We start from the raw sequence: 211,453 nt of genomic DNA on the forward strand, positions 1-211,453 counted from the left end.
GAAACCTTCTTGTCCTGGGCTCTTCTTTGTAGAAAGTTTTTGATTATTAACTCAATCTCGTTACATAGGTCTATTCAGAATTTTAAATTTCTTTTTTATAGTCAGTTCGGTCATTTGTGCAACCCTTTTCATTTTGTTATGGATCTTTAAGCTTTTTATTCTAGACTGTGTTCCCGTCTTTTTTCCCCATGACCTTGGTTAGACACCAAGTTTGTTGTCTTGTCTCTATATTCTGTATGTGTGTGATTGTTTTTATCATGGTGTCACTTTAACATGTTCTTCTTTCCCTTGTATTTCCCCTCACCTGGAAGTTAAATCTGATGGTCTGGTGTAGAATTTTCCTTGCCAACATTCAATGTTTTAAAAAAAAATTTATTTTGGTGGTCTGATGGATGAACATGGGATCTCATTAATTACTAGAAAGATTGGATATACTTTCAGGTGCATTGACCACTTTGGTTACTATTCTGTAGTGTTGTTTTTTATTCTTTCTCCATTTTGCTATTGTGTTGATTACCTTTGTCTTATTGATTTGTAGGTGTTTATTATATATTCTAGATGATTATATGTGTATTTTTTATTTAGGTCTTTAGTTCACCAGAAATTTATTTTTTTGCAAATGATATATTTTAGTTAAGTATGCTATTTATTTAAATTGATAACCAATTGTCCAGATGCAGTTTCGAACAGTCAGGCTTTTCATTGATTTGAGATGCCACTTGTATCATAGGCTAAATTCCCATCTATACATGACTCAGTTTATTGATTTTTCATTATACTGATTTATTTTTATCCAGTGCTATGGAAATACATTTTTAATTACTCAGATGTATCATATGCTTTGATATCTATTAGGGCAAGTATCTTGTCTATATCTTTTAAAAATTATCTTGCCAGGGGTGCCTGGCTAGCTCAGTCAGTGGCACGTGTGACCCTTGATTTCGGGGTTGTGAGTTTGAGCCCCATCTTGGGTATAGTGATTACTTAGAAATAAAATCTTGAAAAAGAAAAAATAAAAATTATCTTGGCTATTCTTACATATTCACTTTATTTTTAAATTGTAGACTCAGCTTGTCAAATCTTATGAAATATCTTTTAGGATTTAAATTGTCATTGTGTTGCTTTTACGAGATTACTTTTGTGAGAATTTGTATCCTCAGCATCACGTCTTGCATCTATAAGCAGGTCCTTTTTTAGGATGTTCAGTAAAGTTTCATAGTTTTCTCCATTAAAATTTTGATCATTTTGGGGTCAGATTTACTCTATTTATATCAGTCTTTTTTTTTTCTATTACAAATGTGATTTTTTTCTATTACATTTTCTAATTTATTATTGCTGATATACAGAAAACTATTGATTTTGGCCTGGGAACCATAAACCCCATCAATTTAAAAAGTGCTATGAGCTCTGAATAGTTCACTTTTCACTTTGTTTTAAGCCTATTTTCTCTTTATGTCTCACTGTTTTGACAGTAGGATATCTAGTACCATATGGAATAGTGGTCGTTAGTGATCATCCTTTTCTTCTTTTTCATTTTAATGAAAATGCTTCTCAGTTTTCACCAGTAAAGCATGCTCGCTGTAGGTTCTTAGTAGATAAGGTTTGCCAAGGTAAGAAGTTACTAATGTACTAAAAGATTTGTTAAATCACAGACGTATGGTATACTGAACGGAGCTCCAAGCTTGAGACCAAATCCCATCTTCATTAGAAAAGAATTGCGTAGGCAGCGAGGACTTCTCTGGACTGTATTGGCTTGAGTTGAATTGAACTCTGGGCAGATGGACCCGGCACATTGAAACTGGCCATCTGTGGAATCTCCTAGAAATGAAAAAATTCCCAGAGGGAAGGCTGTGTACATACCACGCAACCTCAGCCTCACTAGGAAACACGAACTTGCCTGGGACATGAGAGGCAAAAGAGGCCAGCCTGGAGGGCTTCAGGCCTAGCAGATCAGAGTTCCTTCCTGCAGGCGCTGTTGCCTGCCTGCCGTAGTTACCAAGCCAATTGGGAACAGAAGACAATGGAGAACTGTGATTTGTTACACCATCAAAGTGTAGAGCCCTTGGGTCTGGGAATTTTCTTGGCTTTGGTTTCGGTTTTTGGTTTTGTTTGTTTGTTACTGCCTCGGGAGAGAAAGGCTACTACCTTGAAGACTGTCATTGCGTTATTGCGGCAGCCATCGCTTTGGGCTTACTGACTTCGCTCTTGCTGTGCCATGTTATTTGCAGTGCCATGTGACAGCTTCGGCTCCTGCTACCTGGAAAAAAAAAAAAACCAAAACAAAACCAAAAAAACTCATGCTTCTTACCCTAGCTTAGAAGAACTGGTGGCTTAAGCCAAATGCCTAACAGGTGCTTTCCTCAAAAGAACCTCTCTCTCTCTCACACTTTTGGGAAATACCTGAAAAGCACAATGGAACGAAGTGTTCTTCAGTCAGATCATGGGCAAGGGGAAGGAGCTAGGTGTCTACAGACCTGGATTCTAATGTTAACCCCCTTACTCATTTGCTGTATGAGTTGGCACAAATCATTTAATTTCTCTGTGCCTCAGTTTCCTGTCTGCCAAAGGAGGATAAAAGCAGTATTTATATCAAAAGGCATTGTGATGATTAGAGGAGTTAGGTATAAGATGCTTAGCGAAGAATCTAGCAATATTCAGCATTCTGAATGCTATTAAGAATGAAGTACTGAATGGAATCGTGAGAAGCCTCACCTCATGAAAGGGGAGACACTATCTTATTGTATACCCATCTCTCTCCAGTGACTTGCAAGCAGTCACTCACTAAATTATTTGAACCTAATTAAAGAGAACCAAGATTCTCCCAAAGAGGCTTTCAGGAGCCCCCTGCTTGTAGACTAGCCATTTCTTTGTGGGAAGGGTGAGTACATGAAACTGGGCATTCATTGTAAAAGCAGTGACTCCTCGGATGTGCAAAGAAGCTCTAAACCCCTCAACACTGCTCAAGATGAGCTTGGGACCGACTGGATTTCATCCCTGAATAACACGATTTGCCCTTGTCTCCCAGGGGTTTTGTTAGCAAGGTGAAGAGCACAATTCCAGGACTGCTTGAGGCTCTGGACCCCTCCCACACACTCTGAACCATGCTCGTCTGTTTACTGCTCTGAACATCAGAGTGCCTTGGTTGTTTAAAGGGGAAACCAGATGGTGTATCTAATTTGGGCTCTGACACGCTCCTGCTTTGGCTAAGCCGTTCCCCTACCCTGTATGAACAATTTCGTACTTGTAGAAAGAGGATGACACTGTGAGTCAGACCTCTTCCACCAGGACTTGTGAGGAAGAGAATTAGACAAGTTTGAAACAACAACAGCAGTAACAATAGTAGTAATAATGCTACCATTTACTGAGTACATAGTCTGTCAGGGAGAACACTGCTGAGTACTCCGCATGGTTTGGCTCATTCAGTCCTTACAAGGACCCTATGAAGCAGGTACTATTGTTTACTTAAGTGACGTAAGAAAATGGAGGTGGGGTGCCTGGGTGGCTCAGTCGGTTAAGCGGTTAAGCGTCTGTCTTGGGCTCAGGTCACGATCCTCAGCAGGGAGCCTGTTCCCCCTCTGCCCTTGCTTGCGCGCGAGCTCTCTGACGAATAAAATCTTTAAAAAAAAGAAAAAGAAAAAATAACTTGCTCAGGTTCTCCTAACTAGTATTTTATAGTTTCTGTTGCTATTGCTATTGTCTAAGCGAGGTATTTTTCTCTCAGATAGCCTAATAAGTTATCGCTAATGTATAGGAAAGCTACTGATTTTAATAAGCTGATATTTTATCTAACCACCCTGCTAGACTTTCGTATTGGTTCTGATACTTTATCAGTTAACTATCTCAGATTTCTATATAGCTGTATTGTTTGCAAATAACAGCAATTTTGTCTTTTGCTTTCTAATACTTATTCTCCTATTTATTTTTCTTACTTTATTGTATAGGTTAGGACATCAGAGTGTTGAGTAGGAAGTGGGCATAGTGACCATCCTTGTCTTATTTCTCATCTTAATGTGTTCTCAGTAAGTGCTACCAATAACAACTAAGGTTTATTGAGTACTTAATATTGCCTGACACACTGGTAAGTGCCTTTATATATTTTATGTCGTTTAATCCTCATACCAACACTGTGAGGAAGGTGCTATTATTTCCTTCATTTTTGTGGATGATTGGACAGTGAAACTCAGAGAGGTTAAAATTTGTCCAAGAACATACATGTTATATATGATGGAACCAAGATCCAAACCTGAGCGGTCTGACTCCAAAGTTTCCTGTGCTCATAGCCAAAATTACCCCCAGTAGTTTTTTAAAGGTTTGTTGAGGAAGTTCTATTCCTTGTGTGCTATGGGTTTTTATCAAGAGTGGGTATTATAAACTTTGTCAGATTTTTTTTTCTGCATCTCTTGAGATCATTGTATAGTCTCTTTTAATCTATCTTTGTAGTGAATTATGTTAATAGTTTGCTAATGTTGACCTATCCTTACATTCCTGGCATAACCCCTACTTGGGCAGAATGTGTCGTTTTAATAAGTTGCTAAATTCCATTTGCCTTAGGATTTTTGTATTTATATCCACAAGTGATATTAGTCAATAATTTTTTTTCCTTTCTTGTCCTGCCTGTCTGATTTGTGGGAGCAGCTCATCTTTTTCTATACTGTGGAGCCATTTCTATAAAATGGGAGTTGCCAGTGATTAAAGGCTTGGAAGGGCTGGGGCGCCTGTGTGGCTCAGTCAGTTATGCATCTGCCTTTGGCTCAGGTCATGATCTCGGGGCCCTGGGATGGAGCCCTGGGTTCAGGCTCCCTGCTCAGTGGAGTCTGCTTCTCCCTATGCCCCTCCCCCCACTTGTGTGCGTTTTCTCTCTCTCAAATAAATAAATAAAATCTTAAAAAGGCTTGGAAGGATAAAACTGCTTATCATTTCAATCCATTCTATGTTCTTTGTCTATGATTTTCTACTTCTTGTTGGGTAAATTTTAGTAATTTGTCTTTTCCTAGAAATTTTCCCATTGAAACATATTGTCTTAATTTTACTATTGCCTTGGTACCTGTATTCATGCTCCTATTTGGCTTCCTGGTGGTATTTATTTGTGCCCTCTGACTTTTTTCTTATTAGTACTTATGAATGAAGGTTTGACTTTTAAAAAGCTTCTGTTTCACAAATTTGTTTTCTATTTTACAATTTTCTGATTTTATCTTCCACTTCTTCTGAAGTTGATAGCTTAATTTATTTATTTTTCATTTGGTATTATTTCCTAATATGTGAATTTAAGGCCATATGTTTTTCTCTGAACATTACCTTGACTGCATCTGACAGACTTTGATTGCTCTCATCATCATTCAGTCCTAAAGTATTTATAATATCAATTTAAATTCTTCTTTTATTCAAGGGTTATTTAGAAGTGTGTTTGTTTTTAATTTATAGGTGTGCATTGTATTGGGTCTGTGTGATGGGAGTGGGCCGGTTGGTTATTTTTTTATTGCAGATTTTTAATTGCTTTTGAGTCCCGCATGGCTGGATTTCGAGTCTGTATTCTCAATCAATACAAACAGTAATTGTCTGTCCCAGTGTGTATCTCTGCCTGTTTCCCAATCTGGAGGCAGTGTGATATTGGCTTTTTTATATTCAGCACCACCTAAGAGTGAGCACTTGGGGATGTGAGAAATGAGACTGAATGTCAGCTCCAAAAAATCGGTGGATCCGCTGAGAGAGGGGCAGGAAAGCTAAAGCTTTCTCTTCAGGGTTGGAGAGCAGGGATTTGCCTTATGAGCCCACTGCGCCAGGCAGAACACACCTGGCCACATTAACTCAACTCATTCTGCTGGTTTGTAGCTACGCTGAAAAAAATCCTGGCTTGTTGGTTTGGGGCACATCCCATAGGTCATGTGGGATTGAGGACGTAGAATCTTCAAAGCCCTATCCTAAGAAATAATACATCTGCCCATGCTAGGCTAGGACTCCTCATTAATTTTTATTCTACTCAACATCACTGCCTTCTTGCTCTTCAAACCCATGGCGTCCACAGCAAAGGAGATAATTTGTATCTTCCTCATAACCTATGGTATTTCTTTGCTTGTATTTATAACACTTGTGCGGTTGTCTTGTCCCCCCACTTACCTTCTAAGCGTCTTGAGGGCAAGGACCACAACTTACCTGTCTCCACAGTAGTCCTCAAGTCCTTTTACAGAGCTCAGCAAAACACACGTGTCAGTAAATGGGTGTTGGAAGATAAATGGGATGGATGGATACAGAGCAGATATTCTTAGCAAAATCGAAGAAACCCCAAACACTATACATCTTTCCCCTGCTTAACAGTCTGGATGGGTGTTTCATCTCTTTCTGTACCTTATCTACAGGAACACAGTCTCATTGCCTTGCGACACAGGTCTGTATATCATCTCTCGGGACAGGAGCCTCCTTCAGACAATGTGCTGTTCTTTCCCTCCTCCCACAGCTGCTACCCATCCCCCACTGTCGCCTGATCCATACATCCTACGAATGGTGGCTTTTAATCTGTTTTCCAGATGAATAGGGCCGATTTTTCCCCACCAGACCCCAGCACAGTGTTTTGTCTTCGTTCCCACATCCATTGTTTTCCATGTGCGTGCTTCCTGGATGACCCTTAATTGGGCTCTTCTGCAGACCCAATGCGACTGCCTCTTTGTTCCCCCCTCTTTTCTGTATCAAGAAAAAATGGTGCAAGATAAAATGGGACCTGACAGAGCATTCCGCTTACCTCTCTGCCGGGTACCCCTACGCAGTGCACTAGATTATCTATTAGCTCTTTCTCTTTTTTTCTAATCAATTTTCTACTCATGCAAGCCATTACAAAATGATTTGGCATTCCATGAGCTCCAGGTAACCCTGAAACAAAGGACAAAATTGGCTGAGATGCCAGGGGAGTTGCACCCACTCGGAGCTTTCAGAGCTGTTGTGATTGTGAAGCTCCTATTTTTTCGTTGTTGAATTTCATCACCTACGTGGACAAAGTTAGGCTTGAACCAGGTGTGCTTCCGAGTGAGGTGACCAGTACTCTGTGACTTCAAAATGGCTGCAGGTCAACACGTCTAGGTTAGGGCGTACTTCCAATGATGACATCTTGCCTTTCTGAGGTGAGCTATGTTCGTTCTCTGCAGAAAAATCTTCCCAATTCCGTCACGGCAGAGAAATCTTTGTGATGCAGGTTAAACTGGGGGGCAGGACAAGAATGTTCTAATCAAATGTTCGGGCTTTTGTGTACTCGTAGTCATCACTGTGCCTCACAAATGGCTCTTTCGCATGAATCACAGAGCTCAGAGCTGGAACGGCCCCCGCGGCTATCTAATGGAGGGGATATGTGGAGCTTCCTAAAGCTTGGATGCTAGTATGATGCCCATTTTATAGGTGAGGGAATGAGGCCCATAGAAAATACCAGTCTGTAATCCCAGAAGCATCTGAAGACATTAGACATAGCCCTGCCACAGTCTGCACTTTGCCGACTTTGTGATCTTCTGTCTTGGTCACTGCTTTGATCTGACGATACTCTCCAAAGAGTCTGACCATGTTGTTACATGCTGGGCACCTAGTGGGGAAAATTCTCACTCCCAACTCACGTAATTGCAGGGTGATCTGACTCACTCTTGTTTGCCTGTAGAGAATTGGTGTATCATCCTTTAATACAGTGACACTCTCCCTCAGCCTCCTGAGACGCATGTGCAGCTTGCCATTTGCCCAAGCTTTTGATGTCTGTACTAGAATATTCTTTCCAGTGATACTTCCTAGGGTGCATGTGGTTATCAGGTGGCTCTCATAGTTAATGAGTGATTGCATATCAGACTCCAGAATCCACGTAAGTGGCCCAACCTAATGGGACAGCCCGTTGCATGTTATACCATTTAGTTGCATGTTAAAAGTGTTTTAGGGAATTCTCATACACCCCATCGAGAAAACTAGTTCGCTGAGGTCATGTTGGTTTTTGGAGATCGATAGAACTGGATTTTAAGCCTGGTGACTACCTAACTAGCTTCTAGTAATGCGTTACTATAAGCTCTCTGTGCCTTAATTTCTTTATCCTTAATGGGATAATAATGGATAATGATAGTACCTGTCTCACAGGTTTGCTGTGAGGATTGAGATCATCTACATCAAGAATTTCGCCCACACAAGGCCTGCCATGTGGTGAAGACTTAATACAGTGTTATTATTGTCACTATAATCGCCATCATCATCATCACCATCTCTAACTATACTTGAGGTGTGTCATAAGATTTTTCAATAAAATGATACAAATTATGCCGCAGAATTTCTCATTCCTCAAAGAGTCTCAAAAAGAACAACTCTGACTACTGTTATTAAGTTGCTGGGAGCATACCATGAAGCTGTCACATGGCTGGAGTTGGCTTATTCAGTCATACAGGTAGTTTACCTTGAGCAAATAACACCATTCAATTTTTTTTAAATGCAGATTCATATGTCCCTGCCAGAGAGCAGAGTGGTTAAGGCCAGGGAATCATTTAGAAATGGATCTTGTTTCTGAGCTTTCCCCTTAACCCTCTCTAAAAACGGTACCAAAACATACTCTCAGAAAATAATTTCTTTTACGAGTGGAATCGTGACAAATGATATGACGAAAGTGACTAACAGATACACAAATTTTGCAAGGCAGAATTTTGACATGTGTTCTGATTACTCGTTCTCAACCTTTCTTTGATTTCAGCATCCACCCACATACCCTACCTCCTACATAAACACCCAGCCAGACTTGTGTACTAGAAATCGCAAGGGGGTAAGAGTCAGAAGGACCTTGATTCTACTCCAGGCTTCACTACTTGCCAGTTCTGTGACCTTGGCCAGGTCTTTCAATGTCAGTTTCCTGATCTATAAACTGGTATAGAAATAGTTTCCCGACTTCTTATCCAAAAGCTTTGGGGCCAGATAAGGTTCATAATAAAGTATTTTTTTCATTTAAAAAAATACTACATGGTGCATAATGATACCTTCAGTGGAACTTGAAACAGAACCCATTAATCAATCACATCAATATTTCCGCTGGGAGACATATGGATATTTACATTGATAGATCCCACAGGTTTTGTCACTGTGTTAAGTTTCAGTAGACGGGGTGCCTGGGTGGCTCAGTCGGTTGAGCATCCAGCTCTTGATCTCAGCTCAGGTCCTGATCTCAGGGTCCTGGGATTGAGCCCCATGTGGGGCTCCCCACTCAGTGGGGAGTCTCCTTGTCTCTCTCTTCCTCTGCCCCTCCCCCTGCTCACATTCTCTCTCTCTCTCTCTGTCTCTCTTGAATAAATAAATAAATCTTTAAAAAAATAAGTTTTGGTAGACAACTTACAGAAACACTGGTTTTCAGAGCTTTCTGGAATCTGCAATTCATTGATAATGAACTGAAGAGTTGTACCTGACCCCATGGGATTACTGTAAGTGTTATGTGACATACAGTCTGTGTAGCCACGGTTCCGTGGACCCTAAATTGAGAGTCAGGCATATCTGGGTGTTTGAAGATCCCTAGATGTCTGTTTACTGGAGATGATCCATGGAAAGGAAAAGTTCTATGAGGAGGGCTGCGTCAGAAACCCAGGGCTGTGGGGGTGGGGGAACAATCTGGTAGGACATGATGGTGTTTGTTCTTCAGGCACAGGAACCGAGTTGGGAAGTCTGAGCCAGCGTGGTGGGGGCTCTAGGTAGGGGGGAGTGTTGCTGCAGGAAGAAGCTGAAGCTACTCTTATTCCACGGGGTCTGCCTGAGCCACAGGGTAGAAGCAATGTTGCTTCAGTGCACAAGGTGACAAGGTGTGGCAGAGAACAGAAAGGGGGCGTTTCCACCCTCGGGGTAGACCCATGGATGGCTTCAGCCAAAGCTTCCTGGCAGGGAGGGCAGCACCATTCAGGCCTTTTGGGGATTCGCAGAGGGGCCACCATGGATGGTCTTTCATCGGAAATAGAAGCTCCCCCAGAAAAGGGACTCTTGTCTGTCATGGTCCCCACTGGATCTCCAGCAATTGGGCAAGTGTCTGGCACATAGTCTATGCCTAAGAAACATTTGTTCAACTGTGTTGGCAGTCGACATGCATAAGGAGAGAGGGAGTAGAGGAACAACATGAAAGGACTGTTCTTGAGGATTCTCAAAAATAATGGAGGAGACATGAGGGGGGACTGAGGCCCTCTGTTGAGCAGGTAGGGACACAAGTCAGTGACATGTGAGTTTGGAAACTGCATGTGATTTCACCTGTAGTCAAGGTCAGGTATGGCCTCGAGAAGACTTGAGACCTAACATTTTACAAAGGTTCAAAGTGTTTTCTGAAGCGTTCTGGGTATTAGATAGCTAGACACCAAATGGCTATCGGAAAGTTTCTAATTATAAAGAAGACCTTCGAGGTAGGATGAGGGGTGGAGGAGTAGGGCTGTTTCTGGCAGGTTCTTTTTGGGATTTAGCTACTCCGTTGGCCCTTGTGCTATTAGTTTGGAGGAAGGGAGAGGCAATAATAATTGGTTGGGGGGAAAAGGAAAAGAGAAAAGATTTTTTTGTTGTTCTCCATTGCCCCGAGAGGAAACCAGTTTTACTTGAGTTATTATACTTAAGGTGAATTCATTTGCTCCCATGTGCTAGCTAAATGTAGGGAAATGGAAGTTACATGTATCTCGAATATACAGCATTTCTTGTGACCTATGGTAGATTTAGTAGTGATTTTTAAATGGATGATAATTCCTTCTACTCCCTCTCTGTCTCTCATCCCTGACTCTGAGCCTCTTGAGGGCAGAGAATACAGATACAGTTCTCTCTGTGTTTCTTTGATGCCTAACGTACTTCCTGGCACATAATAGGTGTTAATTAAAAAAAGAAGAAGGTTGTCCACTGAATGAATGAGACACATTGATAATTAGGACACAGATACACAAATCAATGCCACAGAAATAATTAAAAGACATTATGTTTTCTGGGGCACCTGGGTGGCTCAGTTGGTTAAGTGTCTGACTCTTGATCTCAGCTCAGGTCTTGATCTCAGGGTTGTGAGTTCAATCCCCATGTTGGGCTCCATGCTGGGCATGGAGTCTACTTAGAAAAAAAAAAAGAAATTATCTTCTCCCAAACTGGTTAAATCTGACATCAACACTCATAATTTGCTTAACAAACAGTTCTTTGGTAAGAAATGCAAGGGATAATTTTATTCTACCCTAGGGCTGGAGTATCATGAAACTGAATTGGCTGGAAGCAAATGAATGGGGTTGTCCCGTTTTTCTTGTCGTGCCTTTTGACATTGCATTCCCATACATCAGAATACAGCACCAAGAGGAAAAACCAGGTTTTTCCTTCATACAATTTGGTATATCATGGCTGCTGGCTTTAGTGGGCTTACATTTCCTAAGTAGTCCCCCACCTCATCCTGGTTGATGGCTCTTTTTATGCGGCCTTCGTGATTTGCTACTGGCCTAAACTAGTTTACATATTTGTCTGCAAGTGGACTTTTAAAAGGTCTCCACTCTTGTAGGCTTGAATCATTACTCGCTCCATATCCTCTCTCACTTGTTACAAGGCTCGTTTTTGGTGTCTTTCTCTTTTCCCTGACTTATTCACATGAACCCTTTCTGTTCTCTCTGACCTCTTAAGTGGTGCCTTTCCTTCTTCCTTTGCCACACTTGGCACAGTCGAAACATTGGAACCGATGAATTATATTCCTGTTTGTGTTCTTCCTCCTTTTATTTTCATCACAGTCAACTCTTGACCTCTTTGATCAGAGGCTGCACAAAAGACTTCATCTCTGAATTTTTCATTCTGGAAGGTGCAACACTATGCTCTTGACAATGAGCGAGGGAGGGATTCCCCATCGAGGCAGTATCCACTCTAACCCTGTGCTTTTCCCATTATATGCACCAAGTCTTTTTTTTTTAACTTTTATTTTTTTTAATTTTTGTTTTTTCAATTGAAGAATAATAAACATACAATATTGTATCTGTTTCAGGTATAGGACATAGTGATTCAGTATTATATCCATTATGAAATGGTTGCTACAGTAAGTCTAGTTATCACCTGTCACCTACAAAACTGTTACAATATGATTGACTGTATTCTGCATGCTGCACATTACATCTCTGTGTTTTATTTACTTTACAAGTAGAAGATTGCTCCTCTTAATCCCCTTCACCTATTTCGTCTATCCTTCCACCCCCCACCCCCGGCAACCATCAGTTTGTTCTCTGGATCGGAGTCCTTTTCTGTTTTGTATTGTTTGTTTCCTTGTTTTGTTTTTTAGATTCCACATATAAGTGAAATCACACGGTGTTTGTCTTTCCCTGTCTGACTTATTTCACTTGGCATGATACCCTTGAGGTCCATCCATGTTTCACAAAGGGCAAGATCTCATTCTTTTTTAATGGCTGAGTAATATTCCCGTGTGTGTGTGTGTGTGTGTGTGTGTGTGTGTATCATATCTTCCTCATCCATTCATCTATCTATGGACATTTAAGTTGCTTCCATATCTTGACTGTTGTAAATAATGCTGCAATGAACATAGGCGCACATATGTCTTTTTGAATTGGTGTTTTCATTTTTTTTGGATAAATACCTAGAAGTGGAATTGCTGGATCATATGGTAGTTCTATTTTTAATTTTTTTGAGGAACTTCCATACTGTTTTCCATAGAGGCTGCATCAATTTACATTCCCGCCAACAGTGTACCAGCGCTTTGCCAATACTTGTTATTTCTTGTCTTTTTGTTACTAGCCATTCTGACAGGTGTGAGGTGATATCTCATTTGTGGTTTTGATTTGCATTTCCCTGATGGTTAGTGATGTTGAGCAGCTTTTCATGTGCCTGATGGCCATCTGGATGTCTTCTTTGGAAAGATGTCTATTTAGGTCCTCTGCCCATTTTTTTAATTGGATTGTTTGGTGTTTTCGATATTGAGTTGTGTAAATTCTTTATTTTTGATGTTAACCCCTTATCAGATGTAAGATTTGCAAACATCTCCCATTCAGTAGGTTGCCTTTTTGTTTTATTAATGGTTTCCCTCACTCTGCAAAAGCTTTTTAGTTTGATGTAATCTCATTTGTTTATTTTTGCTTGTGTTCTCCTTGCCTGGAGGAGACTGATATAAAAAAATACTGCTAATACCTATATTAAAGAGCTTACTGCCTACATTTTCTTTTAGGACTTTTATAGTTTCGGGTCTTACCACTCTTTTCTGTATACAGTATGTCTTTCACTTGGTTCATAAATACTGCACACCTCCTGATGCCTTGCAGAGTGCTAGGCACTGGAGACATAGAAGTGAACATGACCTTACCACCTAGCACTGAGTTTATTTCATTGATGGACATTCAACTTTTTTACCCATTGCATGGATAAAGGCAACTTCAAAGTCATGTTTTATCTTTTTGGTTGCGACGTACTGAGCCTGATTAATCCCATGCTAAAAATCAATTTGCATTTTTCGAGATCGAGCATTCAACAGCCCTCCGGTGTGCTGGAGAACTGACTGGCTGGACCCTTCAGGTTGTCCATGAAATGTTCATAAGGGGCCATGGGATACCGCCTAATGTTTGTCCAGTATTTCTTGCGCATGCATTTCTATTGCTTCTTGGGTTACCCATCTTTGTGAGCATCCAGAGGGCACGAACTAGACCTGTCTGACTCGATGTTAGGAAAACTAGCTCAGAGCCATGCCACTCCATCGCATGTAAAATACTGCATGCAAGAGGTTACCGATTTACCAGATTTAATTCATTTTCTTTTTCTGAAAGTACTTTCTTTTTTTCTAATTTTTTATTTAAATTCAATTTAGCCAACATACAGTACATCATTCATTTCAGATGTTTTTCTGTACTTTCTAAGAGAAGTAGTGACTGTTAAATGAAATGAAATGAAATGAAATGAAATGAAAACTAATCACAGGCTGTAAGTATTTAGCCCCAGTTGTGAGGCGGCTTCTAAACATGGCTGCTTCCCTTCTGCGTCTTCTGTCCTTCTGGATTTAAATATTCTCCCCTCAGCTCAAGCTATGGGTCAGATGTCATTTTCTCCTCTAGGCTGCTTCCTTGGGGCCTGCCTCCCATGCCATGATGTGGATGGATGGCACCCATGTTTTCTAGTTGAGCAGAAGAAATGGTAAGTCCTGGTGTCAAGCTTGAGGATGGTTCACGTCCAGGGTAGTTTCAAACTACGTTGTCCAGCAGCTTTTTTATTTTTTTTTTAAGATTTATTTATTTATTTGAGAGGGTGAGGGGCAGACGGAGAGAGAAAGAGAAAATCCCAAACAAACTCCCCACTGAGCGCAAAGCCTGACTCAGGGCTCGATCCCAGGATCCTGAGATCAGGACCTGAGCCAAAATCAAGAGTTGGCCGCTTAACTGACTGAGCCACACAGGCGCCCCCGGCAGCTGCGTTATTGAGCTTCTAAGTCTTTCTAAAATGTATTTGTCTTTCTGATTCAGAAACGTTGAAACAATCTCTTTGGTAACTCAGGGGCATGTGGGAGGTTTTATTTTGGCTTTTGAGCCTTTCTTTTTTGTGTGTTTTGGCATAGTAAATTATTTGAAAAACTACTACTCCTTTTTCTAGGGGCTTTGCATATGACCCATTGGGTAAATTGCCTGGTCCGTTTCTTCAGGCCAGTGTAGAAATAGCTTTGGGCTCACAGTTCGTCCAGAAGGGGCCAGAGAGAATCTTTCTAGAGGAAAACATATTTGATTATTAATAGTAGTAGTACTAGTGGTGGTAGTAGAAGCAGGTTTTCCAAAAGTTGCAAAAAGCATCCAACCTATCTTCAAGTGCTGAATTATTTTTAAGCGTCATTTTTAAAACAAGAGAGTATGATTGTTTAAAAATGAAAAACAAAGCAGTGCATCGTAGCCAAACAAAATCCCCAGTCCAGAAAACGGTTTTTCAATTTAGCCAGTCTGTTTTAATCCAGGCTCTCTCTGAACTAGCTTAAAGTAGCCATGACATTGCTCCCCAACTCCCTGTCACCCCCAGCCTTCTAAATCAACATGCATAAAATGCACAGCAGCCAAGAAAGATGCTCTGAGGCAGGGACTGATCTTGACTCCTTAACGTGGTCCGATTGTGGTTAACCAGAGTTGAGCGTCAACAGTACTACAAGGCGTTTTCTACCACTGTTTAAAAAAAAAAGCCCTGTTTTTTTGTCTTAAGCTTCTTGGAGTTCATGAAAAGCCTTGCTTAAATATATATGAATGTATAATTGTGTCATGGATCATCAGCTTAAACTGTAGAGAGAAGACTCAGATGTCAGCGTGTGTGCACACGTGTGTATGGGGGTGCTTAAAAGTGGAATATGATAAAAAAATGTATTACTTGAGGCTACTGTTTTTGAGATTCTAGATCATTTAGATCTTAATAAAAATCTAAGGAATTTGAAGGCTGTGGGGTATAACCAGAACAGGAGACTTTCACCACCGACTCCCTCCACCAGGGAAATCCAAATACATCCCGGGGAGGGAAGAGCAATCAATCCTCAGCTCCTCGCACCCCCAATAGTTAGCTTTGATAAATGTCTGAAAATTTCAACTGGAGTGTAGAAAGAATGATGCTCTTTCTACCTTTCTCTGGTAAGAACAGAATTAGGGGGGCATTTGCTTTAAAATTACAGAAAAGCCAGGATGAGCGTTCTTTCTGGCCTGACGTGGGTGGAGAAAATTAAAAAGGGTCAATGACGATCCCAAGATTAGTAGGAATGTACACCTTCCTCCCATTTACAGAGATGACCCACGTCTTTCAAGAGAGAGCCAGCAAATTACCATGGAAATCTGCCCCCCAACAGGCAGTGCTCAAGTAGGAGTCGGAGACTTCGTGAGCAGGGGTTTGTGGGGGCCGGCACCATAGTGAACACAGTTAAGCCTCGCTAATTCCCTGAATGGGGGAAAGGCCAATCTTGATTTGTAAGAAGCTTGAATTTAAAAATATGTTTAAAGAAATGCTATGTTATTATTTCCAAAAACCTGCAGTCAAACTGCTGGCTGGGGTCTGTGCTCTGAGCCGCTGAGACTCTAAAGGCCTTGGACAAACAGATAAGGACTGTAATTAGCATACTGGTCATTTGAATGCAAAGAGCAGTTAGAGTGGCGCTTAAAATTGCGTGTTAGCACACTCCCCTAGCAGGCTGTCACTTTCATATGTTTATAGTATTAATTTGCCTAGCAACCTGCCCCCTTTCCTTTTTGGCAGTAAATTTTACCCTAGCATGTCAAAATCTGTTCAGTTTTCCATATTAGCAGCTGGAAGAATAAGGAGGGGGGTGAAGGGGGAGGCGAGCTCCTTGTAAAACTCAACATGACCGTATTTTAAAACTTCTACTTAACTAGAAGTTAACTTTAAAACTCGCCAGTGAATTCATTTTTATTATTTACTAAGGAGGGGATGTATTCGCTAGGACGATTCAAAAGAGGAAGATGGGTAGGGGTGGCTGGGCGGCTCAGTTGGTTGGCGGTCAGCTCTTGGTTTTGGCTCCGGTATGATCTCAGGGTCCCTGGGATCGAGCCCCGCAGCAGGCTCTGTACTCCTCGAGGAGCCTGCTTGAGGATTCTCTCTCTCTCTCCCTCTCCCTCTATCCCTCTGCCCTGCACTCTCTCTCTCTCAAGTAAATAAATAAAATCTTTAAAAAGGGGAAGACGGGCAAGCTGTTTTGAATGTTCCACCCCCATAAGTGACCTGATCAAGTGAACACCAGAGAACATTGAATGTAACAAGTTCCTAGATCATAGCGAAATAAGGATTGATTATGAGGCTCAACAGGTGCTTAATTATATGGAACAAAAGCACATTGAGATCCGCATCTATTAAACACGTCTGTGATGGTCAGCTAATCCCGCATGCACATATTAATTGTTCTCAAAATCACACTTGAGACCACTTAATCTGAAGTGTGACTGAGTTATGTTTGAAAAGCGGAAAAAAGGAGAAAGATGAATACAGCTGCCGTTTTACGCAAATACCCAACGTCTTCATCATTTTGCTACACACGTGGAAGAAAAAGGCTATGTTCTTGTACAAGTTGAACCAACCATATGGCCCATGGGGTGGGGATTGCAGGAAAAAGCCAGGCGAAGCCTCAGTTTCCCGATTCTACTTCACACAAACCTGACGAGGAAAAGATAATCTTTAAGTAATGAAATTCATAATCTGGTGGTTCCCAAATTTTGCTGTGCATGACGATCTTGAGGAAATTAGAACCTGAGGAGATTTATTTATTTATTTATTTATTTATTTATTTATTTTAGAAGGGGGCGGTGTGGGGAGAGGGAGGGAGAATCTCCAGCAGATTCCCCACTGAGTGTGGAGTCCAATGTGGGACTTGCTCTCACAACCCTGAGATCATGACCTAAGCTAAAATCATGAGTCGGACACTTAACCGACTGAGCCACTAAGGCACTCCAACCCAAGGAGATTTTTTTTTTTAAAGATTTTATTTATTTTTTTGACACAGAGAGAGGGCACAGGCACGGAGAGTGGCAGGCAGAGGGAGAGGGAGAAGCAGGCTTAGGAAGCCCGATGCAGGGCTGGATCCCAGGACCCCGGGATCATGACCTGAGCTGAAGACAGACCATCTGCTTAACCGACTGAGCCACCCAGGTGCCCCCCAAGGAGATTTTTTTAACTCTGATGCCAAGATTCATGCCATACAATGAAATCAGGATGTCTGAGGGCGGGGGCAAGTCACCTGCATTTTATAAAGATCACAAGGTGATTTGCAAGTGTCGCAAATTGGGAACAACACTGCCTTAAGGCTTTCCTGCTTCACATGCATTTAACTTAATTTTCCCAATTACCCTAAGGTGCTATTAGATCCCCATTTCACAGATGAGAAAACTGAGGTTCAGAGAGGTTAAATAAGTTACCCATGTTCCCAAAGCTGTTTAAATAGCGACTCTGGGATTTGAATACTGGCAGTTTAATTTCAAAGTGTGCATGTTGAACTTCCACCAGTACTGTCTCTCGGGGTTTTGTCCCCGTGTCTGACACCATTCCAACAAACCCGATATATTAATCCTGCATCAATTCAGTGAGAATTTATTCAGCACCTACTATGTAAATCACAGTTGTAGACACAGTGTGTGATTCTCCGTAGGTTCAAGGAAACGTGGCTAACCCTGGGTAATTCAAGGGGTCTTCCAGATGTCTATAGGTTGGTTGTCAATTATGTCAAAGCTTAACCAACCAAAGATAACCAGGGACAAAACTATAGTTGGACAGAATCAAATTTATTGACCTGATGCATCGAGGGAGTGCATTCCAAAAGAACCATAGGATGCAGCTCTTGAGAAAGAGGGAGGAGGGAACATCTTTTGTAACATTTGAGTTCCCACTGAAGGATTCTGAGGAGTGTCTAAAGAAGCAGGTGTAAGTTCTGGATTGATGGCAGTTCTTGAGCTGGGATTGGGAAAGGGGGCTATTGACTAGGAATCGGGGACTATCATGAGGCAGGGGTGGCTGACAATCGGGTATCCCCAGGGATACATGAAAAAGCAAAGCAGGTCTAAGGCATCCCTGGAAAGAGAGCAGTCGGCACTCAAAGGAGGTGGGGGTCGTCCTGGCATTTTGCAACTGCTTTGTGACCTTGGGAGAAACAGTGTTTTCTGCTCACTTTGCAGCTGGCTGTGTCAGGCTGCTCTCTCAGTCTGATTAATTGCAGGGCTGCTGATTCTCAGTCCAAGCTGATTTTCTCTCATTCAGTCCTGGGCCAGTTTTGACTCTTTAAGGTTTTGGCCTTTTTCAGCAAGGATGGGCAAGAGAAAAAAAAAGTTGGTGCTCAGATCAACTATTAATAGTATTGCTCCTTTTCAGCTGTGTTAGTAAATTCTTTAATGGAAGAATGTACGTAAAACTGCTGGATTCTGAATGAAGCCTGTAGTTAGGTTAGTATCTTACAATAATGTCAATTTCCAGGGTTTTGACAATGTACTGTGGCTGTGTAAAATAAGTAATACAGTATATCAAAATATTGAGGCAACCTGGAGGAAGAAACCTAGGGCTCCTCTGTACTATTTCTGCAGCTTCTTGTGAGCCTGGAACTATTTTTGAAGAAAAAATACAGAAGATGTTCGGCGGGAGAACATGTTTGTATTGATGATCTAAATAAGGCTTTTGAAAAGCAGTCTGACTTTTTACCTGTGCTCTTCCCCGAATAATCCAAAATTGGTTGTAGCAATGTTCTATTACATATCGCTGCATTTAAATCCACTGGATTTGATTACAGCAGCCAGTGGGGATATTTGTCAATACCCATGTCTACCAGGTACAAATCCCTGAGGGGTTATTGATTTGGGACCAGATTGTGCATACACAAGATGCCCTTTGAGTAGAGTCTGGAAAATATGCGTTAATATCACCACATAGTTCCACATGTGAGTGGATCATATGGTATTTGTCTCTCTCTGGTTGACTTATTTCACTTAGCATTATACCCTCTAGGTCCATCCATGTTGCGAATGGCAAGATTTCTTTCTTTTCTGTGGCTAAGTAATATTATATATATATAAAATACACACACATACACACGCACCCCATATCTTCTTTATCCATTCTTCTATGGATGGACCCTTGGGCTGCTTCCCTATCTTGGCTATTGTAAATAATGCTGCAATAAACATATAGACGCGTTGAATCATTACATTGTATGCGGGAAAATCATGTAACAGTGTATGTTAATTATACTCGAATTAAAAAAATTCACCAGGTAGGGAAAGGAGGGAGAAAGCTGTGCTAGGCAAAGCAAAGGGCAAGAAGAAAGAGAGATACAAAAGTCAAGGGTGTTTCAGGGAAACAGTAGTTTGGCGGGGCTAATGGTTGGGGTATATGGGAGGCCTGGTAGAAGAACAACCTGGAAAGATGGGAGGGAGCTGGAATGTGACAGTCTGGGTGTGATTTTCCTCTCTGTGAAACTAAGGACTTTGGGCTTCTCTTGTAGTACTTACTATACCTGCCTTGTGTCCCAGTCACTTGGGTATGTATCTTTTCTCCCCAACTAGATTCCAAGTTCCTTAAGGAGGTGGTCCAATTGTGGTTCATCTGTATAGCATCTGTAGTCATCCAGCTGTGTGTTTTGCACTTAGTAGGTGCTCATAAAATTGTCCTAAGAAGGAATAACATATCACAAAGCTATAATTGATAGTCCCTCTCAATGACACCTAGAGCCCTGACAGAACGTTGGGTGAGGTGTCTACCTGCGGGCCAGTGAATGTAGCGCACAGAAAAGCACACAACCCACTCCCCTCAGGCTCTCTCTGTGTCTGGTTTTGATGACCGGGTATGGCGATGCCCTGTCATCTTTGACACAAGCTCCCTCATTGCTCCTGGACCATGCCATGATGGCATCCTTTGAAAAGAGGTTGTGTGCTTTGCCCTAATCGATTTAGCATTCCACTCACACTTTCCTCTGTTTAGCTTTGCTGGGGGGCTGCAGAGATGCCTTACCTCTCCACCACCTGTTCTTCAGTTTGCTGAAATATAGCGAATACAGTGGCTCTGACAGGACCTGGAGATGGTAGGTAAGGAACTCTTCAAGAAGGAGTTTTTTCTCCAGGATTTGGCCGACACACGTTATCAAAGGGGATCTCCACCGTGCCCGTTGGTGATTTTTTTCCCCGCTTTCACCTCCTGAAAGAAACGTTGCATTGCTTACCCCCTCAGATGGCTGGGTGTGGAGAGGGGGGCACTTCTGTTCCTGACAACCTCATTATGTGGTTATCAGGAACAGACACTGCCCAGGTTGTCACGACAACCAGCAGTGATTCAAAGCTTCTGTGAAAGGTCTGTATCTCTGGCAAATAATCAGCCTTTAGCACTCAGCAGATGCTGAACTGAGAAGCCAATCACAGGTGAGCTGGGAAAGCATGACGTCATAGTCCAGCCGGTCCAAAAAATTAAGATTTGGTTTTCTATTTCTCCCCTTGGTTCTTCGTCCCCTAGATTTTGTCCTCCACTTTCTCCTTCTCTCTCTCTCTCTCTCTCTCTTTTTTTTCCTAGTGAAACGGGGAGAGCAAGGAAACCAACTTTCCAAATTCACTTTACTCTGCAGTTTGACTTAGGTGCAGGCAGTGCCGCGATCAGAGCATGTAGGGAAGGAATGTATAATGTGATCCACTTGGGGGCAAAATCAAACAGAGCATCAGCTCAATTAAATAATGTGGTTTGTTATGTAGGACCATGGTGGAAGTGGGGCTAATTAAAACCAAGTCAGAGGAGAGGACCTTCCTAATTCTCATATTAATTCATCCAGAGCCACCTGCATTTAATTGTCTTCTGCTTTTCCTTTGCTAGTTCCCTGGTGGAATGGAGGAGCGCAGAGGCTGTGAGCTCCTGAAAGTTGTAGGTTCTACAGGGCAGGTCCCTAACGGGTGCTAATTATAGTGAAGGAAGGTGAGGAGAGATGCGCCCCCCCCCCGCCATTCCCAAGGTCCCGCAATACAGGGAGCATTTGTAAATGGGGACTCCTCAAGTCTATTAAGGAGGTGTGTGGCTCTGAAATCTGTTAAATCCACCGTTGTTCCGTTAGTCGTTTGCATCCGTACAAGAGTCAAGGGAGAACGCAGGTCAGGTTTCACAGAGAAAACTAAAGCCCAGGGAAATTTGAGTCTTGCTCAGGGTTTCCTGACCAGGATCTGGGGGGTCGTCATTCCCTGGCCACAACTCTGAAGCCCGGAGAGGACGGTGACTTCCTAGCCATGGGCTTCCCTCCTCCCTCAGCTTCTGGTTTTTAAAGAGAACTAGGATGAGCCTTTGGCATTTCTGAGGCTCCTTGCTTTTTGCCTAGCAGGCTTCTCACCACGTTGCCTCCTACAGGAAAGCTGGAGCCCCTGATGAGTGGGAGTTGGCGGGCAGGAAGGAAGGGGCACAGTCGGATCTGATTGTGGAGATGGCCACAAGGTGCAGTGAGCAGACCCCCCATGAAGGAGGAGTGGGCACAGTGTTCTCAGCTAACAAACAGCCTTTTGCACTAGCTGCCCAGCTGGGTTCTTTTGTATTCAGAGCAGGAGGGGGAGTTTTTTGTTTTTGTTTTTGTTTTATTTTAAGTGCAGCTGCTTTAGCAGAAGCTGTGAAGACTGAGAGCTGCAAAGATGCAGAGTCCACCACGGGGAATGATTTCTGGCTGTAGGACTTGAGGTGGGGGTGGGAAGGGAGCCCCGATATCCAGGTGGCTTTCGCCCAGTGGGGTGTATGTGGCCACCTTCCTTGCCTGCCCAGGCATGGCTTGGCTCAGCCTGGCCTCGCATTCAGACTCTTTTCGGGAGAGCAGTTTGTTCGTTCTGTTTGTTTGCTTTGTTTTGTTTCTGTCTCCATCCAAAGAAAGCTATGTTTTCACTTTGTAAGGGTTCTTACATGTTCGGTATGTTTATTACAAAAACATGTACAGACAATGCGGAAGTATATAAAGAAAACAGTTAATGACCTCCACCATACACACATACCCACATGTCTTCCTTCCCACGTTTTTAATTCCCAGAGTTACCCTGTTAGCAGTTTGGTGTGTATGATTCCAGCTGAAAGAAACACACAAACATAAACACACACGCGTGCATGTGCACATGTTTTAACAAGAATAAAATAATAGTACACGTGCTGTTCTGCAACTTTTTTCACTCAAGAAGGTGTCAAGACGTGTTTCTATTTCAATACATAAGAATCCACTTGATTCTTTTTAGCTGGTATCTAATATTCTTTTTAAAAAGATTTTATTTATTTATTTGAAAGAGCAAGAGAGGGAGAAAGCAGAGAGGGAGAGAGAGAAACAGACTCCGTGCTGAGCAGGGAGCCTGATGCATGGCTTGATCCCAGGACCCCAAGATCATGACCTGAGCCAAAGGCAGACGCTTAACCTACTGAGCCACCCAGGCACCCCTGGTGTCTAATATTCTAAAATAAGCATATATCATATCTTATTTACCAGTTCCCTTATCAAGGGACATTTAGGTTGGCCTTTGTATGATGAGTGTTTCTTTCTCATATAAGATTCAACAACAGACACACTTGAACATATGTCTGTGTTTTTATGAGTGTATCCATAATCAAATTCCTTGAGTTGAAATTGCTTGGTCAAGTGGCACATGCACTTAAGATTTCCTAGGTGTTTCCAGCTTGCCCTCCAAAAAGGCTCTGCCATCTTATGCTCCCATCTGTCGTACACGAGAGTGAGCCATGCTCCTTTTCTCTGGGATTTGATTGGAAAGCTTTGAAGATGGTTCTAGTTTACTTCTGTTGCTCTAAGCCCCATCCCAGAATCTGTCGCTTCTCATGTGACTCTAGGGGCTGGTAGGGTTGGTGAGAGCCGGAGGAGCAATACAACAAACACAAAACGAGAACAACACAACTGAGGGTAGGAGTCTTGGTTTCTAGGACCATCTCTGTAAGGTATTGGACAGGTGGCTTTAAACCCCTGGGTGTCCTTTTGTTCATCTATGAAATGCAGTTCATAATTGCCACAGTACACTGTTGTGGTTGTTGTGAGGATCAAACGGGGAGGTATGAAAGTGGCTTGTAACCTGAGAAGCAAGATACACATGCCAAGTGGTTATTCCAGTAGTGTGGTTATTATATCCTTAAATCAATGAGCTTGGAGAAGGAAACGGGAAAGTGGGAGTTGAGTGGGAAAAATTACACAGATGAAATCATTAAGACATTCTCAGCTTCCCTGGAAGTTCCCATGTAGCCGTCCTATATTCTTGGAGAACAAACCACGTTGGTAGTAAAGACTGCTTTATGGTATCAAGAAGAATTGAGGCACCTGGGGGGCTCAGTTGGTTAAGCGTCTGACTCTGGGTTTCGGCTTAGGTCGTGATCTCATGGGTCCTGAGATCGAGCCTCCCAGTCCAGTTCTGTCCACTTGAAGATTCTCTCCCTCTGCCTCCCCCCCCACCACCGCTTGCGTGGGTATGCACATCCCCCCTTATAATAAATAAATAAATCTTAAAAGGAATATAGATTATTGCCCTTTCATGGGAACACTGAAGTCTTCTGTGCTGGGCCTGGCTCCTAAGCCCAGTCCTCTTTCTATGACAACCCTATGCTTTAATTTGTCAGGAACGTAATAGGATTTTGGCCCCGTGCTACTTTCTATAATCACCAGTGAGAGAAGAAATACACACATGAAATGCTTAAATAACCATGTGCGGTGACTGCATAAATAGCTCTGAGTTATAGCTGAGGTATATGGGAAGATTAGAGTGAAATCAAATACCTTTTAATTACAATTTAAATCAATAGCCCAGAAGAACAAGTTAAATCATTAGCCAGAAAAAAATCTGGTTTTATCTATTTCTTAAAAAATAAGAACGTTCTTATTCTTTAAAATAACCCAAATAAGTGCATTTTACAAATCAGAGATGTAACATAAAGTAAATGTTCATTCATTTAGATCAGTGATTTTTAGATTACTTTTACCATGACGTAAAAACAAAAAATCAATGTAATGGGCTACTTTCTTTAACCCCAAAGTTAATTAAAAAGATATCTGTAAAATCATTGAAAGCAGAGCCCTCGTGATTTCAACCTATTAATCAGGGATTTGAGGAGGAAGGTGAGGAGTGTTTTTGCATTAGGAAGACAACCACCAAGCACACACACAAAAAGCTATTTAAAAATGCTTGAGTTTTTAAAAAACACCAATCTAGTATACTCTTTTTTTTCCCAAGCAAAAATGTATTTTAACAAAACCAATAATACCATGTATCATATTAGAAAAAGCATTGGCCTTGGACTCAGATCTAGATACAAATTCCAGCTTTGCGACTTCCTACAGTGTTCATGTAATAGTCATGTATGCATAAATATATTTTTTAATTAAGGAAAATAAAAAGTAAAGTGCAAAGTGATCCTTTAAAACCTCTGGAGTATGTAGTTTACTTTGTCTTTGCCTCCCTCTTTCCTGCCTTGTCCTAGATTAGAAGGATCTTTGTTGTTCTTTTTTCAACTTCCAGCATGATCATAATTTTAAATGAATTAATCCAAAGAGGTATCCCATTCTCTCAACTTCCCCAGATATTGTCTCTGTGAATCTAGGGGGCTGTTGTGTGACTTTTCCTAAGAGGAACTTGGCAAATATGTATTAATTCACTCTCTGTTTTGAAATTTGTTTTGCTAGCATTATGGAGAAATGATGGCTAGGTGTTATGGGGTGTTGAGAAAATTGGAAGAAAAGTGTATTGTGGAGAGTCATAGCCCATTTTGACCACTTAAGTACGCCAGGATATATTTGTCTTCATAAAAATAAGCTTGAAAGTGGAGAGGGAAAATCACCCATAAAATTTACCTGACTGTGATAATTTTATGTTCTCTTCTGATCATTTCTGTGGGTGTATTTTACATCACTGTAATTTGAAGGTACTTAGTATTTTGCATTCTTTGTCATTTTTGGTGAGAGCTTACTGTCTCCTTGCTGGGATTTACCATAATTTATATAATCTAGCTAAATCCTGGGGGGGGGAGGGGTATGGATTTTGGAGTAGCAAGAGATGATTTTTTGGAGTTACATTTTAAGCTTTGCAAGCGGGCAAAAATTTGAACTTTTTCTTAAAGACGAGAGACCACAGAGGTTTTAGGGAGAGCCACATTTTAATGAAATTAAATATATCTATATATCTAAACTACTTGAAATAGTTTGTGTGTTTGTATAACGCTCCGTGTTTTGAAATGTGTGTTTCATGGGCAGAAAGATAGTTTCCCTATCTCGATTGTCAACTCTGAATGCCGCTGTATCTGCCAGAGTCTACTGTGTAGTCCAAAGACTCCCTAAACGTAACCTGTTGGCCTGACAGGTGGTGTCCCAAATCCAAACCATTTTCCCCAGTAAAGAGTGCCCGTGTAGCTGGATGGATTGCCTCCCCTGAAAATTTATCTGAAATTCCAGTCTTCCCGAGGGGCCGGTTAAGGAAGATCCGTGAAATGCCCCCGCCCGTCCCTACTGTCAGGTGCGCCTCTCTCTTGATGGCCCCACCTCTGTCTAGACAACGCTGACAGTGTAGAAGTTTCCATCTCCTTTTCCTTTCCCTCTTTCTGTTCCCTCCCCGTCAGTTTTTTTTTTCCCCTCCCAGGCGCTTCCTGCCTGGAAACAAAAGATTGGTCCCCAGCAGCCCACTCAGGGCGATTTTAGTTTTCTGCTCATCCTCTGATTGGTCCGCATGCGGTGCAGAGCCCGGGTGACGTCATAGCAGACAGGAGCAAGGGAGCGGTTGCCGAGCGGGGCTCTGCCGCGGGCGGGCAGCTGTCGGCAGCGCACCGTCTGGGGGCTCGCGCGGGGGTCTGCAGCTTTTCCCGGCCCGGAGCAGGAGTGCGGGGCCGGGAGGAAAGCCGGGGGGAGCGGGCCGGGCCCGGGGCTGCGGCTGCGGCTGCGGCTCCCCCAGCCTCGCCAGCCCGAGCGCTCGGAGGTAGAGAGGAAAGGTCTGGACAGGGTGGCTGGACCAGTGGCAGGTAAATCCCGCGACTGACGGCGCCCGGCTCGCTCGGGGGAGGGTGTGGCGCTGCTGGGAAGATTTTCTGCCTTCCCGGGGGACCACCTTCTGATGTCGCGGCGCCCCAGCCTCGGGTCCCCTCCGTGGCGCCCCCGGAGCCCCGAGCCCTGGCGCGCAGTTCGCCCGATCGCGCTGGGCGGACGCGGACGAGTGGGTGTGTCAGGGCCACTTTCAGAGGGCCTGGACCCCGGCGCCCGGGCAAGCCCTAGACTCCCCGACTCGGGCCTGGGCCGCTGGAGGCCAAAGCCGCCCTCAAAGCAACGTCAGCCAGTTAGTCTTATACCATCTTCTCGCCCCCTCCCCCAGCTACAGAAGCGAGGGCAAGCCACCCCCCCCCCCCCAGAAAAAAAAAAAAAAAAGAAAAACCACCGAGGGGAGGAGGTGTGGCCACGGCCCGGACAAGTCCAGGGGAGGGGGAAGAGCCCAACCTGAGCAAACAGAAAAAGTGACGATTTTCTTCTATGGGGCGCCCTTTCTTTTATTTTCCTTTACCCTCCTCCCCTTTTTTAGGTCGGGGGAGGGTAATGACAGGACGACTCATTTCTTGTCATGTGGAGATTGGAATGATGCAGTACTATCCCTAAAAAGCCTGGCGTCCCTCAGTAGGCCTTTGTCTTTGTCTGGGGGGGGCAGGGGTCATTAGGGGTCATTAGGTCCACGGCCCCCCTACCCTGTCCTCAGCGCGGCGCAGGGGGCCTTGACCTCAGTTTGTGAACTGGCTCTGGCTAGATGACTAGCCACACTTTGGGGCGGATTGAACATTTTAGATTCTTGCTCTCACAGGCTTTCCTTCCCTAGGTGGTGGTTGAGGGACAGGGTGGGAGGGCGGTGCCCACAGGGAGGGAGCCAGAGGCCCCACTTGATTTTTTGGTCCCACCTTCCAGAATCCAGTGGCAGACTCTGGACTTGAGGGTTCTAGGCTGTGGTCTGTAGAAGCAAAGCAGAGAAGGGTGAGTGGCTTGGCTTTGGGAAGCATGAAGGGGGCAGTTGCAGTGTTATTCTTTTTTTCAATGGCTTTCAGCAGGGAAGCCTTTAGCCATGTTAGTCTTGCTCCCCCCATGGTTTTGCAGACTCAAATCCAGGCCAACTGCATGGCTGTCTGAGGTGTTGGAACAGAAGGAGGTCCATTCCTGTTGGTGACAACACTGTGGCCCTGTTCTGGAATGACCGAGGTATAAAGGTCAGTGCGGTTTTCACTGGGCCATTTGCAAAATTATGATTGGGCAGGTCTGTGATTTGGTACTTGAGGCCCCTAATCAGGGGCACCTTTGGGTAAAGGGGCTTAATCCGGTAATGGACAACTAAGAGGCCAGGGCTTGGAGGGAGAGCCATGTCAGCCTTCGTTTCTGGATACAAATGTCATACCTCCCTCCTCCATGAAAGAGGCAAAGTGAGAAGAGACTGGCATGAATGCTGGGTAAAAGCCAACAGCTGAGAATCTTGAGGCCAGAGGGACTTTTAGATGTCAAGGAGTGGACCCTCCAGGCCTCCAGGTAGGCAAGTGGGCTTTGTGGGAGAGACTAAACAGAAAACAGGAGGTTCATTTGTAATACGGATGCAGGCAAAGGGCCACAACACCCCAAAGGCGTTCCGACTAGCAGACCATTACCACAGGTTGCAGATTGTCTGGCTGGAGGCAGAATTGGCATATGAAGCAAACAAGCGTGCTGAGGTCTCTGGGGAGAGGTCAGTAGACGTGACAAGTGAGAAAAATGTGGAATACCTGGGGTGGGGGGATGGAGAGGTGCTGCCCCCATCAGACACTCTGCTATTGTGAGGTCAGACACAAAGCTCCTGTGAGGTCAAACGGGGTGGCCAAGGCAAAAAGCAATCAGGGCTAGAAATCTAGATGCAGGTAAGCTCAGAGCAGGTAGGAACAAAGCCATAGAGAGATAGAACAAGAAGAAAGCTCTGGTCTTAACCAGGAGCCCGAAGGTCCCGATTTTCCTGGTGAGATGGGGAAATGTTGGTGATCGAGGCACATGTGGCTCAGCCCAGACTTAGGGGGACGATTTCTTGATGTTTAGGGACTCGATAGCATTTCCATCCATATAACCCACCTTCAGGAGCTAGTAGCTTTGATCATAGGAAAGAGAAGAAACTGTGAACAGCGGACTCCACAATGGCTCTTTCAGGCTCCCTTTAAGGAATAGGGAGGCAGGGTCCCAAAGGGGATTGGGGGAGCTTTGAATCCGCCCAAGACAGGTAGGTTGACTATTTTCACACGGGGAGGGCCAGGGCCAGGTCTGGGGTCCCTGCTGCAGGCATGGGGTATCTGCCTGTGTTCCAAAAATGCCCTCCTTCCCAGGGGCCTGTGGGACCCTGTGAGGTGAGGGATGGTGAAAATCCCTGCGCTAGAAGGTAAGTGTGGCTGTTGAGGCTTCTGGGGTGCCCTGTTGTCCCCCAAGCTCTCCACCTGCCAGAGGCTAGGCGGTTCCCTCTGCAGGGCCTGGGGTGGACTCCCCTGCCAACTCGGCACTCTGCGGCTTCTCCAGGAGGGGGCAGGAAAGGGCACGTAGCAGCTGGCAGGGCCCAAGTCCTCCATTTCCGGTGTGAAGCTGGAGCCTTCTGATCAAGTAACAGCCATAAGTTTAAAATCTGATTTAGGGGTACCAGAGAGCCAGAGGAACCCCCGGGGCCTGGCAGTCTGTTTCCATTCCCTCCCGAAATGTGTCGCTTCCTCCTGCGCCCGGGGACTTTGGAAGGCATTTGCATTTACATTCAGCGCAGTGAGCAGTGATTACTCCAGTCACTAATACACGCAGCCTAACCCAGAGTTTAATTGGAAATGTTAATCAGTACAATGGATCCATGTCTGATTTGCACATTTGGTCAATTATCTGCAGGTTGGGGCAATCTTTGCTGCCCCCAGGGGACATGATGAGGGGCAAAATGGCATAGCTATCCGGCTGGGTCTGTGGGTGGGAAGCAAAAGGGGGGAGGTGGACTTTGAAGACTGGAAAGAGAGGAACGATTGACTGGTGGGGAATGGAGATATTCCCAAGGTGTGGTCACAGCAAAGCCTGGGTGGCTGATCATTGAGACAGAACAGGACCGTCTTGGAGCCCACGCAGTAGAGAGAGAGGATAGGGTTTTGCCCTGAGTTGGGAAGGTGCTGGATTTGGAGAAGGAAGGTTTTTAGAGACTAGAGGACACGGAGTTGGGGTGGAATAAACCTTGGGAGTCAGGAGTTAGGTGTGTCTGTTTCTGCCCCTCTCAGAGCCTTAGTTTCCTTGTCTTTTGAATGATGGGGTTGGACGAGGTGGTTTCTGAGATGGTCATGACATTTTAGGAAGTGGGTTCATTTGTTCTTGGTCACTAAGGCAGATCCACCATAGGACAACATCCCCCCCCCAAATAACCATTTACCCTTCTAAATCACACTTTTTGGTATGCCCTCCGATTTGGGGGAAAACAGTACAAAACAAACCCCCAAACACCACACACATTTCATCTCTTTGAGCAGCATGGTTTTATTTTTATTTCATGTGAATGGGAAACCGGAGGGAGAAAGGAAGCCCAAGTGGAGAATCTGCTAGGGACCCTAAAACCAAGCCCCTGAGAAGCTCTGTGGGGATTTTATACAGATCTTATACAGTGGGTGGGGGGAGGGGCAGATAGGCACTTGTGTCACCAACTCCCTAATCAGCCTCAAAACCGAAGGGCCTGGGATGAGGGTGGAGGAAGGCCTGCTTAGGGTGTGTATCCTTCTTTCTCCTTCATCCCTCTCTGAGCCAGGTGGACTTTTTGGAATTCCGCACCCTGAAGAGACACTACCCCGAACTGCCAGCACAATTGCGCCCTCTAGTGACCTCAGCGGGCACACCTTTGGCAGAGCTCCTCCTGCGTCCCATGGCCCAGCTCCCTTTGCCAGTGCTAATCCCTTGTGCAGCTGTTAACTCCCTGCGGAGAAGGGCTCCAGTCCTTCCAGATGGCCTGAAGGAGAAACTGAGGCACCTGAAGCTCCCAGCAGGCCCTTCTCCTATATGGACGGGACTGGGGGTTGAGCAAGGGCGCCATCTCCCTAGCGCTTCGCTTCCTCCTTTGGGCCTGAGAAAGGTTCCGGAACTCCTTTCCTTGCCTTCTTTAGTGCTGGGCCAGGCACCTGCCATGGGAGGGCCCTGTGGTAGAGAGAGTGGTTGGCCACAGCTTCCCCGGTCCACACACACACACACCATCAACAAAGTGGCCGCCCTGGTCCCCAGACAGAGATGCTGGCAGGAAGCTGAAGTGCAGCAAAGCTGGGGTGCTGGTAGGCAGAAAATGGGTGCACTGATCCCTACCCCCAGCCTCCAGGAGGGGGCTAAGCCCCAGGTGCAGACACAGGGCGGTACAGACACACAGCAGGATATAGACACATAATATGGCAGAGCCACGTGATACAGAACGGGGATTAGATACATGCCAGGTGCATACAAGGCACAGAGCACATGGTGAGAGGCACAGCACATACACAATACAGTGCAGACACTGTGTCCATACGCCTGCTAGACACATGACTGCACACCCCCCCAACGTGATACAGATGTGACACCCACAAAACAGTATGCATAAGACATGGCATGCACGTGATCGCGTATAGGCACCCTGATACCGTGGGGGTACAGGAAGCAGTTCAGACACACTCCCCCCATGCGTACTCACACACAGGATGCATCTCCGCACACTCAACAAAACACCGCCCCCCCCAAGACAGGCGAGAGGAGTGTGGCCACCAGGTGGAGTGCTGTGTCCTGCTAGGCTCAGCCCTGCAACTGGTGTATTTGAAGCAGGCTGCCCTGCGGTTCATGGGAGGCTGAGGCAAGGTGAAGGCAGGCCTATGGAAAGCTCTCGATCTTACACAGGAACCTGGAGGTGCTTGGTTGGTCCATGCTGGTGCCTCCACTGCCCCCCCCACCTGGCCCTCCAGCACTGTTCCCCACCCCCATGGGTGCTTGCTGCCATCCCTCCAGGCTCAGGGGACTTTTCGTGGCCGTCCTTCTTGAGCCCCCTTCCAGTCCTGCCCCTCTCTGGAGCTTTGGCAGCTGTTACTCACCTACCCCCACCCTGCCCCCTTGCAGGATGAGCTCATGCAGCCAGGCAGGGGATGGGCGAACCACTTAGTGGCCCAGTGGGTGGGATCTGGAAAGGCTGCTGGGAGTATGTGAGTGGGAAGCACTCAGGGAATGCCAGGGCCCCTGGGGGACACACGGGCGGCCGGGCTCTGGAGTCTCGCCAGGAGCAAGTGGCAGACCTGGGGTATGGCTTGGTCTTCTCGTTCACCAAGGGGAAATTGGGAATCCTGGGGCTTTCCGTGGCTCCCCGAGTCTTCAGTTTTACTATCTCTGCCTTTAGCTACCCCTCCACCTGTGTCTTTGGATTAGGACCTGGGGCATTCCAGTATCCACTGATAGAAAGTTTGCTAGCCTGGGTCCGGCTTTCCTAGGATTTCACATATAGGTGCTGCTTTTCTTGGAGGACAGACACATGGAGGGAAGGCGGGCGCAGGGTAGGAAGGATTGCAGAGGGAAGATCCGTCTCGTCCTTGAGAGGCTCAAGCGATTGTGGGGGAAGGCAGAAAAAAGAGGGGTTAAAGACCTTGCCTCCACGGTTGGACATGGAAACATCTGTGGGGAAGATGGGATAAACTGTCACCCCCAAAAAACCCAGGATATATTCACCCTAAGAAATCTGAGAAAGACTGTGGAAGACCTTCCTATAGTAGAGATTGGGTCAGGGTGGGGGGCAGAAGGAGGTTCCAGTTAGGATCAGGGGCTGAGGCCCTCAGCGGCAGTGAGGTGATAACAAGTTAGGGACCCTCTGAGTGCTTCCCACCGCCACCCAGTGAAGGAGGTTGCTGAGAAGGGAAGGAGGTGGAGGTGGGCACCTGGAAGTGAAACAGCATTGCTAGATCTTCAGGACGCTCAGGTGTCCCCAGAGCCAACGTGCATTTGCCGTGATCTCTCGGTTTTCTGTCGCATGCTAGACTGGACCACCTCCTGCAAATATGTGGCTATTTCCCATCTGTCCTGTTTGATCTAGTCCTCCTGACACCTGTCCAGGGAAGCTAGGGCAGGTTTTCTCCACGAGCTAGCAGGCAGAGCCAGAGTGGTGAGGTGACAGCAGTTCTCAACCTGAAACTCCTGGTTCAGTGCCCTTTCTGGACTCTGACCTCGCAAAGTCCTTTTTATGCTTCTCCCCTCTCTGATTCGCTGCCTTCTCAAGGGGTTTTCTGAAATGCACTATAGCGTGTGTGTGAGGTTTGAGGGGATTGGCTGAGGGAGTAGTAGCAGGTGGGGCAAGAGATTCCTGCACCCCCATGATGCTTCTCTTGGCAGGTTGCCCCCAAGAAAGAGCAGCTGAGTCCTTGCGTCTTGTGGCACCTAGCGTGCCCAGCACTGAGTCCGTGGGAGCTGAAGGCAGCCCGGCCCCTTCTCATGGGCAGTGCCCACCTGTGCTGAGGTCCTGTAGCCGTGGCAATAAGAGGTGAGTAACGGATTCCAGGGTAGGCAGTCAGGGATCTCCAAATCCAGGTGAAGGCCACCCTTCCACCAGAGTTCCCAATATTAAAGACGCTGCCTGGGCCTCACAAGCCAGGCTTTGGGGCACAGCCCCTCCTTTCTGGGGGACTGTGGCCCATGTAGCTACACTTGGTCTCTCGGTTCCCTCCATCTCTAATATGGGAATGATAGCTGTGACCTACATTGTGGGGTGAGTAGGAGAAACAACCGAACGGTCATGGCCAAGTCCTTTGCAATTGTCAGGCTCTGTCTAAGAGCTTCCGTGTAACCACCGACATGCTTCCCCTCAAGCTGGCATTTCCTTTCCTCCTGCTTTCCGGATGTCAAAGTGGCATTTCAGCCACGTACCACTGACTGACCAGTTAGTTCCCAAAATTTCTCCTGCTCTACAACTTTCATTTGACCTTCCTATTCAAGGCATACCCCCACCCCATCTATCCCAGCTTCCAAGCCTGGTGGGCTGAAACCTTCTAGAACCTTCTCTCTGCCTTCCCAACCAAGCAGGGAGCACTTCTCCCTCAGATCTCCAACAACAGTTGAGCCCGTAGTAGATCGTGTAGCCCTTGCTTCTCTATCACCTTTGATCTTTCTTGCACAGTTTCTGGAGTATTCATCTTGGCAGGTAAACTAGACCATAAACTAGAGGTAGGGACTCGATTTCACAGGTCTCTAGTCTCTCTCCCAAGTGCCCGACAGTTCCCCGGCAGCGTTTCAGTTTGGGTCTCTCTCTTCCTCTCCATTCCTTTTGGGTTCCATGGCCTGCCTCTGATCATCTACTCTTCCCCCTGTCGGGCAGCCGATTAGGGCTTCTGCTGTCAGCTGCCCCCTCTGGCCTTCTGTTGCCATACGCCGCCATCCAGCTACCTGTTTGTATCTTACCTGCCTCCTTCTCTTTGCACTTCTGTCTGTCTATTTGTCAGTTACCCAGGCATCTCATAACGCCCAAGTCAAAAGCAAGTGACCAACCAAACTTAAAAAAAAAAAAAAAGCAAAAACACCCCAACAAGAAAAAGAGAAAGCAAACAAGGAATACGCAGTGCAGTTCCCTTTCACACGGAGCCCACCCCGGGCCCAATGGGACAAAGGAAAAGTGCAGCTCAGCGGCAGGTGTTCTAGGGTGCCTCCTTGTGAAGGGGAAGCTCCAGGGTTTCGGCCGGGATAGTGAGGGTATGAAATTACAGCCCTGCCGATACTGGTGTATTCAGCTTCCTAGAGATGCTATGGTAGGGGATCCGCTATAGACCTTGAGCGACAGAAGGTAACTAGAACTCGCTCAAGTCAGAAGCGAGCCCTGGGGTCTCTCCCGGGTGTTCTGTGACAGCTCCAGTAATAATGTGTATTTATTGTCTGCTGTTGCCAGCGCTGGGCGGGGCATTTTACTTGCAGGAGACCCTTTGATCCGACAGTAACTCTGCAAGGTAGGTGGTTTGTTTTTTTTTCCTAATAGTTACTGTTTTTGTTTCTGATTATAAAAGTGACACTAGCTTCAAGGTAGGTACTAGAATCATGGTTTTGCCCACGAGGTGACCAAGGTTGAGAGGGGCTAAGTAACGTGCTGTAACTGGACACGTACGTGCTATGGCTTTGGGAGGAGAGACTCTTCCTCGAGAGTTTCTCAGCATCCCAAATGCTTCAGCACTCACACACACATACACACACTTTCACGAGCACACTCATGTATTCTTGGACCTTCACATACTCCTTGTGCCTCCTTGGCTCACGCTTTTCCTACCGGACACATTTGTGGTAAACACAGTCTCACCTGTTTCTGCTGCTATATCATCTTATAGTCTTGCCCTTAGTATTATGTGCTCTGGGACTCCTACTTGGCACGGACGCAACCTCTCCACATCTGTCACATTCACCCCAAATCACGCTTACACATGGAAACACGCTCATCGTGACACCCATTTACGCTCATTCACTCATCTTCACTCTGAGGCCTGATCGCACTCTTCACCCAACTCACAGGCATGGGTCCTCAGATACAGTCCTTTTCGTAAACTCAGCCACTTTCACTGACACACATCGTCCGAACCTCACACTCAGACAGTCCTTTTCGTAAACTCAGCCACTTTCACTGACACACATCGCCCGACCCTCACACTCAGAGTCCCACAGATGCAGTCGTGCTGACACACTCCGACACATCCATCTGCTCACTCACATTCAGTACTCACGCTAATTCACATCAACATACAGTCACATTTACGGCACACCCATGCCTAGATACTGATGTTTGCACATTTTCACGGTTTTCCATACGCTCACGTTCACAGCCACACACTCCAAATCATACACTCCCACACATCCCCAGGGGCACACAGTCACTCTGTCTCACACTCATGTACATTCACATGTACACCCTCTCCCTCTCCCACTGCCATCTCTGCGTCCCATGTGTTCAAACTGGCACACCCCCCCACACACTCACGTGCTTGCTCATTCTCACTCTTGTACTCTCATATTGACATAACTTCACGTTGCGACACACATTCACACCAGTACACACGTGGTGACCTGCACTGTCCCCGACCTGCATTTATGCTGCCACACACCACACCAGCCCACACAATCCACACTGTCACCCCCGATTCCCATAACTGCATTCGTGCACTCCCACACGGGCCACTGCTGACGCCACAGACGGCCACATAGACTCACTCAGACTGTCATTCCCCTTGAAACATCCCCCCTGAGGTGGATACACTTGCTCACGGTGGCCCACGTGCCCACACAGTCACTAAAGCATAAATACATTGCCCCTAGCTCGACATACTCGCCCGAGCGGCCGGGACTCTTCTTTGGACTCACACAGACGCATTGATGCTGACACATACTCACATGGACATGGACCAGCACTCCTTCAGAGATGATCCCACTCACCCACGTCCATGACTCACACATGGTTATAGTGACTGCACACTCAGGCACACACTTTTACGCATGGCCCCACACTGATACTGCCACATTCACACCCTAACACACACACCATCACACACCCCACTGCGGGGAGTTCACAATCACAGTTGTCACCTTTTTTCCCCTACTTGCCGCCAGTGCTCTCCTCACCCCTGCTGGAAGGTTTTTCAGCAACCTGTGTCGAAAGGAAGAGTGTTGGTCTCAGCCAGGGCACCCGTGGGACTAGATCTTTCCAGAGAAGAAAGGAGTGAAATTTATGTCTGGGTTTAAAAAAAAAAAAAAAGCTCAAACCCACAGATCAAATCTTATGTCCTTTTGCCATAATTTTTTTTTTTACAGAAGTCATGTCTAATAGAATCTTAGCCGGGCTATCCAAAAGGGGCTGGGGTTTAGATGGTTTATTTTCTGGAAGTTTATGGCTTAACTTGCTACCTCCTTTCTCTCCCAAGGGGAGGGCAGAGTAAAGCATGTGTTTCTTTACGCACTCGCTGTGGTTCCCTAGGCAAAAGTATGGGTCTCTGATTTTAGGTTTCTGATCTGGAATTCCCTGCTGTTCCCAGTAGGCACCTCTAGTCTAGCCAGACCTACTTTTACCCTGTTAGCCCTGGAACGTGGTATTCAAATTTCTGTTGGGAGTGTGCATGTGCATACATAGACCCCACTGGAATTTCAACAGCTGCTACTGACACGTTAACAGAGGAAATTTCTCAGTAGGCGTGGATAAAGGCAAGCTGAAGAAACTTCCTTGCGCTCCAGACAGACTGTAGATTTCCCTGCAAGAGGGTAAAAAGAAGCGCAAATCCCAGGAGTGAACCAACTAGCGGAGCAGGAGCCTGGTGCCAGAATCCCGTGCTACCCCAATTCCCGACGAGAGATTTAGAAACACAAGAGCACCTTGTAGGAGCCTCCTTAACCCATGGCTTCCCTTGCTGGAGTCTCCTCTGGAGGAAAGATGAGTGCAAAATAGGTCCAAGCTGCCATTTGATAATGGAGTCTGGCACCATGGGGAAAAGCCTGTACTCTGAAATACCACACACTGCCCTCTACACCTGCGATCAGATTGAGACCTTCTTGGAAAGCAGAGACCACATCGTCTAACTTATTTTGGATTCCCAGGGTCTAGTGTGATGCCAGGCCTGGAACAGCTACTTGTGAAACTCCAGTAAGAAACTGAAAAGAGGTGGGTGGACAGCAATGTGTCAGGACAGATCCAGTGCCTGTCTTCCTCAATCCCAGAATTCCAATGGCATTACCAGCGTGGGTTGAGGAGCTTCTATGGGCCCTAGCTAGTGCTAGACCCAGAAGGAGATTCAGATGGAGGAAAGCAACATACCCTGTCCTCGAGGTACTTTCATTCGAGGGGGAAAAATGATGTCACCATGCAACAGCAGCCCAAGGCAGCAGTCTTGAAGCTTGGGAATGGGGGACTCTTTATCATCCAGTGGTCTTCAGGCTCCCAAGGCCTTGAGGGCCCATGGATGGTTGGGAACAGCAGCCAGGCTGTGGGGCAGTCATTTCCCAAAGCACACCTCCTCGTAGACCTCTTGCCCAGCCCAGAGATGTGCCATCTTTCCAGAAGATGGTGTGATAAGCCCTTTGTCAACTGTGCCTAAGGTAGAGGAAGGAAAGTGAGCTGTAGACCTTTATGGAAATTTTGTACTGAGTTAAAATTTAGCCACCACCTCCTCCAAGAGATGGCTTTAGAGAAATAGACTGGCAAACTTACATTTGATCATTTCTGTGGATATGCTGAGAGTCACCAAAAGCAATTTATATAATTTTCCAGGACTGGGTGAATTTTCAGAAGGAAAAGAAAATGCACCTGCCTCAATTCACTTGAATGCCTTGTGAAGTGCTAAGTGAATCAACCCACCCCCGTGCATGGATATGATGTTTTGTACTTTTCAAAACAGTTAATAACCCATTCATCCATTATGATAAAGGAATTAGGAGCTCTGGAGTCCAAAGACGAGCATTTGAGTCCCGGTTTGGCCGCTTCCTAGCTGCGGAACCTTGTTTGAGTCAATTACTCATCCCTCTTAAGGCTCAGTTTCCTCATCTGTAAAATGGGAGTGACATTAATAACTTCTGCCTCACTGGGTTGTTACAAGGACGGAATGAGCTAAAGTATGTAAGCATGTAGCACACTATCCGGCCCACAGTAAGTGCTCAACAAATAATAGATATTCTTACCCTTACCACAGCCCTCCGAGGTAGGCGCCTTCAAAGGAACAGAACCCTGAGACAGCAGAGAAAGAAGATGGTTCTCTGCAGCCAAGGAGCCAATTGTCACAGGACTGGCTGTCTGCTTTCCTTACATTCCTGCTTAAGCATAAGCTAGGAGGCAGTGCTCATCCCCGCTTAAGAAGGTGAGGGAAAAACAGAATTAACCTATGGAGCGTTGCCTCCATTCCTGGGTCCTTCTGGGACACGCTTATCTGGCCATTAATGTTTCTGATTCATGTCCATGTTCCCTCTAGTCCTACAACTTTTCCCTTGAAATCAGGAAGTCCTCAGCAATGTCTCCTGCGTTTGCTGGTGTAGAACCTTCGAGGAGGGGAATAGGAGAGACTCCCGATCCTGGTGCAGCCAGAAGTCTGGCGTCTAACTACAGACATCCCTCTGCCCTTGATTCTAATGTTGAAATGTCTGCTTTGTGGGTAGAGGATCTGCCCATTTCCAGGCTTTGGTCCTAAGCGCCGCAGTGGAGACACAGTTCACTGTGACACTTTGCATGTGTCCAACCCCAGATGTGGGGTCGTGGTCTTATTCTTCCACTCTGTGCCCTTAGCAGATGACCTGATGTCTCTGGGGGTCCATTTCGTCTGTAAAATGGAAATAGTAATACCTAATGTGGTTACGCAAGTGGCATGAACTTGGGCAGGAGTAACTTTCAGCAGAGTGCCCGGGACGTGAGGTCTCAATGATGCTGGTGATTTTGTTTATGGCTTGTGAAATCTAGGGTCGTAATCATAAGCATCTTCTCTGGGTAGAATATCTTGAATTGCTTCCACATATTTCCCACATGTGGATTCTTTGATTCTCACAGCCTCTTGGCGAGGTCGTCCCCTTTCGTACATGAGGAAACAGGTTCAGAGGGGCCAGGGGACGTATGCAAGGTCGTGAAGCTCATTAGCGGCAGTACTAGGTTGAGGTGGGACCCGGCCATACTGAGCATTTGCATCTTGGCTTGGCAAAGCCTTTGGGGGCTACATTGAGCAAATAAGAGCTGATCAAACTGAGCATGATCCTTCTTGTGGAAAAAGAAAATCGAACGCTAGCTATGGTTTATCTGCTAGCCCCACCATATTGTATTTTTCTTTGTATCCTGTGTGATGTCTGACACACTGCAGGAGTGCAACAAATGTGACCTCCTAAGAGTACGCTTTGCAACAGGGCTGAGTGATATATGGCCGCCATTGTACTCATCACTACCAAAAGGAAAATCTTTCTCCAGGCATGCTGTGTGGTTTTTGTTCACACTGCTCAAGTAACACCAGATGTCCAGAGTGGGAGATTCCTTAAAGCATTCTGAAACATGTCAACAGACCTTTGGTGCCACTTGGCCATTTCTCTTGACATGAAAGTGACATGACATCAACTTTAGTAAACTCTAGGGAAAGGATGGGAGGACGCGAAGTGGAGCGTTTTTGACTTCTGAGTAGCTCTTTTCTTTTCTTTTCTTTTCTTTTCTTTTCTTTTCTTTCTTTTTTTGTGCCTCATAGCCATACTCAAAGCAAAGTACCCTTCTCTTGGTTTCCATGACATCTTCTAGCAAGTTCCTCCACTTCTTTAACTATATTCCTCAGGGGTCTCAGGTTCCTTTTCCTCTTCTAGCCCCTAAATGTTGGTGTTCCCCAGTGGTCTTTTCTTCTCTCTTACTCTGTACTCTTCCCAGGTGGTTGTGTACCTCCTTCAGTGCCGATGGTCTTCTGATTCATATCTACAGCACATGTGTCCAGCTCTCTCGAACCATTTCATGATGCCAAATCACCATGTTAGCACAGGTGCTACGTTTGTATTTACTGTCTCTAATCTTGGTGTCTCTATTGAGAAGGCTAGTTAGCTGGAGAGAGATTTTTTTCCACCACCTGTGAATTGATGTTTCCTCCTGCTTTTTATGACTTGCTATGTGGTTTCTGCCTCTCAAAGTCAAGATGCTTAGATATTTGTTGTGCTTCCCACCAGATAGTCCTAGTCTAATTTTTGCCGAGATAGACGTGTCCCTATGTGAGTTCTCTTTTCTTTGTATACTGAATTTTACAAAAGTTGCCCATTCGAGGTCCAATTGCAGATACTTATTAGTGGTTGTAGAATTTTTACGTTTGTTAGTAGAGTCTATATAAAAGTCAAAAGGCATTTTTTCTAAAAGTCATAAATGCTGTCATATTGGCCAAAATCATTAGAACAATGTGTCCTTATTATTCTTATGGGAAAATCATTATTACTGGTGCTTTAATGGCTGCTAACACAAAGGGCTTCCACCATAATCAAGTTTGTTATCCGCATACCAGCTTCATTAGTTTTTCCTCCCACCATTCTATGCTAGCATTTACTCTGATTTGTAAAAACCCCCAAAAGCAAACAGATAAAACCCAAATAAAACAGAAGCTAAAACAGTTCTATTTGGAATCCCCAAAAGAAACTAAAGGTTAAACCAGGGACCTAATACATAGCACGGTCACTATAGTTAATCAGACTGTATTGTGTACTTGAAATTTGCTGAGAGCGTAGATCTTGCGTGTTCTCACCACACCAGAAAAAAAAGATAGGTATGTAAGGTGATGGCTGTATCGATTAACTTGAATTGTGGTAACCGCTTCACACCATACACATATATCAGACCATCACACTGTATACCTTAAACGTATACAATTTTTATTTGTTAATTATACCTCAGTAAAGCTGGAAGAACCCCAAAGACTGAAAAAAATAAGAATTCGGTCTCTCACATTCTTCTGGGCCTCTTGGGGTAGAACCGTATTTCCATTCACAATCCTGAGACCAGTTAATCCCACCAGGCCTAACAGCCCTGCTATCTTCGGCCAATGTCCAAAACAGAGACCCCTCTTGAAACGTCCCTCCTCCTGCCTTTCTAGTCTCTTGGTTCCTGCGCTTGCTTTCTCCCCTGGCTCACCTGATCGCTATTGTCTCTTCTAAATTGTTGCCACTTTGCTACCTGGAACATTCCACCCTTTGGCGGAAAAATTCCCTGAGTCTTCAGCCTTGGACATTTGTCACCTTGTCACCCAAGTAAAAATTCGGAAGGTCACAGCTAGTCATGCCATCTCACTGCTTGAAGCCTTTTCATCTAGACAGAAAGAGTCCAAACACCAGAAAAAGGGCATACAAGACCCTTCTTCATTTGGTCTCTGTGGAAGTTATTTTTTCCATCCCTCTTCTTTACTGTGGTCTGGCCAAGTTACCTGTAGCTCGTCTAATCAGTACCTTATTTCTAATCTTCTCTGGGCCCTAACACATAATGTTCCTTGTGCCTGAGACACGTCCTTGCCATGGTGTGGTTACTCGTTCTGCCGAATTCAGCTCTAGTGTACTTCCTTTGCGAAGCCGCCTTCATGCTTTGGAGAGGCCCTTACTCTAGCCTCAGTAGCAGCCTGTCGCCCTCCTTGTACTGAGCTGTCATGGCCAACACGCATTACACTTTTAGTTTGTTCAAGGGCAGGCTGTACCTTGTTCATGGCTTGCCCTAGAACCTAGTGAACTCCTACTCATCCTTCAATACCCTCCTCGAGTGCCGTATCCTCCAGCTTCTCGGGACAGTATTAGTTACCCTTCCTGCACTGTACTTGCAAAGCATCCTCTGCCTACTTGGGCACATTCTAGATAGATGCTTTGTCAATGGTGAATGAATGAATTTATTTCTGAAGATTCAGTGATTTCCTCAAGATCACAGAATGAACCAGAAGTAGAACTGGGATGAGCTGTTCTTCTTTTGTTGGAGAGAATTCTTTTGGGTATATAAAAGAGCTAGCTAAAAATCAACCCCTGAAATTAAAACTCCACAAAAGAGCGCAACTTTGTTCTGAAATGAACTATGAAAGGAAGGATTTTCTTTCTCCAAGGATTATCTTCCTAATGCATACCCCAAAAGAGGTCTGTTCTGCTCATATATGGTTACAGTTCTAGAAGATGCTTTGTATCAGACCATACCTACCTCTTCTTCTATAGTTCATTAGGAGCCAGTGACTTGGCTTTTTTAAAGTCTCATACAGGTTCCTTTTTCCAGAGGTTTGAGATCTGTTCTCTTTCTGACAGACTCATTTAGTTCAGCAGAAACAGGGGCCTAAAGCTAAGAAGGCTACCCTAGCATGCTTGGAGTATTTATTGCTTGGAATATACTATCGAATAATGGCCCACACCAACCTCATGCTTTTCACTTTTCACATCCTGGTGAACTCCTACTCATCCTTCAATACCCTGCTCAGGTGCAGTATCCTCTGACCCCTCTGGGGACATAGTATGCTCCCTGCTGCGTCCCTCCAAAGCTTCCTATGCCGAGGGTCTCATTGCATTGTATTTCTTACTGTGTATGTCTGTCGTTCTCACTAGACTGTGAGCTCTTTGAAGACAGGGACTGCTCTTTATCTCTCTCTGTATGCCCTCTGTACCTGACCCAACACCTGCGGCCTATGGGTGTTGGTGGCATGGGGATGAAAGGCAAGGCAATGATGCCTTGGAACAATATCCAATACTTCCCTTATGTACAGACATATGATTATTGGCCCTGATTCCTCATCTAGTAAGATAGCAGTCAGAGAGTCTTGCCCTCTTGTAAACTGTTGCAGTCCCTCTTTTTTTTTTAGCACCTTTCATTTTGCAATATACACGCCCTGACTTGTTTTGTAGTTGTATTTTTATCTGCATATTTAATAAACATTTTATACATATAATGTGCAGCCAGAGATGAAACCCATTGCTCAAGCCTATAATCTCACTTCCAGTGCCTAGCATGGCACCTGGCACATAAGCTTAAAGTCAGTATTTGTTGTTTGAGTGTGTGGATGCAGGCACCGATGGGTTACTTAAGAGGCATATTCTTAGAGTTACTGTCGGACCCCTCGGAGGGTAGTAGGTTTCTGTTTCAGTCTCAGGATTCTTTGAAGCAAGAGTCAACCAGAAATCAACAAGAAGAACCATGCAGTTGGTTTCTTTTTCTAGAAAAAGCAATGTTAGGCTGGTGGAAGAGCTTTTTTTGTCCTCTCTTTATACAGCCGTATAACTTGTAGCCCCTCATTCTTAAGCAGGGCAGAAGAATATAGGGCATGCTGAGGCAACCCTCGAAAGGCCAAAAGCAGCGGGTGGTTGGCTCACGTGACCGTGGGTGCAGGCAGCGTGTTAGGCTCAGTCGTAAGGCAGAAAGAGCACTCTGAGTCGGGCCTTGCCTGATGCAGAGTTATAATACAGAGTTATATAATTTATTATGAACACCGGCTTTCCTCTCCTTGTTTCTTCCCAAGTTTTTGTCCGGGGCCACAGTTTAGGCTCCACAGGAGAAATTTAGAACCTACCGACAGATCCCCCTCAGGCCTGCTGACTCCACCTCCTGGCACCAAGCCCTGCTTCTGATTTATCTGCAGTTCTCCTTCCGGGATACCGTATCTTCCCTTGAGGTGAGGGCCAGGCCCCATGATCTCAATCCCGAGGCTTCCCAGGGCCACAGAAAGTCTTACACACGGGGCAGTCTTCCTGTCCTGTGTGTGTGAGCGTTGGGGAAGCAAAGCCGACCTTGTGCTGGAGGGCGGATGCGCTCTCGCATGAACCACTGGTGAGCCACGTCTTCTGTAAGTGGGCAGTGGAGTAATGCCTAGCCTGGGGAACAGACTGCTTGATAGATCCAACAACTTGCAAATGAAGGACTTGTGTAAGCTGGGAAAACTAGCATGCTCCGTTGTGAGGTCATCCTTCAGATCAGGCTTTTGGATTCTCAAGGGATTTCTCTGAGTGGGGTATGATCTTTTCATAGACCCTCAGCCACTTTGGTGAAGACCAAAACGTTGCCTTTGGTCAGGGGAGGAGACGGGGGATTCCAACCACCAAGGCTCTGGCCAACTGAATCTTAATCTCCTATCATCTGTGAAGTGGAATAGATGGAAAGTAGGTCTTGTCACATCCAATTCTTCCTTTAGTATTGGAGGGAAACCTTTTTATTTTTTAAATAGATCGTATTTCCTCTCTCTTTTTTTTTTAAGATTTTATTTATTTGACAGAGAGAGAGCCAGCCAGTGAGAGAGGGAACACAAGCAGGGGGAGTGGGAGAGGAAGAAGCAGGCTCCCAGTGGAGCAGGGAGCCCAATGCAGGGCTCGATCCCAGGACCCTGGGATCACGCCCTGAGCCGAAGGCAGACGCTTAACGACTGAGCCACCCAGGCGCCCCATCCTCTTCTTTAACCGTAACCCCCAGATAAGATGCTGAGATACACGTGCAGCTCTCTTCAAATATGGACACAGAAACTTAGGTCAAGGGCAGAAGCTGGAAAAAGAGTGGCTGCATTTTATGCCGGCTCATCTTCTTTGACCTCCAGATCTGACAAGATGCCATTCATTCGTTCGTTCATTCGAGTGAAATACGAGCTTAGCAAATCGATCTGAATTCCTACTTTAGAAATGATACGAAGGTCTCAGTTGACCCCATGTATCTCCCCTCTTCCAACCTGCAGCGGCCACCTTCTTGCAGGAAACCGATTTGAGGACAGAGTAACTGAGAACAGAGCAAGGACCTAGGACGATGAGCCATGGCACACGGGTTGGAAAACAACATCCAGGCGTCTGTTTGGTGTACAGAAAGCCTTAGCAAATTCAGGAATTGAATCTTTAGGCCTGAATTTGAGGAAATTTGTGGCTTTTTCACTGGAGTGGATCAGGGAAGGGTGTAATTGTCACCCATGCATAGTAACAGAGAGCAGCTAAAACCCCAGAGACCCAAGACGTTGGCTTACCATATCCTGCTCACTGGGGCTGTCTGTCTGCATCTAATTTTTCCTATCTGAATGCCTCCAAGGATACTACGTTCTGTTTTGAGAATTAGGAAATGTTTTATTGCTAGGCTTTGCCTTCCTTCTCCTTTTCCCACACGTTTCTTTGAGGCATCTTTGAAGGTACTCTGCTTGGGTTGTTTTTTTTTTTTATGCTAAAGAAATCATCTTCCTCTGTTCTTTACGCATCTTATTTTCTCTTCTCAGAAGCATCAGTGTTGGAAATGTAAAAGCTGAAACCTGTAGTAATGCATCAGTTTGCAAATATAAATACACATCACATGATCATTAGCATTTTCTTGGCATCAGCTCATGGCAGCATACACAATGAATATTAAAGTGTGGCGCTGCATACGTTTCAAAGCTTAAGAAGTTATTCGAATAAGGACTATTGGTTCCACATATTATATGCAGTATGTGAGGTCTGGATGCTGGGGTCTACCTATTGATCTTCTTATTTGCAGCCTGTCTCTGAAATTTGCCACTATAATAGGCCACCTTATTGGATTTAATTAATGTCAAGTTCCTGCCACCAACAATGGAAGTCACTCATTACAGACGTTAGCAGAGAACAGGACTACAGCAGAACTGACCTCATTTGCTGTGTGTATGAGAGCAAACACGAATGTCCTCTGTGTGACCGTGCCTGTATGTATGTCAGTGGCGAGCTATCTTGTGCAGGATCTGAGGTTGAAACCAGGCGGCTGTAAAAAGAGCTAGTGCCTGCCTTGCTTGTCCGGCCGCTTCTGCAAGTCCGCCTAACAGGTAGCTCAGCTCCTCCTGATCGAATGATCTTAGAAATGGCTTCCCTCCATTACATGCTGTAATGGTATCTCCCAGGCGAGGCTCTCTGAAACAGCACACCCCTGTCTCTGATAGCAGAGTTCCCTTGGTGAGCGCCCCAGAACAGACAAGCTCCGAAACAAGGCCCGTCTAAGAATTGGTTCGACTGGCCGACGCAACCTGTTGGAGTTCTGTCAGTTAATCCCCTAGCCTTGGGTCTTTGGATGAGAACAGCAGGTGAAATCAGTAAGTACTGGCCCCCAGTGGGTTAAATTGAGAAAGCTAGAGCTGTCGTATGACTATGTGGGGAGGATAGAAGTACATGCGTGGGGGGCTGGTTTACTTGGGTGCACACTGCATGGCTCTCCTGGAAGGGAAACTGAGGAGCATTAGAGATTCTCTTCTCCCCTCTTGCACTTTGTGACCTTGAGTAAGTCAAGGTCAGTGCTCTGTAAATTCCTTGTGGTGAGGATGGGGCTGGTACTCCCTTCTTCGCACGGTGGCATTCAGCTCAAATGAGGGTGGAAGCTCTTGGGACATTACAGATTTACAGAGTGAAAAATAAAAAATGAGGTGTTGATCACCAACTGGTAGCTGACTTCCACGCCATGCCCAGTGGCTTGGCAGTTAGACAACTGCCGGTTTTTCCAAACATGGCTTCTTGGCTCAGACCTGCTTTGAGTAGGCATACAGGCTTTTGCAACCTGATGAAAAACATATTCAGTGCTGCGATAAATGCATAGAATGTATGGAGTTCTGTTTACTACTTCCCATGTGTATTTCCTGCCGGCTGGGAACAAGGCATCGTCCGAGGCAGTGTGAAAGCATACAGTTAGGACTGGGGGGTCCTTACCCTCCAGGAGCTTATGCTCTACTGGGGGAAATGGCATGTATAAGCACTATGTGCAGTTTGAGATGAAGTGATGGATATACCAAGTTGGGCCCATCTGGCTGCCTGTAGTTAGTGGTTGGGCTGTCCCTCGTCCACCTAGCTTGGGAATGCAAGGAGTGTGGGTTTGGAGCCGCTAGGAGACTCAGACCTGGCTCATTCTCCCTGTCAAACGAGGTGAATGTTCTTTCCCTCCTCTTTGGCATCTTAGCATACTATGGGAATTAATCTCTGAAAAGCCGCTAGAAATCTTCAGAACGCAGGTTGCTGTCGAAACGCAGAGCAATGTCTTCCAAATTATAATACGCTGTCCCCTTTGTGAAAGACTTGGTGATTGATCTTGGGTTTGTTTTGGCAATTAAAGACAGTCCCCTACATCATCTTGCATTGTCAGTCGTAAGCTGGTTGGTTCAGTTGCCAATAATGTGTACAGGATGAGTGGGTTTCGTATCAGTGTAGGCTAGTCAGCAAAGCATACCTGGGAGGTCAGCGACCCGTCTTGAAAATGGATGCTTTCGCTTACAAGGAAGCCAAGGAAGGAGCCAGCAGGTAGCTCTTGGATGCTTTTTCCCCACCACCAAAGTATAGTTCAGTGTCCATCGTTCTCCTGGTAGGTGAAAGCAGCAACCTCATCCTCAAATACAAGGAACAGCCCAGCAGTGATACCATTGTCTCAGGAGACACTTTGGCTGACTTTACATCTATACATAATATCTCCAAGTCTGGAGGCTGTTGTTAAAAGCTCAATTAGGTCTTGATCTGCAGAGCTAGTTCTTGTTAATCAGGTTTCCCACATTCTAGAAACTTGAAATACTCTCCTATGTTGTTACATGTTTTTAACATAGAGTTCTGTGACTTGTTTACTCTATTTTTGAGATCCTAAAATCCACCTCCTTTCATAGTGCTCTCGTCAGTTTGGCTGTCATCTGATCAGCTCGAGGTATCTTGCAACCCTATTCTTCATGTAGTATGTCAGAAACATTAGGAAGTACCCCCTGGAAGTTTCCCCTAGGCTACATCTCATTTCTATGTTAGATCCTCTAGTTCGATAGGAAGAGGGTGTTTAGCAGTATTGGTGAGCTCACCGATCTGTAGTATTAGCCTCGTGTGGCTGGTGGTTTGGGGGCTCTGCCTCTGGCTTTTTTAGATTATGGCTGTGCATCTGCTGGCCTGGGCTTTTGTTTTTGATAGGAAGCCAGTATTAGTTTGTTTCTCATTGGGGAAATATGCAAATAAACAGTTACTTCGATTCTGAAAGCAGACAGAATGATACAGACATGTGGGTTGTCTCTGATGGCGCCAGATCTGATGAAAGCATTTCTTTCAGTTGCTTGTGACTTAATAGGAGGCGTTGAAAATCATAGGGTCAGTGTTTCTGGATTTCCACCCTTCATACACCTGGCTGGAGCACCTGTGGCAAATGCGCATGATGGGCATTTTTGATTGTATCCAATTCAACCCTGATGCTGTAGTATGAATTTTGGCCACACTAGCTCTAGTACAATTGATCATCTGTCTTTCCTCTTGACTCCTGCAACATGCGAGTTGGTGGCTTTCTCTTTTAATCTCCTGAGCATTCACTGAGTGTCTGGTGTGACACTGTGTTGATTAAAAGAATGCATTTTTGAGGAATGAGAGATTAATGACGGTTGTTTGTAATGCCTAATTATTTCATCTAAAGTTGCCATAGAGCTTGATTAAAGTTTTCCTGTAAAGCGCTTTGCACCAAATCTTTGTGTTAAAACATAAGTCGGGGCGCCTGGGTTGCTTAGTCGGTTAAGTGTCTGCCTTCGGCTCTGGTTATGACCCCGGGGTCCTGGGATCAAGCCCCACATCAGGCTCCCTGCTCAGTGGGGAGTCTGCTGCTCCCTCACCCTCTGACCTTCCCCATGCTCCTGCTTGCTCTCTCTCTCTCCACGTCTCTCTCTCAAATAAATAAAATCTTAAAAAAAAAAAATAGAACGCAAGTCAGTGAAAGGCTATATGGTGTGTGTGTGTGTGTGTGTGTGTGTGTGTGCGCGCGCGTGCGCACGCATGCCTGTGTGCACATGCCTGCCCTCACACTTGGGGGTGGGGTAGGAGTGGACTGTGGAGTAGAGAGAGAAAAAAAGCTAAGGAGGAAGGGGAAGAGAAAGTAATCATTCCTAGTACTCTGAAAAAGGGGTGTCCAGGCTCCTTGGCTATCCTGAAACAAGAGGCTCATTTCTTATTGCCAATGACTTTCAATTATAATTACAGAGCATCGGTAAGCCACATTAAGTCCCAAGGGCTGGATCAAAAATATATACCATCTACAGGAGCCACTTGAATTCTCTCTGAAAAACCTAATAGCCAAGTAGTAAATCAAATTGTGAGCAGATATAAACTGTTGCTGGTTGTCCATTAAAGTTAGCTATTTCTCCACGATGCTAAGGGCCAAGTTCTAAAAGTGAAATGAATGGGCTGGGGCTAGATCCAGTGTGCCACTCACTCGCCAGTTTCTGTTCTGTTGCAGAAGTGAACCACAACAGTTAAACTTTAAAGATAAACAGTTTTTTGATTGGGTTCCTAGAGAATAATGGCGCTTTTGTACAATTCTTGAAATAGAGCCTACAGCCGCCCCAAACAAAATAGTCTCTTTCAAGATCTTGGAAATAATGACATCATAGGCAGATTGAACCAGCAATCCATTAATAGGATCCTTTGTAGAAAGCTATCTCAGGGGAGGGACCTGGTTTAGTAAATTGGCATTGTTTACAAACATAACATAATAGAATCCCCCGTTCTACGTTTCTGGAATAATCGGAGACACTTCCCACTTGAGAAACAAACATATTAAGAGCCGAGCTTCCTTACCAGCCCATACCCTTTTTCCATCGGTCTTCTGAAAGCATGCTTTGAAGCACTTGCTTTGAAGGTGAGTTAAAGATAACAAGAGCCTCCTGCACTATTCTTTTGTCACCAAATCAGAATTCTCTGGAATAATTAGGAGATGAAGATTGGTTGTGCCTGATAAAGGATAATAAAGAACTGGAGTAATATCAGGACAACTCAAGCAAAATCAAATCTGAAATGTCTAGGTAAAACCGAATGATGATTTGCTTCATGCTTCACACTTTTAGTGTGGAACTAGACGAGGATTCCTCGGTTTCTTTTCCATCTCTGTGAAAGGTGTATTCCAGTTCCTCTTACAGTCCCCGGATGAGTTGAATAGAGCTAAAACAATTCCAGTTTGCTGGGCAGTAGAAAGGTGTGCCGTATAAGCTGGGTCCTTCACAAATGCCTGTGTTATGGATCACGGCAAGCATGTGGTGCTGAAATTTTGGTCAGGGATTCTGAGTGCAACATAGGTGAATATAGTTGGGGTTTTCTGTCCCAAGTACCCCTTTTTTTCCCAGCCAAAACATACCTGGTCAAATAAGGTCAGAATAATCAGGCAGCTGGAAAAGAAGCAAGACATCTACCTGTTGTGTCTCTAGCCAGAGAGGGAGTAATTAGGAACAAAAAAACACCACTCCATTAGCCACACCTAATTATCAAGAACAAAGGAGCCTAGTATTTTGAATTACGTAGGTGTACTAGAACCCTGACTGGCCCAGACTCTTGCTTGCCTTATTACGTAAGGTCAGCTTCGTATATCATATTAAAGAGGCCATGCCTGTTTCTTTGACTTTCGTCATCTTAAGTTATGTAATATGTCATCAGAAAATATGTTTCATCCAGCTCTCTCTGTGAGATATATTTTTCAGAAACCTGTCTTCTAGGTGTTTCTATTTAAATCCTCAAGTGTTTGTTTGTTTGTTTGTTTTTGCAATGGCTTTCAAATTTCATTATTTTTACCAAGCTATGTTTTGTGTATCTGAGCTTTATGTAATAATCACCCCATAGTCAGGCATTATTTTTAAACCACCCAAAGTAAAACAAATGAAAAAACACACACAAAAAAAGCAGTGCTTTCTCCTGGTGGCAAATTCTTCTCAGTGACTAAATGAAAACCATGAACTATTTCACTACAGAATAATGCTGCTGGTGAAGTCAGTGTTAAACTCACTTTTCTTTTGGAGAAGCAGTGAATTTAGAAGGACCAAATTTAAAATGTAAAACAGAGGGGCGCCTGGGTGGCTCAGTCGTTAAGCGTCTGCCTTCAGCTCAGGTCATGATCCCAGGGTGCCGGGATCAAGCCCAGCATCGGGCTCCCAGCTCAGCGGGAAGCCTGCTTCTCCCTTTCCCACTCCCCCTGCTGGTGTTCCCTCTCTCGCTGTGTCTTTCTCTGTCCAATAAATAAATAAAATCTTTAAAAAATAAACAAATAAAAATAAAAAAATAAAATGTAAAAGGGAATGCAGACCCATTAGCAGTAGTTTCATATATTAGTCAAAATATTTACTAGTACCAGTGGTATCTGTGAGTATAACTCTATCGTTTTTTCACTTTATCTGGTGCTATGGTTTCACCTATATACGAAAATGTAAGGTTAATCAAGTTGTCGTTGGTAACCAAACTTTTATTACTGAGTGTTTCCCCTAGCATGATTACTGAAAAAAAACTACCGAATGGGTCTTCAATTCGTTAAGATAATGCAAGACGTGACAGACACTTCGGCAAAGGAAAGGAAAAGAGATCTCTTGCCCAGATTAAGATCAAGCCGGTCATCGTTAGTTGGCGGTCATCTGTGCAGATGGAGAAACTATTAATTGGTACTCTTGAATACTTAAATTGGAGAAAATTTAGGACATAGTAAAATTTTAAAAATCTTCCGCATCCCATGACTTAAGAGTTCATTACTGTGAATAAAAAATACATTGTAACCCCTAAAGGGATAAAAATCATTATGACAGATTATTTCCCATTACGGCAGGTAATGAGGAGACCCTGGTTGTTGCTGTACTTAAGTCTGTTTATAGTAAATGTTGTTGGAATAAAGTGATCTGCTAAGTTGTTTTTGGAGAGCTCTTATGCTCCTAAATCAGCGCCAGTTAATACTTGATGAATTTACAGAGATTCTGTTGCACTGGGATTTGATTTGCCTTGTGTCAAACTGGAGATTCACTTGGAAGATACTCTTAAGACGTGACTTGAGATGGCAAGACTCCATTGGGGTCCTAGCGGAGGGACTTGAATTAGAATAGGAAAACAGTTGAAAGCAGGAACATTTCCTTGGGGAGTCCATGCTTTTCCAGGTCACTTTACCTTCCAGTGGGATGAAACCTGAACGTATTCAGCCCTAAGCACAAGATATTAACGAGTAATGAAATTAAGAGCAGGTAAGTCGCTAAAACCCTGACTGGTTCTTTCAACCCTGTTACCCAGGCCAACTCCCTTGCTCCCCGTTTCAGGACATAAAACATGACAAGGAGGTAGGTTATGATGTCTCCTCAGGAACTGGTCCTCTCCTTGAAGCTAGCTCCTCTTTGTTCATGGTGACATCTGGCTCGGCTTTCACTTTTACCCGCTACCTGAAGATGGGGCCTTGTTTCCCTGTCACTACACCCGAAGTCTGCTGACACTGTCAGGCTTACTAGATTGTGCCCCAGTTCTTTCTCATAAAACCGTAGAGTATGTTTTTTACATCAGGTACACACAGGTAAGAATCCAATGCCAGCGGCATCCCAGTGTCGAAGCAGCTAACAAATCCTTGTTTGGCGCCATTAAAAATCAACAGCCAAACCTGTGTCAACCCCAGACTTTGAGGAGGTTGTGCTTCCCAAACATCGCCAAAATCAGGGTAGAGTTTTTAAAGAAGGTTGTAAATTGTTCATTAGAAGACTGTGAGCAGACAGAAGAAAATAGAAGGGACTTTATGTGTTTGTGTCTACACATTAAAAAGCCATTAATTATTGCCTTCATTTTCCTCTTTGGGAAATGGCGTTGCTGGTGTTTAGGGAGGCAGCTCCCTCCCCTCTAGAAAAGAAACCTCCCCAAACGGTCATCACAAAACCTGAGACACTGAGACACGTGAGACCAACGCTTTTGTGTCTAAGACGGCAGAATCCCCATTTTACCAGATTGGTTTTTTTTTAAGGCTGCTTCTTTCTCAATTCCTGTTTTCTCCTCCTGTTCTGTAGGAGCTGTGCAATCAGTTGTCACTGAAAATGTCTGACAGTCTGGATAACGAAGAGAAACCCCCGGCTCCCCCGCTGAGAATGAACAGTAACAACCGAGATTCTTCGGCACTCAACCACAGCTCCAAACCACTTCCCATGGCCCCTGAAGAGAAGAATAAGAAAGCCAGGCTTCGCTCTATCTTCCCAGGAGGAGGGGATAAAAGTAAAGTATCAGTGGCCGGGCATTGAAAAGGGGCTAGTTTTTTTTCTTTCATTGTCACTTTCTTTCTTGGGTAGTCGTTTCTGCAGCACTGGCTGTGTGGGGCCTGCCTGACCTTTCCGTCTACACCTTCAGAGGTTGCGTTTTGTCAGAGGATAATGTGCGATTGACTTTAACTGCGGGTTTACAGAAAATACACTTAAGCCGTGTTTGCCTTTCACATAAAATTGAATTCATGGTGTTCAACCAAGGGAAGTCATAGCAACGGCACTCTCTTGAATATATGAATAGTGACTTTCTTTCTGATAGCGTAGAGGGGAATTTACAGTAATCCCTTTCTAACTGTAAGTTGTCCTTACTGGAAATTGGAGTATAGGTGGATTTGCTTCTGTGTACCTTTCTGACAACAGTGAAAATACTGAATTGCGTATATGGGAGTCGGTCCGAGTGGTCACGTGATTGTCTCTCTGGCTTTATCACGAGGTGGGAAGACCCTTCTGAGTCCTTTGTTCCCTCTCTCATTTCCCCACCATCAGCCCCATTTGCACTGAGCATCACAACAATATATTAACATGTATCCATGTGTTGTTCATAAAACCATTTGTGATACTGAGGGGCTAGGGAATCTCTGGTAAATAGGGGGCAGGTTGCATTAATTAGCGTGAACTTAAACATGGCTTCTATAAATGTGACTATTGAGGCGGAAGAGAGTGAAACAAGGACCACAGCAAGCTGCCAAAAAGGCAATGAAGGGGAGTGTCTTTAGAAAAGGGACATTCGCCATCCGCTCCTTCAAGGTACAACAGATAACTTTGCAGGTCGCTTACGTGTGTGAATGAGTCCCATGATTTGTACTGTAAGGAAAGACAAAACTCTTATTAGGACCAGGATTGCCTCTTGGTACGTCTCTGTCACCTAAGAGGCGCTTTATCCCCAGTGACCCAGATGGAAAAGATGGAAGTGTTAAACCCCTACATGTGAAGACAAGCAAAAGAACAGCGAAGCGCTTGCGTGGATGGCTAAAAAATGTGTTTTCAGACACCGAAGTGGGTCCCAGATAAAAAACCCTGCCTGCCGGGAGCAGAGGATAGTTTGAGAAATTTCTGGTGTGCCACGCCCGGGAGACCAAGTCTTTGGTGAGCGTGGTGCGGAAGAAAGAACCACGAGACCCTGGAGCTCCTTTGTTGTGTCTGCCACTAGTGTAGGAAGTGATTGAAGCAGGGGATTATGTGCCCGCCGGAATCTTCGCTGCTGTTCAGACTGCCATGCGTTGGAAGCCTTTGAATAATCCCTCTTGCCCTGAAGGGCAAGAGCCAACCGATGCCAACACAAGGTCAGCAAAAACAAAGAGGCCGGCGTTTCTGTTTTGTGTCAATACCTGGGGTGACCTCATGGCGAAACCATTACTGCTTGATGCAAAACTATGCCCACATCTTTCCAGGGGGGAAAAAAGCCAAGCCAAGTTTCTGGTGTATTGGCACACAAACAGAAAAGCCTGGATAACTCCTCTCCTTAAGGAATGGCCTAACCAGTGCTTTCACGTGGAAGTTCAGGACTAAAAAAAAGATCTTGAATTCAAAGTCCTGCCGATGTCTTCTGGGGCCTTCTGGAGCCTCAGCTGCAATTGCTGGCACGCCTCCTTAATGTTAAGGTTGTCTTTATAACGAGTTGCATGTTTCAGATCCTTGAGCCCTTAGATCAGTGTGTGATCCAGCCATTCAAGAAGACTTAGGCCAAACTAACGCATAACTTTGTTGTCAGAATCTCACAAATCCTCCTCTGTCTGCAGATCCTAATGCATGCGGTTCTGACACTATCACTAATGTTGTCTTCTTAATAAAAGAAGCATTAGATAGTTTCACAGAACCTGTCAGGAATGCAAGCTGACAAAAAGTCTGGCTAGCAATGGTGACATACCTTTCCGTGATCTGTTCCGAAGACCGAGAATCTTTGGATCAGGAAGAACCTATAGATGAGGAGGAACATTTGGTACAAGAGCACTCATTGGCTGAAGTTCGACCTGAAGCTGTTGATGCTGCTAGAGGATGACGGTCAGGAAGCTTCCAGTACCCCAGGGGTGATTATCATAAGTGATGACGAAGGTAATTAGGAAGCTATGGGACTGGAGACAAAGATAGTTAGAAGCAACAGGTGCAGAGTCTTTAGAACACGATTAAAACTTCCCCCAAGAAAGTAATGCAAATTGATACATTTACACATCAAATGTTAACCTGTTCAAAGCTTGCGTGGTTTAGAAGAACTCTATAAAGAGGTGCCGTGACGCCTTCAAAATATCACATTGGAGAGAAAGTGTCTTCCGCAGAACTTGAGTTGTCAAGGAGGACTGTTTAATATCATTGCTGGACAGCTGATAAGCTGCCTTCAGACCAAGTGTGAATGATTTCATTGAACTCTCTATAAAGAGGTGCTCAGAGTCTTTTTACATTGCCACATTGGGAAGAAAGCAGCCTCAGAAGAGCTTAAATCAAGTACTGCCATTTAAGTCCTCGCGGTAGACACTTGGTGTGCCACTTTCAAACAACGCTTGAACGGTTCAAGGTGAACTCTGTACAGAAGTGCTAAAGTATCTTCAGGAAAGACTTGAGGAGAACAGCATCTTCAGAAGAGCCAGTCATGAAGTTTTACCACTTAAAACCACTTGCTTTGATAGGGCGAAAAGCATAAGCAAGTTGTTCCGATTTCAGGATTGGATTCCGATAACTTGGGAGAATATGAAGATCCGTGATTTGAGCTAATAGTTCACCCCTGTTCATCACTTCATTGTCACCCCCATTGTCCCACTGCCATAAAGAGCGCGACATCCTCATCACCTCTGGAAATCATCTTAGGATCTACATGGAAACGCTGTAGAACCTATCATTTGTGCAAATTTAAGCCTTGTAAACTCTCATTATTCTCTTTATGTAATGTGCTGCTGTTGTTTTGTTTCACTGTGCAAAAAATTATCCATGAGGGCTTTCAAAAGTTTGCATGTGACCTCACTTCCCTGCCCCCCCCCTTATTTTGGAAACCTCCTAAAATCATATTTTCTTCAGCTGAACTCTTCTACCTTAGGGGTTGCTTGGAAACTTGACCCTCATAGGTAAGGAGGGGTCGCTGTTTCCGTGTTTCTGCCTTTTGGTGACTATAGCACGATCAGTCTTGAATGGGAAGAGCACTGGATTTGGGCTCTGAAGAACCTGGGTTGGAGTTCAGCTCTGCCACTGATTATTATGCCTTTGGGCCGGTCACCGAGTTTCAGCACCTGTTAAATGCAGGGAGTGATACCCAGGCTACCTCACAAGATATCTTCTGGTAACCAAATGCAGTTCTAAGGATTAGCTGTTAAAATTAAAAAGTGCTACATAATGGTCAGGTGGTATTACGTTTGTATCATTCTGGACCTTACAAACAAAACAACCAAACAATCAGATTTTTAGAACTCTTGTTTCTTTCTTTCTTTCTTTCTTTTTTTGAAGTACCTTTGTCTCTAACCAGAACTTATACCTTGATTATAGAAAACTATAAAGAAAATGAAAATTGCCCATAATTTTACTAGCTAAAAATAACCGGCTGGGTTGGTAGTTTTGCTCCTAATCCTCCTCCTTCATTTCATGTAGAACTTGTTTATCAGTATATAAAAAAATGGAAACTAAAGACAAACAGAAAAGATAAAAGTTGTCCACATTCACAAGTGTCAGAAACAATATTAACATTCTAGTGGATTTCTTTCCAGACTTTTTTGCGGTGTTATTATATATGGAGATATATATATTATCCTTATACACGGTTTTTTACATAGTTAAAATCCTAATAATGCAGTTTTATATCTTCATTTTTTACCTAACATATACTTAAAAGTTTTATCATGAATATTTTCCTATATTTTTAACAAGTTTTCATAAATACCATTTTTGGTGTTGTGTACTATTTCACCATATAGTGGCATCATGGTTTATTTGACCAATTATTTTGTTGGATATTTGAGGTCATTTCCAAACTTTTGTTATAAATAACGTCACATTGTCTATCTCTCGAGTTAAATGAAAGCAAAGGGGTTTGCTCGTTTAAGAAGTCTCTTTAATCACTGCATTTCATTGACCAAATGGAGCTTCAAGAGACAAGGTAGAAATAAAATAAGAAAGCAGTGGATGTAATTTCCAGACTGAGGATCTGTCTTTGTTGAAGAATGTTCCAGGAGCTGAATCTTGGCGTTAGAGTGAATTAGGAGAGACCTTTTGCCGTCATTTGATGATCCTTTACTATAGAAAAGTTTTCAGAATGTAGAGCAGGAAAAGGACATCCTGAACAAGTGATTTGATTTGATTTGATGGTCCCCAAGAAGGGTGAGACCGATCAGGTTTCTCGGCTGCTAGAGAGCTCGGAGCCCAGTGTGTGGCCCATGCAGAGCGCTCGTAATGGGACCCTACGGTATGTATGCACTTTGTGTTGGCTTTCTTCCAAGCGCCATTTTATGTTTCTGTCTTTGTTACTGTTTTTTTTTTTTATCGTTTACTTTTCTTACCTACTTTGAATTTATGCCGTCATGCTGTATTTTGTGTATTCTTGTAAGGCGCCTTATATCCATTTGGTAACAAGGAGGGGACTAAATACATGGGTGAATAATATACATATTGATATATATATATATTGATCTCCCAGAGAGATTTGGGAGCTAGTGAGCCAGGGGACGAAGTGAAGTCCCCTCTCCCTGGAGGAGTATGAGGGGATAGGTGGATAGAAATCAACTCAAGATGAACAAGAGGTCATCTGCCATTTACTGACTAGTTCCCAGGTGCCGAACTGTGCCAGGCACTTTACATGTATTGAGTCTTTTAATCCTCACAACTACTCTCTGTTATCCCCTTTTTGCACATGAGGTCATTTAAGTTCAAAGCATTTAAGTAGACAGCCTAGAATCACATAGCAGCCGATGGAAGCCAGGAGTCTCCCTGGTCTCTCTGACTCCCAGGCCCATGCGTATTCTGCTTCATCACACTGCCTTGCAACGGGCCACAGGGAATGCTGGTAAACTGGAGTTTGCTCCTAGCCTCCAGAAGCCAGCGGTGGCTCCCTCTTTACCTTAAGATGGTGGTACGCTTTGAAGCGTATCTGAATTTCAGAAAGGGGGACATTTTTTTTTCATCACTGCTCAGAGGGAAAGAAAACTTTTTCACGTTGGGTTTTTTTTTTTTTTTTAAAGAAATGATGGTGAGAAAATATTCTTGACAATAGAGACGTGCTAACATTTGATTTGGGTGTTCTGTGGGCTCAATTCTCGTTTGGTGTGTGTACTTGACAGGCTTAAAGTCAAGGCTCTGCATGAGGGTGTTCATATATGTGAAAAAGTTCTCCAAGTGCCATATAATTTGTTCTTGTATCATATGATACAACTATATATATATATATATAGTTGTTTTGATTCCCAGAGTCTGCTCTCTTCTCTACACACTACACAGGAAAGCTTTGCTGTGCAACGATTATATAATATATATGGTCGTGTTACTCAACTGTCCTGGTCAATGCACGTTACTAACTTTCATCTAATTAATGCACAATAAAAAATACTTAGTGTGATAACTAGACTGAACAGTATGCAGTCTTTCTTCGGTGATGCTGAAGACCCTTTGAGATCTTGCAGTAGCCCAAGGTTGTTATCATTGCACCAGCAATGATTGGGAGTCAGAATTAATTGAGGGTTCCGTTATCAGACAGCCAGATGTCAGAGACTGCTACATCCTGAATGCTTTTCACATTCTTCTTGGTTCTCCAAATGTAAACCATACAGCTCAGCGGAGTGCTCTTTGGATATCACTGCCCTGCCCTTTGGGAAGCCTCAAGGACGTGGCATCTTGCTTGTCCTCCAAGGTCAGTGCCGTGCCCCAGGGGAAGAGCCTCCTTTACTCCTAAAAGTGCCCTGTGGTTGAAATGGGAAGAAGGTGGGATAGGCATGCCGTCTGTCTGCTAGGGCCTGTGTTTCTACGTTAAAGCCAATAAAGAGGGAAATTGGGCACCAATATGGTGGCCCGCTAAAACGAGCAGACAGTCAAATTCAATACAAGTATGGAATTCCAAATTGGGAGATGTATACATGAAAGGAAAGAAGCAACAGGGAGATGTAAATTGAGAGAGGAAGCAGTGTATGGGGGGGAGGTTAAGGGGTAGCAAGCATACTGGGGATGGATGAGAAGAGGGGAAAGCAGAAGAGAGTTGTTTCAAACATGAAAGCAAAGTGTTGCAAGCAGAAGAAAATGGACACGAGCTAAGGGATATGCAGTTGCTTTCCTCCTTAAAGCAAATGAGGACTTTTTTTTCCCCTCTCTCAAAGTTGTGCCCTATATAATTATCCACGTGATCAGGAGCATCTAGTTTAGGACATTGCCTCATACTCATCTTTTTTTGTTTTCAAACATTTTCCATTGAAATTGTTGCATGTGTGAACCAGGTATAAACGAGAGTGGAACCAGTGTGTGTTGCCTGGCAAGGGATGGGTAAGAGTCCTAATGATTTGCCAGAATGAGCACTGTTGTTGGATGTTTTTGAAGATGATACCCCTGAAGGTGAAGGCTGTGTGTGAGTGGCGGTCACTAGAAGGACTCACATGGGACCATCATTTCCTTTCCCCCATCATCCTCATGGAACACCCAACATACGCATTGGGCTTGGAGCTGCTCTTGCAGAATCAAGTGCCACTTTTGAGTTTTTATCTGCACATTAAAGGCTGCTAATTTATGGAGAGTATATATTGTTTTCCATAGTGCCCCTAAGACCAGGCAGGAGGAAACAGGCTTACTATTTCACCGGAGGGAATGAACTAGGCATAAAGAAATTCCAGATATGCTGATTAAATACTATGAATTACCAAGGGTGAAATTTTCTAGGTTCTTCTTTGGGGGAGGGGGTCTCATGGCTTTAGCAGGTTCTGCCTGAAGCGGGACAATGAACCCTCCACCCTGGGCCTTCCCAACTATATACTTAGGGATTTGCTAACATAATAAAAGATTATAAGAGCAGTGAGTGTGTAAAACAGCCCAGTCTAATCCTCTTTCTCAGTAGTTATATTTTCAAAGACATCATTCATAGGATGGGAAGTGCTGGGTAAAAAAGTGGCAGATTAGTTCTCCAGCAAACAGAGTCACCCCGTTGCTGAGTATATTGCTAATGAGATGTATTTGGGATGGCTGCTGGAGGGATATTACGGTGTTCAAAGTGGCTTCATACCAGTTACCTCCTTCAAATCTCTTACAGCAGAAGCAAGGATTAGCCCCCATTTTATAGAGGAAGGCAAAAGGGTAGGGACTCAGAAGTTAATGACTTCCACAAAGTTGCCCCACTCCGGGTTACAAAGTAAGGCAGACCTGGACTTTGGATCTTCCCCAACTTCTAGGCCAGCGAAGGTTGCACATCCCACTGCTTGTCATAAAATGGGAGGCACCTAACTTGTTTTGAAAATAGGGTTTTAGCCCGCGGCATATGCAAAAATGGTATTTTTATAGAAGCAAGCGACACCCAGGTGAATCTAACCCCCTTTCTCAATGTGCAATGACAACAGTGGCCTTACCTTTGTCTTTACAAGTGACTCCTGAGGGTCTGACTGGCTAGCAAAAAGCAGCAGCCACTGTGTGGGGAAGAAAAAAAAAAAGGAAATTGTTAATTACTTCTCCCTGATTCCAATGTGACTCTGGGGGCTTTTAAATCTTTTTTTTTCTATTACAAAAATAATAACTCATGCTTTTACCGTTAAACTATGAAAGAACCATAGGAAAATAGAACACGACAGTCACCTTTCATACCTTCTCTCAGATTCATTTATAATCCAGTATTTAAAGATTTGGGTGTTTTTCCTCATTTAATAAACACCGATTTCCTTTTCTGCTCGGAATCAGTATATATTTTGCCCAAGATGCTAGGTTAAAGCCAAAAATACATCTGTGACGTAGAACCTCTTTTTAAATCTTTTACCCACCTTGCACTGTCAATTTCTTTAAATACTTAGTGCCAAGAATAAAATCTATTTTTGTGCCTAACTTTCCAGTGTAGTCACCACATCGTACTTTCAAGTATTTCCAATGGGAAAAATAAATTTGAAGACCCCCAAGTGATAGTCTTTCTACACCCTACCCCCCAAATAGAAGAAAACTAGAGAATTATTTTCCCCCCTGTGTAAGGGAAAATGCACATTTCATGAAATGAATAAGAAATTCTCACGGATCCCCTCTCATCTTATGCCCCCAAACAATATCTGTTTACAGAGCAGAAGTGTCAGAGATGAGAACCGTCTTTGCAGAAATCAGTCTTCTTACCCAAGTATTAAGGCTTCAGAAAGTTTCCCTCGGGGGATTACGGCACAGCGGGCTCTCTGACCCAGGCATCAGAGGATGGAGCAGAATGGCATTTGGGTGGGGGGAGAGGAATTTAAAAAGCAACAGCTCCACTACCTAATTTACTTTCCTGGTAGTTAAGTAGGCACTAAGGCATTTTAATTCTTAGAGGCCACAAAGGCAACATTCTGTAAATGATCGTTGTGAGGCATTGACTCGCAGCCTCTTCATGAATGAGAGAAATTAATGAACCACAGGAAACACCTATCACCAAGCTAAAGAGCGACTGAGTCACTAAAGATTATCTATTAGGAAAAATAAAAGTTGTGGCTTGTAGGAGGTGGATAGCCCTTTAAAAACACTGCCTTATCTTCCTAACCTGGCTTTCTCAGCGCAAAGCCGGGAATATTGAGATGAGAAATAGCATTCTGGTATGAGATCTCTAACTTAGCGGTCCCCCTCTGCCCGTCAGAAATGATTTTTACGTCTGCACAAACTGTGTGGCTTCATGAACATGAAACATTTGAATACAGATGACACCTGAGAAGGGAGAAGGGAGGAGGGTTTCTGGTGTCAAGTTGAGGGTTGTGGGGTGAGGGTCCCTCCCGTTAGAGCTCCAACGCCAGTAACTTCAGTACAAGCCTCCTCGGAAAATATTTTATTAGGCCTCTTTTATCTCAAAGGATTTCATGGAATGTTGCAGGACAGAGACACACAAGCAGCCACTGCATAAAGCTAGGCTGGGTGCTGCCTTGAAGCCCAGATTGAGTTTACTAGCTATCTCAGTATAAAAATGAGACAGACCAGAATTGGCTGTGAATAGAGGCCGCCTTCCCTGGAGCACTGTTTATAGTTCACTAGTAGACTTCACTCAGAAAAGATTTGCGTCTGCTTTTTATGTGCCTAGCTCTGTGCTGAGTGTTGTGGGGCACAGTACACAGAAGACAAGGTTCCCTGTCCTCTCCCCTAGATTGTAACTTGCAATCTAGTTGCAGAGATCACACACACACAGTTTATAGGAAATGCCTAGTAGGTGATCTTAGAGGCAACAGATGCAGTAACACATAACACAGAGGTTCTCCCCATTCCGTCCCTGCTGTATATTTTTCTTCTCAGCCTGTGTGAAGTAAGCTACCATCTTGAAGTCCGCCCCCACCGTGCCTTGTGTACCTAGCTAGCAGCACATAGCTCCCTGGCTTGTCTTCCAGAACGTACCTTCTCTATTGTATCATCCACCTGCTCAGAAACCTTTTCTAGCACATTCTTTATTACTGTCTCCAATTTTATCTTCCTTCCTGCTTTCCAAGGCTCTACCCTATCTATTTACCTGTGTGTCTTCCCACTTCCTCATCAATATGCTATATACATTCCTACTTGCAAGCTTTGCTTTTCCTGTTTTTTTTCTACTTAAGGTGCCTTACCCTGCCCTGCCTGCCGATTTTTTAAAAGATTTTATTTATTAATTTGAGAGAGAGAGATATAGTGAGAGAAAGCATGAACAGGGGCGGAGGAGAGGGAGAAGCAGGCTCCCTGCTGAGCAGGGATCCCGATGTGACGCAGGGCTCCATCCCAGGACCCTGAGGTGATGACTCTTGCCTAGCCATTTGAAGACCATCTTGCAAGTCTTACCTCCTCCAGTGAGCCCTCACTGTCCACCGCAGCTTTCTGTCCCCTTTTCATATGTTACATCATTTATACTCTGTTCTTTCAACCTAACACCTAATTGTCTTTGGTCTGGTAGTATCGATCACTGTTTCTGATTAGCTAAGTGTGTTTACCCAGTCAGACTGCAAGTCTTGAATACTACTTCAGTTCCTAGTGAGCCACCTGGCACAGTCTGTCACTACACTGATCCACAAGGCTGTGTACACTTTCAAAGGAGAGGAAAGTGGGAAGGGAGCAAGACAGAATTGTTCCTTTTAGAGCCACGGTTGTGAAATGCTTGCTGCTTTGAACTAGCCAGCCTGTGTGTGTGTGTTTTCCTTTGGAAAAATTATTTCTGCTTTTTACATCATATTTTGCTTTTAGCTTTCTGTATTAATGTGGCTTTAAATGTCACTTTTTTTTCCTATGCCCCATGCCATAATCTTGCATGCTTTCCGTTGCTTTTTTTAAAAAAATGATTATTATTTTGTGCCTTTAGGCTCCTTGTATGTAGGAAAGCATTTTCCTATGTCTGTTCTCTGCCATTCCCTTTCTTCTCCTGCATGCTCTATTCTCAAGGAGCTAGAAAGTGCTCTACGGCGTAATTCTGGATGTGACCATATGACATCATCCAATGAGAAGGCCCAACAAAACTTCCAGGAATTTTAGAGGAAGGTGACAAGTGGAATTCCTACAACAGGGAAGATTCAGGTGACCGTTTTCTAAAACCCTTTCAGAAGGCAAGCATAGCATCATCTAGGGATTCCATGTGGGGGAGAATTGGTTGCTTTGCTCTACCTCGAACCCTGCCCAACTGTGTTGCCAATATATGCTTTTGTCCGCAGAGTGGCACCTGGCAAGAGGTATGCCTGAACGAGTACAGAGTCATCCATGCTGTTGAGGAAAAAGCCCCAGTGCTGCCACCAACATCTTCAACTGTAACAAGTACTTTAAAACATACCCTCCCAATGCACAGCCTTTTTAGGGAACCTGAATCCTAGTTTCCTCACCCATGGACACATAAAGGCACATAGGCATGACCTGTCTCCATATTATTGGGTCTCATTTCACATGATGAAGGTCATTCATCCATTCATTCATTTGTTTGTGTGCTTATTCATCAAATATTTATTGAATCGGGTAATGTGTTAGACAGATGTTGGGATACAGAGGTGGCTAAATCCCAGTTCCTGCCTTTAAGGAATTGATGGCAGCTATTCAAGACTGAGGGGAAGTTAGGGAAACCTTCCTGGAGGAAGTGACCACTGAACTGAGGTGAGTCTTAAAGAAGGAAGAGAGCTAGCCATGTCAGGGATGGGTGGCATTCCAGATAGAAGGAGCAGCATTATGAAGGCAAGTAGGCATGACACATTATTAGTTGGGGTTCTATGAATACAACTACAAGTAGTTCCAAATAGCTAATGCATAGAGTGAGAGTGGGCGAGGGGTGGGAGGAGGAGCTGTGGAAGTAATTGAGGACAGGATCCTGAAGGGCTTATATATGCCATGCTAAGGGCTTTGAATTTGATTTTGAAGGCATTGGGGAAGCACTGACGGAGAGGAGCGCTATCAGATTTGTGTTTCAAAATATCACTCCAGCCATAGAAGAAGAGTGGATCGTGTGTGTGGAGGGGTGGGGGAATGGAAAGAGATCAAGCTGTTGGAGTTATGCAGGTGAGAAATGACAGTGGCCTGGCCTAAGGGCCAGTATCAGGAAGAACAGAAGAGGACAATGCAGAGGGAATATTTATGAGGAAGCATCAACAGAGCTAGGCAACTAAGAGGATGATGAAAAGAGAAGGGTGAGGTAGGGGACACAGGAGGAGTTGTCATTACTCGTTTTACATGGGAGAAGGCAGTAGAAAATTCGTTTACTTTTCAAAATATTGAAATGGAGGTGTTCAGAATGCAACTCCACGGGGTCAGGGAAGAACAGAGAGGTCAGGGCTGGACATCCATACAGGGAACCAGCTACACTATGTAGCTGGGAAGTGAAACCATCCAAGTAGGTGAGGTGGCTGAAGGGAAAGGCGTGTTGGTAAGGAGAGATGAGGACCTAGGACAACTCCTGGGAAGTACTGTTCAGAGAGTCAAGAGAAGACCCAGAAATTCAGGAACAAGATCTCGAAAAGGACTGTGTGAAAGAAGGTGGGAAGGATTTCATTTCGTGAAGTTCAGTGTCAGCAATGTCAGTTTTGACTGAAAGGTCAACAGTTGTAAGGACTGAAAAGTGGGCATTTTCAAGTAGGAGATTCATTCGAGACCTCAGGGACTCGTTGCACTGGTTTGAGGAGTGAGGGTTGAGGAAGTCTGGGTTGCCTTTTCAAGAAGTTTAAGCTCCAGAAGGAAAGGCGGAGCTATAGCAGCAAGAGAAAGCTATGAGGTGGCAGAGGGTTTTCATTTTTAAGGATGGAAGAGATCTCAGCAGGTCTCGAAAGCCAGAGAGGAAGTATCAGTAGGGAGGGAGAGATTGAAACTACATGAAGAAATAGGCAGTAATTGGTGGTGTGAGAGCCCTGGAGAAGTGAGAGGGACTGGTATGTAGAGCACCAGTAGAGAGAGAAACCTCAGGCAGAGGGGGGACACTGTTTCCGGTGAGACATGAGATGTTACTGATGGAGAAAAATGCAATCGGAGTGGGACAGGAAGCCAAGTCAAAGGAGTTCCAAACTGATGGCCTCTATTTTTCTCAGTGAAGAGAAGGAGTTTCATATGCAGAAAGTCAAGGAAGAGAGGGTGAAGCAGAAGTTTGAGGAAAGTGGGGAAAATTCCGGAATATTCAGTAAGAGAAGTGGGAAAGGAAGTTGGCAATGGTCAAGAAGAATATTGTCAAACACCACTGATCACCCAACTAGGGTCTCTGACTTCTATAGTATGAACCAATCTGCATAGCTATGTGATTTTTCTCCCCCTCCAATAGCTCGTCAAACTCAGTCTTGAAGTGGAAGTTTCGTGGTTGGATTCTCTCAGAGTAGATTTTTGTAGGAGAATTGTAAGAGTAGGTCAGAAAGTGACATTGCTTCCAGAGCAATGGCTTAAGAGCAATTTAAATGATGGAACAAAGAATCTAGGCCAGGAGGAAGCTGGGAACTTAGCTAAGAATGGTGGGATCCAGGGACTAGAGGTTTTTTTGAAATCAAAGAACAAGTAAAATAGGATTAAGGGCTGGAGAAAGAGCCAGCAAGATGGGAGGCTGGGATAATGGGATTTAATATTTCAATGAAAGGGTCATTCTAGATAATGAAAAGATCTGGGGTACCTGTGGTCCTCCACTCTGCGCGTCATCTGTGGAGCTTAGAAAATCATTTGTCCAGGTCTCCCCCCACCCCAGAAATCCTGCTGTAGTAGGTTCTGGGTGGACCCTAGACATGGGTCTTTTATAGAACTCTACAGATTATTCTGATAAGCCACCCTGGTTGACAACCACTGAGTTAGTGGTGGCCATGGGAGCAGATTGAACTAGAAGGGAACTGAAATTCATTAGCATTGAGGGAGGTCAAGGAGTTAAAAGGAAAGAGTGTGAAAGAGATGTCCCTTTATATGTTACCTCTCACAGAGTGATGGCAGCATTGAGGGTAGGAAGGAAGACTGGGAGCCCGAGTTGTCAGTGGATAAGGGGACTCGGCCAAGATCATTGAATGGCAGGAACCTCAAAGGAGGGGCTTTTGGAGGCAAGTGCAGAAGTACTGATCCAGATCAACAGCTTGGCGTTCAAAGGGGGAAACCCCGCCCTCCCCCATTCCTCCATGCCTAGGAACTTGGGATGGGGAAGAATGAGCAGCGCCCATCAGGATTGTCTGAGGGAGTGGTACTCTCATTGGAGAGTAGAATTGAAAGTTGTTTTTCTCCACCCCAGTTGCTTCGTGGAAATACCTGAAGAGCTTTCCAAATTAAAGGTGCTGGGGTCTGCCCCAAACTAACTGAATCTGAATGTCTGGACTGAGGTTCGGACACCTCTGTCTTTCTCTCTCTCAGTTTTCCAGATGAGAGTGGTGCCCAGTGAAGTTTGAAACCTGAGTCAAGAAGTGAAGAGAGCATTTAATGAAGAGGTTGACGATGACAGGGTATTGGTAATGGAGTAAACTGTAGGCACTGGGTAAAGCGCAGGACATCGATCAGGATAGAGTGTAGAGGAGGTGACAGATGACTACGGGGGCTTTTCTTTCTTTAACGCGTAGTGGGATGGAGGGAGATGTCGGAATGAGAGACTCTGGGGTGGGTCGCTGGCCCCTGGAGTTGTAACCAGAACTCATGCACACCCAGAGGGTCCCAAGGCCAAACACTTTGCAGTCTGTGGTCTAGTTGGCAACCTGTGGCCTTCGTTCTGTGTTCCAGTAGGGTATGGCTGATACACTCAGAAAGTGGTGCTTATTTGAGCTTCTGCTCTCTGCAAACATCAACCCAGAGCTGGTCAGGCTGAGTCTTAGCAGGCCAAGATTTAGGTTAGACTGAATCTTAATATAAACAACCAATACACAACAAAATTTTCTGGGGGGAGATACAGATATTTCGGTGTTCCAGAAAAGAAAAAAAAAGAAAAGAGAAAAGAAAAGAAAAGGGACAAAAAATTCTCATCTAAGCTCCATTCAATCACTAAACATTTACTAAAGACTAGGGCTCAAAGATGTTGGTTTTTGTGGTGCTACTGAATAATAAATGGTGTAGCTGTTAAGAACTTGGGCTCTGTAGACACAGTTGGGACCTAGGTTCAAATTCTGCCTCTGTCACCTGCTAGCTGTATAACCCTGGCTATGTGGTTGAACCTCACTCTCACTTTCCTTATCTATAGAACCATAATACAATACTAACAAGGTCTACCTGATGAGATTGTGATGGAGATTAAATGAGATGACCCTAGAAGCACTTTTTGCACATGGCGAATGTTCTGTAAATGCTAATCATTAAGTGTGCGGACTAAGCCAGGTGCTAAGGCATGTGAGAATGAATCAGATGCAGTCTCTGCTGTCAAGTACCTCCAATTTCAGCTAGAGAGTCAGGTATGTAAAGAAGAAATAACAATCCAGTGTTGATGTGTGCCGAGTTCTGAGTATGCACTGGACAGTTCTATGGAAGCATGAAGAGAAGGGCGTTTAATTTTGTCTGCAGAGGGAAGACAGGACAAGACTTGCCAAAGAAGAGGAAGCCCAAGAGTGAGTCTTCAAGAATAAGGACTAATGGGAGTTACCCACCCAAAGGGTGGGGTGAGGGATCTTGGTAAGAGAGAAGACTTGCCAGGCCTTGGCCTAGCATGAAAGGCTTGGCAGTAAGAGAAAATCCAGCAGTTTAGGGAGCATGATGTAGATATGGGACAGAGGGGGCTATGGCAAGAATAGACCATGGAGAGGTAAGCTGGGGGCAGATCATGCAGGCCCCTGGGTAGCATGCTAATGAGCATAAACTTCTACCATATGGGGAGTGGGGGGCCATTTAAGGATCTTATTAATGGCAGGAATGTGGTCAGATTTGTGTATTTCCAAGATTACTCTGGCCACAAAGTAATGAAGAGCAGGAAGCAAGATTGGAGGCAATAAGACCAGGTGAGCAATAGTGGTACCTTAGATTAAGGTAATGGTTTGTGGGGATGAAAGAAGAAGGTAGATTCAAGATGAGTTTGGGAGATAGAATAGAACTTGGTGACCAATTAAGGTAGAAATACAGTGGGAGTCAAAGAAGCTCCCAAATTTCTGGCTTGGGCAGTTGGGCCCGTGCTGAATTACCCAAGAACGAGAGTAAGCGTGCGCTGCAGGCCCTGCAAATCAGGGGCCCCCCGAAACCTGGCCACATTTTTAGTTTGTATATGTAGTTTTCAGAAAGACTTCATCACCATAGGAATAGCAGAACTTTTTGGCCTTTCTTACCCTTTTATGCTTTAGTATTGTTTTTATTTGAATTACATATTGGTGGGGGAGGGGTCATAATCTTTTCATTGCTCAGGGCCTTCCAAAGAAAGAGGTGTCTAAAGCCGAAATCCTTCTCTGATCTGGGTGGTTAGTGGTATCATTTCACTGAGAGAACATGGACTTGAAGGAAGAGCAAGTTTGGGCTTCCTGCCTTTGTTACGCTCAGCCCTGAGTGAAGGGAAGTGCGTGATCAGGCTGGTAAGGCACTGGCAATCACGTAGCCTTCTAGAGAGGCTCCATGAAGCCAATTCATACAGCTCAGCCCAAGTGGAGTGGTCATGGCTAAGTCCATATGCTTCAAACATTCAGCCATTACTAATGGAAAGTAAGGAGAGACTGCTGGCAAGAGAGGGCATGAATGCAAGTTGATACAGTCACTGGAGACATAGATTGAGCTTCAAGTTCTCAACCTGGAGTCCAGGGGAGTTTTGAACCTCTGAAATTGTACGCAGAAGTGTGTAGATGTGCACAGTGCAATTTATGGGCAGAAGTTCCGCAGCCGCCTTCAGATTTTCAGAATAGTCTTTGACCCCAAGAGTCACCTAGCACTAGGAGTAGATTAACTATGAAGCGAGTAACACTTCTCTAGTGTTCCTCACTGGCCTGGGGCTCTTCCAAGGCTCTAGGAGGGGCCCTGGCAGTCTTGTAGTGTTTTTCCTTAAAGGGAGCATTCCTCTCAAATTGCAGAAAACGTTTGGTTGCACAATACCCGAATCTGCCCCTGCCAACCGCAGATCAGGGAATTACCCAGCATGGGTTAGTATCGGAGTGGATCCCATCCAAGAGGAACGAGTGTGGAGAAAGGATTGTTAAAGGCCAAGGACTGCATTAGAAAAGGCAGAAGGAGAAGCAATGCCAACCAAATAAAGAATCAGACTACACTGTGAAAGAAGTAAAAAGAGAGGGAGTCAGCTACGTCCAACATGGATGGGAGAACAGGGAAGAGTAAAAACAAGGATACGATTACAGGAGCGGCTAGGATACGTGCCTGGCGGCTCAAGCAAGTGTGAGTGGTACCTATGGGAACACAACACACAGCGGAAGTAGGTACCCACAAAAAAACTCTATACTTCATTGTTCAGTTAGGATAATATTCAGTAAATTAGGCTTGCTGTAAACATGGCATCTATGCTGAAGTCAAGTTGGATGGCACATATGTACTTTTCAAAATGAGTCCTAATGTGTTCCGTGGCCAGGCAGAGGCTTTGAGTGACCCTTGTCCCCCCAGCCCTCCACCCCCGCCTCCAATCTTTCTTTCCTAATCCTGTATCCTAATCTCCTTACTCCTCGAATGTCCATATTTCTGCCCCATCTCTCTGTCTTCTGGCTGGAGATAGGGAGCTGTGAGAGAGAGTAGAAAGAGAAAAGAAGCCATGAGAATGACATTTGAAGGTGAAAGGTTTTGAACTGAAAATTTATCCTGGGTAACCCACAAAACCAGTAATCCATATATGGTTAATTGAATGTCATCTGAAATTCAGGCCAAGGAAACATCTGTTTGAACAAGAATGTTCTAAATTGGCCAACCTGGCAATTCTGAGATTGACTGGTTTCAGTTGGGCAAACCATGCTGACTTTCCCATTATTAGGAGGGCGAGTATTATTATTATTGTCTTTTGAGTGTGAAATGCATCCCGGTCAGAGGTACGTGCCCTGACCCCCTTATGTGTCTATTAGGGAACCTACTCGATGCCATTTTACATTTCCACGGTAACTTCCTTCTGGAATCTATTCCAAGATAGACTGATTTCATTTCAGTCCCCAATTTAATTTCTCCAATGATAATATCTTTAAAGGTTTTTGACATACTAACTGTGGACGTATTTATTCATATTTGTGTCACTGTGAAAAATCTGCTACATTAAGGACAATGATTTTGGAAAGCTAATATGACAAAAAATATATTAGGGACAAGGAAAAATAGCTACAAACTGGAATGACTAAGCCAAGGCATTCATTTGAGGTTACTAAGAACTAAATAAAATTAATTCAGTAAAAAGCAGCCATTTGAATTTTTTTACTAGCCAAGTGCTGGGTAGGAAATGATTAAAAACATTTTTAATGATAAAGAAAGATGTGTGTAACATTAATGGTTTGCAGTAGTATTCTCACTGAAAGGCCAAGAGTCTATTAAGATATGCTTCATAATGTAAACATGTAAATTAAACAAGTTCTGCTTCATATTTCGCTATGGTTAACATGGAAACAATTCACTCACGCTTTTATAGATAACTTCAGCACTTTTCTGTTTTCTTTCTAATAGTAAGCCTTAGCTTGACTTGTTCATAATGAATTGCTTCTTTAGTAAGTCCTATTCGACAGTCAACAAAGCCAGTTAAACACAATACACCTATATCTCTGTTGGTTACATTATTAGACTGGTAAGGGACATAAATCAGTGTGACCGCAAGTTTTGTTTGAACTGTATTTGGGAAATTTGTAAATTATTTGGATGTAACATTTTTTGTCAAACTCTCAGCTACTTCTGCAGATGACTTTATAACTTCTGGAGCTAAATCCTGTTAAGCTTGTGTTGGAATCAGTTGTCTTTCTACTTTGTAATTGTTTTTGATGAACCTAATTGTACAACTTAGGAATGACAAAACTATATTCCCAATAAATACATGTTAACATTTTGCCTTTAGCCAATAAGAAGAAGGAGAAAGAACGCCCAGAGATCTCTCTTCCTTCAGACTTTGAACATACGATTCATGTGGGGTTTGACGCAGTCACCGGGGAGTTCACTGTAAGTAAGCTCCTTACTGTGTTTTGCAAGCCATGAAAAAATTCCTTTGTGAAAATAGGTTTCAAGAAAGCATGCCCATGTCCCAGAATGTCAGGCTTGATGATCTGGATGATTTCAAGGAAGATGGACTATGCCAAGTCAATCCCAGTTGGAACTAGAGAGTGGCGAGAGTATTGGCAAAATTATTTTGTCCGTTGTAAAAATGTCTGATTGCAGTTGGTCTTCAATGTGATTGAAAATGCAAATTTTCCATGGCACAGGAGAGGCAGTCCTGGTAGAGAGACTCTGTTGAGCCTGTTCTTTATTGTTTGAAGTGAATCAGAATCAATTGACTCACCTTGGCCAGTGAAGACAGTCCATCTGGATAATTCAGGCTTTACATTGGAACCTGGATTACCCAGATCAGCTAACCACACAAACCAAAAATCTCTGTACAATTGACCCGGTCTTCGCTATGATTTCAAGACCATGGATTATTTTTAGGCCTATTAACAGGTGTATTTCATAGGCCTTCAAGACAACAAACCCTGTGTTTCAGGAAGAATATTCATGACTCTATCGTGTGTGCTTTAGTGGTTATGTGCTTTGCACATGCAATCCACAATAAATACCAATATGAATTCTCCAGAAAGACCATAGCTATAGAGTCAGCCTTTCTTTGGAAATTTGTAGTGCTCAAATAGCACAAGATCTCAGTCATTTTGTACTTTTTTTTTTTTAAAGATCTGGCATCTTTGTTTTTAGATGGATGAAGGAAAAGATATGGCTAGAAAAATGTCCCCAGGAGGATCAACTACTTTTTTCCGTACTAGTAAGGATCTCAATAAAAATGTACATTCTGAGATGAGTAATTTTGAACACATTCAGAAGAAAAATCTTTTATAATATCATCACCACTGATTCTTGGGTTCTAAAACCAAAGATAATTTTAGATGTTAAATAATTAAATTTTCTGTTGCGTAACTTGACAGTTAGTAAGTAAACTCATATGACTAAGTGAACCAAAAAGGGGTGGGAGACAAATTAACTGGATTTGGAGAAGCAAATCATGTCGCTGAATTGACAGCCAAATTGCCTTTTTTCCCCCCAATTCCAAAAGTACACAATATGAGAATAAAATGAAAATGGAGTAAACATCTTGGCCTTGTAAAGTGACGTGAGCTGGTAATTTCTATGCTCTCAGTAGCAAATGGAAAGGAACATAAAGAAATACATTGATAAAGTTGAGACACTGGTAGGATTTAACCAATATCATCCCTGGAGTCAGAGACATTATTCAAATGGCCTTGACTCCTGGCACCATTACCATTACCGCTGTCACCACCAAAAAAATAATAATAATAAATAAAAAATAATAATGATTTTTGTAATCTGAACAAAGATATTATGACTTTTTGACATTTGAAAGTGTCAAAGCACTTCAACTTTATAAATGTGGTCTAATAACTCTTCCCTGTTTTTATTTTAAGAACGTTATGCTCCCAGTTTTGACCTTTTTTGTTTTCTATGTGCTTTTCTTCTGCTTTAATTTCTCTTGTTTTATTGCTGTCATGCCACGTTTTCTTTTCCTTCCTTTTTGTGCTCTGATGTGAAAGCTCTCTCGTCTGCTATTCTCATGTGACATTCTGGTTCCTTCCCAATTTTTTTAAAAAATTTTTTCGGCTCTTTCCAACTTGCTTGACATCTTATGATACAATCTTTCTTGAGCTCTTCCTTTGTTCTATTGGGGTTCTGAATGGAAATGAAAAAAAGTGAAGCACCGTCATCTTGCTGACTGCATTTTCACTTTGCGGTTGGTTAAAACCCAAAAAACCCACCAGCAAGGGCTGGGAGTGGGCACCCTTCCCAATTGTGAACAACAGTTTGATGCATCTGAATGCAACCAAACCAAAACCTGCCCCCCCCACCTCCCTCATGCCCAATTTAAAATAAAGCAGCTGTTTGGATGCAGGTGGATGCAGGCAGTTGTTAGAAATCCTTTGAATATACAGACAGACACAGGCTAAATTTGGAAATCTAATGCATTTATTGTCCTCTTGGTGGTCTTTTGAAACTATTCGTCCACACATTATATTTAAAGATGCCGAAGTCTGCCCTTTTTAACTCTTTTCACCTATGGTTTACATTTACTAACTTTAAAAACTGCCAAATGATAAGCTTTTAAAATCATTTTGTTGGTAGCATTTAAAATTGGGTCCTATTTGCCGCGGTACCACTAACATACCGTGCACAGAGGGGGAGGGACATATTAACCAAATTTGATTATTGCTGTTGCTTACGTTGAATTTTGAGCAATTTGTTGAACTGTCTTGTTCGGTTGTCTTCCAAGGGCCTGTCGTTGTGAATATTTGGACGCCGATTTGGCGTGCCCCTTGGTGATTGTCCTATGGCTAGTTGGCCCATATAACCTTGTACGCCTGGTTATACGCTCAGACCTTGAGATTCAAATCAGGTTGGGAGGTGAGATTTGGGGTGCTAAGCTATGAAAAGTCCTTACCCTTTATATTGCCATTTTTGTCCCAAATACTTCAGAACTCCCCCTTCCAGACCTCTAGACCTGTGACGGTCGCTTCAAGTCAATCAGAGGGAAAAATGGTATGAGTGATATACATGATCATTTCTTATGATAAGATAAATGCTTGGCCTGTTGTATCATGCTGCCATTCTCCTGGGCTACTCCAGACAATCCCCAGCTTGTTGTACATCTGGTCGTTCTCGTATACGTGGTCAGGCATTGATATGTGCTCCTGCTTCTGATGCTCATACCTCTAGGTCTCCATTAGCTGTCTTAACTTTTCGGATTTGTACCTCAATCTGGAGTAATGAGATGGCTTTCTGATGACGTGCCTTTGTGGCATACGTTCAAATTTAAGTGTCAGGTCTTACTGATCGACTAGTTTATCTCGACTTCTCAAAGAAACAAGAAATTATGTCAGCAGGGTAGTCATGTGGTAAGTATAGTTGTCTGAAGGCTCTTCTGCAACTGGCAGCACGTTTTCCTGCTGTCTAGTGATCACGAGGCATTTATTTATCACAAAAGTTTAGAAGTGCCATCAGAATGTATAATAACTGCAAATATTCTAATAATTACGGTAACAATCATGCCAGTGATGTCTGCTCTAGTGGTTATGTGCAATGCATACCTGGTTTTGTAACACTTAACTCCTTTGGCCATTACAGTATTAACCAAATGCTATTAATTGCACTTAGAATCAGAACTGGGATCATGCATGGGCTCCTGAGTTCAAATATGTGGCTTAAGGCTTTAGCATCAAATTGCGCGATTAATGCATGTCAAAGTGTCGTTTCACTGTGCTTGGAGTAACCCCAAATGCCAGGAATCAAAGACCTGTATCCCAAATCAAACCAGTTGGGTCGAAGCATGTTTCTGTAGCTTTGGAGACAATCTCTTTATTTAGACCAAGCCGTTCCCTGTTATCCGATCTTACTGTGTGAGAAGCCGGGACGTCAGAACTGCAGCATTAAAATGGAAATTTTTCATATATGCTTTGAAATGAAACGGTTTCCCTTGCGCTGGTCTAAAGAAACTCTCAAAGGTGGAGTCTGGCTGTGTGGGAAATCCTTAATCTAGTTTTCCCTAAACCAGTCACGACTTTCTCGCTGCAGCGTGCAGAAGAGTCGCATCAATGAGAATGCAGTTACATTTAGCGTCCCCATGTCGCCATCCTGTCCATTTGAGCCACACAGACACTTCCACTGTGAAACTGGAAATGGTTAACCAGAAGTGGGAACTGAAATTTGTAAGTTCATCACATGGCCATCGGCTACCTGGGATCACCCGGTTGTAAATACAGACTTACAAATTATCGTCAAAGCTTTTCACGATGCCATCCTTCTTCCCTCCAAAGTCATGTTTCTGCCTTCTGGTAATTTCTCCGGTCCTTTCACGGTAATTCTTACTATTGTGTATTTATGGAGGAAACATCTGGCCCCAAGTGGAATTACATGTCCAAACTTGAGAACGTTGTCTTTTTTCCTCTGTTTTCTGAAGTCTGTTGTCCTGTAGCCTGTCCTGCCCCTGATGGAGTTAAGACCTCTCGATTTTCATAACCGCCCCACTTGAAAAGGGATGACCCCCCCTCCCCATTCAGACCCATTGGTTTCATCTCCTCCCACCTTCTAAGTTGTCCCACATTCTGTTTTAACTTTCTTTTCTTTCTTTATTTACGTCCATTACAGCCAGATCTCTATGGCTCACAGATGTGCCCAGGGAAGCTCCCAGAGGTGCGTCACAGGCCCAAAAGAAGCTTGCATCAAAGTGCTTCTTTGAGATGTCCTAGCACTGCCGCGGCAGGTTCATGTGTGTGCAGTAGAGTTGTTGCTTGGCTTATCTCACTTTTTTGTTGTCATTCCCAAACTCTGGAGGCCCACGTCACACATTGTTTTGCCGAGACTTCGGAGGGCAAGGCCACATAAATTGTGTCTAGATGCACTTCAGGAAAGGTGTGTCTGTCTCTCACTCCAAGTTGCTCTTGGAGGCTGGACAATTACGAAATGGGGACATCCGTAGGCTGAACGTGTAGGAAAGAACGCTCCACGCTCAAGGCGAAGCTAACCTTTCAGCGTAATTGGTGCAATTGTCCTGGGTTCGATTTCCAAAAGCTCCCTCCTCTCTGCTCTAAACACTTTTAGAGTATTGCCAATTCTCCTGACGCTTTGGCACGGGCGTCACAGTCCCCAGGTTCCATGTGGCCAACGAACAAAGTGGGGAGGAGGGGATGGAGGGAGGAGAGGAGAAACTATTTAGCACCCCCGTGGCTGTTGCTCCTGCACTAGTCTATTTTTGCCTCCTCTCAATCCCCCGCTGTATTAAAGCCCTAGACCACCCCCTCCCCCCAAAAATTGCATTTTCTAATCACAAAGTGTCAACTGCCCAAGGGTGAGGCTTTTCTTCTATTCCGAAAGATCTTCCGATTACGACATGCCCAGAAACAGCTTATGTGATTCCAGTCATATAAAACCCATTGATCTGCACTATGCTATACTGTGCACAAATTTAGAGAAGTCTTGCTATGTCTGCCCTGAGTCGCCAGAAAAAATAAGCTAAGCCGTAAACATCATTTCATGGATGAGCAGAATTAATATGGAGGTGATTTTCATGCGCTTTTTTTTTTTCTATCACAGTCATACTCCCACCCACCCTTTTTAAGTTGGATCCTAGTTTTTACCTATGTGTTTTAATTAGAGAAGAGAATGATTGCATTATTAAGTTTACTAACTTTAAATCTAGAGTGTCACTTCAGTTTCCCAAGTGTAATCCTACAGGTAGCATGGGCTTCTTGGTGAAGAACTTTACTGCAACATCAAAATGCAGCTGCTGAATGTTCTGAGCCGCCATTCTCTCCCTCTGGTTGTCCACAGGGAATCCCTGAGCAGTGGGCACGGTTACTCCAAACCTCCAACATAACAAAACTGGAACAGAAGAAGAACCCACAAGCCGTCCTGGATGTTCTCAAATTCTACGATTCCAAAGAAACGGTCAACAACCAGAAATACATGAGCTTTACGTCGGGAGGTAAGAGGAAATCCAAGATACCAGAGAAGAAGGAATTCCCATCCCAGAGCCTCAGGATTAGAGCAGAACGCCTGTAGGGCATCTGAAGCCAGTTCTAGTGCCTTCACCAAATGACTTCGACGGCAGTAAATCGAAAGATGGGTTGGAAGGTGAAGTTGACGTGAGGAGGTTTACCGCTTGGGTGTTTCTAGAACTCAGGTAGGGGAACTGCTCAGTGAAGCAGCGGTTGTTAGTTTGAATCGGCAAACACAGGTGTTTGGTCTCTGCACTGGCATGAAGAAGACACGTAGTCACGTATGATCAGGCCTTGTGATGTGTCCATGAGATAAGAGGTGTATGGATCAAACCACGGTCTCCTGAAGTTTATTTTATCCCTCCGATTCATTGAATTAGACCCTGATGATGCAGCATGCATTTTGTAGTTGCCAGGTTATTTTGATCCAACCTCAAAATCAGGCTTAAAAAAAGAAATCATGTCTGGCTATTTATAAGAAATCGAAATGGCCGTGTTCCTGCCAAATCTTGACTCCGTTTGCTAGCACATAGACCCAGCCTTTGTTTGAAGCTTTGAGGTTCACGTTTGCACTATAAGCAACTGAAAAATATGTGCCAAACAATATTTTTGCATTTTTAGAAAGATGACCCAGGGTACCTCTCTAGAACAACTTATTATTTAACATCTAAAAAAAGAAGAGAATCCTATCATTAGTGGCCCAGCTGTAAAGAGCCCCTACCTCTCAGCATTGGTTTCAACATAAAGCAGGCTTGAAATATCTTCAAGGATGGTGCAAGGGGACCCTTGGAAGGAGAGGAGTGTCTCATTTGGTCATAACACATGTCAAAGCCTAAACTTAAGGCGTATAGTAAATCACGGGCCCCACGGGGTGTTTTTAACTGAGAAGATAGCTTAACTGCTATTCTCCAGGGCAGAAAACCGAAACGAAAAAGGCCAGCAAGGAGAGCTTTTTATGATATTTTGTCTTCCATGTAGAATGAAATGTCTCAGAGATCCTAATGACACATCAAACAGTGCTTAATTAATGTGAGGGAGTCTAGAAATGTCCTCCGGGGTCACTGGAGAAACACAGGCGATCAGCACCAAAAATGCTTCTTTCCAGTATTTGTTTGAGCTGAGTGAAACTCCCCAGACAGTCTGTGGGTGCTCTAGTGTTGAGACCGAGGAATGGGGGGGAGGAGGTGGGGAGGAGGAGAAAGAGAAAGGAAGGAAGGCAGGGTGGAAGAGGAGAGAGGGAGGGAGGGAGGGAGGAGGTGAGGGAAGGAGGAAGTAGGGGAGAAATTCTGGATATAGGTATATAGACTCATACCAATCAGGAGTGGGCAATCTCGGGGCACCTGGGTGGCTCAGTCAGTTAAGCATCTGACTCTTGCTTTCACCTCAGGTCACCGTCTCAGGGTCCTGGGATCGAGCCCTGCATTGGGCTCTGTGCTCAGTGGGGAGTCTCCTTAAGGGTTCTCTCTCCCTCTCCCTCTGCCCTTCCCCCTGCTTGCACGCATGTTCGCACTTACTCTCTCTCTCTCAAATAAATAAAATCTTTCAAACAAAGGAGTAAGTAATCTTGATATTCCTCCACGTAGATGAGATTCGCTGGAGGCCTCCATTAAGGTCTATAAAATGACACTTGAGGGGGCAAGGTTGTGAGCTGTTTTCAGAACAACGATGTCATTTGTTACAGGATCTGTTCAATACCGAATTGGAGAATTTCCTTCTGGTCAAAGGCATGCAGGTTAATTTTTTTATTAACTCTGGTCTCTAAGTGAGGCAGGCTTCATGAAATAAAGGTGACATCTTTATCTACTTTTCAGATAAAAGCGCACACGGATACATAGCAGCCCATCCCTCGGTAAGTGAAAAATTGAAAATGGTGTGGAGTGATTAGTGTTTCTGGCAGGCCAACAGAATGCCATCACACAGATTCGGTTTAGATAGAGAATCTTTTTTTAAAAAACAGTCTTTTAGGGGCGCCTGGGTGGCACAGCGGTTAAGCGTCTGCCTTCGGCTCAGGGCGTGATCCCGGCAATCTGGGTTCAAGCCCCACATCAGGCTCTTCCGCTATGAGCCTGCTTCTTCCTCTCCCACTCCCTCTGCTTGTGTTCCCTCTCTCGCTGGCTGTCTCTATCTCTGTCAAATAAATAAAATCTTTTAAAAAAATAAATAAATAAAAATAAAAAAAAATAAAATAAAAAACAGTCTTTTAAAGGTATAATTTAGATCCATAAAATTCACCCATTTTAAGTGTACAGTTTGATGAGTTTAGGTAAATGTGTACACCAGCCCTACCATCGTCGCAAGCCAGTTTTAGAATACTTTCATCACCTCCTGAGATCCCTTATGCTTGTTTACAGTTATTCCCCTTCCCACCCCTACCCTAGCCCCAGGCAGTCACTGATCTGGTACTATGGATTTATCTTTCTGGACATTTCATGTACACAAAACAGAGTATATGACCTTTGGGATTGGCTTTTTTTCACTCAGCATAATGCTCTTAGAGTTCATCTGAGTTGTGTGTTATCAGTAGTTTGTTCCTTTTTATTGCAAGTAGTAGCCCATGGTATGGACGTACCACTGTTCGTTTAACAACTTACCCATTGAAGGATCTCCCGACTGTTGACAGCTTTTGGCTATTATAGATAAAGCTACTATGAACATGCATATATGAATCTTCATGTAGAGAAGTGCTCCTATTTCTCTTACACAAAGAATCTTGAAAATAATCATCATCATGATAGTGACTTCTCTTGACTCAACGCTTACAATGTGCCAGGCCCTGGGATGATAACATTTTGCATTCACTTAACCTTGCTTGCTACCGGGTTAGGGAAGCCTTACCATTGTCTCCATTTTACAGATGAGATTCAGAGAGGTGAAATAACTCGAGTGAGGTCATACCACTACACCTCTGAGCGTCACCTGTTCCAAAAAACTGAGATGCCGTGGGGTGTGACTTTGCCCAAGCTCACATAGTCTTATCAGGGAAGAAACTAGAAAATAAGTAACCTAGTTCAAAGTTCTTCGAAGTGACGGCATATCTGCAAGAATACCCATAGACATTAGACAGAAAATTATCTTAGACAAGGCTTACCTTTGTGTGGTTTTATTTTGAAATAATCAGCATTAGTGAGGTTTCTTAACTGTTGATTCGAAGAATCCTGGATAATCAACCTTTTATAGAGGACACATGCTGGCCCATTTGATGTCACCCTGGGCGACAAGTGTGAAAGTAGTAGATCCTTAGTGGTAACAAGTAAAGGCTATGGAATAGTGTGGCAGTTCCTCAAAATTTAAAAATAGAATTACCATGTGATCCAGCAAACCTACTTCTGCATTGATACTCAAAAGAATTGACAACAGATTTTCAAACAGATTTTTATACACCCATGTTCATAGCAGCATTATTCACAATATACAAAAGGTGGGAGCAACCCATGTGCCCATCAACAGACAAATGGATAAATAAATGTGATATATACATGCCTTGGAATATTATTCAGCCTTAAAGAGGAAGGAAACTCTGGGGCTCCTGGGCAGCTCAGTCGGTTGGGCATCTGACTCTTGATATTGGCTCAGGTCTTGATTGCAGCTCAGGTCTTGATCTCAGGGTTGTGAGTTCAAGCCCCGTGTTGGGCTCCATGATGAGCATGGAGCCTACTTTTTTTTTTTTTCATTGCCTGATTCTTTTTATTTTATTTTATTTTATTATTTTTCTAATGATTTTTTATTATGTTAGTCACCATACAGTACATCCCTGGTTTCCGATGTAAAGTTTGATGATTCATTAGTTGCGTATAACACCCAGTGCACCATGCAATACGTGCCCTCCTTACTACCCATCACCGGTCTATCCCATTCCCCAACCCCCCCTCCCCTCTGAGGCCCTCAGTTTGTTTCTCATAGTCCATAGTCTCTCATGCTTCATTCCCCCTTCTGATTACCCCCCCTTTCTTTATCCCTTTCTTCCCCTACCGATCTTCCTAGTTCTTATGTTCCATAGATGAGAGAAATCATATGATAATTGTCTTTCTCTGCTTGACTTATTTCACTTAGCATTAGCTCCTCCAGTGCCGTCCATGTTGCAGCAAATGTTGAGAATTCGTTCTTTCTGACAGCTGAGTAAAAAAAAAAAAAAAAAAAGGAAGGAAGGACATTCTGACATGTTGACACATGCTACCACATGGATTAACCTTGAGGCCATTATGCCAAGTGAAATAATCCAGTCATGAAAAGACAAATGCTGTGTGATTCTACTCATAGGAGATGCAGAGTACTCTGTATACTGAGTTTGATTTTTGCAAGATGGAAAGGGTTCTAGAGCTTGCTTGCACAACAGTGTGAATATACTTAGCACTACTGAACTGTACATTTAAAAATGGCTAAGATGGTGAATTTTACATCATGTATATTTTACCACAATTAAACGTAAAAATAAACAAAGAGTGAAGGCTCTGGACATAGGTGTTTCATCTTATTGTATGAATATTGAATGTGATAATGCATATAATATACTTAGTATACTACCTAGCACATAGTATATGTTTATTGAATGTAAGCTAAAGCAAAAATGCCAGCGTTCCGTGATCAACACTTACATTTCCTCCCTTGGTTTACTTAATATCATTATTGTCTAATAAATATGAGCTGGGTATTCTGGCAAAGAAATAGTTGGTATTTTTTTAAGGTAGGTAGGTCAGTTATTTTAAACGCTAGCCTGTTAGGATGGTCGGTAGTTTGGTTTTTATTTTTGTCAATAGTGTGTATCTCCTGAAATACTGTCCCTTTCTTTTGGGCTTGCTTCTACTGGTTTTGCTTGTGGAATTCAAACTAAATCTACATAATGATCAAAATATTCCACCAAAAAAGAAAAAAATGATATTCTAACTGTTTGGAGATAAAACAACTGGATATTTACTTTTCTCACATATATTTATCAAGTGCGCCCTTACAAGCAGTACAAAATCTGGAGCTCATTCTGGTAAGGGAAGAGAAGTATGCACATCAAGAAACACAATACAATATGGACCATATTACATACCATACAACATGTCCATTTGCTATGAGAACTCAGAGAAAAGAGATTACTTTCAGCTGGGTAGGAAAAGGAAGAAGGCCCTTGTCTCGAAGGGCTTAAACCTCAGTGTCTGGTACAAAGTAGGTACTTGGTACATATTTGTTGAATGTTGAGTTGGAAAACGCTTCACGTAAAAGGGGGCATTTGAGCTAGATCATGAAGGTCCGATGGGATTTGTATCTGTGAGGATGGGGAAGGGCATTCTAAGCAAAAGGAAAAACATAAGGAAGGGCACAGTAGTGAGGAGAGCACGGGGACAAAATTGTGTGGTTTTGAATGAAGACAGATGCAAAAGGAATCATAGGAATTAAGCCTTGAACATTAAGTTGGAGCCAAATCATAACGACCCTTAAATAGCATTCCAAGAAATCTGGCCTATTTGCAGCAATGTGGATGGAACTAGAGTGTGTGATGCTAAGTGAAATAAGTCAGTCAGAGAAAGACAATTATATGATCTCACTCATATGTGGAATTTAAGAAACAAAACAGATGAACATATGGAAATGGGGCAGGGAAAGGAAGAGAGGGAAAGAGACTCAACAGTAGAAAACAAACTGAGGGTTGATGGAGGGAGGAGGGTGGGGGATGGGCTAGAGGGGTGAAGGGTATTAAGGAGGGCGCTTGTTGTGATGAGCACTGAGTGTTGTGTGTAAGTGATGAATCACTAAATTCTACTCCGGAAACCAATATTGCACTGTATGTTCACTATGTAAACTTTAAATTAAAAAGAAAAGAAAGAAATCTGGCCTTTTCCAGTATACATTGGGAAGCCCTTGGAGTTTTTTGGAACAGGAGAATTAGGCAATGAAAGCGTATGCTTTGGGAACAGTTACCTGACAGCTGATGTCCAAAGTGAGTTAAGGGCGGAAGGTGAGGCTGGATGAAGGGGAGACCAGTTTGAGGAGTCGCCGTAGGTAACAAGGGCCTAATGGAGATGGTGGCAGTAGGAATGCAGATGAGGTTCAAATGTTTAGGTTATTGATTGGATGTTGGAGGAAAGGTCAAGGTCAAAGGTGATTGCAGGCTTCCAATGATACAAGGGTGGCCAAAAGGGTGAGGATGCCATCCTTCGGGAATTACAAATTTCCGTGAGCAGATGCTGAGTTTCCTATTGGACAGGTTGGAGTTTGAAGGGCTGGCAGGACTCCCAGGTGGAGATACTAATTAAACCACTTAACCGAGGCTGGGTTTCTATTGATTGAATGGACTGGATTAGACCCTTAAGTTTAGATTGGTTCCCTTCAGTGGGACTCAGCTACTTAGGAATGGGGAATTGAGAGCACCCTCGCTTTCCTTATGGTTCCAGGGGAAGATTGCCTTGACGCTGCTTATGCTTTCTTGCATTAGAAACACTCCCAAGTAGACCTAGCTCTCCTATAAGATCTGATTTAATGGGATTGGACGATCCCTTATAGACAGAGCCTAAACTGAACACCAGTTTTGGCAACCTCTAGTAGCCTGGGTGGGAATTACCATAGAAGCAGTGTTGTATTCACTAAATATTTTAAACTAGGACTACATCGTTAATATTGAATTCAGTAATACCTCCCGTAGTCCTATGACATCTGCTTTACTGCTCACTCATGGTAGCTTCTTTGATATGAGTGTATTAAATGCTAAATACTGTTCAGGGACCTACTCTTCAATTTGAGGCTACTTTAAAATTTTATATTTGTAGTGGACTGTTGAGAGTAAAGTAATGCATTTAGAATCCTGGACTAGTATTTTGAGTGGAGGGTGGCGACAATGCTATGAAGACGTCATGATTTGTACAGTTGACACAGATTGAGTTTTCGATCCGGAGTACTGGTTTATTTTGTTCATCTAGATTAGTGGTCCTTTTACTTCAGTGTGGATCAGAACTGCCTGGAGAAGGTGCAAGTGAAAATGGAATAGAACCCTGAGATCTGCATCCTAAACAAGCACCGAAAGTGGCCCTCAGACCACACTTGGCACGATCTGGAGCCTCCAAGGTCCTTACTTCTAATTCCTTTGAACTTTAACAAGGAAGTTCAAAGAAAGAAGAGTTTCCTAAGGCAGTTTCTCTAGCTAGTGTATTGTCTAGAGCAAGGTTTATAACTTATAGACCATACGGATGGGCTTCGTAAGATCTCTGAACCCTTGAAATTATATGGAGAAGCACATACTTACCTGTATTCTTCTGGAGAGATCGGCCAAACACTTCAGAGTTCTAAAAGACTCCAGGACCCTGCTCAAGTAAAGAATGACCTCCCTTGCCCCGCTGTGTGGCACAAAGAGAGTATCACAAATTTTCAGTAAGACAAAAATGTTCCTTACTTGCTGGTTTAAATCCAGTTAGTTAACATGCAGTGTAATTAATATGAGTGTCAGGTGTACAATGTAGTGATTCAACACTTCCATACAGCACCCGGCGCTCATCATGGCAAGTGCCCTCCTGAATCCCCATCCCCTATTTCACCCAACCCCCCACATACCTCCCCTCCGGTTATCATCTGAAAAGAAACCAGAGTATCTGTCTATATTTTTTTCAAGTTTAGACAGACATAGTCATTCTCAGCCTAGAAGGAAGAGCGTAGCGACATTATACCTGTGACTCCCAAAAGGACCACCAGAAAAACCTGTTAATAAACAAAGCTGTTTATTAAACTCTAGCAGCAAGAAAGAGCCCTCCCTTTATAGAGTTTCAGCAGTATCTTAGGTAGGGGATGTCAGGGGAGAACGTTTATAGGGCTTTAGAACATAGCTATGTGATTTGATTTTATTTTTAAAGATTTCATTTATTTGAGAGAGAGAGAGCAGGGGGAAGGGCAGAGGGAGAGGGAGAGAGAGAGAGAAGCAGACGTCCCCCTGAGCACAGAACCCCACACGGGGCTTGATCTCACGACCCTGAGATCATGACCTGAGCGGAAATCCGGAGTCCGACGCTTAACTGGACTGAGCCACCCAGGCGCCCCATGGCTATGTGATTTTAAAGCTGGTCTTACAAGGCAAGGAACAGGTTAGGATTGTGCAGTGTGTGATGAAATAGCTTTAGGTTGGTGAAGTGAGAGTCTTCTATTGGTGGGCCAGCTGCTATTCTTACTAAGTAAAATACTTCAGTTGGTTCAGCCTTATCTTTCTTCTTATTTCTTGAAGTAAGAAGCTGCTAGTTTTGCTTGTTCTCAGTATTGTTTAACATAAGAACAGGAAAATATGCTCTCACTCGATGCTGCTTAACACAGGATATAGAAAGTATGCCTAGCCCCAGTATTATTTACACAGCGATGGGAAAGTATGCCTGGTCCTGGCCTTACTTAACATGGGGCCAAGAAATTATGTCGATTTCAGTTCTCAGTACCAACACCTGATGTTCTAGCTGTGTTCTGGGTCAGCTAATGTTCCCTGGCCCAACCATCATGCAAAACATAATGCCCGCTAAGGCCACACATTCTTTCCAGCCAACCAGCCTACATGACAGTATAGTGTCTGGTCTCAGATATACAGAAACATTGGTCTTCATCCTCCCGCACAAACCTTCAGAAGATGAAAGACGTTAGGTTTTCTAACAGTCCTTTAGTCCCTACTCGGAGATGGGGAGGGTCCCCCATAGAAAACAGGAACCGTGAGGATAGTAATGAATGTCAAGAAACAGTGTGATTTTGCAGGTGAATCTTCTTTGGCGAAACAGCCACCATTGAGCTGTGCAAGGTTACCTCTTGGTCGGTAGTACTGATTGTCTTTGTACCAGTTAGAGAAGCCTAGACCTAGGTCCATTTTATTCTCCACAAGGACCATGTTAAATCCTCATAGGCTGTATATACACTCTCGTTTATGGAGGCCGCATGATGCATTATATCAAATATATTAAAGGGCTCCTCTGTCCCACTTAATTTTTTTGCTGTAAACTTTTTAAAGTGATTTTTTAATATCGATTTTGAAATTATTTGATTACAAGTAACACTGAATTTTTGGTTATTTGATTACAAGTAACCCTAAATTTTTGGTTAGGTATCATTTATTGGAAGTCATTATGATGGCTCAAGAGCTGTTGCTAAAGAAAACAATCTAATCTACAATTTGGTTTTTAATGTAATAAAATTTCTATAACTACTAAATGTAAGTCACTAATTGAAGTTGACATATAGTTATACTTCACAGACACGTAATTAGACATCACTTACTCTAGATTTTATAGTTTATTGTCGCATTTTGGAGGCGATGACTTATTTCTGACTTCAGATATTTTCATAGGCCCATGTAAAACTTACTCTTCCTAAGCATGGTTCATATTGCCTAATAGATAAGATAACTTTGTTTGCCATATAAAAAGTAGTCAGTTTATATGCAGGTTTTGCCCTTCTACCAATGAACAATGATTAGGTGCATTCTTGATCTCAGTTGCCATAAAATAGAGCAGAACTTTCTGAAACAAAATAATCTCAAAGCAAACACCAATAAACTAAAGGCAGTTTCTAAGTTTGCCCACTGAAGTGCCCTGAAGAGTTAGTCTTCCACAAGAAGAAACTGATTTTTTTCCCCTGAAAACTTCATGTCATTAACACATGTCGTTTTCCTTTTTTTCGTAATAATATTTTTATTATATTATGTTAGTCACCATACAGTACATCCCTGGTTTCTGATGTAAAGTTCCATGATCCATTAGTTGCATATAACACCCAGTGCACCATGCAATACGTGCCGTTTTCTACATAGCCACAGTATAATATAATTGCTTAGCTATTTTGGCCAAATTAAGAATAAATATAGGTGTATAAATAAGAAAACCAGTACCAACTAAGCAATATAAATTTCGGTCTGTAAACCACTCAGGGCAAGCAAATATTCTTTCAAATATTCTTTTATAAATTCTAAGTTGTCTTCCTTTGCACAGTAGATCAATCTTGCTGTCTCTGATCAGATATATGATTGCACCTTCTAGCTCTACCATCAGTTTATACACGATGGTAGAAGATCCGAGTTAAATTTCAATCATGGGCCGAGGTCCTTTGATGTAATAGTCTATTAGCAGGGCTCCCTGTATCTACCTCAGGAGCTTTGTCCTCGAGAAATGAAAATTCTATTTAGGATTAGCTTGAGCCAGTATACCCAAAGGCATCAACAAAAAACCAATACACACACACACACACACACACACACACAAAAGAGAAAAAAAAATCTATAATTGTGCTTTCCAGCAGAAATGAATGTCATAAAAGCCATATATGTAACTTTAAATTTTCTAGTAGCCCCATTGAAAAAAAGTAAAAAGAAATAGGTGAAATTAATTTTAATGATATTTTACTAAACCCAATATGTTCAAAATATTATCATTTCAAGATATATGCAACATAAAAGGAAATGTCTTTCACCAAGGAACTATTTTACAATTTTTTTCATGTTACGTATTCAACATGAGATATGTATTTTACACTTACAACCCACCTCAATTCAGACCAGCCACATTGTAACTGTTCATTAGCCATGGACAGCACAGACCTCTGTCATCATTCAGTAATGATGAGCCTGACCCAGAATCACCTGGAAGGCTTAACACACTATTAGGCCCCACTCCCAGAGTTATGATTCATTAGTGTGGATAAAGCCCAAGAATTTGCATTTCTAACAAGTTCCTAGTAATGATGCTGGTGCGGGGACCACACTTTGAGAATCATGGCCATAGTGCTTTCAAAACTCAGCTTTGGAACCATTTTACCCCTGCATTAATATGAATGATCGAGAACCGATCCTAGATATGACGATTGTTGTTATTTTTGGTGGTGGTGGTGTTATTGCAATTTTTAACATTGCAAATCACCATTTATACCTGTTGGTTAAGACTGAATAATTATTTATGTTGATGAATATTCCTTAGATCCTCATGTCTGTTACTTTCTGAGTGCTTCTTTCCAGGAGGCTGAACAGGGAAGCAACATTTATGGGCTTGCTTGTACTTAGTGAGTATTTGCAGAGCTGTATTAATACCATATCCATATGCATGCTCTGATCTTTAGGCACAAAATAGCCCTTTTCTGGTTGACAAACTATCAGTCAACGAATTGACAATCTGCCCAGTACAAATTGAAGGCTTTAACAGCATTTTAAAAATATATTATTCATTGATTTCAAAAACATTGAACTTTCAAATAGTAAATGAATAGCTCACTGTTTCTGAGCTCAGTGGAAAATAAAAAGATTTTTTAAAAATTTCATGATGTTTAAAACCATGACCTGAATTTACCTCTGAATGTGAGCAGTCCTGGTCACCAAATTGTACATGGTTCTGCTCATTTGTAAAAGGTGCAGATTTTTTTCATATCCCTACGTGATTAAATATTTCATTTCCCTTTTCTCATTTCTGAAGAAAAACAATGGGGAGCTAAATACCTGTTCTCTAAACTTTGTTTTTGTCGTAAGAGTACAAAAACAGCATCAGAGCCTCCTTTGGCCCCTCCTGTGTCTGAAGAAGAAGATGAAGAAGAGGAAGAAGAAGAAGACGACAATGAGCCCCCACCAGTTATCGCGCCAAGACCCGAGCATACGAAATCAGTAAGTCACGAATGACTATTTCTAAATGATTCAAAGGTTGTTCTCTGGAACAACTGTAGAGTCAGAATCTAGTTAATCATGCTCCTACCTATTGAGTATCTACTGTGTTCCCTGATCTAGAATATCAGGTACAACCACGGTTGAGGTTGCTCTTCAAGGATACAAGATAGTACATGACAATTAGAGAATGCCACCAAACAACATGCAAGTAAGTGCTAAGTTATACGATCACTGCAGAAGTTAAATTAGAGAAGGAAATCCATGTGAATCAAGTAGGAGGAATTGTCTAAGCAGAGGCACCAAAACCAGAATTAACACAGCATGTATGGGGACCTCAGAAGATGAAGTCCTGAGAGCTTTCAAGGACAGTATTTTTGAAGCAACTTAAAGTTCTTGTTTTTTTGTTTTGTTTTGTTTTGTTTTGTTTTGTTTTGATGTAAAGTTCCATGATTCATTAGTTGCGTATAACACCCAGTGCACCATGCAATATGTGCCCTCCTTACTACCCATCACCAGCCTATCCCAATCCCTCACCCCCCTCCCCTCTGAAGCCCTCAGTTTGTTTCCCAGAGTCCACAGTCTCTCATGGTTCATTCCTCTTCTAAAGTTCTTCTTTAATAATTAATTAATCACTTGGCTTTAAAAACTTATCAGGGGTAGGGGCTGGGGTGTGGAGGAGGGATGAATAGGCAGAGCACAGAGGATTTTTAGGGTAGTAACAAAATTCCATTGCCATCATGGCAGATACATATCATTATACATTTGTCCAAACCTATAGAATGTACGCCCTAAGAGAGAACTGTATGTAAACTATGGACTTTGGGTGATTATGACGCATCAATGTAGGTTCATCAATTGTAATGAATATCCCACTCTGGGAGGGGGTATTGACAACGGGGGAGGCTATGATGTGTGGGCACCAGGGGTAGATGAGAAATCTGTACCTGCCTCTCAACTTGACTGTGAACCAAAAGCTGCTTTAAAATTTTGTCTTAATGAAAAAATAAAAATAAAACCTCATTGACATGACAGCATCTTGACTTCATACCCTATCCTTGGCCTACTGTTTTCATCGTAGAACTTGTTTTTTTTATCTTTAAGATCTACACTCGTTCTGTGCTGGAATCCATTGCTTCACCGGCAGCACCAAATAAAGAGGTCACACCACCTTCTGCTGAGAACGCCAATTCCAGTACTTTGTATAGAAACACAGATCGGCAAAGGAAAAAATCCAAAATGACTGATGAGGAGATCCTAGAGAAGCTAAGTGAGTTTGGGGGAAGTTTTGTTTTGTTTTGTTTTGTTTTTAGCCACCATTACTTCATGAGATGGTCTCTCATAAAACATTTAAAATGGGAACCGATCCTTTCAAAATTTGGGCCTGCTTGCATAAACTCCAGGCTCCCTGAAGTCAAAAGATGTCAAGTTCGGAACTTGCTCTCTATTCCAGATCACTCCTTCCCCCACACTCCAACTTTGACAGAAACTAAATATTTTCACTTGACAAAATCAATTAAGGTGAAAACTTGACACAATGAATTAAACAGTGAGTTTTATTTTAAGATGACACTCCCGAAAGGAATAAAATAATCTGATGACATATCTTTTGATCATCCCCCAAGGTCTCCCAACTGATCAATCACGACAGATAAATCAACCTCAAAGCCGAATGCAGTCAATCAAACCCAGCAGCCACAGTAATATAGTCTTTTCCCCTAATTTAGGAGCATTTCTATCTGGAGAAGGGGAGCAGGGCCAGAAAATGCTAGCAAACTCCCCCCCCCACACAGTGTCGTTATTGTGTACACGCTTGTGCATACACACTCACTCCAGTTTCATGAAACAATCCTCTTTCAGTTAGCTTTTTTTTTTTAAGATTTTATTTATTTATTTGACAGAGAGAGAGAGACAGCCAGCGAGAGAGGGAACACAGGCAGGGGGAGTGGGAGAGGAAGAAGCAGGCTCCCAGCGGAGGAGCCTGACGTGGGGCTCGATCCCAGAACGCCGGGATCACGCCCTGAGCCGAAGGCAGACGCTTAACAACTGCGCCACCCAGGTGCCCCTCAGTTAGCTTTCTGGATCAAGGAGATTTAAGAAAAAGACATTGTCTGCTAAAAAGAGTCAAAGGTCTGTGAAGCGTAGTCATTAAACTCATACTACAGAAACATCTAACACATTTCTGGTTATCTTCGATCAGTGCCTCCAATCTCACTAACTCCTATTCATCCTTCAAAACCCAACTCAAAATTGCCTCCTCAGGACAGCCTTCTTTGCCTTTCCCAGTATGAGTTAAGGGCTCCTCTTCTTTACTGCCTTTGTGGCAGCAAATCCCACCATACTGGTCCTATCTCTTTAACATAGACTTGTGAGCTCCTCAAGGGAAGGGACTGTGTCTCCTTTTCTTATATGTCCAGCTCCTTAAAAAGTGCTTGGTACATAAAGGCACTTAACAGATGTTTTTTGAGTGAATGAATGAAAAAAACGAGCAAAAAAAAAAAAAGTGTACCTTGACGGAGTTCCTACTTGTCTGTTCTATGTAAGAATCTTTGGAGGAAACCATAGAAAAACAATTTCCTGCCATCAGGAAACTTACAATTTTATTTGGATGATAAGATTCAGTAATGTGATACAATTAGTTACTAGGTTATCTGGTTTCATGCAAATTTCCATCTCACCTCAGGAAAGGAAGAGAGCGGGTTCCAGCTAGAGGCCACAGGGAGGCTCTGCGTAGGTGGTTGTGGGGCCATCTTGCCCTCCAGGAACTACTTGGCAACATCCGGAGACATGTTTATAGTCGCAGCACAGGGAGCGCTACTGGCCTCTAGTGGATAGGGGTTAGGGATGTTTCTAAAATCTCTGCAGTGCTAAGGACACCCCCCCAACTTTCCCCTCTGTGACAAAGAATTGGTATTTGGAAAGGCAAATGTTGGCAGTGAGCGTTTGGAACTGGAATCATTGGGAGTTCAGCCAACTGACTTTACTATACGTGATTAAATGTGCCTCTGGTGCTAATACCTACTATTTGCTGTAGTAACAGTAGTAATAATTCTCATCTATTGAGCACTCTCTGTGCTGGCCACTTTACATACATCATAAGGTTTAATTTTCATAATAATACTTTGGGGTAGATTTCAATATCCTCATTTTACAGATTGCTGAAAGTAAGCCTCAAAAAGCTAAAGCAACCAGGTCACCCAACTAATGATCGGCAGAGCCCGACTTTGAACTCAACTCTGTTTGCCTTCAAAGGTGACACTATTTCTATTAACCCAATTTGCTTCTGCATATCCCAACTGTCTATATATGGAAAAGGGAAGGAAAAAGAAAGAAATGCCTGGATAATTCCAGTTCAATTATTCAGACAGCTACCTCAATTTTTTTCTTTATTTTATACATGTAGACATGACCTATGAGATTTTATTAGATTTTTTAAATCTGACAGCATCGCTTTCACCAAAAAAATGACTGTTATGGGTCTTTGTTTCAAATCTCAATCGATTTATTAGAATGCAAATGCATTTTTGGTTTTCTTATACTCCCCGACAGAGAGACAAGCATTCTTCTCTTGGGCCAAAATCTGGCTTTGCTTGCAGACTAATGGTGCGGGAGCTGTGGTTGCTCTCATTGCCTGTGTATTCCGCCCAGCCCCGAGCAACATGATGCAGAGGAGGAAACTGCCTTTGATTACATTTTTTAATGAAGAATTGGGTGTTTTCTTCTCTATTGGAGACTGCTTGGGCCTCAGGAGACTCATTTTTTCCTCTGGCCAGTGGGCCACCTATAACTGCCAGCCTGGCCTCAAGCTTCCAGATCTTGGCAGGGAGAACCTATAGAAAAATGGGGGAGTGCTTTTCATGAAGCGGGTCCAGGCTGAGCTATACTGCAGAGTCTGTAAAGTGGGTCTCTCCTGCTTCTGCTGCCCTTCTGGGCATGCACCCCCTGTGTGCCTCTCTCCCTGCCATGGCCTCGCTGTATAACTTCAGATGATTTATTTCACCCCTTTGAGCATCAGGGATAAGAATCATAACTGCATTTCAAGACTCTGTCTATAGGATGGATTTTACGTAGCTCAACCTATGACTAAGAGGACAAGTATTGGAGTCAGAAAGGCCCAGATTCAAATGACGAGCCCCTGCTTGTGTTACTTTGGGCCAGTGATTTAACTTTCCTTGACCTCTTTTTCCTCATCTAAAAAGAAAACTATGGAGATATTAATAGTTCCAACCTCAGAGCATAATAATAATTCAATGAGAATAGGGCATATAAGAACCTCAGACACAGTCCCTGGTACACAGTAGGTGCTCAATAAATGGTAATTACTGTTTTATTACATAAGTATAAAACCTTAGTAAGATCATACACCAGGCCAGGCTTTGGAATGAATCATAAGGGAGTCTGAGTCATAGGCCCAGACTAGCTGTGTGTCCTTAGGGCAGTCACCCACTTCCTCTGAATTTCAGTTTCTTCATTTGAAAAATGGAGGTAATAGTAGTACCGATGTGATAGGGATTTGGTGAGGACTAAACGAGGTAAAGTATGTAAGACACGTAGCACCATAAGTAGTAGTATAAAATTATCATGTTATTTTTGCCAAACGAGAGCCACCATATTTTGCAACATAAAAAAGTGGGGGTCTTCCAGTGGGACAGAATGTTTGAAACCAGAAATGAGCCAAGACATATGATCGTTATACAGAAGTCATTGGGAGAATCAAGGCCCCTGTTGGAGCTTAGGGAAGGAGTAAAGGAGCCTGTGCTGAGAGGCGAAGGAGAGGAGGCTGGGAGCCAGAGAGGTTGAGGAAGAGCCTACAGCCCATACCAGAGCAGATCCCACCATAAGCATGGTGGGGGGGAGGGCAGCCATCTTCAGACTCAGGGATCCAGTTACTGTGAGGTGGGCTGTCCAGACCACAGAGCCGCCAGGCTATTCCTCTCCCACCCAGATGCTGATTGTGGGGGCCAGACCATGGGATCATTAATAGCTGAAATAAACAGATCATCTTTCAGTTTTATACAGACAGATAGCCTTGGTCTGGCTTGTTCATTGTGGTCTGTCTGAATCTGTTGGAAAATAAAGAAACCCCTACATTTTAGAGAAAATTTCCAAAAGGCGCTGTCAGCAAAATGGTACAAGGCAGGAAATTTGTCTTGGGCCCTATGATCACCTCCTCTTCTTGTCCCTCCCCTTCTCCAGCGTTCCCCACTCAAAACTCTTCTAATTTCCCCCTCGGATAGGACTAATATTAATTTAGAGAGTTATTTTGCTTTTTTTCTCAAGAATCAAAACCTCAGTGTGCTAAAAGAAATAATCTTTTTAATGGTCAGAGTTCAACTTAGCTTAATATGTAGGAAAATATCCTGATAGGCTTTTCTGCCACTGAAACCACATCATGAACCCTATTTTCAAATACTACTATTTAGTCATTTCTTAAATCCTTATACTTTCAAGTGAGTAATAGGCTTCTTATTTAAGAAATTGCACCGGTAGGAAAATTGTTTTGGTGCTGTTATTTCTTTTTTTTTTTTTTGTCCTTTGATTTTGAGTTGCTGATTTTTGTCACTGTTTTCCCCTATTGTGTCACAGTGGGGTTTTTTTCCTTTCCGTAGTGTATTTTAGAAAAGCAGATTATAATGGCTCTGATGAAAGAGGTCACTTGAAAAGCTTGTTTTGTGATGGGGAATTGTAAACAAGACCTCCTGTGCACTTGCCTCACATCAGTAGATGGCAGCACACACTCTCCTGTGAAGGGTAGTGGGTGTGGAGACGCCATTTTATTTGAACAGCAGTTCAGTCCAGAGGCAGGGTCTCATCAAAATGGCTGTCTTTTGGTAATCCTCATGAAAGGATTTATTTCCAGGGTTTTTTTTAAACTCTGCATTCCAAGGAAATAAAGGTTGAGTAATTTACTACCATAAAACCTCATTAACTGAACCCTGCCAATTGAAATTGGTCATAATTCAGAAAGTGGCTTGGGCTGAAGCTTATTTGCTTTTGTTCAGTCTATGGAAAAGAGTTTGCTCAGCAACTTAATAGTATAACTTTCTTAGAAGACTATAAACTCCTTAATAAAACGATGGTTTCAAGTGACTTTAAAATTGTCATTTCGTTACCCAAAAAAGAAAGAAAGAAAGAAAAAAGTCCAGGCCCCTATCCATTAATAGCCGACTTGAATAAGGATAGTTCTCAGTGCTGTAGAAATCTGTAAGACAATTTGAAAGGTGAAGTGACAATTCAGAAATTGTCAAATTGGTGGCATTCCATAGATGTAACTCAAGTAAAATATGTTCTCCAACCCCTGTCTTAAAATATGGGGCATTTACAAGAGGAAATGCCTAATTTTATTTGAGTTCAATTCAACAGTCAGTTATTAACTAATGTATTTGTCACACAACATTGTTTGAGGAGGTGCTGAGGATACAGAAATGAATGAGAACTGAATCTTGTCCTTAAGTCATAGTTTATAAGGGGATATCAAATATATAGAGATGGATACATGGTATGTTAAGTATAGAGAAGCAGAGTAAGTGCAAAGGCAAGAGAGACAGAAAGAGAGAAGGTACAGTGGAATAGAGAAGGGGAATTATTAACTATTTGAAAAAATCAGGGAAGGCTTCCTAGAAGAGGCACCATTGAAGCAGAATTGAAGCATGAATAGGAACTTAAAAATTTAAGGACATTCCAGGCAAGAGAATAGCAGGTATAGAAGGTATGAAGGCATATGCCTGGGAATGCTAACTTATTCAATGTCACTTGAATATAAAATTGGTGGTAGGTAGAGGGATCGGAGTCTTAAGAGAGGAAGCTCAACCGTCAAGCAAGAGCTGATCATGAGCTGCAGTTTGTTATGGTCAAAGCAACGAGGGTCGAGTGGGGAAGTGGTGGAGAGATGGAGAATGAAGCAAGAGTCAGATATGAAGAGCCTTGCACTCCCTGCCAAGGAGTTTTGAGCTTGACCTTGTAGGCATTGGGGGAGCTCCGAGGACTCCTGAACCAGGGAATCACATGATCGGGTTCACACTTAGAGCATCCTGCCAGAGAGAGGTGTCGAGCCTGGACTGGAATGTGAAGAAGGTGGCAGTTGGGAGTGCAGTTAGGAGGCCGTTGGAATAGCCGAGACAAAAAAATGGGACAGATTGACAAAGTCTCCAGGAGGTAAACAGATACAGGCTCAGGACTTGGGGGACAGCTGCCTGGGGGTAGTGAAGGTGAGGGATGAGTCAGAGCTGACTCCCAGATTTTTGACTCGGGCTACTGAGTAGACAGACGGTAGTTCCATAGACTGAGATTGGAAATGCAAAAGAAAAAGAATGATAACAACTCACATATTGTATACGTCTTATTTAACTTCACTGAAACATGGACTTCTGTTATAAAAAACAAACCACCACCCCCAACAGCAACAACAAATCTAACAACTTGGTGAACGGTCCAGGACTGAAACATTTTTTTTCAAGGTATACCATCTATTGGTAGGTCTGAATTAACACCAAGTATTGTTTGCAGCACACAGTTTAGCACTCAAATACATACTTTCTTGTCCTCATTCATTTGGTCAACAGATATCTGTTCAGTGATGGACATTGTTCTAGGCACTGAAGTTACAGGGATGAAAAGACAAGGTTCCTGCTCTCAAGAAGAAACATGGGAATCTCATTAGAGGATCAGAGAAGAATTTGCAAAGTAGGATGACTTGAGATAATGTTTAAATAATAGGAATTCATGGGTTAGGTAGGAAAGGGAAAAGGGGAGCATCTGCAAAAACCTTGGATAATGATAGCATTACTAGGATTTAAAGTAGGAGGGATGGAGAGTAGAGGAATTATATGAGATTAGTCTAGTTAGGCAGGAGTTGGTTAGTACTAGATGGTAAAGAGCCCTCTATGCCAGACTAAGAGATTTGGGCTTGATTATGTAGCAAGGAGGAAATTTTGAGGAGTCATAAGGAAGAGTGAAATCATTCTGAAGAAAGACATCTGTACATGTCTGTACAGGACAGTCTTGGTTTGTGAATTATATAGTTGCCCTATTCCAGAAGCGTTAACGGAAGATAGAGAAGGTAGAGTGCCGAAGTAAGTGATGAATTTTTTGGACAGGAGATATTAAAGGCCTGAACAATGGCACTGGCCATGGGCATGAAGAGGAGGGAATGAATTAGATTGACCGTTAGGAGGTAGAATCTAGACCTTCTCTTGATTAGTTCATGCTATAAATCTTATCCTACTGACTCTACACTTCTTTGGAACAGGGGCCATGATAGGAAAATATAACTCAAAGATAATGATACTGATATGTTTGCTCAAAAAAAGGGGGGGGGAGAGCCAGAGGCATCCAAATAAATGATTCCCTTTGAGGTAGTCCACTTGAGAATCTAAACCTATATTCCCATGATGCTGCTATGGCCCAGAATTTTTCTCCACCTATTCGAGTGCTGCACTGAAGAGTCAATGGCACTTCTTTTAGATTTGTTCTGAGTGGTGTATTCATCCTCTGAAAACTGGATTTGATATTTTGAAATAACAAAACCAATATTTGTTTCCCAGAGCCAAAGAGGATAAATTAATGTTTTTCTTGCGTGGTTTATAAACTTACTCTACAATGTTTGGAACGGTCTATAGAAACACAGAGTAGATTTGTGGTTGCCTGGGGGTGGGTTGGGAAGCCAGGGGAGGGGGTGGATGAAGAGTGACTGAGAACAGGTACAAGGTTTCTTTCTGGGATGACCAAAACATCCTAAAATGAGATCATGGTGAAATTTAATAAATGTGCACACCTCAAAAAATTTACGAAAAACCTTTGAATTGCTCTTAATTTTTTTCCTTAAAAAGAAAAAATCCAGCACTGCTTTGCTGCATCCCATGTAATTTGATAGGTTGTGTTTAGTTTTCATTTAGTTCAAACTATTTTTAAATTTCTCTTGAGGTATCTTCTTTTGCACATGTCTTATTTAAATATCTTGGGATTCTCCAGTCATCTTTCTGTTATTGATTTTTAGTTTGTATCCATTATGATTAGAAAAGGCATTTTGTATGATTTCAATCTCGTAAAATTTGCGAAGGCTTGTTTTGCTACCTAACATGTGGTCTATCCTGGAGAATGTTCCGTGTGCACTTGAGAAAAATGTGTATTCTTCAGTTGTTGGGTGAAGAGTTCCGCAAATGTGTTAGCTCCAATGGATCCATAGTGTTGTTCACGTCCTCCGTTTCCTTGATGATCTTCTCCCTGGTTGTTCAACCCATTATTGAAAGCAAGTTATTAACTAAAGTCTCCGACCTTTACTGTGTTGCTGTCGATAGCTCCCTTCACTATTGTTAGTGTTTGCTTCCTATATTTGGGAGCACTGATGAACTGTACCCTTCAAATGAGTGAACTTTAGGTATGGAAATCATATTCCAATAAAGTTTTTACAAAATATGTGGTGTGCAGGTAGGGTCCTGGGTTTGGGGGATGAAGGTTTTCAGAAAGCATGAGTCTCATTGCTTTATGAGTCAACTTTGTTCTTTATTAGACCCCATCACCCTTAACACAGTACTGGGTACATAGTAATTGCTCAAGAGATGTTTGTCCCTCAGAGCTGTAGGTAGTGTAGCGCTCAATTTCTCTCCGATTCAGACAAGATAGTGATTTTATTAAATAGTTCATACAAGTTCTTAGATGTTTTTATCTCCTGATCTACAGTATCCTTTTATGGGAACTTTTTATAAATGTTGAGTTGTGTCCAGTCCTTTTGGTTTCCCAAACATCATCAATTTTGAATATAAAAGCAGCATGGGTTATTACTATGACTTTAATTAATATATTACTGTTTGTTACTTTAATAAAATGTATTATTAGCCATGTAAGAAATTTCATGGGAATATTGCTCGAATGTTTTATTTGTCATTGACTCTGGCATTGTAATTTTTAGTATTAAATACAGGGAAATCAACCAATTGATTTAAATCAATCTCTCTCTCTCTCTTTCTTCCTCTCCCCCCGCCCCCAAACTCAGGAAGCATTGTGAGTGTCGGTGACCCAAAGAAAAAATACACAAGATTTGAAAAAATAGGTCAAGGGTAAGTGTTATTATTTAAAATATCAAAAGATAAGCACCAGAGATATACATTCAGATTCAATAACATGTTCTGCATTCTCAATATTGGCCATTCTGGCTGACAGCCTGACTGTTAATTAATCTGGCAACACATCCTGCTGGAATCTGCACTAATTTCGGGCCGAGAGTGAATTGTTTCGGGACATTTGAACCCCATATAGTTAGAAGACTCAAACTGATTTCTCTGGAAAAGCAGTAGAGTTATAGAAACCTGACTTGTATGAAAACCCCTTTTACCCCTGTCCCGCCCACATCTGTATGGATGTTAGGCTTCAGATCCAGTTTCGTTGTCAAACTATAGTGACAAGAGTTGGGGCAGGGGAAGTCCTTACCTAATAGTCCAGAGGCAGGCGGAGTTGACTCTTCAAGTAAGGAGGAAACAGGTCAATAATCCCTAAAGGAGATGGAGTACATCATTTTCACTTAGCACGCTTGTTAAGAATAAAGATCCCCAGGCCCGGCTGCCAGAGATTTGATTCAGAAGTCTGGGGTGGGGCCCCGGAATCTGAACTTCGGGAAAGTTGCTCAGAAAATCCTGATCCTCGGCTAGACGAGGGAACCACAGGGCCGGATCATTCACGAGAGCTAAAGGTGGGACTCATCTGTTCTCTAAGTCAACTGTAAGTAGGCATGTTCTTCAGATCTCAGTGTGAAACTGAAAGTGGGCTACAGTGTTTGAAACAGGGAAAGCTTTTGTTTAAAATCAAATGAAGTGCTCTTAAGAGGCGTCCTTAAATGCGGAAGGAGACAAGATATTTAGATGTATCAACTACTATACACCGGGAACCAAGATGGTACCCCAGAGGTCTCCTGGCTGAGAAGGAAGGGATACGGCTAATGTGCCTATGGAATTAAGCTAGCGCTTCAGCCAGTGGAGTCTATTTTCAGATAAGGGAATGGACAATTTCTTCTTCGGGTACTTCACTGCTTTTCCTTGGATTCTTAGGTTCAGAAAATTGTATGTTCTACATAAGCTTGACAATTTTTCATGATTTTTATATTTTCTTTCTTTCTTCCCTCTAGCTTTTGTACTAAAGTTTCTTTTGAAATTGCTGACTTATCTCAGAAAATAAGGGAAAAGCATGCATTAGATATTTTGGCTAGGGGTTAAGAATCTTGGGGCACTTGTGGGGAATGTGCCTGGTTTCTTTCTTATGGTAAGAAAACCAGAAGAGGGAGGCAGAAACTCAGGGAGAAATAGATGGCCAAGTTTCTTCTTCCAGTGGAAACCATAATGCTGCTGCATTTGAACTTTCTAGGGGGTAAAATACACCTATTTCTGCTTTTGCTTCTTTCTTTGTCATTTGATATCACTGGTATTCTTACTTGCTCATGGACAAAAAAAAAAGAGTTTTATAGTCTCTAGGGACCCCTGTCACCTAACCAGTCAAATAGTATTTCTGCCGATTGCTCTAGACAGGTGCTATCTAAACAGAACTTTCTGTGATGATGGAGATGTTCTCTATTTGTGCTGTCCTATACAGTAGCCAGTAGCACGTGTGGCTATGGAGCCCTTGAACCGTGTCTAATGCAAATGAGAAGCTGTATGTATTTAAATCAATTTATTTGTTTATCACACATTTATTGAGAGCCAGCTGTGTGCCAGGTACTTTTCTAAGGGCTGGAGAAACAGAGATAGGTAATGATGTGGGCCCTCAAAGAACTTAGAGTCTATCGTGGTAAACGCTTGACAGAGGGATACATTAGGGTACAAGGAACACATTGAGACAAGTCTCCCACACCTGAGTGCAGGCCAGGGCTGGCTTCTATAGCCATTATTTTTTTTTAAAGATTTTATTTATTTATTTGACAGAGATAGAGACAGCCAGCGAGAGAGGGAACACAAGCAGGGGGAGTGGGAGAGGAAGAAGCAGGCTCATAGCGGAGGAGCCCGATGTGGGGCTTGATCCCAGAACGCCGGGATCACGCCCTGAGCCGAAGGCAGACGCTTAACTGCTGTGCCACCCAGTTGCCCCTCTATAGCCATTATTTTGCACCTGGAATTTCCTGTCTTAACTTCTGGTGGACCCGTTGTTTTGCTTAAGTAAGGAAACCATACCTTCTCCAGTCCATATACACATATACACCTCAACTCGCTTTCTTAATGCCTAAAAGGTAAACACCCCAAGACCAGTCAAAACAACACAGTATTCAGGGAGCTTAGAAAGCAAAAGTGGGGGGCGCCTGGGTGGCACAGCGGTTAAGCGTCTGCCTTCGGCTCAGGGCGTGATCCCGGCGTTGTGGGATCGAGCCCCACATCAGGCTCCTCTGCTAGGAGCCTGCTTCTTCCTCTCCCACTCCCCCTGCTTGTGTTCCCTCTCTCGCTGGCTGTCTCTATCTCTGTCGAATAAATAAAATCTTTAAAAAAAAAAAAAAAAAAAGAAAGCAAAAGTGGCCTTTTAGATTGTATTGTAATCTGGTTGGGTTTTTGGTGGAGCTGATAATAGGAATGGATACACAATCCAGAGAAGCTGCCTTTCACATCGTTGTTGTCCAATATGGTAACCGTGTGACCACTGAGCGCTTGAGGCGTGGCTAGTCCAAACAGAGATATGCTACAAGTATAAAATATGCACTGATTTCAAAAACTTAGGAGGAAAAAATGATGCAAAATATCTCATTAATAAATTATGTATTGGTTACATGTGGAAGTGGTATTTTATATGTATTGTGTTAAATACAATGTATTATTAAAATGAATTTTATCTTTTAGTCTTTTTAGAAAATAGCTAAATTAGTAGAAAACAGCCCTATTAAAATAGGGCTCACCTTGTATTTCTAATGGGCAGCACTGCCTAGTTGTAGGTCTAAATGGGAGCTACTTGTTTATTTTTTTCAAAAAAGTAGGTTTGTTTCAAGAGTTGTTTTTTGGGGACTGGGAAGTGGAAGATGTTATAATTTTGTTTTGATTGTTCTTTCCCACCAAGACCCAACTGAGCCAAAAATAGCATTAAATTTAAAAAAGAAAAAAGTAAGAGATGGTTTCAAATATCTCCCAGATACGAGGTAATGAAGCAAGACTGATTTCTCCAAGAACAAAGATTAGGCCGCCAAGCAACTTTGCATACCAGAGAGGTTTCCCCTCCTAGTTATTTATGCCTCTGACCTCTGAAGGTGCAAAAGGAAAGTTCTGTATTTCTGCACAACTCTAAAACCTTTATAATCTAAATTGAAAAGTCAAAGAAGAAATCCTGCCTGCCACTGCGGAAAGATCTGTTTTAAATTCCCAGCTAGTTCATCATTTTAAAGAATGTTGAAACCAGTAGGTAGTTCACTCATATGCCCAATTCAACTTTTAAATAAGTCCTTAAGAGGGCAGGGAGTCTTATTTTATTCCTCCCTTTGTCTCCTTTGGTATCTAGCACAGGGCTTTCATACTTAGTAGCCCCCTCTCCAAAAAACAAAGGAAACAATTTTGTACGATTTCGGTCAACAGCAAGCGTTTACTTGGCCAAGGTCAAAGGCTTACAGAGCTTCTCCTGTCTGCCTCTCCCATCTTTCTGGATCTGTTTCTGTCTCAGTAAATATTTGTGAAACAAACAAGAAAATGTCTTTCTAGCTCTCCTTTTCCTCTGTCCTGTCTTTTCATGTGCATATACCTGTCTATATTGCTCTTTCTGTCCTATTTCCCTATCTCCCTCTCTCTTTCTCTCTCTCTCTGTCTCAGTGTGTCTTCATCTCTTTGTTCTTGTAACTTGATCTGATTCCTTATCTTTTGGGTATTTGTGTGTGCTGCATGGCTGTCTTTTTCATTCGTGTTGACTTCACCTTTCACTGCCCATTTTCACACACACGTTCAACCCAAATGGTCATAATATAAAATCAAGATGCACTTCTAAAGAGCTTTTAAGATATAATCCAGTAACTGAAATCTACTTATTCACTGTGATTTTTGCTTGTATTTAATTTACTAATTTTGCTTTGGCGTTTTTAGTAGATTTTTGCTCTCTGTTCTTAAGTTCTAGAGTGAGCAAAATATTGATTTATTTCTCTCTAGACCAAAAAAACGAAAACCACTTAAATTAATTTTCCTTTTACTTAAATTGCTCTCAATGGATTTTTCCATGAATTACTGGCCTAAGTTAGACAAACTCGTCTCTGCTCTCAGTGTATAGAGTTTGTATTTTCTTTTCATTAAGTCTGGGTGTTTTTTATTGTTTTGCTTTACCTATTATGATGGTGAAATTCACACCCGTGTCTGTAATCATTTGGCGCTAGGAATAATCAGCCCCGTATTCCATTTTCAGCTTCAGGGAACACTGCAGCTTACTCTTGGGAGCCGGATTTGAGAAGAACCTCTCCATTAATCACACTCATCTACTTGGAAAACTAAATTTTTCCAGTATGGGTTTCTGCCATCCCAGCATTCAGGCCCAGGGCCAGAGAATTGGCCTCCATCTTCCATAAATCAAGTTCAGAATTGCATGTCTAATCATTTGAGGCCATAGCTGAGAGTCGAAGCCTAAAAATGACATTATTTCACCAGATTTCTGTGAAAAGGCTTCTATAATTGGCCACCAAATCTAGATATTTTGAGCAGATGTATGTAAAGTTTAAAAAAAGAAAAGGAAGAAAGAAAAAAGGCCTGGCATCTTCCAAATTATCATTAACAACATGAGTTTGTCAGAAATCTATCTGACAAAGGCTGTGTAATTCTCACAGAAGCAGTAGTCGTGTGATTGCAGAGGGCTGAGTTTACTAACGTCGGCAGCTGGCCTCACAGATTTCTCATTAATATATGTGAATTCATTTTTAAGGTCTTTTCTTACATGAGAATGCAGTGAAAAACAGACCCCTTTTCTCTTTCGCTTCCATGTTTGCTCTCTCTTCAACATTGTAATAGACAAATATTTTTGAGGATGCAACTCAAACCGGAGACGGTTTGGATCCAGTTGAATGAGTGACTTGTTTAATTCGAATGCACTTAACATAACATCGCAGTTAAGAACCAGGTTCGGAGAGTCACAGCGACCTCTAGGCTCACTGTCTTTCGGAACATCCAAAAGGGAGGGAAAGAAAGTTGTATCAAGAAATAAGCAGGGACCCCCCTCCCTCCCAAACACATGGACTTTAATTAATTTCTTAGAGTGTCCATTTTCTCGTCCATAGTAAGCAGAAGATACATACCTCATCAGGTTGGAGGAAGTGAAGGAAGAGGGGAAGCATTTCAAGTGCTTAGCACAACATGGCTAAGGGCTCAGTAAATGCTAGGTATCATTAGAGGTGAAAGACACCCACAGTTACTATTCTAGAGAGCAGAAGAGGGCAGGTACCATCACATAATTACAAAGAGCGTGGGGACGGAGAGGAGGGACAGATCATTCATAGCCAGGGAGAGGGTATGATGAAGAATCCTTAGGGAAGGGTGCATTTGAATCGTGACTTGAGAAAGTGTACGATATAACACGTGGTGATTATGGGCAGTTTCGCTGGAAAGAAACCAAAGGAACACTGGCTTCAGACTCTAGGTTGTATTCGCTTTGGTATCCCTAGGGCCCTCAACAGTGTCTGGCATAAAGGAAATCCTTAGCAACTATTTGATGAATGCGTATCAGAAAGACCAGAAGAGGGGCGCCTGGGTGGCACAGCGGTTAAGCGTCTGCCTTCGGCTCAGGGTGTGATCCCAGCGTTCTGGGTTCGAGCCCCACATCAGGCTCCTCTGCTATGAGCCTGCTTCTTCCTCTCCCACTCCCCCTGCTTGTGTTCCCTCTCTCGCTGGCTGTCTCTATCTCTGTTAAATAAATAAATAAAATCTTTAAAAAAAAAAAAAAAGAAAGACCAGAAGAGGGAAATCAGCCGTACCAGTCTCATGGACAGTCAAACCTCCAGTCTGGCAGGGGACTTAACAGGAAATAATGCTAAAAAAGACCTGTTGGGACTGTGTCATGAAACAGAGAGAGATACAAGCTGCACTGTAATTTTTATTTCTTTGATTTTTTTAAAGTAGTTAATACTTGGGCATGGTGTAGTGACACTCAGGCGGGTCACAGGATAGACAGTGAAAAGTAAATGTACCTCCAAGCCTTGTGCCTTAGCCTCCTTGTTATCTTGTACAAAGGAAAGCTCCAGAAAAGATTTGTTACTGGTTTCTTAGATTAAATTTTCACAGGTTCTCCGTGCACTCAGGCACACACGCACGCACCCACACGCACGCACGCACCCACACACGCCACGTATGCGCGAATGTAACGTCACACAATGACGTAATTTTTATAAAAAAGGTTTTTGACTTATCTGAAAATGTAAACTGTTAGATATACAAATGGTGAATGTCTATTTCTGATATTTATCTTGTTAATCACTCTCATTTACATATTTAAAACCACACATTATATAATGTGTGCATTGGGAGAGTTTTTCTACTCTTACGTTTCATGAGGAGTATAATTCAAAATCTTCCTATGCATCTTTAATATCATTGTTTTTGTAATCATTAGAGCCCCGTTTTGAATCACCCAGTAGTTATCCAAGTACATCATCTGAATTTCATCTAACATCTTTGGATATAATATTTTTGAATCCATATACTATTCTTTCCCTGGATATTTTATTTCTGGTTGCAGTTACCCATTCCTATAACATTAAGATGATTGCTTTTTGGATCTGTTTTGTAGGTGTATATTTATATCTTCACAACATAACTCTCTCCTCTACCACGTTTTACAATTTCTATTACAAATTTTCAAACATACACAAGAGTAGAGGGAATAATACAGAAATGTGCATATTCTCATTGCCCCGGTTCAACATTGATCAATATTTTAATATAATCACAATACCATAATAACACCTACAAAAATTCAACAATGGCTTGATATCATCTATTATCAGAGTTCCCCAGTTGTCTCAAAAATGCAGTTTTTATAGTTGATTCCTTCCAATCAGCATCCAAAGAAGATCCACATAGGACATTCGGTCGTGTCTCTTAAATCTCTGTACTCTAAAGCAGTCCCCCTTCTTTTTCCACTACCATTGACTTATTGAAGAAACTAGTCATTGTCTTGTAGAATGTACCACTTTCTGGATTTGTCTGTTAGTTTCATTTGATGTCATTTAAGTTGCTGCTCTATTCCCTGTATTTCCTATAAATGGAAGTTGGTTCTAAGAGCTTAATAGGATTCAGGTGCAAATTTTGGCACGATTTCTTCATATGTGTATTTCATATTACATCAGAAGGCACACAGTGTCTGATCATCCCTTTGTTTAGTGCTGAGTAGATTGATCAGAAGGTTCAGGGGAGACTCCCTGTCCCCTCCAATGCAAAGTTCTTCATCAGCCTTTCATCTAATGGTTTCATCTATTGATGACTGTATTGCCCAAATCAATTATTAAATTAGGGATTACAAAATAGTGATTTTCTAAAACTTACCTTTTTTAAAATTACCTTCTGCACTTTATTAACTACAATGCTTTTATTGAAAAGAACTTTACCTCTCATCAGCCGAGTGTCTTTGGTTACCCTGAAATATAGTTCATACAGTCAAATCAAGATAAATGCTTAAGCTTATAATTGACCTTTTCAGTGTAAGGACTTGAAGCCCAAGTTACTTCCAAAAGTGTTCAATGAGGGGTGTTTTGGTTTTAAGTGGTCGAAAGGAGGCATTCTCTTTTATTAAAAAACTTGTTATAAGTTCACGGGGCTTTACATTTTCAATATGTTTCAATCAGTTGTATTCACTGTTATATTTGATGGTCGCACTATAATATCTTGGGCTTACGGTGCCCTTTTCACTGCATTAATTTCAAAAGTGACCTTTAAAAAGCTCATTTATGACATCTAACACTTGCAGTTCTGAACATACCTTCAGAAATAAGTTATTTACATCCTTTCCAATTCTGACAGGTAGTTTCTATGAGCATCCGGAACTGGCATTGATTGAGAATACTTCAACCTGTCTTTCCAAAACAGTACTTTATGGATAAAAATAAATGAATATGGAGAATTACCATATCGCATGAGCGATTTTATAAGAATTTGAATATAAGGCAATTCCCCTTTGTCCTGAGGAAGAAATTGGCAGGGGTGGGGGGACCGGGAGGAAGAATAGCTTACCTTGTATTTGGGCACATATGGTACATTTCTGTGTATGTGTGTATTTGTGTGTGTGTGTGTGTGTGTGTGTGTGTGTGTGTATCTGTTCGTGGCTCTATTTTTAACAGGAGTGGTAATATACTATAAATCTCCTATTTTGTTATTTGCCTATCTTAGAGATGATTCCATATCAGTACTGCATTCTTTTTAACAGATGCAGTGTTTTTTGTTTGTTAGTTTGGACGGACCATGATATATTTAATCAGGCCCCCATTGATAGACATTTAGTTTTTTCCAATATTTTGCTTGTATAAACAAAGCTTTAGTGAAGATCTTTACAAACAAGCCACTTCATACATATGCAAATTGATCATTAGTTTAAACTGCCCAAAGTGGAATTGTTACATGAAAGGATCTGTGCATTTTTAATGTCCAAGTTGCCCTCCATAGAGGTCTTTCCACTTGACATTGCCCACGAACAACGTACGTCCGGGAGTGCCTGTTTGCCCACACCCTCACCGCCACAGCCGTCTTCATTTATTTGGGAATCTAGGAGTATATTAAAAACTCATCGCCACACGGAGTTTCAGAAGGGAAAATGTTTAGGAAAGGAACTTTCAACAAGATATTATATGGCAAACAAAAGGCTCTCCTGAAGGATCCGTTGGTCAACATAGTCCACGTCTGTATTATGCCCAAGTACCTTGGTTGTATGCAGCAGCTCTTCGTAGATTAGACCAACCGCACGGCTTAATTTGTCAGAAAGTGACAATGGGAGCATTTCTTGAAACCGTTTTCCTCCTGCGCTTAAGGATAACACGTTTGGCCAAAGGCATTTTGTCTACCATCTGGATCTTTGCCAATCATATAATTCTGTGGAATGATGATACAATCAATCCATTCGTATTTGCAGGCAAACCTTGGTTTTTTTTGTTTGTTTGTTTGGTTGGTTGATTGGTTTTTTGGGATTTTTTTTGTTTTGTTTTTTTGTAAGCCTTCAGTCCCTGACCTCTAAATGAGTTTTAGTTTTCAGGCTTGAGAAAGAAAATCTATCCTGTTAGGTATTTTTCAGACTTCTCTTGGCTACTCAGTGAGGAGCCCTCTTCTTCTTACGTTGACATGAAGTTCCCATATTGAAGATGAATAGTTTTGAAACTTGTTTCTTAAAGGTCTCGATGAATAACAGCTTGTTTAGAGAACCCGACAAAGCAGTGTACAGCATGGAACTCGGGGATAAGTGCTGAGAATAAAACCTCTGACTCATTTCTCTTTGTTCAAGAAACTGGGCAAGAGCAGAAGTGGTGTCTTGTGTGCTTACAGCGCTGATTCTTCGGGTGGGACCACCCACCCCAAAAGTATTTGCCTCCTCATCAGATCTATTTTGGGCCATACAAGGTAGAGCACTCCTACAAGGCACTAAATAGATGTTGTCTGAGCTTTGTAATGGGCTTTGTGATGAAGGAGATTGGAAATACATTAGCATTTGTGAAGAACAATGTTTATGGAGCCCTGGAAGACGCTCTTTGTTCTACTTAATGCTCTTAAAGGCACTGTGTTGTGTGCGTCCCTTGCAAAGAAAGATCATGCCACTCAATCAACCACCATTAGTGGAGTTTGCACTTTGTTTTTTCCAGGCCTCGTAATGAGCTTGTGTTAAGCCGCCTGCCCCCATTGCCGGTCTAGGCCCTCTTGAAACCAGTGGCACGCACTGTGAAACAGCTGCTTAGACTTCATGTTGGAGTGAGTCATTGAATTATCTGGCCTTTCCAGGGATTAAGGCCTGTAACTGTGGCCTCATTATCACTGGACTCTAACCCGCTGAGCTCCCTGGCCCCACACGCATAATGTGCTACAGCTCTCTTTAAAATTAGATGACCGAGGACGCTCTGGGGAAGGTCATGCCTTAGCTAAAGAAGAGAAAATTCCGTGTTCCGATTAATCATCCCAGTAATTAAAGACAGTACCACCTCCTGGTACTGCGAGAACATGATTTTTACATAATTTTATTTATTTATTAATTCAGTGATACATTTTTTTAAGAGGCAAATGACACGAAAGGAAACGCCGGGGCTCTCTCTGAAAGAGTTCCTGCGCGCAGCGGTGACACGGTTCGGCCCCATTCCCGAAGCCTGGAGCGCGTGCGCCTCCGCAAGACAGACGTGCAGGAGCACTGGAAGATCTTCACGTCAGGTGCATTCATACAGCCAGATAAGGGCCTGCAAAGTAGTAACCATGCCTTAAACACTAACAGTACGTAAAGTCCAGTCCTAAGAACTAGGCCGCTCTTGGCCACGTGAGCAATCTTAACCGAGTCAGAAAACGGAAGAACCGGCTCCTGTGGTTATGCCAAAGGGGTCAACCGGACCGTGTCCAGGGACAAAGTAAATGCCTTACCAGGGGCACGTGGACTGAGTTAAGCAGGAAATGAGTGGCAAGAGCAATATTTTAGGGAGGCACTTGAGAGCGCAGTAGAGACAAATGCGGGCGTTAGGAAGTGCCACGCTTGCACTTAGCATTGAGGTAGAAATGCTAAAGGTCTGTTAGGAGACGTGAAGCGGTGGTCAAGTGCATGGGCCGTGGAGTCAGACTCACGTGGTTTTGAATTCAGCTGCTGACAAACTGTGTAAACTCGGGCAGGCTACTTTCCCATCTCCCCCTTCCAGTGTCTTCATTTGCAAAATTGTATAGGGCGAGCGGTAAGTGAGCTCACCCATTTACAGAGAGCCGATGGAAAGAAAGGTATGTCTGTAAGTGAGACAGCCTTTTCTAGCAGCAGCAGCAGCAGCAGCAGCAGCAGCAGCAGCGGGACGAGCAGATCTAAAACACAGCCATCCTCAATGTGGGTTAAATCCCTGACTGTGACCTCATTAGCACTGGATTTATGCTTATAAAACCTTAAATGTGAATGTTGCCCTACCCTTCTGGCTTCCTCGCTCTTATTACCACGAGGCTGTCCTTTGGACTTCACCGAGCCCTCCGGTCCTCTCTCCCTCTTCCCTTTTCTCTCAGCCTGTGAGCTTCCTCCTCGCCTCACTTGCCTGCTTTTCTTTCCCTCCTATAATCCACTTCAATGCTGAAATCGGAGTGATTTATTGAAATTTTAAGTCTTCCCGCATTGCTGCCTTGGCAGCTACTCATCATCGTGGTTTGACATTGGCTCTTAGCAGCAAACATCAAAACCTGATGAAGATTGCTGATAATTAAACGGACTCGTCTTGGGAGGAGAAGGGAGAAGTAGTGAATTGTTTGTTTCTAGACCCTTTAGGCTAGATGCCAGTGTTTCCATTTGAGTATTAAGTGCTTGGCCTGGTCAAGAAGAAATTGTTGATAAAACATCTAATGTGATGCCAGGAACCCAGCAGTACTCATCATGCTGTAATTGATGATGAGGCCCAACGGTTGAGCAATCTGTTGGTTTAATATTCTTGAACCGTAGTGTAGGTTCACTGAAATAACTCTTGCTCAAAATTAGGAGGCTTTTGTTACTAACTGTGTCATCTTGGGGCACGTTCCCCCTCTCTCTTGACTTCAGACATCTCATCTGTAATGAGGTTAAACTGGATGATCTCTGTTTTCCCTGGAGTCCTGATAAGGCACGATTTCTTTATACCATCAGAGTGACTGAGGTCTGGAATAAACAAAGTCCCCATCATAAACAAGTGTTCTCCCCCACAGCAATCTGGCTTCAATATAACTGGAATGGAGAGATAATAGCGACCAATAGAATTAAATGGCATAAAAATCAAAGCAGCAACGTTGATCATTTTAGCACACCAGCGCAATCTACTGGAGGATTGGGAGTCTTAACTTTCCCATTTGTGAGTTTGATTCCTGCCATCCTTATGTCCTAAAGTGCTGCCTGATACTGACATTTTTTATTAAAGTGACTGATTGATTTTGTAAAGATAGCCGTTGAGATGCTGTTACAAGGCCCGGTTTTGGGGGATCAGTGTGACATGTTGTTGGCTCAAAGATCATTTCTTTAGGAGTAGACACTACTGTGCTTCACTTATTACAAGGAGGTTGTTTCCCAGCTTCACCACCAAGGATCCTTTCAATTACTTGTCTTTAGGAACTCTGGGTTATGAATAATTACAACTATTGAGCTATATTTATTAAATAATAGCTTATTTCTCAAACTCAGTTAAGCAAACACTGTTTAACCGCTGCTCAGAGCTTTTGATCAGTGAGCTATGCAATGTAATCAAAAGTTGGTATCATTCTGGCTGAAAAGAAATGTATGTGATATTTTCATTAGCTCCGCCTTAGGTAAATGTAAAATTTCTCTTAGGAAATTAGAAATCAAATATCTCAGAAACTCCCAGTTGCTTAAAAGAGATTCCTAGTGAGCCACAGGCTACAGTTTGGGAGCTTAATGCAATATATTAGGGAATAGTCAACCAATAATAACTTATATAGCCATTATTATTATTATTAGGTTATTAGGTTGACTGCTCCCTAATATATGCATTAAAGTCCCAAATTGTAGTCTGTGGATGATGATGACGATTGTTATTGCTAGTATGTATTGGCAATGTGTATACCAGAACTGGCTTTAATCACTGTATACGTTGGATCCTTTATTCCTGAGCTACAGAGAGGTTAAGATTACTTACCCAAGGTCACACAACTAGGAACTGGTGGGATCTGAACCCGGGAAGGTTTGAGGAGATGGGGGTGAGGACTACTGTTCATAACCTTGAGCGGGCAAAGGGAGCACTTTGGTAAATGAATAAGAGAAGGAGAGGCATTGACATTTATACCGGTTGAGTCTTAAATTAGAATATGGGAAGGCGTCAGAGCTGTGGTGCGGAGAAGCGTTTGAGGTGCAAAGATAGAGTTGGAGACAAGGCACTCTGCAGGTTAGTACCTGACTTTGTGTGTTTGAGGTGAGGATACTGTGATGGCTCGAAGTTGGACCAGCCAATAACTTGTTGGTCAGAATGGTGAATTCCAAGTGCTTAACCTGTTTGGTGGGGGTGGGAAGTAGGGGAGAGGACGATATTGCCATTTTAAGGCTGGGAACAAGAGTTGAAGAAGGGGGAAAATGGCTCTCACTAGACAGTTACATATGTGTGATAAGGTAGGAAAAGGGAGAGTGAGGAGAAAAACTAATTTTTGAGTTAATAACTGATGTTCTACTAGAGTTTCAGGGCTTTTAAACCTCTGTGGAGTAGGGATTTGTGGCAATTCTATACCACAGAAGGCCACAAAACCCAGGATATTGGGATTCCGGGGTTAGGACTCTAGCAATTTAAGACAATGAAATGCTGAGGGAGGTTGGGGGCCAAAAACCCAAGGATTTGAAAGGTAAATCTCTGGAGATGTTAAACACTAATCCCCTTTGCACTCCAAGTCAATCACAATTTTAGCTCCTGGGACAGTGGAAATGGGATTGGGGGTGGGGACAGGGTGGTGAATAAGGGGAGGCCGCTGGGGCAGGAATTTTGGGCCTCCCTTCCCTAGCTTTAACTGGAGCAGCTGCCAATTTATTTGGAGGCTTTTTACATATGGTCTCGTCTGATAAAGACATTCCAAACTGAAAGAAAAAGGCAAAACCACTAGGGGAAAAAAAGAATGTGGAACCTCTGAAAGGTGTTCTAGTAGGGTCCCCATTGGCTTTTGGCCTTTTTAGAAAAGAGGCACAGACACAAGCAAGGATGTTTTGACTGGGAGATTGGGAAGGGCCAAATAACACCAAGTAAATCAGGCATTCTCTACTGTGAAACCAGTAACAGCAACAGCAACAAATGATAGTAGCATTTCCCATGTCGGTTCTCAGCCCTGATCTGGGCCCAGGGGCTAAATGCCACATAGATTGTGCCATTGGATTCTCTGGGGTCCCATGAGGTCGATGCTATTATCTCATTTTGCAGATACTGTCACTTTTTTGGCACCTGAAGGAAATATGCGGGTGGCCTACATGTATGGGAATATACCAAGTTATTCTGCAAACAGACTTAGGGGGTTGCTCAGAGCTCCTGCAGCCGAAACACATGTGGGGTCCAGGTGATCTGTTCCTTTGAACCCAGGAGATCCTGAGTTCAGAAGAACCAATCACAGACCGGCCCATGAAATCAGGACTGTCTGAGAGCTTATTCCACGCGGGAAGTGTTTTATGTTGATTTAAGTAGAAGAAGACAGTTTTCCTTCACAGAAAGGAAAGGTTTTATTGCAATCGCATGTTTGCTTGAAAAGTCTTTTATTAATTTGTTCATTCAGCAAATGCTTAATGAGCACACACACACACAAAATACTTAGTGAGCACCAACTGCGTGCTCTGAACCCAGAATCTCAAAAGTACAAAATTGGGAGGCTGCTTTGTTTAACATGAGCTTCAACCCTGAGGAATTTCTGAAACTTGCAAGTCCTGCTTTAGGTGGTCCCTACGGAGTAAGGGTGATTTCTTTTTAGTCTACTTGCAACGGATATTTAAATACCTATGCAGAATGAAGAGAGCAGTAGAATTTGTGGATTGTACATCATGGAATTAAAGAACCTTAGAAATCAGGTTACGTGGCTGGCTCAGTCGGTGGAGCATGGGACTCCGGATCTCGGGGTTGGGAGTTCAAGCCCCATGTTGGGTGTGAAGCTTACTTAAGAAGAAATTTTTTAAAAAATAAAGAACCTTAGAAATAAAGTGGCCCATTTGCTGTATTTTACAGGTCAGAGAGTCAGACAGACTTGAATCGTAACTGTTTAACCTAGGGCAGGTCACTTAACCTCTCTGAGCCTCAGGTTCCTCGTAGGTAATGTGGGGGCAGTAGCACTTGCCTTATAGAAATATGGTAAGGATTACATAAGGTGATTCATATGAAGTTCTTAGTGCAGTGTCTAACATGCTCAATATATTTTTACTGTTATTGTCACTATTTTCCGAGTTGAGGAGACTGAAGCCCAGAGAGGGGAAGTGACTGGCCCAAGGTCACACAGCTTGTTGACATCGGAAATATTAGAACTCAGATCTCTTTTAGTAGTCAAATATTCCTCATACTACCCTACTCATTTTACTCCTTTGGAGCAGGTAATATAAACTTCCTAGGCTTGTGAGAAATATTCTGCTTCATCCAAGTAGAAGGAAGGAGACAAATGGCAAAGAAATGGCTGACAGAAAAGAATTCAAGGGGCGCCTGAGTGGCTCAGTCGGTTAAGCATCCAGCTCTTGGTTTCAGATCAGGTCATAATCCCAGGGTCATGGGATCGAGCCCCACATTGGGCTCTGTGTTCAGCAGGGAGTCTGCTTGAGGTTCTCTCTCTCTCTCCCTCTGCCTGCCCCCCCCAAAATAAATAAATAAATCTTTAAAAAAAAAAACAAAAAACAAAAAAGAAAGAAACGAATTCCTGGATCCAGAGAGCAAAGGAGAAATAATAGTTACTAGAAATTTTAAATAGCAGTATTGGAGCATTATAATATCTGGTGAATCACAAGGACAGATCTCCACTGTTATTCCTTTATTCATCAAACATTTCAACGAAACTGATGAGGCTTTTCCTTTTTCTTGGGGACAGAGGTGGGAAGGTAGTTCAGAATGCTTGTGTGTTTCAAAGAACCTTACTGTGAAGTCAGCCTCAACTAGACAATTGCTATTTGCAAAGCAAAGGACCCCTATAATGGAAGTTAGAATGGAAGTATGAGTGCTCCCAAGGCCTAAGGAGTGATAGATTTTTGTAGGATGGTGGGCTGGAAGGAAACCTCACAGTAGAAGCTGCTGAAAAATTTAGAAAAAGGAAAAAAAACCCACTAAAGCCATGATGTTCATTGCTTTGTGTAGCTACAGCAATAGGTAAGTACAGCACCAAGTGTGATTGATTTGTTAGGTGAAAATATCCTTTTTTTAAGATTATTTATTTATTTATTTGAGAGAGAGAGTGCACAGAGGGAGAGGGAGAAGCAGACTCCCCGCTGAGCAGTGAGCCCGACAGGGGCTCAATCCCAGGACTCCAGGATCATGACCTGAGCCGAAGGCAGACGCTTCACCGACTGAGCCACCCAGGTGCCCCTAGGTGGAAATATTCTTAATTACAAATCTATGGGGAAAAAAGCCACTCTGTCCATATGCTAAAAGAAAAGATTGACCTATACAGTTGCCTAAACAAGAGATGATACATTCTTTCCTAAACAGAACTTTGGTTTAATCAGAGGACTGCCCTGTTCCTTGTTGCAACACCCAGGGAGTGTTCACAATAGCCCAGGAGTTTCCTAAAAGGAGCAAGGCTATTTTGCTCAGTTCGTTACTGCAGAAAGTCTGACCGGAGTTCCTAGCCCACCAAAAGGGGGGCATTGAGACTGTCTCAGGTGTAATTTTCACACAAAATGGTTGTCCCTTTCTTATTTCATCCTTGAAATCTCAAGTTTGCCGATTTCCCTCTCCTAAAAATAATGACATCTTATTTCAAATCGAGTATACGGTAACACTCGGATTGCCTATTCATCTGAGAACTTTCACCTTCGCAGGGCATCAGGAACTGTTTACACAGCGCTAGACATTGCCACAGGACAAGAGGTGAGTGTTCCCATTCAATCTTGATTTTTACTGCCCTCTCTTTCATCTCCATCACATTTCTTCTCCTATGCCTGACAAAATGGGTGACACCTGGGTTGACATGGGAATCGATTTCACTGATGTCCAAAGTTTCTGAAGTGGGTGGTTTATTCCTGATTGACCAAAGAAAAGGGCATGAGTTTATGGCGCTGAGAAAGAGTCTAGTAAGATAAAGAATGTTTATGCCTTACTCTGTGTACCAAAAATAAAAATTAAAAAATTAAAAAACCCCACAAAACAAAATAAAACAAAACAAAAACAAAAAACCATGCATGTGTGTGTTTAATGACTGCAACTCATTCTTGCATTTTAATCATCCTTCAGGTGGCCATAAAGCAGATGAACCTTCAACAGCAGCCCAAAAAGGAATTAATTATTAATGAAATTCTGGTCATGAGGGAAAATAAGAACCCCAATATTGTTAATTATTTAGATAGGTAAGTGTTTTCTCTCATTACGTACTGGTTTTTTTGATGCGATGTCATGTGCTTGGCAGAGTATTTTATTTAGGATCTGGTCATGTAGCAACCATTCTACAAACACTTCTCAAATGCCACGGAATAGGAGAGTCTCACATCTATTGCTGAACTTTGCCCACCCATCAAACATTTGAAGACACATTTTATGGTCCTGCTTCTAAGCATGAGCAGTTTGTGTAATTTCCTTTGGAGGATCGTGACTCCGTGTTGGCAGGAAATAGACTGTTGCGTATAAGGGAGAGCCGCCGTGTTTTAAACATTTCACCGAGTATTTGGAGCCAGTGCAGTCTCTGGGTGTCTGAGTGAAGAAGGCTGGCTGCAACGGCCCCACTTTAATGGGCGCTTTGTGATTAACTGACAGTGAGGTCTAGGGAATTGAGACTTTAATCTCAAACCTTTTTCCTGGACCAGGTAATTAATGTCTCTTTCATCAGTGGTATTAGCAGTGGGTTATAAATAGGCATTTAAAGACAGCGCTAACTCCTCACTTGTGGTTAACATCTGTCTCATTCAATTTCAGTAAGTGTTTGTTTAGCACCGCTGTGCTGTGTACTCTGGGGGGATATAAAGGAAATAAGACGAGGTCTCCAACCTCAATGAGCTTAAAATCTTGCTCTCTGTGTTTTGTGCCAGGTGGACCAGAGAAAGAGGGGAAAGAGGGAGTAAAAAAAAAAGGAGTCAAATTTTACGGCCGAAACCCGATCTTCATAAAGTGCCACTTATGGGCTATCTGCAGTAAAGTGACTCCACTCTGCTTTTTTAATTTTGTAAAAATTGCCTTTGTAAAAAAAAATGTAGATTTCTCAGGTGCTTTCTTTACTAATGAGGTAGAGCCTGTGAGTGTTCATTTTTAATAGGCTTCCCAGGTGAATCTCACGGGCACTGCGGTTTGAGCGCCACTGGATAGAAAGTCTCGCTTCGTATTGATGTGGAACTTAGGGCGGGATGGAATCGTTGGGGTCATTCCGTTCACTGTAATCCCTCCCTTGCTGAGCAGAGGGAAAGAGAGACCTGATCATGCTGCTAATGTGCCTTCAGATGGTTCCAGATGTTTTGAATTTGCCCAGTTGTTGGGCTTTGGTGACCTTCCTCCCCATGTTTGATCACTTGGGGTGTGTTCCTCAGTAACCACGTAAAGAAAATGGGTGCGTTGCTACTGACTTCTATTAGCACCGAGACCCCAGCACAGTATATCCATTGCAAGCATGAGTCTCTTTGATTCCGAAACTGCTTGAAAACATTTCAGCAGTTAATTCGGTAGAATCAAAAATAATGCTGAGATCTGAATAAATATCTTATAAATCTGTATGCCATGGGCCAGTTCAGTCCAAGACGTCAACACGGTGGCTCGAGTTATCCAAAATGGCTAGTCACTGACCCTGTTCATTGAAAGTAGCTTTTCCGTTGGAATGACTGCCTGGAGTCAGCCACCAGAGACCTCCTTGTTCTTTTCCTTCCTCCATGGTGCACAGTTAGATCTGATGATCCTTTGATTTTCATGCGTATTCTCTTCTATTGCTAAAGAAGTTTCCTGTTATCACCGTCATTGATATTTTCCTCCTATTGTAGAATATGGCCGAATGCAGACACTAGCTGCAAACTACCTTCTTAATGGGAATATAGACGAGTCCCCACTTCCTTAGGCATTGAGTCAAAGTCTTTTTCTTCTCTTCTCATAGCTACTTAGTGGGTGACGAACTATGGGTAGTCATGGAATACTTGGCTGGTGGCTCTCTGACTGATGTGGTCACAGAAACCTGTATGGATGAAGGCCAGATAGCAGCCGTCTGCAGAGAGGTAAGAAAATAGAGCGTTTCTGGCAGATGAGAACACCAAAACTGGCAGTTCTTTATTTCCAATTATCCAGAATGTGTGTAACACCAAAGTAACGATAACACATCTCTTCTATGAAAAAAATAATCGGGGAGCCTAACTTCAATTCAAGCCCTTTCCTAATAGCACTTTCCTTCCCCTCCCTTCTCAGCCTGTTGTTTATTTTAGTTCCTTTGCTCTGGGTCTTTTGGGTTCTATTATGCCATTTACAAGGTGCTGCATCTAAGCCTGTGTGTTGTAGTCTCAGCAAACCTGGGAAACAGTGATGGGGGCATGGAAGTTCGTCCTGATTTGGGAGGATTTTTACATGATAATCATTCTGTCCTGCATGTGCAACAGAAGCCTTGTAAAATACAAACCATTATAATCCCAACATTTTCGAGAAGGCAATTTAAGCGAGCTCCTCCCTCGGCCCAGACAGTAGTTGCTTTCCCAATACAATCTGGACGTCCCCCAAAGCCTTCCAGTGGGTCTGAGTGTCTGCCTCTCATCCCATAACGGTGTCATATCCCTAGTTTCATGCAGAACTGAGGGCGTTTTATTATATTTTTCTCAGTACTTAAAAACACACTCCTCTTTGGAATCTCATCTTGGGCATGACCATCTACCCCATTCATTGTAGTGAGGTTGTCTGTAGACACAAGTAGGAACTCTGACCCACTGAAACTTGAAAACCAGTGACAGTAAGACACAACCAAAAAATTGCGGCTAGTCTTTGTTTTTTTATTTTAAATCGTTCCCTGAAATTTCCTCCTACCTTGCTCTCCTCTTGTCCCCATTTCCTCCTGCCCAAGCATGTAGACGTATCCACCAAACGTAGGTATTTTCTATTCATGCAATGAATCAAACTTCTAATATATAGGAGACCATTCCACCCTGAGCCTGTGGTTTCCATGTTGCACGATGCAAAGCCATTTCCCAACAAGTGACTATAGCTCCTTCATAGCCTAGAAGTGGTTCCCAACCATGGCTGTCCATCAGAGGTAGCTGGGGGGACTCGTTTTCAATGCAGATTCCTGGGTCCCCCTTCAGACCTCCCAAATCAAATACCCTGGAGGCAGAAACTTACTGTGCCTGTGTAGGACCAAGCCGAATGCACACCCTCCAGATGACCAAGTCAAAGTATGATTGCTAATTGGTTAGTCTGGTTGTCTTAAGGATTTAGCACCATTTATCACACCCCCACTCTTCATGTCCTACTCTGACTTGGGAGCTTCTGTAGTGAATAATGCTAAGCTATAGCATTGATGTAAATGGTAACGTCGTTTCAAAATGATAAGACAACAGTAATCTATTTCACTTGACAATATAAAATTATACCTTTGCCCCACATTTATCTAGAAACAAAACTTCCATGGTTTTAAATTCTTTGTGATATAATTGGAACTTGTTTTTCTGACTCAATAGTGCCTCCAAGCTCTGGATTTTTTGCACTCAAACCAAGTGATCCATAGAGACATAAAGAGTGACAATATTCTTCTTGGGATGGATGGCTCTGTTAAATTGAGTAGGTATTTTGGTTTAGATGGTGTTTGAAAGAGTATCGGGGGATTTCTGCTCGTTTCCTGTCTGTCTTGAGAAGAAAGTGGCTATTGAAAGTGATTGGTTTGAAAGCATTTAGAGCCCCGTTTGAAGTAAAGGATTTTTTTTCAAATGCTGTGTTCCTGTAGGTCACGGCCAGATTCTGGGGGTTTAACATTTCAGAATTCCTAGGGACTTCCACCTGCTGATGACAAATCCCTAACTAGAAAACTGAAAGATCCTGTAAGTTGGAGGGGACAGTACTGGGGAGGGAACCAGATTGAGGACTAGTAAAAATGACATCACATTAATCGGTTATCTCAGACCCTTTTAAAATCGGGGCCACCGGTCGGGTCAGGTAATAATGGATAGGAGCTGCAGAGCTGTGGAAGGTCCGTGTGGAACGGAGGAAGGGACGGCCATATGTGAAAGTGACTTATTGTGAAAAAAAATAAGAAGAAATCGAATTGATTGTAACTGACTTTTCTTCCCTGCAGCTGATTTTGGGTTCTGCGCCCAGATCACCCCCGAGCAAAGTAAACGAAGCACTATGGTGGGAACTCCCTACTGGATGGCGCCTGAGGTTGTAACTCGAAAAGCCTATGGTCCGAAAGTTGATATCTGGTCTCTGGGGATTATGGCGATCGAAATGGTGGAAGGTGAACCACCTTACCTTAATGAAAATCCACTCAGGGTAAGTCAGGAGTAGACTCAGGTACATCCTGCCTGGGAACGGGGCCAAGTGTCATTTCTCGTTTCTACCGAAAGGGGCCAGAACGGGTTCTTTCCTGGGACAGGTGACATAGAAGTCCAAGTTTTGATTCCCAAAATCACTACGAATTATTCTCAGTATCTTCTACAGTGTCCCAGCAGTTTTCCAAGTGCTTGGAGATCAGTATTTCTAATGGCAGGGGTCTTTAAAATTCTTTAGTACAGTTTTCTGCTGTTAAAAAAATAGCTTTTTTTTTTAAAGCCAGATGTGGGAAAAAAAGTATTTTTCTCGCATGCCACGGTTAAATGATCTATCTAGGAAACACTTGCTTTATAATTACTTTAACAAAGTGAATAAATGCATTTCCAGAACACCCATAATTTTTCAATTAAATTTTGTCTCATTGTCAGTAATGATTTATTGAGCAACAGCGGCTCAGTGGGCATTGAATGGAACACAAGATAGACAGAGAGCCAGCCTTGTGGAATCACAAACTTAATTAGACTGTCTAGTAGAAAATGAATGGAAATAGTTTGCGTTGGGTAACTCAGTTTGCTCCTGCAGAAACAGAGGTTTGATCTTTACGTGGTCTGGTGGCCTCTGCCAAGAGAGAAACTCCATTTCGGAGCCTAGCCCCACCATCTTTATTCAGAGATGAGCCACAGATCATGAGAATAAAAGGCAAAGGAGTATGGAAGAAATGCTCCTTCAGCACTGGAGGGAGCCGGTAGCTCTTTTGTTGTGCATCGCCTAAGGGCGAGCCAGAAGCTGTGTTGTATATTTAAAGGGCATCCCGCTTCCGAAAAAGGAAATATGCACAGATTCAAATTCTACTCTCAGAACACATGCAGCGTGCCAGTGCCGACGGCACCTCGCATGCTGTTTGCATCACTACAGTGAGTCTAAAATTGAATTTTACCTTTAGTATAAAAAGAATCGTCCTTGGTAAACGGTTAAGTCTTTACACGGTCAGCTCATAAAATCCATATTCACGCCAAATATATGTGGCTTTCTGTATATGTCAGGCAACCTACAAACTCCTTGTCTAGTTGTTTTCGCAGCTGAACATTTTGTAATTGGGAGCTGCAGCCACCGTGTATGGAGCAGGGGACAGTGTCCTCTTCGCCCCCGCCTAAGTCCTCTCTGGCACTGGCCTCTTGTCCTAGTCCCTGTGCTGATTAGGAAACAACAGATAGGAGCGAATGCCCTAATGAATGCTACGCGCTATTGCTCTGGTCTCATGAAACAATCTGGAAGTGAGATGTGCACATTGATTAGCTGCCTGCAGGGCTGAGTGGAAAAGAAGGGGCATTTTCCCACCGTTTGTGGGTCAGCCCTCCATGAATTTAATCAAGCCCACCCCTGACCTATGGACCAAGCGCATCAGGATAATTACTGGGGCTTATCCTTATTGTTTAACCACCTTTGCCCATTAAGAAATAGCAGTGAAAGAACACATCAGGCCTCTTGTTTCCATGGATTTCCTCCTCTAAGTCTTCAGAGTTTGGAGGCACTAAATGGATTACGGCTATTTTGCTTTCTGCCTTCTAATGAGTAATTTACAACCTGCAAAATTTAAGGATTAAATAAATGGCGCTGTAAAGCAACTAGTCTAAGTAATGCATTTATTACCTTCTTCAGTTCCCCAATTACAATTGATCGCTCTTCAGCTGGGTTGTTAATTGTTAGAAAAAAGGAAACAAGTTTTAATCTTTATAAGCATCTTCTAGCCTAGGATTAGAACTCATAATGAACAGCTTGTCTCTTAGAATCCACAGCCTTGTAGCTGAACAAGTACTTGCAGATTAACAAGCCACCAGGTTCAGGAAGCCCACATTAAGGCTGTAACAAAAAGACCTGCCAGAAAGACCACCCTGTTGAATTCCACTGATAAGGATTTAGTCTAACTTTGCTCATTACTCTCCATGTGTGATCAACCTCCAATGACTCAATCAATCAACAAGTCCCTATCGAGCCAGCCCTCTCCCTCTCTGCTAGGCACTTTCTCAGTTTTGATTTCAGATGTGTTGCCCTCGTGTTTGCTTAAAGAAAACACAGCATCTCGGGCCATAGGCCCTTATTTGGGGTTTGAACAATGCAATTCCCGAAACCATAGAGGGGTTGGAGAGAAAAAGATCTAACAGGAGCTTGTGAGGAGACTCTTTGCTTGGACCCTGGTGACCAGGCTACGCGTGGGGGATTGGAAAATTGCAGAGCTTCAGGAGAGGCATAAAAGAGAGGTAGGTTAGTCCTTCTTTCTTTGAATTCCTTCCAGTACTACCATCCACCCACCCCTTTGGCCTTCGAGGAGGAACGAAGGAATTAAGTGGAAGGAAGACAGCGTGGTGGAATAGAGGGTAGCACGTTGTTGTGAAAAAATTCGGTCCCTGTAGTCAGGCGGATCTGGGCGTGTCCCGGCTCCACAACCTACAAGCTCTGTAGTGACTTTCCGTGAGTCACTTAAAACCTTTATAAACCTGTTTCCTTTGTATAAAATGAGGATCCCTGTCTTGCAGAGTTAGTGTGAAAACGAAATAAAATAATGTATGTAAGTCACCTAGCACAGTGTCTAGCTCATTGTGGGAAATACGTATGTATGTATTATGTGTGTGTGTTTGTGTGTGTGTGTGTGTGTAGAGAGAGAGAGAGACATTACATGAATAGAAAGGTGAGAAAGGAAAAAGAAAGTATCCGTACAGTGCTTTTTACACATTCTTAAAGGGAGATTGGATTCCCCACTTCTGCAAAAACTTCCCCTTCCCACTGGCTGCACTCTGATCCCTGCAAAGAGTAGAGGGCCTCCCTTTCCACACACTGAAAGAGTCCAGTAAAATTACAGTGAGCAGATAACACTGAACAGGACAGGTTAAAGGGCTATACCTTTGAAGGCTGTTTGTATTTCATTGTGGTTTTTGCGTGTGTCTTTATTGTATCTTTTGCAACGGAGCAAGCCCTTTGTGAATGTTGCCAGTTAACATATCATCGATGCAAGGAATTAGCTACTTTCCCCCCTAGTTATAAAGTGGTTGGGATTTTTTTTAATGTAAATGGCTCTATGCTAATTGACCTAATTTGCTCATAAAATTGCCTTTTAAAGGTCATAGAGTTATTAACTGTACTGATGTTACGAGGTTGGTACCCTTCCAGAGACAGAGAGGAGACAAGCTTCTTACCGTCCCCCACTGCCTGAAGTCTTTGCACTCAACATAATTGGCCTTGAACATGTTGTTCTGTGACCCACGGACATTTTTAGTGCAGTCTCCAATAACGAAGTGCCTTTGTTCTTTCTGTTTGCCAAAGTGACTGGGGTTAAAATCGAATGTCCCCTGTGGATATGCAAATCAGTGTTAGCGTTCTGCTCATCTCCCCAACTTTTTTGCTACTTGGAGATATGTTCTCTAAAACCTGTGATTATAATGACCCGATTCTAAATAAAGAGGGACAGTCATTTCCATAAAGCAAATCTTTGGCTTGTTTTTCTCAGCACCAAAAAGTGCCTCTTTATGAACTTTGCCTTCACAGGTAGTTGGGCCGTTCTTGTCAATGGGTTTTGATGGAATGTGGCATTTGTGAAATGTCTCAGGGACATTCAGTTGAAGTCCCTACTGCACTGTGGGTGGATCCCTTTTTTGTGTGTGGACTTTTCCAAACCTTTATCCTACTTGAAATGAACTTTCAGTGTTGTCTCTTGGCCCTTGCTTTAAGCATCTATGGAACGGTAGCAAACGTTGGCTATTTGGAAGACAGTTCTTGGTATTAGTAAGAGACATCTGCATGCTCCAGACAGTAGTACAGTATGTGAGCCACTGCTCCTGTACCAGTGGATCTGCTCCTTGCTTGTGCGCTGGAGTCACCCATAGAAATTTAACAACCAACGGTGTCAGGTTCCCACACCAAGGACTAAACGAGAAACAAAGGTCTGTGGCAAGCCCGTTCTGGAACCCTGTCTAAACTGGAAAACAGTTCTTCATCAGCCCTCTTTGAGCATGGTTGTTTGACCAAAAAGAGCACACTCTTATTCTGTCCACATTTCTCCATTTCATCTAATATATATATATATATCACTCTGTCAAAGCCATGTTGAAATCCTGGTGCACTCTATGGCATTTTCTGGCTTACCAGTCCAGGAACACTATCAAAAAAGAAATGGCATTAGCTCAGCAGGTACATTCATGATAACGCCATTTCTTTTTCAGTTTTACTTCTCCTAAAGAATGGAGTTTATCGTGACAATGTGCTAGTGCTGTGTACACACAGCCCATATCAGTGGTAATAAAGCTGTCAGTCTGACTACTCGTGACTAGGAGTGCACCACCTGTACGGCCAGAGAGAAGGGAGGGCAGGAATCTAAAATCAGCCCTGTGGTCTACACTGCAAGGCTCCGTATTCTCCCTTTCCGCACACTGAAAGCACTACACAAGTGTTGGTTATTTTTTTGCCATAGAACTAAGGAGATTCTGGTTAGATGTCTAGAGAAGGGAGTTAAGCAGAAGGGAATCTCTGGCAACTAAAAAACAGCAACAAAGGGCCAAAGTGCTTCTAACTCCTCCAGCCACTGGAACCTGTGTTGTGGATTGGAATGTCTGGGTTTGATGGCGCGTGCTCATTTGGAATTAAAGTCAGACATAAACTTCCTGAGCGCCAGAGAAGCAAGCATACTTTGCTAGCACTCAGTCAATATTGTTTTGAATGTATTTCAGGAAGAGCTGGGAGCATTCCCTTCTTTTTCCGTAAACCACTATGGAACAGCAAGGTTTATTGATGGTTTGTTGACACTCCTCCTACTGCAACGAAAATAATTACAGAACAGTAACAGGGTTTCTTTTTAATCAGAAAAAAAATATTGCCTGTCAAAGGATAGACAGCTCTTAAGAATCATTGGTTGTCAGGAATTTAGCATAGGAAAATGGGACCTAGCCATAGGAAAGCTGCAAGTCTCATTTAGATTGTAATTCAGAAGCAGGCAGCTCAAACTGGTGAGTTACGACCCAGAAGACAGCCAAAGACGAAATTGATTCCACAGCAAGCAAAAACCTGAGACTCTGACCAGGCAAAGAGGAGGCAAAGAAAGATTAAAAGCGTGGTGACCAGGGCCCTACTGTTGGCCAAGACTGATACGCCTTGATCCTAATATCATCTTATCATTCCTCAGTATCCTTAAAGCATGGCTTGAGAATAAGCCAAGGATGCACATGCCTATTGCCCTAATAGGTACCAGACCTAGAACAAAGTAGTCAGGTCCCTCGAAATCAAAGTCCCTTCTAAATAGACAGATCGCGAAGTGTGACGATGAACGTCTGCCTAGTGAAACGCCCGCTGGCATGCTTGATCCTATGGCCTTTTAAGTCTGTGGTTTTGCCAAGCAAAACTGACTTCCCCAAGAAAATCCGGATTTTCTTCATAACTAAAGATCATTTCTGACTTTTGTCATCATTTGGAACTATACCTTTTCCAACCTGGTTGCAGCATCATTTTAGAAGACCCTTTGCATTCTGATGAAAGGATACTCTGAGGTGTCTTACCTGAGCCTCTCAGCAGAGAAGATTTAACTTGACAAAGCCAGTCTGACCTCTGTAGCTGGGAGAGGCAAAGTGCTAACGTCATCCCAAGAACCAGGCTGATCCTTTTGCTGCTGCTTGCTCTTCCTCCCTTCCCCCCTTCCTCCCACCCTTTTCTTCCAACTCCTCTTCTTCTTCTTGCTCCGCCTGCCCTTCTCCTTCTCCTTCCATGAAGAATTGCAAATTCATCATCGCTTTTCATCCCGGAGTGGCCAATAAATGTGAGGATGAGACAAAGAGCTTTCTGTTGTCTCTAGCAGCTGTACGCATTATGTGACTCGAAGAGCAAATCCTATTCCCAGGTCTGCCCGTCAGGAACTCCATGACCTTGCATAGGTTACTTCTTGTGGGGCCTCCATTTCCTCAGCCCTTCACACAAGTGGAAGTTGATGAGATTATTGGTCGCCAGTGGATTTCACAAGGCCCTAGAATTCTCTGGAGCTCCTTGGGCTTAAAGGGCCCAAGGGGGAGGTCACGTGGCTCTTGATTCCACCAGAACAAGTCTTGTTTAATTTGTTTTCTGTATTGGGCTTCCACGTGAGTGTTACTTAAATAAAAGGAGAAACTCATGGGTCTCTTGCTCCGTGTTCTTAGGCTGTAGATAGGCTCGAGCCTTCCTTGACTGCCAGAAGAGCCATGGTTTGAGTGGGTGTTCTCTTTAGGAGTGCTTTCAGGGAAGTGATCTCCAGGAAGCAGCTCAGAGATGTCTCTCTCATCACCTCCTGACTAAATCTATGTCCCATAAAGAAGGAAGAGCCACCTTTTCCTACCAAGCGAAGACACTTGATCACTATGGGAATGAAACCTGCTGCGGAGGGGACTGGGCTGCCCCACTCTGATGGGACTCTTGGGGAGAAACCTGGAAAAATCACCACGGTGATAGAAATGCCACTGGGATCCATGATCTACACCACACTCTGGGGTGTGAAGGGAAGAATCAATCCTGTGTTATCGGGTGCAGAGCTGTTCAGCTAACGAACTGCTTATAAAGCAGCAGTTGAAACCCGTTTACGTGAGCAATCTAATGCGTGGTTCACAAATCATGCCACAGTCGGGCCATTTTGGTCCTAGTCCGGTCATTTGGAAAAGCCCCAAAGAATCGGGGAGCTGGTCGCTACCTGCTCTCATATTCTGAAATGAGATATGAGCAAATGTGTAGCGTTCAGTGGTATCTTAGAACCAGAAATTCGATGTGGGTTGAAGAGAAAATGGGAGGTGAAGAAGTTGGTATATCAAAACCGTAAGCAATATTTTGAGAAAGTTTATGTGGAAAGACCAGAGAAATGGAGCAGTAGCATGGATCAGGTGCCCTTGGCCTCCCCGATTCTTTAGCCTTTGACTTCATTTCCCTGCCTCAGTGTCCCACCAGCCACCTTCTCTCGCCATTGTCGTTTGGCCCCTGTCCTTGCCCTGTGTTCATCTGCTCCTTCTGCTTCTAGCAGCTTTTCTCCTTCACCTCCAGCTCCATTTTGTTTCACTTCTTGTCTGTGTCTATGCCTCCCCCCAACCCCACTTCCAGATCCCCTGTGGTTTTTAACCTTGGGTTGCTGCTTGGGCTGCCCAGGGTTTTGTTCTGAGCACACATCGCCTGCTCCATGTTTCTTGACAAGCACTATTAATCCTGAGAGATTAGAATGAGCACACCCATTGTCAGAGTCATCTGGTCCTTATTTTCTGGCCATGGCCGGTCCTTGATGCTTGAAGGGAGGGCTCTAAAGCTAGGCCAACACCTAATCAGTCAGTGGTACCTAATTACTTTTTGCCATCAACCTGTAAGGGGATAGATCCATAATAGGTTCATTTTAAATGACTTTTTAAGGATTAAACAACAAGCACCCCCACCACCACCACTCTACCATGTTTTGGTGACAGATGAGAACTACTATGCAAGACAAGTAGGCAACAAAATTACGCCATGTTGCTTATTCAGTTATCACACTGGACTGTTGGGATAAATAAGTCAATGTATGGAAGAAAACATGAGTTATAATATAGTCACTTCTTTTTGCACATTTGGTCCCATTCACTTTCTTCTTAGAAAAGAAAAAGAAAGAAAGAAAGAAAAAGAAAGAAAGAAAGAAAGAAAGAAAGAGAAAGAAAGAAAGAAAGAGAGAAAGAAAGAGAGAAAGAAAGAAAAAAGAGAGAAAGAAAGAAAGAAAGGGAAGGGAAGGGAAGGAAAAGAAAAAAAGAAAAAGAAAGAAATGTCAGGGCCTTTCATGAAATCCATAAACACATCAGAGGCTGCAGTATGCTCTGGCCTTTGACCTCTGAAATCCCAGGTCATGAGTAAACTAAGCCATAAGGTGTCAAGTCACTCGTTGCCAAATCACTCTCGTAAAACACTCAAAGGTAGTTGGAAATTCTAAAGTGAGAAAGGAACCAGGACAACAGGAGATTACAGGCTCAACCAACCAGAATACCAGCTGCTTATAAACTCTCAACATAGATATAGACCCCGGGGAATATAGTGTGAAACCCTCTAACTGGGGACCTGCCCTTGTTCCCCATTTCCAAACAAGTGGGGAACGATTTACCTCAAGAGAATCCATTTCCTCTGTAGAGGTAGAGGCGAGTTGCTGATTGTGCCTCATTTTTTGAAGAGCCCTTGTCTGCCTCTGCTAGGATAATTCATTCCTCAGAGGCTGGGAACAGTGTGAGACGGCATTCGTAGCTGTCAAGAGCATAGACTCTGGACTCCCATTCCCTGGATTCAAATATTGACTCCCTCATTGCTAGTTGTGTGCTGCTGGACAAATTCTATTAATCCCACAGCCCTCAGTTCCTTCCTCTGTCCATTGGGGGGTCATAATCGAGTCTACCTCGGGGGGTTGTTGTGTGGATTAAGTCACCTGACAGGAATCACTGAATAAATGTTAGCTATTAATGCTTTCCATGGGCATGGTGTTTATAGAGATACAGAGACACAGATGAATAGCCCTCTTGGTCTTACAGTTCGGTTAGATTGTTTTGTTAAATTTTTGTTGGCTAGGTTGGGAGCCTGTTCACCATGTATAACATAATTTCCATGGGAAAATGTGTTTTGGGTCCCAAATAGTCAACTTAGAAAGAAATGTTTGCGCCACACCCTATCGTCTTTGTAAATTGAGTCTTTATATCGGTGCCGGAGCCTCTCATGGTTACTAACACATTGCCATATTAAGTCCTCTGGTTTGTTTTCTAGCATCTTAATCCAAACTTCATAAAGTGTTATAATGAACTTAGGTCACAAACTGAAGCTTTGTAATTAAATGGTTAGCCCTGTTGCAAAACTGCCTTAATGAAAATTTATTGGGCACATATGGATTGTTTGGGAGCCTCCTTGGAGAGATGTGGTAAGTTCTAAGATGACTGCATTAATCTTTTTTAACTGAGGAAATTCCCAATGAGGTCAATTGAATTATTCCTTCAACTGGGTAGAGTAGTTTTCTCTGAGGACTTGGTAAATTTTAGTTGCACGCCGGGGTCAGTGAAAACTGTGATGTTTGGGTGTGATTGCCAAGAGATTTAGAGTTATTATTAAGAATTCCAGAACATCAGGGATGCCTGGGTGGCTAAGTCGGTTGAGCGTCTGACTCTTGGTTTCAACTCAGGTCATGATCTCAGGGTTGTGAGTTCAAGCCCCACATTGGGCTCCACGCTCAGCGGAGAGTCTCCTGGAGATTCTCGTTCCCTCTGCCCCTCCTGCTCTTGTGTGCGCGCTCTCTCTCTCTCTCAAACAAATAAATAAAATCTAAAAAAAAAATAATTCAAGAACATCAGAAACTTAGAGGTAATGTGTATGTCACCATGAAGAAAGCCACCATTTTTGGCCCCAAGGTGGACTTTCTAACATTATAAACAAGGTCAGTAGGTCACAGGGCCTGCATTGCCTCACTGGGGGAATCAAACAGACATTGTTTAATGATGTAGCAAAAGATTAATCAAGAGCACCTTCTCTGTGCAAGATCGGTCAGAGGAGACTCCATTTCTGAACTAGGTTTCAAGTTCCAGAGACCATCATTCTCACCTCTTTCTCTCTGGGTTTGCCCCCCCAGCAGATTACCATGTTGTGGCCATCTTTTTCCGGTTTTCCCTCCCTTTGATGCCATCCCCTTCCATACTCTGCTCCTGGAGCTCTTTTCCTTCTGCCACACCGAGGGGCGGGTCGTCAGAAGTTACCACGTGCCAAGCCTGTGCCACTCAGAAAAGGTGCTTTGCTCATTCTCTGTGTTATCTTCTTTTTTTTCCCTGTGTATCTTATATATTTAATAGTTCCCTTTAGGTTCTGAGCTGTAATACTTTGTGTATCCAAGTCTGTGATATTCCCAGCTCAGTGAAATTGATTCAAACATTTTGGCTCTCATTTCATTCAGCAACAAAAACATTTACTGGGCACCCGTTTGGGGCCAGCGGCCATAAAATCCAGAGATGCCCATAACACGATTCCTACCTTCACGGTCCAGGAAGGCAGGCCTGGAAACACACAACAGGTGTTCACAGTACAATGTGAAAATGGATGTCTGAACAAACAGCTATGGCGACTCAAAGGAGGGAACGGCTAACTCGATCTGCAGGGTAACCCACTCTCCCGGTTTGCTTGGCTTCACTACTAAAGCCCGGAAGAGTCCCCGGAAAACCAAGGTGGTTGGTCACCCTCTGTGTCTGGGACAGATGGAGAAGCCTTTAGAGAGGAAATGCCATGTGAACTAGAGCTTAAGAGGCAAGCAGAAGTTCACCAGGCATTTCAGGGAATGGGGCCAGCATGGTAGGCAGATTTAATAGAGTGAAATTGGCTTGCGTGGTATGTGAGCTTGGGCCCATGTGTGTACCTAGGTGGGGGTGGGGAAGAAGGGCACACACTGAGGACGACAAAGGTGGCAAGGGGCCCAATCGTGGAGGACTGTGCATGCCACGCCCAGGGATCTTAACTGTGTCCTTTAGACCACTGGTTTTCAGACGACTGTAGCAAGCCCTCGGTTCAAATGAAACCTTACTTGGAAGTATAAAGAAATAGAGAAAAAAGAAAGATGTCTCTGATTGAAACAGATATGTGTGGGCTCAGGCTCCCAGAGTCTTTACAGTGTATCTCTCTGTCCCTCCTCTTCCTTCTCGGCTGCCCTCGAGGGGAATTTTGGGGGAGTCCAGTTGGAAAACCACATGCATGGATCGGGGGTGGGGGGAGCTAACAAAGAGCTCTTCTAACAGCCAGCTCATTTTCTTTGAGTTTTCCCTAACGGATAAAACCCAAATGTGATCCCTCATGCCTCGATCTCTTTTCCTCAATCTTTCCTCATGTACGACTTGACTTTGTTAGTAAAAGCCTTTTTGCCGTGACTGTTGTATTGGCTGCAACTGTATTTGTCTCCCATTAGCAGGGCAGCGGGTAGCAATTTTCTTTTTACAAAAATAGTACCCAGCTTACACACGGGACGGGTTCCAAAAGTTCATTTTTAAGTTAATCATTTGGAACTCAGAGTGCATTTTCCCATAGAAGCAGCATTATGCGTGATGAGTAAGTTCCCAGGCCATTCCACAAAGGCCAGTTTAGCCCCTAATATAACTGAAAGTGTGGATTTTTTTGCAATGGAAATTAGTTGGAAATAATACTGTTGCAATTAAAATGAAAACAATAGCTGGAAAAAAAATCGTCTGGGTTTTTGTTTCCCTCAAGGAGTAGTACTTGATGAAAAGCAGGTTTAATCCTCAGAAGACAAAGAGACATAGATGAGGAGTTCTGTGTAGGTTTGGCTGGCACAGTTTCTTACGTTTATTTTTCAAATAATGTTTTGGAGGGTTTTTTTTTTAAATAATAAAAGCTGTCGTGTCCGTTGTAGGAAACTTGGAAAATCGAAAAGTATGTTTGAAAACTGAAGCCGTAAGTGATCCTTCCACTCAGAGAGAACCACTGTGAGCATATCAGTGTGTTCTCCTTTCACCCTTTCCCTGAGTACTTGTATGTTTTACTCGAGCCGGCAGTATTAACAGAACTACTGTTAGATGTTTTACAGAGTTCTTAGGAATGATCTGGTGTTGAGTACAAGGCAGTCTTGCGTTTGACACCTAGATTGGGGGGGCGAGGGTGTGTAAGCAAATCGGCACCAATCGACCAGGAGGGGGTCCTCTTGTTAGGCTACCGACCGAGACCCCCCCCCCCCCAGCAAACACCAGAGTCATTTTTTTGGTAGAAATTCGGAAGAGGACATCCGTTCTCTGTGAAGTGCTGTAGAGGTTCACGGCACTGGCTCCTTAGGCTGATTCCCCTTCAGATTCCAGAGTTTTCTGCTCCCTTGCTCCCGTGTACACCAGCCCTCCTCGGTCTGCACAATTATGATGAAGGTCATTTGTACATTCCTAAATGGAATGGAAAGAGGGGCATGCGTTTCCTGAGGTAATGAGGCGTGAACTAAAGAGAGGTGAGGAGGATTATGCGTACTCAGGAGGAATGAGATTCCGTGGAGGAGAATGTATTGAGCCACGGTGGTGAAAGGAAGGTAGGGAAATGAAAGCACGTAAGCATGCAGGCAGACTCAGGGAGTGTGGAAAAGGAGAAAAGAGAGGGTGTGTGTGTGTGCATGTGCACGCACACGTGTGCTTAGGACCGGGTATGGCTACAGAGCAGAAAAAAAAAAAAGGCAAGCAAAGGACAGCGAGCGTGGCGGAATTGTAGCCGGCGGGACCATAAGACAGTTTTAGGAGGAGGCAGCAAATGTAATATGCGCGGTAAGCAGTTTTCTTTTAATAAGGGAACAGAGATGGTTTGTGAGGACAGGTGCTTCGAGCGCTAATCGTCCAAGAACGAAAACACCCTGTTAGAACTTAATGTAATATATCTGCTGTGATCGTGCACCATTTGACTTCAGCCTGACTGATGATTTCCTAAAAGCAGTTTATAAATGCATTCCTTTTTCATACTGGCTTTTTTTTTTTTTTTTTTTTTTTTTTTTTTTTTTTAGTCAGGGCTAGATGTGCAACTGACTTGTATTTTGGCATGGAAGTCCCAGTAGCTGCCCCATGCATTTGCTGTGCGTCAGCGAAGGAACTGAAAATCAGAAAGGAGTGAGGGGTAGGGGCAAAGAAGGTGTTGGTTTGGAGGGGGCTGTATTTACATGTGGGTTTTTTTTTTTTTTTTAATGTACTGGGGAAAAAAACCAGAAAGTTTCCTCATACTGTATAGAGACATATGACATTGGAATTCTCAGCCATCACCACATTAGAGAATCTCACTCTGTGGGATTCTGTGGCTCTCGTGCCTGGTGAGCTTACAATGCAGAGATTCTGGGTTAAGTGGGACCCAAGTCCTGGGCTAGTGGTTCTCAGTGTTGGCTGTACATTGGAATCTCCTGGAGAGCTTAAAAATCACCGACACTTGCCTTCCACCTCCAAAGATTTTCACTTCATTGGTTGTGGGTGGTGAGAACGGGGCACGTGGATCTTTTAAATCTCCCCAGGTGATTCCTATGTGCAAGCAAGTCTGAGAACCTCTAGTTTCGCCCATTGCTTTAATTACCCAGGGGGACTAAACTGGTTCTCAAAGTGTGGTCCTGGAACCAGCAGCTTCAGCATTAACAGGGAGCTTGTTTGAATGCAAATTCTTTGGGCCCCTCTTTGGATTCACTGACTCAGAAACTCTAGGGGTGACATAGGAATCTGTTTTAACAAGCCTTCTAGATGATTCTGATGCATGCTAGAGGTTGACAGCCACTGGCTGAAACAGCCCTTCCTAACCCTTCCTGAAGTACACCTGTGGAAGTTTCTAGGCAGGAGGAGAGATGATCCTACCAGCTGATGAAAACTGGTCCAGGAAAGAACTTTGATAGAAATACTTATAATAATAATAGTAGGAGCCATGGTGGGCAAAAGGGAAAGGGGTTGGCGTAGGGGGCATAATAATTGGCTACAAAGCCCAAGCAAGTTCAGGAGGGAGCATTGCTTCATAACAGTCAAGGCGTTGGTCACCGAGGCAGACATAACCGTGGTGGCAATATCTGTAGGGAAAACTCCTACTTATCCTTCAAAACCCTGTTCAGATGCCAACCTCCTCTATGAAGCGTCCTATGAGCTCTAGGGTAAATTGCTTCCTCCTTGTATTTACTTAAACGCGTGCTCGCTCTCTCTCCATTGGCTCTTGTCTCCCTGTACTGTAGCTACGTATGTCTCACTCCCTCACTCAGTTGTGTGATCTTCAGAAGCAGGGCATTCTCTTACTCATTTTTGGGTCTCCAGTGTCTAATGCAATACTTGATATGTAATGCCCTAGAATTGTTTGCTTAGAGGAGGCATGAGGAATGGCCACCTCTTTTTGGCTGTGATGAGCTTACGAAGGATGGGTTTACCTTTGTGAATTAACCAGGGACCTGGGTCCAGTTCTTGTCCTGGAGGCTAGGGCCCTTGATTCTGTCAGCATGCAATGAGTCTGTCCATGTCTCTCAGGGGTGGCCCTACAGAACAGAGATCTCAGGGATCTATGAGCAACTGTTTTTCCAGAAGGATACATAATCGTCAGGTTCCAAGACTCCTAATGTCAACTTGTCTCATATTTTCTCTTAGCAGGGGTAGACCTTCATGAGAAATCTACTTATAATCTATAGGGATACATCTGCCACAGGACGCGAGTACCTGATTCCTTGGGTCTCACAGGTTACTTTTCATCCAGGCCCTACCATCACCTGGTTCTTTGTGCTTCCCTAATTCTGTAATGTGCTCTTTTCATCCCTGGTCTGCTCACCGACATTCTTCAAACAAGATAAACACTTAGTAAATTACAATCACGTTTGTCACTGCACCTTCTGGAGGTTGTACTCAGGTCAACGTGACTGGGTGTACGCGTGTTCCCCAAGTTTTCAGAGTCACAGGTGCACAGGCAATTCCTAGGCTTAATTTCCTAGGTGGTTAATCACACGTTCATTATAAATGGATTTGTACCGCCTTAACTCTCAAAGGACAACCTTCTAACATTATTTCCAAGGTTTTCGGGGTGGGGTCCTTCAGTGTCACCTCAGTGGCTGCCAAGAGGAATGATTTTTAAACGTTATAGAAACTTTGAAATATATGTCAGCGTCGTTCTCTAAAATGGAATTTTTAAGACCCAGAGTACAAACTGGAGACACTGCGTTTATACCGTCTGTGCCAACTCAGGATCCTAATTTGTATGTGCTGAATGGATTTTTCTGTTTTTTTCTTTTTTTTTCCTGGTAGGCATTATATCTGATAGCCACTAATGGAACCCCAGAGCTCCAGAATCCTGAGAGACTGTCGGCCGTGTTCCGTGACTTTTTAAATCGCTGTCTTGAGATGGATGTGGACAGGCGAGGATCTGCCAAGGAGCTTTTGCAGGTGAAAATAAAATAGGACAATTACAAAGAGAGAGTGATTATATTGAGCTTTTCCATCTCAACGCGTGACAGTAAGACAGCTGTGTCAAGAGATGTCTAGTTTGAGTTGGGCTGCACCCGTTGGACTTTAGGCCACAGGCACATGAGTATGGGCATGCATCTAAGACGTGATTGATTGGCATGTCGCCCTTCTTCTGAGAAGTTGGCGATTTAATCTATAAATCCCTTTTGTTCTTCCTGGAGTCTTATTTTGCAACGAGAAAGAAAACTGTGAACCTCTGGTGTTGCTGTTTTGTTCTAAACTTTACTTGTGCCCCTGGATGTTGTATGCAGGTGCTCTTGGCCGGAGGTAATTCTCTACATAACTATGCAATTATTTCCATGGCATTTGCTACTCTAATGCTTTACTGGTCAAAGCCCCTTTGCTTGTGATGCCAAATGGCAGGCACCTGCTTGCCTGGGTGAGTACCATCCAGTGGTGAGTGCCTCTGTAACCATTTGTCCTTTTCATGGCTCTCAGGGATTCGTCTATCTGATGATCGTGAGTACCGACTGTGTGCCAAATTCTTTACACACATTATCTCATCTAAATCTGAAAGCAACTCTATAGGGTAGGTGGGATTATCCTGCGTTACACATGTAGAAATTGAGACTTACACAGCCATCGAGCGGCAGAACTGGGATTTGAGCCCTGGACTGTCTGACTCTCCCCCGCACAAACATGCAAACAGATTTAGAGAAAAAAATATATACTTATATTGATAAAGTAACACATAGCCCAGGATGACACACAACTCCAGTGCTGGGGACTGTTCCTCGGGGACATGTATCAAGCGCTGTAACATCTAAAAACAGCGATTGCATATTCTCTCTGTGACTTTGAACACTTAATCCAGTTAAACACAAGGTGCAACATTTGGTTATCTAGTGTGTTAACCCCAGACTCAGTCTGTTCCAGGCCAAAAAGAAAGAAAGAAAATCATTGCTGTTGCTCCTGAGCCCCCTCCAGAGACAGAGAGCCACACCCAGGTCAGAAATATCCCATCCCACCCCAAATCAGATCTGGGATATACTGATTTCCAGGAATCAACGAGGCTACAACTTCTTTCTTCTGCTGAGAGCGTTTTACAGGCTGTCCCAGGGGCTTGAATTTCGAACCTGCAATGGCCCTTCATTGATCCTCTCTTTAAGCTGGCTTCAAATCACAGACGAAAAGCCTGAACTTTGGAGTGCCTCGCTCCCACATCTCTTCACCCCTCCCACCACCCACAGACACATCCTGATACATGTTCCAAGGAGAAGTGATGAGATGGGTTCTCTTAATGTAGCTATACAGTTACTTAGATCATTGAGTCACTTACCTGGTCAGTTCCTTCCCCGACAATACTTTGATCTGAATCAGTCAGCTAAGTAATGCAAAACTATATTTTGAGTCTAAATTGAATAGTTTGTTGCCTCTTTTCATTTTACACGTTCGCAATAACCTGTGTATCACCCAAAGTCCACAGAACGCTATTCTCCAACTCTAGCCTATCACTGCCCATTTCAGGGGCTAGAAAACAGAGGGATGCATGACATTCACCCCCCTAGAAGGCTTGAGAAAAGACACAGGTCTTGGGTATTTGTGTGCCTTTCTGTATGGCCTAAGTCAAGTCCCTGTCCATCGACTGAGCCACTTCTATGTGCAAGGCTCCCTGCAGTGGGTGATACAGACCTTAGAGGCATGATTCCTACTCTCCAGAAGTTCACAATGTCCTTGGGTATATGAAAAAACCAACACAAGGCTTTTTAAAGACTCATTCAAACCCAGTGGCTATTCAAACAGTACACGCATGGTTGATTAGAGAAATACTTCTACAGGTGATAGTGATCAAAAAGTGTCTGAAAATGGGAAAGAGTTCTGCTGAGTCTTGAAAGAGCAGTTTTAACTGGTTGAGGTAAACAGGGGAAGGGATTTCAGATGGAAGGGTTATAGTGTGACCCAAGGCATGGAGGCAAGGTTGAAGGGAACAGAAAATAAAGCAGACAGCTGAAGTAAAGAGGTCCAGTCAGGAGGCTGTAAGAGATAGGGCCACAGAGGGCCTTGAACACCAGGCTATGGAACTGGGGGACTGTAGCCAGTGGGGAAACCCTGTACATGTCTGAGGGACACCTGGCAACAGCTTTGTTTAGGAAGGTGAATCTAGTGCAATACAATAAGAATTAGCAACAGAACAAAATGGCGGCAGGAAGATCAAGGAAGACTTATGGGTATAGTCGAGGGTTCAGTTGATTAGGCCTGACCTAGGGAAGGCAAGAGATAACGGTGGAAAGCATTGAGAAGAAAGGACTGGGTAGGTGATTACATGTAGAACGTAAGGGAGAAGAAGACAGAAGTGACGTCAGAATATCAAACCAATGGCAAAATGCTGTAAAAGCAGAAATGGTGGAGGATAATACCAGGCTAACATTTCTTGGCCGCTGTGTAGCTTACAAGGAACTGTCACTTACCTCATCTAACTATCGTATTGAGCAGAGGAGAGACTTGAACGTAGGGGCGCAGGTTCCAAAGCCTCTGTAGCTTACATCAGACAAGAGTACCCTGTTTGGGAGACTAACATACCTCTTTAAATGTTGAATTCAAGGGCACAAGAGAACACTTGGAAGGAAATACCCAGCAGGCAATTGGAGAAATAGGACCAGACTTCAGGAAAGGGATCCGGTCACACCATATTGATGCGGGAGTCATCCCCATAAAGCTGATGAGAGGTCAAACCATGAAAGAAAGTGAGCTCTCAGAGGAATTAAGTTAGAAAAAGAACAGGATGACTGAGTTCTGGGAGGTGGGAGGAGGAAGGGAAAGCAGGGAAGAAGATGGAAGGGCAGGAGTCCGTGAGCGCGCACAGGAAAGAGAACCAAGACTGTAGAATATCACAGGCCCACAATGAGGAAAACATTTCAAAAAAGGAAGGGATATTCATTTGTATTACATACTGCAGAGGGGCCAAAAGAGAAATCGTGGAGGCACAGCCCTGGCGTTTAGCCGTTGAGAAGCCATTGGCTTCAGAATCAAGGGCCGCCAAAGACACTTTTTTGAGCATGAGAGCTGCTGCAGCTAAATGTATCAGTTTGAGAAAATCAGCCAACGAGACTGTTGCAAACATAGTGAGGTTCGTACAAGATCCCTACTCCGACTTTCTGGCTCTGCCAGTCAGCTGCCAGAGGATTTCGTGACACTGAATGACACCTGAAGGCCAAAAGCTGGCACTATTTTTAATAAAATCATGTTTAATTGGATGCTCGAGGTACATTTATTTGAGTGAAAAAGGGGGCTGCTTGAGAATGTAAGGTAATATACTTGTTGGAGGAAAGGATTCCAGTAATTCCTCTTTTTTTTTCCTTTTCCTTTTGTAGCATCCATTTTTAAAATTAGCCAAGCCTCTCTCCAGCCTGACTCCTCTGATTATCGCTGCAAAAGAAGCAATTAAGAACAGCAGCCGCTAGGACTGCGAGCCTTACCCCACACCATCTCCCTCCTGAGTAAGACTGAACTGAAACTCTGCTGCAGGAAAAGATGGAAGAAAAGACAGTCAAATGGGGTGGGGGGGGGTCTTTAACTTTCGAATGAATAGAAACTTCTTATAAGCCTTTTTCCTACTCCCTCAGATTATGTAATTTATTTGTAAGCCTGATCGCAGCCCGACCAGGGCAGCAATGTCGAAGTGGCTATCAAGTGGTCACTTTTACCGTGAAGCGAAAGAGCCAGTAGTGAATCCCCTCATTTTGTGCATTCACTTTGAAGAAAAAAGGGTTTCTCAAAGATGCACACTCCCTCTTCATAGTGTCGTGTTCGTTTTTAAGTTAGAGAGTAGTCCCTCTTGCATTCGAACTTCCTTCAAAACTCCTTACCCAATGTGATGTTTTTCACTTGCATTGTCATTAGATGTCCAGAAAAAAAAAAAGATGTCAAAACTTTTTTTTTAAAAAAGAAAGCAAAAAACAAAAAGCAAAAACAAAAAAAAACCACAAAAAACAAAAACAAAACAAAACAAAAAAAATACCCCAGAGCAAGTACTGTGTGAACATGTGGAAGTCCATGCCCTAATAGAGTTGCAATTGTTTATTCTTCTATAGTGGTGGCTTGGTTTGTGTACCTGTTTTTCTGCATTTGTATTGGAAAAAGTTTCTTTTAAGGCATTTTTCCGAAAGCAGAGAGGAATATGTGTGTTCAGGGAGGGCTTTTAAAAACTGTCTAGCTAAATAAAGCTCAAATGGTGAGAACCTGTCACATTTGAGGACGATGCTTAAGAGGTAGTTGATGTATCATTTCTATAAACCAACTCGTTCATCTTCATGATGCCTGACGATGGACACACTGAAACTTGTGGCCCTCCTACTGGGGGAGTCCAGGTCCTCAACCTAGGAAACCCCCGATAGGAGAAACCATTCTTAAACAAAGACGGGACTTTTCTCTGAGAGCCGAAAGGAAAGCAAGAGGAGTGTGCAATACTGAGATCTTTGTTGGACAGAAGGAAACAAAAATCAAGAGACCAAATTTAATCGTCTCACATACTTGTGGAACACAGGCATCATCAAATAGGCACATTAGCAGGAGGCAGACCCATCAGCCAATATTTGCTTATGATCAGAATCATGTGACACATTATCACATTTTAAAAATGTCTCAAAAGCCCTGGAGAACAGAGCTAGTGTAAGTATTCGGCCCTGTCAGGAACGAGAGGTCCGTGAAAACTACATCCCCGTCAACATTTGACTCCAAGTACTTATTCCCATTTCCCCCATCTCACCAGTTCCTGTTTCAGGGTATACCATGATCAGATGTCGTCCTTTGAGCTTTCGAATTTCAAAAACATGTACAGACAGATCTGGAAATTATCCGGTAGAAAATAATTAGGGTTTGCAATCATACATCCCAAGAAGTAGCAGTCCAACCATGTATCTACTTATTAAAAATTCAACAGTTGGCACTTCCTGAATCTTCTGAGAGCAGAAAAATATCTGAAGGGTGGCTACATAGAAAAGGATATGTTTCTCTTTCAAATGTATTGTCAGTCTCAAAAATTCTGCAAAGTGGCTTCTCTAAGCCCTTGAGAAGCTAACAGTTTGTGCGATAGAAGGCTTTTTGGTTTGTAACTTACCGAGAAGCTGAATAAGAACCGATCTACATTCAGCAAGAGGGAGAAAGAGATTAATGGCCCGGGCCTCTCTTCTTCTCTGCTAAGGTCCATCTGTCCATCTCACCATCCATCCATTCCTCAAAATACAAGCACTTTCTTTAGAGAGTTTCTGCTCACCATATAGTGCACGTGTTTATGTTTAGGAAATGGCACCAATGGTGGATTTCCTATTTTCGTATTGTTTCCTTTGACTCTCAAAGTTGGGAGGGGCTTGGCCCCCCTAGAAAACATCCACAGTGAGAGAAAACAACAGATGCACAAAAGAAAATCGAATGGTTAATATTCATTTGAAGCATGTTGTGTTCCACTTTGCAAAACGTGGTTGGGCCTGAAATTTTTAAAGCCACACTGTTCTAATGAGAGCGAGAGAGAGAAAGAGAGAGAGAGAGCCCTTAATTTTTATTTCATTTAAAGTTAAATATTTTTTTAATGTTTCATTCATAGTACCAGGGAATTCGATGAAATAATACCTGGGGTGTGAATAGAATTTAGTACACTAACTCTGCCCTGCTGGTGGAGAGAACCACGAAGCTGGTGGGGAAGCCCTAGTTGCTGATCAGAGTCCCTTCTATGTCATAAAGGCCTTTTTGGCGGGGACAGACCTGGAATAGTGATCCAATCACTGTAGGCAGAGAAATGGTAGCTCTTTGATGCTTTCGGTTCTGCATATTAACAACGAGGAGCCGCATACTTCTTCACCACACCCCCATTGTACTAAGATTCTATGGTAATATAGTGCAGTAGGCTTTACTCTTACAAATTTATATCTATGTAAATTTTTAAACGAGAACAGCTTCTAAAGCCCCTCCCCCATGTTGGAGAGTTATGTATATTTCTAATAAGTATTAGCGAGAAGCTGTTTCTCCTGCCAAAATGATGCTGAAGGATTCACATTGGGTACACTTGAACAACTTGGACTCCAGGTGGTTAATCGTTTAGTCCGTTTCTCTGGATTTTTTTTTTTAAAGCTCATCTTGACACAGATGAGTTTATCCAGATCTTTAAAGTTGCTAGCGTGCCCGGAGATAACGAGGGCACTTTGTGGAATATTGATTCCAAAATGTCCTGAGATAGGGATAGGGCAGTGGGAAAGTCAGGGAAGGGTGAGAAGCACAGTAGAGATTATTTATTTAAGAAAGAAAAGAACATTAATGTTGTAGCAAGGATCCGGTGCGTTGTCATAATCCCATGAGGATTTTTTGGATGACACGATCCCCCCCAAATCAGTCACCATGTTGGGTAATGACTTCATTCTTGCTGATCTCGTCTATGTGTCATTGTAAATATTTGTGTGTCCATGTTCCGTTTTGGCTACTGGATGGCCAAGTCATGTAAGAAGATTTAACTCAAGTATTTATTCTTTAATTGTGTTACTCAGATTTCTTCAGGCTTGTGAATTGCACCCCCAATGTTGAGTTTAACCACCTGATCCCCCACATCTATCCCTCCCCTGTGAAGCACATTCCATTGCTAAAAGAAAAAGAAATATGAAATTGCTTCCTGTCGTCTGTATAACTGTTTTGATAGTTTGAGATGTTTGTCTATAAAGGATATTTCTCAGCTCAAAGATCGTGTAAATAACTATATTCATTTGCGCAGTGGGTTGTTTATTTCTAACGAGGCTGCCAGTTCTCAGAGAGAATCTATCAGATCACTTTTAAATAACATAAACAGGGATTACAACTTTGTAAAACTAAGTTTGCATAACGGACGAAGACTGGGAACACAGGTCATTGAAATCAGTTGTGTTAGGGTGGTGGGATTATGCAAAACAGTTTTTTTCCTTTTAAAATCTTCTTTGGTATTGTTATCATATTGCTTTATAATAAATAAACAGCAGAAAGGGGACTATAGAAACATACGGAAGATGCCAGAAGCAGATGTCTTCTGGCCAGAGCCCAGAGCATGCGGGGCCCAGATATTTGCTAGTTAGTTATTCCAGAGGCTTCATATTTGCCTGGGTGCCGAGGTTGGCACACGCTCGGGTACGGCACGTGTTTTCTTAGGGAACTCTTATCTCTAAGCGGAAGCGAGGGAGGTGTCGCTATTCGAACTCCAGACACATCCTTCTGCTTTCAAAGTGGCCGCCCTCCTCTTGGGCATGGCAGGGAGGTTTCTGTTTTGGTTACTGTAGACTTGCGGTGGGGGGGGGGTGACATTTGATTCGCCCCCTTGAAAACATCTGTCTCGGGTATCACCTTTCTAGCTCATGTTAGCAGATTTTCGGGTTGAATTTTGGAAGAATAGAAGGATGAATCAATCCCCCGGCTCTCACCGTGTCCTTGTCTGACCTGATGTTGTATCATTCAGGTAGGAGTCTCCTGTTAGTGACCAGTGGGCAAGTCCCTTTGATTTCAATAGAAGTTATGCCTCGCAATTAAAAGCTGACTGTGAAAACATGAAGACAAATATTTAGAGCTGCCTTTGCCTGTTGGTCTTCAGCTCCTGTTAGCTTTGGCTGGAGACGGCCCCCGCGTGCTTTCTGTACTGCCTGACTTCTAGGTCGTATGCAGCAACTGCTGTCATTTTTAAAGAGCAGAAGGGAGACCATCTACTGGAAAAGAGGAATTTTTCTCTAACTCACCGAAGAAATTGTAGGTGACAAGTTTTATAATGAGGTAGTGGTCTCAGATGTTAACTCAGGTTCCCCAAGAGCAGACCTTATACCTGGAGAGTCCACTTTTCATTGGCCGTCTTCAACATAAAAATACTTCCGGGACTTCTAATGCCCGCCATCCCCGGTCGAATCTCATGGTCCTTTTCTGAGCTACTTGCAGTAAATATTCAAACACAGGCATGGCCAGGGATGCAAGCTTCTCCCTGTCTCTGAGCAAGAGGACTGAAACTCAGCATTTGTAAATTGACGGTCTAATAGGCCTGGGATTTCGAGTAAACTTAACACACAATTCTGAACATATATTTGCATGTGGCTCGAGAAAATGGTACCTTGGAAGTAATGAAAATATTTTTCCTAAGAAAGAATTTTTCATAAGCGATTTGGTTCCTATACAGTCTTTTCTGTTGGTTAGCTATAATTGTTTCACTCCTTTCCCGATCCCACGCTCCTTTAGTGACCAAATGAGTATCACCCAACTCCTCATGCATTGGGAATGTCTGTTTGATATTAAACAATATCTCACCAAATCTGCAAATGCGGGAACGGAGCTAGGGCCTCCATGCGCACACTTCTGAGTGCGAATATACAACATTACAAGCAGCATTTCCTGCCACGAAATACAGTCAAGCTTGCAGGATAAACTGATAGCAGCTGGTCAGTGCCATCACAGTGTCCTCTGGAAGTTGCCATCAGGTGAATGCTACGAGCCGTGAGGGAGGTACCGTGTTCACGTGGCTTAGTACCTAAGAGGAAATCAACAGCAATTATGAAGAAGCAAGCATACGTAGTGGAGGGAGTACTAGCCTAGGAGTAAGGAACCTGGATTCTTAATAGAAGCTCTGTTGCTCACTTAGTGTGTGGCCTTGGGCAAGTCACTCAGCCTTTACATGGCTGTTCCTTCATCTGTAAAATAAGGGTATCGGACTAGATGACCTCCGAGGTCTTTCCAAAAGTTCTGTCATTCTGTGGTACCGTGGGTCGCCTTGCAGATCCAGCCTGCTACAGTGATGGATGGCAAATATCGCATGCTTAAGCCTGGGTTTCTTACATTGCCACTAAACAACAGAAATATGTAAGATGATGGGGGCAAAAAAAAACCTCAAGCAAATGAACATAACACTAGGGAATGTTGATAAAACTTGTGGCAGCCTTCCCAATCCTCACAGTTGTTTTGTTTTGTTGTTGTTTTAATGTCCTTTTTCTGTGGCGTGTTCCCAGTGTTTATTTTCCATATGCTCTGTATGTAAAGTCTGGTTTTCATTAAGCTGTGGCCAGTATTTGCTACTAGAACAGAAATACACTGCCACATTTGCTAGAACAGAAATACATTTGGGCCTCTCCTTTCCTAAGAAGCGATGCTGGGCTTTGTAGACTTTACTTTGTAAATGGTACAAGATGGCAGAACCCATGCATTTCAAGGGCTGGGACTATTAAGAGCTGACGTAAGCACTTGCAGGTTGCAGAGAAAGAAATGACAAAGTAAGTACATGCTATTAGCATTGAGGAGTGTTGACAAATGCACTTGTTTGGGAACCAAAGATAGCATTTCTGATGACAAGTTGTAGGAGTATACTGCTGGAAGAGAGGGTACACTGGAAGTCAATTAGTCCAAATGCCCTGCCTATTAGCAGAGTGCCAACCAGCCCTGAGTGCGAAATTCAAGTTCAGTGTGTGTGCTTGTGTGTGGTGTGCTTTACGGACCCGCATATACTATATTCATTAGTGATGATAAGACCTTTCACAGAATCCTATAACCATTAGTGGGTTGAGTTTTGAATCTCAGGACATCAGCCAGGAGGAGTCAGATCACAGGGGGCTGATGTCTACTGGGATTATACTCATGTTATCCAGACAAAACAAGTTGAGGAGGATCTATATTTTCATTTTTTATCAGAATTGTATCTCATTTGGTCGTGCATTACTTTTGTTCAAATGTGTTACCTGTAAACCCATGTGTAGTGAAATTCTTCTGTAACTTTGGATTAAAGGTATTTATGGTCTTTCTGTTTGTTTGACTTTTTTTCGGTAAGTTATTTCTTTCGTAGACCTGCTGATGGTGTGGTTCCATCCTTCTGACCTCAGCTTCTGATTTTTTTAAAGGATTTTGTTTCCAATATCGTTATTTTAAATTGTGGTTGAAGCAATAGAAAATTGAAATATGGATTGTGCATGACTGTGTCTTGAGTGTAAAAATATTGCAGTTTGAAACTTGGACCTAAAGTATTGCAAATAAAAATGACAAACATCAACGACCTGGTGCTTCTCTCTTCTGTCACCTTCCTGCCCACTCCCTTGGCATTGGCCGTTTTACCTAGCTCACAGGGAAATGCCCTGCCTTCGTGAGCCATGCAGGAAATGTCCTGCAGATTCTGCCACTAAGTAACTCGAACCCAGGGGCTCCATTGGGTGTTATAAGGAAGAGCTCAAGAGTCATGGTTTTTACATGAAATAGCACTAATAAGTTCTCCATGTTCTCCCAAGAGCAGCCTGCCTTGGAGTGAAAAGAAAATTGGCAGTTTGGCTCCATTATACATGCACTTTAATGTTTTAACTAGAGTACTCTGGTCCTTTTTCCAAAGGATATACATTCCCACAAAGTAAGAAACAACAGACTCTGTTACCATTGTGGGGGGGGGATGGGTAAAGGGTGCACAGGATCTCCCTATATTAGTTTCAATAAGAAAAGCAACGGACTACACGATACCTCCGTCATGGTGTTTCGGAGGTCATGGCAAGGAGATAAGATGCGGGCTGCATATCATACCCTAACCCACTTCCACCACCAACTACTAATCACCTTGGTATCAAGAAGTTCCTCCCTAATTTAATTTAATTCCACTTTGGGTAATGGGACTTCCCACTCTCTCTTCCAGGCACTTCTAGGCCTCACAGGGGAAACAGGGAACTTGACTGTCATTGCTTATGAGTTCTTCTCCATGGGCTTCGGTTGGCTCACCAACCTACGGTGTCGCATGAGAATAAAATTCTTTTTTTGAAAAATATTGTATTTATTTATTTGAGAGAGAAAGAAGACAGAGCACGAGATGGGGGAGGGTCAGAGGGACAAGCAGACTCCCCGCTGAGCAGGAAGCCCCATGCGGGGACTCAATCCTGGGACTCCAGGATAATGACCTGAGCGGAAGGGAGTCGCTTAACCGACTGAGCCACCCAGGCGCCCCGAGAATAAAATTCTTAACAAGAAACAACTTTTAATTTTACAGCAGGCAAAACTGAATTGCTGTGCTTTAACATACAGAAGGGGAATGCCATGTTCTTACCATGCTATACTGCAGAATGAGGCTCTTGACCATTGTGCCCTGAACCCCTGCAATAAGGCACAGATGATTAGCCCCACTGTGCTTTCCACCTTTTCTTTCTAAACTTTTGGTGCAGACATTAGCAAAAGGCAGTTAAAATCCTGTTCATATTTAAGTGGTTGTGTGACATAATTTAAAAAAACTTTTGAATCACTTAAAATGATACAGTTCCTCCGCTAGCATTCATGGAGAGAGCCGGGATTACCAAACTATTCCCCTTTAGGAAGATTTTGATCCCCAGTGTTACTGGTCCATTACTGCCTTCAGCAAAGATTCTTTTCTGATATTGGGTGTGTTGTGTTTGGTAAACGTTTTTTACCTGAAGCAGAAGTGCCTGTGTCATAATCTGCTTTCAAGATGTTTCTTTCATAGGACCTGACTGTGGAAAAGACAATCTTGTCCAATCTTGTTCATTTGTAATTTAGAGTCTTCTAACTCTTGGATAAATACTCTCTAGATCCCACATGTTATCATCCATCTTACCAACACCAACCCATCGAACATCAAAATGATATAAATACTGCATAGCGTGCAGGCCCATATTACCAAATCCTGAACAATAAAAGTTTGGTCCCCCACGTTGGAAGACAGCCTCAACAGGTTCATGCAAGAAGTTACATTCATGGATTTTTCAATTCCGTGGAAGATGCCTCTCCCGTGGCAGAATTACGTGGATTCCACTTAGACTGATGTGTTTACCAATGACACAGGCATGTGGATCAATATCAGAGTTAGCCTATGGTGCCAGGATAAATATCTGTAATCTAGAACATTCCCTCTTTTATTAGTGTTGGTAAGAGTAGCAAAGGCATCAAATCCAGGATCAATGAAACCCTTTTTATTCATTTAGCTCCATGGTACACTCCTGTGATCTTTCCTAACTCATTATCTGGATAAGTTTGAGGGCTATTAACACCTACCCTAGGCCCTCCGTCAAATGGTATTTCAGTGGTAGCACTTTATAGGTTATTAAAGGAGCCCCAAGCTTTGATGTCATCTGCACTAATATCTAGACTATGTGCGGCACAATGTCGGTTGTGCTGGGTCTCTGCACTCTCTATGACCTTCCAGGAGTCATCGTTCCTGTGATGGTAAAGGTGAGGCTCGGCACATGGTCACAGGCTTAATGATGCCATGGACCCATTTCAGATTTCCTCCCTTTCTCAGATCTTCAGGTTTACCACCAACGTTTTCTTCACCGTTTTGGCATCACAAATGAAAGCGCCTTCTGCCCCACCCCCGCCACCACCTTGTACTGAATAATTTCCAATCACGTTGTTCCTTGTCAACCATGGTACCTGGTTGGTACTTCATCAACCTCATGGTATTTGGTTACAGCTGGGGCAGCTGCAGGAGCCAGGCCAAGTACAAGTTCGGTTCTTCAGCCTCTAAGTGTCTAGGTAGTAAAAGGATGAGCCCCGCCCAGAAGTGTATTTACTTTGCCTGCCAACATATGGACACTGGTCCAGTGGCTTTCCCTTAATTACCTATTGGCTGGAGTATACACTGTGGCCCACTGTGGTAGGTTTACCCCATTTTTCTCCCTGTCCATAGACAGGGCAATCATTTTGGACTCACCAGTGCCGCCCCCACTCCTCAACATCGCTCAGCGCCCCTTCACGCAGCTCCTGCCATCACCCTCTAACATTGCGTTGGTGCTGGTTCCATTCAAGTTTGCTGCAAAATGACTTGGGGGGACCAAGCTGTGTGTTTCTAATAGTTTCCATTTAACCTAGCTACATATTATATCAGCTTCCTAAATCTTCAGACCTCCTACTTCCTCACCCCGTAGAAGAAGTCCCTGGGCAGTGGGTTTTCCCACCAAAAATAAAATGAGAGTAAAATCATCATTCCTAGTAGAACTGTAACCCTGTACCCAGAACGCTCTATCCTGGCTCCCACCACCTCTTTTGCTCTTGCCTCGCAAGACTCAATCATGTGCTGTCAATTCACTTGAATCCCTTACATGGCGGATCCCCCCTTAGGCTCATATGGGATTAAGAGTTTAGGTTTCAGAGCTAGAACTACATTTCACTTCTCTCTAAGCATTAATTTCAATTATAAAAAGAGGACAAAAATAAGGGAGCCTGGGTGGCTAAGTATGTTAAGCGTCTGACTCTTGATTTTGGCTTAGGTCATGATCTCAGGGTCATGGGATTGAGCCCCGCTTCAGCTCCACACTCAGTGGGGAGTCTGCTTGGGATTCTCTTGCCACCCCTCCCCTCCCCACTCTCTCTCTCTCAAATAAATAAATAAATAAATAAATAAATAAATAAATAAATAATAAATCTTTTTTAAAAAGAGAACAAAAAATACATCACAAAGTGGCGAAGAATAAAAAAGTTAAGTTATCAAAATGTCTATTTGGTCAGAGAGCAAGTACTCAATAAATGGTAGCTATTATTATTAGCCTTAAAAAAATTCTGGCCAACCAGAACTCCTTCAGTAATAACCACTACTCTGAGTTTTGGCTGGCAGTCCAAATGCAGAGAAATGTTCCTTCCATTACACCATAGCCATTTTTGGAGACTTTCTGGACCTGGGGAGGACAGGCTTGAGCGGGTTCTTGTTGGTGAAGTGTGCAGTGTGACGATACATTCCAATTTCTCTCCCATCTATATCAAAAAGCAAGAAATCTTTGCCCACTAACACCAGTGTTTTGCATCTGGGTATAGCAACCAGTTATGCTCCCTGTATTGCTAAAGTCTTGTGCTGTGCGAAGCAAGCCCATGCCTGACATTTGTATTCCAAGCTCTCATCCATCGTTGGCTGAAATAACCAGTTTTTTAAAAAAATTACCAAGTCCCTTCTTATATTGCCAAAGACTTTGAGTAATTCTCTTAAAACCTTAGGACGGTACTCTTGGGGAAAACCCAGCCATTTAAACTTATTTTAGGGGTGCCTGGGTGGCACAGCGGTTAAGTGTCTACCTTCGGCTCAGGGCGTGATCCCGGCGTTGTGGGATCGAGCCCCACATCAGGCTCCTCTGCTCTGAGCCTGCTTCTTCCTCTCCCACTCCCCCTGCTTGTGTTCCCTCTCTCGCTGGCTGTCTCTATCTCTGTCGAATAAATAAATTAAAAAATCTTTAAAAAAATAATAAAAAAACACTTATTTTAACAGGAGACATTATAGCATCCATCTAAGACAGGGGTGACCCATAATTGAATTGTGCAATTAAAACCAGGCAATTTTATTGCGTCTAAATTATACTTCAATGAAGCTGATTAAAACGAAATTACATGGGGGCGCCTTGGTGGCTCAGTCAGTTAAGCATCTATTGATTTTGGCTCAGGTCATGATCTCAGGGTCATGAGGTCATGAGGTTGAGTCCCAAGTCTGGCTCCACACTGGCATGGAGCCTTCTTAAGATTCTCTCTCTCTCTCTCAAAAAAAGAAACTACAGGATTGTGAGTGAGCATGTGTGTGTGTGTGTGTGTGAATGTGTGTATGTGTATATAATCTGGTCACTTCTCACTACCTTCATTGCTACCGATCGGATCCAAGTCATCTTAGTCTCTTGCTTGGATTGTAACCTCTTAACTGGTCTTCTTGTTTCTACCCTCTTGCATGCCTACCTATAGTCTCTACAAGACATTCAACACAAATCAACACTCTCTAATGGCTCCACATTCCTCTTAGAGACTAGACCCTTCTAACGACTTCCAGGGCCCTCCACTGTGTCGACCACCCCCTTACCTTCTTATCTTTTTTTTAAAAAAAGATTTTATTTATTTATTTGACAGAGAGAGAGGCAGCAAGAGAAGGAACACAAGCAGGGGGAGTGGGACAGGGAGAAGCAGGCTCCCCGCTGAGCAGGGAGCCCGATGCGGGGCTCAATCCCAAGACCCTGGGATCATGACCTGAGCCGAAGGCAGACGCTTAAAGACTGAGACACCCAGGCGCGCCCCCCTCACCTTCTTATCTTATCCCATTCTATTCTCTCCTTCACTCATTCAACTCCACACACAGTGGTTACTTACTACTCCACAAACGTTTCAAGCATGTGTTTGCCTCAGAGCCTCTGTGATGGCTGTTCTAACTGGAAAACTCTTCCTTCAGATATCCGCATGTCTCATGTCTCACTTCCTTCAAGTCTTTGCTCAAATATTTCTTCTTCAATGAGGTCTATCCCGATTACCCCATTTCAACTGCACTTCCCTGACCAGAACTCCTGATAAGCTTTCCTCTGGTCCTGTTCTCCATAATATCTATCAGCTTCTTTCACACTCTACCGTTTGTTTGTTTATTTTGTCCAGTGTCTAACTCCTCCAACTTGAATGTTGAACTCCACCAGGGCAAGTACCTTCTTTTTAAATCCTTGAGGCATCCCAGGGCCCATGGTAGGCACTCAATACACCTTAGTTGATTCAATGAATGTTGCCTGTTCTTTTCTTCTTTTTTTTAAAACAGATTTTATTTATTTGAGAGAGAGTACATGTGCGTGTGCGAGTGGGGGGTGGAGTTGAGGAGGAGGGAAAAGGACAAGCAGACTCTGGGCTGAGCACTGAGTTGAACACAGGACTTGATCCTGGGACCCTGAGATCATGACCTGAGCCAAAACCAAGAGTTGGAGGCTCAACTGACTGAGCCACCCAGGCGCCTGGCTGTTCCTTTCTTCTTGGAACCCTGTTTTCTCTTGGTTCTGTGACTGCTCTCTCCTTATCATTCTCTCACTTCTCTGTCACATCTCCAGTTCCCTTTCCAGAATCCTACTTCTAGCCATCCTTTACATGTAAGTGTCCCTCCAAGATTCTTTCATGGTCTTTTTTTTAATTCACATCTATGTCTCCAGCTCTCACCTATACTGTAACTCCCAAATGATGATCTCCAGTCCATATCTCTCCTCTAAGCTTCACACCCTAATAATAAATCCATCTACTTACTTGAAATCTCCACTAATGTGTCCCAAAAGCATGTGATACTCAAGTTGCCCCAAACTGAATGCATTATCTCCTATTCATCATATCAGATCGTCTCCTTATGTTCTCTTTCTCATCACCACCCACATCAGAAATCCAGGCATCATCCTTAAATTTCTCCTCATCTTATTTATCCCTACTATTTCCTAAGTTGCCAAGTTCCCTTGATTCCTTCTGTTAAGTATCTCTTAAACTATCCCTTACTTTTTACCATCACTACCTCATGACTGCTGGGCGGGGGATACCGCAGCACTCCAGGAAGATAAATAATGAAGGCCTTAGGGACCGTGAGTCAGCTGCCACTCTTGGCATTCTTCTGATTCACATTGTTGCTAGATGATTCTTTTCTAACGAGTAAATCTGCTTAGGTCATAACCCTTTTTAAATCCTTTCCATGCACTCTCCGGCACCATCAGGAAGGACCTCGTGCTCTTCAGGGTAACCCCAGTGGATCCTCACACAAGTTCAAGAGCTTGTCAGGGCACCGGGGTGGCTTACTGGTTAAGTCCTTTTTCGGCTCAGGTCATGATCCCAGGGTCCTGGGATGGAGGCCCGCATCAGGTTTCCTGCCCAGTGGGGAGTCGGCTTCTCCCTCTCCCTCTGTCCCTATCATCCACTTGTGCTCTCTCTCTCTCTCTCCCAAATATATAAATAAAATCTTTTTTTAAAAAAAATTCAAGAGCTTGTCTAATATTTCTTGAACAGAAACCATGATTCTGGATTGTAAATCCCTGGAGAGATATGGGAACCACATATGAAAGTCACATCAAGACATCAAAATTACTGATCCTCTAAGCCACTAGGAAGTAAAAAAAAAATGGTGAAGAACATTGTCTATAGTTTGTGACTGTAAATTCGTCCTGTATGATAATCCCATGGGAAACATATATAAGCCCAAGGATGTCATTAGTTCTGTGGCTGAGAACTCAGAAATTGATTAGGAAGAAGAGAAGACATTTTTGCACTGGGCATCATTCAGATAAATCATACAGTGTTCCCCATTCCACGGGTTTTGGATTTGTCCTTCCCGTTGCTGCAGGTTAGCCTCCCTCCTGAAAATAAGCTAACTCTGCTCTTATTTTGATGCTCTGAGAAGGCATGATCCTTGACCAATAACCTGGATGGGTTTGATATATTCAAAATTTTTGGCAATAGCCCTATAGTGGTCTAGAGCTATAAACACAGAAATCTTCCACTATGGAGTAAAATGTTTTTACACAATTTAAAATCTTCTTACACGATTATCACTGAGAGCTTCATCCTAAATGATTTACCAGGTGAGGATGTCTGTACTAAAATTCAAGAGGAGTGTTGTTGGTTGGGTTATAAGTTCAGCCCTGGGATAAAAGGTAGTGCCCTTCTCTGGGCAGAGCTCCTGCAGAGAGATGGATGGTGCCAGGGGCCAGGTCAACTTGGATAAGGACCCTGGCACAGACTATGAACTTTTCTTGTGACTCTCAACATCTCTAAAGAGCATCTGGCAACAACTCAACAGCTAAGAGTCCAGAGAAAGGAGAAGAGACCCTATGCCAGGTCTGGGCAGCAGGGTTAGGAAGGTATTTGGACAGATGCTTTCTTATGTCAGTGGTCTCGGGTCATGGGAGCAGTGGGCATATCAAAGGCTCCAGAGTTAGGACTTTGATTCCAATCCCACCTCTGCCACCTAACTGTCCTGTGAGTTTGATCCAATTCTGTGAACTCCCCAGGATTTCACTTCTTTATCTGTAAAACTGGAATGGTTATACCCATGTAAAATGTTGTCATGAAGATTGATTGAGACCATGTTGTGAAGAAATGCAAGATACAAGACTTGGCAAATAGAATCCTCTTGATCAATGATAGCTTTCCTCTACTCTTGTCCAGCTTGAGACTGCATGAAAAGTGAGTCTGCAAAACCAAGAATCCTCAGGATCAGAGCTACCCTTTTTTGATTTGGCTCAGTTCTAATAGCAAGGTCATTGTTTCTGTCTCTAAAGGACCAACTAGAAATAATACAATAGGAAGATATGGGGTGCTTGTTGAGAGAGGGGCCCTGCAAAGATGATAGTGTACCATTTTGTAAATAAATAATATTAGCTTTACTTTTATCTAAAAATTAATACATGTCCCATATTCATGCTGATAAATTAAATGTTATTTACTAATATCATGATGATATTCCCTAAATTGATGTACAAATTCAATGCGATCCTTATCAAAATCCCAGCAGGCTTCTTTGCAGAAATTACAAGGTTATCCTAAAATGTATGTGGAAGTGCAAGTGGCCCAGAATAGTCAAAACAATTTTGAAAGGCAAGAACAAAATTGGAAGTCTCACACTTCCTGGTTTCAAAACTCACTACAAAGCAACAGTAGTCCAGGTAGTGTGATACTGGCATAAGGATAGACTTAAAGATCAATGGGATAGAATTGAGATTAGAAATGAACCCATACATTTGTGGTCAGTTGGCTTTTAACGAGAGTGCCCAGACTATTCAATTGGAGGAAAGAATAGTCTTTTCTGCAATAGTAGCTAGGACAACCAGATATTCACATGCAAAAGGGTGAAGTTGGATCCTTGCCTTAAACCATATACAAAAATTAACTCAAACAGATCAAAGATCTACATATAAGAGCTAAAATTCAAAACTCGTAGAACATATAGACATAAATCTTGTGACCTTGGATTAGGCAATGGTTTCTTAGATATCACACCCAAATCATAAGCGACAAAAGAAAAGTAAATTGGACATCATCAAATTAAAAATTTTTGTGCTTCAAAGGATGCCATCAAGAAATAGAAAAGACAACCTGCAGAATGGGAGAGAAAACTTGCAAATCACTTATCTGTTAAATGACTTAGATCCAGAATATATAAAAAACATTTACAACTCATTAATAAAAGAACAAATAATCCAATTTAAAAATGGCCAAAGATCTGAATAGACATTTTTCCAGAAAAGATTTATGAAGTCCAGTAAGCACATAGAAAGATGTTCAGCATTATTATCCATCCAAGAAATGCAAATCAAAACTGCGATGAGACATCACTTCACACAGTAGGATGCAAATTACCAAGAAGACAAATCTCATAGAAAAAATAGATTAGGGGCGCCTGGGTAGCTCAGTCAGTTGGGCATCCAACTCTTGGTTGGTTTCGACTCAGGTCATGATCTCAGGGTCGTGAGATCAATCCCCCTGCACTCAGCATAGAGTTGGCTTGGGAATCTCTCTCCCTCTGCTCCTCCCCTCCACCCCATATCTCTCTCTCTCACTCTTTCTCTTTTTCTCCAATGAATAAATAAACAAAATCTTTAAAAAAAAAAAGAAAGAAAGAAAGAAAAATAGATCAGATTTGTGGTTACCAGAGGCAATGGGTGGGGGACGGGGAATCAGGTGAAGGTGGTCAAAAGGTACAGACTTTCAGTTTAAGATAAATAAGGGGTGGGATGTACAACCCAGTGACTATAGTTAACACTGCCGTATAATACATAGGAAAGTTTTTCAAAGAGTAGTTCCTAAGAGTTCTCGTCACAAGGAGACATGTTTTTTCTTTTCTTTTTACTGTACCTATTTGAGACTACAGATGCTAACCAGCTAAAGCTATTAATGCTAATCATTTCACAATATGTATAAATCAATCACACTGTATACCCTAAACATAGCAAATCAGCCTGCTGTATACCTTAAATATATACATGATGTATGTCAAGTATTTCTCGATAAAACTGGAAAGAAAGAAGACAGATAACAAGTATCGGCAAGGAAGTGGAGAAACTGGAACCCTTATATATTGCTGGCGTGAATTAAAAAAGGTGTAGCTGCTTTGGAAAATAATTATTCAGTTACTCGGTTAAGCATAGAGTTACCATGTGATCCAGCGCTTCCATCCCTAGTTACATATACCCAAGAAAATTAAAAACGTATGTCCACACAAAAACTTGTACATGAATGGTCACAGCATCATTATTCATAATAAGCAAAAAGTGGAAACGACTCAAGTTTCCGTCAACTGGTGAGTGAATAAATAACATGTGGCCTAGGCCTATACAATGGAATATTATCTGGCAATAAAAAGAAACGAAGTATCGATTCATGCTGCAATATGGATGAAACGTAAAAATACCGTGTTGAATGAAAGAAGCCAGACCGAAAAAGGCCACATGTTGCATGATCCCATTTATATGAAATGTCTAGAATAGACAAATCCATAGACAGAAAGTAGATTAGTGGTTTCCTAGGGTGGAAGGGAAGAGGGCCCGGAGGAAGTCAGAAGTGACTGCTAAAGGATACAGGGTTTCTTTTTGGAAGGGATAAACTTGTTCTAAAATTAATTGCAGTGATGGTTGCTCAACTCTGTAAGTACACTGGATTGCACACTTCAAATTGGTGACTTGTATGGTATGGGAATTATATTTCACTTAAAGCCCTTATAATATGAAAGTGATACATGCTCATTATAGAAACGGGAAAATCAGAAAAGTGAAAAGAAGAAAAAGAAACTTAATTCACATTTAAAAAAAAAAAAAAACTTTGTTTTCTAATTGCCCTCAGGACAATCCTGACTCCTCAGTTTCCTCAGGGTTGGTTGAGTTAAAGGTGCTTATCCCGAAATACAAGATCTTGTATGATTCATTCCATTTACTTCTCCAACACCATCTTTCATCATTCCCAAGTCGGCTCCATATGTTTCAACTGTAACAAACTGTTTTTCTCCAAACAGTCCATGCTCCCTTGCAAGTCACGTACACATATCATTCTCCTGCCTGTGATTGTTGGTCCCTCTTTTCTTCATTTGGTTAATTGTTTTCACCCATTAAGATTGGCTTAGATATCACTTCCACCATCTTTTCCTGACCCCGGGGGATTTGGTGTATCAAATCATTCACACAATGTACATTTCTAAGATGAAACATTTAAATTAAAAACATATATGTTAACTGAAAAATGAAAAAATATTAAAGAGACCGCCAAGATCTCTGGGACAATATCAGAAGGTCTAAAATTCATGTCATTAAAGGCACAGAGGGAGCAAAAAAAGAGATTGGTGCAGAAAGTAATTTTTGAACAAATAATTGCTTCAAATTTCCCAAAATTTAATCAAAGACATAAACTTACAGATTCAAGAACTCTGTGAACCCCAAACTGTATAAACTTAAAGAAAATCACATGGATGATAAAATTGCCCAGCACAAATAAAGAAAAATCTTGACAGCACCTAGAAAAAAATGACATAATACATATGGTAATAATAATTTCTCATCACAAACCATGGAGGACAGAAGACAAAGGAATATCTTTAAATTGCTGAGAGAGTGGGAGGCCTACCTGGCTCAGTCAGTAGAGCATGCGACTCTTGATCTTGGGGTCATGAGTTCAAGACCCCTTTGGGGGTAGAATTTACTTAAAAAAAATAGTAATTTGCTGAAAGAACTGCCAAACCACAGTTCTATATCCAGTGAAAGTACCCTTCAGGAACGAAGGCAAAATAAAGACATTCTCAGATGAAGGAAAAAAAAAGAATTTGCAAACAGCTCTTAAAGAAATACTAAAGGAAGTTCTTCAGGCTGAACATAAAATCATACCAGGGAGAATCCTGGAATGTCGGGAATAAAGAGACACAGAAATGGCAAATATAAAAGACTATTTTCCTCCTCTTAAGTTTTTTAAAGATACGTATGAACATTGAAAGCAAAAAAAATATATTAATAACATTGTCTGGAGGAGTTTCTAATGTATTTAGATATACCACCTACGAAACTTTAAAGGATCAGTCTTGGGGTGAAGTGGTTGTAAGATTTTACTTCTTAAAAATGTATTTACAGTGGGCACCTGGGAGGCTCAGTAGGTTAAGTGTCAAACTCTTGATTTGGGCTCGGGTCATGATCTCAGGCTCTTGGGATCAAGTCCTGCATGAGGCTTCACACTCAGCGGGGAGTCTACTTGACATTCTCTCTCCCTCTCCCTCTGCCCCTCCCCCTGCTCACGCTCTCTTTCTCCAATAAATCTTTTTAAAAATGTATTTACAGCAAAAGTCCATTGAGTTTTGAAAAATGCACACAGTCGTGGAACCAATATGATGGTCACAACACAGAATAATTCAAAAATAATGAATGTGGTCATTACTCCCCAAAGTTGACTCAAGTCACATCATATTACTTTTCTTCCTCCCCTCCCCACCTCCTCAGGCAACCAAAGGTAAGTTTCATGTTATTGGAGAGCAGTTTGCATTGTTAAGATTTTCTATGAATGGAATCAGGCGGGTTGCACCCTCTTTTTCTGGCTTCTTTCACTCAGCATAATGATTTTGAGATGCACTCGTGTTGTCGTTGTCAAATACATAGTGGTATGTATTGTGCATTGGATTCCCTTTGGGGAAACCAAGCGTACTGACAGATTACATGTGTGCGCACGTAAGTACCTACGTGCTCACGTAAGTGAGAGAGGTAAAGATTCCAACAGATACGTTTTGTATGTATGCTTGGCACCGTGCTGTGGATACACAGCCGGTATTATAAATGTAGGGAAGATATGTCCACCTGCTGACGGACAGCATATCTTCCTGGAACAGGTGGAGGTCTAGGAGTCAATAGACATGATTGCCTATAATCATGATATGATTACTGAGTGAACAATCTTCAGTAAGCTGTTTAGCCTCTCAGTGACTGAAATTCGCTGTTTTTGAGAAAACGGGGCTAATGACAGCACTTCATAAGGTTATTATGGGCCTTAAAATGAGATGAATAGTATAAAGCATTGGCCATGGAGCCTGACACTTGGCAAACAATCAAAAAGTGTCGGTTCCTTTCTTTTCTACCATTTGATTTGCCGGGGTGGGGGTGGGGGGAACGTTCTCACCTTGCAAAAAAAAGTAATAGCGTCTTTGAGCTTAATCGTAATATCATAGTGCCATCTGTCGACCATATAGAACTATTACATTACTTGCACCGTAGAGTACATTCCTGACAAAGCCCTACGGAGTCTGAACACCTGTATGTGAAATGTCCTAGCTCCAGCGTGGCTGGAGCTAGTGTTGTAGGGACAGGGATTGAGGGCTTTACGGAAGGACTGGAGACCCCTCCCCTGCCTAGGTTTCCTTCCTTGTCAAGAGGCAAGGATCAAGGAAACAGGAGAGGGGCTTCCCCCATACCCTACCCTAAGATGGGCAGATGAGATATTGAGTGTGGAAACACATGAGTGAAGTCTTCTCATCCATTTGGCTGATGGAGGAAGGAGATGGTATTTTCTTCTGTTGGGAGGTCTGTGCTTGAAAGATCTGGCCACCGTAGCTTTGGCCTGGAGTCCGATCCCATAGGGGTTTCAAAACCGTGTAACACCAGATACTGTGCAAATATACTTAAATGTGGAATAGAAGAGGTCCCCCCCCACCCGTTCTCCCAACGTCCCCATCTGCCACCCCTGCCACCCACCGCCCTGTTAGGCTCAGAGTGCAGATTCCTTATCCCCACTCCCAACTCTAGCAGCTCCAGAACGAGTCTCAAGAGACGGTCACTCTGGCCATCTCTCCCGTGCCAACAAATCAAGACTGGTCAGTTTATTGAATGTGAACTTTATTGTGGTTTGGATTATGTAAGGCAGTGTGGTGAAGGCACTGCAGAAGTTACACAGACTGCAAAACATGGTAAGAAATGAGTGAGCTAAAAAAAACAACCTACGAAATATATTTTTAAATGAATGCGTGCTGGACTAGACTAAGTACTACAACTATGTTTTTTCTTCATCATTGCGGAAGCATTGAAATATTGTCAGAGGTGGGGGTTGGGAGGGGTTAGGGAAGTCTTCATGGAGGAGGTGGCATTTACGCTGGACCTTGAAGGAGGGGTAGAATGTCGATAGATGAGATACAGAGGGAAGAACATTTCAGAATGACTGACTCTAGAGAAAATTCTGTAGAAATACTGAAAAAACAAGAGGACAAACAAACGCCCCCCAGGGAGTGAAGCTTCCCAACCAAGAGGCCCAGGGTTGGGACCCAAAATCTCAAGCCCCCAGGCGGGGTCTTCAGTACCAATGATATTAGGAGGCACAGGACAATGGGCTTGTTTGTAAACCTAGCAGCAGCAGGAGATTTCACATTGCAGTCAGGGGCCCCAGATTGGCTGTACTATATGCCTGGGTGGGTTTTCTCATCCTTTCAGGGGGTGCGTGGTACTTTTTCGTCCTTCCTCTCGCCCGCTGACTGCCTGACCGGTAGTTCGTGCGCGCCTGTGTGCGCGTGTGTGAGTGTAGGTGTGTGTGGATGGGTGGGGGACCGAGGCTGTGTCTCCCACTGCAGCTTCTTCCACATTTCCCTCTTTGTGGCACACAGCTGGCTTCCATCGAGCTGGAGCTCGGGCCCTTCCCGCTGTCCAGGCCTCACTGAGCTCCGGCTCGTCATTAAGCACCTAGGAAGCATCCTCAGCATGAAGGTAAAACTTACTGTGGGGGGTGACTTGGGTGAGGGCAGGACTACACTCTCCGGGGGTGGTGATGGTTGGTGGTGTTCGGTGGTGGTGGCGGCGGAGGTGGCATTGGTGCTGGTGGCGATAAGAGCTGGGGACTCAGAAGCAGGCTCGGGCCACGGGCTACAATGCTGCAGGCAAGTCTCAAGTGTTCAGTCGGGAGCTGGGATGTCAGGCTAGACCAGCTTGGCCTTGATCACCCCTCCTCCTTCCTCAACACGCCCTACGGGGAAGATATCACTGGGCGCCTGAAAGCAGCAAAGACACCTGTAGGGTATCCAGGCCCTTGCTGTCCTGCTCGAATCTCACCCCCGGAAGCCCCGGAGATCGTTTTGTTGGCAAACGTCTGTATGATCTCCACATAGGACTGTCACCTCCCCCTGTCCAGCTGCTGGAGGTATATAGGTTATGTAGCTACTGATGCTACCTGGATCGGGAGGTATGGGGGATTTATCAGAAGAAAGGAGAAGTTAGTTACTGTGAGTTTCTTTCTTTCAAAGGAGTATGGATTAGGTAAGACCTGGCACCTGACAGAAAAGAGAAGGATGGAAAGCTCTGTCAGGATTCCCTAGAGCTGAAGATTTAGAGCTCAGTGAGATCATCGCTGGAAATAACCTTGAAGCTGATGTGGCCCTGCTTGACTTTGGCAGTCGGGCCACCCTTCTTACGCAGGTACAGAGATTTTAGATCACGGCAGTCGCTGGGGTCAGCATCCAGAGTAACCTGCCCCAGGAACTGGTCACAGAATTTTCGGCTGTTCCACACCTGGAGAGACAAGTCAAGACAGGGAATGTGAACCACCCTCCGTGAGACTGGACTTGGCCCAGTGGCGTCTAGAACCTAGTGCTGAACTTGGAAAGGTCTGTTTTAAAAACCGGGAGACTCTCTTTCCTGAGAATGGGCTCTGGCTGATGAAGCTACCTAAAAGAGGAGAGGTGAAAAGCCAGCCAGCAGGGCTCAAGGTCAGCCTTGAGCTATGCGATGGCTTTGTAAAGGCAGCTGGGCAGAAAAACAGCCAAACGATAGTGGTCCATCCTGACCTAACAGGATAAGGGTCCTCTGACCTGGCATATGCTTCCCCTCATGGGATTTTATGGTACATGTCACAACATGTGTACCTGGGACCTGTAGGCTTCCACCCACAATGAAAGGGACAGAGGAGAGGATATTTACAATGGAAATGAATGAGGAAGTCAGGGTCTGTGCTTGATGGCAGGTGTCCTGGAGTAAAAATACACAGCCAAAGACCAGGATGACCCTTGCTCTGTATCCTGGATAGTTGAGGCACTTGGGAAAATCTAGCATCTCGAATGCAATGTGAGCCATCCTGGGGGAAGGGGGGGTGTCCCTGTTCACACCCTTACCTGCACTATAATAGGAATGTCAGTGGTCCTTCTGTAGAAAATCGCCTGGGTGTCAAAAATGGCATGAACAGTATTCTTCTGGACGGGAGAACGGACTTCCTCCTTTCCACACTTGATGACCAAATACGGATTGACGGCTGGAACAAAGTGACAGTCGCTTTTTAACAGAGTGAATACAGTTCTCTCTCTAGGGAGTCGAGAAACTCTTTCACTGGGCCATTTTAGCCTAACACCTGGGTACCAGAATGACCTCGAACCCTGGCTCCCGATTCCCTTTTCTTTTCCATTCTTTATAAAAACGAATAGTACGTAGACCTTGCCCAAGGAAGTTCACATCCCGTTCTCTGTCCACGTTGACAGCCATCCTGACTTCCCGAGACTGAAAATACCCCTGGAGAGCATCGTTCATGACCACCTTTTCTAACCCTACATGCACTAAATGGAACTGAAGTTTGCTTTCCCAGACACCTCTGCGGCTCTTACTTTCATTGGCATACTTCTTCTCCAGGCCCTCTGCGCTATGGACGGTGATCTGGGTCACCACCTTCGGGTAGCCACGAGCCAGGTTCCAGCAGGACATCTTGGGCATGTCCAGAGTCAGTTCCCTGGAACATCAAAGAGAAGACATGCCACTGATGACGAGCGCCCTCTGATGAGGAGATAGGCATGAAATGCTGAGTGAGCCAGCTCGCTCCTCCTCAGACATGGCTTCGGTTTTATGAGTCTGTTTTGCTTTCCCCTGGCATTAAGAACCAGCAGATAAAGATCAGAGTAGGCAGGGCTGGGGTGAAAAGGCAGCTCTGGTGACCCAGCACTCAGAACATAAGAGAGGAGCTGCGAGGAGTGCCAGCTGGCTAAGAGAGGAATAGAGTCAGCCAGAGAACAGAAGAGAAGATCTATGTGGGAAAGCTTCGGCTACAGGCCTATTCCCCCGAAGTGGCAGCCCGGAGCTCTGAAGCTCAGACCTCTACCGGGAAGTTTGTCATGAGTACGAAAACAACCATTTTGAGAACTATTTCTACCACCATCACATCAGTGAGGTCTGACGGCGGACAGGTTGTCCTTTTGCGTGTCTGCACAGGCGGCAAAGCAGAGGCTAGGAGTTTGCAGGGCTGGCCGCGGGAGCCGAACCTGAGCTGGACGGGCACTTCCGAGAAGATTCTCAGGAGAAACTCGCTGGTGCGGCCGTGTTGGAACATGGTCGGGACGAGCACGTAGTTGCCTTTCTTCAGGTACTTGCTCAGAAACACGGTGCGGGTGTCGATGTAGGTGGAGGTCCCAGCACGCTCTTGGATGTAGAGATGGTGGAGGCGGAACTTCCGGTTCATCTCCACCTGGAAACGAGACACCGTGAGCTGCTCCACTGCGCTCGAATTCCGGCGTTCGCCTTAGGAGATCCTGGGTCCTGTGCTTTCTTCATCCTCGGACCTATTTCATTCCCCTCACCCAGGCCGTCCTAACCGGGACTCTGTCTGCCGTTATTCTCTCTACTCCACACGCCCCTTCTTACCTTGAAGAGCTCAAAGCCGATGATGTAATTGTCAGGTCTTCCCATGCGGCGGTAAGTACGCAGGTCCTTCTGCTGCAGTGACATGATGACCTTGTGCCCATCCTCGGGCACGGTGAAGATGTACTAGGGGAAAGAGGCCACCAAGGAGCTAAGTTAGCACTTCCTTTTCAGATGAGCCAGCTCAGATTTCAGGGAAGAGAACGACACTGAGGAGCAGAGACTCTGAATATTTTCTGGGCTTTGCCACCGAGCAGACACTGAGGCCTGGGATAATTCAGGGGCTTGCTAAGTGGAGAGCATATACCGCTCCTCCCTGTGCCATTCGGCGTGGATCGAGAGACCGCTTCATGCCTGGGTCTTTGATGCCGAAGAGGCGATGCTTCTTGGTAAGCTGTTGGGTTTATTTTCAACTGTCCCTTGCTTTTCAAAGCTGCACACCAAAAAATGCCAGAATCCATAAAGGCGAAAGGCACTTTTGTTTGACTTAGCCTGATACTACGGCATCCCCCTCGGCTAGCCTCCGATAGCCAGCCCAGATGAGTGGCTTGTGCAGGGGCTGTATCCACTTCCTTGGAGAACTGATGCTTCGCTACCCGCTCTGCGGGGAAGCTGCAGATCTGTGCTTGAGACTCTGAGACATCATCTGAGGGAGTCATGGTACCATTGAGAAGGAAAACTAAAAGGCATCTGAGTGTGCCCTCTGTCTCCATCTTTCTCTCTCTCTCTCTCTTTCTCTCTCTGTGTCTCTCGCTTTTTGCTTTTTTCGCTCCCTCCCTTTAGCAAGAATCAGAAAATAAAACCAGAACCATAGGTTTGCAAGGCCCCTAACGATCAGTCTCGTGCAGACAGTTAAGACTGAAGCCAAAAGCTCATTTCTCCAGCTTGGTCGATGTGTCTGATATTTGAAACATTTCCAGGGTTGTACAGGGGGATGAGGTGGTAACGGGAGCTTTCCTTTGGTTAAGGACAATTAAGATGGAAAGAAGGGGGGGGAGTATGAGTTAAATAAATCAGCCTACTCGTCTTAGGGTCCTTCAAAATGCCTGGCCAGTGAGGCCCATGGAAAGAAAAGACATACCCACGTAATGTGGCAGTACAGTCAGAATTCTTGCCTCCCATGGGTTATCTCATCGGCACATTTGGGGGTAAAACCATCAAGATTATTATCGATTCAGGCTTTGGATGTTTGGATTTTTTGCTTCGGGGCGTGCCTGGCCTTGACCCCTAATGGATCATGTGGAAGAGCACTGTAACGGAAGATGGATGGGATGGGGTCACTGATGGGGTAGTGCTTCAGATCCCGAGCAAAATGTCCTAGTTCTGGGTGAGAAAAGGGAGGCATAATGGTGGCATTCAGAGGAATCACTGCACGAGAAAGACGACGCGTATTGTAAATGCGCACCCAAGAGAACAGGTGGGCAGTCAAGAAATGAAAAGGAATTGAGAGAGTGTCTGGGAGCAGATCCTTTCTGCCCGATGAGGGACAGTCACAAAGAGCCACACCAAGCAATATAGCACCAGGGGAGAGGCAGCCAGAGGAGTTTTAATATTGTTCCCAACATACGTGTCTGCAACAGACACAGTCTGCCATGACTTATAGCGTCTGAGCCAATCCCTAGGCACCTTGATGGATGAATATTACACAACAGCTGCAAATTGAAAAACGGATATGGAAGAAATACTGCAAGGTAAGACCCGAGTTCCTATTGCCTTGAGAAGTTAGAGGCAAAGAAAAACAGCAACAACAAATAGATTCAAACCTGGGGATTCTGCAGGAAGGTATCACGATTGTTATAGCAGCCCCCTGAGCGGTTCATCAGGGGATCATCGTCCACAGTCCAGCATCCCACCACCGATTCCAGCTCCTTGCGGCCAAAAATCGGGTTGTTCACGTTGCGGCAGACACTCAGCTCGTGAAAGTTGCGGCAAAAGTCCTCCAGGCTCATCCTGAATGGAAGGAAGGCAGGAAAGAAATGAAGGTGGTGCTGAATACCTACCTCGGTAGTTCCATGTGGGAGCCCCGATGCCCTTAGCACAGAAAACCCCTCCTCACCAGAACTCTCCATCATCAGACATAACAAGCCCCAGGTTCTTGCGGTCGGCCACAGTCAGCTGCTGCCACTCTTCAGAACTAAAGGCAAAGGAATGAAGTGTTAAGCCATTAGGTTTACCATTGACTTCCTACAGGAAGCCGGATGACAAAGGACCGGAAGCCGTGAGGATTGGGCCTGCTTTATTCTGCCTCTGGCTGGGTCACAGACCCCACGGATGTCACTAAGCACTGACAGCCCAGTAGCAATCTGGAGGGATGAGTTGGGAGAACTATAGGGCTTTGGAGACGTGGCCATCCAAGTGAAATGTCACTCACATTTCGCTCCAGGGGCCACTCCATTCCTGACGTCCCAAGGGGTTCCTCAGGCGAACCATATAGAGCTTCTCAGTACTGAAGACTTCCAGCAGTCTCTCTCCAAGACGGATCTTGCGAATATCAGTCATAGTGTAGGTATGGCCCTTCAGGAGACCCCAGTCAGTTTCGACTTCTTGCTCCTCCTGATTGGGAGACTGAGAGCAAAGAGAGATATATAAGGCCACAAGAATTGGGAGACTCAAGGCCTGGTTCCTCCTCTTCCCTGATTGGTTTACCCCAGTATGGTTGAAGCCAATTCTCCCTAAGCGGATAGAAATTTTATCTGGACACCTGACTTGACACAAAGCAAATGAAAGAAAGGAAATGAAGAATTTAATATAATAACTCACATAAACAATTCAGATCGAAACTACCCACAGTAGTACACTAATATGAACAGCTTCAAAATTTGGTGGGGTTGGTTTATTGCGTGAGCAAACAGCTATAACCTCCACCTCCAGGGGCAGAGGCAGGAGGAATAATTTAGCAGAGGCTCTTTACACAAGCTCAGAAACTGCATCGGCCCCAGTGGGATGGTTGGTACGGAAGGATATAAAGTTAAAGCTCTGGGGCGCCTGAGTGGCTCAGTCAGTGAAGTGTCTGCCTTCGGCTCATGTCATGATCCTGTGGTCCTGGGATTGAGCCCCACATCAGGCTCCCTGCTCAGCGAGAAGTCTGCTTCTCCTTCTGCCCCTCCGCCCCTCTGACTCGTGCTCGCTCTCTCACTCTCTCTCTGTCTGAAATAAATAAATAAATAAATAAATAAATAAATAAATAAATAAATTCTTTTCTTTTTTTTTAAGTCAAAGTTCTGTGGCTTCTGCTCCAGGACTCCACGGTATTGTTAGTTTTCTGAGCACCATAATGCTTTTTCCTGAATCTCTGGGGGAAAGGTGACATTCCCTACTAATTTTGTACTGTGAGCCAACAATGGTTGTTTTGGGGGACAAACCTCAATGGAGCAACAGATCAGTCCTCCTTTGGTAAATGTTTTGTACAGCTCCCCGAACAGCTTGTACTTCTCCTCAACCAGCTCTGTGTATCTTCCCTTCTGCATGTCAACAGTCTCAGCCAGTGTGCCAGTGAAGTCCACAATGATATCAGTGGTGGTCAAACCATCGAGGGCTTCATAACAACCAAGCAGCCTGGGGGCAAATATACAAGGTTATGTCAGTAAATGGGTTTTTCCAGGTCAAGGACCTCTTGTTCCCAAGAATTAGAACAGTCCCCGCCCAGCCAGCCTTCACCAGCTGGCTTGTCTCGAGGTATGAAATGAGAGATATTTTGAGATTGTAGTCAGGGATTTCTAGGCTTAGGTTATGTTAAGCAAGGACAGTCCATAAATAAGCTTCCTTCTCCAGGTGAATATTAGGGAAGGAGAAAAGTTGAGGCCATCATGCCATATGATCTGTAGGTTAGCAGCTGGAAGGGACACCTAGGAGCAGGGAGGGTTTTTAATGGAAACCAGAAGAGCTCATTTCTCTGTCATGCCGGATTTCTGATGGTCAGGCCCAGGCCCAAAGCAATGCCTTGGATCTGACTGATATCCCACCCCAGTTAAACAAATGTGGCCTTCCCTTCCTCATGAGCCCTGACCACTGACTGGTCAACCCCCCTCCTTACTTTGCATAAGCTTTCTCGAGTAGAGCATTCCAAAATTCATTCATGGAGGTGGAGAAGGAGAAAACCAGATCTCCATTGATGGTGGGCAGCAAGTCATCGATCACCACCTCAGTCCATTCTCCAAAATGCCAGAAACGGAAGCGAAATATCCCAGCATATTTATCGAGTTTTCGAGGATCCCATTCCTGTTCCTTATGGTTGGGAATTGTCTGGAAATATAAGAACAGTCAGACAACTGTTATTTGCCAGACCACATCCAAATATTGAGTTGCAGTTGACTTCCGACAAATCTATATGGCAGTAGGAAACACACCAAATAAATCTGGTTTGGGTCTAGGTTGGGAAGCCCAAGGTTGGGCATTTTTTCCCCCACAACTTTTGCTTCCCTAGGTCAGTTTTGCTGAGGATACTATTACCATGCCAGCCCTGAATACACAGTGTGACTGAGGGGCAGCCAATTAAGGATTAAATTATTTCCCACAGATAATCTACAAACTCGATCATAAGAAACCATCTATACAAACATATTCACAGCTGCACGTTTAACCACCTAATTAAGTCATTTTAAAAGACAAAATCATTGAAAATACAAGACCCCTGTACTTTCGGTTTTTAAAGGTCCATCCTAGAGATTTCATGTAGATTCTATATGGATTTGATTCACACCTTGAACAAAATTATGTTGGGGAAATTCTCCTTTATATATGCAATTACACATTAGTCTTCAAAAATTCTTTTGCCTGAAGAAAAATCAAGTCAAATCAAGCCAGCACTTCACTGCCTTCGACTCAACCTAAATGCCGAAGGAATTTTTGTACTCTAGAATTTATTAGAGCCATTTCAAGGAACTGTTTCTATTTTTCTTGTCTTTTCTGTTATTCATATCTGTGATTTCCCGGCTCCTGCTGGCTCTATACTCCAACCAGAGCAGACAACACAAGTTTGCAGAGCTATGACGTCAAAGGGCTGCAAGTGACGAAAGATCAACTAACGAACGTGTGGCCAAGCCAACAGAGTAAATTGTCAATGGTACGAATCTAGGTGAATATGTAGGTGTTCCCTGTAAAATTCTTTAAACTTTCTTTTTTCTTTTTTTTTTTTAAGATTTTATTTATTTTATTTATGTGACAGAGAGACAGCCAGAGAGAGAGGGAACACAGCAGGCGAGTGAGAGAGGAAGAAGCAGGCTCCCAGCAGAGGAGCCCAGTGTGGGACTCGATCCCGGAACGCCAGGATCACGCCCTGAGCCGAAGGCAGACGCCTTAACGACTGCGCTACCCAGGCGCCCCTCAACTTTCTGTATTGGTAAAAATCCTCACAATTTGCAAAAGATTCTCATAATTCAGGAATTGAACAATCTAAAAAGTTTACGACCCGATTTTCCCCCAAATTACTAAGGAAGACAAGAAGGTGGAAACTGACTGAGGTCTCACAAAAGAGGGGGATACCTTTGTCCAGTGAGACTCGTGAACGGCCAAACAGGAAAACGCAGACACCATCGGCTTGTGCCCCAGTCTCCCTTGGATCAGCTGGTGGTTGCTGATGTTGCCCACGATCAGACGGGGATCGTCACAGATGTCCTGCGGATACAATAATTGGTTCTAAGGGTGTGGGAAGCGTTTCCTAAGAGTCAGCGTGAGCTGGGGTCGGCAGGACAGAGAGCGCCTAGGACTTCCATAAGTGGGATAAAGGGAAGGTCCAGGGAGGGGTGGGGTTGTGGGGAAAAATACAAAGCAGTCAATCATCCAGCCGCGGAGACAGGGTTATGAGGGGAAGTGGCAGGAGAAATGGGAGGAGGGGATGCGATGAGACAGGTTGAGATGGGCTGGTGGGGGCGCTCAGAACTAGCATTGCAGTTGGGCAGAGTTTTCCCAGCAGCAGCGAGCTTTTGAAGAGGACTAGAGATTAGCACGTTGCATTCCGGTCCTATTGATCACGATGAGATTTTCTGAAGCACCTGGGCCTGGAAGGGTAATTGCATTTCAAAAGACAAGGCCCGGTGGTGGTGAATGCTTCTTCCTCCCTGGGAAAATGAGTTAGGAGACCTTATACAGAAAGCCCTTCCCCCAACATAAAGCAAAGGCAACGGCAGTCTCCATGGCAACTAGATTTCTCCACATCTTTGGGTGAATATAGATGGCAGCAGCACTAATAGCAGGTGGTAATTGACCATTCACGGGAGCACTTCAACACACTCTTTTCCCACAGAGGTTGTTCTGAGGGAAGCCGGACCGGGGAGGGGGGGGGTTAGTATTTGTTTGGGGCATATGTGTCTTTTTCCCCCAACATGTCAACAGTTGTGCCATTCCCACAGCGAGTAGGAAAATGAGACCCAAATAATACATTGACGGCACAATGTCTGAGGGCACACTGAAGCTATTTTCAATGTCTATTTTCGGTGTCTAGAGGAAGGATCCCCAAAGTCTCACTGGTGGTAGACAGAATAGATTGAATAGCCGTGGTGACAACTCAAGTTGAAGCCTTAGGGATGACTAGTGTGGGGCCGTTGGACAAGGGAGAGGTATGGAGGCATAAGGGGTAGAGAGGCAGGCATAGACAAAGGCATTGCTACATACATAATATCACATAATGGAAGACATGACTGTGTGACTCAGAGAATAAGCACTTGCAGAGTTCAAAGGCAGGAAATACCAATGAAGTCTTGAGTAGCTGGAGAAAGCTTCGTGCAGGAGGCCGTTGGCCGGTACCTTGACATTCTGCTTACCCAGCAGAAATAAATCCTAGTCTCAAATGGAAAGAAAATCTAGACATATATCCTTTTTAAATTTATTAAATAGAGACAGCTATATTTTTCTGGTTCTCAAACCTCTTTTTTTTTAATGGACATAATTCTCCTTGATGAAGGGTCTGGTCTACAGAATGAAACATTCCATATATTTTTTAAAAGCCAAAATCACTCTGGAAAGAAATAAACATTCTAGGCAGGGACAAATCCAAACTAAAGATTAATTGGGCATCCCTCTGCCAAAAGGAGAGGGTTGGGTGGGTCTTCAGTTTGGGATTTTCTGGGTGTTTTGGTTTTTTTTAGATGCATACCTAGTGTCTCAACATTACTTTTTTGTCTTAGAAGAAGACTTCTATCTTAATATTTTTTATGGGTTGGGACTTGCCTGTTTTTTCACTTATTGAGCTTAGAGCAGGTGTGTTGGGTGAATTAGGCCCTGATATTCTTTCTCTCCTAATTCTTTCTTTGCCCTAAGATGAAACTAAACAGCTTTTTCTTGTGGGCCAGGTGTTACCATTTTATTTGGAGCAAGACATAGGATTATGCAATGATTTATTGGGTTTAGATGATGCAAATAATAGTTGCCTAGTAAGGAAAATCAATAAAGTGAACATTGATGTATGGAAAAATGTGCTTTTAGATTATTAAGGCAACTTATTTGCTGGTTTTATGTAAGTTGTTGGTGGTTGGGGTTACATTACAATGTCTTGGATTGCCACGAGGCTCTCACTTCACAGCAGGGATCCAGGCTCAGCCAACACTTTTGGCGTGCCAGCTTTTATTCAAGACATAAAGGGTCACATAAATGAGCAAATACCTGTAAACAGAACTCAAATTGAAAAACTGGGCAATTATTCTCCCATAGATCCAAGCTGAATGTGGTCATTCTGTGTGTGTGTGTGTGTGTGTGTGTGTGTAATCATGAAAGAATATAAATTTGGGCCAGAAAAATCCCTTATTTTCTATTCCCTCTTGTAAACTGGCCCATGTCCCAGTTTTCCTTCACCACTCTTCATGCATGATGGATGGCCATTTAACAATGGGTTTTAAAACATGATAAATTAACAGGCCATAGATTGTCAAAGCTGAAAAAAATCTTAGGGACTATTTACTCAACCTGTTTATTTTACAAAGGAGAAAACAGGCTCAGGAAAGGGCAGCAACTTGCCCCTCCAGGCATGCAGCTAGTTAGTAGGAGACCTAGGACTGAAGTTTTAGATTCTTCAAAAGCATGTATAGTTAGGGAAGGATCTTCATGCCTTTCTGCTTAACACTTGCCTAAAAGCTCTTTATCGTTCTGGAAGACTTGCTTAAGTTATATCTCAGCTTTCAGTTCCAGGCTAAATATCACCAATAGGCTTTAAACTCCTCAGTTTAATCCACTCAATGGGAATCAATCTCTTGCTTATGTCAGCACCGTGATGCGAAACATGGGAGAAAATCTTTATTACGCCATATCCTCTACCTCTTTAAAGAAGTCAGAGACTAAAAACGAGCTCAGGGGGGAGAAAGGGTAAAGGGTAATAAGCCAGTGCAAATCTAAAGGCCAAATGGACTTTTTTTGGTGACACATTGGAAAATAATGAGATGGTTATTTATTGACTTTTTCCCTAGTTTTGGACAATGGGGTGTCTACATGTTGGGAGTAAGGAAGTAAGGCAGGAGAAATTTTTTTGTAGCTCAGAGCCGAGATGGAGACTGCAGATGGGATATTTCAGCCTGAGCTCTGCTGGACTGGTAAGGAATGGAGTTGGGGAGAGGTCACAGCTCACATGTTCACATATTTGGGTGGCTTGAGAGGGAGGGGAGATGCTGGGCCTCTAATGGCTCCCAGCTGTGTTGGCACAGTTGCTGTGATCCTTGAACTGGGCTGTTTGTCAAGGCAAAATAATTTCTTAGGGGGAAACACACACAACTAGGAAGTTGGACACCAAGAGTAAAGCCAGGAACGGTCCCCACATACCCCCATCCCTGAGCCAAAGCCTTCTACATGCAAAACAGATTCTCTAGGAAATATGTCCTCTTAGCTGAGCACTGAGAGTCCTTCCCATTGTCCTCACCTCATCTCCCTTCGCAGAGACTTCTGGAAGATTGAGGGAGAGGGAGACATATGATTACCAGGCTTGGAGCCCTGTACATGTCATTATACGTGGCTTTTGCAACTTTTTTACACAGATGAAATGGGCGGACAATAAACACTGAGGTCTCAGGTCAACCTCAAGAACCACAGTAAAATGAAAGGAGGCCGAGAAAACCAGCAGCCAGAAGAGTGGAGGTCTTTCTAAGAGTGCTCCATGCAGTCCTGCAGTACTGATGGGATGGGGGCCTGGCCACCTGCAAGTGAGGCCAGCCCTGTAATAGATACTTATGACCAAGTCCAGCACCCTAACTAGTCCCAGAAGGCCTCAGGGCTGCTGTTTGGGACCTGAGGGCTGTGCGAGCTGGTCCAAGTAGCCATTATCTTATCCTTAGAAAATTGAACCATCTCCAGGCTTGGTCTTCGTAGGTGGAGCTGGGCTCAGGGACCAATGTTGGACCAGCCCTTCAAGGAGTTCACTTTACCTGCAGGGGAATTTTCCTTTTGTGGGAGGAGTTTGTCATCAGTAAAAGAGCCACGTCCTTCCTTACCCCTCCAAGGAAAACTCAATATGAAGCCTGAGAATTCAGGTCTTAAGCTTCACTTCCACTTCCAACCTAGGCAACCAAGTCACGACATCGTTATCTTCTTATGTGAACCTTCAGACTTTGGCTAGAAGCCTCCAGATATAAATCTCAACTGGCTTTAACTGGAAAGAATTGACATGTCCCTGCAAAGGAATACTGTTCAGCCATCGGAGGGACAAACTGACGACATGCTGCCACATGAATGAGCCTTGAAAATGTTATGCTATGCAAAAGAAACCAGTTACTGTTACTTTCCTGTTCCAATTAAATTTCTAGAGCTGGGCGAATCTAGATAGAAACCCAAGTAGATTAGTGAGTGCCTGTGATGGGGAGGGGTGTTACTCGCTGCAAATGGGCACAAAGGGTCTTACGGGGACGATGTGACTGTTCTACCGTGATGAAGTTTTCGCAACTTTGTGAATTTACTAAAACTCATTGCCTCGTACTCATCCAACAGGTGAATTTTACGGTCTATAAATTGTACTGTGAGAAAGCTGGTAAAAGGCACCATTGAAAATAAACAGGACAGATGGAGATAAACAGGATGGGCTCATCCAAGTCTCTTCGACTGTGTCACTGGTGGAAAACATGAGGACTAGTCAGGTTGGGGGACATGATCTCTGGGAACGATAGGAACTTTATGACCAGTCTAGGCCAAAACTACTGCACAGAGGTACCCCATTCAGCAGGGAGCTGGAAACTTCTAATAGCATAGAGAAAAGTGCTTCCCCTTTACTCTTTCCTCCCAGGCAATCTGTCACCGAGGCCCTTGCATTCTGTTTCTGATGTCTCCCCTCATCGAACTTTCCTTTCCATTCCTACCACCTTTGGCTTTCATCCAGACCCTCATTACCCTCCACCCCGCCCCCAGGGTAGTGAAACGGCCCCTGGGGAGGGTCTTCCTCGTGGAAGGATCTGGGTGAGGGTAATGGTAAGTAGAGACCGAGGTCAGAACTCGACCAGAGCTGATGGAAGATCTCGTGCAGGTGCCCTGACCCCCCCTCCCCCCCACAGCTGGCTGCTCAAATCCCCGAGAGGGTTTGCTCCGCTTTAGTAAGGGATTAGATGTGTCTGACTCTAAGACACTGCTGTAGCTGGGTATGAGTCAGTCAGGAAAAAAGCCAGAGGTGGGTAGGAGGGGAGAGTGGCTGGAGAAGAGATTTTTTTAATGGGAGTTTGGCAGCCAGATTTCAGCCCTAAAAGCCGTACCTGAAGTCTTACGATCACCCTGTAAGTCCATATAAATCGGCATAGCTTAGAACTTACTAAGACTATATAGGATGAAGCCCCAGGAGGACAGGAAAGTTCAGGAACACATGTCTCAAGCCATATACCAGTGTACCCAGGCAGTGAGGCCTACAGCTGGGGCCAGCGGACCACTGGAGGAGTTAAGGAGAAGGGTTTTTCTGTGGAGGGTATGGGCAGGTGAGCTGGCCCCAATCACTGCAAAACATTCCCATAATCCCCGTCTGTCTAAAGTGGCTCCTTAGGACACAGCAAGGGAGTGGCAGTTGGGAAGAAGGGAACACTCAATCCTGCCCTAGGATTACTGGGGCCTTAACTGAAGTCGTTTGGTTCAGCTAGCCGTGGGGTTTACAGGCAAGAAGGCTTACAAAGGCGGAAGCTGTCGAACATGGGAAGGCTAGAAACAGAGAATATCTGCCATTGTAGAGACTTCAGAAAGCAGCCCTGGTTGAGGACGAGGCTGTGTGGCAACGCCAAGGGACAAGATGCCTGCAAGCTTCCCTGCAAAGCGGGATTACAACCTTGCCAATGAAGCGAGTGAGGCCAACGACCCATCTGGTCTCCCTGAGCCAATTCGGAGAGGCCCAGGGCTGTCTCTCGGCTTTCCTGATGGGAGGCCAGAGAACTTTGACGTGGTTCTTGACCACAGGCTTGGCCTCCACTCTGGCTGGAAAGGAATCCAGAGCTTTTTGAGGAGACTCAGATGGTGGTCCAGAACCTTGTTTTTCCCTCGTTCCCACAAGAGGCCCCTTCCCCGACCACTCCAATCTATGCCGATCTCCCCCTCCTTCAAAACCCCACAGGATTTGCTGTCTGTGGGCCTGAAGAGAGCATTTCTTCTATCAGGTGTTCATTTATTATTTAACTCTTTGATAGCTCAACATTCCATCTCTCCAGCCTGAATGGGAGCACCTCACCCCGGGCTGTGTCTGTAAAGTACACAGAGACCACACAGGGTAGGTGCTCAATAAATGTTTCTCAAGACTCTCCCTTTGGGCTTAAGACTAAGCTCACAGTGTGTTTTCAAAAGGGAGAAGATGGATGATTTAATGGGTGTATAGCCTCGACCCAGGGAGGAGGAATATGAGAACCGACTGGTGGGAAACTACCAATTTTAGCAAAAGAAGAGACCCAAATAGCTGTCTCCCTGACACAGCAGCATGGCAGCGTGAAAACCAACATGGGTTTTGGAGTCAAACCTGGATTCAAATCCCAGGGTGTCAGCCGTCAGGCCCCGGGCAAATTCTTACCTTCTCTCTGAGACCCAGTTTCATCATCAATAAAACAAATGTAGTAATATTTACCTTTGGTTTTCAAACCAGAAAAAAAGAACCACATCGGAGAAATGTATACGGCACCCACCTTGCCAAGCCATGGCAAACGAAGATGAAATGAAAAAAATGTACAGAAAACTCCAAACACAGTCTCTAGGCCCATGGTAGGCATGACATAAATGCTGATTCCTTTTCCTACCCACCCCAATTCACCCTCTCTTTCTGATAGCCCCTCACCCTGGAAGGGGTATTGCTTGCTTCAGAGACAAGAAGGACTCTTGCCATGGTTATTAAGTTTTTTCCTTCCCTGCTAATCCATCTAGGATTCAGTCCACGGAATTTGGAAGAAGAAGGCAAAGGACAAAGGACTGAGCCAAGAGAGAGGAGGGAGCATGTGTCTCAAGACCCAGCCAGTACAGGAAACATTGTCAGTTTGGTTCACATCTGGGAAATGGCTTCATGTTGGCTTACGACTTTGCCGCCCATTGGGTCTCCTCCTATCTCCTCCAGGACCTCTCCCTCATCAATCATTCCTTCTCTCTCCTGTGTCTTCAACCTCTTCTTCTTTACTGTTTACTCTTTGGCCTAGGAATACTTGCAAGTCTGTCCTATTTTAAAAAGATATCCCTCCCCCACAGAAAACCTTCCTCATTGTCCCGCCTCCTTTTCAACTATTTCTGCCCTATCGATGTCCTTTCTTTCAGATCCAGGCATCAGGAAAGAGTGGTGCCCCTCATCATCATCATCCATTCATAAGAGTGGCACTGAGACAACACATCTTTATTTTCTCCGTGCATTTCTGCAAAAACAAAACAAAACAAAACTTACCCCTCTGCATACCAAATTAGTGGCTAGTGAATTCTGTTCACGTGTCCCAGATTTTTATTGCAGGTCAGTGATCTGCAGGGATGTCAACAACTGGAGGCGCAGAAAGTCAGGAATGACATCTTCCTTCCTACGGAGAGGACTTCTCCAAGTCTCACACTCTCAATGGCTATCATACTTTGCAGGCAAACACTGAGACCTTTCCTTCCAGTCACATAGGAAACCCAAGAGCCTTGGAGGGACCTATGTAATTTGGCACCACCTGGTGGCAACCTACAGCAACTGCAGGGGCTCTCGTGAGAAGTCCATTTAGGAGTGAGTGTAAGCTGTGGAAATTGCAACTAAAAAGTTGCAGCTATGAAGCTTGCTGGCTGACGAAAGCCCACCTTGAGTTGCTGAAGGAGGTGGTTGCATTGCAGGGCTGGTGAAGAGGCCCTGAGACTTACTTTAGAGACACAATATAGAGTTGTTCCACAGAGAACCATAGTAACCTTCGATAGATAGTGAGAAAGCTACGCTCCTACTTAGATTCCACTTGGCTAATGGTGAGGGGATCCAGGTGATGGTATCCCAAGAGTAACAAAGAAGTTTCCACCCTCCCCCTCCCCCCATGCAAACTTCATCTTGTCCTTGTAGCGATCATTTCATTGATGCTCATCCCATTGGGAGTTTTGTTGTTTTTCTTTTAAAATTGCTATGTGACCAAATATGACTGAAATTCAAGATTCCTCAAGCTAGAGTCAGAAGCACAGATGCATAACATGTGCCGTACTAAAGCTTTGCACGTAGTAGGCTGTGTGAGAGAAACAGTGCACCGGGCAGAGTGATGATGAAAGAGATTGAGAAGAAGACAGAAGGTAAAAAGCAAACCAACCAACCAACCAACAAAAGACAAAGTTACCTGGGGACGCTTCCACACCACCTTCCCGGGAAGCAGCCGGTTGTAGAAAAGCGAATCATTCTCAGGCAGAAAGGTCGGGTCACAGAACAGTCTGCTGTCTTTGATGCATTCCTGCTTCAGGTCCTGGTACTTCTGGTTTTTGAAGAGCTTCAGAGGAGGACCCATACTGCTGAACTATGTCTAGAATGAGAAAAATTGTGGTCACTGGAAGAAGTTCTGAAGTCTCTTATAGATTACCTGAAATTGGACAAACAGTAGTCATCCCAGTGACTTGTTCCTGGAGCTAGGCACACGGAGCTTGGCTTTAAAAGAAAAGTGAAGATTCTCAGGGAAAATAGGGTCCAGGCTCTGCAACCAATTAGCTCAGCATGGGGCTTTGCTTAGGGTGCCTAAAACATTTGGGAGCCTCAGTTTCTTCGTCTGCCAAATGGGACAATATGGGCCTGAACAATATTATTGAAAAAAATAGATAATGTTAAGATCGCTCGTTATAAATATGAGTCATTATCATGTAAAGGGCAGTCTTTCATTTTACATTGGCAGAGAGAAGTTTCAAGCAAAGGACAATCCTAAATTCAAAGATAAAAGAAAAAAGTCGTTTTACTATACTCAGAATAAGTTGGTGCCCTGAAGGGCCACATATTTTGTGCTTGAGGGGAGAAGCAGCCCTTTTCACTTCTAAGGAGCCCCTTTACACAATTCCTTCCCTTTTATCATTTAAAGAGCTTTGCATTTTTTATTACTGGCCAGGAAGGCTAATGCAAGCAACAGAGCTCAGCAGATGGCCTCCAAAGACAAGGAAAGATAGAGAGATTGTATGTGTCTTTCTTCTTCAAAGTCTAACATGCAATCATTTGCCCGCTTTAAAAGGCAGACTCTGAAATTCAATTACACTAATTTGATGGACGATAGATTCTTATCCCATGGCAATACATTGTTGCTTTCTTTTCTTTAAGAAAAAAATCTCGGTGGCTAAATAAAGAATTAATATAGTGGCTCTTTAAGCAATCGTCTATCTGAGTGCCCCTCACTCGAATGTCCCTAACAACTGGTTTTTATGGGGATAATTTGAAAAGTAACTTTGATTTTAAATAGCTTTGGGGTGATAATAGGGTTCTCAATGCCTTTGCTTGATTCACAAAGATAGATTTGTAATGATTTTAATGATTCTTGATGCTCAATGGTTAGTAAGAGGAGGGTTGTGAAATTTACATGGTGCCAATTATTTTAAAAATATATTTTACAGATAACTATACTTCATGTCTATACTTCATGATTACACGAGGGTCGGAACAAGAAAATCTGACTAAGATCAGAGTATCTGCTGAAAAGCGGGCAAAGTTTGAAAAAATACTAATTAGCAATTTAAAGAGTGTCTGTGTAGGTAACACAGCTCAAAATCTAGTTAATGAAGAGGGAGCTGCTATTTTATAAAAAGTGAAATAATGATCAGACCTCTCTACTGTCTTATTTCATGTCCTTTCAGTATTACATTGAGATGCCTTAGTGGTAAAGAAGTCTTCCTATTTAAAAACCATAAAAAATTGAATTCGACGTTATTTGTAAACTACAATATATAAAAACAAACTTACCCTTTCTCTGAATCCAAGGAATAAGAAGCTGAAAAGAACCATAGTTGGGTTTGTTTGTTTGTTTGTTTTTTTCAATATATAGCCTTATTTATTGACCACTGTTTTTCAAATTGAAGGTTATGGGACACTGCAAAATACCAAAATGCCTTTAAGTCATCAGATTTAATTCTGTTCACATAGTTTAAGTATTAAAGTGTATCTCATTGTATTTGGAGGCATGAGTGGTATCAGTAATCTGAATGTATGCCCAGTCCCCTTTCTGGAGCCTCTTACAAACTGACCCTGATTTTCACGTGTGCTCTGACTTATAACAAACACTACTGTGCCTCTGGCTTTCCCTGGCTGGTTTGGTGGACTGCCAGAGGCTGGGGTTTGTAAATGGGGGATAGTCTGGGGCAATTAGGGTATTTAGTTTGCCAGAACCTCCTAGTCCTTGAACATTTTGGATAAATGGGTATTTCCTGTTCTTGGGAAAGCCCTCTGCCCCCATGCCTCTCTTGCTACTCAGTCAGATGGCGAGTCCCTGCTATATAAAGAGGGCCTGTCTACAGACAGAAGCCGCATCAGTTGAAACGAAAATCAGGTTTGATTTGAAAAACCAGTATGATCCCAGTAGACCCTTTCAGAGGCAGCATATCCAGCTGATGTGTAGAGGGCAAGCCTTCCAGATGAGGGCACTTGCATTTCGGGGGTTCACAGTAAATATGGAACAGCAGGCTATCAGCCTGAAATCGGACGGGCTTTCATTTGAATAAAGTTGTAGTCTCAAGTCCCATTGGACTTGCAGAGTAGAATTGTGCCCCATTTCTGGCTGGGTTTCTTTGTGCCTCGATTTTCTCATCAGGGGAGTGGGGTTATCTATCCTGCCCTCCTTACGCTGTGGCAGTACCTAATGAGATGGTCAGTGTAAACGTACTTTGAATAAGTGGAAAGGGCTCGGTGAAGGCAAGATGCACGTTGTCAGTGCTCTTTTTGCCTGGCACGGAGCTGGGCACACAACCGCTGTCCAGGAAATACTCGTTGAACGGACGAATGTCTTACGCAGACAATTAATGTTTGTATATATCGTTTGAAATGCGCATTTCAGTCCATGTTCTCTATGTGGCAGCCATGTTTAGGAGGCGTTATCTGTGCCCTTTTTTTTTGTATCTGCAGAAATGGCAACTTGCAGAAGGGGCAGCTAGAAATGCAAAACTGACTCCGACCCGAGTCTGTGTAATGTCAGATTCAGTGTGCAATGCTCCCTCACACCACACTGGTTTTTTTTGGGGGGGGGGTGTTTTTTAAGCTCAAAGGAGGAAAATCCTCCAAAGCAAACATGATACGTAACTTGGAGACATAGAATTTATTGCCACAGTGGGTATTGAAAAGGCTCTTTATGTCCACGGCCTGATGATCATGGGAGAATCAGAACCCTTCACCTCGGAGGGTTCATTAGGTAAGTCTGAAAAGGAAAAAAAAAAAAAGAAAAACTTCTGGAAACCCAGAAATTTGTAAGTCGGGTTTGTCGCAAACAATTTGCTAGAGCCCAGGAGAGTGGGGACGGAATGCTCCTTCTTGGCTGTCTTACTGCACCCAACTGTGAAGACAAGAGGGCCTTTAGGTTAAAGACCACATATTGAGAAGTCAGTAAACAGAATCAAAGCTAAGGCTTCAGGTCTCAAAGAGAGCCTCTGGCTATCAAAGGGAATGGGCACATCTAAGATAAGGGAGCCCGAGTCCAGAGGGTCGCACGTGTCATGGGTGGTTGGGTGAAGCAGAGTGCAGGGTTTTGCATTGAGATGACGGTCTCAAGCAGTACAATTTCAATGAGGACCCACTGCCTAGAGACAGAGCACGAAGAAGGCTGTGTGAACTCAGGCAAGTGGGAGGGGTGGGTCCAGAGGGTGGAAAGTTGGAAATTACCAGGGGAAGTTGAGGGAGCCTGCCACGTAGAATAATACAAGGGCTGCAGTTGGGGGATGGATTTTTTGCTACTCACTGGACTGGCAATCGCAGGGGGAGCTGGGCAAACTCTTAAGAAGAAAATCACTTGTTCCTCACCTGTGGGTCAGCCTTAACATAGAAACCCGATTTTGCTATAAAGCAGGAAATTTGCCTCAGTTTCTTAAAGAGAATTGTTCTCTGATAGAGGAAATCCAGTCTGTGGGTTACAAACTGCTTTTGCCCCGGGTGAGTGGGAGAGGAAGGGCGGGCGTTTAAGAGGGAGAGAGGGAGAGAGCATGACTCCCAAGGTGGTGTCCTTAGCTGGTTGCCCCCCTCCCCCCACCGCCCCCAGTTTCCCCCATATGCTATACTTGAAGCAAAATAGGAGGTAGAAGCAATTAGGTGTTTTCAGAGCAAACTGAATGCAGAAGACCTAACTCTGCACCGGCATGAAGTAGACGCCACTTCAGCCTCACACCTGGGAGTGGTGCAGAGAGGGAGAGGCAATAAAAACTCGGCATCCACGCTACACAGAGTGCTGGCTTCGGCAGTATATACACCCAAGATGGGGACGATACAGAGATTAGCGTGGCCCCTGCGCAAGGATGACAGGCATGTTCCCCAGAGAACAGTGCTTCCCGTGTCTACACGGGCAGAGTCATAGCCCACATCTATGCACACGCATCTACCAGGGAACATATGGCAGGGAACATCTACCAGGGAACAATTCCAATTGTTGGCCAGATATCCTGGCATTGGAACGAAACCATAAAAGTCCTCGGATCCAGTCTTATCTGGGGCACATCTACTCCATCCAGAAAGAAGACTGTTCAAAGAAATTCGAAGAAAAAAAGAGTGCACAATTCCTTTTCGTTCCATTGTTGAAGAACTTTATCAAAGAATACAAAACAATTCAGAATCATAAAAAGAGCACAAGTGGTCAGCAGATCCAGGATCAAGTCCCAAATACCACCATTTAGTGAAGATAACAGCTCTGTCCCTCAGTTTCCCCATCAGCATAATGGAAATACGATGGCTGTCCCGTACACCTCAGAGTGTCATGCTGTGGGGTGGGGAGGGGGCGAATCTAATAAAATTAAGCATGCGAACATACTTTTAACTGGTAAAGATAAGACCAATGTCCAGCAGCAGTATTAGAAAACATTCATGTTCAGCCAATTAAATCTCATCTCTGTCCTTAGCGGAAAAGGAGATGTTATCACCTGCCTTAACTAAGACACTCCTGGACATTTAAAAGACCAATATAAAATGGCCCCTCTGCCATTCGATACCCCCTCTCTCTTCCACCTCTCCTTTTTGGCTGGCTTACCCCACTACCCGTTTTTTCCCCTCTTGGATGAATAAGCCCATCCTATAACTCTCATTTTACAGCCTTGTGAGAATCCGCTTCCAATTTTTACAGAATGTTAGGCTGGAAGGACTTTAGAAATCACGACGCCTAGCTCCTTGCTTTCACAGGAAGGTGAAAGCATGGGCCCAAGGTTACATACACAGTTAGGAAAACGCAGACCTCCCGCTTTTGAGAATTCTCATCATCTTCTTCTCACAAGAATGCACGCAGGAGTTTCGTGTTTGAATTGCAAGCTGTCAGAAGGTGAGATGATTTCAAATCAAAGCTAATCAAAGAAACACTGTTTGGGGGGGTCAGAAAGGGACTTTTTTTTTCCTGCTTTTAATTTAGGAACCGAAGACACCCAAGGACATGGAAAGACTTTTTTTTGTTTTTAACCTATTCCTGACAACACAAGTGTTTAGACTTTTCCCTGGCCTGCTAGGAACTCTGTAAGGATAAATACAGAATCTTTTTTAAAATTCCTCCACACTATACAATTTCCTTAATTTCACAACCGAGATTAACAAATGAGACATTAGCCATATTTCAGTAAAACATGAATACAAACCACGATGCTTTATCTTGAAGCCAGATGTGATCGTCCGGATGTTAATATTTGTTTCATTTTCCTGGATGATTTTCCCCAAACTGCAGGCTCCAAAACCTCAGAACCAATTTTCATTTGCAATACTTGGATCATTTTGCTGCCCTCCCCCCTCCACCCACTCTGGTCAAGTAGCCCAGTTAAGCCCCTGGACTGTGAGTGGCAGCGTAGTGGGGAGGAAGGGGATAGAGCCCTGGCTGCAAATCAAAGTTCAAGCTAGAGCAAAAATCAAAGAATAAGATCTACCTGTCACCAGGGCAGGAGGACCCCCGGCCGCACGGACGGGACAGCCTCCACTGCCACTCTCTCTTGTGCAAGAGCACGCAGCCCATGCACCCCACTTCCAAGGGCTTTTAAAGACCTCTTGTACACACTGTAGATCCACGATGATGCCTGCATTTCAATAATTTGCCCACAGCTGTGGGTCAGCAGAAGCCAGAAGGAAGCCCTGTCAGCCTTGGGAGGGTTTCTCCCTCCACACCTCCCTCCCACGTTCGTTCTTCCTTATCAGGTACTTTGGGTCGCGGAAGACAAGACAAGACAAGACAAGAAAAAAGAAAAGAAAAGGAAAGGAAAGGAAAGGAAAGGAAAGGAAAGGAAAGAAAAGAAAAGAAAAGAAAAGAAAAGAAAAGAAAAACAACCCTACACACAACAGACCAGATATCACCAGAAAAATCTCCTCAACAGACAACCACAATCCCCCGATCAAAAAGTGTCCCATTCGTTTTGAAGTTTCCCAACTATTCCACATGCCTATCGGATTCCGACAAATCCTCAAAAGTATAGCTGCAGACTTTGATTAACTATAAAGTTCAAGTTGCTTCACCTCCTCTAGCCTCCGAGTTATCCAGCGAACAAAAGTGTGCACATACCCTCTCAGCTCACCTGAGCTATCCCAGGAGCCTTGCTGCCGCCGCCGCCGCCACCACTCTTGGCCAGGTAACCCCTACAAAGTCTGTTCAGTCAGTGCAGCTGAACAAAGATTCTGGCTTTCTTAACCTGAAAACTATTTGGGCTGTACCAAGCTCTGCTCACAGGGGGAGGTGCCTCGCAGAAACTTCAGGAGCCTTTGCCCCGCCTCGCAGTCAGAAACTGATCCTGAGTCATGAGGAAAATCTGGAAAGCTCCCCCGGCCAGATGTGCAGACGGGATGCCCACTCCAGATCCACCCACCAGCAAATTGGAAAACTCAGGAAGCCACGTTTGAAAGCTCTCTCTGTTCCAAGGAGAAAGAGGACTCTCAGGGAGGGGTCTGAAAGATTTCTGACTTTTCTGTCCTGGGGTTAAGAGTGCAGATGTGGACAGGACTCGAGAGAGGACATGGAGAGAAAAATCTTGAAGTGTCGACAAAGTTCTTAGGGGCCGGGCTGCAGACATGGCCCTTGTACCCAGATCTTTGAGTGCGGTGAGGGCTCCTGCAAGTGGGGAGAGAAAGTAGAGCTGATGGGGCGCAGGGAAGAAAAGATTGCTTTGTGAAGCCACAGGTTACTTTTGGCCTAGGGCAGACAGAAGGGAGCATGAAGAGGGAAGGGAGTGGAGTTTGAGTCCAAGGCAGTCCGTTGTAGGAAGCGTAATTTCAAGCAAGGGGGCCCTGGCGGTTCTGCCTGGCCCTGTGAGGCGAAAAGCAGAGCAAGTAAGTGCTCGGAAAGGCCAAACCAAGAGGCTTCAGGGGGAGACTTCCGGGGAGTACCCGTAAAAGGGGTACTGCATCCCAGTCAAGGCCCTGTTCCCTGAGACATTCACTGGGACACAGCCCCAGGGACATCATTCCCAGGTTGTTTTGTTTGTTTCAATTTTCACGACCTGTGAAGATTCATGATCTCATTCCCTCCGCAGCTCACCTAACCAATGTGGTGTCAACCTTTTGACCTGAAATGATCACTCTCTGCCCCCATCCCTGCTCCAGCTCTCCTTCTGGCTAGTTGAAGGGAGGGAGACGGGGGGGGGGGGGGGGGGAGTGGGAAGGACCGAGGAAGGGGGAGAGAGAGAGAGAAAACAAGTGAGCAAGGACTCCGAGAAGGAAAGAAAGTGTGCTCTCTCTACTTGCTGGCCCCACACCATGATATTTTCATGAAACAGATCTGAGCAATTCTGTGACTCTGGTCTCTGACACCTCCCTCTTGGCATTTCCCCATAACACCCTCTGTGCCTTGTCCTCCTCTATGCCAAGATGGAAACTGAGCTAGGGGTAGGGGGCAATATAAAACACCAAAGCCCAGGAGAATCAGGGCTTTAACTTGTGGCACCCAATTTGGTTCTCAAGTGACAGCTTTCTCAAGCAAGTATCCCCCATGTTGGGGGATTTGGGCTTTGAAACCAAGTGGGGCAGCGGGAGGGCTATTTTGTCGGGGGTCATCTTCTTCAGCCGTCTTTTCCACCTCCATAATTTTCAAATGAGTAGGGAATCGTAGCATCTGAGCAGCTCTGTATAGCAGCTTGTTCTGTGTTTGAGCACCCCGAATCGTTAAAAATGTATTCCTTCGGTTGAGCAAAAATCAGCTTCACACAAACTGTTTCCAATTCCTCTCTCACATGATAAGGCTCCTATAGGATTGGTCATGTCACCCCAAGCCTTCTGTCCTCCAGGCTGAATATCCTCTGTTCACTTAAACCATGCTTAATGAGACACAGCTTCCAGATCTTTGCCATTCTGGTCGTCTTCTGAGCAGATCCTGTAGCCCAATTAAATCCGTCTTCTCTTGCTTGTAGGAACTACTATTATTTGCGCGATTCTGTGCTTATACAACCGACTTTTATTTTAACCGAGGTGCTGGGCTTTGCGTGCATTCCAAGAACCATCGCCTTGTTTACTTTTTTTTTTTAATTGTTTTAGAACTTGAGTCTTTCATGTAAAACATATTCTCTATATCATTGTTTCTCAACCTTTTTTTTATGATCACACCTCCAAAGAGCCTTTAAGACATTCTTTTCCTAATATTTTCCCGTGGGATTTTCACAGCCCAGATTCGCTGTACATATGCTTCTGTACTCTATGCATAACTGTGCTCTATATATAAAAAAATTTTTTTTCACTCCCCAAGAAGGAGTTTTTGCCCTCTTGGGGGCACTGTCAACCCCACTGACAGTGCACACTCTATATCCCCAAGATTCTTTTATCTGCATGTTTGATCAACCAGACTAATACAATTATTGAATGAGATAGGGTCCTCCCCTTCTTAACAAGCACTTTTAATAAGTTTGTCCAAACCTGAAGCAGTCCACATAGCTTCCGCTCCCACCCAGCTCCTGTCCTCCCACCTTCTCCACGAGGCTATCATAAGACTTTCTCAAATGTCTCGCAGAAATTCAAATACATTACACTACAGTATGCCCTTCGTCTACCCTTTTAGATACCCATTCAAAAAAGGAAATGGGCTTAGTGAGGCATGACTTGCTTTTAGTGAGCTCATGCTTACCCCTAGTGATTTCCGCTCCCTTTCTAAAGCTTTAAAAATCATCTGCTTAACAGTGCATTCTGTACTTTTGCCAAGGACCAATGCCGTGCTCACTGGTCTGCAGTCTCCAGGATCTACACTGCTCCCCCCTTCGCTGAAAATCGGAACAGTTGCCTGCCTCTTTGCATCTCTCACCTCTTCCCCTTGCCATAATTTCTCAAAGGTTAGTAAGACTTGCTCTATGATCACATCTGCACATTCTCTCAGTAGCCTCGGATGTAATTTGTCTGGGCCTGGAAACTTGAACTCATTGAAGGCAGCTAAGTACTCCCTTATTATCTCCTCATCTATCTCGGGCTGTAATTCTCTTTCCAGTTCAAAGATCATGCTCCTGGATGGAGAGGTTAAGTAACTCGCCCACAGTGGCACACCTAGTAAATTGGCCGACCTGGAATTTAAATCCTGCTCTGTCTGATTCTAACATCTGGCTCTTAACCAGCACGCTACGTAGTTTTCGAGTACCAAGTGACTGCTATGGCCCATGGGTGCTACATGAGTTCCAAGGGGTGAGAGAGCTCTTCTAGCAAGAGACCTCAGCACAAGCTTAGTAAAAGAGGTGAAATTTGAGCTGGATCTTAAAGAACGAGTAGGTTTTGAATAGGAAGAAGGGAGCAATGTGCACACATGTGGTAGGATGATAAGAGGAAACTGAGGATAGCATCCCAGGCAGGGGAAATAGCAAAGGGTAGTTACCTAGGGTCTTGCTCATAGTGCACTTGGTTGACCGTTATGAACGCCAAGGCACCACAAAAGGTCAAGAGATAGCCAGCGTGTTCCTGCTTTCCCCGAGTAAGCAGCCATTCCTTCAAGCTCTGTGCTTACTAGTTGTATACCCTTGGGCAAGGCCCAGTTCCCCTGAGCCTTGCTTTCCTGCTCCAGAAAGTGGGAATAATAGTAGGCCTAATTTCGAGGGTTGTTGTGAGGATTCCATCAGCTAGTTAACGCATGTGAAGTTCTTAGAACACTGCCTGGCGCACGGTTGAGACTCGATGGATACTTAATGCTGTCATTATTATTATTATAATCATTATTACCGAGATTCATTTTTTATTCAACAAACATTTACTGAGCCCCTGCTATGTGCCGGATATGATGTTAGGTCCTGGGGACATAATGGTGAGCAATAAGAAACATGAGCTCAGCCCTCAGTGAGTTAGAGGTCCACCATGTGTATACTTTGTGAAAGTTTTCTGTCTGTACTTTTTTTTTTTCTTTTTGGTTTCATATTCTGGGTAAAGTGGTACATTTCACTCCTTCAAAAGTTTTGACCTCCTTCAAAAGTTTGGGGGGACAGTGGTAAGGAGCCTTTGATCCAGGAGCCCAGGGTTTGTGGAGGAAGTCTCTGGCCACTCTCTCCAAGACGCTATAGATTCTGACTAATCACATCTCAGCATCCACCCAAGTCTTGGGTTCTGCCTTTTTGCATCCTGCGGCCGCATTCCCACCCCAATCATTTCTCTCATCTTGGGCATTTTCCAACCCTAGATTGTAAAATCGAGTTCCGCTGTGGGGCAACGTCAGCTGCACCCAGGGTGTGAGTGTAGCGGTGGAGGGGGGTGGGGGCGGGGAAGCGGGTGCCGCACATCAGTGCCGCGTGGGGCAGCAGTGTGGGGCCAGCACCATTTGGTTTTGGCCAGCTAACTGCAGTCCTTGCCTAGTCTGACATTACAATCCCCCAAGGCCAGCGAGAGTGTGAACAGAAGCCACGGAAGAGGATGGACCTGCGGCTTCCAAACCAAATAGCCTTGGGCCAGTGTGGGGTGGAGTTCAACCAAGACTTTGGGAGGGGGTAAATTGGACATCTTCCCTGTTGGCCTGGTTAACACAAAAATATGTTTCACTGGGCTGTCGGCAAAACTTCCTTTAATTAAGGGAAGCAACTCATTTGCCTTGTCAACTAAAGGGCTCTAGTTTCTCAATATTAGTCAAAGGAAACCTCTGTCCCTAAATAAATGGTTACAGTGGTTCCTAATCTCTAACTCTATCAAATCTATACTCCGCTGCTTGGTCACCGAGGACCTTCCTCCACTGAGGGACGTCGTTTTAGCCATTTTCCATGATTGGTTTCACCGCTACTCCTTGGCTCCGGTCTAGTTTGCCTCTGTGTTCCATTTCTTAGGGCTGGACAAAATTGTCAGGAACGCAACCACCACTGGCTGGTGCTGGGGTAGGAAACTCGGGGCTGGGGAAGTTTGGCTCGGGATGATGCTTTGGCTATAGACGCCATCCAAGACTTAAGCCCCCAGAGAATTGTGCATTCAGTACCAAGTGAGAGGAGGCAAGGTCACAAACAGAAGGCAAGGCGAGGAGTCAGGAATTGAGGTGATCCAGAACTCACAGACCGGGGAGCATTGTGTAAGGTGAATGGAGCCAAATAGTGCAGGGCAAAGGCTGAGAGCCAAGCCAGAGGCCAGATAGTCACTCTAACAGGGTGTTGGATGCGTGGCATGATTCAATCCCACGCCCACGTTTTTACACGACATGTCCCCCGACTCGGACTGTCTCCGTCCGACGGACCCCTCCGTCTATCCAAGTCTTGCTTATCCTTTGATTCTCCAGCCTTACTTTCTCTGTGACGCCTCCTTCCTCCCTCACGGATTGATCTGCAACCACCGAATAAATCTCATCTGGGGTCAGCATCACTGTCCAACTCTTTCATGTGTACACTTGGGGTTTCTCAAACTGCAAACTCCTTGAGGGCAGTGGCTCTGGCTTTTGCACACTTGCTGGTCTGAAACACAGTGCAGGAGACTCTTGTCAGTGGATTCCAGAGACGTTCTGAATGGAAGTCAGTGTCAACGTAGCAAGAGACCCCAAGATGGGTCCATCACCCACTCACACAAAGTGCTTAGAGAATCAAGTAGAACTGTCTTCTGGGATTTCAAAACTTGAGACCCAGTGGAGGTCTGAAGGAAATGATAGTATCTCTGTGTCAGAGCTTCACATCCATAAACAGCCCTTTAAGTGCTGGGAAAGCTTATAGAATTAGAAAAAAAAAAAAAAAAAAGGGCGGAGACAGCCTTGAGCTGTCACTGAGCCCAAGAGTGAAGTAAAGATTGAGAGGGGGTTGGAAACAAACAGAACTATGAAGCATTTCCAACATGGGGGGAAAGGAATCTTTTTCAATCCCAGGAAAATGTCATTCATCTGGCCTCCGCTAATTTAGGATTTTTGAAAAAAAAAATTGAACTAAGGGAGGCTGTAGCTTGTTATAGCCAGATCTTGAAAGAAAGGAGCTGCTAAACTAATTAAGCCCTCCTCGATGTTGGAAGAGGCAGTGGGGGATGGGACAAGGGCTTGTTTGACTTAGTTAAAAGGAGTTTTCCCAGTTCCCTCCGAGAGCTCTTTAGAAGTCTCATTAAGCTAATTATAAGTCCCAGTTGTATAGTCATTCTTGTCCTGTTTTTCCCTTGTTGTAAATACTTGCGAGTATTAAAACTGCATTTAGAAAAAAACGACAATTTCTACTTCTCACTATTTTAGAGCCATCCCCCCTCCTCAGGTGGTGCCAAGAAAGACGGGCTGGGAGCTTTCATGTGCTATCTCATTTAATCTTCACAAAAACAAGGAATTGTTTCTCCCCGTTAGGTTAACAGAGGTAGGGGTGATGCTGGGTGGAGGGTGGGGTGATGGTGGTGGGTGTTAAGTATCCAGCCTCAGGCCACACAGGAAGGAAATAATGGAGCCCTGTTTTGTTGTGTTGTTTTGTTTTGTTTTGTTTTGAAAGGACAATTCTTCCAACTCTGAAGTCCTCCAGCTTTCTCTTGGAAGGCGTTGCCTCTAAAATTGAAAATAACCGTTGACTGATAGGGGCTGTGAAGACTTCTCTTGCTACATCTTGCTTTATTAACTCATTTAAATGACCACGAATTCATGGGAAGAACACATGGGCAGAAACAGGTGATTTTGTCACGGCAAGACCTGCAACCAGCCCAGATGTCCGAAGTTCAGAGATGGAGAGCAGACCGGTGTGCCTCAGGTGCAGAAGGGGGTCGCAGGAGGGAGGTGGGCGCGGTTTTGAAAGGATCGCACCGCAAAGGACCCTTGAGGTGACAGCACTGCTCAGAATCTTGACCGTGGTGGCAAATACATGAACCCACGTGTGATAAAATTGTATAGAAGCAAATCCACACACCGATGAGCATAAGTAAAACCGGAAGTCGGACTAAGATTGGTGGATTGGGTCAATATCAGTATCCTAGTTGGGGCATACTAGAGTTTTGCAAAACATTCCCTTTGGGGAAGACTGGGGAAATGATCAACAGGACCTGTCTGTACTACTTACAACTGCATGAGAATCAACAATTATCTGAAATATTTCAATATAAAAAAAGGGAGTATGTATAGGGGGAAAGTTGGTAGATACATCAAATACATTCCCTCTAATCACACCGGAATCGCTTTTGAAGATGAAGTTGCAGTGACCCTGGTAGATCTGAGCAGTGCAGCCAAGACTTGGAGGTGGTGGGACTCTCAGCTCAGGGAGAAAGTTCACATGGGTCACTGAGCCTGACCGAGTGCAAAAGAATGGGAGTGTGGTGTGAAATTCGAAGGAACAGATTTCATGCTTGGAGGCCTCTCATTCAAGGCCATAACTTTGCAGGTTCCTCTGCTCTTTTCTGGGAGACTGAACCCTGCTCCCAGAGACCTGCTGATGATGGGCCTCAGCTAGAAACAGCTACATATTTGTGAGGCCCGGTGCTAAATGAAAATGAGGGGCCTCTTGTTCAAAACGTACAAGGAATTTCGAGGCAGTGACTGCAAAGCATGAAACCAGGCACTGGGCCTCCCTCAGGGAGGGGGTGTCCATGTGACTGCACAAGTCCTGGCCCCAGGGAACATTACTGCTAAATCTTCACAGTTTCAACATCTAGAGAATTCAGACAAGCACCCCCTTCCGGCCCCTCCCTGCTGCCCTGGACTAACAGAGATGACTGAGGCCCAAGTGGCCTTTGGGATTTATTTGCTGTAAAGTCACAGAACTGGGCACTTGGAAAATCCCCACTGATGGGTCGGCTGCACCACTGTGGCTTAGACTAGATAGAGCAAGAGAATCCAGAGCAAGGAGGTGGGTTGGAAAGCCCTGGGTGCTGCTGACCGGCGGAGGAAGCAGGTCAGGCTGGTGGCCATCCCAATGTGTGTGGTGAAGGGAACACTTAACTATGGCCAGGAAGCCTGGGTTCAAACACCAGCTCTGCTACTCTTAGAGCAATGAATGAATCTCTGGGTATGTCTATTTCCTCATTTATAAAATGGACCTCATATTGATAGTACTTATCTCATTGAATTGTGAGGACCAGATGAAATCGTGGCTGTGAACACACTCTGAAAGCTCTCATGAGTTCTAGAAGTGTAAGACATGATCATGACACACACATCCCAAAGTCTCTCCTAGCAAGTAGTGACTGACTTGATCTAATGCCCAGAATAAGGGCATGTATTGCATGGAGCACTGGGTGTTATATGCAAACAATGAATCATGGAACACTACATCAAAAACTAATGATGTACTGTATGGTGACTAACATAACATAATAAAAAATTTTTAAAAATAAAGAAATAAGGGTAAAATTCATGCCCCAGACCTCCAATTCTGGCCAAGAGAGAGAAGTCCCGTTCTTCACTCCCAGGCCCTCCTTCCTACAACTAAAAAACACTGGACTTGACACAATAAACAATCATAGCAAGACTGAAAGGTGGGAAGAAGACAGATAAGCTAAGGACCTTGGCACCTGAGGAACAACATAACCTGTGTTCTCTTATCATCTCCCTTATATCCCAGAAAGGACACTGCAGAAACCCCCAACCCAGAACTTCCAACAGGAACAGATAAAAAAAAGTTTCAAGAAATCCTGTCCCCCTCCCCCAGCCGAAGGACTAAGAAGATGGTCACCTAACAATAGAACACATTTTTTCTGGCACTACCTACCCTACTGCCACGGAACACCAATGGAACCACTGTCCAGCACTCCCCTGGGGTTTCCGAGGGGCTGAGTAGGGAGCTGATCTTCCGTGCTCTGCCTCAGAGCAGGGCAGTGCTGGGCTGCATCTCCAACCCCAGAAAAAAAAAAAGGGAAAATCCCAGCAAGAACACAGAAAATGTAAAGAAGAACCAATAGGAAATTATAGAACTGAGAAACAGTAACTGGAAAACAAAAACAAAAACTACTCCCTGAATGCACTCAACAGTAGAGTGGAGATACGACAGACTCGGTGAATGGGAAGACATATCAATAGAATGTATAGCCAACCTGAATAACAGAGACAAGATAGACTGAAAAAAGTAAGCTGGCAGGGCCTCAGGGACCTGTGAAACAATAACAGGGGAGTTAATTAAAAAATTGTACTTGGAAACAAAAACAACAATGGGAGAGTTAATATGCATATCATTGGAGTCCCAGAAGGAAGCAGTAAAGAGCATGGGACTGAAAAAATATTCAAAGAAAGAGTGGCTGAGAATCTTTCCAAATTTGTCAAAAGACATAAAGCTACAAATTCAAGAGGCTGAGTGAGCCCCAAACTGAATAAACCTAATGAAATCTGTACCGAGACACACCATAATTAAACTTCCCCAAACTGGGAGTCATGGTTCAAAAGAGAGAATAGGTTTTGAGGAATTCAGTACAGAAGATCTTCAGGGCTGTCAGTCTCCCCTTTATGCATCTAACCAGGGAAGAGGGAGGAATCCCAACTACTTCAAACCCTGGCTTCCTCTGGTCTCTATCCCCAACCCCACCCATCAAGCTTACCATTCATGGATTCGACAAACATTTATGAGCACTTAATATTTGCCAGGCATTCAGCTAGCTGGGGGGAGACAACAGCAGACAAGCCAGAGTCCCCGCCTTCACGGACGTACCTTCTAATAGATGGAGACAGACACACACTGAATGTGTTGGGAAAGAGAGTAATTAAATAGACTAGTATCTATTTAGATACATACTTGTCCCAGAAAAGGATCTTACATCAGCCATACATTCATTCATTCAATATTTATTAAGCACTCAAGCACTCACAATGCCTGAGAACCTGCTGGGCCTTAGACATACAGAAAATACTCATTCTTGTAGGACAGGATTTCTCATCTGTGGCACTAGTGGCATCTGGCACTGGGTAATTCTATACATTGTGGAGGCCCAGTCTATACATTGTACCATGTTCAGCAACATCCCTGGCCTCTCCTGACTAGATGCCAGGAGCACCTTCCAAGTTGCAACAACCCAAAATATCTGCAGACGTGGCCAAATATCTCCTGGGAGGCAAAGGCAGCCCTGGTTGAGAACCACTGTTGTAGAATAAATGGACAAGTGGACAGAGAGTTGACATAAAATGTGTTCACTGCTAGGATGGAGAAACTCCCTCGGCTACCGTTACTTACAGCATATGATTCAGATTCTTTTAAAAAACCAGGCCCTTCCAAGGGGCCTTCACCCCCCACCTCCAGCTATATTTCCTACTATGGAGCCAAAGCTCCCACTATAGACCATTCGATTCGTTGCCAGAACAAGCCATGTCTTTGTCTTTTCCCCAGACCCTTCCACAGGCTCTTTTCTTTACCTTGCCCAGCTTTCCCTGGCCAGCTACTTCAAATGGCATAGCACTCCTCTCAAATCTTTCTTCGAGGTGCTTCCCAGCTTTGAGAAAGGGACGTGTCAAGTTGATCTCTGTAGCCTCAGCATCTAGCATAGTGCTTCCTCCTGGAATGAATGCAACGATACAAAAGAAAAGAGAAGGAGAGGGGCACCTTGGGTGGCTCAGTCAGTTAAGTGTCTGCCTTCAGCTCAGGTCATGATCCCCGAGTCCTGGGATCGAGCCCTCCATTGGGCTCCCTGCTCAGAGGGAAGTTTGCTTCTCTCTCTGCCCAATGCCCCACGCCCACCTTATGCTTGCGCTTGTGCTCTCTCTCTCTCTGAAATAAGTAAATAAAATCTTTCCAAAAATTAGAAGATATGTCTGGCCCTAGCTCTCAGGCTGCCTCCATTCTGCCTGGGGAGGGGGGCAAACCAAACAGAAATGAAACAGAGACATTTCCCACCACCCAGTTTGTTCAGTGAATATGTGCACGCCGAGTTAATGATAGCACATGGAGGGAGGATTCATGAGATGAGTTTGAATTGGGCCTTGAAGACTAAGCCCGGCTTGAACATGACAGGGAGAGAGGATTGGCTAAGGGAAGGGGGTGGAAAAAGTAGGGGAGCACAGTACACCCATCAGGGAGTGAGAAAACCAAAGCCCAAAGAGTGCAGACCTGAGACCTGCCCCGTGGTTCATGAGAGGTCTGGTGCCACCCTGCAGACTGGCTAAATCCTGGCTCCTTTAAGAAGGTAGCAAAGGGAAAGGAGTACGAGTGATGAGAGCTCTGGACTACTGGAAAGAATGGGCAGTAACAGGTTTAGAAATGAATGCAGGCACGCTACCCCCCAAATGAGCTGATATTTCAAGCACAGGAGGCAAATTTTTCCTCAGCACCTCTGACTCGGCACCTAGTGTGGGCGCTCTACTTCCTGTATATTGTCAAGTTTAGCCTTCACAACAGTAAGATGGGCCTTTCTGTGGCAGAGCTGAGATCTAAATTCACGTTTTCTGACAGCAAGTCCTGGCCACGTCCATTGTGTCTTACGTGCCGTGGCTAGCTGGGCCCAAGTTTGGAGTCTGGAGGTATTCTTAGTGAGCTGCTTCTTTCCTTCCCTTCCTTCCTCTATAGATGTCTGCTCCTGAGACATGCCACTCAGAAGAGCATAGACGGCCCCAGGAATGGGGCATCCACAAACACTTCCAAGATTGGTGAGACAATTATACCCAGATACAAGGACTCCTCTGGAGGGCTGCCAGGGAACTGGCTGCAACCGGCTGGTGTTCACCCCTCAGGAGCCAAGTGGAGCTCAGTTGTGAGGTGTCAGGCAAAGATCCATACCAGGCAGGTTTTCTTGGTGCCGTGGTGTCGCTCAGTGGCTGTGCCCAAGGACAGGGGCCACGGGAGAGGTCGGGTTGTAGGTTTCAAGGATGGGTGATGTTGCTACTTCCTCTGACTAAAAGATTCTTGCAGAGTTGTTCCTATTTAACTAGAACCTGCTCGGAGAATTAAACCTCCTGAAGCCAGAGGACCATGAGAAGAAGATCAGTAGCCAAGGAACAACGGCACTTGAGAAGCCAAATACTTAGAGTGAGGGTATCAGTTTTTGAAGGCAGCTAAGGAGCTTGCTACAAGTCTTGGGAAAGCTTTCTGTGGTCCTAGACTTAAATTGCTCTTCTGTGTGCTGACTTTTAATATGATAGAACACATCGGTTCCTGGTGGGAGGTAGCGAGGGTGACAGAAGTGAAAAGGGGCACCAGGGGCTTCCCAGTGGAAGAATCCAAGACAAAATGGAATCTGGGGACTCTCTTCTCAGAAGGGCCTACAAAGAGTTTCTTGCTTTCCTTGTGATGACTGGTAGTACTTGTCCCTCAGTAGGAAATACCCTTAAAGGGCCTCTGTAGTTTGTGCCTTACAGAATGGGTGTGGAGGAGGAGGAAGTGGGGTATCTCTCTTTCTTTTTCTCTCTCTCTCTCCCCTTTACGGAAGCTGAGAAGTTATTGCTATCTACCAACTGCTACTTCACCCAGCTTGGCCTTCCCCCAATATAGGGCTCCCGCTCCCACTGTTCCTTTGCAAATAGTCCCAGTGGTCGCACTTCTACCAGGAAGTCAGGCCTCTTCCTTTCCCCCAAACTCCTATAGACACTCTCTCTTCTCCTCCACCCGAGGTACTTTGCTTAGGCTGTGTATTTTTGCTTCTCTGTCAAAACAGAGTCTTCAGACTCAAGAAACAGCGATAAACTCTCCCTCCTTAAGCCTTTACTGCCTCTTGGATCATGTCTAAGTCCCCAGAGCAGAAGAGAGTAGAACTGTGCCAGGTGTTTCACTTGCATTATTTCACTGAATTTTTCCATTAGCCCAGTGAGGTAAGTACTGTTAATTGCCCCATGGTATAGATGAGGATACAGGTTCAAAGAAGTTGAATGATTTCTCCATACTCACGCAGCTACCAAGTGGCAGGACCAGGATGTGAGCACAGGTCCTCTGCTGATCATACTTCTATGTTAATTGCCTATGTTACTGTTTATAGCCTCCATTAATGTTGCACTTTGCATTTCTGTTTCTGTTTTGTAGAATTTAGAGTTGTCAAGAAATTTGTGCCATCGATGAGACTCCTGCTAGGCCTGGAAGGATAATGGCACTCTGAGAGAAAGTCGGCATTTGGGGTAGGGAGGGGGGAGCGATCCACAGAGATTAAGGCCGCGAGTCAGTCAAGTGGAAATGTGGTGTGTGCTGGGAATGTGCTTCAGGGGAGAACAGGGAAGGGGACTGACGGGGCTGGGTTTCAGAGTTCGTGTTAGCAAACAGTGGGAGAGCAGACCGTGTAGAGCCTAAATCTGGAGGAGTTAGGAGTTTACGTGAGTTCCACAAGCTGGTATGTGTAGACACAGGAGTCTGCCTGGCCAAATATAGCCGTAGAGACAGTCACGGATTAGCTGACTGGGGCAGCTGGGAAGGCTGCCCCTGGGGATGGGTAATATCGTTAAAAGTGCTTTCCTATCAAGCTCCTCCGGAATGGAGATGGTGAGCTAGAGCCCACCCAATGGCGAAACTGTGTGCCTTGGGTCTCTTCACCTGCAGCTTCCACCCTCCCTTCTTCTTGAATTTCAACAGCTTGGTCCTGCCTGCAGCACACAGAGCGCTCACCTTCCGTTATTGGCAAAGTCTCACCCAGGACCATCGAGACCGCCTTTTCTAGGAGGCCTCTTCTCCTCTCACTACTCTTCCCTTTTCCTTCCTCCATCCAAACCACGTGGCTTTGTCTCAGGGCTCTATCATGCCACTAGTATAAATCTGATAGGCAAATGCAGAATAAACCTTAACGGTTGATGACGTCTTAATAATGTGTAAATTTGAATGGGAGCCTACAATGGCTTTGTGAGAAGCAGGGGCTGTCAGGGGACCTCAGGCTTAGAGAACAGGGGGACAGGGGCGGAGTGAAGCCGGGGGTAGAGGTGGGAATTTGAGCAGGGGGCATTTTCGGTGACTTTTGCCTGAGGATAGTCCCAATAATTTCTTAAATATTTGAAACGAGGCTTCTTCCCGCCCCCCCCATTCCCTCACTGCCCCCTCCACATTCTGCCCACCTTATTCCTGCATTCCAGGACCCTGCCAGGAATCACTGTATTAATGAAACAGCCTTTAGATGCAGAGAAAATGCCCGATTTGGTTTGGGGATAGAAACCCTTCCTGAGTTGTCAGGGACCCCATAGAACTGAAGCCGCTGCTCTTAGAGCTCATGTTCACAGCTCCCTTGGACACTAAATTTAACAGATGGGACACTTCAATCCAGGGCACAGTTGTCAAAAACCACAGTTTAAATCAGTCACAGACAACTGCTTCATTCCCCACACTTGCCTGGGTGTAACAACTGCAGGAATGCCTCTGCTTAAATTACACCCAGTGACACCACAGGGAGAGACATGTCTAGGCTGCATTCATTCTCTGGCCTTTCTGAGCTTCTTTTATAGCAGGAGTCATTGCCCTTTCCAAAATGGGGTGCCAGGGTTCTGAACTGTGTTCCTTTATCGGTCGAGCATGTGTGGGTTTTTATATCCAATCAGCGGCAAGGTGGGAGGGTGACGAGGTAGGAGGGAGAGGGGGGAGCCGGCAGAGATAGACTGAGTCTCGCAGGAGGCGGTGTGGTAGCCAAGGATTAGCCAGAAACATGGAGGCACTGGGCGACGACTTACAAAAATAAATGGTGCGAAGAGGCTTCTACCTGCAGCCCCTGACCTGTGTGCCTGTAGTAATTGGTCTATGCGTCATCATGCGGTATCCAGGCCCAGGGGACCAGCTCTTGCATTACAGAAACCACCCCTTCATTCTTTCACTTGGATATTTGTTGAGGGGCCACGTTGTGCCATTCACTGCGCCAGGCACTGGGGACACAGAAGTAAATGAGACGCAGCGTCTGCCCTTAAGGAGTTCATGGTCTCGTTTCCATTCTCAGTTGTTCAACTATTCATCCAGCCTAGAACTTGCTGTCATTCATTCCCCTAGCACCTGTTGAGTGCCAGGCACAGCGTTGCACTGGTTGGCGGAGACCCAGAGATACAGAGAAAAATAGGACAAGATCCGTGACCTTAAGAGCATTCCGTATAGTAGCGTAGACAGACACGTAGACACATGTCCATTTGTATTCAGTGTGGTGAGAGACATTCTGTAAAACAGATTTTATTTACCTATTTGTGAGAGAGAGAGAGAGAGAGAGAGAGAGAGCGAGCACAAGCAGGGGGAGCAGCAGAGAGAGAAGCAGGCTCCCCGCTGAGCCAGGAGCCCAGTGTGGGGATCGATCCCAAGACCCTGGGATCATGACCTGAGCTGAAGGCAGATGCTTAACCAACTGAGCCACCCAGGCATCACACTAAGAAACATTTGGCTTAGATGAGCCTCTAAGATGCCCTGTGACCAAAGATCTTGGATCTAGAGGGAACATGCCTGGAATTGCGGCACAGAGGGCCTGGGGTGGGGGAAAGGCAGACTCTTGTGTCTGGGGCTTGTCCCATCACAGTGCCAGGCACCTTGGTAGGGGCTTGGTAAATATTTGTAATTTCTGTTTGGGGGACAATCTCTCTCATCATTCCCTTTACGTGGCAAAAAAGCACTTAAGCTAGTGAAGCATGAGTGACATAAAGCAGGGAGGCCTCCTGATGAACAGATTCTGTCCTATTCGGGGTTTATGGGCTTCAAAGCTTCTTAAGCTGATAGTCCTCCTGTCAGTGCCCCCACTACCTGGTACTGGCAGTTCTCAATCCGGAGGTCTCTAAATGTAGTGACTGGTGCCCTTAAGATGTATTTCAATATTGAAAAAAGGTTAATAGAAACTGTACATTCAGCCAAGACAAAGCCACAAAGAGCTAAGTACAATATCATGTTTCTTTGCTTTTGACTGAAATTATATTAGCTCGGTGTGGTTATTTCATGTGGATCAGAAGCTCTGAGGGAGTAAAAAATTGGGAAAATGAATTATTCCATAATAAAATAGCTTTGCTAGATAAAAATCTTTCCAAACATGGGGCCCGCAGGGAAAAAAGTAATAAAAGGGCTCCTTGGTGGTGAAAAGGTTGGAAATCACTGGCCTCCACGTCTGGATGCCAAAGTTTGGCTTCAGATTCAAAGCCTATGACCACAGAACCCTGGGATTATTGGCATCTGACACCCCTGATGTGGTTCCTGTTGGAAAAGCAAACATGCTCCCTGCCCGGCTTTCTAAAGTGTTATACATTAACCGGCTTACAAAGCGCCATTCACGGGTGGACAGGGTTTTTTTTGGATCGCGGTTTACTGTGTTGTTGTACCTGCAGTGAAAGAACACTTTAGAGGAAGCATAGGCTTGACCGAAATCTACAAAGCCATGCTATTGCGGAAAAGCCCACAGCTCCTTGTAAGTTACAGGGCTAGAGCAAGCTGTCAGCACCTTTCTCCTTGTCAGCCTTCATCAGGACCTCTGAGAACACACATTCCATGAACAGGCTGGCAACAGGCTAAGGACATCCATTGGGTATAAGCAAAGGAGGAGGGATCCTGCAGGCTGGGGAGGGAGGCAGGACGAGGCTTGGAAGTGGTGTGGTCCGAGAATCAGTCCCACTCTTCCTATTGTCTGGAAAAGGTTTCTGGAGGAGGTTGAGGGGGAGAGCTCAGGAAAACTTAGGAGAGAAGGGAGCTGAGGTTTCCAGACAGAGAAGCAACTCCCAGAGATATTGACCTCCCAGCCCGCATTGAAGATCTTTTTGGGGGGGCCTGTGTGGCTCAGTCAGTGAAGCATCTGCCTTTGTCTCAGGTCATGATCCCGGGGTCCTAGGATGGAGCCCCGCATTGGGCTCCCTGCTCAGCGGGGAGCCTGCTTCTCCCTCTCCCCTTGCTCCAACCCCCCCTGCTCCTGCTCTCTCTCTGTGAAATAAATAAAATCTAAAAAAAAAATCTTTTTAAAATTACAATTGTGATCAAATACACATCAGATTTACCATCTTAGCCATTTTTAAGACTACGTTTGGATAATGTTTAGTACATTCACACTGTTGTGAAACAGGTCTCCAGCACTTTTTCATCTTGCCTAATTGAAACTCTGCACCCACTAAACAACAACACCCCCCGCCCCGGTAACCACCCTGCTACTTTCTGCTTCTATGAATACGACTACTTTAGATATGTCATATAAATGGAATCATGCCATATATGCCTTTTTATGGCTGGCTTTTTTCGTTTAGTGTAACGTCCTCCCGGCATATCCGTTTTGTAACATGCACCAGAATTTTCTTATTTTTTCAGGCTGAATAATACTCCATTCTATGTAGGTACCGCATTTTGTTTATCCATTTGTCTGGCAGTGGCCACTTGGGATGCTCTGCCTTTTGGTTCTTGTAAATACTGCTAACGTGGACATGGGTGTGCAAATCCCTCACGGAGACTCTGCTTTCAGTTCTTTGGGGGTACATACCAATTAATGATATTGCTGGATCCTATGGTAGTTCTATTTTTAATTTTCCGAGGAACTGCCAGACCACGTTCCATAGTAACCACGCCATTTTACATGCTCTCCAGCAATGCACAAGGTGTCTAATTTCTCACATCCTTGTCACCATTTGTTATTGGCTGGGGTGTTTTGAGAGTAGCCATCCTAACAGGTGTGAAGAGATATTTCACTGTGTTTTGTATTTGCATTCCCCTGATGAGTGATGTTGAGCACCTTTTTGCGTGCTCGTTGGCCATTCGTATATCTTCTTGGAGAAATGTCTATTCAAGCCCTTTCCCCATTTTTAGCCGGATTGTTTTGTTGTTGCTGTCGTTGAGTTGTAGGAGTTCTTTATATATTCTGGATACTAGCCTTTGATCAGATACATGATTTGCAAATATTTTCTCCCATGTTATAGGTTGTGCCATTCAATGCTCCAGTCCGCATTTTGAAAGACAAGGAAAATGTGCTGAAATGGAGAAAGAACCGAGCAAGAATGATGCCAACAGGTTGCGGGCCACATTAGACGGTTCCTCCAAGTCCTTTGCTCCGTGGTCTTGAGTTCCCATCCTCCTGCTGATGCTCCTAAGGATCCAAGCTTTGTGTAACCACTGCACGATCTTTACCCTGTTAATTCCAAGCTGCTTCTAGAGAGATCGTGTTCTACCTAAGTACCATGCACCGCTAACACCCCACAACGTTCTTGCTGCTTTCTTCACGCTTGTGAGGTCTGCCTTTTCAGCTTGCAACATCTTCAGCCTCGGGTGTTTTGACATGGCAGCCTCAAATTCACTTGCAACCTTTTCGTCGTCCCGGGTGGAGATGTATTTAAACCCTACTTCTGTGGTAACCTTAGTGGCAGGACTGATCGTAGAGTCCATTGAATGCATCACCATTTCTCTGAGAAGCAATTTGGTCTAATGGAAAGACCGTCAAAGCATCATTTCCTGGTTGTGTGATTGTTGACAAGTTGCTTAACCTCTCTGAGCCATCTTCCTGTCTGTAAATGTGAGGATAGCACCCTCCCACCCTGCTGGGGTTTGGTGAGTCTTGTTCAGAATAAAGCATGTGTGGTACCTAGCTCTGTGGCTGACACACCGTGGGAGAGGCTAGCAATGGGTGGTTCCTCCCTCTGGGCCCAGACTCTTCAGCCAGAAGGAAGAATGCCCAGCAGGGGCCCATTCCACTCCGAGGTCACACAGCACCAAGGGGCCTCGAAAACAGAAGTCCCTCACTGGCCCCTGGCCTCTGGTAGACCTGTGCCCAAAGAAGAAGCCCAGGTTCTATGAGAGTCTGCCACTGCCTGACAGGAGGTCCCCAAACATCCCTCCCTCAGTGACACCATTCAGAGACCCTTAGCTCCTCCTGGCCCAGAGTTCTTCTTAGTCTCCTACTCACCTCCCTCTGTCCAGAACTAAAACCTTTCTCCTTCACCTTCCCACAGATTTAACCCTTCACCAAGCTCATAGTTTCTACCTTTTGAGAGAGCCAATTTTTCCCTCCTTCTAGTCTACACTGCCACCTACCCCGTCCAAGCTCCCATTAGTTCTGGTGTGGATCAGGACAACCCCGCCTGCCACCCCCACCCCACGCTCTCCTCTACTCCGGCTCTTGTGTCCCTCCTGTCCAGTCTCCTGGCAGTGGCAGGAGTCATCTAGCTACAACTGTTATCTGCTCATCTCACTCTCCTGCTTAAAACTCTTTAACGACTCCCTGGGTGCTCTTCAGGAAGGAAGTTCAAACTCCTCCATGTGGCTTACAGGCCCCATGCCGACTGGCCTATGTCTGCCTCTTTGGTGTCATCTCTCACCACCGCTCGTCCATCACACTCCACACTTGGGCCATATTGGCCTTCTTTCAGTCGCTCCACTACACAGTGCTTTCTCTCAGGGCCTTAACATATGCTCTTCCTCCAACCTGGAACCTTCTTCCCGCTCTGCCCTAACTTGCATTCATCCTTAAGCGTCAGTGAAGATGTTACTTCTTCCGGGAATGTTTTTCTCCTCACCACACTTCCCCACCTCCCCAAGCTGGATTAGGTGACCACGTGCTTCCTCTGCCATTTTGTTCTTCCTCAGGTCACAGCACCGGGCGCCCTGTTAGAATTACCGCGCTCCTTAGCTGTAGCCTTGGAGCTCTGGGAGGGCAGGGACGCTGTTTCCCCTCTGAAGCCCAGGACAGTGGCCGACAGAGACCACGTGGCATGGCTGAGAAACGCCCGAACCCCACATGGCATTCCCGACGTGGTCTTCACCCACTCACAGCCCTGCCCTCTGCACCCGGGGCTCCATCCACCTCACTGGAGGACTTTCTGAGCCCGGACACGGTGGACAGGGCTCCCACCTCGTTGCCTTTGTTCACGCTGGCCTTCCTGGCTGCCATGCTCCCGTCCTCCCCTCCTCCCCTCATCACCTAACAAACTCCAACTTGTTTAAACCTCAGCTCAGGTTACATCTCCTCACTGAAGCCTGTGCCTGAAGGGGACCATTAAAATGAAGATTTATTCCAGGCAGGGTAATTCTTAGCCCATTTTTCATCATTAATGCTTTATTATACTAACGCTAATATCTAGCAGCCTTCATCACTCCAGCCCAGCAGCCAGACTGCCCCTCCTCTGGGCTCTCCGGGCTCCTTGCAGGACCGCCGTTACAGCCCTTTCCCGAGGCTCTGGATGATGGGTTTTTGCTTGGTTGGGTGGTTCAGTGTAGTTTAGTTTAGTACTTTTCCTGAAGGACGGCGGAGGACACTGTGTGTGACCTTAAAGCCTCGGGCTCCTCATGCGGGGGACTTGGCTCATTTTTTCAATTAAAATGAGACATAAATTCTCTCCCCTCCCCCACCCTTTGTCTTCCCCCGCACCCTGCCAGTGTGCCCACTCATTACTGAGACAAGCCAGGGCTGCTCCCCTTTCAGGAAACATCATTTTTCCAATTAGCCTTTGATTGGAAACAGTACCATTGCAGCTGGGCTGCTTTTAGCGGCTGCTCGTGATAGGCAGCCTGGTCATATGGAAAAAGCACTGGCCCGAGAGTCTGGAGTCCTCCGGGCTCGTCAACCTTGGCCAAGTGTCTGAATGTGGGCAACTTTCTTTCTTGCCCTGGGCCTCAGTTTCCTCCTCTTCTAACAATGAACGTAAGGTTTTGCTACTGAAAACATGGTCTGAGGGCTAGGAGCATGAGGCATTAGCGGGTGGCTTGTTGGAAATGCGGACTCTGGGCCCCTCCCCAAACCTTGTAAATCAGAAGCTGCATTTTAACAAGATCTTCAGGTGATTCCAACCACAGTAAAGTTTGGGGGAGTGCTGTGAACTTCCCAGATGAAAGAATCACTGAAGGTCTTGTTAAACGCAGTTTGCCTGGCTGCTGTCCTGGAGAGGCTAATGAAGTAGAAATGGGATGGGGTCCCAGAACTCGTATTTGTAAGCAAGTAGCCCAATTGACTCACATCCCTGGGGAAGTCTGGGAAACATTGGACAAGTGGTTTCTAAGGGCCCGTCCACCTTTGACATTCTGCAGTTCTGTGCACAACTGGTTCGTTAGTGGTGATAGTAAATAGTGGTACATAATGCGGACCTCCAGGACTTATCCCTCTCTAAATCGGGTATTTTCAGAATCATCCAGGGCCATGCAGGTGGAGGAAAAGGAAGAGGGATCACAACAATTTAAGCCAACTCTTCTTGATTGGAGAAAATCAGCAGTCTCCGGGGTTCAAAGAGAAATTGCCTGCTTACTCAAGACTGTCTCCTTGATGCAATCAGGCTTGATATAATCAGATGATCTGAAAGACCCTCTTGGAGTATTGAAAAGTGAGGATTAGAGATGGAAGAGCAGTGTCTCTCCTAACACTGGCAAGGGGATGAAGGCGAGGGGGGGCCAGACAAGTTGATAAGTAAGCCTGGGGAAAGCCTCTCCCAGAAAGGAATCAGATTTTCCAAACCCTCAGTGCGGATGTGTGTCCTGACAAGGGATGTTTTCCAATTTGTGAGTGTATTTATACAAAAATTTTAAGAAGGGTCTAAAAAACGAAATCACATTTAGTTATATGTTTAACAAATCACCTTTATTTGGAAACGGAGGGAAAAAATTACATAAGATCAGGACTGCCCCGGAAAGTTCAGGAGAGAAAAGTTGCCAGTTTTCCTCCATGTTTGGGTTTGTTTTTCTTATAAATACGCCTTAAGTTCCGTTGCTGGTAGGTTTTGGCTACCTCTGAGATTTAGACAGGTGGAGAGAATGTGGAAGGGCATTCAGAGGGTATTTTTCTGGGCAGAGAAAGAAGGGTAGAATCTATCAGCAAGAGTGAAGTGTGAATGACCATTGAGTAGCCAGGGCCCAAGTCAGGGGGTGAGGTGGATAGAGGGAGGCTACCGAGCTGTCCAGAGCATAGGACCATGTCTAGGAACAGGGGAAGCCAGGATAGAATTACTCAAGTCAAGTCGGGCTTTCCTTCTCTCACATTCCCTCCATGTATCCGTCCGGCCCACCACATCCTGACACGTCTGTATCAACAGCACGTTGACCCCATCTTTCCTCTCTACCACCCTTGATCTGGCCTTAATTCTGGGTCTCCTCCTGTCTCCATCCAGACTCTTGGAATGGCTGCAAAGACTCATTCTCGGTATGTCTTTACCTATGCAAGATTTTTCTCAAGTTTGAAAAGGCCGTCTTTCATCAGTAAACTAAACATACAGAGATCTGACCAGAATTACTAGCCTCTTGAGTCTTTGTTCTTCTGGTCAAGATGCAAACTCAAATTCAAATGGCCCAAGAGATCATATATGCTATTTAGGTCCTCACTGAGTCCTGGGGAAAAAGGAAGTGGAATTCACAAGAGCGGGGGTTTCTCAAATGGGAGAGGGCCTCAGAATCCACTGGCGGGCTTGTTAAAACAGGAATCACTGGGCCCCACTCTCAGAGTTTCTGATCCAGTATATGTGGGATGGGACCCAAGGATTTGCATTTCTGACATGTTCCCAGGGGGCGCTGATGCACTGCTTTGCAATGTGAGCACCTTGAAGGCAGAAAACCCTGTTTCATCTCCGTATCCGCAGGCCCCTGGCACAGAGCCTGGAGTGGAGAAGGCTTTCAGCAGCAATTGTTGAAAGAAGGAAATCATAAAAAGAGAAAAAAGAGAGGGAGGTGGGAAGGACTGAGGGAAGAACAGAGAGGGACAAAGGGAGGGTGGGGAAGGTGGAGGGCTAACAGGGGAGAATATTTAGGCTTAAAGAAAGAACTTCCTTTGAATACCACACATCTTTTCCCTTAGAACTCAGCCCACACTGGTTTCTCCATTTGTCCGTTCTTTTAGTCTAAACCATTGGCTGCCATACGTCCAAACTTCACAGATGATCAAAATGAAAAAAGAAACAAAATAAAGAGAGCTAGACTGGATTTGAGCCCCTCCCGGTTTTACTTACTTTTTATGTTGCCTTGTTAGGACATTAAAAAACCAGCACGCGCCTGTCTTCAAGTCTTCTGCATGGAGTAATTTATTTCTATGAAAAAAAACCCCACACTATATTATCCTTCGTTCTCTCTTTTCACCACAGTCTGGTAAAAACTTTATTACAGACTGCCATCGGTTGCTGTACCAACACTTGGGAACCACTGATCAACCACCCAAACTGTAATTCTAGACTATGCACTTGTACGTGCCTCCCAGAACCCTATATACTGGACCTATACCCTTGCCACCCCGGGTAATTTTCAGTTCTCAGACAGGGTCTTGCTTTTTCTCCCATTCTTCATGCTCTTCCCTCTGCTGGGAACACGTCCTTCCACCCGAAAAACTCTGAGTCTGCTCTCAAATGCTGCCAGCTCTGTGAAGTTTTCCTGACCTTCGCCATCCCAAGACATTAATTATCCCATCATTGGTGTTCCCGTAGTACTTGCTCCTTGGCACCCGACTCATTTATTTACAGGTCTGCCTTCCCTGGACTGAAACTCTTAAACCCAAGGCTCAGCAATTGGCACAGTACCTGGAACATAGCACTCCAGAGATGTCTTAATGAAAACCGCATGGACGAGTTGGACTTGATCTGATGGGCGGTAGACCACTGTCATAAATTCCCAGTCAGAGAAATGACAACGGCAAAACGATCTTTTAGAAAGAATCTACTTGCAGTGGAGACCAGGATAGACCAAGTTGGGAGAAAGCAACGTCCTGAGAGATCAGCGAGAAGGAGGGTCTGGCAATAGTGGGCAGGAAGGTTAACCTGGCCAGTCTGATTGTTGTAGCCAATATATATATATATACATATATATATATATATATATATATATATATATATGTATATATATATGTGTGTGTGTGTGTGTGTGTGTGTGTGTGTGTGTATTAGGAGAATTCCCATCTCCATTCACTTTTTTTTTCAGTTTCATCCAGAGTAATGGCATGGGGCTAGTTGATAAAATGTTGTACAGAGGAAAGGAAAATTCCTAACCATCTCAGTCCTTGGGAATACCCAGGATGCTGGCATCTTTGCCTCTTTAAATACAGCCCAGGTGGGAGCTTCAGGGTTGGCCCTCACTGTGAGACCACTCAAGCTGTTTTCCAAGAACTCAGCCTCCTCTTTCTGTAAACTTTCCCTCCTCCCTTTCAATCAACCTCTTCACAAGCCCAGTGTCTTGCATTCCCCCAGTTAAAAAAGTCTTATCTGAGAACAATATTTAATTAGTCACTTATGCTTGAAGGTAAGATATTCAGGTGTCCCTTCTCCCCGAGAGTGGCTGCACCATCAATGGATTGGGAATTTGCAGGTAGGGACTGCAGGAAGAGGTATTTGTAAGGAACCCACGTGGAGTCTTTCTTGGGCCTCTGCAAACACAGGACTAGAAGTGACCTCCTATTCTGATGACCAAGACCGACCTCGGTCAAAGCATCTTATACATAAAAAGAGGCCATTTGATTCCTGCTTGACTCTGGAAGGGAAATCGGGATCTTCTATGTTGTAAATGTGCTGTGCTGTTCATTATGGCGTTTCCATCATATATCGATCGTCAGCTTCCTCATCTATAAAATAAAGGGGTTGGACCGATGAACGTCTAAGTTTTCTTTCAGCTCATACATTTTGTGGTTATATGATCATCAGCTCAATGCTTCAAAAAAAAAAAAAAAGACACTGTCAGCCAGAAATATTGAAATCGAATTTTATTTTTGGAAAATGGCATTACACACATCTTGCAAATGTACACAGAAATGAGAATGAGATGAAGAACAGAGCTTGAGAGCCAAAATGATTGCAAGAGCAGCTCTTCGGCTGCCTGGTATTGAATGCCGTGAATCTGCAGCATTCACAGTTCACAACACGTTACACACATGGGGAACTGCTCTAGACTTTGAAGTCCTCTAACCAAAGAGAGCCCTCATGAAATCATGGAGGGGGGAGAGGGATATTAACAGGCACAGGAGATGAAAAGGGCCTGCTCCGGCTGGTTTACACGAGCCTCATCAAACCTGCCAGTCCAAGTGGGAACAGCAAACCAAAAAGGAGAGAGTGCCTTCTTGGAACACTACTTGAGAATCACAGTCTGAGAGCAAGGCTAGGCATTGCCTGGGAAACCGGGGGCAATGCATATATGCGCACATCCTTGTCTTTTATGGCTCTAACTCTTCTAAGCAGGCAGCTAAAAAGTCCCTAAGTTATCTGTTGTCTTTCTCTGTTTCTCTTTTTCTTTCTTTATAAGTATTGCTCGTTGGTCAAGCAGAGCCTTGTGAGGTCTCCAAATACCTCAAAACTGCTGCAGGGATAAATGAACATCATTGTCCACTGTCTTTCAATTACACACGATTCCGAGAACTTTTCAACTCCGCAATGTAAGCAAATGGTCAAACACATTCTCCAGCTGCCACCGATTTTTTTATGCAAAGGGAAGTTGAGTCTTTGATCATAATGTCATTCCTTGAGAAATGGTCACTAGCTGCTGAGGAGACTGTTGAGAAATGCCTTTCCCCCCTTTTTGGCCTGTTTGTTCTTTGCTGCCTTGACTTGGCAAAAAGCGTGGGCCCCCAAATCAGTTATTTACAACTGTGAGACACCTGGGAGCAGGGGGAGGGCGCGGGCGGGGCAGGGACTAGGGACCACAGGGAAGAATATATTCTTTTCAGAGGTTAAAATGAGTTATTTAAGAAATGTGATGTACAATACCATGCATTTACTCTCCAAAGCTAGTCACTAGCAAGCTAACGCCTCTAATACTACAACCACCAATTACAGCTGTTTGTGCTACACTTACTGAGTTCTAACTACAGCTATAGGGCAGAAAGGGCGGGCTGTTTCCATTTTCAACTTTCTCCCTTTGAAAATGGCCATAAAAGCATTTTCTGTACAAGTTTAATGGCACAAAAAGGTGACCCGAAACTTTTTTTTTTTAAAGAACTTACCACACATGAGAAATGCAAACTTCAATCAAAACATGCATTAGTTGTGTACAAGTCATAAGGGATCATTGGCTTCAAGCTGCAATATATTGCAGGACCATACATGGGAGACGTTTTGGTATAACTTCTTACTTGCTCAAATCCCTTTAAGAGGACTTCTAAAGAAAAGCCATCGGAAAGGGCATTCCATCTGGCATTGCCAAGCCGTGACATCCCCAAGGGCTGTGCACCCTGTTGAATAAATTAGCACCTACAAACTGACTTCTTGAGGCCCGCTAATTACTCTTATATGGACTGCCTGCACAGGGATAGGAACAGTTGGAGGCAACAGTAAATGTTTAGGTGAATTTAGTAACAGAAGGACGAATACATTTTAATTAAGTGAATGTTTCTTTCTATGGTAGGGGTTTGTTAATTGCCCTTTCCATTTAAATCAACCCCAATGGCCTATCAGTTTAGCTAAAACAGTTCAACAGTTGGCAAGCCCCAAACATAAGGTTGTTACAGACAGCTTAATGTGTCATGGGGTAAAACCTGAAACGAGTTGCTCCCCCCCCAGACCCAACGCCCCCACCCGGCCAAACCAAACCACAGCAGAAATGACCTGTGGTCTCTCATTATATTATATTGCAGCTTTTTAAACTATGAGCAAATCAAACAAAATCAGTTAATAGTATTTCGCTGATAAGAATCCATGGGTGGATTTTTCTGTTCAGCTGATAATTTCTCTGAGCACACTTCACTGCATCACAAAATGGCAGACTAAAAAAGAACCACAGAGAGTTCTGTACAGTGCTTGGAAGGCAAAGACCCAAAGATACAGGAGCTGTAAGGAAACTGCTTGTGAAGATCTGCTTTGGGGAATCACAACTGAATGTAGTGAAGAAGGAGCCAGGATAAGATTGATTTCAACCACCATACTTCTGACTGGACTGGAGTGAGATCAGCGCTGGTCAAGTCCAGAAATAACTTCGCATCACCAAGGCAAAATCCCAGGGCTTACAAGAGGCATGTGCCCAATACCTAGACGTGGAAGAAGGAAGGAATAAAATGGGAGACAACAAACAAGAGAGAAGATTGCAGGGGACAAGGGGATGGGTGTTTGTACTCTGGAAGGAGAGAGCGATAACAAGAGTATAAAAATGAGAGCAAATCTAGTGAATTAGAGAGAGAAGGAGAAGACGAAGAGATACACAGGGGAGGTAGAGAGTGGAGAAAAGACATTGATTCCTCAGGTTATCAATCCAGAAATGAGGAGTTTCCATGCCCCCACATTTATACCTTAGTTCACAAGGTGTTTGCTCTGACTTCCGTTGTGCCATCTGACCTTGCCCAACTAGCCTGTCCTTCTAATCAGGAGCAGGAAGATGCCTTAATTCCCAAAGGGAATTCTGTACTCCCCATGCCCCAACCCCAGGCATCTAAGATAAGACAAGATGGCATCTGATTCCAGAAGATGTCGAAGCCTATAAACTAAAGGATACAAAGGTAGGCAATTAGAAGCGGGTTCCAGAGTCTTGTCCTGTGATAGCCAGTGTCACACCACCTCAGCCAAAGTGGGAGGTCTGCATGGATCCTTAATGAGAAACAAAGCAGGAAGCAACAGCAACACCAAGAGGTGGAATGTCAAGGCCACACTACAGCTTCGAGGATGGAGATAAGCTCTAGGGACCAGGGTGGAGGAGACAGGGGAGAAAGTCTCCTTTTCCTGGAGAGACAGGAGGAGCAAAATTCTTCAACTAGGCATACTGAAAGACAGGCTGATGGAGAATAAGCCTTCTAATCTCTGAAAAGAAAAAGTGGAAGGGGCTAGGAGGAGCTGCTAACAGTCCCAGCTCATAGTAGGCTGACCCCTGAAGTCAGCACTCTGTGGGTTTAGAAATGCATTTTCCTCCCCACCCATGCATCTTGGCTGCTGTGTGACAAGAACCTCTGGCCTTTTACCTACTAGGGAAGTGAGGTGTGCTAACCAGAGGAAGAATAAAATTGGGAATTCACTTTTAAGAAATGGCCTGTGTTGTCTTGGTCCATAATCACAGCCTTTAGGGCAATCCACTGACTATTAACAGCACTAGACTGGGTCTGGGCCACCAAAAGCCAGAGAGCCTGTTGGAGAGGCTTCTCCCACCAAAAGATAGACGTGGGGAATCAATGCAGTGTCCTTGGTCCAGGTGGCCACACCTATAAGGAAGAGGAAACCCCATATGGAATCACAGAATGTCCCGTTGGACAATGCTATCTAAGAGGTCCCCTTCCTAGGGCAGTGGCAGAAGTGTGATAGCCCCATGGCCACACAGGAGGTCTCAGATCACTTCTGGCATATCGATGTCTGGAACTTCATTTTCTCTGGATTCCAGGTCCCAAAACATAGGACCCTTAATGCCCCCTCATCTCAGATGAGCTTCAAAATACTGACGGTTTACCAATGAAACCAGCCTAGGCCTAAGAGCCAAATCCCTTAATGCAATGAGGACAATGCCTGATTGAGGCCTGGAATTGGAGATTCAAGTGGCCCTTTATGGCCAAAGACAGATTCCAATGGCCTTCTTCAAAAAATATATCTCCAATGCCCTTTAGTCCCCATAGCAACTTGGGTAGCAAAAGAGGTCATTCGAACCACCCTGTCCCGGGGCATCTATCCAGAGATGTGTCTTGGCAGGCTGACCTTTGAAAACGTTCTAGCTCTTGCACGCTTATTCCCTTGTCCCAGGGAGATTTGTTTTTAAACAAGAAAAGCTATTTAGAACCAAATCTGAGCAGGATTGAGAGCATGTCCTGCCAGAGTATTGAAGGGACTAGAGAAAGTAGACACAATTTTGTCTAAGGCAAGCACCAGATTGCTGCTCTAAGACTTGGGCTGGGTGATTCAAAGAAGGATCTAGGGGGCTCAAACCCCTTCTATTTTCCTTCTTCTTAGAATTCTATGTCCACTTTAAGGTTCCTTGGTTCCTTCCAATTGGGGAGGAGACGCAGGAAGAAGAGAGACTTTCCTGAGAAATGGGGTAAGCCCGGAAGGAAGTTTCTGGGACCTGAACTAATGAATACCCCTTCATTCCCAGGAGAAGCCTTGCTGCGAGGCAAACCACGTGTCCAGACCTTGTTGCCCTGGTTTCTGCCACGGAAGGACCCAGGAGCAAGCAGAGTACACGAGATGAGCATGGGAGGCAGAGCACATAGCCTGCTCTTTTCGTGCAAACACAAGGAGCCGATGTTTACCATCAGCCAGGGTGCGTTTTAGTCACAAAGCCCCTTGCTTATACCTGGAAATTGTCCCCATTGGGGCCGGATGGCTATGGGAACATTGTGGATGAGAACCACCACAGCGAGACCAAGTTATTTTCTCTAGCTAGCTTCTCTCCCATATTTTAAAAGAAATCATTGTCAGTGAATGGCAGCCACAGTCATTTAAAAACTACAAAAAGCCGTCTTGGAATGTCAGGATGAACAAAGCTATGGTTCTGTTCTTCCTTTCCCTGCTCTAGGAACAAGAAACATTTCCCTCTATCCAACGAAGACCCAACCAGTAGGAGATGAGATGAGGTGAGCTGACAGGGAAAAATCAGTCTTCCCCCATTTCAATTGGACAGGGCAGGAGCTCAGAGGGCTGTCCTGAGGGCTCGTCGAGGTGGGGCAGTGATCCTCTGTGTTGGGTGGACAAGGTCAGGGACCTCATTGTTCCTGTAGGTCCTCAATGTCTCCTTCCCTTTGGGGACATCTGCAGTCCATGTGGATGGGAACCATGTGAACACAGGGAGAAAGAGTCGTATTAGGTTGCTGGGTGGATTTCCCACTGAGCTCAGGGCAGCAGCATATGGCTCCAAGATGCAACATGACCCTGGAAAAGAATTCTCAGGAGCCTAGTGGAAGGCAATACAGTTCAGAGGGAAAAGGTCCTGGAGTAAGAGCCAAGAGATGTGGGTTCTAATCCCAGCCCTGCCCCTGGCCAGCTGTGTGACCTTGGGGAAATTACTCTACCTCTGCATCTCCGTTC

General features: G+C 44.0%; 2 protein-coding genes across 7 annotated transcripts; one reads left to right on the forward strand and one right to left on the reverse strand.

The window, feature by feature from the left end:
* The first annotated feature begins 26,157 nt into the window (after window positions 1-26,157).
* PAK3 (p21 (RAC1) activated kinase 3) lies at window positions 26,158-144,634 on the forward strand. 5 transcript variants are annotated; one of them, XM_044392103.3, is made up of 18 exons: window positions 26,158-26,403; window positions 27,329-27,394; window positions 27,515-27,624; window positions 32,762-32,909; window positions 52,576-52,777; window positions 71,285-71,385; window positions 76,768-76,921; window positions 78,746-78,783; window positions 88,381-88,512; window positions 89,614-89,779; window positions 98,501-98,564; window positions 115,090-115,138; window positions 115,502-115,614; window positions 117,336-117,453; window positions 118,897-118,996; window positions 119,508-119,704; window positions 134,455-134,592; window positions 137,985-144,634. In XM_044392103.3, the coding sequence occupies exons 5-18, from the start codon at window positions 52,603-52,605 to the stop codon at window positions 138,072-138,074; spliced, it is 1,635 nt and encodes a 544-aa protein (XP_044248038.1). In that variant the 5' UTR covers window positions 26,158-26,403; window positions 27,329-27,394; window positions 27,515-27,624; window positions 32,762-32,909; window positions 52,576-52,602; the 3' UTR covers window positions 138,075-144,634. The 5 variants fall into 5 exon arrangements, with proteins under 5 accessions (XP_044248038.1, XP_057169679.1, XP_044248039.1 ...); XM_057313696.1 differs by lacking the exon at window positions 27,329-27,394 and adding an exon at window positions 38,071-38,235; XM_044392104.3 differs by lacking the exon at window positions 27,329-27,394.
* A 13,520-nt stretch (window positions 144,635-158,154) lies between these two features.
* CAPN6 (calpain 6) lies at window positions 158,155-182,141 on the reverse strand. 2 transcript variants are annotated; one of them, XM_026478844.4, is made up of 13 exons: window positions 181,983-182,141; window positions 175,622-175,801; window positions 167,415-167,546; window positions 165,967-166,175; window positions 165,296-165,488; window positions 164,305-164,498; window positions 163,990-164,067; window positions 163,697-163,883; window positions 161,937-162,059; window positions 161,558-161,760; window positions 160,910-161,031; window positions 160,427-160,563; window positions 158,155-159,827 (listed from the first exon to the last, which is right to left on the reverse strand). In XM_026478844.4, the coding sequence occupies exons 2-13, from the start codon at window positions 175,784-175,786 to the stop codon at window positions 159,645-159,647; spliced, it is 1,926 nt and encodes a 641-aa protein (XP_026334629.2). In that variant the 5' UTR covers window positions 175,787-175,801; window positions 181,983-182,141; the 3' UTR covers window positions 158,155-159,644. The 2 variants fall into 2 exon arrangements, with proteins under 2 accessions (XP_026334629.2, XP_026334630.2); XM_026478845.4 differs by having other exon boundaries at window positions 181,970-182,123.
* Window positions 182,142-211,453: the final 29,312 nt, after the last annotated feature.

This window comes from Ursus arctos, chromosome X (assembly GCF_023065955.2).
Source record: "Ursus arctos isolate Adak ecotype North America chromosome X, UrsArc2.0, whole genome shotgun sequence".
Taxonomy (NCBI): Eukaryota; Metazoa; Chordata; class Mammalia; order Carnivora; family Ursidae; genus Ursus; species Ursus arctos.

Coding starts and splice junctions, on each gene's coding strand:
- PAK3 (XM_044392103.3), top strand. CDS start 52,603: ATGTCTGACAGTCTGGATAACGAAGAGAAACCCCCGGCTCCCCCGCTG. Junction 78,784..88,380: donor ACATAGCAGCCCATCCCTCG/GTAAGTGAAAAA, acceptor TTTTGTCGTAAG/AGTACAAAAACAGCATCAGA. Junction 117,454..118,896: donor TAGCAGCCGTCTGCAGAGAG/GTAAGAAAATAG, acceptor CTGACTCAATAG/TGCCTCCAAGCTCTGGATTT.
- CAPN6 (XM_026478844.4), bottom strand. CDS start 175,786: ATGGGTCCTCCTCTGAAGCTCTTCAAAAACCAGAAGTACCAGGACCTG. Junction 162,060..163,696: donor CCTTCCTGCAGAATCCCCAG/GTTTGAATCTAT, acceptor TCTTTCCCCTAG/TACATCTTCACCGTGCCCGA. Junction 161,032..161,557: donor GAAGTGCCCGTCCAGCTCAG/GTTCGGCTCCCG, acceptor TTGATGTTCCAG/GGAACTGACTCTGGACATGC.